This window comes from Molothrus aeneus, chromosome 11 (genome assembly GCF_037042795.1).
Source record: "Molothrus aeneus isolate 106 chromosome 11, BPBGC_Maene_1.0, whole genome shotgun sequence".
Lineage (NCBI taxonomy): Eukaryota > Metazoa > Chordata > Aves > Passeriformes > Icteridae > Molothrus > Molothrus aeneus.
Window position 1 is genome coordinate 3,778,314 of NC_089656.1, and position 288,358 is coordinate 4,066,671.

The 288,358-nt window shown below is 40.6% G+C and overlaps 1 protein-coding gene, 1 long non-coding RNA gene and 1 pseudogene across 4 annotated transcripts; 1 reads left to right on the forward strand and 2 right to left on the reverse strand.

Annotated features, from left to right (window-relative positions):
* Positions 1-63,725: 63,725 nt before the first annotated feature.
* On the reverse strand, positions 63,726-65,957 carry LOC136561422 (peptidyl-prolyl cis-trans isomerase-like 4 pseudogene; annotated as a pseudogene).
* A 3,676-nt stretch (positions 65,958-69,633) lies between these two features.
* Positions 69,634-80,764, reverse strand: LOC136561404 (uncharacterized). Of its 3 annotated transcripts, XR_010784335.1 has the most exons (5): positions 80,507-80,760; positions 79,855-79,981; positions 76,791-76,937; positions 72,891-72,944; positions 71,731-72,771 (listed from the first exon to the last, which is right to left on the reverse strand). It is a non-coding gene; the product is annotated as an uncharacterized lncRNA (long non-coding RNA). The 3 variants fall into 3 exon arrangements; XR_010784336.1 differs by lacking the exon at positions 71,731-72,771 and adding an exon at positions 69,634-69,989 and having other exon boundaries at positions 72,828-72,944; positions 79,855-80,764; XR_010784334.1 differs by having other exon boundaries at positions 79,855-80,758.
* Positions 80,765-80,955: 191 nt separating this feature from the next.
* CDH8 (cadherin 8) lies at positions 80,956-243,126 on the forward strand. The gene is made up of 12 exons (XM_066557704.1): positions 80,956-81,509; positions 97,450-97,899; positions 139,877-140,171; positions 157,835-157,954; positions 172,139-172,306; positions 176,504-176,691; positions 179,383-179,636; positions 188,065-188,201; positions 207,667-207,788; positions 214,738-214,855; positions 238,399-238,650; positions 241,065-243,126. Exons 2-12 carry the CDS (start codon positions 97,648-97,650, stop codon positions 241,556-241,558), a joined length of 2,400 nt encoding a protein of 799 aa, XP_066413801.1. The 5' UTR covers positions 80,956-81,509; positions 97,450-97,647; the 3' UTR covers positions 241,559-243,126.
* Positions 243,127-288,358: the final 45,232 nt, after the last annotated feature.

Genomic DNA, 288,358 nt, shown 5'->3' on the forward strand with positions numbered 1-288,358 from the left:
AGAATACAATACAAAAAGTGCGAAAATTAATAAGCCCAGTGGAAAGCTAAAATCTTCTTACAATGAAAAATGGTTATATCTCATACTTTTTAAGATCACCAAGCTTCTATCAGGTCTAATTCTCTACCCTGATAGTTGATATAATTTTCCAGACTTCATAGTGGAAATTGGATCTTTTTACAGTCATGAAGGAAAAATTGAAGCTGGAGTGGTCTTGACAGAATGAGTACATTTCACTATGAAGCCCCTATTTCATTTCAAACCATATAAAGTAAAATACCCAGACACTGATCAGCACCGTGGAGTTGTCTCAGTTCAGTCTCTGCTCACAGCATGGGGAGATATTGGATTTTTGTTTCCAGGCTCCATCCTAATCCAGCAGTCAATGGGCTTCCCACAAATAAAAAATCCCATAAATCTGTGGCAAAAGCAGTCTGGCACTGATGTGCCCATCACAGCCACTGCTGCTGAGGTGGCCTGTGAGCTTATAGATCATCAGTTATTGTATTTGTGGGGTGCCTCATGGTCAAGGCAGGAATGATGCATCTGACTCCATGTTCTCACAAGGCTAATTTATTATTTTGTGATACTATATTATATTAAGGAATACTATACTAAAGAATACACAAAGGATACTTAAACAATGCTAAAAAGATAATTATGAAAACTCCTGACTCTTACCAGAGTCCTGGCACAGCTTGGCCCCTGATTGGCCAATGAGTCAAAACACTCACACCAGAATCCAATGAAACAATCTCTAAGCACGTTCCATATGGAGAAGCAAATGAGATAAGAATTGTTTTCCTTTCTCTCTGAGGCTTCTCAGCTTCCTAGGAGAAAAATTCTGGGTGAAGGGATTTTTCCAGGGAATGTGAATGTGACAATCGATAGTGGCATTATCACTGTGCTCTCAACATGAGACATTCCAGTTGGGCTGGAGCCATTGCCAGCACACACAGTTTATCCCAGTGCTCTTCAACAGGAATATCATCATCCTGTAGTGTTCGAACCCTGGTTGCTGAGAATTCCAGACTTTCTGTGCTGACAGGCACTGACCCCCAAGAGAACACTGCATTGACCTGAGGCTGTGGAGAAGCTTCCAAAATGGAATGACAGGACTGGAATTGTGGATGTGGAGTTTGAATAGAGGTGTGCAATATCACATGGTGGAAAACTTAGAGTTTTAGGTTTTAGAATATAGTAATAGATATAAAGCAGGTAGATGTTTCAGGGAGGAGGCTGGTCCTTCTTCTTTATCTTCTTCCTTCTTTACCTCCTTCTTCACCTTCTTCATGGTGTTTGAGTAGTTCTGTGTAATTGATAAAAAAATCCACGTTGCAGGGCACGGGTGGTTGGTTATCGGGTTAAAAGTAAAAATAATTCAGGTGTCATTTCTTAATTGGACAGTTTATCCTTGAAAGGCCTTGTAGAGAGAGAGAGATGGGGCTCCATTTTTAGTTTGTTGGAGTGAAGTGCTGTAGAACTCAGGGTTTGTGAGACTGTAACACAGATAAGAACTAACAAACATCTGAGTCCAAACAAGAAATACCATCTCATGATTTAATCCCACCCCTGGCAGAAAAGAAGCAAAGACTCCATTACTGTAGCACATCATTCCTTTGTGCTCCAGGCACATCCAGTCTCTAGGGATGAGCTATCCATGCTGGCAGAGTCCTGGCTGTATTGGCCACCAGTGTGTTCTGGGAGCTCCTCCTTTGCCTGGACTGTGCTCAGCAATGTGGTTTGGGGGGCTGAGGCTCACTGATGCTCTCATCCATACCCACAGCTTGCCTGGATCACCCTCCATCCTCAAGGGTAACATTCAAGGTGCCTGGGAATGGAGTTCCCAAGTGGCTCTGTGGCACAGGAGTTGGGGGGGATCCATAAAGAGATGATTGATCTGTTCCTGCTCATGAGGTGAGAATGGAGAGGGGCCCAGAGTCACCCCAGGAGCACAGAACCAAGGAAGGGCACTCCTGCTTCCTTTTCAGGAGCCCATAGCTCTCAGGTAAGGTTTTAGACCTTGCTGGGAGATTTCACTCAGGCTCAGGGGCAGGGAGGATTCTGTACCCACCTGAAATGTCTGAAAAGCCTCTTCTCTTTCAGATGAGCTCTCTCTTACCTCACAAGACACAAAATACAGTGCAGGGGAGTGCTGCTCCACTGGAGCCTTCTTCAGCCTGTTCTCAGATCCTGAGCTTCTCCTTGGTATTTCAGTCAGGGTTTTCTCAAATTGTACCAGAGATGCTCTGGGGGTCAGGGAGCCCAGAGCACCCTGGGCTGACCATCCAGCAGGGCTGGACATCCTGCCCTGGTGGCCAGAGAGACCTGTGCCTTTGCCATGCTGACAAGGATCAAACAGTCCCAGGAATATCAGCACTCTGAGCTGAAAGACTAGACACTAAAACAAACAAACAAAAAACCCCAACCAAACAAAATCCTAAACAAAACCAGCAGTAAAAAATACAAATCAGGTCTTAATTTGTTATTAACTTCTTGCTCTTACTGCATGCATCCTAATTTTCACTCCTTCAGCCACTTTCCTATAGGCCAGAGGTAATGGATAATCACATCTAAGCAATACATCTCAAAATTCTAAAGCCAAAACAAGACTAACAAGCACAAACCAAATACTCCATGTTAAGTACGTCATCAAGATGCTTTAAAGTTTAAATCTATGCTCTATTCAAAGATTTCTGAGAGAAAAACAAGATGAAATTTCTTGATTACAGTATTTGTTCAGACTTTGTGTAAGTTAAGAACTAATTCTCTTCTTTCATTCAAGATTAGAAAAAAAAAAAATTGGATTAAATTTTTTTGTGAGGAAGACCAGCAAAGTGATTACTCTGCTTATGTCCTATTTTCAGGGCTAAAGAAGGAATACAATTGTTTAAGTTTTTTTGTGAAATTCATTAGCAGAGAGATGAGGTTTTCTTTGGCAGAATAGGACAATTTTAAAAAAGTTATTTCCATATCCATGTGTTACAGATATTTAAAGATATTTCTAGAAGGACTACTTGCAAAAAAAGAGCTTATATACTTTTTTCCCCCTTTCTGGCTGTTTTTAAAATGCCTTTTTTTTTTTTCTAATAGCTTTTACATTCTGTTCATAAAAGAGAGTCACATACAATCAGTTAGCTGTACAGAAAAAGCCTTATATTTTGTAATAATATGCCCAATTTGCTGTACTATTTTTGTAATCCTGACAGTGTTTAAGACTTCACTATTCCTCACAAAGTCAAAACCAGTTTTTTCACTGCTTGATTTCTTCACTAGCACTACAATTAGCTTGTCCTCAGTCCTGTCCTTCCTTTTTATCAACAACTGGCCAGCCTACAGCATTTGTGGTATTACAGTGCTGCAAATGTTTACAGCAAGGGATTTTAGCTACATCCAGGTGAAAATTCTGGATGCAGAAGTAGAACAATTCCTCCTTACTGCAACACTGGCCTTTTGTTCTTACCTGACTTCAACACAAGTTTTTTCCACTGAGGAGTCTTGTTTGGAATTCCTGCTTTCCCATCTGCTGGTGCAAAAGTGATGAGCAGTGCAAGAATTCTCCTTGGGCCTCTTCTGAAGTGGCCTGTGAGATTTGCAGAGTAAATATAAGACTCGATTATATCAGTCCTGGAATGCAGTATTTGTTGAAAAACAAAGCTATCCTTTTTCCTTGTTTGTATTATAAAAAGCAGCATTTTCACCATCTAGTTACCAATTATTTTCTATTCTGGATCCAATGGCATCATTCTCAACAAGCTTTATGATTAAAATTTGGTCACAGTTCAACCACAACTGCACCTTTTCTCTGAGAAGGACAATGTTGATGTGTGGACTGACCTGTATATCCTACTTTTCCATTTAGGACAGGTCTGTGGCCCATCAGTCCCAGAGCCCCATGTGAATTCAGATTTGGGATTTGCAATGAGTTGACCTGGAACTCTCTGCCACTGAATACCCTGTGGCATGGGGGTTGTGTGGTGTTTCTAAAATAGTCTTGTATCTTCTTTTTTATGGTCTCTAGGCACTAGTGAGCTACAGTTAAACAACAAAAACAAGGCAGTTACAGTTCTAGGTCTGCAAAAAACTTTGCCATTTTTTAGCTGTCAGGAAGCTCATGGGCAGTTTCTGTGCAGCAGCTGTGTGGTTGCTCAAACACTAAAAAAATCAATGTTTTGCATATTTCTAAAAGTTAATATAATTTCAAAGTCATAGATGATCCTACTCATGTTAGTTAGTCATCAAGAAAAGGGCTAGTCCTTGACTGTTATGTTAAAAAATATTTAGTAATTTATTTCTCATCATATTTCTCTCAGTGTCCATTGCTTGAAAATTCTTTTGGTGCAATGTAAAAGTATATCTCTTATTACAACCCTTTTATCTTTTCTGTACTTTTACTCCTGCTTTCAGATTTTCTTTGCCTTTTTGATGCACAGCAGTAGCCACCCATTTTTTATACCTACAGTATCAAGTGGTGTGATACAAGACCACGTCTGCAAGGCCAAATGGTTGGTGCTAAAATGGTTGGTACTAAAATGGTTGGTGCTAAGAGCTTACCCACGTTAGGGGAATTTCAAGGCTTATTTCAGACAGGTTTCATTGGGTCCTATGGACTAAATATTCATTAGTGGTTTCATCTAATGCAGTGCAGTGATGCCTCAGGTTTGAGCTTTTCTATTTTTCAGAGTCTGTGCTGCTTTAGTGTGTAGGTCTGTGCTTCATGTTAGGGGATGGTGAGCTCTGTGCACAGAGCTCTTCCTTCTCTAGCTGGGGACCAAGGTCAAATTGTCACTGTCATATTTTCTGGAAAAATCCCTTTGCCATGATTTCTTCTCCTGGGAAGCTGAGAAGCCTCAGAGAAAAAGAAAAAACAGTATTTTCTCATTTGCTTCTCCTGTGTTTTGCTGTTTTGGAATGTGGTTGGAGATTGTTTATCCAACATGTGAATTGTTTTTTCTTAATGACCAATCACGGTCAGGCTGTGTCGGGGCTCTGGAGAGAATCAGGAGTTTTTCATTAGTATCTTGTTAAGCCTTCTGTAAGTATGCTCTCTCTATTCTTTAGTATAGTTTAGTATAGCATTCTTTAATGTAATATAATATCATAAAATAATAAATTAGCCTAAGAATATGGAGTCAGATTCATTGTTTCCTTCCTGCCATGGGGGAACCCGAAAATACCACAACAAATGATCCAAATCTCAGCCCCAAGAGCACAAACACCGTGGGCTGGAGAGAGAAAAACAAGCAAGATGGGACTGCATGGGCTAAAGCTGGAATGGGACAATGAACTGCAAGATGCAAATGGAGCAGAACTGATCCCAGGGAGAGACCCCGGGAGCGCTCGGGCATTTTGGGACCATTTTGGTTCATCTTGGGTGCAGCCCTGGCTGGGCTCTGGTGCTGCCCAAGGTGGATCCATGAAGGACTTTTAATAAATCCCTGCTTTATTCTGTAGCTCTGTCCAGCCTCAGTTCTAGGGCAGCCTCTCAAGGCATCAGCAGGAGCACAGCTCCAGGGAATCCAGCGTGTTCTGTCCTGTGGTGGGTGGCACAGGCAGAGCCAGAGCTGGGTTTGGCAGTGCTGCTGTGATGGAAACCAGAGCAGTGGGGCAGTGACACAAAGCACTGAGCACTCAGGGTGGTGCTTGAGGGTTGCTGGCCAGGTTTGGATTGCAGTTTGAGTTGTGTGCCTCTACAGATTTACCCCTTTGCATTCTAAGGCACTGAGATGAGGCAGTTCTCCAGCCAGGCTCTGGGGTAGCAGAGGAGCATCCAGGAGTGTTGGAAGAGAAGAAACATATCCCTAGATGTTTTTAATTCCCTTACCCTGAGCAGATGCTGCCAAGTCCAGGCCTTCACTGATCCCCTGAGCCTGGCAGGGAGGGTGGTCAGGCTCTGACAGGATGGGTTGTGTCAGGCTGTGGTACCAGGGCAGGGGCTCCAAGCTCTGTCTCGTGCAGAGAAGCTCTAAAGAGGCAGAAGAAAAGGCAGCAGCAATCATGTCAGCCTGTCAGAGCCCAGCCTTCACACAAAACAACAAGATCCAAGATGGTCAAAGCTGAGTGACCCAGAAAACTCTGCCAGAAATTGTTGTACAGAGCCTGACAGTTATGGACAAGGCCTGCTTTAATGGAATAAAGCTACTACAGAGGGGAAAACGGAATGAAGAGAAAATTACCATGTGAAGAACTTCTATCTGATTCTGACACTTCCTTTTTCCATGTAATTATTAATGTGTTTTTTAAAAGTCCATTAAAATTCCATTCAGATTAAGATGAAGGATAAGAACAGGAATAAGGGTAATGCATTGAAGGATCCTGTGTTGACAATCAGTTTTAGGCAGTAACCTTAATCAAGGTTAATGTCAGTTCAGTGCCTCATCTTGGGTCCTCATTTTGTGTCTTAGGCAAGCCTGGCATTTTTTTGGGATTTTTTTCCCCCCAAGTAATCTGTTTATTTGTGATATGTGCTGCAGACTAATTATTCAGGCTTATCCAATGTTTAAATAATTTCTCTGGTGAAACTTCATAAAATATTTATTGATAAATGTAAAGTACCCAAGATCTAAAAATATTTTTGCATGGTTTTATTTCAAAGCAACAACTCTTTATGTGGGCCTTCATACCAAGTTCTCAGTAATTTAAGTACTTGATTGTTTTCTTCTTGCTATAGAAAAGTCTATGGGAAGTTAATTCTATTTCTAGGAATCACAACAATTGTTCATTTTAATTTTTTTTAAATCTCTGCAAGATCCCATTATGCTGTGCATGTGTACATTACCCTGTATTAATTCTGGCTCATTAAATGGGGTTTATTACAGCATGGTTTCCACCATAAGCCCCTTGGTTCAGCTGCATAATACATTCTGCTTAGATTATCTATTTGCCTCTGCCACTGCTGTGCTCTCCTGGCATTATTTAGCCTCATATCTTTAGCACTTTTAGCTGGCCACTGATACTCCCCCAAATGCAGACATAACCCCAATATTTGTGGCTTAATCCTGTGGAGGAGGAGGAGGAAGGAGAGGGTGAATGGGAGAGCTGTCAAAGTTTTGAGTTGTTGAAGATCAGGGTGTGAAATCTGCAGAGTCCTTCCTTTTCTGGCAAAAATTCAAATCCTGCCTTCAAAATGCTGATCTGACAAACTTTGTTAGATGATTCATCCTAATTAGGTAAGTGACCTCACTGGCTGTGTTACATTGCTTTGCAATTTAAGGAAAGATTAAAAGATTTGGTCATTAGGAGGGAGGATAAAAATTGCTGCACTCAATTGAAAATGCAGGGAACACCAGAATGACAGAATGGTGTAGCTTTTGTACCAAAAGCAGACCCTGAGAAAATGGATGTGTTATTCACCATATTTTCTATGAGTACAGTTGTGGATTTCATATACTCGTGTTCACAATGTTGTTTGTATTTTGGTAACAGCAACATCAATTGGATGGAAAGACAGAGTTAGGTCACTTTTAACTCCATTTCCAGAGCTAGACAAAATAAAATAAACAGTGGTCTTTGCTTTAATTTAGGCAAAAATTTATTGTCAGCCAGAAGGAAAACCAGTGAATCTTCTGTACCAATACAATTAACATTAACATATATATAATTAGCATTATTATTCTATCTCACTCTAATTGTACAGCGGTTTGTCAGGTTCTGTGTTGGACGGGAAGGCCTGGGGACTGGGCAGGTGTTACCAGCTGTGCTGGCCCTGGCCAGGGCAGTGAGTTCAGGCCCTCTCAGGGGAGTTTGCCATGTGCAAGAGGGGATTTTCCCAGGTGATGTGCTGTGGGTGAGAGGCACCTTCCATCTCCCTCTAGTCATTCCTTTTTTGACTGGCTGTTAACACTGAGCAGCCTCCTTGGAACTGCCTGTTCTGTGCAATGGCAGTCACCCCTCCAGGCTGTCAGGAGATTTGTTCCTAGGCAAATATGTTGGGAATGAGATTTTTTGGGGGCCTCAAGCCAGTGTGGGAGTGTAGTGTGAGTCAAAAATATACAGATGGTCATAATCTCCTATATCCATCTGATTTATTTTTTTAATCACAGTACATTCTGATTATAGCTTTGACTTTGCTCTGCCTTTGCTACTGTTTTCCACTGCATATCAAAAAAACTTTTGTCTGTTCTAAAAAATATTAAGTAATGGTCTAAGCTGCTCATCTGCTAAAAGCTACCCATATTTATCCACCTCTGTTGTTTACTGTCATTAATAGCAATTGCATTTCACAACCTGACCTTGAAATGACAGTTTGTGCATAAATTCTCTCTCTCTAACACACATAAGCACATAGTATTCATGAACACAAACATTACATCAAAAATCTCTAATTTCACACTAGAAAAATGCAAGTGTGAAGAAAGAATGCCTAACAGTATTTTAAAAATTAATATAAAAATGTTTTTTCCTTAAATAAATACTTTTAATTTTTTCAATATAATATCTGCATCCTTTCACTCCTCCCCAGCAGAAAAAACATCAAAAAGCAACTGAACAGTTGGAACAGAGGTTGTGGTGCTGTTCCAGAAAAGAATGATAGCATAAAACACCAAGAATTCTGTTTTCTAATAAAAGTGAGCATGCAGTTGGCTCACTGTAAAGAATTATTTGATGTACCTATAGGAAGTATCTGGAGACCATTTGATACAAAACTGTTGTGCCTGCCACTTGGTAGTGAATTTTAGGAATATGTTCAGCTGAGAAGCTTTCTGTTTGCCTTCTCCCCTGTGAGCATGGAGAGAGTCACAGCCCAGAGGATGGAAAAAGGAAGCTTTGTCCATCCTGCAGGTAGCTCTGATGTTTGGGATGAGTGACTGTTGCCCAGGGACACTTCATTAAAACACTTAGGAATCCTTCAAGGGAAAAGGCACCATAGATTAACCTCTGTTAGAATTCTGTCCCACACCTAAGTGTTCATTTTCTGGGGAGGATTGATAGTGTTTCTCATTACAGTAATCACATTAGGTCTCCTAGCCTTATATCCAGGCACTGATGGAAAGGAAACTCAGCTGAGAAGTGCTTAGAACCTCTTTTGGCAGCTCTCTCCAGGGGCACATGTATTTTCCTTACCATAATGAGGACCATAAAGAAGAGAAATGGTGTGGCCTGGTATAGATAGGGAGTCACATTACAGTAACTTTTCACCAGAATTACAGTAGTTAGACACTACTATATTACAGCAGTGCTTGCTAACTCTTCTACTCTTAAGAGCCAACTGTCAACATTTCTGTTATAAACCCCATTTTTCAGGAGTTTATAACTCCTCTGGAAATTCCACTCATGGTGAAGCTTACTTTAGAAAGACTAAGTAAAGGAGTGATCCTTTGAAAATGAAATAGAAGGGAAAATGAAACCTGAAATTCATGCATTTCCCATTCTGTTTCCTTTACTTTAGTACAGTTGCTTTGGGTTTAGGAGAAGGGACTTACAAATAGAGTTTTCAAAAGCAGTTCAGTGCTGACACAGAAGTTATTACTGTACAGTCAGAATCCATGAATCCATCCAATGAACAGCTTCCAAAGAGCCTCTAAATGTGTGCAGAAAGGGCTGACTCCTCTGGGACAGTCTGGTAACAAGAAAAAATGAAAATACAGCCAAAGCAGTGCAAAATGAGATGAGGAATTGCTCCCTGGCAGGGTGGCCCTGGATCCCTGGCAGTGCCCAAGGCCAGGCTGGACACTGGGGCTGGGAGCAGCCTGGGACAGTGGAAGGTGTCCCTGCCATGGCAGGGGGTTGGAATAAGATGATCCTTTAGGTCCCTTCAAGCCCAAAGCAGTCTTTTGTGATTCAGTGATTTTGAAGTCTGAAGAGAGTCTCACCCTGGCGTTAGAGGGCATTGAAGGTGCTGCTTTTCCAACAGGATGTTAAACTAATTACCTCCTTTAGAAGGCACTGGAGATTTTGTGGAACTCTTCCAAGGCCCTGAAGTAGCCTCAGTGGCACAGCCAAATTTCCCAAGTTGTTAGTATTTAGAGTGAGTGAACAGTGCAAAAATAAAGCTGTGAGTTTTCATCCAAATTTCCAAGCAAATGTCTGGCTCTTTTTCATGACCTTTTTGAATACATCTCTAGAATCATCCTTGTATTCAAACTTTATTAGAATGCCCCTTAAATATCAAACTTTAATCTTTTGCAAGATTTAATTTCTATTTGCAGTGCATCTTCTGGTATAATTTTCAGAATCTCAGAATGGTTTGGATTGCAAAGGACCTTAAAGATCATCTAGTTCCAACCTTGTGCCAGGGGCAGTGAAAATGATCCATTATTGATGGTAACTCCATGATCTTAGAGATCTTTTCCAACCTTAATGATTCTATGGCTCTGTGATTCAAGGGTGTTGTAATGCAGTATGACACATTTAAGTAATCAGCAGGGTAATTATAAAAGAAATATAGAAATAAAGAAATGTAGGAAAAAAGGCTACGTATTTAATTCATGTGCAAAATTAAAATGATGGGAAAGGTTACCTCCAAGCTGTTTGGCTCTCTTGTGGTATTGACCATTCCTGATCCATTGCTTTTGCATTTTGGATTTCTGTCTTCCAAGCAGTAACATCTCTTTATTACCAGCAGTGTTGGTGAATACTGGGATCATGTGTGATTCACTGAATCAAGCTGCTGAGGCTGAAATGGCTGATTGGGTTTGTGTCTGTACATCTGACTGCTGCAGATGAGAGCTTCCAGTGCAGGATGATAAAAGTCCCTGACAGGAGGTGGTAGCCAGGTGGGGGCAGGCTCTTCTCCCAATTACAGGTGTGATAGGACAAGAGGAAATGGTCTCAGGACGTTTAGTTTGGGTATCTGGAAAAATTCCTTCACCAAAAGGGCTGTCAAGGACTGGCACAGGCTGCCCAGGAAGTGTTGGGAGTCTCTGGAGGGATTCAAAGACATGTGGGGGTGGCACCTGGGGGCATGGGACAGTGGTGGGGAACTGGATTTGACAGCCTCAGAGGTCTTCTCCAACCTGAAGGGTTCTGTAATTCTTTGATATTACATATATATATCTATATATAGATATAGATATATAGATAGATATATATATATATATATACACACACACCCACACCAAGAATAGCAAGGTCTTATAGAAAATTTCCATTTCTTCTATAATCTTGCATCTTCTGCAAGAGGATGATGCTCCTGCAGCCTGGTTTCCCACAGTCTCTGCCTCATGTCAGACATTTTTTATGGGCCCATCTGTTTCTCTCAGTGTGTAAAATCCATACCTACAACACTTCCTTTTGCAGCCATTTCTCTGCCATTCCTGCAGCTGAACTTTCCTCATTCCACTGTACCAAGCAGAAATTTTTTCTGCATTTTATATTTAATTAAATTACAGGGAAAATTAATGCCAGGTAAAAAAGAACATGCACCAACAAGAAGAACAATAATTGTCCTTGTGCAATTTTACTCATATTTTATATTGTTGCCTGGCACTCATTGATTGTGCCTTGAGTCAGGAAACAGATGAATCCTCATCTCACATTTTTCCTCTCCTTATTTTTTATGATTCTCTGTTCTTTCCAGGACAGTAAGTAGGAATAATTAATTGCTCAATTTCTTTGCTGGATGTTCAAATAATTACTCACTGTATATGTGGCAGAACAAATACCTCATCATTAGTACATTTTTTAAACTTGTTTTTTGGGGGTGTGTGTGTGCTCACTGTCAAGATAGACATGAAAGGTCAAAGGGTTTATTTTATTTTTTACCCCCATCTTGACTTTCATACAAAAAAAAAAAAGATTGTGAAACACAGGGGCAGATTATTTTCTCTGAGAGTTAGGGAGCTAATGACATTTTATGATTTTCAAAATCAAATTTTCTTCCTTCCACAGTGTTATGACAACACAATATAATTGTGACTTGTTATTCAAGGGCCAGAATGCACTTACAGTCTCTTCCCTGCATTTCCTCCATAAACTAAAACTCTTCTTTTCTGAAACAGCCACTTAAAAATTTTGATTATTGCTGATACCTTACCAATTGAACCAGAATAAAAATTGAAATTGCCATTAGTACAGTAATTTCAGCCTCTTTTACAATAAGCATTTTTAGTGCTCCAGTTCTGACAAATAAAAACAGCAGCACAGGTGGATAAAAGCTTTTGCTGCAACTCTTCTCACAAAGGGAGATGTTTTTGAACACACTTTTAATCAAATCAGAATCAACAATAATTTTTTTAATGACTTTGTGGTTTGAGTGATATATCAAAGTATGTAAAACATTACTAATCTCTGAATTGAGTAATAACAATCACTTTAGGGAGGATAATTTACATTCTTTTGGGGAATGTGTAAATCCAGGTGGAAAAATAAACAGAAAAATTAGCCAAACAGGTTGTTCTAGCATGTCAGGTAGTCTGTATGAATGAAGTGCCTGCTTTCAAAGATAATTGTGTCTATAAGGGAAAAAAAAAATCTTTTTTTTTTATTTATAATAGAATTAGACTCCTTGTTGAATGCTAAGAGCAGACTTATGTCTGTGAGAACACGTTTAAATGCATACTACAGTTCCAGGCTGAAACCTTTCCTGTTGGGAGCCTGAGAGACTGGCAAACAAAAGGATTGAAATAAGTTTTATTTTCCTATTTCTGCTGCTCCTGGATGGTGCTAATGTTGTCAGCAGAGATAATAGCACCTTTAAATGAGTTGGAATTTATTTGTTTCACTAAATCATAGGGGAAGATTGACAGCATCTCTAAGAGCAGCAGTCAGGGAGGATGTGGCTGCAGTATTGACAGAAGTGATTTTTCAAGTAATGACTTCTGTGATTAAGTTCCCTGAAGCACACCCTGCCTGCCGTGGGCACTTACTGGATATTGTCACCCTTCTGTGGCACACAAGAGATTCCCTTTTTCCAGAAGCAGGATCAATAGGATTAGGGGATTTGTGCTCAAAGCTTGCCTGTGGCTCCTTGTTAAGCAGGTCGTGTGCTTTATAGCTGCCTTTGACTGGCTCCCTGCACTGTGCCATGGTATTAATCACCTAAATAATATTCCTCCAGCCTGCTGGCTTGGGCAGGGTTTTTAGTAGTCTAAAAAATATTGTATTTAAAAAAGAGTCAGAAGTCAGACTCTGAAACTCATGTTTAGAATTTTAAATAGCCTGCTCCTCAGGATTTCTGAGTCCCCTTCAACTTTCCTAGAAGCTGGAGGTGCTCACAATTACTTATGTTTTTATTAGAAATAAATTGACTGTCAGAGTTCTGCAGAGGAGCTGCTGCCTCTGTGTGTCAGCCAGGGTGGGTGTGCACAGCCAGAACCCTCCAGGAGTGCTCCTGGCAGCTCCTCCTGCACCCATCCCACCCAACACCCCTTGGGCAAGCCAGGTCTGCTTTGCAAGACATGATTTGCATGAGCTGGTAAGCCCTGACTTGTGTGCTCCAGTTGAATGGGCTTCCACTGAAGTGTGGAGCTTGGAATTTTATCCCTGCTCATTGTTCTTGCTGGTCCTGTGGGCTGGGATAAAGGCACAACAAAAAGAAAGGGATTTTGTGTGACCATGTTCACAGAGGTCTTAGGATGAGAGAGGAGGTGAGGATCTGACTCCATGTTTCAGAAGGCTTGATTTATTATTTTATGATATATATTACATTAAAACTATAATAAAAGAATAGAAGACAGGATTTCATCACAAGGCTGGCTAAGAATAGAAAAAGAAGGAATGATAACAAAGGCTTGTGGCTCAGACTCTCTGTCTGAGCCAGCTGAGTGTGATTGGCCATTAATTAGAAACAACCACATGAGCCAATCCCAGATGCACCTGTTGCATTCCACAGCAGCAGATAACCATTTTACATGTGTTCCTGAGGCCTCTCAGCTTCTCAGGATGAAAAATCCTAAGGAAAGGATTTTTCATAAAAGATGCCTGTGACAATTTTGGAGGGAGCTGAGGAATCAAGTCCTTTGCAGAGCCCTCCACGAGGCACATCAAATGCCAGCTCTGAATGATGGCACATAACATTCCACTGCCCCATTCAACAGCTAGGAGAGAATAGTGCTGTTTATCCTGCCCACTTCATCTAATTTATGATTCCTCTTCCATGTGTGCCCCTGTGTCACTATAGGACACGGAAGAACACAAGCACACACCACTGCTCTCAAGGTGAAGAAAAAAGGGAAGTTTATTTTCTGACTCCAACATTTATAGTTTTCTAAGAGTGACAGTGGATTGGAGGGTGACAGTGCCACCTCTCCAATGACACTGGACAAACCAACAGTCCATCAAATTTCTTCTCCTCCATAAAAGAATGCAAAACAATGAGTTATTTACAGAAAGTGCGTGAGAAAGTTCACTACAAGAATGTCAACATCAGAAGGCTTAGAAAATCTTAAAAAATCAGGGTGACACCCCTGTTTGGAGGGAGAGACACAGCTTCATCATCCTGCACATGGAGGGGCTCGTGGAAGGGCAGGGGGCAGCTAAACCTGGCTCTGCACACACCAGGACACCCCCATCCCCATGGAAAGGAAAAGAGGAGGAAAAGGTAATTTTGTTACTTGTGAGTTAAATTTTTCAAAGGTTTCCTGTTGAGGAGTTACAAAAAAAAAAAAAAAAAGAAAAGGGAAAAAAGAAAAAAGCAGCTTACCTGTAGCTTTGCAATTGAGTAGTTCATTACAGAGCTAATTAGATTAAGTGCTTGATCAGTGATGAGTAAAATATGTCAGAAGTTATCTGAGCACTGGTTTAAGAATAGGCTTATCCTTCTCCTCCAATGGAACAGAAATAGACTCCAAAGCAGAACGAGCTGTTTCTCAGGAGAATTTGGCTTCAGAAGTTCACTGTTAAGGAAAGAAATTTAACTCAAGTTTATTGTTTTGGAGCTGCATTAGTGGACATGAATTAAGCTTTGCCATGGAAAGGAAGAGGCACATAAAGGAGCCCAGGAGGACAAGGACTGCATAGGACAGTTTTGTTGAAACTCAGTGTGTGTAGATTTGAATAGCTGGGACTTGAGCAGTCAGGTAATAGTGGCTGAAATTGCCACAGGAATGGACATTGGTGCTAGCTCAGTGAAAATAAATGTACTGGAAAAACTGGGCATGAGAAAAATCCTGGGTATATATACATCCTCAGCTCTTTTATAGAGGACAAAAGGACAGAGGAGCCATTGAGAGGAGTGAGTTATCTGTCTGCTAAAGGATTAAACTTTCCCTGATGTTCCTTGTCCAGCAAACTGCGATGACTTTTGCAATGATACTGTTCAGATGCAAAAATGGTCAGCTAAAGAGAGGAAAAAACATTTTTCCTAAAATTGTCATAGAAATATTTAATGAGAATCTTTAAATTTACGTTTTAAAGGACACAACCGTTTTGGAAATGAGAGACCATTTTGGAAAAAATTAAAGAATTTTATATTCACAACTGAGTACAGATATTCATCCAGGGAATTAAACAGAATAAGTTACAGATTGCAAATACTTTTCTAATTAATTCTCTGTTAATTACCTGATGCCCAAGTTGACTGGATGACTTCAGTTGTGCTACAACACCAACAGTGATGGTCAAATTGAAATTTAGCACCATGAAAAAAATAGTATTGATTGGAAGGTGTAAACAGGCAGTAACAATGATAATAATCAAGTATTTTTAAAGTGATTATTATCTTTGATTGGGAAAAAAATTGGTATAAATCTTGGAGAAAAAGCAGAACTGGTGGAGCACATATATGGCTTGACCTGATTCAAAATATATTCCTAGGTCCAAATGTGAATAAATAGAGATATAAAATTTCATTGTATAAATTAGGAAAAAAAAGGACAATTTTCATTTTTTGTATATAAGAGTATTAGCTAAGAAAATTTAAGCTTAGATGCAGCAAAGAAAGTTTGAGCTTAGATACAAAAAGTCATAGCCACGTTTATCAGCTATTATAGTAAGAAAATCTGTGGAATTTATTATTTAATTATGGATCAGCTGGATCCATTTATCCAAGAGAAATCGCTGCAAAATATGTTATAAATTCTTCTTTTGAAGAGCATTAAGTGGGAAATCCCTTACTGAAATTTACCAGGGCATTTATGAAAACACTTTATACAATGAAAATATTCCAAAGATTACTCTAATTCAACCCAAAATACAAAGGACAAATCAGTAAGTTATAAATTGCGAGCAGCTCTGGATCCCAGTGAACATGAGCAGGAAGACTTTGGGAATTAGAGATGTAAATGCAGGTGCAGGGAAGATCAGATCCCCTGATTTCCATTAGGAACTATTTGAAAGCAGAAAAGTGTTGTAAGGCAAAGGAATACGGTGAGAAAACAAATCCCAGGCAGGGTGGTCAATGCCAAGGGCAGGACAGGAACAACAACCTGGCAGAGAGAAGCTCATGTCCCTCTTTATTCATGAATAATGTTGGAAAAAATCAATGTTTTAGTTGAGAGAAGTCTGGAAAAGTTCAGGTGATAGGGCAAAAAGGAAACTAAATATGGATGTCTGCACAACTTCTCTGGCAATGTAAAAAAGACAAACCTTCCTGTGAATTTAATGGGCATTTTTATTTTCTGCCATAAAGGGTTTTTTAGCTCATAATCAGAAAATAACTCTTCTTTTTGAAATATAGTATCCATCTAAAATAGGGAAATGTTTGAAGGGTGTGAATCAAAAGCAGGAATTTTTATTCTTTAAACTTGAAACCCATTCTCTGAGTTATGGTTGTTGCATTACAGTATAAGTAACAAAACTAATTCACAAAAGAAAAATAGATCTCATCTGAGTATAGATTTTTGCCTATCATTAATCTTTATTTAGTTTAATAATATATTTTTACAGAAATAAACATCATTGCACTTCTGAGAAATACTATTTATGTTATTGTGGAAAGAGAGGTAAAAGTAATAAATCGATAGAAGATAAACTAAAGTAAAAAATGAAAAAATCCCTCTGGAAGTGGAGGCAAAAGGTAGGAGCACCAATCTGTTTTACTCTGAGATTTTTTTCTGTGAGTTGAAGTCACTGATCATTACACACATGTAACAGAAGGGAGACATGTGGTTCAAATGCCTGTTTGAAGCCAATAATTTATTCTGGGCCACTTTCTTGGTAAATCCAAACACAAAGAGCACGAGGGAAGGTTAATACTGATTTGCCATTCATTGTTCTTAGATTAAGTTCCTCTCTCTTTCCTTGGACAGTCCCATTCCTGTGAAGTTTGCTTTTTTTAACTGGAATTTTTTCCCCATAGTGTCCTGACAGATGTGTAAGAGAGCAAAAAAGAAATTTAATCTGAGACCCTTCTGTTCTTGTATGGAGGAGCAGAAATACAGCCCTGAGAAGGTTTTTTTCCCCATTTTTGGACCATTTATTGAAAAATTTTGATATATAAACAGAGAGATTAGAAAAAAACCTTGTGATTAGTCTTCTTAGACTAATAATCTTAGAGTAATAACCTTCTGAGTTTCCAGGTCTATTCTATTTAACATTTGAGCAGGGACACTCCAAGCTGCTTTTTTGTTACTTCTCTACATTTTGGTATTTATTTTCCATAGTCACCAGTTTTTTCCACTAATTCTAGTACATTCTCACATTTTTTAATGCTTATGTCCATGGAAAGGGCTGTAAAATATGAGATAAAAGGTGGTTTTCTCCTAACAAAATAAGATATTTTTTCTTAAAAGAATATTGTCTCTCTATCAATTTCATTTACTCATCTTCATGACTCCAGAATGTTCTAAAATCTCAGGCACCATTTCACGTTGCAAAAGCAATTTGTGTTCCTAAGAGAGCATCCTGAAAGAACATGAGGAATGGAAAACAACCAACTTAAACATTAATACAGTTCCCTCAAATCCAGCCTTGAAATTCCAGATATTTTTCTCCATCCCTTCATTAGCAAACAGAGTTCAGTTTCAGCAGTTGAGTAGGCAGCTTTTGCCTATAGACATTTTACAGCTTTAAATGGGCATGTTACTAAAAGTTCCTTCAATTAATTAATATGTGAATTCATTAATGAATAGGATGTTCAGCTAGATTTCAGTACCCAAGTAATTTAAGAACCTTTTCATCCACTTCCACTTAAATGTTTTAAAATCTAGGACTTGTCAGCTTTGTCCCTAGTCATTTTACTGAAGCTCCTTATCTAAATCTTATTATTAATATTTCTGCAGGGTTGTTTTCTGTCATCCTAACTACACTTTCTCTCCATAGTCATCACTTTTTTGAGCATTCCTGGGACACATCTTAAGCACTGAGGATGTACCACTGTGAAGGTTTTGCTCACATTTTCACTTGAAGTTTTGCTCAACATCAAACAGGAAAAAAAAAATCTCTAATTACCAAGGAAGAGTTGTAGGTACTTATAAATTGCATTTCCATGCTTTTAAGGACTTGTGGTTCTAGGTGAGGACGTGAGCCTTAGAACTTTTAAAATCATAATTATACCAGAAATTCTGAAAGTAACTTCTGTTTGATAGGACGCCTTTATATTGGATTTGAAGTGCTTTTTGTGAAGGTTAGCACTAAAAATATGCAAACAAACAAGCAGTGTCTTCTACTCTTTCATTTCATTTTGTAATTATTTTTGGAGCAGCAACAAATAACAGGCTTTTTTTTTTTCCCCCTCATAAAAAAATCATTGCATTAATCATGGTGTAGAAATTCCTACAAGGTGTGGCACCCGTGAGGAAGATGGGAAATGCAGCAGCAGCTGTGCACAACCCCCCTAAGCCTGTAGGAATTATGTTCTGTTATAAAATTCATAAATCTATGAGTAAACAAACACCATTTTTCTCAGAAAAAAAAGTATTTCTGTGATCCTGCATTTGCCATACACCTGAGTTTCAGAGTAGCAGGGGAAGAGGAGAAATAAATCACCACAACAACCTTTTGCTGAGACAATTAGCAGGCTGGGCATGACTCATTGAATAGTGTGAGATAATTAATTTTTATTAGAGGCAGAGGACTTCATACAAAATAAGAATAACATTGCAGCTGAATGGATGGACTCAGGGTGTTTCTATAATTTGTACAGAAGGGTATGCAGTGATTTTTAAATAGTTTTTAAAATGTATATAAGGAAAAAGGAGCACAGGCAAAGGGGAGAACATGGAATGGTGGGGGTACCTATATAAATATATATATATACATTATACATATACATATATACACATATATATACATATAGACACACACAGATATATCTATATAGATATATATAAAAATATATATATACATACATATATATATACATATATATATATACATATATATATATATACATGCAAACACAAAAACATTAACAGATTCACTTGGAATAAAAAATCTCAGGGCTCATGGCCTCACTGACCAGAAATTTTTAGGCAGAAATCCCCTGTATAATTCTTCCAAATTGCATTTGATTTTTACTTTTGTGCTTTGCCTCCTTACTGAACGCTGTAAAAGTGCAACAGCAAAGATGAAATGCCAAAAATCACCTTTTGCTCTAACATCAGAGTCAGATTTTGTTCAGATGTGTCACAAATAACCAATTCCATCCCCTCCCAGGTCTCAGAAATGGTTCTGGAAGAGTACACAAAGTATCTTGGAGCCTTCCCACGCTTTCCAAGCTGGGCTGGCCCTGGTAAAATACACAGCATTTTAGCAGAACTTAAAAGAATTTTAGTTTGAAGCAGACTCTGTTAATATTACCTACTTGTTTGAAATATAAGCTTTTAGTCTTAGCATCAAAAGCTGTACCCAACTGTTTTTGCATTTCTACCAGGGAAAATGTGATTGTCATAGTAATTATGGCATAAAACCTTTAAAATTTATGTACTTTTACAACTTTTATAATCATCTAAAAGGGCATTTTCTTCAAGCCAAAGCAGAATCAAATCTTACCATGTAAATATTCTGGGATACACCTTTATGTGCCAGGGTTGTTTTTGCTTTTGTTACATAGTTACTTTTATATTAAAAAAAAAAAAAATCATGCTCTTTGGGATGTGTCCACCTCAATCCCACCCACACATCCAGTAGAAGCTCCAAACTAATTAGATTCACATTTAAAAACAAAAAAACAACTTTAAAAGCCCTACTGGAATCTAACACAGTTATAGAATAATTTATGGGAAAGGGAGTAGTTACCAGGCTCTTATGCATTTGAGTAGCTAATTATGAGTTATCTGTAAAATTGATAAACACATTTTTTTTATTTGAAATTCTTTAACTTTATGAAGATATGTTCTTAAATAACATCAAAAGTACTACTTGTCCATTTTTTGTCCCAGTTTTTAATATCTGCATATCTGTGCACTGGTCAGAGCCCCAGATGAGACTTTCCTGTAGGGAATTAATGCAGCTTCACTAACAGACATTTATCTATACCATATGTCAGACAAATAGGAAAATACTGCTATATTTCCATTTCTTTCCCAAGGGTAGCCATTTGAAAGATTTATTCCCCACCACCTACTTCTTTTATTGTGTTCATGCTAAAAAAAACCTTCTTACTTCTTCTTCTGACTGTGTTCAACCTAATCAGTGTCAGTACACCCATACCAGAAAATCTCAAAAACTGTATAGGATGGACAGAATATCAATAATATCTTAGTTAAGATAATAGAAAAACTTAAATATTCAAACATTAATATCAAACCTTAATTATTTAGAGGGAGAAGTTAGAAAAATTACCTCTGTACTTCCATCTAAATATTCCCCCTTGAAGAAGACAAAGGCTTCTGAAAGCTTTATAAATAATAATAGAGGAAATGGAAGATACAGGGCTTGTGCATGGTTTCCACACAGTATTTTTTACAGCTAATTAATCAAATCACATTAGCAGAACAGTTGCTTACTTGCTTCTAAGGCTGTGGTGAGTGTTCCCCTGGCTCCATGAGCGCATTTGGCCTGGCACTCAGCAGCCAGGGAATGGATGCTGCTCTTGTGTCACAGCTCATCCCTCTGCTTCTCTGCTGGCTGACCTGGGGAAGCTGCTCTCAATTCTCCCAAGGAGAAAAGGGAAACACCCCCCAGAAAAGCTAAACCAGAGAGATCCTGATCCATTACCTTCACAGGCAAAGCAGCCTCATGGACAATTCATTTCTTATTGATTAAAAGAGATTTAAGTGGTGAGAAACAGAGGCAAACCCAAACTTGCTCCCCCCACCTCGTTTCCCCAGGCTCTATTCCAGTCCTTCATTCATTCCCAGCTCCTCCAGGCCATTGCCTCAGAGGGGCTGTGGTCTCTCCAGGGCTGCTGCTGCTTCCTCCTGTGCCTGCCCCAGCACAGAGCAGCACCCCAAATCTGAGCAGGTTTGTCCTTCTGTGTGCTGCACTCCTCCAGGACAAACCTGCTCTGATTTGGGGTGCAGCTCCTCCAGGACACATCCCTTCCCTGGGATGCAGTGTGGGTGTTATCAGCAGCTGGGGGCTGTGTACAAATCACAAACATGATGGGACTGCTGTGGAACTGCCTTGAGCTGCTTTATTTTTCAGCATCACTCTCATTACATGGTGATGACAATGGGAAGGTGCCAGCAGCTCACATCCCAGGCAGCAGACAAAGAACTTCATGTTACAACTCACTTTATAAGTGTTTTGACCAATCACACAAAGCAAAAGCACATTGACAGTAGTTCTATCCAACCACTGTAAGCACAGGTACCTTTGGTTAAACAATGCTGGCTTATTTCAAATACAATACCTGCCTGTAAGCCTTCAAACACAATGCACAGAGCTCCATTATTAAGCTTAGAACTTCCCAATATCTCACTAGATAAACGTTTCTGCATCTTAGGGAGTTATTCTATCCAAGCATTAATACACAGGCCATTGTTCTGTTTGTCTTTGCTTTTCTACGTTTTACATAATTTTTCTGCTGACCAATCTCAGGGCTACTGCTCAGCTCCAATCACAGTTCTGCTGTCTCTAAGGCCTGCCTTTTGCAGCTTTCCCAAAACCTTCTGAATTTAAGGATTCCCACAGGTGTGTGTCCAGTGGCCCTTTCCACAGGCAGCAGGTAAATGTTGTGCCATGACAATCCTCTGCCCAGGCTGCAGGAATGAGCACTCCAGCACTGGGAGCATTCCCTCCTGCACCTTATTCCCACCTCAGTGCCCACAGGATTGTTTATTTCCTTGCTTTTCAAGTGCTTTTTCACTCTTCTTAGCTGCATTTTCCCAGAGACATCACTGCCTTTGTTACTGTCCCATCTGTGACACCTTGATGTTGTCATCAGATGGATGCCATGGATGGTGTTATTTCTCCTGAGAATACTGGGGGGGGTTAAATATTTTGGGGAAGCTTAAAATTCCTCTGGTACATTGCATCCAATCATCTGGAGCTTTGAGGTTTTTGAAGGCTGTAACTTATGGTTTAAAAAAGGAAAAAAATATCTTTGATTCTTGTGTAATTGTAGGGATTTGAGTCTGTGTTGGTGCTGGTCTTTCCTGCTGCAGATTTGATTAACAGGAAGAAGTAGGGTTTATTTTATAATGGTACTTCATGATTTTATCAATTCACATCTTTTCAATTTCAAAAAGCTTGAAAGCAACATTGCATTGTAGCATTTTATTAAATTGCAGTCCCTTAGCAATGCTTTTACATGAATGCTGATTTCACCTAAGAGCTAAAGGCAAGACTGGTAGCCAGGAGTCAGGAGTGAGTAGATTCAGGTGTGGGAAAGCTTTGTTACACAATTTCTCACCTGAGGAGGGGCTTGGGCTGCCAAGTAACATCATAGTTGGAGTATTTGCTTATCTGGTTTTAGGAGAGAATTTACTTTGTTGGGACCAAAATTATCTTTTTTCCTTTTTTTTTTATTCTTACCATTGGTTGTTTAGTAATAATGCTGTTTTCCATGTAATATTTGCCTTGTTATTCTCTTCCCCCCTCACAAAATTTCCCAGCAGTGTCCCTAATTGCCTCCTGACTTTCCTGGTGTGGCCCTTCACACACTCCTATAGACAGCATGGCTCATGGAGCTTAATGAGAGTAAGTCCATTAAATTAATCCTAGTAATTAACAAACTTGCTGCTTACTTCTCAGCTGTCTAGTTTGTGACACTCCTGGCAATTGGTTTCCACTGGAAGCAGAATTGCATCCAAAAAAACCTATAAAAGGGAAAGATAAATTCATCTTCATTAGAATTATAGTATTGAATTGAAAGCCTTTTGCTGATGCCTATTGACTTAGAAATGTGGGGAGTTTTCCCCAAGGGAAAGAAAACCAATAAGGAGAGAGAGATCACTGCAGGAGCTTTTCTTCCTATTCACCTGTGTCTGGAATAGGTTTGGGATATTCTCCAGCTCCCTGAGTGCTTCTGAGCCATTAGAAAACACCTTGGGCTCTATGGGAAGCCCATCCTTAACTCCCTCAGCAGCCTGATCACTTCTGGAGGTAGAGTGAATCTCAGTCCTGTCACATCTGGAGCTGAGACTAAGCTTGTACCAGGCTGGCAGCTTTCTCCTCAAAGTAAATGCTGAAAAGCACCTTAAAAAAAATCCCCATTTTCTTTCTCTTCTCACACCATACATGTATTATTGCAGTGGTGGGGCTGGCTGTTGCTAAAGCAAATTTCTTGCTGCTAAACTGCAACTCCTGACCCTGAAATATCCAAATATCTGTTCTGTGAGCTGTGGACCCACCTGCAATCACCTGGGGTGACCTGAGCAGCTGCTTCTGAAAATCTGGGCCTGTGCAGCAGGGATAAATCCATGGCATAGGAAAGCAGTGGGGACCAGGAGTGCACTGCTGAAGGAGCTGGTGATGCAGAGACAGGATGGCCTGGCCAGGGCACCAGGCAGGATGAGCACTTGTGATAATTGCACTTTGTATGGATACCTGGCACTAAAAAAACCCCAAAATCCCCCCTAAAAAAACCCTCAACCCACCATGTTGTCAAATGAAATTCAGCTTAAAATAACTTCTCTAAAGTTTAGGTTGCAAAGTGTAAGGAGCTTTTGTCCAATGTCCTGCTCCCAAAATAAAATACAGCTTTAACTGCAGAATAAGCCAGGCTTAAGGAGATTTGTCTGAGTATACAATGGCAGAGAAGTTAGGGTGATATCTACTCTTGCAGATGTGAATTTAGTTTTAGTTTTCCTGTTGGGTGAATGATGAACCATTTTGACTGTCCTATCATTATTACAATTAGTGTTTGTCCATGGAAGAGATTGATGGTGCTTTTAGGCAGGTGGTCTAAATCACCTGATCTAAAATCTTTAGAAGTGGCCAAATCTGCCTGGATTTTCAGCTTTATGGGTTTGCAAATCACTGGCCTGCATGTGAAGGGAGAGAGTGGTTTTGGTTTTTTTCTGGTGTTTTTTTGAACCTGATTTAATTCAGCTTTCCCAAGGGGATTCTGCTAATGATGATCTAATTCAAACCAGGATGCCTGGCTCTAAGGCAGGCTGTATTTCTGCTGAAAAACCAACAGGAGGGAATGCTCTGACAGAGGCTGAAAGCAGCATAGATCAAACTAAAAAGAGAAAATGTCTAAAAGGAAACATTTCTTCCTAAGATCAACGAAAAATTATATTCAATCACAGAATCATTTGGGTTGAAGAGACCTCCAAGGTCACCCAGCCTGATGCCCACCTTGTCCCCAGCCCAGAGCCCTGAGTGCCACCTCCAGCCCTTCCTGGGACACCTGCAGGGATGGGCACTGCAAAGCTCCCTGGGCAGCCCCTGCCAAGGCCTGAGCAGCCTTTCCATGGGGAAATTTTTCCTGAAATTAAAAAAAGAAAATTAAAAAAATTTAAATTTTTTTTTAATCTGAAACATTTAACCAACTGCCGTTTTTTTTTTTTTTCCTCAAAACAAGTTTGTAAAACCCCCCCACCTGACTTGTTCATGCTGCTGGTCTGTGAGAACTCAAAATGTGCTTCAGACTGTTGTATTATGAGATCTTCTGCTTCCATCTGGTTTTTATGGCTTTTGATTTCACTAGTTGAGAGGCATCACACCTTTCCAATTTCCTTGATTAGCTGCAGTTAGAAGGTTCTGAATGTGTGTCTATTTGTAATTTTCTATGATTGACTTCAGGCAAAATGTTTATTTTTAGTGTGTGAGTAACTGAGATCAAAATTATTCTTCCATTGTTTGCACTCATCCAGGTGCTTTCTTTCATTTAAAATAATGAAGTGGTTCAAAAAAAAAGAGCTCAAACCCTTTGTGTGTGAACATGTGCTGCATTTCTGATTTCCTGCTTTAGAAAAGTCCAGAAGCAACCCTCACATTTAAAGACTTGGAAACCCTTGTAGAAATTTTGCAGCTAGAAAAATCCAGAAGCAATTTAAAGACTTGGGAACCCTTGGAGAAAATTTTCAGCTAAGATTTACCTAGGTGGTTTTGAGTATGTTCCTAGGCATTAAACTTTGCAAATTTGCAATTTCTAAGATTCACATTTTTTTAAATTATTTTTTTCTTTTTAAATTTATAAGTGCTGAAGAAAAGCAGTAAGTACGGTGGTAAATGTAAGGGGAATTGAGAAGCAATGGTAATGGAAGCATTTCAGACCCAACTTGGAGTGGAAATTAATAAAAGTTTGTGTAAGTTTTCTAGGCAACTTTGTAATGAAGAGTTGGAATTTAAATGGTCTGGATCTGCTTGGTATAAACTCTGTTTATGAATCACAATTCAGATTTTATATGCAAAGGCAAGAAATTGCTGCAGGACAATAGAAAACTTAGTACTTAATGGTATTTGGTGAAATGTGGTATCAGTTTTGAGTGGTATTGGGAAGCAAATAAATGAAAATAAAATCACAAATAAAGGAAAATGTAATTTCCTTGGAAAAGTGTGGAGTAGCTACTGCAGGTGGATGATACCTTTCTGAGGGGGTGGCTGGATGGAGCCAGCAGGAGTGGGAAGTGCAGTGTCTGTGCTCTCCTGAGAGCCTGGTGTGCAGCCCAGGCACTGGGATCGGCTCTGCACCACGGGAGTGCAAAGCCAGGGAAAGCATCAGCTTGAAATGCTCTTAATTAGAATGCAAGAATTAATTTGCCAGTAGAAGGGCCAGTGGAATTTTGCTGTGATCACTGTGCAAGAAAGAAAGAGCCGCTGAGGGAGGTTCCTGTTTAGGAAAGCAGAGCAATGTTGGATCTGCTCTGGAAAATGAAGTGTCTGTGGTTCTTTTACCCTATTTTTGTGGCTATTATGTTTTGATAGGGCTGATATCTTAATAACTGGTGAATAAACTGTGATAACTGTTAAATGGAAGAGTGAAATTAGCATCAGCCTTTTAATCTGGATGATTGCCTTAAGACTAAGTCATTAAAATCATAGTTGGTAAAAGTAATTTATTCTATAATGAATTACGTAATCAATAACAATAAGGGATTTTGTGAAGTCATTATTTTCCTGAGTAAAACGTGTTTAAGCCCACTTTTAAAATTATTATTTATTATTATTATATATACATTATATATTATATATATTATTATATAATTATTTATTATTTTTATTATTTAAAATTTATTTATTGCTATTCATGTTCCTTATCCTTGCACCAAGTCCCTACTTTGTGCAAGCTCACAAACAAGAATCCAGCCCTCAGTTAAGTGGCAGATTTAGTAGTCTGGGGAATAAAACTGGTGACTCCAGAATCACCTTTCCTGTAAAAATTTACTCATAATTCTGAACCATTTATTAAAACAAAAAAAAAAAGGCAACAGCAAACCCCCAAACACACCATCTCTTCTATTGTAATTCATTTGCCTGCTATGAAGCAAAAATATATGAATTGTATTTTCAATTTACTTACTGAAATAATTGGGCATATTACTCTCAATTTAAAATAAGTATGTGTTCAATAAGCCTGAAATGCAACAGGCTCTTGTTCTAGAGAATGTGGAACAGAGCCAGGAATTTCCTGAAGGCTGTGTTGGAATATGATTGGGTAATGATGATCAGTATTGATCTAAAAGCCTGAAACATCTTTATGTATTTTTTTCAATGACATGAAGACAATTTTGATACTGAGGAGAAGGAAGAATTTAAACTGCACAGGTTATATGGGGTTTCCTCATTAAATTAGCAGATAGTTTTGAGTTTTCTATTGGCAGAGCTGTACGTATCCTGAAAGCCCTTTCAGGTGGGATGAAAAGAATTCAGCAAAGTCTCTTTTCTGTTATGTGCTTGTCCCACAAGACTTTTGGCTTTATGTGAAATGAGAGCTGCAGGTCATGCACAGAGCTGCAGTTCTTGCACAGAGCTGCATGCTGACCTAAGATAATTGTCTCTGCCATGCTTGATACTTATCTGCCAGTAAAAATGAAAAAAAAAACCCACAAAAACTTGATGTTGACAGAGCAGTTCACTTTCAGACCAAACTGAGCTGACTTCATGTTTGCTTGGTATAGGTGAAGAGCAGAGACACAGCTGTCCTGGCTGGGGTGGTGAGAAGCAGCTCATCCATGTTCCTGGAGCAGTATTTACACCAAAAACATCCATTTCTTCAGTGCAGTATTGTTTGGCACTTTTTGAATTGCAGAGTTCTGCAGATCTTGGCATTTTCAAGTCATTGCTTTGATGGCCAAGCAAAAAGAAATAGTGGAAGGTTTTTTGTGGTAAAGTTCAGATAGCAGCTTGTGTGCTGCAGTGGTGCAAGGGGTGATGAGAAACAGAGAACCAAAAAGCAACCACTGCTGACCCATTCATTTTGGGTAGAGTTCACAGACTCATAGAATGGGTTGGGCAGGAAAGGACCTCAAATCCCATCCAGTGCCACCCCAGCCATGGCAGGGACCCCTTCCACTGTCCCAGGCTGCTCCAGTGTCCAGCCTGGCCTTGGGCATTGCCAGGGATCCAGGGGCAGCCCCAGCTGCTCTGGGCACCCTGTGCCAGGGCCTGCCCACCCTGCCAGGGAACAATTCCTCATTGCCAAGATCCCAGCCAGCCCTGCCCTCTGGCACTGGCAGCCATTCCCTGGCTCCTGTCCCTCCAGGCCTTGTCCCAAGTCCCTCTGCAGCTCTCTTGGAACCCTTTAGGCCCTGGACACAACTCTAAGGTCTCCCAGGAGCCTTCTCTTGAGCAGATTGTCTTCCCCAGTTGTAAATTTGGAGCAATGCATGAAGTTCTTATACAGTTTCTTAGTGGTTGAGAAGCAGGAATTTATTTCCTATCTCTTATATATTTAACCACTTTCCAAGATACCCCTTTATACTGTGTGTGTTTTTTCAGTGCCATGATTCCTAAATCCTGATATTTTCTTGTACAGTGACCAAGTCACAATATCTACAGGGAGTTCCACTTCTCTCAAGTTAGTACTACAAAACCTAGCCTGTCTTATGCTTTCGAGCAGCAGAACACAGAAATTGGTTCTTTGTGTTTCAAATTTTCCCTGCTCCTTTAAAGAAAATAAATGTTGCTCACAGTACTGTAATGTCTTGGTAGCCTTCGTATTTTCTGTTGTATCTTGAAACCTCACAGGCTGAGGAAAATGTAATAGTTCTGCAATGTTCCCAAGCTGTCAAACCTAGATATTTTTTCATGATTCAGATTATGTGCATGTGTGGACATTGAAAATGTGATCTATCATTTTTTTATGCTGGTCCTGTCTTGAAACATATGTTAAATCTTGTTGGTTTAATCCTGTGTTCCTCTTTTCTAACGGACTTAGATAAAACATGAAAGGCAAAACAGTGATGAGAAGAAGTGACAAAACACCTGAATTTCTCCTGATTTCTATATTTGTGCTTTTTTCTGTGCCAAATTTCAGGTTAAGGCATGTTGTACCAGTCTTTCATCCCTCTGAGTGTTAAAAGGAAGATCTCCATTATGTGCTGTCATAAAACCTTTTTTTAAAGGCAAATCTCTCAACATATTTGAGATAGGGGAAGAGGATAAAACAGTACCAAAAAACCCTCCAAGTTGTAAATAAACCTACCTGCCAAAACAAAGCTGATGACAAAATTGAAGCATTTAAAAAGACAAGGAGCATTGAAAACAACATAAAGCTTCCTCAGAAGGTGGAGGTATTTTTAGTTTGGGGTGGTGGGGTAGAGACAGCCTTTGGGAAAAGTTTCCAATCAGTGGAAAATATTCTACTGAGTTTTGTGCATATTAAACAGCTGCTTGCAGAAAGTGGACGACATGAGCATGTGCTTTTCTTTTCTGCTTGTGGATATTTTCAAGCTTTGTTGGGATTTTTGGGTTTTATGATCTCTTGGGAGTGATTGAGTTCATGGTTTGATTTCCACCCTCTGCCAGCAGACTAGTTTGTACAGGTTTTGAATCTCCAAACAACTTTCTGTAGCTACTCCATGGGGCTCAGAGTAATTTACCTCATGGCTCAGTCTTGACATAAGAATGCTCATGTGATTTTCTGACCTTTATCTCATACCTCAATGCCAGACCCTTTTTTCCCCCTTATCTTGCTTCATGTCTCTGTGGAGTGAATATTTTTTTGGCAAGGTGAATAAGGCTCTGTAGTGCTAAAACACACTAAGATTGCAGCGTGTTCTCTTTTCCCAGTAATTTCTCTTTGTATATATTTGTATTTTTATATGAAAAAGGCTCATAGAGAAAATATCTTTTATTTCTTGCATTAAAGGATGAACAAAGCAAACATGTGGAAAAGAAAGTGAGATGTAGCCAAGTATGATGTTACTCCTTTCTCTTGTTTACTGAATTGGTGTTTGCTCTGAGAGAAGATGTTTCCCTGCAGAGTCCAGTGCCTTTCTCCAAGTTTGAATTGTTTGAGGAAAACGAGTGGGTTTTTCTTTTGCTTTTGCTTCTTACACAAAGGCAATAACTAATTCAGTTAATCAATGTGTGCTATCCTTTCAGAAGGGCTTGGAGATGAAAATTTTAGATGTATTTTGATGTAAAGGCTTGCACTTTTTTCCCCCCATTTTAATAATAGAAATAGTGTAGGTGAGTTTAAGCAGACTTCATAAGTTCATGGTGAGGCCAGAGGTGTTCCACGTAGATCTCAGGTTTTGGAGATACTTTTTTCCAAATCAGCCTTCACATACTTGAAACCTTTGATAATGAGCATTTAGTAGTGATACCATTATTTCAGAATGAGGTTCACAAGGTGCTTGTACATAAACTTCACTTTGAAAGATTACCTGGCAATGTGACATAAGAACAGAATATCTCAGTTCTGTGCTCTGAAACTCAGAAGACTGCAGATGCTTTAAGTGGTTATTGCTTAATGATAGCTGCTGACTTACAGGAACAATAGAATTGCTGTAGAATTAAATATAAATTCCTGCATCCTGGAATGCTGTAACTTGTACACTCAGGAGTTATTGCCTCTGTAGTTTTTAGCTGCTCATTTTATTGAATGGTCTCTTGCTGGTCTGTAACCAATTCCTCCATCTCTTAATGCAGAATGGAAGCAATAACAGTAATGTTCATGTGATACTTGGGGATAAATTGAAAGAGTAGTGCCAGCAGGAGCTTCTCTCTAATCCACTGGTACTCTTTCAGACCCAGAATGAGACAATTTCTTTGCCCTAGATTGCATTTCCAGCAGGAGAGAATACTCCAACTCTGTGGCATCGTTTCCTCTCTCTGAAAAATGCCTGTCCTACCCTGTTTGTGTCTGAGGGGGGATGTGATTTATGCAACCAGCAGTTGCTTTCAGCACCACAGAACAACTCTTTTAGAGTGAGGCAGATTATTTACGTGTTGTGGTAGCATTGCTTATATCTCTGCCTGGTGACTTCTGCTTCGATTTATGTCACTGCAGAAAGCATCTGGTTGTTCTTTCAGTTCCCTGACAGTTCAGGTTGGGGTTTCACACTCTGCTTGCACTGTTTTCACATTTCTGCCTTCTCTGGCTGACTGTTGTTATAAATCAACGTGTGGTCAATTTGTCTCCCACTCTGTCTCAAGGCTCCCCTAGATGCATGTTGACAGTCCAAAATGGTTTCTTCAGGCTGACCCAAATGGCTGCTGCTTGGATGTAAAACAAATTAACTTCTGCCTCCCCTGGATGAGAAAGGAATGAATGGACAAATTAAACCCAGGCTATATTTATCAAATAAGAGCTGCAGGAATTTCTTGCATTCCTTGCAGTGTTTTAGTATCTCCCTGTGCTTCACTGAACCCTAAAGTCCCTGGTGGTTGTCACAGTGGAAAGTGTCACCACCATGGTTCTGCCAAAGGAATGGCTGCTTCATTTAATAGTTTTGGATTGGGAAACAGAGTCAGCTCACTGGAGAAGAAAGAATAAGGTACAACTGTCAGAATGACCATTTCCTAGAGAATATCATGTTGTGAAACTCCAGAACTACTTGGGAATTTGAGATCTCCCCTATGGAGCCAGGCTGGGAGAGCTGGGGCTGCTCAGCCTGGAGAGGAGAAGTTGTGTGGAGACCCCACAGCTCCTTCCAGGCTCTGAGGGGCTGCAGGAACCCAGAGAGGGACAATTCCTCAGGAACTGCAGTGCCAGGAGCCAGGGAATGGCTCCCAGTGCCAGAGGGCAGGGCTGGCTGGGATCTTGGCAATGAGGAATTGTTCCCTGTGAGGGTGGGCAGGCCCTGGCACAGGTGCCCAGAGCAGCTGGGGCTGCCCCTGGATCCCTGGCAGTGCCCAAGGCCAGGCTGGACACTGGGGCTGGGAGCAGCCTGGGACAGTGGAAGGTGTCCCTGACATGGCAGGGGTGGCACTGGATGATCTCGAAGGTCCCCTTCAACCCACACCATTCCATGATTCTATGACAGATTTTTAATAATGGTGAAATGGTTTGTGGGTAACATTGTTCTTACTTCAAAGAAAAAGGTGCAGAAACACCTCTGAGTCCTACAACCTCCCATGAAGTGAATGAAGCCTGTGAATGCAATTTGCAAACAAGTGAATTCCCTGCTTTGCCAAAAGATGAGCTCTAAGTCAAGTGTTGTGTATTTACTCTCAAGTAAAACGAATGCTTTCATCTGGCATGTTGAGCCTATTTTAGTTGCTCTGGCTGTACAAACTCTATAAGCTGTTTTTAAGTCTGCATAGGGAAAAGGTGGGAAAAATTCACCACAGTTTTGATGAAATCAAATTAAAAATTCATGGAAGTAAAGCACTGTTCTGCCTGATCCAGTAAGAGGCAAGTTTGGGAAATAAAAAAGCATTAGGAGATGCAGAAGCCTCTGGTGCGTTATTTTATTTAATTTTAAATGTAACTTGTCTATTTTGTGATGATATTATCACTTGCCTCTTGAATACAGTAATTCTCAGAGGAATAATCTTCCCTCCTACGCTGCTGATGTAGGAATGTACTGTATTTGATGATCAACAAGAGTATATTCCATAAAGGGCTTTAAGCCAGTCGTGCTTGGAGGAAAGAGAGCTTGTATCAGTAGCAAATCAATACTTTCTTTTTATATTTGTGGAACATACATATTTGTGCTAGATAAATACAGCACTGCCTAGCTCTGTTTAGTTTGCTTACCTGCACAAATTCCAGAGACCACATCTGCATTTTTGTCATTATCATCTCACAACTCTGTTCACAACAGACAGCCACAATACTGGGGTGGGGTTTTTTAACATTCACTTTTGTATGTTGGAAGAAGGCATGGCCTGGAAAAGAATTGAGAACTAATAGTAAACCTTTGTTAAATTAGCTGTTGCAGTGGAATTAGCAAGGAAAGTTAAATATTCCTCACAGGAAGAATTTAGCTTTTTCAGTGATACCTCATGGATGTCTGCTTAAACCAGAACAAGGCAGGAGCACTATGAGACTAATTTGCAACATAGGAACTCAATTAAAATGAGAAAAAATACAACAGTATGAAAATGGAATGGTGTGATGAACAAGTGCAAATTGTATCTCCAGTTTCATGCATTTTGATAATTACAGTTTCTTGACAAAGTCTCTGCACTTCCAGCAGTGTGTCAGGCAATTTACAGCAGGAGAGAAGGTCAAGTTCACTGAAAGTCCAAGCTGGTCTCACATCATTCCAGCAGAAATAAATCAAGTTCCCAAGAAGTTTGGGGCTGCCCAAACACATCCTGAAGTTTGCAAACAAGAACTGCTCATTGAATGGGCAATATTTTGGGAACTGGGCACCTTGGTCTGAGATTTGCAAGCAGCAGATGCCCCGAGCAGGGAGATGGAGGGGCAGGAATGTGACCAGGAGTGCTGGGCATGGAGATCTGCAGAGCAGGGCTCAGTCCCAGCTCAGGGCCCCTGGGCTGCAGGGAGGAGAGGAGAGGAGAGGCTTTGGTCACACAGCACAGGGGCTCAGGGCTGGTGCTTTGCTCTGTCCGTGCTCAGCAGTGCCAGCATTGTCACAAAACACACCTGGGATCCAGGACTCTTCGCTTGGAGTGGCCGTCTGAGCAACAGGAGACTTCCAAACTGTTAATTAAAACAGTAACCACCACCCAAAGAACCATCAGTGGGATGGGGGGATGCACCGCTGCTGCCACTGCTGAAGGGCACAGGAGGAGGGTCCTGTGGCCTTCTATGAGTGCAGATTTTTTTCAGTTGCTTAAGTTCTATGTCCCACTTTAAATATTAATGATCTCCATGCAAATACTTGATATGGCTGTAATTCCTAGGATGTAAATGGTAGCCTAAAGGAATAGATTTTATAAAGTACTGGAAATTGCTCTGCATTATGTTCAGAGGAGCATTGTGTAATGGAAGCAGTACTTTAAAAATTGCGCTTTCCTCTCAAGATGGAGAAATGTTGGGAAACCTTTATTGTCTAAAGTGTTTAGTGCCTGAGAATTCCGTAGAATATCCATTCTGGATCTTGTAATAAATATTGTCCTAGTCTGCCATGGGAATGTGGCAACTTCAGCTATAGGAAATGAAGAGCATTGTCTGAGTGCTGTAAGTGGATTGGATTTAAAATGGTTAGATTGTGGCTTTGTCAGGGAGAGAAAAAGGACAGCTTCTCACTGAGATAGCTGTTGAACTGAATAGTCCTTTGGAGATAAGGCATCAATAACTTTCTCCTAATCTTAGTTGAGCTTAATCAAACACCTCACTTATCAGACTTAGCTGCTCTCAGGTAAAAGCCTCCTTATCTGGCATTCACAGGGTTTTATAGGAAGTTAGTTAACATCAAAAAGTGCAGATTTTGAGCATGACAAAGTCACCTCTACTCCCCAGAATACAAGCAATCACACTGCTCCCCACCAGGAAAAGCAGCTCAATCTGAAATCTTAAAAGGTTCCAGTCACAATTGGGAAATTTTTCTTTATTAATAATGATAATGGCTGGGAGTTTTGTTCATTGGAGCTGGTGTTCTCCTGAACAGAATAGCACCAGGTTATATGAGCAAAGAGGGTTGTAATCTTTCTTGCCTGGGAAAATAAAAAATCCACAGGACAGGGAAAAAGACATAAATTTACATTGTTGAAGATGTAAATGTACATATTACATTACATTTATAATAATTCAGAACACCAGTGGGTGATACTAGAGGGCCTCCATTGCCAAGTTAAGTTCTGTATAGCAAACAAACCGTTATAATTAATTGCATCAAACAAATAAAATTATCTCTGAGTTTTTATTTATTGCACATGCCAGCCCACGAAGCAGAGGAGGGCTGCCTTTGTTCTGATTCTGCTAATTTTGGTTAGAACAGCGTCCTTTTTTTGTGAGTAAATACCCTGAGAAGATCCAGAGACAGGATGTTGTTTGCTAAATGGCAAAAGAGATATGAGAGGAAAGATGAAATCCAGAAAGGGAATTGACTTGGCACTGATGTAAAGTAATAGGGGGGATATGAAAGTCTAAGGGAAATGTTTCATTTCAAAAGATAAAATGCATTATGAAGATTTCAAAGACCTAGACTGCTACTGAACTCTATCTGGTGAAAGAGGAGTGTGAAATATTAAGCATTGGAAATGTTTTGTTCATATGGGAATTCATTTGAAATTGTTGTTGATTTTATTATGCAGTTCATGTTAATGGATATTTGACTGTAAGGTTGATTATTAATGAAGGACAAATGAAATCTATGCTTAATGTTATGCCATAGTATGTCACCTTGAAACTTTAATTGTAAAAATTCAGTAGGGCCAGACTTGATCAGTGTTTGAATTGAGAGCCACGAGACAGATGCAGTAGTGCTGTGACAGGGCCCTGAACAGTTCATTGCAGTTCCTGCCACCCTTAGAGACAGGGGCAGAAAGGCTGCAGCCTTTCATGAGAGTATATTATATTAAGATGGAGAAGATAGTAACCAAACCAACCCACAAACCACTTTGGAAGGCTTTGCTTGGCCACCAATCAAAAAAACCCGTGTAATGCTTTCTATAATAAACAGGTTTTTTGCAGTCTTGCTGGCTGCAATATTTATTTCAGACTATTCTGAGAATGCTGAATGGTTGTTTTGTTTCATTCCATTATCTACAAGTACAAATTCTTCAGAATTCTAAGGGTCCCTTAGAAAATATTTTGCAATGGTATAGAAACACTCATTGGAGTGGGCCAGGACTTGGTGTATGTCCATGGGGCTGTTGAGGGTGGAGCTCTTTGATAATTTGGTTGGGTTTTTTGGTTTTGTTTGTTTGTTGGTTTGTTTTTTTTTTCTGATGGAAAGTATTGGTTTGTCAGAAGTGTTTAACTGAATATACAATGTTAGCTCTAGGATGGGGTTATTTTGAGAGCTAAGGGAAAGCAGCCTTTATTCCCTTTGCCCAATCCCAAAGCACAGCTGCTGTCAGTCACCCAGCACTGGGATTGTCCCCTTGTTCTCCCAGGCATTCCTGCAAAGTGGGAGCCCAGGAGCCTCTGGAATGGGATCCACCCTTGGAGGGGATGGGGGCTGGGGAGCAGAGCTGCAGAACACCCCAGCTGCCTTCGGGGCTCTGTCCCCCAGCCCAGGTGCTGCTTGGGGGCTGTGTCAGGAGCCTGGCTGCAGGGAAAAAGCCCATGTCTGCAGCTGGAATGTCACAGTGCCACGCTGTGGTGGTTTGCAAGATCGAGCACAGGCAGGAAACTCAGCTGAGGACCCCTGAAAGCAGGGACAGGGCTCTGGACCTCGCTAATCGCTGCTGTGACAGCTCCCTGCACAGGGCTGATGCCTGGGAATTTTGCCAGCATTGCTGTTTCCCTCCTGCTTTTCTTCTGCATTTCACTGAAACCAGCTCTTGGCTTTGGGAGGTTTTTATTTCCTTGTGAGTAACTTGCTCTGAAGTCAGCAGAGGGGAATATCAGGAGAAACAACGTAAATTCATGAGTCTTCAGTTTGGTTTTGTTTTCATTTTTTGCTAAAGAAAAATAAGTGTCAGTATCCAGTTGCTTTAGTCAGGCTTTAGATGTAACCTGTATATTAAATATAATCTAATATTCATTAAACAACTCTTCAGGTTGATTGCTCAAAAATGTGTCTGTCATTAGGGCATCGATGGATTCTCCTAGGTGATCCCTGTGGAACTGTTCATCCTCAGAAATCCCTTTCTGATCTCCTCTGTCCCTCCACTCAATGTGCTTGTGAAATTAAAACCCTGCACAAAACCAAAGAAATAAGCAGGGAGGGAAGGACAAACCACTCCCTTAAAGCTTCTGCTTTCCTTGTGTGTGCCCCTGAAACAGCCCAGGGCTCACCCTGGAAAAAGCAAGAGAAGTCATACTAAAGCAATTATCAATCTATTTAAACTTCTGTATCTCTAGTCTGATTTGTTCAGCTGCAAGTAGAGAGCAGGGGAAAGCAAATGCAGCCACTTGCATTTCATGTTGTTTGTGCATCAGGTCCTTGGATGCTGGACACACAAATTTCAAATCTGTTGATTTATGGCAGTTTGCAGAGTTCTAAAAGGTAGAAAGTAAAAGAAACGTAGTCAGGAGTATACAGTGGCCAAGGCAGAGCTTGAAAGAGAATTAAGAGTTCACTCTTCCACTCCTACACATGAAAAGAGATTTCTTTAATGGTATCAGGCCTCAATATTTTTCCATGAGTTGAGGAGAACTATTTAAATTCATTGAAATTTTAAAAAAGATTTTTAATGAATAAATCAATGTTCCTTTGTGACATGGGCTACTACTGCAGCCTTCAGAGTTGAGATATATGGCCTTAACACAGGTTAGGCAACCTGCTTAGAACTGAGATTATAGAAGCCTTCTCAAGTTATAATTACAGTGCAGTGTTTCAGGCACTGTTTTTTTGTTTTTTTTTTTTTTGCATTCCCTGCTACCAGCAGCACATGTGTGAGTTGCCATTTAACCATGTGCATTGTTCACATTATATCACATTAATAAGGTCCGTGCACCTGAGGTGGAAGGAGCTCTTGCACAGCTTTCCCCTCTCTGCTCCTGCCCATGTCACAGCAAAGGCTCCACAGGTCTCTGTGCTGGTATCTCTGGGTTTTCTTCTGCCAGATGGTTGGGTTGTAAGTGTGAGGTCTCATTTCTCATTCTTCTTTTATTTTTTTTTCCCCTACTTTGGTACATCTTTAATTCTGGAGAGTTTGTTAAATCTGAGTGCAGCAGGTATAATTTTCTCATTAAATCAAAGGACAAGGTCATTATATGTTAAAAGGAGGAAATAACTAGTTCACACATGTTATCTTCACAAAAATATGAGCTGAGCAATTCTGTACTGACCTTTCAATATCATTCAAAATTAAACTCCATATGCACTCTGCTACTGTTCTTCTGTTCTGCTGCTATGATGCTAGAATGGATTTTAGGAAAAATATAAATGGGAACTGTTTCTTTATAACTATTCCATTGCAGTCACTTGGCCCTGATTTTTATCTGATTTTTTATTTGTCCATATTTTAACATTTTAATGTAACTCACACATGGTCTCACTGTATTGATCATGGCAACATCAGGTATTTTCTAGCTGCAATAAAAACCACTGTGATCTTTTGCATGCACTACTGTCTCCAGAAATACAGGCCTTGATATGCTTAAGAGTAACAAGTGGAAGGACTTGCATCATTAAATACTGTAGAAAAGACATTAATATAGAGTTGTAGTCATAAAATGAATTGGTCTGTCTCCGTGGCAGGAAGCAATTTCTGCAGGGTATAATTCCAAACACAAAAGAACATTGCTACAAAGGTGCTGTGAAGACACACAGCAGTAACAGATAAGCCCCCAGAGTACACATTTACTAGAGGAATATTAGAGTGATTTGAGAATGAAGAAATGGAATAGTAACACTCAGGGCTGCAGTGTTCACATCTGGGAATATCCTTAATTGTTTTATTGCAGTACTTTAAATGTGGTGCCTGACAAATAGGACTGTAAGATGCCTCATCCTGAGGCCTTAGGATGGAGGGGTTTCTGTTTGCTAGCAGGAGTGTCCTGGGTGAGCCAATCATTTATGGAAAGCCCTGGAAATTGCTAAGGGAGGCAGGTACTTTGTGAGGAAAGCTTTGTCTGGCTCTGCTTTCAGAACCTGGCAGAGCTGGCTTGTAATAGCTCCTGTGGGCCTGGAAAACAGCAGAACATTGATAAGTATTTGGAGTTTGGGTAGGGATAATGATGACTGTAAACTTTCTGTGCCTAAAATGGAAGCATTGAGGCCACAGAGTGTGTTGGATAAGTGGGTAATATTTTATTGAAGCCTCTTGACCGAGACTTGCTCTGATGGTGATGAAATTAGAGATGGGTAAGAAAATGTTTCATCCTAATCTGGGTTGGCTTTGGAAACTCCAAACAAAAGGTCTTTACAGGAGGAGAACAAACTTTGCTAAGGTTGAGGGCAAAATATTAAACAGCAACAGGAATGCCATGTTCAGATGGTTCTGCTCTGTTCCAGATTAATGTCCTGACCTTTGTATTTTATTAGTCTGGGCTATCTCCATATCTTTCTGGGCTTGACCAGAGACCTTTTCCAGCACAGTGCTGTAGTTGATCTATTCTCAGCCTTTTGTCTATTGTGGCTAAAAATAGTTGAGTTGAGCTAGTCTGGAGTTTGGCTGTTTCAAATACAGACAGACAGGGTGACTTGCCAAACTGGAGGGAGCACAATGAAACGGTTTCAGTTTGAAGTTGAGTTCATCCCTTTGCTTTAAGATAAGAAATTCCTGAACTGAGAAGGCAGATACAACTTCCACTTTAAGAAAGGACACAAGGAAAGGTCAAAACAATTTAGAAGAGATTTGTCTCTTCAAATAAGGCAAGTAGTTATGTTGTTTTAAAAAAGGAAATGAAACCGTCATTGTGGAGGACTTATTCATGTAAAACAGATTAAAATATGCATTCATAATATGTAAATATAGAGTCAATTAATATGAAGCTTTTTTACAGTATAAGTGATTGTAACCTGCCAGTGTCCTCTGGGACGACTTTGAAACTGAAATGCTTCTTCTCTATAGTCCCAGTTAACAACAATCAATAAACAGTAAACATAAAGCAGTCTGTTGCCAAGTGAGCAGTGTCTGAATAGGACAGTTTAATTTTCAACAGATGAGCAGAATTCACCAGGAGCAGACAGGCTCAGGAGCCTGGTACACATTCCAGGACCAATTCCAGTAGGAAACAGAAAGAGTCAAATTCAGAAAGGATTAAAATCTGTGGGTTTGGGCTGACTCCTGTCTGGTTTCCCTCAGATTTCATCACTTACACTCCTGTGAAGTCAAGATGAAGGGGGCATAAAAACTCTGAAGCATTTATTTCCCACTTCCAGTTTGATCTTTTCTTTGATCCTTGAAAGATTCTGTCAAAGCAGGACAGCTGGAATCTGTCAGGAGACCTATTGGTGAAGGAGGTCGTGGTGTGTCAGTTTAGCAAAGGTGACATCTCTCCCCTGCGAAAGATGGTTCTGCTCTCAGCCTGGGAAAGAGGTGCCAAGGGAAGAGGCCAAACTCATTGCAGCTCTCACTGTTGCCACAACTCCCTGTAAGCCTGGTGCTGTCAGGAATGCTCAAGTCATAGTAAAGAGATTAACATTACTTATACTTCAAATTGTACAAGAAGATGTATGAATATTTTTCCCTTGAACAGGTGCAGTGTTACTTGATAATTAAATGATGCCATGTGACACAGTGTTTTAAGTGGTCATGCTCTGCTCCCCTTTCTAAAATTTAGCCTTTTGGAAGTCATAGAATCATAGAATATCCTCAGTTTGGAGGCACCACAGGCATCATTGACCCAGCTCCTGTCCCTGCAGACCCCCCAGCAATCCCCCCTGTGCATCCCTGGCAGCCTTGGGGCTGTGCCCATTCCCTGGAGCCTGGGCAGTGCTGGCACCTCTGGGGGAAGCAGAACCTTTCCTGATCTCCAGCCTCACCCTGCTCTGCCCAGCTCCAGCTGTTCCCTCTGCTCCTGTTTCCAGTGACAGCATCCAAGGGAACAGCACAAGGCTGTGTCTCCTATATGAAGTCTCCTTATAGCAACACAAGTAAGAAGGTATTTGGCCATTTTCACCTGATCTGCCTGTGTACAATGTTCTCTTCATTTCTCTGATTTTCCCTTGGCACATGATCCTTGGAGTATTCATCACTGCATCTTTAATTGCATTAATCCAAGTTGCAAATAGATGCACATTTCTGGTGGTGCAGAGGTTGGCTCAACTAAGTACCAAACTCTTAATTTTAAGAGGGTTTTGCACATTTGGTATGTTCAGCTTTTGAGAACAGTTTCTGCTGAAAGTCTGGCTACTTAAAATTCAAGCACTCTGCAACTAAGGAACTCCAAAAAGAGGTAATGAACCATAAATTATTGCCGTTAGATATTTAATACTCAATCAGTATGTGCTCTCTCATGCATATCCCACTGGCATTGCATTTATTCTGACAGTGTGGTACTGGTTCAATTACTTTGCTCATTTACAATAAAAGATTAATGAAAAGAGGTATATTTTAGTTCACAGAGATTAATTGCATCCCTTACTTTCCCTACTCTAGAAATATTCAACCCATAATCCTGATAGCTTTTTCGTCAACAAGTACATGGAAAATTAATAGACTTCCTTCTGCTGGAATCCTCAGTAGGCTTGCAGATACAAACATCCAGGGAAAAGCTGACTGAAAGTTGGCTTTCTGGTATGGAGGAATTAATTTACCTCCTCTCCCTCATTCTTTCTCTTTCCTTTGCTCTTTAATCCATTCTGATGACACTTTGAATTAGCCAGAAGAAAAACAGGTTTGTGCAGTAAGTGTTGAAACCAGCATGTCCTTTGTCTTATGTCATCCAACTAGAACTTGTGGTGTCTTTCATTTCTGATGTGTGCCCAAAGACCATTGTGAGGGGGGATGGATGTTCCAAGAGCTTACTAGGGTGGTAATGCCTTATCAAATTTAACAGCCTTTATATTTGCAGAGTATCTGCCAAGGTAACTGGTAAAACTGGTTTTTCATCTTGCTACGAATGTAGTTGGTACTTGTTTAAAAAAAGTTCGCTGTAGGAAGAGAAAAATATTTTGCTTTATATTAGAGGACTTCTCTTTACATTAAGAAGAAAGAGAATCTAAAAAAAAGGCAATAACTGCAATATCACAAGAAAACACACCTGTGGCTATCATTTATAACAATACAAATTGAGATTTACGTGCAAGCTGCAGAACCTTAAGGTAGATCTTTAGCACTAAAATTATAGCAGGGAAATTTAAAATTTTAGAAGGGATTGCTTTGAGTTCAGCTTAGATAAATATCCATAAGTTCAGAACTTATCCCAAATTTCAAAACCCACTAACCTTACAAAATTAAAAGGGAAATCTGATTAAAGGAATCATTCTTGCAATGTTATGGATCTGTCCATTACTGGAAACTATTAGTGGGGGGAAAAGGGATTAAATATTTAACTATTTTAAACATTAGACACTGGTATAAAAATAGATGTACACTTTGAATATGTATCTAGCACATGCACATATTTGTCTCTCCATGGTCATCTAGAAAAGGCTCTTGGAACTACTTTTGAAAATGCTTCCTGGAAATCCTTCTCTAAAGCGATAGTAAAATATGTAACAGCCAGCTAAAAATCTACATCCAGCTCAACCTCAAAATGCAGTTTTATGCATTATGATCCCTTTTAATCTGTACTATTTTCCATCTTATTAAAGCTCAGCATTAATTCAGAGTGAACCCTGCAGACTTAGGGAGTAGAACAGAAGCTGAACTGGTTTTTGGTGGGGTTGCACAACTTCTGGGGCAGTTTGGGCTGAGGGGAATGGAGAAGCACAACTTCAGGGAGTCCACATCCTCTGTGGTCACTGTACAGCCAGATTTGCCTCTTCCAAGGGCTGAAGAAAGACATAGGAAAAATCCAAAGCTGAATATTTTATCAATCTTACTAATGAGGACTCAGAGGTCTGTGGAATCCATCTGGAGTGGGGCCTGTGCCTCCCTCTTCACCCTTGTCTCTCACTAGCACTGGGCAGGATCAGGAATTCTGAGTCCTGAGCTGGAAAAGGAGGGTTGAACCACACATGTGTGCAAGTTCTGAAAAACTGAGCAGAGACAATATTGCTTAATGCACTGTGCTCTCATTTTATGATGCTGTTGTTCATTTTCCTCCTATTGCTAGGCATGGGGATCTTTCTGGAAATGGCTTCACTGGGGGATAAATGTGCTTTGCCTGCTCTCAGGACAGGCTGGGTTTATTTCTTTGTTTTAATAACAGCTGAATAGTTTGCTGGTAGCAACATCTGATTTAGAAAACTGCAGAAAAACACTGCTGCTGTATATAATTCTTCCTGTGTGAAAATTGTTTTAAATCTGAATAATTTAGCCTATTTCATGTCTGTCTATGCACACTTTTTCTTTGAATGTTGGATGATTCTATATTTAATTTCTGATCTTTCTACTAGAAGATTTTTTAATTTAATAATACAATAATATGCTTTAGAGCTGCCTGTAATTACTTGGAAGATATGACTTCTCTTTGTGTAAGTTATATGTCTGTAATTAAAAGAAGATCTGGCACATATATCTCCAGTTAATAATACTCATGATAATAGAAAACTTGTGTCGATTTTAATAGGAAACAACTTTTTAATTTGCTTTTATTGAATCCTGTGTAAATTGACACAAAACTATTTCCCTCCCATTGCACAGTATTTCTTAAGGAGAAAATTTGATAAAAAAGACAGTTTTAAGTTCTGCATAGTAGAATGTCCCAGGGAGCTGTGCCCAGCCACTGGATTTCTCTGCAGGAAGATAATGCAGCATCTGAAATCAGAAGCTGGTTGAGTATTTCTTCTCAAGTCAAAACTTGTAATGCTGAAGAATCACTTGTTGCTTTACCTTGTAGACACCAGAGCTGCCCATACAGTTCAAATTTTGACCTTCAGCCTTTTGCACAGAGGTGGAATTTTAGATGTTTGTTATCAGTGTGTCCCTCTCCACAGCCTGAGCAATGCACCAGGAGGCTGAGAGTGAGAGCTGGTGGATTTAAATCCCCTGTGGCAGAGAACAGACCTGAGTTAAGGAGAGTTCTGAGTCCAGTGTGACAGCAGGAACTGCAAGAGGCAAAGGAGATTGTAGAGGCTTTTCTACAGCATCACTCATTTTCCTGACAAATATCAGAAAATCATAGAATGGCCTGGCTTGGAAGGGACTGTATAAATCAACTTCCAATCCCCTGCCATGGCAGGGACACCTTCCACTGTCCCAGGTGCTCCCAGCCCCAGTGTCCAACCTGGCCTTGGGCATTGCCAGGGATCCAGGGGCAACCCCAGCTGCTCTGGGCACCCTGTGCCAGGGCTGTGCAGTGCTCCCATTCCAAACAGGCAGAAACCCAAACTCTAAACTCCACCTCTGTGATACCCAATAAAAGCCCCACGACCCTGCTTTTACCCAGTCTTTTGTCTTCATCCCTCTCCTCATCCTCAGAGGTGATAAATGGATTCTCAAGCTTTATAAAATGAAGACTCATTTTGTTCCCATGCCCAGCCCCAGCAGCTGCACTCTCCCTGGACATGATGGACTCTGTTGCAATGTGACACAACACAGGGCCTGCCCACCCTGCCAGGGAACAATTCCTCATTGCCAAGATCCCAGCCAGCCCTGCCCTCTGGCACTGGCAGCCATTCCCTGGTCCCTCCAGCCCTTGGCAATTGTCTCTCTCCATCTTTCCTGCAGCTGTGGCATTCACCTTCTCTGAAAAAATCCCTTCAGCCAGGGTTTTACTGCTGGGAAGCTGAGAGGCCTCAGAGAAAAGGAAAACAATTCTTATCTCATTTGCTTCTCCTGTGTTGTGCTCACATGTGGAATGTGTTTGGAGATTGTTCACCCACAGGTGATTGTTCCATTGCATTCTGCTGGGAGTTGTTTTCACTCTTTGGCCAGTCGGGGCCGAGCTGTGTCGGCACTCTGGAAACACTCCTTAGTTTTCATTATTATCTTTTCAGCATTCAGTAAGTGTCCTTTCTGTATTCTTTAGTATAGTATAGTATTCTTTAACATAATATAGTATCAAAAATAATAAATTAGCCTTCTGAGAAGATGGAGTCAGATGCATGGTTCCCTCCTTTTCGGGGCATTCCCTGCAAATACAATATGCAGCTCCTTCAGGCCCTGCAAGGCCACTCTGAGCTCAGCCAAAGCTTCTCCTGTGCAGGTGAGCAATGCCAGCTGTGCCAGCCTTTCCTCCCAGCAGAGCTGCTCCATCCCTCTGCTCATCCTGGAGCCTCCTCTGGGCTCTCTGAGCAGCTCCAGGTCCCTCCTGAGCTGGCCCAGGCTGGGGCAGCTCTGCAGGTGGGGAATCACTGAGGGGCAGAGGGGCAGAATCCCCTCCCTGCTGCCCCCCGGGCCCAGCCCAGGGCCGGCTTTGGGCTGGCGGCTCTTGGGCAGGGCAGGGCCGGCTCTGCCCCGCAGCTCCCCCAGGGCTCTCCCGGGGCTGCTCCGGCTGCTCGGCCCGGCCTGGGCGGATCCCGGGGCTGCCCCGGCCCAGCTGCAGCCCCAGCACTCGGCCTTGTCCGACCTCAGCAGATTCCCAGGGAATTCCCACTTCTGCAGCTTGGCCAGGTCCCTCTGGAGTGTCCCTGTCCTTCAGCTCTGTGTCACCTGCAGACCTGCTAAAGGTGCCCTTGATCCCATCACCCTTTCCTGCCTTCAAGCCTGCAGGACCATGTGAGGAGAATATTTTGATGGAAATCCTTTTTGTGGCTCCTGCACCACAAGCCATTGCGGAGTTCCCCACAGCAGTGTCTCCCAGTGAAACTCCAGCTCCTTTGGCTGTAGTTGCCCTTTCCACACTGGTGGAGAGTGCAATGACTGCACCTTGGATAAGTCACACAGAACCACAGAATGATGAGGTTGGAAGAGACCTCTAAGATCACTGAGTCCAACCTATGCCCTAACACCTCACCTAGACTATAGCACCCAGTGCCATGGCCAGTCTTTAAACACATCCAGAGATGGTGATTCCACCACCTCCCCCGGAAGAGCATCCCAGTGCTTTATTATTCTTTCAGTGAAAAATTTCTTCTTAATATCCAACCTACACCTTCCCTGACATAGCTTGAGACTGTGTCCTCTGGTTCTAACTCTGCACTTCTGTTCTGCTGCCCCAGTCTGATCCCCAGCTGGTTGTTAATATTCCAGAGGAATATTTATATCTCTGTGCCTCTGTTTCATACCAGAGAAGGACCTGGTGGTCTCTAACTTGAAAATGTAATAATTCTTCAAGCAGTGCTCTTGCAGAGACACCCCTTAAACTAAATTTCACAATTTATCAAGTCTTACCCACTTGTACGGTTGCACCCCAAGTCCTGAATCAATTAATTCAGTGTGGTATTAAAAGATAAGAGCAAAGGATATTTGAGGGAGACAAGGCATATTTTTAACTGAGTTTGGTGATCTTGTCTCACTTTTTCTTTACTCTGTCTTTTGCCTTCTATCAGAGACCACATCTTAAACTGTAATATTTTAAATCTCCTTGAAACTCTTCCAAAACTGCTGCAAAACTGTGTATTTTTCTTCATCTTAAATCTTAACTAAGTCTTTATCTAAAATTTTGGACAGATAATTTTCCACAGTCCTCATTGAATAAATCAAAGCACCTGTTTCTTTAGCATTTGATTTTCTTTCTGTTGCAGTCAGGGATGGACCAACCAAGAGAGAATAGAAGAGCATTGATCTCTTTTCTTCCACTTGGCTGAGTAAGATCTCTGGTGATGTTTATTTCTAGGACATAATTCAAAAGTTCAGGAAAATCAAAAGTCTTCCCATTTGCTTCAGAAAGCTTTGAACATGGCATAGGGAAGATAATTACACATTTCTTTTTTGTGCATGTATATAAATATTAAAGCCAGGATAATATCTGTATAGAACCACCTTGCTTAATTAAAAATTGGCTTATACAGATATTGATTCTTTAGCTCAGCAAAAGCAAGAACAATGTCAGGAGTGAAATAATGACAGGTCTTGGGGGGGGGGGGAATATTCTAGCACAGCACGTTATAACAAGCAAGTAAAAAGTAATGTGGGATAAAAAACAGGGCCTGATGTGCTGAGTTCTTTTAATGAGCTAGAATGCTGACTCAGATTGTACAGAATCTTAATTATTTTTTCAGAGGGAGAGGAAGATCAGCTTAGTACTAAAAAGTGTAATCATATGTAGCTCTGCTCTACCTTTAAGAAAGTAAGACAAGATAAATTTTAGTCATTTTACTTAAAATTAAATTCTGTTGAAACTTAATGTCTTACCTTTATTAGTGCAATATTTTAAGTCAGAGCCACTCTCTAAATGACTTTGTGAGGTAGAATAAGCAGAAATCAATCACTGAAATAATACTTGTGTATAAGAGTGGTTCTTGGTGTCTTCTCAGAACTGTTCTCCTTCAACAATGTCTTTTTTTTCCCCTGGGGTGAATAGGGAAGGACTTGCTTGAATGCATCTGCATCAGATATATTTTAATATTTTCCTGAGTCTGTCAGATCCTCATCCTGCTCCCTCTGTACCCTGACACTGCCCAACTCTGTGACAATAAATGAGCTAGGTAAGGTTATAGAAGGGTTTTATGATGGAGGCTGTTGGATCTTCAGGAAATTCTGTCCTGAGAGGGAAGAGCAGGCACAGTCTGAGCTGTAAAGCTTAAAATTACTTATCATTATAAATCATATAGGAATGAGGAAAAGGTCTAGAAGCTTAAAAGGTAATGTAAGTCAGGCTTAGGTATCTTGTTCCAAAATCAGGCTGCAGTGTTTCCATGATCAGCCTTTCCATTGATGAGATCCTGGAGTTCTCAAAATTTGTCTTATTTGGATTTTATCCAATTTCTTAACTTTTTACTATTGTTTTTTATCCTGCAAAAGTAATAGCTAAGGATGGTAAAATTGATTACCATTGGGGAAATTCACAGATGCTTCATTAAATGGATTCTCTTTTACATACAAACAATGCATCTGAATCTCCATATCTTCAGAGATTTTCTTGTGTTCTGTTTCAACTCCTAGTGAGGAAAAGATGGAGTTTCATGCCCTGAATCTTCTGTATCAAAATGTTACTGGAAAAGCAGCATTTACTGATACTGGCTATTCTACTACCTGTTGTGTATTGGGTTTTATTACCAAAACTGTTGGAAACCATGAATTTAAAAAGCTTTCTTGAGACAAAACCCCCAAAATATCCCCAAAACAAACCCAAAAAATTAGTATTTTTAGTAGAAAGTTTTTATTAGTTGAAGAGTAGGCATTGTTACCAAAATACCAAGCAAGTTATTATTGGTCACTATCTTAACAAAAATATCATCAGGTGAGAAAGATTATCATGAATCAATATCTTTTGCCTTTTATCACAAATTATTTAGTATTCAATTCTATTTGATTATGAGAAAAAAGCTTAACATCTTTTATTAGCTGAACCTTCTGGAAAGAGAGCCAAACCCAACAATACTGTTTGGATAACTTGTTCTACATAGCAGCAATTCTTTGTGGATAAATTAAATTATATCTAAAGAGCTGTCATTAACTAGGTGATGATTTCAAGGAAAAGTACATAGCCATCCTCACCAGGGGGAGTTATATCTGTTTGTTTTTCTTGCAGCAATAAGAAACACCGAAATATATTAAATTAAGCTCTAAAAACAGTTCTTTGTGGCATGCTTTATCCTGCTATTGCTCTTAAGCTCTAGCATGTCTGAGAGCCCAAACACTGACTCAAATGCTCATTTGGGAACATTTTCCTCATGAAGGTAACATGGATGTGATCAGCAGTTCAGCTGGACCCCCTAGTTTGTTGTTCAGATAAAGAAAAGGACAAAGCAGTGTGTGTTTGAGGGGAACCCTTTTACAAAAGGTGTATTTTGTGTATCCCACTGCAGCTATGGCCAGTGGTGGTGCTACAAAGCTGACTTGAATGGAACTTAGTTTGAAACTAATAAGGACTAAACAAAACAATAAACCCAGGGCATTTGGTAAAAGTGCTGGTCCTGTTGGGTAAACAGGAGAAAAACAAAGGTCATGGCACCCCTTTTTTGTTTAGTCTTTGTCAGAATATTATTTTACTCAATGTATGTTAAACAGCCATTAAATAGCCATCAGGTTTTGCACTTAGTCAGCTGCTTAGGTGTCCTACTCAGTCTCTGTCCCCACTGACTCTCTTCTTGATCTTCTCAGCATCCAAGTGTGGAAGACAATGCTTTAGAAGGCTTATTGTGTCTTCCTCTAAAGGAGTTCTGCACTGTAATTTATAATCATTAGGATTACACTTGGAGGGTAAAAACCCCCAAAGTTCCTGAAGTAACCCTCACATTAGTTTGTTTTGTGGCTCTGAGGAGGAGCTAACTGCCAAAGACGAGCTAGTCCTGCTCTGAAGGACAAGAATAAAAGCAGCCAGGAGGTGTAGAGTGTAGGGGGATAGAATATAAGAAAATAAAGGTAGTATAGAAAGTAATCTTACCCCTAAGGAGTTGCAGCTGGGCCAATTATCAAAGATTAGGAACAGACCTGACTTTAACAAGCCACAGCTGTAACCAATGAGAAGAAGATGCTATAAAAGAGTGGGGAGGCTGGGTGAGAAGGGAACTGGAGTCAGTTGGCTGCTGTGAGAAGAAGGACGAGTCAGTGCTTGGAGGAGCTGCCCATAAGAAACATCAAGGAGGTATGGAACTTTTGTGATAAGAAAACAACAATATGGAATCTTAGCCTCTACTGTTGTCGTTATATTGCATTCTCCTAAAAAATAAAGAGGAAAAAAAGAGCTGGGGAGTACACAAGAGACTGAGGGGTCTGGAGAGAGAATAGTCAGGTCATTGTAAATGGGGGATGTTCTTCTGGGCAGAGTGGTCAGAGTCACACCTGGAGAGAGGCAAGACAATTCTATGAAAGCTAATGATACTATTGACAGTTACCAAATGTATTTGAGCATAGGACTTGATGTGAATACAGCTGAAATGACCAGCTGGTGCATTTATAATCCCTCTGAACCTTTTGGGTTTATCTTCTTCCAAACTCTAGTGATTTCCCTTCTCTGAATTGTTTTTTCTTTGCAATCTCTATCTCGCTCTAGGGTTCTCTATTCAAAGCATAAAATGAAAGAGTGGAAAAAAGGAAACTGAACCATTTCACAAGAAATTTATTGCAGATAGCAATTTAGTAGACTCATTATCCCAGTGTGAGGAAAATATAGTAGAATCCTAAGAAAACCAACACAATAGAAATGCAGTGAATATACCCAGGGATTGAATAGACAATTTCATAATTTCTCAGTTCAGGTTAATAAAGATCGTAATTCATTTTCTTCTAACAGAATGTATTAAGTAAATGTTAAGTGCTAATTAGTATCCTGCTATTGAAAAAGCAAGAAATATATCACAAGAGATAAATTCAAACTGGTAGAAATTGTTAAGTTTCTGGGTAATGGGGAATGGTATAATGAAGGTCTTGGCAGAAGCTTCAGTAGCAAAAAGGTTAAAAATGCTTGCAAGAATTTTTCAAGCAAGTCTAGTTACAAAATGTATCTAGTGCTGAGAGAAAGATGGAGAAAGGATGGTTTTACATTTTCAATATATATTTTAAGATTGCAGCAAACAAACATGAAAGGCAGTTTCAGCATTGCCAGTGCTATTAACACAGCTTTCTTGATTGCAGCAGTTTAATGTATGCTGTTTCCTGATGGGTCCCTGCCTATATCCCCACTAAACCCTTGTTTTGAAATGCAAAGACACTCTTGTAAGTGCAGTCAACAGAGCTGGTCAAAACCAGTGAAAAGAGAGTCATTTTGTTGGACATATTCTGAGGCTATGAAATCAATAGCACTTCAGACAGTGCATTTAGATATATGCTTATCTCTGTGGTATATCTCAGGTTTTGGCTCAATGGGAGGGATTTCTGCCATGGAAGTGCAGGTCATGCAGTAAACTCTGGTGTCCTGAAGTGGATTATGTTTGTCAGGCAGCTTTGTCAGCCTAAACTGTGCTCTCCCAAATCTGTGCTCTCTCCCCATTGCAGAGGCAGTAATTCTAATTTAGCAGGTGAAGGGATCAGTAGTGCATCAATTTATTCTTAAAGGACATGTTTCACAGAATCATAGTATGGTTTGGTTTGAACGGGGTCTGAAAATAAGGTCATTCCACCCCCTGCCATGGCAGGGACACCTTCCACTGTCCCAGGCTGCTCCAGCCCCAGTGTCCAGCCTGGCCTTGGGCACTGCCAGGGATCCAGGGGCAGCCCCAGCTGCTCTGGGCACCTGTGCCAGGGCCTGCCCACCCTGCCAGGGAACAATTCCTCATTGCCAAGATCCCAGCCAGCCCTGCCCTCTGGCACTGGGAGCCATTCCCTGGCTCCTGTCCCTCCAGCCCTTGGCAATTGTCTCTCTCCATCTTCCCTGCAGCTCCTTCAGGCCCTGCAAGGCCACCCTGAGCTCAGCCAAAGCTTCTCCTATGCAGGTGAGCAATGCCAGCTGTGCCAGCCTTTCCTCCCAGCAGAGCTGCTCCATCTCTCTGATCACCATTTCAAGTTGCTCTCCATGCTATAGTGATGAGTATGATATGTTGGTATGTGCTTTTAAATTTACCTTTTACTTTGGGAGTTTCTGTTCAGGAAAGTAAAATATCTTCATTTCTAGTTCCCCAGCTCCTCTGCCACTGTTCCATGTTCATGTGATCAGTGCCCTAAACCCCTTCCTGTCACTTATTCTGACTTATAGCCTGAAAACTTGGGTGTTTGATGCTTCCTGAATGGTACCACCTGCAAATCTAATTTCAGGATTCTGGTGAACAAGGGACTGTTTCCTGCTCCTGTTCCTTCAAGGATTTCACTTTAGTGCTTGACAGGCTGCATCCATGCAATTGTTTGCTTAAACGCTGGGTTTCACTGACCTTTTTCTGCCTGTGGATGGTCTGGAGAGTGTTGAAGAGATAACTTAGTGACATAGAAAGCAAACTGCAGGAGTGCAATCTGATGTGTCATAAAACTGACAAAGTAGGCAAAAAGCGGATGCTCTCCCTCAGCTCATTATTAAAAAAAAAATAGATGACCTTAATCCTTCCTCTGTCTAGAAGAAAAATGTGTTCTTATAGTTAGTTATGTTAACTACTTGCCAGAGTCACTTTGAACCATCCAAAGACCTTGTAAACCTTTCCTAAACTGAGCTATTGAAATACACTTTGAGATAGACTTCCTGTAATGGATTTGTATTTGTACTGCTGATGTATTCAAGGGAAGATATTGAGTCCTTCTCTGCCTCTTTCTCAAACGGTGCCATAGAAAGGGTTTTCCAGGGCTAATGCTCTATTTTCTGTGAATAATTTTTTATAAACTCATTAAAATTACTTTTTATGTAAAGAGTGCTTCTCTTTGGTGATGAGATTTGAAAAAGTCTTCTGCTTGAGAACAGCAGGGAGAAGAATTAAGACCATTTAACAATGCGCCAGATTTGGCTCTTTTCTGAAAAATAAAGCATTACAACAATGAGGAAAACTTGTACCAAATCAGGTGCTTCAGCATGTGAGATGGGGTTCTATATGTGACACAAATGTGGGGAAACTTACTGTTGTTGCTGTGCTGCTGCAGAATTAAGGATCTAATTTTAATTGAGTTTCCATGTAATGATGACTTCAACAGTAATTTACTAACTTTAATTAAAATACTTCCTAGCTAATCTTTGGACATTATCCCTTTAATTATAAAAGGCATCTGTTATATTAATAGCCTTGGAGACTGCCTTATTTGCTTTAAAATGTAGGTACATGTACAATTAAACTTTTGCCATGTTTCACTGTGTTCTGGGCAGGATCAGTGACCATTATGCATTACAAGGTTTACAGAGCTGTGATAATGAAGCAAATTTGTGCTGAAAACCTGTACTTCAAGGGAGAATTAAAGCTCATTAATTTCATTAGCTGAATGTATCTTTTTCAACATAATTTTAAAGAAATCTTGCAACCCATGTGAGAATACTCTGGCACTGCAGAATGGACCAATTTGTTTAATAGCTCTGACTTCATGGCAAATAAACATTTTCACATGATTAGTCTAATAGTGTGCTAAGACGGGATTTTCTTTCCAAGTTTGGCATTTTCTCTTTTGCATATTTCTTAACTGCATTCAGCAGTGACATGTTATATTCCACATCATTAGGAACCAGTAGAATCTCAAGAAATGATATTGCTTGGCACAGAACAAATGAAGCTCAGAGTTGCACAGAGCAGGCTGGAGCAAAGCTGTAATCTAGGATGGGAGGACGAATCAAACTGATGGCTGAGGAGCCTGGAGTTGGCTGCTTTCAGCTCAGCTCTTGTGCTACTCCTGCAGCTCTTTCAAGCTTCAGTTGTTGCATTTACCATGGATATGAATTGGAAAACTCCAGTCTTGTGGAACTGCTGATCTAGTCCAACATCTTTCTTCTTAGCTCTTGTGTTTCCTGAGGCAGGAGAAGACCACAGCTTTTTACACTTTTTTGGGGTTTTTTTTTTCCCAGTAGCTGGGAAGGGTACACAGCATGGAGGAAAGAAAGCAAAGCTGTTTCTTTTGCAGAGACTGTTGGTTGAAAAGTGCACAATCATAGGACAGGGGACATTGAGGGTGTCAGAGGAGTTTGTGATCAGGGAGGGGAATTTCAGGAGTGAAGTGGACTGAGCAAGAGGTGAGACACCTTGAGGTGTCTCTGCCTCTGTTCAGTGTGAGGTGATGCAGACAGGACCCAGAGTCCTTGGAGGGAGAAGGATCCTCCCTTCCACTGTTGGGATGGGCAGAGGACAGGGTCACTTACACCTCTTTGAGTCAGCTCTAAGTACCTTCCTGAGCATTGTTTTGGGAAGGTACTTAGAGCTGACTCAAATGTATGAGTGACCCTGTCCTCTGCCCATCCCAACAGTGGAAGGGAGGATCCTTTGAGTCAGCTCTAAGTACCTTCCTGAGCATTGTTTTGGGAGACCACCTTCTAGGCACCCACTCAAAAGATAAATCTCCCTTTTTCTAATGAGCCCATTTCACACTGGTACAATGAATCCTAGAAGACCAACTTAGAAGGGGACTTCAAGGAGTATCTGGTCCAACCTTTCCTAGCAAAAGTTGCTTTGTGTTTTTGAGGGTGCTGTCTTCTGTGCTATTGGGGTGGCTCTGTCCAGCTGCCACACTGGGGGATATCAGGGCTGTCTCCAGATTTAGGTGGGTGTCTGTTAGGCTTTGGTTTATCTTCTCAAGGGTTTTTTGTCAACAATGAAAGATGGTTCTCGAAAGGATGAGCTTGTGGCATCTGCTCTGGAAGGAGCAGCAGCCCAGGCTCCAGCACTGGGTTCAGCATCCCACTCAAGGTGCTGGGATTATCAGGAAGCTGAGAAAAAATATCAGAATTTAATCTGAGTCAGTCTCCCAGAGATTGTACAGCCTCAGCCACATAAGCAGGTCTGCTGCTTCACTGTTATTTCTAGTAAAACAAGAAATACTTGTTTTACTAAAATAACCTTCTATTGGTGATATTAAGTGCTGCAATTAAGGACTGAAAGTGTCTAAATATCCTTTCTTTGACAATGCACAATTACATAAATATTTTCCCTTCTTTTTCTCTTTAATGCAAGTGAGATCTAAGTGTTTGGTGCTCTAAATTTAAAAAAAATCTCTATAACCCAGCTGTGTAGCTGAAAGTACTTATTAGAAATTGTTGCCTTCATATCTTTCACATCTTAATTGTTTATTTACATTAAGAGCTAAAACCAAAGAAACCCCTCCTGTTAAAGTCATGACAGATTAGCCTGAAAGAGATGAATCTTGCAGTGATAATATAGTCCAAATAAGAAGTGCTTTGCTGTGAGCTGAAGAACTCTACTCAGTTACTAAAAATGTGCTCCCCACAAATAAACACAACTCTTTACTTTTAAACAAATCCCATATTTGTTTCTGTATTTAAGGAAGCAATTTAAATAACAACTTGATCATTATAATGATCATAATTCGTCCTAAGATTGGTTTAGCTCATATTAACTCTAAGCCTCCTTCCGTAGCTGTTGTTCATCTGGAGTAAGACCCTTCTGCACTGAATTCTGGTTCAGAATTTCTGACAGATCATTCTTCCTGCTGGCTCTGAGGTTTGGTCCTTTGGATTGCCAGAGATGTCCCTTTCTTTTCTGCATAGTCACTATTCTTTCTCAATAGGCAGAAGATACAAGAAAAAATTCAGGAGAGCTGAAAAGTTTCAACTGTTTCTAAAACAGGGTAAAAGTTTGGTTTGCAATTATGAAAAATAAGTTTAAACATGATCCCATATTTAATCCTATCAAATAATGGCAGTATATTTTCTCATAAAAATTACAGAACCGTTATTGCTTTTATCTTAGGAGGACAACTGAAGGAGTTAAGATAGGAAAACTGCAGCCCATATTATTCTCCTTAGTGTTGATCATTTCCAAGCTCTCTGCATTCATTCCACACGCAGCAGAGCACCAGTTACAGAAAGGACGGACATCTTGACATGTGGTGTAAGGAGCAGCCAAAACTGAGATGAGTGAGGAAAGCCTTCATCCTGAGCTACACTGGCAACTCTTGGAGCCACCCACAAGACTATTCTGAAATTTTCCTTCTTTCCTTAATGGGTATCTTGTGACCCCAAGGCTTTTGTGTAAATCCTGTATCCTGGCTGAGAAGGGTGTGCATTCCAATACCTTCTCCCTGAACTGCATTGTTTACCTGTTTTTGTTGGAATGTAGGTGTGGTTGGGTTTTTTTCCCTTCTTTTCCAGATTTGTCTGCTGTAAGCTACAACACAGCATTTCCCCTGATTTACACAGCCAGGAGAAACCCTCAACCAGAAAGCATTGTTGTTAATTAGTATCACACTGCCTTAAAGAAGAGTTGTTGAGTCTTTTAATTTTGCATAGTTGATTTTATTTTAATGTCCCTGCAGACTGCTTTCTCCATGAAGTTTAATGATGTTAATGATAGTAAAGTCATTTGCAATTACTGTGATACAACTTTGGTTAAGACAAGCTAAAAGGAGAATTGAACTAGAAACTGGTGATCCTCTCCTTATTCAGTAGTTGCTTTTATTAACTAATTTAGATGCAGGGTATTTATGAATGACTTGGGGTACTAAGTTTGGATGTTTACATAAAATTAATCAATCATCTGAACTTTCTGACACAGACAATATTTCAGAATGGTAAAACTGTGGGCCAGGCTCTCTGCTTCACTTAACTTGATTTGACCTCACTAGAGTCCATTAGTTCTGCTGCTTCAAAGTGACTTCAAGTCCCATTATCTTCCATGGAAATATTCATCCATGTCCTGATCTGTGTTGAATAGAAACCCACTTGGCAGAAGAAAGATCATGTGCCACCCTCTCCCTCACGTTTTCTTAATTTTGCTTTTGAAGATCATAACACTGCTTCTATTGCAGTATTTCAAAATTTTTGTTATGAATAGTCTATACTTTGAAGGGGGGTAAAGGTGAAAATACAAGGCAGCATATGTTATATTTGCATTTTTTTAATATTCAGACTCTTTCTGGCTACAAAATGAAATGACAGGGTTTCAGCACACTGTGGATATTTGTAGCAGTAATGTTGTCTCCACTTACTGTGATGGAAAACCAGAGAGAAACAGCTCTCTGGAGTTGTTGGAGACAAAAATAGAAGTTTTTTTTCAATCTAACTGCAAGGTCTTGCTGATGTCCTTACCCATGATTATACAGTTTCTTCTACAATGCTGATATTAAACTTAGAGTTGTGTGGTATCTCACTAACTTCTAATTGCTGTATCTTTAATGGAGTGTTACTTATTAGGTCTTGCTCTTGATCTTTTCAAAATTATCTGTTTAAACCATCTCAAATGCAGTTCTTTTCAAGACTGAAATAGAAGAGGACAGATTTATCCTATTAATGCTTAACTCTTGTGCACTACCTCCAGTTGGTGACACAGCTGATTAAACATCGTGCATTATCTAGTGGGAATGACTCCTCACTCTCTCTGAATGTCTTGTTCTCCCTGTCACCACCTCCAACTTGCTGATACTCAGCATTGTGAGGCTGCTTTTTTTCTGCTTTTTTTTTTTTTAATTGAAGCCATAGTCTAATGTGAGGTAACAGATGAAGCAGTGTTATTTGTGTAAAAGGGCTCATGCCTATAAGAATTAAGAAATTCTGACTGATTCTGATATAGAACTCTGTTCTGTGATAGTCATCCTGCCTTTAGGATTTCCAGAGGTTTTGGTTTGATAAAAATCAATCATGTAGTAGATAGTTTTATATCAGACTTAGCTGAATAATCATTCATTGCTTCAAGAATCATAGGAGGATTTGGGTTGGAAGGATCCTTAAAATCATCAAGTTTCATTCCCTTAGGCAGGGACGCCTTCCACTATCCCAGGTTGCTCCAAACTCCGTCTAACCTGGGCTTGGACATTTTTCAAGTATGGAGCAAGCACAGAGCACTTCCTTTGAATTTGGTGTGATCTGGCCTGGAGCAAGGGGTTCATAAAAAGGCCCATTCATCCAACAGCTGACTCAATAAAGTATGGAATTTTTATTTTTTTTTTCAGCCTTCATATATCTTCATTTGAAAATCTTTCTGGTTCTTGCAGCCTTGGCAAGGTTAAAGGCATTGCCTCGTGTCTCTTTAAAAAACAAAAATGGGACATTTGCTTTTGACTTCCAATGTTACAGAGTTTTGAACAAACTGCCTTGATATCTTCCTAATTTAGAAATATTTTGTACCACATTTTTTAATTACTCTGGGTTTTGATAAGCAAACTTGCAGTGGCTTTTAATACAAAAAAAAAAAAAAAGCTTTTCTTTTGTCACTGGGGGACACTTTGATAATCCACACCCATCAGATGGATCAGCTGGACAACACAGTGCTGCTGTGTTCTGCTGCAGGTATATGTGGGATGGAGGCCTAAAGCAGAAAAAACAAACACTGTGTACTCAAGGAACGGGTCATGGCATGGGAAGTGAGAAGAGGACACTGGACACTTAAAATTAGGTGGGCTTTTAGGAGAAATAAACTCAGAAGCTAAAGGCCCTTGATTAAAAACAAGCAGTGTGAAGAGATTTCAAGATTATTCCAAGACAAATATCTCTTGAATATCCTGTGACAATTCTGTATAATGCTTTTCCTTTGAATTAGTTTCTTGATCCAACCACTTTTTCCTTCCAAAGGTCCAGCAAGGCATCTGAAATCATTTGCACTCAACTATTCTGAGTTGTATAAATATTTGATGACATGAACTCCTGTGGGCGCTGCAATAATTATACAAATTGTAATGCTAATCCGTAGTATCAATAATGCCTTTGGAGAAAACAGCATTATATACTTCAGTCCCAGAGAATAATAACAATATTAACGCAGCACTGACACTTGGCAGCACTGCCTCTCCAGCCTGTGTTCACTTGGCAATTGGAATTGCAAAGAAGCAGGGAAAGCAGACATTTCTGGCTGCAGTTCTGCTTCTAGAGTGGCAGAAAGAATTTGGCATTTAATGATATGCAAAGTGTTGTTCCTGTTTTATTGTAGTATACTATACATGCCTTGGAGCATGACTTAGAGTAATTTAACAACTGGAATAACAGGCATTTGGGAAGAAACTAATTTCATAGGAAGGCAGATCACAGACACTAGGCTTGTTCAAAAAAATGTTGCCTTGTCATGCTTTGTGACGTTGCACCTCAAGCTAGCAAGAGGATGTGGGGGGGGGTAGCATCCCTCAGTTCAGACTGGATGATCCATGTGAGAAAACACCATCATTAGTGGATGTAAACGTGGTCCCTAACATCTACAGACCCACATCAAAGGTCAAAAGGTTACATTTTTTTCTTAATTTTTCTCTGGCTGTTGGTTTGGACTCCTGCATGGGATTCCCTGTGGCTGCCCCATGCCTGGGAGTGCCTGAGGCCAGGCTGGATGGGCTCTGAGTGACCTGAGCTAGTGGAAGGTGTCCCTGAACATGGCAGGGGCTGCAATGGGGAGGGCTTTAAGGAGGTCCCTTCCAACCCAAACCCTTCTGTGAGATCCCCACAGGGCTGCTGTGGCGAGCACAGCCAGGGAGGAGCTGATGCTTTTCTGCTGGGCACAAATGAAGCATCACAGCAGAACCCTGTCTGCTCCTGCAGCCCATGGACAAGAGAGGACATTGCAGCAAGTCCAGGAGAAAGCCACAGCGTGGGCTGGGGACTGAGGCACCTGACATTTAAGGAGAGGCTGAATCACAAATCCCAGGATGGGTGAGGCTGGAGGGGCTGCTCTGGTGGCACCTCCCTGCTCCAGCAGGGCCATCCCAGAGCCCAGGGCACAGCAGTGTGTCCGTGTGGCTCTGCAATGTCCCCAGGCAGGAGCCTGCACAGCCTCTGTGCACCACCTGCTCAGGGCTGGCACTGCCCAGGGCAGGAGCTCTGGGCATGGGCAGGGGCAGCTCCTGGGCTCAGGCCCTGCCCGTGGCTCTGGGGCCATGGCTGGGCCTGGAGCAGAGCCTGGGCCTGCTCTGCCCCTCCCTGCACACGGGGACAGACAGGGGGACACAGGGACAGACAGGGGGACACAGGGACAGACAGACAGGGACAGACTGGGCTGGGCTCAGGGACAGACTGGGCTGGGCTCAGGCCCTGCCCATGGCTCTGGGGCCATGGCTGGGCCCAGAGCAGAGCCTGGGCCTGCTCTGCCCCTCCCTGCACACGGGGACAGACTGGGCTGGGCTCAGGGACAGACAGGGGGACACAGGGACAGACTGGGCTGGGCTCAGGCCCTGCCCGTGGCTCTGGGGCCATGGCTGGGCCTGTGGCAGAGCCTGTGCCTGCTCTGCCCTCCCTGCAGGATGGACACTGCCAGGTGAATCCCATCTGGCCTGGTGGGTGTCTGACTGTGTGATGGTGTTCACAGGGGTCTGAGGATGAGGGAAGAGACCAGGATCTGACTCCATGTTTCAGAAGGCTTGATTTATTATTTTATGATATATATTATATTAAAACTATACTAAAATAATAGAAGAAAGGATTTCATCAGAAGGCTGGCTAAGAATAGAGAGAGAAGGAATGATAATAAAGGCTTGTGTCTCAGACAGAGAGTCTGAGCCAGCTGAGTGTGATTGGCCATTAATTAGAAACAACCACATGAGCCAATCCCAGATGCACCTGTTGCATTCCACAGCAGCAGATAACCATTTTACATGTGTTCCTGAGGCCTCTCAGCTTCTCAGGAGGGAAAATCCTAAGGAAAGGATTTTTCAGAAAATATCATGGCTACATAGCTGGTCATTAACCATTGTCCCCTGTGTGATGGGGGCTGGAACAAGATGATTTTTAAGGTCCCTTCCAATCCCGGGTGTTCTGTGATTCCATGGGGGCTTCACTCATCACCAAGTTCCAGCTCTGGGATCTGAGTATCCTGAGCTTTAGTGAGGCAAGCAAGGCATGAAGGAGCTCAGCCTTTCCTCATCCCATGGCACTGTCCTGTCCTCTGCATCCAGCAGAGGATGGAGTCTCTTCAGAGCCTTCCTTTTGTTTCCAATGCCTTTATACAAACTTTTGTTCATTGTCTTTACCTGCAGTGGCCAAATTTAGTTCCAATTTAGCTTTGGCCCTTTCAGTTTTTTCCCTCCATAACCTCTCAACATTCTTTTCATCCCTCCAAGCTACTTGTCCCTCCTCCAAAGATGATAGACCCTCCTTTTTTTTCTCTGAGTTCCAGCCTGAGTTCTCTATTTAAGGAGTTTCCAGACCTGCAATTACAGGCAGTCCTTTTCCTTACCAAAATATGTACTTTGAAGCTCTAAATGATTATATAAAATACTTTTCTGTGAGATGTTTATGTACCCTTACTTAATGAGTAGGATAAACATATAAAATAGGGGGAAAATAATTTGGAAAAATCAATAAAACCAGTACAATCATTGGACTTTATGATGCTCTTCAGTCATTGGACTTTATAATGCCCTTCAATCACTGGATTTATAAGGCCTTGATATGAATATCAAGAGTGAAAGTGGTATATTCTCTCCATTTCTGTGTTACTATGAAGACTTCAGGGTGTCTGACGATGTAATAGAAAAAATGCAGCAGGAGATGGGTGTTCTATCCTATCCTGAATTTTGTTACAGTTGCCATTTTTGGTGAATATTAATGTAGTTCTATGTGACACCTCTCCTGAAACATTAGAATTCAATGATATAATGAAATTCAGAATAGAAGATGTCAATGCTCATTTGAGGCCTGTTTATCATATTCCAGTCAGTTGAATAAAAGAGATCACTTAAGAAATGTTTTAGGTGAAATTATAGATTAGTTTTCCATGTGTTCATGCTAAAAGTTGGGTTCAATTTCAGCTGTGGTGGCCTAAAATTTGGTATTTTAGAAGCTTTTTTCCACTTTAGTTCTTAAATTTTCTTGTGTATTATCAAGTGATCCTTTTTGCTGCATTTTTAGCAACTAATCTCTGATCAAAGGAATATAAAAACCTAAACATCAAAAGTGCTTCTTAAGGGTTTACAAATCTCTGCATTCTTCTATATCACAGAATGTGCTGGCTACTTTGGAGTATGCTGTGTATTATTTTGGGGGTGGAAACCTTCAATCACTTAAAGAGTGAGAGATCTACTGGTAATTTATATTATTCTATATTATATTAGCTTTTCTGTTTTTTCATCAGAGCCATCTGGAAGGTAGATGGCAATAAAGACATTGAGTATAATTATAGTAATTCAGACCCAAAAAAAGGAAAAAAATTGTTAAAAATTCTGGTATACTAGAAAAAAATTCTTGAAACTTTTAGTTTCTGAAAAAGGAAAGCAGCACAATTGACTGAAAGAATAACAAGTGGAGCAGAGAAGTCAGATACACATCAGTGCTGAATGCTGAGCATCTCCCTGGTCCTGGCAGTAACTGAACATGTCCATGCAGCAAAATTTGACAGGATTTCTTTTTTAATAAATCACACATAGATCTTTTATATGCATTAGTGTTCCTCTCTTCAGGAGAGTGAGAAAATCTGAACATCCCCAAATGATGGAACATTTATCAAAGCTGGTGTGAAGGAGCATGGCAGCAGTGTGGTGTGGGAATGTGTTTGTAGGTGTGGCTGGATGGGGAAAGCACTTGGATCCTCAGGAGTGGTGGCGTCCTATCAACGAGGAAGTGAAGCGTTTATCAGGACAAAGCCTGACTAAATCATAGAATCGTGGAATCTTAGAATGGTTTGGGTTGGAAGGGACCTTAAAAGCCCATCCAGTGCCACCCCTGCCATGGCAAGGACACCTCCCACTGTCCCAGGCTGCTCCAGCCCCAGTGTCCAGCCTGGCCTTGGGCACTGCCAGGGATCCAGGGGCAGCCCCAGCTGCTCTGGGCACCCTGTGCCAGGGCCTGCCCACCCTGCCAGGGAACAATTCACACAGAATCACTGGGTTGGAAAAGACCTTCAGGACCATCGAGTCCAATCCAGCCCCAACACCTAAACTAAACCCTGGCACCCAGTGCCACATCCAGGCTTTGTTAAACACACCCAGGGATGGGGACTCCACCACCTCCCTGGGCAGAACATTCCAGAACTTTATCACCCTTTCAATGAAAAACTTTTTCCTAATATCCAACCTATATTTCCCTTGATACAGCTTGAGACTGTGTCCTCTGGTTCCTGGAGAAAGAGACCAACCCCACCCTACTCCAACCACATTTCAGGAGGTTGTGCAGAGTGATAAGGGAGTTGTAGAGTGTGATAAGGATTCGAATTCCTTCCCAATATCCCATCTAACCCTGCTCTCTGGCAGTGGGGAGCCATTCCCCTTTGTCCTGGCACTCCATCCCTTGCAAACTGCTTCTGACCATCTTTCCTGCAGCTCCTTCAGGTAAATCCTAGGGTCAGTTGTTTCTTGTACATGTGCAGCTTTCACTGTTATGATCTCCAACAGATCTCAAAAGTTTTTGGTCACCTCTGCTTTCTGAGGTTTTTCAATGAAAATCCTCTAAAATCCTACATTTGCTGCCAAACTCAGTGTATTGTGATGATTTCTCATGTACTTTGCTATGACACTGCATCTCTGAAAGCATATCTAATCAAAAAGCTACCATGCATGGAAGAGAAAAGAGCACCTATTTTACAGGCCAGGTGAGATCTCAAGGTCTGGAAGACCCTCTGATCTCCTCTCCCTTTTGGCAAAGTTCAGGTGTGGTCTCTGCACTGATTCCTTTGACTTTTCTGCTCTTTTGAACTCTTTCCTTGCTTGCTTCCCACTGGACACAGTCCAGCATGTCACTTGCTCCTGTTATTAACCACTGCTGGTCCTTTCAGATTGTCATAAACTCACAGAGTATCCTGAGTTAGAAGGGACCCACAAGGATCATCGAGTACAACTCCTGGCCCTGCACAGGACACCTCATTACTCTTCCTTTCTCAACTAATCTACAGGATTTCCACTTTTTTCTCCCTTTCCCCCCCCCTTCCTGCTAGAGATTCATCCTAGTGTTGTGGTTATTGGGTTTTTAATTTACTCTGTATTTGCCAATTTTAACTTTTGGATGCTTTTTTTTCCCCCCTGCTCTCCTGCCATAGTGACACAGCATAGGGAAGAGGGAGCTGCACCCCTGGGGGTTTGCAGAGCTTTGATGTTTCCTGTGTGTAGGTGGTGGGACAGCTGTGTTTTCTCCACTTGGAGTAACATTTCATTCAGGAGAAACATGGTTTAAACCAAATTGTGACAGGCCATCACTTCACACTCATGGAAAAAAGGAGATAGTAACGATGTCTGGGGAGAGGATCTGCTGCCAAACCCTTCTGAGGAGGGTTTGTGACCCTTCTGAGGTGGTCTGTGACCACCTGCCATCAGCTCCTGTGAAGTCCCACACTGTGTGGGGTGGCCCAGACGTAGCAGGTACAGATTTTTAGGAGGTCTGTGGTTTCCCCATAATTATCCAAGGTCATGGCATGGAATTCTGCATAAAGTAAATCATGGCTTTTCCCTTCCTGTTGCTCCTGTCCTGCAAAGTGATGTTAAACTCCTCATTGATCTGTGTGGGAGCTCAGCTGGACTAGCTCCAAAATGCTTTTGAAAGTCCTCCTGGTTCTCCCCACACTTTGATTTATCCAGTCTATTCTAAAGGGCAATTTCAATCCCTAATGGAAGCCATCAGTATTTTCAAATGAGGCACCTTTTAAAATGTGGAAATAGCTTGGAGAATAATTCCTGGGAAAGTAAATGTTGAGTGTTAGCTTTTTGTTGTTGCTGTGCAGAAAAATACAGTTTTGCTTGGGGTCGATAAGAGATTGAAAAGTGTGGGTAATAATAAAAGCTGAAGTGGGAGTTACTTTAATAATGGGATGTCATGTGTAAGCCTATAAAATAAACAGTAATTATCACATTTGAGAAACGACTCTGTTAGAATTCACATTGCTCTTGACAGCTTCATCTGTACATCAAGCCTTTCTGGAATATGCACTTTCTTGTTCCTAATGAGCAAACAAATGAAACAGGAATTCTTACCCTGATAGAAGGTGTTGATTTCAACAAAACCTAAACAAAAAACTAGATAAAAGAGAGCCAGAGCAGCAGACTGGAGGATTAGTTCTTGCTAACACATTTTGCTTTTACAGAGCAAGATAAAAAACAGAGCTGTAGTTTTATTATTTATGGTTTTCCTCCATCTTTTATATGGCACATGTTGAAGGAAATGGGCTTTATGTATTGCAGCAGAAAATCAGACGTTTAAAGACCACTAGTGGATTCAGAATAAACTTTGTAGATTTTGCAAAGGCACGGTAACATCTCTTGATTGTGAATCATAAACTTGGGTGTCGCAGACAGGTAAAAGAGTTTAAAAAAAAGAAAGTTTAAAGAAAGTTAAACATTAAAGAAAGTTAAATTTATTATTTTAGCTTCTCTCTGTCGTTTCCTTGTCCTTCATCTGTACTTCTCTTTTTGCCTGCTGTAAGTGTAATCTCTCTCCTGAGAACAGCTGTGGCTCTGTGTCTTTCTTCTCACCCTTGGTGCTCTCCCTACAGCATTCTTCATGCTTTTGGTCAGAATCCTTAGATTTTTTTAGTCCTTTTGTCATCATCTTCATCTTCAGAGTGGTGGTGCTTTTTCTTCTTCTGTTTTTTAGCCAAGTGTGACTGACTTGTGTGAGACTCTTCTCCATCCTCATCCAGCACAAGGTTGTACTTGGCATCTCGCTTTGGTTTTACCTTTCTTTTCAGAGTAAATTTGAAGGTTTGTCACGTTCCTTCTCATAGTCCTTGAAATCTTCCTTGGTAGATTTCCTTCCATCCACCTTTTCCCTTCTGTTTAATCTTTGCAACAGACTGGCTAAAATCCACATGTATCATCTGTCATCTACCAGCACGTTGCCCATTTTGAGGTAGGCTTTCTCACAGTCTTCCTCCTTTTCAAACTCAATGAAAGCATAACAAAGAAATTCACCAGTCTTCCAGTCTTGGATCACTTCACAACTTTTAATGGAACCAAATTGTGAAAGTAACATTTCCAGGTCTTCACCTGGTCACAGGATTCAGTTTACAAACAAACAGCACATTTTCTGGTGGCTTGATGTCTACCTCTGGTAAGTCTCCCATTTCTAGAAGAATGACACAGGTTTTTGCTTCTTTTTCTGCCTGAACTTCTACTTCATCTGCAGGCTGTCCTTTCGTGTCACCAATTTCTTCATCTGCTCCTATTCTGCCACTGTTGAGCTGTTCCTTTGTAGGATCTGGTGAGCGATCAGGAACACACAAGGCAGGTGGATCATCAAAGGGATCATCTAAAATTACTGTATGATTTATCCTGATATCCTGATATGGGATAAAATCCTTATCTACGAAAGTTTCATTAATTGTCTTCAGTACTTCCATGACTTCTGTCACTTCTCCAAATACTGTATGTACACCATCAAGGTAATCCAGGTTTTCCTCTGTGGTAATGAGGAAATGTGATCCATGCTGATCACTGCCTGATCACTGATAATGAAAGCAACTGTCTCTCCTATTCTTTGCTTCCTCCTCTTTAAAAGCAAGGATCATCCCATATGTGGTGGTGCTATAGCTCTGCAGTAAATTTTACCTGAATTCACAAACCCATGGGAGTTAGTTTGCATTTGAAGGAGAGGTGCTAGTTTTTCCTTTTAAAAATTAACATTCAGAGCTGTAAATCTTATTTACCAATGTCCTGTGTTGAGAATAACATTAATATATGACATAGCTTTAACTAAGCCAAGATTTCTATCTGGTAATTATTTTTTTTCCCACCTGAATTTTTCTGTCCCTCACAGAGAAAATGCTTTGTATTATACAATGGAGTTTAAAAAGCCACAAACCAATTTAGATTTGTGGTGCATAATTTCTCGTCATTTTTATGTATATTAATGTTAAATCATATTCTTGATTTCCATAAATGACCCACATAACATGCCAAATTTCTTCCACGTTTTAAACAGCCCTGGTTTTGATGAACAAAAATTGATAGGTATGAGATGAACAAAAGAATACTGATGACACATAATATAAGCCTTGATCTAAAGTTGTGAACTTGTCAGATGATCTGCCAAAAATGGATTATTTTCTAAAAGTTTGAAATATGGCTGAGAAGCCTGCTGGCCATTATTCAAAGCCTTTAATTTATTACATTGATGCTGTTAGACAAGTGATAATCATAGGCTTTAATTTCCTGCAGAATTGGGCATAGGTGTAGAATGCTTTATATCATTTAATATGCAAAAAACCCCTCAGATCAGAGAATGGAATTTCTGTCTGTGTCACTACAGGTTGTCTAATCTGACACAGATTGGTATTAATAACTGCATGAAACTGGAATTTTCCTAGACCTCTGGTATTTCTTTGCATTCTCGATGTTCACACTTTCCAAAAATGTGCAAGTTCATGTCCATCTTCACTATTATACAAACTGTAGTAATTTGCTTCATTGAATACCCTATAATTTTCCTCTGCATTCAAAATACTCTTGTTCTTTACTCAAGCTGGATTGTTGAGATCTGTGATGAGTTGCACCAATCATGAACTTGTTGATTCTCTTGTCTCTTTCTGCAGTTAAAAGTAACCCACAGCACTGCTCCCAATGTGACACACATCCAGCACAGATAATTGTTTTTTTTTGCTATAGGATTTTAGATTCTGTTTGTGCAGTTTTGTCTTCTTTTGCAAGAGATAAAAAGACACTTGGTCCCCAGGGCATGGCTCCCCTGGCCCTGCTGAGTGCCTGAGCAGCTGAATGGAACTGATAATCTTTGGCATTTACCAATAGGTTAATTTTTCTCAGCTACATATGGGGCTCTGAGAACAATAGGTTTCCAAAGATTTTAATTTTTTTGAAGGCTTTTGTGAAAAATATTTCATGCAAATTGTTTTAAGCTTAGCAGCTTACTTCAAAGCAGCTTTTTCCCTCTGCAGGTTTACAGAAAAAATTCTATTTCCTTCCTGTGTGTTTTTTCTCTTTTTAAAATTTATTATTTTTATTAAATATTCTTCACAACATGGAGAACATACTAAAACTATTTAACAAAAAGTATCAATTCATCCCGGAGAAGAGGTGGTTTCTTAATTGTGGTCCCTGAAGAACCTACAGGAAAGATGGAGACAATTGACAAGGGCTGGAGAGCCAGGACAAGGGGGAATGGCTCCCACTGCCAGAGGGCAGGGATATGTTGGATTTTGGGAAGGAATTCCTCCCCGTGAGGGTGAGGAGGGATTCCATTCTCATAACAATTTCATTGTCTTTGACTTATATTACTCAAGAATCCAACACAGTATTCTAGCAAGTGAAACATTTTTCTATTTAATGTGTTTTTTGGTGGACTAAGAGTATAAAAGGATCTGACTTCACGTTGCAGACTTGAACAGGCTATGTCTGTTTGTAAGTAAAAGCTAATGTTTTGCATTTTAACAGGGAAGGAAATGAACAGTGGCACTAAAACCACATCTGCCAGAGCAGAGCCTAGTGGCAAAAGTTACCTCTTGTTACAGTGATGACAGTATCCAGATGTCACACAGTTAGGGGCATTTGCTCAAATCTTTTTGAAGTAGGAACACCTGTGACCGTCAAAAGCGATAAATATTAGATAATAAAAGGCATTCCTGGTTGTGCACAGTGTAACCAACACAGTCAGGGACAGAGCAATCACATTTCCTCCACCTCCCTTCAAAACACTGGCTTGCCTCTGGTTATTGCTGTTTACATAGTGCTGAATCTTTGAGGGCCTCCTACTCTGCTTTTCTGCAGCTATTTTATATATAACATCTACTATTGCATGGTTTCCTCATGTGCTTTCCTGGGGGGTTTTGGGGGGAATTTTGCATGTGGGTTTTTTGTGTGTTTGTTTTTGTTGTTTTTAGACTGATATTCTGCAGGAACAAAGTTCAAATGTCTGGAGTTTCAGATTGGGGGGTAACCACTGGGAACTGAGGGTGTGTTTTTCTGTGCAGCTGCACATTTGCTTAGGGCCTGTTGGGTGTTGCCCCATTAAACATAGTGAAATTGGATGCACACATTGCCGTGAGCTACATTTAAGCACAACCACTTGAAATGTCATTCTGTGGGCTTTGCTCTCCTCACTCTCAGAGAATCTGAAGCAGAGTTTGAGGCTGTTGTGGAAACAGAGCCTACAGCATGCCTGAGTTCTTTATTCATTTGAAGATGGCCTCACCTAAAGCAAAAAAATCCCCAAACAACACAACAAATCCCTTTGTTTTGCAGAGGCCCATAAGAAGCTTGCCCTGTGCAATCCCTCCTTCTGGAGAGTTAACTGGAGCCATTCCTAGCTTGGATTGGCTTTGCTGTCTCCTTACAGTTTTGAAGCTGCTGGTAACTCCCTGTGTTCTCCAAAACAACAAAGAGGGCAGTACAACACCATCCTCTTGCATGGAGGAGAATGTTTTGTTCTATAACTGCACTGCTTTCAAATGTGCATGTTCAATTCCAAGAGAATATTTAAGGTATCCTCTGAGTATCTGTGTTTACATGGAAATGGATGCAATTCTGCATTTCAGGGGGAAAAAAAATATGATTACACTTTTAGTTTTTGAATAAAAATGAAATTACTCAAGTCCTTGCAGTATTATCAAAATCCACTGTTTCTGTTTGACACATCGATAGTGACCTCTGGGGTTGCTGTTCTGCTTCTCAAGGGGATTTTGTCTCTGCTCTTTTGGCTGGACTCCAGGTTTGGATGACAATTTCAAGGTTACAGTTTGTTTATTTTTTTATCCAGAGACAGGGGAGATCAATCCTAACCTACAGAGAGACTGAATCTCAAATGCCACAGTGCCAGAGGCTTGACCCTCACAACGCTGAGCACTCGGAGCTCGTGGGCTCTCGTGTGGCACCTCGGGGTCACTCCTGCCCCTGCCACCCTCTGGGGTGCCCTGGGAACTGAATTAGTCTCTCACTTTGCTTTCAGAGCAGAAGATTTTCTTCCAATGCACTCAGTTGAATCCTGTCTTTCCAAGTAAAATGGATAGTGGCATTCGTGAGGTTTATCTTCATTCTCAAAGGTAATGTTTGAGATTTGCTGGTTGTTTTTCTTTTATTCTTAGACTGTTTTCCACTAGTCTGTTCTGCTCTTGCATGCTGTGATCCTTTGTTTTCTATGTTAGCTCTGAAATATAAGAAAACCAGGCTGCTGGTTCAGGCAGCAGCTCCTTTTTTAGGAACTAACCTTTGGTCTTTGGTGGACTTGAGGCAGTGCTGAAGAGCAGAAGGCACTGCTGTTCTGGGTGTTGTCAGCACCAGTAAAGAGAAACACAGACAAAATGATTAATTTCTTTCTACTTCAGATTAATCCTGAAAACATTTTCCTGTGGTCACCCAAGTGGAGGTCTCCCTCCACCTCCCTGGTGCTCGGCGACCTTTAGCAGTCCCAAAAGGAGGCTCGGTGCTGGTGACAGTTGGGAGATGTCAGCAGAACCTGAGTGAAAATATCCCAGCACAGCACTTCTCCAGGATGACTGAAATCCTATTTTTGGAGACGATAACATCATAACCTTTTAATTTTCCTTTCTATTTTTTTTTTCCTGGGTGACAGATTGACAAGCCTAGAGGATGAGGCTGTCTATTCTTAGAGCAGGTTTGGCGTGGGCACAGCCCCGGTTGTTTCCCACGCTGTCCTGCTGGTGTCAGCCCTGACCTCGGGAGCTGCAGCCCTTCCAGAGCCCTTCTCCTGCCGAGCCTGCCCAGGTGACTGATGTCAGTGCCAGAGCACAAGTGGCTCTGCAGAGCCAACAGCTCCTCCCAGACGTTGCATTGAGCTGCTCCGAGCTTGCACCTCCAAACAACCATCTGAATTCCTGCCCCAGCCAATCTTTTTCATTCTGTCTCCATTCTCTCATGCTCTTAACCACTGCTCGCTTCAGATGGCATAATTAAAATCTAGGAGCAGAATGTGGGTCTTCTCTTGTGCAAAATTGTTTCAAGTAGTAGAGTCAAAGAAATAAGATATTGATATTTTTCTTATTTCTTTGACTCTACTTTACTAGTAGAGTCAAAGAAATAAGAAAATATCATTTTACAAGTTGTTGTTTATTTAATGTTTCCTTAATATAGACAGCAGGTTATAACACAGGTTAAGAAAAAGATGTGCCATAAGTTAACCTTTGGAGTTTATTTTTCTCTTTGATCAGTAGTTCCCCTTCTCTAATCCTTATTTTCAGTGCTGATGTTAGCACCATCTCCATTTGTTGTATGTGAAAGATAACGCTCCCTGATAATGAAGATATTAGTCAGACAATTGCCGGGATTGCTGCTTCTGAGTGTTTTATAATAGAAGAAGTGTCAGGGAGGGGGGCTTGCAGCAAGAGATTGTGCACAAGGAGAGTGCTTCTGCTGTCCCTGCTCTTGCTGGTGGGGATCCTCATCCACTGCCTCTGAGGAGGAACAGCAATAAAGAATATCCAGAACCAAGATGGGATAATATCTAATCATTTCCTGAATGGACAAAGAAAGTTTTAGGGTGAATTTAGAAGGGTATTACTATCTCAGCTTTAATGATACAATACTTTATATTAATTTAAAATTTCTCAACTTCAAAATATTCTTGTGGCCTCCACTCTCAGCCCACACAAAGCTGCTAAGACAAGGTACTTTTCCAGGCTAGAAAGAGCCATCAGTCAGCAGCACACAATAGATATCAAAGACATCCCACTTCTGAAGGTATCATTAATACCAGTGCAGAACAAAGTGCACTGCAGCTTTTCATACCTCATCTGAAAGAAAACCACAGTCAATCCCACCTTGCCTAGCTGAGAAGGAGGAAGGGATGTATGCTCTCTAAGGTTTCTCAAGGATGAGCACAAATTATGTCTGTTCAGACAGTGTTACTTGGCTTTCTATTTGCTTATGGATCACTCCAGTTATTCCTTTAGGAAATAAAGCACTACACTGTCGGTCTTCAAAAATATGTATTGTTAACTTGAGCTTCACTTTGCATTAAACATTTAAATTATAAATGAGACAGCTCAGGGTAAGGGTGTGCAGTGAGCTGTGGTGTGGAGACTGCAAGTCTGTGTGAAGGCACTTTCAGAGAGCTCTGTGTGAAGGCCCTACACCTGGCTGAGCATGGCTGGGCTCAAGCACAGAGGAAATGATAAACCCTGCCTTAGTCCCAGTGACAGCACAAGGAAGGTGTGCAAGCCTCCCCCTGAGCTCTCTGTGGGTGTGGTGCGGGAGGACAGAGCCTGGGATGGTGCTGGGAGCCACCCTGAAGTGGGAAGGAAAGGCAGAGCTGCCCTGGGGAAGCTCCCTCAGCTGGTGGCTCCAGCCCTCCTGTCTCTGCTGGCAGCATCTCCACGTTTTCCCTGTCAGCCCAAGCACACAGACAGAGGATAAGGCAGGGGCCCTTCAGACCTGGCTGAGGTAGATCCCTGAAGCACACCCAGGTGAAATCTTGGTGGGGGCACAGCTGGAAGTGGTTGCCACAGAATTTTCCACATTCCCTTTCCCTTGCTCTGCCTACTCAGACTGCTTTACTCCACATTTCCAGTGGTGAGCCATTTGGACCCGCAGAATGTATTTTATTCCTCATTTGTTCTGCAGATTAAGCTTTTTGTTTGTGAGCATAGTGTCACTTTTCACTATTCTGTACCCTGCCTGCCAGGCAGAAACAGGTGCCTTATTTGTGGAAACTTTAAAGCACAGTAATACATAACACTAGTGGAAACTCTCATGTTATTCCTACAGCCTCTTGAGCCTGAGTTAAGTGAAGTGATAGGATATGACACTGCTTTTTGTTTGGTTGGTTGGTTGTTTTTTTTTGGTAACTTTTCCAAATAAATTTCCTGGAAATAAGGTATGACATTATTAGGCAGGTACTGAAGTGAAAGCTCAGTGCTTGTTTGCTTTGTAGCATTGTTTTACTTGTGCAGAGAAAAGAAAAAAATACTGTGGCAAAGTGAGTGGCAGCTACACATAATGGAATATGTGTTTATCCCTGTTTATGTTTGCAGCATCAGGAGTGTTAATTAGAAGACTCTATTTCCTGTGCAGTCCTAGCTGCCATATGTAAATAAATGTTACCTAGTTTGAGGTGAGTTATCCCATGTGTAAACAAGCAAACCAGACTTAGTTCAAACTTTTTGATAACTCACAAGATTATTCTTTCACTAGGACTTGATTTGTATGATTCTTTAATATTCTGCTCAGTATTTGGACTACATAATGGCAGTACTCCTGCCAGCAACCCGATGCATCTGTCTATCAAAAAATAACATTTCTGTAATTACAGGATGGGTGATGATGGGTACAGGGGAGGGAAATGCTGAGGGACAGCAGGAAGACAAACATAGCAACAAACCACACAATCTACAGAAGTCAGAGGAATATGGCAAAAATAAACAAAAACTTGTGGGAATTAGATCAGAGCAAGTATTACTGTGGTAAACAGAAAGAATGGTTTAACTGCAAAAAGCACAGTAACTAAACAGAGAGGGCCTCAGAATTTTGTGTGCTTGCAAATGAAGAGAATTTTCTCTAAAGCATCATTAAACTGTAGCCTCTGATAAATCTGAAACGCTGATGAGTGAGATTTGATTTGTCACTGTTTGCCATTTTATTTTAATCAGTGTTTCTGTGAGTGCATGCAAAACCTGGATTTTCAGGGGAAAGCTGAGACAGGCAGACTCCCTGGCTGTGGGGTTTGTGTGCACAGCCAAGGCAGAAATAGGACTGGAACACACTGAAGAAACAGAAATGCTGCTTTGAAGTGCCATATCTAGAAGGGAATATTAAAAGTTTTGGAGGTGTGCTAGGAAAAGAAATTTCTTTCTGGTAGGAGTGTAACATTGTGGGCTCAATTTGGGTTTATTCAGAAACTTTTTGCTTTAACTCTTCTGCTGCTTGTAGAATAATTGGAAAACGCTAGAGACATGAGGTGAGCTGAATTAATGTTGAGAAAAGAATCTGTGACATCTCCAGAGGGATGATGGGGGATTGTACCCCTTGTGCCCCCAATCCTTTGCTATCCAATTGACCCTTTCTCTTTGCAAGGTGTGGATTTCCTGAGGATTCCCTGGGAGTTCCCAAGTGCTGCTCTCACCCCTGTGTCCTATCAGGGATGAGTTGGATGCTCAATGGAAAAGACATGGACAGAGACAAGGTTTATTTGTGCTGGATTAACTCAAGTTCATCAGCATAGAGAGAGCCAAGCTAGACCTAAAAAAGAAGAGAATAATTGAAGAAAAATGGTTAGCAAAGACACAGCCTCTTACCAGCCCATTCAAGCAGGGAGCTGAGGCTTGTGGAAGTTCTCTTGTTCTCTCCTGAGAGCTGACCTTGAGCTGGAGAGGTAACATGGCTCCTTTCTCACTTTCTCTGTATTTGCATGGCTATAAAGAAAAAAAAAAGCCCTTCTTTTTTTTTTTTCTGTATCTTAAAGGCATTTTACTAATGTAATAGATAGAAAAGAAATATGTTAAATAAAAACATTTATTAGAGGACATAATTTTAAATATTTAATGATATAATTAAGTCTTATTAATGTAATGGTCTTTATTCTTCAGTTTAAAAATTCACAAGGTTAATTTCCCTTTCATCTTTATTATGCAATGTTTGCCACAATTATTTGTTATATATTCTTATAAATATTTGATGAATATTAGAGATTTTAATTTAAATAAAAATATAGGTCATGTTTTACCACAGTGTTATTCTGGTGTTAAGCTGGAATTAGTGAAATTAGCACAGGAGTGAGTCAGGCCTTGCTATTCCTCCAGTTATTCCAGAGTTGGCTTCTCTGACTGGAGTGATCCATGGAAAACACAAGTTGTACTACTCTTTCTGCACTTCTAAAGGCTTGCAAAGAAGCTGAGGGGACACCAAGCTGTGGATCAGTCACATCATTCCCATCTTCTCTCCTCTGGGGGACATCATTTGCATCATCTCAGTCTCAGCTACTTATTCACTTGATTTTACTGCATTTGACAATAAAAACCACCTGTCAGCATTGGTAAATAAATTTAGAATATATTTCAGGAGATATTTACTTGATTCATTAAATTACTGGCAGTAAAACCAGTTGTTCTGAGTAACATGATTCTCCCTCTATATGCTCTGCCTGTTTAGCTCCTTATGAAGAAGGAAGGTCCTTCAGCATGGAGTCCTGTGCATTTAAATGATTGATACTCTCCTTCATTAGCAGTACTTCTTCCATATGCACCAGAAATATTTTTAGGGGAAATGGATGCTTTATTTTACCACAGCATTATGATTTTTTTTTAAGATCAGTCTGCCAAACTACAGTGTCAGCAGCTGCTGAAAAAATCACTTTATGGGCAGTATGTTGACTTACCTTCTTAATTAAATAAAAAAACCAAAGCAGAACTCTCTGGAGAGAAGTACTTTGAAATAAGCATATACTCCTAATCTGTCACTGCATTCAGAATGGAAAAACACCATTTGAGCTAGCAGCCAAATTTCAGCTTGTGCTGCTATTAGATTTGGGTTGTGAGGTGTGCAAAAGTACCTTTTGGTGAGTTTCTTCAGGTGTCCCGTGCTGAAACCTGGCCTTGAGCTACTTTAGTGTTTGTGCTTGTGCTGCTTTCCCTTGTGTTAGTTACCCCAGCTCCCTTTGGGTGGCTTGCCTGCTGTAATTGTCACCTCTCAGGGACCCAGGATCTGCTGCTCTCCCCCAGATAGGGAAGGCACTTCATGGAGAACTGAGCTAAAGGGATTTATTGTCTTCAGGACAGGGGTGGCAGACTGCTGTCCATTTTGAAGGTATCCATTTTAGAAAGCTTCCCTTGCCACTGGCTGGCTTTTCCCCTCCCTGCTGCTCTCCAGGTGTATTTGCTGCTGCTGTTCACTCTTATCCCTGCAGTGATGAGGGCTGAACACACCTGGGGACTCAAATCTGATGGAAATGAAGGCAGTTTATTTGCCCAGATCCCTGCCAAGAGCTGTCTAACCCTGCTGTACTTTAGCTTTCAGTTATGAGAGCATCTATTCCAGCATTGTTTCTGGAATAACTCTTGTTGTTGTGTTGCTGGCAGCACAGTGCCTGGGTGTAGTGTGGCTGTTAAAACAGGGCATTTTATGTTAGAAAACCATGTATTGGCAAAGTGTGCTGCTCTGCTCTGTCCTGTCTGCCTCCTATGGATGCTAGACTGCACCAGAACTGTGTGTTCTCTGCAGAATGCAACACTCAAGGTACAGAAAGTAACCTTCAGCAGAGCCAAGCTGGCAAACGGGAAACAATCCTGTGGGCTTCTCTCAGCACCTCACTTGGAAACCACAACTCTGCCACCACAGCCCAGCTCAGAGGTAGTGATGATGACTCTTTTCACTTATAGGAAGTCCTACTGATTTTACAACTCATAAAAGATTCAATTCTCTCACCCTGTGTAGCATATCCCTATTATAGGCAACCATTTCATCTCTCCTGGGATCTACCCATCCCTCTTACCTCAGCTTTCAGAAGTCCATTAAAAATCTGTTTTGTTTAGAGTATGCTTAGGCTTGCTATTATCTTGGAATTTTATGGTAAATCCTGCCTGAAAGTGAATCCTTGGCTTTGAGGTCAGGGCACAGTGAAATGAGGAATGGGGAAAGACTCTTCAATGGTTTTGCCAAAATGAACTCATTTGTGCAGTGGAGAAAGTTATGTGGGGAACTCAAGTCTGCTTTTTAAATGCAGGGGAGCCCTTAGAAATAAGCCTAAATTAGTTAAACTTATTTAAAATTATTATTTAAATTTATTTATAAGTTAAATGGCTCTTGCTTCTTCAGAGGTTTCAATTCTTTGTTCTTGGAGCTGCAGCTGGTAATTTTACCTCTCCACACTTTTCTCTCCCAGCATCTCCTCACTTCTCCTCCTGTCACTGTTCTTTGGTGTCAGGAGCTGCTGCACAGAACCTGCTCTCACTGACAGACACCACTGGCTTTGTCCAGCCAGGTGATGGCAGAATTTTGAGGGAGAACCTCAGCATCACAAGACAGGTGAGAACACACAGAACTTGTTACACGTGTGCCCCAGCCATTATTCTGTTTATATTCATGTAGGCTATCCTGTTCTCTAAACTGCAGACAATGAGTACTTTTAAAAGACCCTAAAAGCATAATTAGGGTTTTTTTGTTAATCTTGTTCTAGGGTCATGTTTTGTTGATGAATGTGGTAATTTCCTTTTGCAAAGAGAAAACGGTTGTTTTGGATCTGATAACACCAAAAACTGTTTGTACTTTGACATTTTCATAACACCCAAAAGAATTATTGGGCTTTATTTAACTTAAACCTCTGAGAATAAAAATCTGACAGCAACAGGAGTGATTTGATTTTGCATGGAGGAGATAATTCATTTATAGCCACACAATTAATGCAGAGAACATTGAATTTCTCTTTCCTCTCGAAGAAAAGCAGTGTTACATATTACTTTGGGATTTAGGAGAGTAACTGTTAGGAAAAAAAAGGAGAAAAAAACTTTATTTTAACCTGCTTAATTACTGCACACTAGAGGGCACTTGAGGTAGAGCAAACAATATTTGCACAGCTCCTGTGACTGAGCCAGCTCCTGACGCTCACAAGGCAGAGTGAAAACCCACAGCGAAAGATGAACTCCCCAAATTGCATCCTGTACAACTTGCACTAAAGTACAACAAAAAAATAATGGTTGAATGCCTTGCTGGATATAATTTCCTTTTGTCTTTCTCCTAGTGTTTGATGTACTAAAGGAATAATTGTTTTTCTAACAGCCAACCTGACAGCAACTAGTCAAAATTGCAAACAGTGCCCGAGGAATAATAAAACCTGATAATGCAGTGTTATTTTTATGCACTCCCTAATATCACTGGTGCAAAAGGTACACAAATTAGTAGTTGGGGGGGTTGTATTTTATAATCTCTGGAGAGTGGAAGTGGCTCAGGGCTAGTTGTGTTTTATAGTGCTAAATGAAGTGTTTGGGGATGGCAAAGGATGTGCTAAGGGCCCACGAGCCCAGGGCTGCTGCTGGGTTCAACTTTTGTTTCTGTCTGACAGAACAGACTTTTCCTTGGGCTGCAGGAGGAATTTGAATGGTTATAGGAATTTGTTTGTTCAGTCAAAGCATAACTAACTTCAAAATCAATGCATGTTTCTCCTCACATCTCAAGTAACAAGGGAATAGAGTTGGATCAGATTCTCAGAAGGCCCAGAGTCAAAAGCAAAGGGTTTTGGGTGGTTGAGAATCACTTCTGTCACTTACAGCTTCTGCTGCTCTTTCTTCAGTGGGGCTTTCCAAGCTTTCTGTTCCAGTGCTGGATATTGAATTTTAACCATGTGTGATCCCTGAAGGAGTCTGGCATTCCTTTGCATGTCCCTCACTTCAGTCTCTCAGGGTTTCTAGCCTTGCCTGTTAAAATGTAAACACAAATTTCTTTCAGAGGGAAAAAAAATTGAAACCAAACCTATCCCAACCCTGTACCTTTATCTCAGAGGCTGCTTGTATCATTTCCCTTGTTTTAATCTATAGGATCACTTGTAAGCATTATATAATGGATTTTTTTTTCAAGTTACAGATGTCTTCAGTGACTTCCCAAACACAGGAGATCATTATTTTTCCTGATAACCAACTTGTGATAACTGTATGCAAGCAGGCTTTAAAGGTTACAAGACAGTGATAAGAACCTATGTTCTAAAGGTAATTATGTTTGTGTGCTGGCACAGGGAGCTGATAAAAGTGCATATTTTATACAGAAATGTGCTGGACTTAAGGTAACTTCTTGTTTCTTCTTATTTCATGTCATGAAATGTCAATTCTAGCATACAAAGCAAATATCAATTCTAGCATACAAAGCAAATTAAATTAAGGAATAATCCTTCATGTAATTTGAGCAAAAGGTGCCAATGATGTAGAGTGGGTATTGCCTAAGAAAACAGCATTTAATATGTTAAAAGCTTTATTGCAACAATGGCAGGTGATGCCACTAGTCCATAAACTTGCTTTAGTAACTTTCAAATCAGTTATTAATTTCTTATTACTTTGAAGTGGCATTTTAGTGGCAATCCCTGTAAGCAAAAGTAGCTTGCAGTAAAGTCATTTATCTTGATCAAGCAATTCACTCTGGACTCATTAATTGCATGTAATTTTGGATCAGGCTCCATTTTACATATTAAAAACTGAAATCAGCTACTGATGCTTTGAGGGAAATATCTCACTGGTAGGTGATCTGATGGGAATAAAATGTGAATATCAGGAATTAGCACAGTAGTTTCTTTTCCCCTCTCAAGCCCCGACTTTGGCATTGTCATTTAAATGAGATGACCCCAAACAGTGACTCCAGCAGTAACCCTGGCAAGGCTGTGCTGTGGCTGAGTTGCCCCTGAAGAGTTCATTTCAAGCCACTTCTGCTGGATATTTTTGAGCAGTAAGGTCTAAACTCTCTGTCTTCAGGAAACAGCTGATTGCACTGCTGAGGAACAAAGAATTAAATGATAATCAACAACTGTTTTCACATAACCGAGAAAGTGAGAGAAGATGGTGGAATTCCATTATGCCACATGTTTTAGGTGACAGATACTTCCTGTCTGTATATGCATGGGAACTCACACAGGGGTTTTAATCCTTCTTACTCATTAAAGCAAAGCGATATAGAAGTAAATCTCCCAGGTCTCTTCCAAGCTGAGGTGAATTTTTTCCCAATTCTCCATCACAACCAGTCAAAAAACCAAACAAAAGCAACCCCAAAAAGCTAAAACCCATCTAAAAGAAAAAACAAATACACAACTCCCCCCCCAAAAAAAAAGCCAACCAAGCCAAAAAAAGTGACCAAGAGATACCATAAATCCAAGATGAAAAATAACCCCACAACAACAAAACCAACAACCAACCCATACCACAAGCAAATACATTTTGTAAATAATCTTGTTTGTTTGGCTGTTTTTTTCCCCTGATCCCAAAATTTAATATGAAAAATTGCATTCCAGTTTGATCCAGGGTGAGATTTAATCATATGCATTTTGCAGATGACTTCTTTCTTCAGTACAGTCATTAAACTAAAAATCTTCATCCCATTGCAACTGGAGTCAGAGCTGCTTTTTGCTTAACAAATGAAATGGCCATTTAGAAGATAGAGGAATAATCTTCCTTATAATATTTATTTAAGAGGAAACAATTTCTAGCCAGCATATTCATCAGTGTAATGCAGTAGTGTGTATATATAGATCTCTCACTATGATAAATATCATTAAATCATTTCATCTGGATAGGATGCAGAAAGCTGCAAATGTTCCTTTGCTATTCCAAGCTTATTTTTACATTAATTTTAATCTATACACTTCTTCCTGTCAAGATTTACTCCATCATCTGCAAGGCTTTCCAGCAGGGGAATCCATGGATGGCATAATCCATTTTAACAAGACACTTACCATCTTCTCCCACAACCTGAAGATGAAAGAGTGCAGCTTTTGCCCTGATAATTTCCAATTGCAAGAAAGGTCACGTAGAACAAATGGCACAAGTCAAAGGTTGAAATCAAAACAAAAAACTCAACTTTTAAGCTGCACTTGGAGGTACAACCTCTACCATTAGCTTTCTTCCCACACACTGCTGTGCTGCCTATTTAAAGCAAGGACATGAGGGCTCTTTTTAGGAAGAACTTTTATTCTTGGTTGCTTCCTTTAGGTGTTTTAAATGGAAATTAAAACAAGGTGTGCTACCACTCTTACTGAAATCTAAAAGAAGTTTCAAAACTGGCAATAATTCCCTGGAGTAAAGCCAGGTTGAGCATCCTCACGCTTCCCTTGTGACAAGATCTGTACTTTCACTGCGTTGTTCAGTTGGTGGAACGATGGGGGAGAAAAACGCTCCTTGCCTCAACAGAACCCCAGGTAAAAGGAAACCACATTTCTGATCTTATCTATTGCACTGCCAAGTGTTTTGTATTTCCCTCAAGGCTCTCTGTCTGCTTCAAGTATTGGGTATTTTCATATCCATCCTCCTCCAAGCAATCCTCCCAGGCTCACAGCTCTGAAGGTAAGCGCTTGGGCTGAGGGAAACAAAGCCATAGTTAGATGTTTCCTCATTGACCTTGAAAAATGGCACATTCTGGGTGCATTTTGCTACATTCCCATGAGGCTGAGACTTTTCAGAAGGAGGATTTGTGCAAGCAGAAATGCACCTGTTGTCTGCACTAGCTTGCATTTAGTCAAGATAAAGCCGAGCAGGTAAGAGCTACACAGGGAGGGTCTCACGCACTGTCATGCACTCATAGGATCAGCATGGAAAATACGATTAACAATCATGGAACTAAATATTATGGTATTCTTACTGTACAGCAGAATATTAGGGTCCACTTTCTGCAATCCTAGGTAGATCTTCAACAGAGTAGTCATCTTATCTTTTGGTTAAGGTGGAGAGGTTTGCAGGTGATCTGAAGGAGGTTCAGGTGACCAGCCCTTTAAAAATAAAGTTGAGTAATGAACCTGGTTTGTCAATATAGAACCACACAGCGCGTTCATTTCTACCACGCCATCGTACTGGTCACGGAGAGCTGGAGAAGGATGGAATTGATGGCGATTAAACTTCCCCAACAGCACCAGCTCAGTGTGGAACCATTTTTAGAGTCCCTGCCTGCACCTGACCTTGTGCTGTTACCCCTTCCCTTCCAGCAAACATCAGACTTGGGGAGGATTCAGAGCTAGGATGTATTATAAAAAAGAATACATTTAATCTGCTAACAGATAATCCATGCAACACGACAAGGAGAAAAGCTCGATGGATGAGGAAGGTGGGCAGGGGCCTGTCCCCCGCGGGGTGCTGGCCGTGCTGTTTGCCTGCCCCGGACGGGACGAGCCCGCTCCAGCTCCGCAAAGCCCAAGGCAGGTGGCGATGCCCGGTGCTCCAGCAGCAGGGCCGTGCGGGATCCCGGCGCTGTCGGTCACAAAGAGCATTTGGGGACGGGCCGAGGGTCAAGGACTTACTGCGCGCTGCCGCCTCCATCCTCGCCTGGCGCTGCCCCGGGGCCACCGAGGCTGCGAGAGCCCCGAGCCGCCCGCAGCTCCCGGGGGCGTGTTGGGAAAAGCGTTTTTCAAGGATGCCCTCCCTGTCCCCAGGGCGCCCGCCCGCAGCGCTGTCGCACGGAGACGAGCGGCTGCCCGCGGCCCATCGGGTGCTGCCGCATCCCCTCCGCATCCCTCTCCCGGCGGGCATCACCCCAAAGGACGGCAACGGGAGAACGGGGGGGGCTCCTCCTCGCCGCCGCTCCGGGCACGTCCCAGCCCCGGCGGGCGCGTCCCCGGTGGCCCCGCTCCGGGCCCGGCCCCCCCGCCCCGGGCCCGCCCGGTGCCCACCCCCGCTCGCCCTCATCCCTCCCTCCGTCCGTCCCTCCCTCTCTCCGTGTCTCCGGGCGGCCGGAGGAGATGCCCCGGCGCGGAGTTGGCGGCCCGGGCGCCCGGCAGGAGCGCGGGGAGCGAGCGGCGCCGCCGCCCCTGGAAAAGTTGTGTGCCTGCCGGGGGGAAGGCGGGCAGCGGAGGGAGGGGGAAAACCACCACCCCAAAGTGCTTACACGAATTTCCCAGCGCTAGACCTGCCTCCGAGATCAGCCCAATAAGAGCTGTCAGGGGAGGCTCCCGGCTCACTTTTCCACATCGCTTCACAGCTACGTTTGGCAGGCGGGCACGGTAGCGCGCTCAGCCCCGGAATTAGCGGATTTATTTGGAATATCCCTGCTTTCCTGGAGACGTGCGGCTGCCGCTGGCTCGTGCGAAGGGAGAAATTAATAACTGCACCCCAGCATGCAGGCACAGAGACCCGGGAAGCCCGGCAAGCAGCGGCTCCGCCAGCATCGGCAGCCTCGGAAAGCATGAGAAGAAAATCTGGAGCGCCCTGCCTGTTCCCAGGGACTGGCTGATGGCTTTTTACCTCACCCTTTCCATCCGTGCGTGAAGTGGCTGTGGGCGAGCGGCTCCCTTGCTCCTTGAAAGAGTGAGTATTCATTTTATTCAGACAATTTGTGGCTGGCTGGCAGAGGGCTCTCGCCCGTGGGTTTCTGGCTGACTTGGGCTCTGTGTGCGTGCAAGGTGCGCTGGGCGAGCGCCTTCCTCGTCCGTAGGTGCGGTATTAGACCGAACTGGGGTCCCTCATTAAGTCGGATGTTTTCAAATTGCCGATAATGAAAATGTCGTGGGATGCTTGTTAGTATTTTTTTATTATCATTATTATTCTCTAGGGAGAAGAAGTGCTGGTAATTGTATTTGTCTTCCCGCTTGTTGGTGGTTTTTTTGGGAGGTTTATTTTTCCTTCCGTTCTACAACCCTCCTTTAAAGAATCGGGAGGACTTTGGATCACAGAGGGTTGCTTCTAAGGCTGGCGAACCCGTTTCTTCTCCTTGTTTTCTTATTTAGTACAATAAGTCTCTGGGCTATTTCACTGTGTTGAATAGATGCAGGGCTGCATTCATGCATTGAAATAGATTGCAGTTTTCGTGCTGAGAATAAAAATCACCCACCAGCCAGATATGTAAATGAGGGAGGAGGAGGCTGGAAGAACCTTGAGGGGGGAAAATCCCCCCGATTTATTATCACCTTCCCTCACCGCAAAGCTTTGCACCCCCTAAGTAAGTAAATAAATAGGAATGGCTTCATAGCTTCCTTTCCTACTTTGAGAGAGGAAAGCATCGCAGAAATACTGCTCTTGAAAGCTGCGATGGCAATGCATCTCTAGCCATAACTAGCCAGGAGTCATCCCTGTCCCACAAGTTGTTTTCCTTCCCATCCTTTGGCTGACTAAACAGAGGATGCACCCAGCTGAAACTTGGGAGAGGGAGAAATCCTCTTAGCCTCAGCCTCTCGTTCGCTGCCAAGGCTCCCAGAGCAGAAACGCAGGAGCCTGCAGCCCCCTGGAGCTGCTGTGCCACCAAACGCTTCGTGCTCTCTTTGAGGAAGGCAGAGGAGGAGCACATCCTTCTATTCTGCTGGGCAGCAGCAGCATCCCTGCTCGGCAGCACCAGCCTGGGAGGCACCGCCAGGCTCCAGCACAGAGCCTCTGGCAGCTCCTGGCTGGCTAATAGAAAAGAGATTAATTCCAATCCTTATTTAGGCTCTGCCTACCGCCATGAAGGTGACACTACTTAACACGGGCAGGAATTCCTTTGCGGTTCGCTGCCGTTCGGTCGTGCCTTGAATTTATCTCGATTCAAGCGGTTTGCCTTTAGTAGCAGACTAAATAGAGTGGAATCAATCCAAGCCGGCGTTTAACGGCGCTACACGGACCCGCTGGCGTTGCCAACAGGTATCAAACTGCACCCTGGCTCTCCTCCCTTTCACACAGGCACAAACACTCTCTGTTCCACGCAAACGAGTCTGTCTCTTCCCTCTGAGAGGGGAGGAAACGCTCATGCAACTTTTATAAAGGCTGACACCTCGCAACAGCCAACTTGAGCACATAGACGGCTCGCACAGGTGTTTTTTGGGAGGTGCTGATGGCAAGAACTCAAATAGCGACAACTGTTTATTGTTCCAAAAATGTAACGTGTTAGCTCCTAATGGCAGGGAAGTTAACAGCTGCTCACTTCAGTTTCAATTAAAGAATAGAGCTGATAACTACCAAAGCTATAGATAAAGAATCCTCTTAACTTCACTCATCCCCTTTTGGAAATTCTTCCAGAGTTTCTCTGCAACAAGGATAAGGAGAAATATGCAGTGCTCTTGCATGAGTGATATTTCCCCTCTGTGTTCAATACTAGACTGCTGTGAACAAGTAGAGACTTCACAATAGGCTTCTCAGTATATATAACTAAATAATAAATAAATTCAGAAGAGTGGGAAATTACTCTCGTGTACATTTTCCCTGTCTTAAACAAGATGATGAATCTTCTGGAGGAAGTTAGTATTTGGCATACCCGCGAAATTAGCAAATTTCACGCCCATAAAATCTGCTACCATCAGAACCCAAAAGCTCTCTGTGGTGTTACCTCCCAGCCTAATTGTAAGGATGGTTGTGACAGAAGAATCTTAGGAAGGGAAGTGATTATTACATGATATTTTCATCTTGTTGTTCCACCTCACTGCTTACAGAACGAGCACAGCTTTCTGGTGGCTTCCTCCTAAGCTATTTATTAACTCCCTTATTTTACCAAACTTGCATCCTGGCTGTGAAGGACTTTGATTTCCATGCTTAGTTGTAAGCTGAGGGCCTTCAGTGCCCTTGGAGGTTGAAGCATTTCATGTAAGTTGGTTCTTAAATTATCCAGGTGAGCAATTTGTTAACTGGGTAGGCTGCTAGCCAAGAAACTAACTTTGGACATTTTCTTCAATATTAAAAAATCAATAACACTCCGTGCGCCTGCTTAACAAATGCAGCTGGTTTTAATAAGAAGTATGGCTGTATATGACAGCTACTCCTTTTATGCCTTTCCTTAAAAATAAACCAAGTTTTAATCTATGTGAGGTGAGGTAGAATCCTCCTTAGATGGAGTCCCTCGGTGCTTTTCGAATGTTTAGTCCTTCCTTCAGCTCCTGCTACTGATGTCGAAAAAAGAGTTGGTAAAGGGGGAAGTGGTCCCACAATCAGATTCAAATTCACTTTTTTGTGAAATTTGTTGTCTTTTGAATTTTTGTCATTTGTGGTCTTCAGGATTTTTCCAATAACACTGCACCTTTATCAAATCAATTTAATTGATCCCTGGGCATTTTATTTGCATCACTCTTAACATATGAGTCATTGTCTTCTCTGAAAAAAATATCCTTCTCCCTCCTTCAGGATGTAGAACCATTTCAAGTGAGAACTCACAGTCAGCCATGGACATAAATTTAGGTCTGTTAGCCCCTGAAGCTCTTCTTGAATTTTCTTTCTATTTCCTCTCATAGAGTTGCAGATTTCATCTTTTTAAATCTTGGCTTAGGAAGACCATTTCCACAGACTTTAGCTGGGACTTTTTTGGACGTTTATTGAAAATAGGGGCCTGGAGCCCTCCCACTTGACTCTTGGTACACACAGATGATTTAATTTCCAAAACCTGAGGCATGTTAAAGAGAGAGAAATACTGATCTCTGAGATTATGGACAAGTAGGGATGTGAACGTGCCCTGTAATTTCTTGGAGGTGTGTTTTTCCAAATGATGATTGTGCATGTTTTGTGTCAGAAAGCGACTGCTCATGCAGGTATTTTTATAAATCCCTCATACCTATCAGATACCCCATATCTCAGCAATATTCCCTTTCCATCTCAATATTATTAAAGCCTGACCTACTATTAATACAATTGTATGCTTGTAGCATACACTAAAGTGGTATCATAAGAGTCTTTCATCTATGAGTATAAAATAATAAAACCTAAATTCTTTCAGCGCGAGGCAAATGCTACGGCAATTTGAGCTTGGAGCATTTTAAGCATCATTGCTACCATAAGATCACATCAATAGAATTAAATTAGATCATGGAAACTCAACATTTTTCTTAGTGTTGTTGCCATAGAAAAGGTGGCTCACTTCAGAGCTTTTTGAACATAACTATTTGAGCAGTAGACAGACAGAGAACAAAATAAAGTCCAATTTGAGATTACAAATGTGTGTCTATATATATACACACACATTTATTTTCCCTCTCCTTTGTTCTAGAATCTGTCCAGCATGTTTCTCATTTTGCCAACCACGTAAATAACATCAACTCCGTGGCATTTCAACTGCATTAATAAAATTTTGTTCCCAAAATACATTGGTGCTGATGGTAGCTGGAGTAGTAAGCACAAGCTGAAAAGAAAAAAAATAAATGAATCTGTAAATCAGTTCAGTTACCAACAGATAGTCTTTTACCTGGAGTCAGATGCTATAAAATCTGATTTCCACCTGCCTTAGCCATGAGAGCAGCCTTTATCCATGGGTTGGTTGCAGTGATAGCACTCACACAATTGATTTGCCAAGGTGTTGATTGTGATGTGTCTTGTGGAAATCATTTGAAATTGAGAATGATGAGCACCCTGGCTCAGGTTTGAGATTAGAAATGTCTCCCAGTCCCAGATCTGAGGAGGGGAAGCTCCCACGGGAAGTGTCTCCTATCCTGTGGTGCCCAAGCCCTAGACAAGCTCACGGAGGCGTTTCTCAGTGTGTCTTTGCAGCAGATATGGAAGTTCAAAACATTATGAAAACAGTCTTGGCAGTCCCTAGTTCACAGTTTCAGCTCTCATGTACATTCACCCAAAGTGGCTTTTCCAGGGAAGCAATGCTCAGCCTTGTTTGACAGCTCCCGTTTCCACCCATTTCCTTTGCAGTCGCTGATGATCAGAACCATATGCGCATATTTTATGTTTTATAAAAATATAAATATAAAACTTATATATTTTATACGTTTACATTATTTCAAAGCCCTAAAGACTGCAGCAAACAGAGAGCTGGCACTCAAGAGGAAGTGCAATTCTCTAATTGAATTTTGCAACACTTCAGATGTGAATCTCTCTTAGGGATTAAATGTAACAACTATGATTGCCCTTTAAGTAACACAGTATGAAAACTTAATGTCACTGAAGTTTAGGTTGTGTCCCGTGTTTTGGTCTCTGACCTTTGTTTTTGTGTGTTTCCCAAAGTTAGATGAAAACAAATGAATGGGGGGAAAACCCCCACAAAATCTCAGCTTGGCAACTCCAGAAGAAATAAGTTTAACATTGGAGAGTCCTAATTCTTTCCAAACAACTCATCTAAATTGGTGGTAAAACTGCCATCAAATTCAGTGATGCAAAATTAGAAACCTTCACTTCTAAGTTCACATATCTCAGCAGAGATTTGAGGTTTCCTGAAGCCATACTGTATACAGTATAGAAAAGTCCAGATATGTTCAGAATTTTCCTCTTTAAAGATGTTTTTAATGCACACGCATGCTCATGCATATGGCTGGAAAGTTTCAGTAAGTCATGATGTCCAGTCATAATTTATAATCTTAGTTTAATCGGAATACATGTCAGGAAATCATGTGGGTTTTTCCTTAAGTATGATATTTTGTTAAAAATAAACAAATAAACTCTGTAGAGAATACACAATATTCGTTAAACAAGGATATGACAGTTCTGTTGTACATATTTATATATAAAAAAAAAAAAAAACTGAAAAAGAAGCCCAGAAAGCAAGATATTTATGTCCCCCATTAATATTTAAAGCTTTTTTTTCTTCAGGAAGTGCAGGATAAGCACATCCCAGCTGCTGAAAGTCTCCTGATAAACAATGCCCCAGGCAGAGCACGGTTAACACCTCATTCTCAGTCGCAGGCCAATCTGTTTGCCTTTCTATGAGCTCTTCTTGTTGAGCACAAGTTGCCTTTTTCCCTTCTGTCGTGGCAGTTCCGGAGGTGCCCAATGCTGGAATTCTGGAATTCTGGAATTCACCTTCCGAGGAGGGAGCGAGGCTCTGCCAGCCCCCGGCCCAGGGGTGCAATGCGCTTCTGCTTCGGGCACGGGAAAACCGCTTTAATTACTGGGTTAGAGAGAATAAAAATTACTTCAGATCGCTTCTTCCTCTTGCTGTAGCATGAAAACAGTGCTGGTGCAACTGTTTTTCCTCTCTTCAAGTTTTTGGACCGCTCTGGAAGCCTTGTCTGTCTCTCATCTCCGTTTTGAACCTGCATCACGAGATGATGTTCTGACACACATCAGTGGAGTGTCTGCCTCCCAGAGACACAAACCTTTCTTTTTGCCTAAGAAATTGAAAGGGAAGGTTGCAATTTCCTTTTGTTCCTCTGTAGAGCTGAACCAGCTGTATTGCCATTTTAATACCCATGGCTTTAGCGTCAGCTGTCATGGAAAAATAAATCCACACCAAAAAAAAAAACCCCAACCCAATCAAACAAGAAAACCCACCCAACCAACCACAACCAAAATGACTTAAAATATTTAAAATACTTATTTCATTAGGGAGGAAATTTCACCTTCATCTGCATACTTGGTAGCACTTGCTGTCTCTTTGTCCTGCACCTGAGCATGTGTAGCACGCTGAAGTCCAGAGCACTGCACAGAGCAAGGAATAATAAAGAATAAAAATAGTTTGAAGGTTCTGACGACACCCTTGGTGGGTTTCTTTAAAAGCATTCTGGTTCCATAAAGTAGTGGCTGCTTCTGGAAAGACTTGACAGCTTTATATACAAAAAGTCTGAGTCTTGACAGCTTTAAAGTTGTCCCATATTGATTTTACTGTCGAAGAGTAACAAAAATAAGAAATTCTATTGATACCAAGAGAAGTTGTACAAAAAACATATCGCTGGGTCAAGATACTCTTATGTGGTTTGTTTTTTTTAAGAAAGAGTTATCTGATAGTAAGTATTTGTCAAAAATTGTAAAAAAAGATTTAGCTAGTCATATAAAGCAGATCTTGTAGATATGATAAAGTACCATGTTAAGCACACATAATAACAAATAATTTATTATTATAATATTGAGATATATTTCAGTGTGATGGATGTTGTAATTTTCTCTCTATCCCAAAGCCTCAGTGAAGCTGTGACAGATAAACACCTATATCCTAAACCAGTCTTTTCTCCACTCCAGAACACCAGGTTATGATGTTTTCCAGTTAAAGCACCAAAGTAAGGGAAAGAAGGCAGAGGAATTTATCTTAGAAAGGATTTTCTAAACCTTCCTTCTGTCTTCCTGTGAAACAGACCCCTAAAACTGAAGTAACCTGCTTTTGGTAATGCTAATCTTATAGATAGATTAATACATCCTTCAGTAATTATTAGAGCTCCAAATGTTGAAGAAACTGTTGCATTTCTGCAGCTGCATGTCCATATTTTCCCAGTGCATGGATTCCCTCAGCTACATCTGATGCAGAGGTTAACACTGTGCCTAAACCAGTCCTTTAGCATTTGACACAAGCTCAGGAACTCACTTAACAACCTACAGGACAGTGCAGAAGTCTTTAAAGAGTAGCAGAGCATGACTAAGCTTAAAAAGATAAAGTGACATGTCTTTGCTCACTGAATTACTCCGTGTGGGTAGGGCAGAACACCTAAGACAAAAGCAGGAGAAAGGTGGTGCCTGTTGCCATTGCTGCTGCAATAAATAATGCTTTAGGAAGCTGCTTTTGATTTCCCAGGCAGCCATAAGCAAATTGCCACGAGTTGTACATCAGAATGAACTCGGACAGTGGATTTGCACTTGGATTGGCAGGGAGCTCTGACAGCACCAAGGATTTCCTGTAACATTTCCCAGCTCATTTCCCTCCCTGTGCAATTTCAGGTGTGTGGCTGAGGGAAAGGATGTGTGGATAATGCTTTAATGCTTTTCTGTGTTACAGCTAACTCCAGGTGACGTACCAGTCCCTTAAAATCACTGTTAGTGAAATCTGCTGCAGCTGCCTGGGGTAATTCTGCTTTGCAGCAGTGCCTGGGCCATGCCTGGCTGGAGTGTGGCTGCTGGCTCTGTGCTGTGCCCAGGGCACTGGGCTGTGCTGGCCCACAGCAGTTCCCTCCTGGTGGAGCCTGCTCTCACACCAGCACATCTGGGGCAGAGGTTTCTGTCCCTAAAACCTGCCAGCACCAATGAATAAAACCACTGCAGGTTACCATGATTGAATAGCAGGAGTCCACCAGGCATTTATTTAAGTAGTTTTCTGTCCCTAATTGCCTGTTTCTCCTCTTCTCCAGAAGTTTTCCTCCACTCAATTTTGTTGATTCAACTATTTTTCTGCTCTCTGAAGTATATAGTGAAACCTCATATGCTTTTTGTCAGCACAGTTCTCAAAACTACTTCTTGTTGTCCTATAGTTGATGGGTTCTTTAGTTCTGCAATGATCTGGGTTAGAGTCTTGAAGGAAAAGACTTTTTGGAACAAGATTTCGTTGCAAATTGTGTTTGTTAACCCACATTTCAGTAGCCTGTCTTACAGTGCTGATTGCAGATGGCACAACTGCAGGGACAGTGAACTGCAGTGGAGAAGGAATGGGAATGGAGACCAGTTATTGTGCAGATGGCACAACTGCAGGGACAGTGAACTGCAGTGGAGAAGGAATGGGAATGAAGACCAGTTATTGTGCAGATAGCACAACTGCAGGGACAGTGAACTGCAGTGGAGAAGGAATGGGAATGGAGACCAGTTATTGGGAATGTGTAGCTTGCATGTCGTGGGGGCTGAGGGGGGGGAAGAGCCTCTTAAATGAAAATTGCTCTTGGTGGAATTATAGCATGAGCAATGGGCTAGCCCAGCTCTGTCAGAATGATTTGGTTTTAAAAACACCTTACTATTAAAGGCGTTTAAGTTAACAAGATCCTTTTGACAGAACTGGGTTAGGGAGGGCCTGCACACAGCTCTGCTGGCACATAGAGGCAGGAGAGCCAAGCCAGGGCAGGCAAGTGGCACTTTGCAGTGGGCACTGTGAGCAGCATCTGAGCCACTGCCATGGCAGCAGGGCTGATTACAGCCTCATCCCTCTTCATCTTGCTCTTGGGTGGTGAACTGCCTCTTAATTTGACTGTTTGGTGAGTTAGTGAGTAATCTTTACACAAACGAATAATCCTCTGAGGAATAAGCCTTATTATTTATGGCAAGAAGTATTCATTCCTTTGCAGAGGAAAACATGATCCTGCTGCCTTATCCAAGGTGATTTCAATCAGGTTCAGGTACAATTTAATAGATATGTAGTGGAAACAGGATGGGTATGGAGATAAGTTATGCAGGCAAGGATGACACCCTTTTTGTTGGATATGGTGTTTTGATAGCTCTTTCTGATGGAATTTAGGTTTGTTCTGCTTTAATGGCAAATTAAAAACCACAGTTCTCTTGTAAGTGAGAGGGATGGAGCAGCTCTGCTGGGAGGAAAGGCTGGCACAGCTGGCATTGCTCACCTGCACAGGAGAAGCTTTGGCTGAGCTCAGGGTGGCCTTGCAGGGCCTGAAGGAGCTGCAGGGAAGATGGAGAGAGACAATTGCCAAGGGCTGGAGGGACAGGAGCCAGGGAATGGCTGCCAGTGCCAGAGGGCAGGGCTGGGTGGGATCTTGGCAATGAGGAATTGTTCCCTGGCAGGGTGGGCAGGCCCTGGCACAGGTGCCCAGAGCAGCTGGGGCTGCCCCTGCATCCCTGGCAGTGCCCAAGGCCAGGCTGGACACTGGGGCTGGAGCAGCCTGGGACAGGGGAAGGTGTCCCTGCCATGGCAGGTTTTGTTACTATAGGACACGAAACAACACAAGTGCACACCACTGCTCTCAAGGTGGAGAAAAAAAGGGAAGTTTATTTTCTCACTCCAACATTTATAGTTTTCCAAAAGTGACAGTGGATTGGAGGGTGACAGTGCCACCTCTCCAATGACACTGGACAAACCAACACTCCATCAAATTTCTCCTCCTCCATAAAAGAATGCAAAACAATGAGTTATTTACAGAAAGTTCATTACAAAAATATCAACATCAGAAGGTTTAGAAAATCTTAAAAAATCAGGGCAACAAGGGGTGGCACTGAATGGGTTTAAAGGTCCAACCCAACTCACTCTGGGATTCTATGAAGGAGAGTAAGAAGAGTTCCTACAAGTGTGACTGGAGCATGAAGGACCTATTTCTGTTAGTGAAATGTAAGGCTCTGTTGTGCTGCCAAGCAGGGATGAGAGAGGCAAAGATAATCACTCTGCCCAATGTGGGAAGGCTTTGCATCATTTTGCTGGTTTTGGTAGGAAAGAACCTTCTCTGAGTCCTTGAGAAAGGGGAAAAGGAAGCAAAAGTTGTAGTGTAGCCAATACCTAGAGAGGTAAGAACAAACCTAAAAAGTTTAAGAAATGAGAACAGAGTGTAGAAAAAATAAAAAATCAACAGATGTTCCACACCTGTGGGGACAAAAAAAAAAAAAGGGTAAGAAATAGCACTGTCTGGCACTCCCTAGGTGGTCATTAAATGAAGGCATCTCATCAATTATTTGAGGTTGCTTGTATTGTAATGAGGATTTGCTTATAATAAATTAGCATCTAAGATAGAAATTAGGTATTTAATGTACAAAATATAGTGGATCCTGAAAATTCTACAAAAAAATCCCTTTTGGGCAAAAATCATCAGGTTTCCTTTTTGTATCTCTGGTGTAAGTCATTTAAAGAGAGCAATACCCAAGGGTTTTATTTTACCTTAATAACAGTTATTTAGTAACTCATAAAATCCATCACAATGAAATAGTGAGGTCCAAGGGCTGAGATGCTGCATATCATCACTGCAAATGAAATAATGAAAAAATGTTGCTGCAGTTCTTAAGACAAACCTCCATGTCTGTTGTGTGGAGAACCACTAGAGTGGCTCTAAAATCTTTTAAACTGAGATCATGGTGTAAATCAATGCACTGGCATTGTAATAAAGGGGTTTATTTAACCAGATGAATATTCTGTGCTTTGAAAATGAAAAAAAAAAAAAAATTTGTTGTTTTTTATGGTCTTACTTTGCTTCTTTTTTAATGCAAAGTTTATACCTTCAACTACTTTTATTAACTTTATTAATCTTTTTAACAAATTACTGCATGCCAGTGGTCACCTTTTAAAGCTACAAGACGATTTTAAAATGATTGTAGTGAAATAAACTCTCTTTATTAAAGAAGTGCTTCCCTCCACTCATGCACAAAATGAGCTTTATATCTGTGTAAGTGTCCACTGCCACACCTGGCTCTAACTGTGTGCAAGGCTGAGCTCCCAGCTGTGACCTGCATAGATCTGAGTTGCAGAGAGGTCCCAGTGTGTATGACAGTGCTTTCTGGAGCTATGTGCTGGTTCTGTCCTCCTGTCAGCTTATAAACCTCTTGGTAATCACTTTGGGTTGTACTTGTAAAGACTCACACACTCCATGGCTGAGTTTTATGAGTACAGTTCCAAGATGCAAGCTCCTGTGAACAGAATATTTTCTGAAACTCCATCAGCACACAGAGTGGAAAACAAACCACTCAGCTTTATCTGTACTTCTCTATAGCCTGTGCATGGAGAACAGCATTTATGAATACAGTTTTAAGTTTTTGAGGACATAAGGCAGTTGTTTGAATCTGTGCTCCATGACATAGTGGAGCATTTTCTTTCATCTATTTATTACATTAGAGAAATTCTTTATAATTTAAATATCACTTTCCCCTCTCAGGCATGAATGGAGAACTCAAGCTGTTTTGTAAACAGCTTTGCTGGATTAGAGTTGATCTGGAGTTGTATACACCCAACAGTGTGCAGGGAAACCACTCAGAACATCACTGAAGTTTTGTTTAAGGCAACAGCCCAAGGCCATCTGAACATGTGGAGATTAAAAGCAAAAATTATACTTTCATCAACACAAGCAAAATCTTGATGAAGGTGGAGCACTGCCTCCAGTTTTGGGGCCAGCACAGGAGGGACCTGGAGCTGCTGAGAGAGCCCAGAGGAGGCTCCAGGATGGGCAGAGGGATGGAGCAGCTCTGCTGGGAGGAAAGGCTGGCACAGCTGGCATTGCTCACCTGCACAGGAGAAGCTTTGGCTGAGCTCAGGGTGGCCTTGCAGGCCTGAAGGAGCTGCAGAAAAGATGGAGAGAGACAATTGCCAAGGGCTGGAGGGACAGGAGCCAGGGAATGGCTGCCAGTGCCAGAGGGCAGGGCTGGCTGGGATCTTGGCAATGAGGAATTGTTCCCTGGCAGGGTGGGCAGGCCCTGGCACAGGGTGCCCAGAGCAGCTGGGGCTGCCCCTGCATCCCTGGCAGTGCCCAAGGCCAGGCTGGACACTGGGGCTGGAGCAGCCTGGGACAGTGGGAGGTGTCCCTGCCATGGCAGGGGTGGCACTGGATGGGATTTAAAGTCCCTCCCAACCCAACCCATTCCATGATTCTGTGAAATACACTCTTGAAGGGCCACGTGCTTCTCTTCTTTTTGTTGCTAAGAAAAAAGGTAATTCTGGCTTCACTGGAATAATTTTGCTGTCATTCCACACTCACCACTGCTTTAGACCATGGCATAACATAAGAAGGGAAAGTGCTACTGTGCCTCACCTACTGGTCTTCCTTGATTTCCAAGTCTGCCTTTATATATTGCTTTTTAATATGTTATATAGACTGGTTCAAGAGCCCTGTGGTCCCCTCCTACACATCCAATCTAGAGGATTACAATTTAACTGTTTGGCACTTCTCAGCTTTCCTATTAGCCAATGTGTAAATTGCTGGGCCACATATTAAAAATGCCTCCCATCAGCTCCCAGCCACATGCATGGTGTTCTGTTCCCAGGAATGGGGCAGAAAAGTAATTTCCAGATTTGGTAAAGAAATCTGGGGACAATCCCACCTCCATGCATTGCATAAAGTGTGTGCCCTGATTCACTGACAGAGCCTGAATGAGAGTCTGTTTCTCAAATAACTCTTACAAGGCTCCTGCAGTCCAGGTTGAGCTGTGGAGTACAGAATTCAGGGAGCCCCTGATGCAGGGAATGATTGGCATCTGACTCCATGATTCAGAAAGCTGAACAATTGCTTTATTAAGCTATATTATATTAGATTAATACTATATTATGACTATACTAAAGAGATACCATACTACAAAGAATACTAACGAAAAATCTGTGACTGTCTGAGAGAGCCAGGGCACAGCTTTGACCCAATTGGCCAAGGAAACAAAGCAATCCTCAGCAGAATCCAATTGCCAAATCCCTTCAGGTAAACAATCTCCATAACACATTCCACATGTGCAAAAACAACAGGAGCAGGAAGTAGAGATAAGAATTGTTTTCTCTTTCTCTCTCTGTGCTTCTCCAGGAAAAACCCTGGGAGAGAGAATTCTGTCTCTGTTCAGAGAATGTGAGTACTATAGTGGAAAACTTTATCCAGCTCAATATTTCCACACTGATCACATCCCTCTGCAGGACTGGGATGTGCCAAAGTCCCACTGGGTTTTTTTCCTTTGCCCTGCACTGCCCAACTTTGCTGCCAGTGCTCAGAATCTCCCAGCTTTGTGTGCTCTGTGTAACTGTGCTGCTCACGGGGCTGTTCACTCAGGGGGTTTAATGGCACGGGGTGTGCATTGCTGATGTTCCTGATGTGCTTTGGACTCGTTTGCCTTAAGGTATTGCTGAACACACAGCTACCGTGAGGACAGCCCAGTCACAGTGAATCTTCTGTATTAGTGTGAGTGGATAGGACCTAAATTTGATTGGAGTAAATGAAGAGTAACAAGCAGGAAGTCTGGGGGAGGAACTGAGGAGGGATGCACTGAAATGAACTTAATGCTTTCTAAGGATTGAGAGTGGCAGTGTGAAAACCAAATATCCTGTTCTTTCTTCAACCAAAAATAGTTCTGGAAGCTTCATATTGTTTTATCTCATTTATTTCATTTCTTTTAGAAGGCAGGCTATGGAGATTAATTAGAATTGTTTTCAAAAAGCTTCTTGAATATGAAGGGAAGTGCTTTATTATTATTTGGTCGTGTTGATAAAAAGAACTATATCAACTTGTGCTGGAAGTGTAAGGAAGTCAGTCCTGCCCACTTGTCCTTTTCTCTGAGGGGTTTTTGAGGTTTAGATACCAAGTGGTTTTTCACCCAGAAACAGTCACTCTAAAAAGAGAACAGTACATTACATCTTGCTCTGTTCAACCCCTAAAAAGGACCCTTAAACTGTGTTTTCAGTTTCTGCCCTCCATTTTGAATTTAATCCTGGGTGTTGGTTGAAGATGCTGTCTCTTGCTCTGTTTTACAGTGCTTTTATTTCTCCTGTGTTTTGATTCTTGCATCATTGGAGAAACCAGAAAAATCTGTCTCCTGGCAGGCACAGGCACCCACTCATCCAGTCAGATATAAAGAGGATTCCATCTGAGCAAAACCAATCATTTTGACTGAAATTTGGCTGTTTCTCTCTTTCAATACCTTCTACCCCCAAACATGCCCTGGAAATCTCTGTTTAACATGTGCCAGAAAGCAGCAGCAGTAAACTCCATTTAATTCCCTGGACTGAAGAGGTTTTTCAGAGGGTGAATGATGCATCCCATCATTAGACTGTTTGTTCCTCTTCCTTTTCTGGGATTAAGAGAATGTCAAGACATTTAAAGCCTCTCACTTCTCTCACATTTTCCCCAAAACTTGCTCTCAAGAGCTTGCTGTATTCTCTGATTCCTTTATTTCCACCCCAGTTGGCAGTGAGGCCTATAAAGCTCCAGGTTCTGCTGTAATGGATATTCCCTCATTCTGGATGCATTGTCAAAGCACTGCACTATTAGCTCACCATTCTTCCATGCTGCTTGAGAGATTGAGTTTCACTTTGGTAGCAGCTCCTCTCCCCTTCTAACAAGACAAGTTTCTCACAGTTTTGGGTTTTCATGCAACAGATTTCACAGTTGCTTTGGCAATTACTGAAGTTTAAAAAAAATACTTTCTACGTTGTTTGCTTTTAAAAGAACAGCTGACTTTTACTGGTCGTCTAAAAGGTGTTCTGCATGTTTTATGTAGGGGGATAGAATATAAGAAAATAAAGATAGTGTAGAAAGTCATCTTACCCCTAAGGAGTTGCAGCTGAGCCAATTATCAGAGATTAGGAACAGGCCTGACTGTAACAGGCCCCAGCTGTAAGCAATGAGAACAAGAGTGCTATAAAAGAGTGGGGTGGGTGAGAAGGGAGCTGGAGTCAGTTGGGTGCTTTGTGGAGAAGAAAGAGTCAGTGCTCTGAGGAGCTGCCCACGAGAAACACCAAGAAGGTGTGGAACCTTTGTGGTAAGAAGACAACATTATGGAACCCCTGCAATCAGATTATGACAGTTTTATGCTATAAGTGTGTATGAACCTTAAAAAAGAACAACAAACCATCCTCTGCCCTGCCCCCCCCCAAAAAAAAAAAGAAACCAAAACCCAAAGACCTATCTAAGCTCTCAGGATTTTCATAAACATGCAATACTAGGAATTAATCTGAAAGTAGAAGAAAACCAGCTTAAATCACAGTGTAAGCTGAAGAATAGGCATTGCTACTCTCTTGTATGCAGTGGTTTCTCCTGAGATTGTTTGGATATGAATCAAAGAAAATGGATCAAGACCCTTTTCAGGTAACTCCATAACCCTGTGACGCAGCCCTGCTCTCTGAGCCGCATCCCATCTAGTTTTCCATTTCTGGGTTTGCCCACCCCTCTGGCATCAGCCCTGCTATGTTAACTTGCCTTTCCATTTCAAGGAATATTTACTCTGAGATGAAACGTGGTGTGACCTTTTAGTACATCAAAGGATGGGCAAGGAAAGAAAGACAAAATGCTCCCAAGTGTCCATCTAGGAAAATGTCTTTGAAATGAAACATGACTGTGTGCTTTCTCTGAAAGTGAAGGAGAGACACTGAGACCTGTAGTGCAGATGTGCATAAATGAGTTTCCTTAGTGGTCTGGTTTGGGAATCATGGATTTCACAGAGGATTTAGCAGTGCTGTTTCTGCTGGGCAGTGGTGCTGCTGCAGAGAGGTGATGGCTAAACTGACAATGGGCTGCTGGAGCCTTGTACACTCAGGAGAAGTTTGGGTTTTTTTTTCTTGTGGAGGAAAGGAGAATAAGAATGCAAGAGCATGATTTTTATTTGCTGATATGACAGAATATGTGTTTGTAATTGACCACATTAACAGTGCAGGGTAGTGAGAAGGTTGGCAGCTTCTTCAGACCCTCAGATGAACTGCAAGATCCCAGAATGGTCTGGGTTAGGAGGGACCTTCAAGATCCTCCATTTCCACCTCCCTCCAATGGACAGGGACACCTTCCACTAGCCCAGGTTGCTGCAAACCTTGTCCAATTCTTAGGCCTGAATATTTTCCTAAGTGTGTGTAATCATTTATCTGGGTCTTCTCTTGGTGTTTGAGGCAATGAAAGAATACACAGAATCAATTTAACTATGCAATAACATTCTGAACTACAAATTTAAAAGCTAACATGGCTTATTTATGATGCAAAAGTAAATAAGATGTTTCAGAATGCTTTCCTAAGCTCTTTAGTCACTGATTTGAAGTTTCTTTTCTTCTTTCCCCCACCAGGAATCTTTAATGACTGGAAAACTCAATGGATCATGTTTTTCTCATCTAAGCTATTTTTACATTGACTGTGCTGTAAACACATGGAGGAGCTGTAAGTAAATGTTCTGTACTGCGTGATGAATTGGATTGCTACAGTCTGGAGGAAAGCAAAATAATAATAATTTCATTTTTGTGGTGATTTGCGTAGCGTGTGGTACAATGCCAGAAAGACTAACGGAAATGCTCATGGATACATGGACTCCATTAATAATATTATGGATTACTGTCCTTCCTTCCATTTATATGGCTCCAATGAATCAATCTCAAGTACTACCAAGTGGATCCAGTGCAGGACTAAAAAGGCTAAATGAAGAACAAAGAGTTTTGCACCGTTCCAAGAGAGGCTGGGTTTGGAATCAAATGTTTGTATTGGAAGAATTTTCTGGACCTGAACCAATCCTAGTTGGCCGGGTAAGGCAAGATTTGGTTTTTTTCTCTGAGTGTATAAATGTGTGACATGAGAAGGTTCTCAGTCATTCAGGCATTTCTAAGGAATTTCAGACTGAGGTGCTTTGATATCCATAGACTTGTGCTTTAAATGTGCCTGACTGTAAGGACATGATTTCCTAGTTAGATAACCTGCTATTTTCAACAAAAATATGCATATTCCATTTGTCAAAAAAGCCCACAAGCATGTGTATATCCTTTCTTTTGTATCATTAGTCACCACTCCTCACCTCTGTCAGCTGAAGATTTTTTACCAAAGCAGCTCTTTGCAATATGTTCCTGTGTATTCCTAAAGGTTGTTACACCTATAGGTCATGTTCTATCTCCAGTCTGATGAATCAAGTTGTTTATGCTCTGAGAATTTTTAAAAAATAAGAACCAGAAAGGAAAGTGTGGACTGTACAGCAAATTATGAGGTCCTAGTTTATATGGAGATCTATGCACACATATGGAATAACATTATTGCCACGGATATTTTAATTTATTGTCAATGTTAGGAAGATAACACAGGGCAAAATATCACATTTTTCAGTGTCACAGCTTTTCTGCTGCCCTAAAGCTTTGCTTGTTGCCATGCATTAGTTTATTGTGTAGCTCGGTGTTACCTCCAGTCAGTGAATCAGCCTTGCACTTGTATGAGCCATCTGTATCCATCAAGGATGAATTATCCTCAGAATTATTCTTAGAAAAGAATGATCTGTTCATAAATGCATGTTTAGCAGTGAGCAGGTATAAATACCTTAATTGTTTATCACTAAAGTTTAATTCCCTCTGAACAACAAAGTGTATTATTGTCTTACTAGCTGGCTACTGAGGTTGAGTAAAAAAAACCTAGACAAAATGATGGATAACAGTTAATTTCATGGTAATCTTGGAATTTCCATGGATAAATGAATAGCATATAGTATAATATAGGGTCTGTCAATAGCTCTATTCTATTATTGAAGAGAACAGAGATCAAGTGCACTCCCAAGTCTTCCCTAGTGTAGCCACTTTCCAGGTGAGACAGGGTTAGAAGGTGTAATGAGCTTTCTATGCAGTGGCTTTTGGTGCTGTGTCAATTTACATTTATATCAGCTATTTGTTATCTGTTCTCATTTGTTTCTCTGGGGTTAGTAAGGGAGCTCAATTTCACAGAGACAGCAAAGTGCATATTTCACATCTTAAAATGTTTTATTCAACCTATTCTTTCTGGAATATTTTAGTCGTGCTTTTAAAATTATTTTGAGTAGCTGGGGAGAATCCTGGGTTTGTACTTTGTGGTATTTTGATTTTCAGGATATATCCAGGTCTAAATATTTCTACTATTTTAAGGGGTTTTTTTGGTCATTATAATATCCTGAATTGTTTGAGTCATTGGTGAATAAAAGTGGGTAGGTTAAACTAAGCCAAACCAAGGAAGACATTATCCCCTCTTCTGCTGGCAGTTTAAATGGAATTAGCTAAAATGCTGTGACACTCTATTTGTTGAGACTGCTGCATAATTAAAACACTGCATGTTATAGACGGAAATGAGCAAGAAGCAAAGTTTGTTCCCATAGGGAGGAATTTTTGGTTTATTCATTAGAACATAGACATAGAATATTTTTGGACTTCTTCTCTCTATTTTTTCCTCCCTCTCCAGAAAAATCATCCATGTTTCTGACTTATTTTTCTTTCCTAAGGCTTGTGAGTATTGAGAGTGCTTTCAGGCTGGTGGGAGCAGAGGTACTCCACAGCTTTCAGAGCTGCTCTTAATCCTTCCTGACTGGAAAGCAGAGACTCCCTCAATTATACTTCTTGGCAATCCTTCCCAAAACTTAAGGGTGTACAGAATGTCACAAGCAAAATACTTTGCTTCTCTGTGAGGTTAGGCTGTGGTTTGTCCTCTGTCACCCTCATTGGTTTCTTATCCACTGCAATTTAAAAATAACCTCATTGTCAGAACTTGCAGTGGATTTGCACTTACCTGGTTCCTCCTCCCGGCTTTTCCACTTACACTCTTCCTCCAGCCTCCTGGGTTTTCCCCTGCCAAACCATTTGCACACCTGGGGTATTTCCTTTGTTCCAGGACTTTATTAACTATTTTTTCTGCCCTATCACTTACCTTGATTTTTTTTCTTTTTTTGGCCGGACTTTGAATGAAGGACACTCAGTAAAACAGGATATAGTGAGTGCAGAGAGGCTTAACATCATGGAGAGAGTGACATCAAATGTCTGCCCCATTTTTGCTGCATTTTCTGGATATAAATGTGCTTTTGTCCTGTTAAAGAGTCAGTATTGCTTGCTATGTGCTTTTTACATGTTGAAAGTTCTAGTATAATCTTCAAACAAATCTTTTATTTGGTGGCTAATTGCTTCAAAGAAAACATTCTAGAAGCAAATCTGATTATGTAGATCTTTGTTGCAGTTTTTGTCTCTGCAGTGTTGTAGAGTGTACCTGGTGCTTTTCATAGTCATGTATGTTTTATACAAACATTTAATCAAGTGCTTTTGGAGAATAAATACAAAAATAAGTTTTGCACAAACAGAAACAATACACAGGCAAGCAGGATTTGTTTTAGGTTCTCAGAGGTACCTTTAAAATGCACTGAAAATTCAGCTCTTGAGCTTCTCAGAATAGAACTGATATTTAAATAATGGTTTTCATGTTAGTGGGTGGAAAGGCACTGAATAGAAGCATTTGGTCCTAAAGGAATTGATGGAATTTATCAGCAAAATAAAACTGAAAACTGAGATTAATTTTATAGGATACAAACAGAACACAAATCACTTTGCAAGTCAAAGCCTGAATGCAGAGACTGTGAGTTCCTCCTGTTGGTTAAAAAGGTCTCATACCAAAGTTTGTGAAGTGCAGGGAAATTTAGCAAGACAGGATTACAGAGGTCTGTAGTATATTTTATTAAACTGCTCAGTTTTTCCAGGGGAAACAGCTTCCAGACATAAAGCCTCTCCTCTGGAGTTTTAAGTGTTGCAATGCAACTGCACACACTTCAAAGGTGTTTTTTCATTGCTGTTCTGCATGGATATAGAGTAATAAATGCATTCTCAGTGTATTTGCTCTAATAAATGAAGTAAACTGGGGTGAGACTAATAGGAGGAATTAATGTGAACACCTTTTAAAGTGTGGTGTCTTTCTTCAATGACTCAAGTAAAGGACCAGAGCAAATCTTTTGCTTTCATTCTTGAACCTCTTAGAATGAATTTGAGTAATATGCACTTTTAATGCCAATTTTTGTCATTATGTTTGGTAGGATCAAGCTCAAAATGAGCAACTCTACTTGAGTTCACCCATCTATAAAGAAGTGCTTTCTGAATTTATGAGATTTCCTATAAAAAGCAACAAATATTCTAGTTTTTAACTTACTTTTATGGGCTATATTCATATGGCATTTATTTTGCCACATGGTATTTTCATAGAATCATGGAATAGAATATCCTGTGTTGGAAGGGATTCACAAGGATCATCCAGTCCAGCTCCTGTCCCTGCCCAGACCCCCAACAATCCCCCCTGGGCATCCCTGGTGTCCAAAGGCTCCTGGGGCTCTGGCAGCCTCGGGGCTGTGCCCATTCCCTGGGAGCCTGGGCAGTGCCAGCACCTCTGAGGGAAGAATCTTTCCCTGATTTTCAGCACAACCATCCCCTGGTACAGCTTCATGCTCTGCGTCCCTCCTTTGGACAGTCTCTTTGTGATTTATATCATCCTTATTAAATTCTATCTCTTCTGATTCATTCTATATTATTCTGAGTCATATAATTCTTATTAAAATGAGTCTCATATTATTTCGATCTGCACATATAAAAATGTATATATGCATTTTGAGAAACCTGCAAAATAACCTTTTTTGTGTTCATGCAACACATGTCAAATGAGTTTGGGTTTATTCCCAGCAATAGAACACCGAGTGACAGATTTGCAAATACCCTTTTGTACTTCATTTCTTTTTTCCCCCCCTTCACCCACTTTTAGAAGCAGGTACATACTTTACAAAGCTTCTGTGTCTCCTTTGGAAGCCTCCCCATCCTGCACAGTGCTGTCAGCAGCTTGCAGCCTCCCCGTGGCTGACAACCTCATTCAAGTGTAGAGTGATATGTCTGGTGACACTGCATGCTGTCCCTGAGGACTTGATTAGTTGGGTAGATCTTCCACTTGCTATACACTGCTGCATCTTCTCCATCTCCTCTGCATGCTCTTCCAGCACCACGGCAGATGTGCTGTGAAATCTGGGCTCTAGCAAATGCCACTGTTCTTTCACAGGAGACAGCCTCTGAATCCACAATGACATAGGTAATAAAGTGAAAAAGCATTAGGAAGCTGCATTTGGGGTACTGCAGCTCCTGTTTTATGGAGCATGTGTTGTTCGTGATGCTTTAAACGGGTTAGGACGTGGTTTAAGAGATGTTTTTAAGCAAAAATCTGGGGTAGTTACTGTAATAGCAGTTGTTTGTAATTAGAATTATAGAATGTCTTCAAGTAGAAGGGATGCACAAGGACTGTCCAGTCCAGCTCCTGTCCCTGCAGGCCCCCAGCAATCCCCCCTGTGCATCCCTGGTGTCCACACCCTTCTGGAGCTCTGGCAGCCTCCAGTGCCCATCCCTGGGAGCCTGGGCAGGGCCAGCACCCTTCCTGTGTCATCTCTCCAGCTCCTTGTTCCAGCCTGCCTGTACACCCAGGGTGCTCCATCCATGGTGCAGAGTCTGGCACTTGTTTGTCTTTGTCAAACCTCACCAAGCATGGAGAGAACGAACGAGGCAATGAAGGCCACAAAAGTTGTTTGCTTGTGTTTATGTTCTCTGGCTTACTGATAAATGTATCCAAATTTAGGTCCAGGCACAAAAATCCACTAGCAGTCACTCAGGTTGATGCTGTGTCCCACCACTTCACTGGCAATACTCCCCAGGTTGTCCTAGAACCTCCCCCAGACTTTTTGGATTTCCCTGTTTCCAGTCCCCAAAAAATAGACTGCCTGTTTTATCTGTGGGGAGAGATTTGGGAAGTGAGTGTGGCAGGGAAGAGCAGCCCCTGTGGTGTATCTCTGTCTGCTCCAGGGCTCTGGAGAAGGTGCTCTGAAAACCCTGGATGGGAGCAAACCTGTGAGAAGTGTTGGTGAGGCTCAGAACCATACTTCACAGAATGCTCCAGATTGCATAGTCTGAATCAGCATGGCCAGGTTGTGGTGAGCTCAGGGAGGTTTTCCATCTGTGGCTGCTTCTGAATTCCCTGGTTTGTGTCTTTTCTTTCCATTCAATGCAGATTTTCTTGTATGACTTGTGGGATGAGGGAGCTGGGCCACTTTTGCTGTTTGGAGCAACAGAGATTTTTCCCTTGATGTTTGGGGTTTGGGTGCAGGGCTGTAGAGGAGAAACAATTTTCCTGTAGGAGGAGCAGTGGAGAGGCATCCTGTTTTCACATCAAGTGCTTCAGGCTGAGCTACTGTAAAACCCAAACCTGGAAATGCAGAGAGCACTTATAAATAGCTTGGAGCTGTATGTTCTACATTATCCATGCTCTGTACAATCCTTGACTTCTTTGGCAACATGCATTTTCTATCTTCACCAGGAAATGGTAAAATGTTGCTTGTTTAAAATCATGACTTGTTCTGTTTGAAGCACAAGTGGTGCAAACTGGCAAAATAAATAAGGTTTTAATTAAACAAGTTCCTTCCTCATATTTTGCCTTTCATTCCTGCCCTGAGCTTGTGATTATGATGGCTGCCTGAAAACACTGTTGTACTCAAGTGATGCAAACCAGAAATGTGTATAACTAAGGCTAGCAGCATTTTGAGGGGTGAATTACACAGCTTCCCTGAGTGAAAAAAGTCCTTGGGACATGTAGGAGTAGCAAAGTCCTAGCATAAGTTTCATAGGATATAGCATAATCCTACATTAATTTCATTAATTACATTACAGCATAATCCTACATTGGTAAAGTTCTCACAGAACAGCAATCACAACACCATATTAAATAGTTTCTACTCTTTTTTTTCTAATACACACTTGTATGTTTTTCTATGATTTAAATACATGCCATAAAATATTCAGTATCTGAAATGTTGCAAAGTCAACATTGCCTTCTGAGCCTTAGATTTTTGTTGTTATTTTGTGACCATAATTACACACTAATTTTCCTGCTTATTAAATTCCCAGAAGCTGAAATGTATCAATTATTTTGTTAGTGCATTCTTTATGAAAAATATGAATTCCCCCTGCCTTTTGTGTGCTTGAAAGGGAAGAGGTGACTGTGTACTGCACAGAATGCTCCAGATTGCATAGTCTGAATCAGCTTAGTAAGCAGGAGTATAACTAGCTAAGAAAAAACTCTCTGTAATTAAATGTTACTGCAAAGAAAATAAATATATCAGGTAACATTTTATAGAAGTCTGATAAAAATATTGTTTTTTAAAAAAAAGTATTCCTGAGCCTGCACAAATTTCATTTGTTTCTTTTTTAATTGAGAACAAGTTCCAAGAAGAAATTTCAATGTAAAGCATAATTTAAGCAAGAACAGTTTAACTGACCCAACAATGTCTACATTTTCTACTCCAGTGTAAAAAACATTTTACTGATTTCTCTAAGATTTAAGAAACAAGGCATATCTCCAGACACTGAAAATCTCATTTCTGTATATTTCTGGGAGTATTACTGAATGCAGTTGAACACTTTCATGCTCCTTCATCTCCAGCCTGGGGCATGATAGAACCACAATTTAAGCAGAGACACAACTTAAACCCCTTGAACATCAGCTGTAGAGCAGGACTGGTAATAACTTCAAAGAGGCATTTTATCAGTTACTTATGAATCCAGCATCTTAAAGGGTCAAACTGCAAAACACCAGGTACCTCCTCAGCTGCCTTTATTTTCTTTCATGGAGTAGGAAAATGTCTGTGATGTGAAGAATAACTTAAAAGTTGGGCAGGGGTTTTGCTGTTTGGTTTGTTTGTTTGTTTGTTTTGGTTTTTCTGTTTGTTTTTTTAATATCCTTTTTTAAAATAAAAAGGGATGGTATATGTTATTTTAATATTATTCACTTAAATTTCTCTGTCATGTTTTTCTAGGGCCACAAAAATCTGATATTCTGAAAAAAGAGCAGCTAATATTGAGCATTTTGTTTGTGTGTAAAGAATTAGAAGCTTGTGTGCTTTTCAATATATTGATCTGAAAACTTTATCTTCCTCTCAGTGAAATGTTGTCCAAGTATGCATGCAAAATGCTGAAGTGACACTATGAAAAATTGAGTTGAGCTTTCCCCATGATGTTCTGAGATGCCCTATGATTGTTTAGTCTTTCCAACATTGCTTCAGTAAATGGTTTTCAATTTCTACCTGGAGGGCCCACCCCTCGTGCTGTCAGGATGCTTCAGTTCCAGTTGTCAATTTAACTACCAATTAGTGCCAATTGTGAGGGGAGTTTTTTGCTAAAAGTTTGTCCTTGCTGAACTTGACAAGCATATTTCCCATCCATCCATGAGCTCTCAGGTAGCTGTGATTTCCCAAAAGTGCCAGGATGTGTCTTTCAACCAGTAAAGTGAAAGGGAAGTTTTATTGTTCTTAGGTCCAGACAGGATATTCCTCAATGTGCCACGGATTTGTGTGACAAAAACCTTAATTTGGTATTAAAATGAGAAATGCTTTGGGACCAATTCCTTTGGTGGCTGTAGGTTTCCAATAAGGGCTGTGGAGCTCAGGTGGGTGATACCTCACGAGCTGAGCCACACCTGAGGAAGGCTTTGTAGCTGCTGGGCAGCACTGTATTTTTAGGATGTAATAAATATACAGTCACAGGAATCACAAGAAAAATACGTTTTCAAGTGAAAATAATGAGAATGAGTTTGCATAAATTATGTTTCTTGAAAGTTGTTTTAAAAGTTAGGTTTTCTTCCTATTCTGATAAAGTCAAAGAAGAAAAAGGGAGCCATAGAGTGTGTGGTGCAACAGACCAAGGAATTCACAGCTGAGGGTCTTTTGTTTGGTATTTGGCTTTTGGTTTTGGTTGTGGGGTTTTTTTGACAAAGCTAGGGATGTTAATGTTGGGCAACTTACGGTGTCAGTTTCATGACAGAAATAATTTGCTGCAATAAATCTTTTAGGCAGTGTTTAAAGGTAACTATTATTTGCAAGCAATGTGTGAGGCATGTAGAATTGTAAAATAAATGCAGATAATTTTCCTAAAGATATTTAAGCAAATATTAATATGTTTGAATAGCCTCTCGGTGATCCCCGAGGAACAGCTGTAGTGATACAGAGTACTTCATAACTTTCCTTTTTCCTGAGGACTCCCTGTTAGTGTAAAAATTCCCCTGCAAGGATTTCTTTTAAAGCCTTTATTTTACAGCAGTCATGCCAGCAGCTAAGCAAAAGTAAGTGTAGCTCTCCCTGGAGACTGTCAGTGGCATTCCTGAATTAACCGCAGGAATCATTAGGAGCCACAGAAGACATCCCCTTCCTTGCTCCAGGCTCTGAGCTCAGTAACTGCTTCCCACCCAGCCCCTGGTGAGCAGAGGCAAAGCTGAGGTTTGTTCCAGCCTGGGAATGTGCTGCAATAAAGGGCTGGCTCACAGAGCATCACTGGAGGTGAGCAGCAGCGCTGCGGGCACAGCGGCAAAGGGGATTTCAGAGCGGTTCAGGGGCCCCGGGCGTTTGCTGGTTCCCATCCAGAAGCCACATTAGCTAATTCTCCTTTCCCTGGCTGAGGAAACTGCATGTGTGCAGTGGGGTACTGCTGCCAGGGAGAAAAGGGGATTTTGGTATGGGCAGAACCAGTGGTGGGCACCCAGCTGTGCAACACAGAGGAGCAGAACCAAACCACGCTCTGGTATTTTCTGGGGTCCCCCGTGGCAGGAAGGAAATGATGAATCTGATTCCATGTTCTTAGAAGGCTAATTTAATATTTTATGATATTATATTATATTAAAGAATGCTATACTAAACTATACTAAAGAATAGAGGAAGTATCTTGTTAAGCCTTCTGTAAGGATCCTAATGAAAAACCCGTGACTCTCTCCAGAGTTCAACACAGCCTGACCGTGATTGGTCATTAATTAAAAACAATTCACATGTTGGATAAACAATCTCCAAACCACATTCCAAAGCAGCAAAGCACCAGAGAAGCAAATGAGAATATTGTTTTCCTTTTTCCCTGAGGCTTCTCAGCTTCCCAGGAGAAAAATCCTGGCAAAGGGATTTTTCCAGAAAATGTGACAGTGACACCACACCTCTTCCATCCCCATGTTTTCTAAGGTCCTCATGCCACAAGCATCATCAGGATCTGTTTTAAGATTTTATTTTGACATCTTGTACACCCAACCCAAGCTGTCAGGATTTTAAAGCAAATGGGCAAAACCACAGTATGATTTTTTTCAATTAGTTTGGAATAATTGGCAGCAGAATTGGTGCAGCATGAACCTGTGTATTAAAGCATGATGCAAAAGGCTCAGAACCTCCTAGTGCTCACCTTAGAGACCTTATTAAAAATCTGCCATATTTTTGAAAAATAAAGTTAAAGAATACAGAATGCAGAATAAAGATCTAAATGGAATTACTGATGTACTTGCTATCTTGCTATTCCCTTTTCAGTCACATTTCTTTTCTTTTTTTAATTTTAAATTGCCTGTTTTTCAGGCCACCTGTTCTCTAATTATTATGCAGTCTAAGGCATTTCGCATAGACCACTGGCACACTTTGCAGTTCCTGGTGTTGTCCTGCCATACTGACAAGAAAACACAACGTCCAAAGGCAAAGGGAAAATGCTCGTGCTTCTTTCTTCACATAAAATCATCTGAAACAAGACTTAGTGCCAAGATAGTATTTCCAACTTGTTCATTTATTTCTGCTAATTAATGGGCTTGATTATGCTATTGGCTATCCCACATGAACTGAGATCAAGTCCTCTAAATGTACAAGGACTTTTTATTGAGTTTTCATATGAACAAATGGAAGTTATTTTAATCATTTAAATTATACACTGAGATTTTACTTGGTCTGTAAGACCAAATTGATATTTAAATTATTTTTTTAAAAGGAATCCTGATGTAAAATTGTTTCTTGGGCAAATTTTAAAAATGTTGTACATATCCTCAAAGCACCCTCACCATGAGGACTGGTGCATGACACAGTAGGAAATGTGAAAGCTGTTAATGCTGCCATTTATACCAAGAAGCCTTGGCTAAAATTTTGATCCGTTTTGTTGAGTAGGAGACAATTCCTGCCTCAAAGCTTTTGCTCTCTAATTAAGATATGTAATTTATTAATAACTGAAATTAGATATAATAGGAAATATGTGTATACTTCAATATGTTGAACATACTGGCCTCATGTAATTATCATAAGTCAAAAATAAAGAAAATGGCCAACACAAAATTGTCAGGCAACATTAGGCTTCTTTTTCTGTGTAGAAAGCAATGGCACTGATCATTCCATTAAATAATTATTTTGCAATTGATCTAAATTCTGCCCTTGTAAAAGACCACCTGCTTGTTCCTACCTATCACTGGTAAGCCAAGGACTGCATGGAACTGAGCTGTCTGTGTGCAAACCCAAATATTTGGGTTTTTAAGGGAATTTTTCAGTAAATGTTTCTATCTAAATGCATTCTGCACAAATCCTATAGCAGACAATTCTCTGTGGGGGACAGACTGATGGATAGTAAAGCAAAACTTTGCTCTGTCAGGCTGGAGGTCACCCCTGAGAGAGTAGGTTCATTGCAGTGCTTTGAATGGGGGATGAGATGCATGTGTTTTATACTCACAGAGTGAGAAAAACCATGGCATGGCTGAGGCAGTATTTATGCTACAGACAACATCTATTCAGAATCAGGGATACATCTGTAATTCTTGCTGAATAACTGGATAAGACAGGAGATACTTTTCCAACTCTAAACCAGGCTCTGCTTTCCAGTTTCACTAGGCATCCAGTCCATCCTAATGTATTTATTGTCAAGTCTAAAATGCAGTTTATGCAGGGTCTGGTGGAGCCAGGGAGGTGAAACAAAGATCAGTGACTACACTGAGATAAAAACTGGTGTGTGTGTGTGATGTGTGAATAGGTTGATATGTGTGTAAGGGAACACTGAAGGGATTTTTCTTAAGAAGGACCACAATAAGCAGTAGGGCAGGGGGTTAATTAGGGAAACTGTTGCTCTTTCTGGCATGAAGTAAGTGTAGGAGCACAAGAAAACCACAGCACTTGGGTGGCCACCCTGAGCTCAGCCAAAGCTTCTCCTGTGCAGGTGAGCAATGCCAGCTGTGCCAGCCTTTCCTCCCAGCAGAGCTGCTCCATCCCTCTGCCCATCCTGGAGCCACCTCTGGGCTCTCTGAGCAGCTCCAGGTCCCTCCTGAGCTGGCCCAGGCTGGGGCAGCTCTGCAGGTGGGAAATCACTGAGGGGCAGAGGGGCAGAATCCCCTCCCTGCTGCCCACACAGGGACATCAGCCCAGTTTCATAGAATGGTTGGATTGGAAGGAACCTCAAAGCTCATCCAGTGCCACCCCAGCCATGGCAGGGACACCTCCCACTGTCCCAGGCTGCTCCAGCCCCAGTGTCCAACCTGGCCTTGGGCACTGCCAGGGATCCAGGGGCAGCCCCAGCTGGTCTGGGCACCCTGTGCCAGGGCCTGCCCACCCTCACAGAGAATAAATTTTTTCCTAATATGCAATTTAAACCTAAATCCACCAGTTTGTAGCCATTCCCCCTTGTCCTCCAGGCTCCTGTAAATAATCTCTCCCCATCCTTTTTGTGGGCTTCCTTCAGGCACTGCAAGTCCACATAGACTGACCCCTGTAATGTTCATGACCTTTCCCATTCTTTTAGAAATGCTGCTGAACTTTTCTCTAGTGTCTGTGCCTCCATCCCCAATGCAGCAGCATAGGGAGCTGAAAGGGAAAGAGGAAAAATAAAAAAGAATGCACTGAAGGTAATTTTGCACGTGGTACCACGTTCTGCTTTGCAATAAGAAAAGATTTGCAGCCACTCAGAAATCCTTTATTTTATAATCTCCCCTATTGATCACACCTGTATTGAAATCCTGAATGTGGGAGCTCAAACATTCTTTGCTGGGCTTCTCAGAAATAATTGGGTTATCATTTATTTCATCAGAGTATCAAAAAGGGGTAATGAGACTTCCTTTAATCTTTAAAAGTGTTTTGTCATTCTGTGCCTTACCAACAGAGCACTGGTGTGGATCCTTTGGAAGTGCAGATTGCTCATTAGGAATGCGTGCAATGAAATCATTTAAGAGAGGGAACGTTCATCCTGTGTATTTCCAAATCTCCACTATTTTCAATTGACTCTTCATATGAAACATTTCTTGTTAAGGATGTTTGGAGAGGTGTAAAGTGTATTGTGTGCTAAATCAAAGCTGCTATGGTTTCACTTATAGGAATTAATGATGGCCCGTGTAAGTAGAAAAGGTATTGTTGTGTATAACCTGTCACAGCCAAACTGGGGAAAGGTTTCTCCTTGCTACTGTTCTGGCCTTTTATTACAAAGAGCAGGAAGAACAGTCAATAACCACTTATTAATGATTTTCTCTGTCCTTTATTGTAGCTTTAGGTACATTAGGCTCTCAGTAATTATCTCATTCATAACCCTCCATAACAAGTAATACTTTCTGCATCTTGTGAAGTGTAATTGGAAAATATTTTCTTTGGATGTACACTATTTCTATTCTCTCTTTAATAAAACTTTCCCCAAGAGTATTTTTTTGCCAAGGAAAAATGAGCAAGCATAATTTTGTACAGGTAATCAAATCTCTCAAATGTTGGCACATTTTCCTTTATCTCCATGGGACCAAAAGCTAACCTTCAAATAGACCTAGGCTTTAAAGGGGAGAATTTCAGCACACAATTAGAACTCAAACAAGCTTGTCCAAGGCAGCTTGAACAGAAGTGCTATTTTGAGTTATTAGTACTGTATTTCTACTACAGAATATTCCATTTGATTAGTACAGAACTACAAGGGAACATATACAAACACACACTATATATTAGTCTAAGTGCATGTGTTGTCTCTTTGTGTATATATAGATATGTCTAATACATTATTTAAACACTGGCTTATAGCAGGAGTTTAGAGCCTTTTTAAATAGTTCTATTTTTGCCCACTTAAAACTCCAAGCCACATTTTGATGCAGGTTTTATCTTACTGTGCTGAGCAAAATAAATGTGAGGGGGAGGGAAATAAAGAAAGAAATCAGCATGTCTTTAGATTCCTCTCAGTGGCAATACCCAGCAGAACAGTTAATTTATTCCAAACTTTCTGACATAAATCATGCTGAAGGGGAGACAAGAAAGCCCTAAGAGACTGCAGATACAAAGCTCAGGACTGGTTTCAGGCTGAGCAGACACTTTAATCTGTGCTGGACCTACAATGAAACCTTTCAGCCTCCATTTTTGTTGTGGAATTGAACATTCTCATTTCTATTCTCACTCATTTCAGTATCAAGGGCTCTGGTGAGTACAGAACCCAGGGAAAGATGATACTGAGAGAGCATTTGAGTCCCCAGCTGTAAATAATTCACCAGGACTCTGTAGTGTAGTGTATAACCCAGCAAGATAGCTGCCATGTTCACTGTGCTTAAGCTAAAAGGAGACTCAGGGAAGATTTTTTTCTGTTCTAACTTAAAAGTTCTGCTTGGCTTTAGTTGCATATTTGAATGCAGCAGTTGGTAACTCAGAATTTTATGGTGTGAATATGCTCATTCTTCAAAACCAGCTTTTTGGATCATTTAAAATTCCATTTTCAGTTAGCTAGTTTATTCCATGGCTGTCCTCTGTAAAGTCTGATGATTGAGGTCAGAATTTGGTTTTTTATGTGCTTGGGTCAAGATTTTTCTGTTTTGCTTTACCATGAAAATATCCACTGAGTTCTTCCAGTTCTAACACTTGAATTCTAAGATAATATACTTAGTGAGCCTTTTGTTAATTATTGCCTTAATTCACTGTGAAAACATTGGTAAAAACAGGATATTCAGTAACTGGCTTTTTAAATCTGGTGCAAGTATGATTAAAAAAAACCCACAAAAAACTCAAGAAAGAACAAAAGCCCTCATACAGAAGTTATATTTTTAGCCTGAGTTAAAACAGCAGTGGAGATGAGGTGACTTGGTAATAGTTTTGATAATCTGCTGGGTTTATTTGCTGATGGAACAAGCTCAGATCCCCTGTCTCTGTCTGGAATTAAGGTGAAGGTAGAAGGCCCGTGTAACACAGCTTTGGTTTTGAGCCTCTCCCGAGTCAGGCTCAGGCCAGTATTCCTTCTCCAGAGGAGCAAGGACCTTCCTCCAAGGGCTCCTGACTGTCTGAGGTGGCTCTGTTCTGAAAGTCCTTCCCTTTGCACAGCAAAATTGAACATCACGAGCAGAATGAGGACCAGGAATAAAGAGAAAGGTGTAACTGGGGAAGGGAATTGAGAAGGGTGGGAGCTGCTGTTCAGCTTTCTGTCCTGGGGAGAGGAATTTAAATACCTGCCTAATTGTGAAAAACACCAATCTCTTGTTTTAAAATTTTAAAAATTTAATAGTAATAAAATGGAAAAAAATAGTAATTTGCTCTACAAATTAGAGCAATAAGAATTTGGATAATCAGAGTTAGGGCAACAAAGGACAAAAAAGCAAAGAATTTTGAACGTTTGGTTGCTTTCCTCTTGAAAGCATGGCTCACTAACAAAGGATTAACTCTTGAAAGCAACAGCCTGTTGCATATTCATACATCTCATACATGATTTAAAAATTATTTTCAAACAAAGGGTGTTTTCTGGCTATTGTCAACTTCCCCTCTTCATCTTGTAAATCAGTCATCTCAGTCCCCACCAAGTCTGGTCCTGCCCAATAAGGAGGCAACAATTCTTCTCTTGGGAATTTTGGTGGTTTATTGAAAATGACAGAATAAAAAGGACAAGGTTTTAAGTTCAAAAGGAAAGAATATAATATTTTATCATAGGCCTATGGAACTATCAGGCAGCTATTTAATATACCTGTAAGATCATGAATGCAAACAATGCTTTTCCAAGTGCAGAGAAGTAAAATATAGTCATTGTCATCAAAATAGAAACAATCAGGTGCAGGAGGACATCCTTTTATTGATCAATCATCAGGACATTCAATGTATCAGGGAACTGTAAATAAAGCCTATCACAGTGGAAAATATAGGTTCTATACTAATAACACCTGAAGAAAAGCAGCTTATTTTCTTTTGGATACAGTGCATGCTAGAAGGAAACCTTCTTCACAGGCAAGAATTAACTCTAATTGAATAAAAAAAATATGTAATTAGCTGTAGATGCACCAGTGGGGACAACTCACTGCAGAAAGACTATGAAAGGTAGGAGGTATTTTACATCACATAGTTTCTATTTTAATATTATGTTATAGCCTAAAACTATATTTAACACACTACTGAAAAGGATAAATACAGTATAACTTTCTAACATAACACATATAGAATTCATTTTAATATTTGTGAAAAGCCAATGATATACTACACATTTTCCACACTAATCATATGGGTAAAACACAGGGTGAGGACACTGTCAGCACGTTTTTTATTCCTCTGAAGGTTGGCTGTGGAACTCTGTCCATCAGGCTCTTTGTGAGAGGGGGTGCCTGGTTTTACACCCCTGTGATGTGGAAGGCTCACGTTGGTGAGAAGTGATGATTGGCAGCTCTTTTCCAGCCTGGACAAAGGCATTTCATTGTTTCAGAGCTAGGGACAATTCAGGTGGAGTTGCTGAAGCTGCTGGTGGATTTCTAGGTCTTTGTGCCTCTCAGAAGCCATGTGCCAATGTCCAGATTAGTGCTAGAGCTGACCTCGCCTGGACCCACGAGCTCAATGACCTAGGTGTTGCTTAGGAAATCAAATTTTGTCATCCTCTGATGGCACTTCTTCTTTGTAGGTGAGGTGACCTCTAACAGTCCTTATTTTCTCTCAATATTCTTTGATCTATACCTCAGACTATTTTATATATAGGTGGTCTCAACATGAGTCAGTGTTTCCTGTGAAGCTTGCACAGGCTTTGAGCCTGTCTGCAAATCAGGCCTTGCAGATTACCTACAAAATGTGCATTTGCACATTTTGTCAAGTCTTAGGGCTGGATAATAGGTTCAGTTTTTAAAATACAAATTTAAAAGAATGAAAAGATCCCCCTTAGAGTGCAGACAGTGCAAAGGCCACAGCAGGGAAGTCAGAGAGGTGGCACATTCCCTGGGACCAGTCAGAAATTTTGTGGTGACATCTCTCTAAAGAGCTACTGGGTGAGCTTGTCCAAGTTCTGCATTATTTGCTGAACTAGAAACAGCACCATGCACCTTTCCCACCTGCATTGTGCCTCCCTGCTACTGAAACGAGCTTCCACAACTTCACTTGAGCGCATTTGACATTTTTGCTGTGTTTTGGATCCTTTTGTCCTATAAAACAGTGTCCTTTGCACATTCAATTCGTTGCTCAGGGTCAGCTTCAAAAGGTTCAAGAACTTAGTGGAGCACTTCTGTTGTAAGATGAGGAAACCTTTGCTCCTCATACTTATTTTTCTCCTTCTCTGCATTGCTTTATGCTGATAAGGAAACTGAAGTTTGAGAGAGAGAAAAATTTAAAAAAATCCTTTGCCATTTACTTTCAATATGTCCAAGTGCAGCATATCTATGCTGACTCCATGTTCAGTATTATTATTAGGACAACTTAGGGAGTGGGGAGAAAGGATTGTGGGAATAGCAAAAAGGAAGATTTCAAAGGAATTAATCTTTATTTTTACTTTAAAAAATATGTCTAGCTGTTCATTGTTATTTAAGATACTGGTCAGCCTCACAAATGAATGAGACTTTCTCTGTTGGAAATAAGAATTTCAGAAAATTAGTTTCTTTCTGAACTCAGGAGATTAATAGCTGAATAGAGACTCTGTGCTGTTGTATCTGTTTGTTTGAGACATCCATTGTTCTTGGAATTCTCTTGGAGCTCAGTGAACATTTGCATTACAACAAACACACCTTTTATTACCAAGATTTTGACACAGCTGGGCAGGTCTGGAGCGGGGAACTTGCTTCTCTGTTCCTCTTAGTATTCATCTTAATTCATCACACTGGGTTCATGTGGCATAAAAATGGGATGCACTTCACTGAAAATATGTGAATTTATCCTCAGAAATATGCAGTTGTGTGTACCCTGAGATGAGAGAGTGACTTTTAGTATCTATATTGGCTTTTCAAGCAGCAATAATAACTGAGCACTTGTGACTGGCAAACACACTCCTGCAGCTCAGAACTGGAATATGAATGGGCACCACAGGAGGTTTGCCCATTTCTGATGAAAACAGTTTTAACAGCATGAATTTATGAATCTGCTAAGTGCAAATGAGAGTTTATTATGCTGAGAGTCCAAAAATGATGCTTCATTTATTAAATTAACACAAAAATGGTATTCAGAAAGTGTTGGAGAGTTTTGAAGACCTTCCTGAATATGAGAGCTGAGGCTGAAACCATTGACTTGGGTTATGGGAGGTAATGGAAAACAGGACAAGTTGCCAAAAACTTCCTATTCTTTGCTTGATTGAAATGAATGTGTATTTGGAACAGCACCTGTCACAGTTTCCCAATCTGTGCACTAGAGAAAATGGGGCTTGCCCATTTTGAAATTTCTGGGTTTGTTTAATGAAAGCTTTCTGTAATTTTTTTGCTTTATAAAAAAGCTTTTGCCCTTTTCAGATTATTCCTCCACCACATGGGTCAGCTGCAGTTATTGCTGCAAGATTTGAAGCATTGACATCTATTGTAGTACAGTCTGAAGTAGCTTCAAATTTCCATGGGTATGGCAGAATTCATAACATAAAATTCAGGCAAATTTGATACCCAGTGCCACATAACTGTGAATCTTATTGCCAGATTTGGATATCCAGTCTGCCAGCTGCACTGTGCACTGCCCAGCTCATTCAAACCATATGCCTTGAGCAAACAATCAGCAAAGTGTGTTAAAAGCTCGGAGAAGTACCACATTAGCCATACGTCAGCCAGCTGCAAGTCCTGCCTATTAATTTCAATAAAAGCTTACCCCTTCAAAAGTGATTTTTTGACTTCTTTGTTCTAAAAATATGGCTTAAATAAAATCTGTGCATCTGCAGTTAGGTTTACAGCAACAAATTTATTCTATCTGCAAAATAATATTGAAATTTTGGTTCGGTTTTAAAAGTTTCCCTAGAGACAGAAGAATCCATTACAAGCTTTCCCTGTAGCTGGAAAGGAAACAGTCACTCATGAGCACCCTGAAGCCATTTGTAGCACATATTCTTCATATTCTTGAGGGACTCTTGCCCAGAGTAGAATACTCAGTCTTGTGCCATGAGAAAAATGAAAAATGTATGTTTTGTTTTTCTCCCTTTTGTTGGATTTAGCTGATGCTCACCCTGCTGGAGTTACTACCCTGAGGCTGTTTGCAAGAGTGAGTCAAGAATACACTGGTAGTAATAAACATGTAAACTGTGTATTTGTATGGCTCCCTACATCTGTGAGGCGCTGCTTTGTCTCTACACCTCTGTATATTTGTTTTATGTGCCCTGGTTAAAATAGATTCTTTGGTGTTTATGTGTATATAGCCACAGATTGTTATTATCTGCATATCAGAAGAAGGGGTGAGTATGAAAAAAAAGAGCAGTGCCATTGTGACAGGTACAAAATACTTTCTCAGGGCCCAGGGTAATATCATTTAGATTCAGTTTTGTGGGGGTTTAAAAACCACAAGAACAATGCATATTAATACAAATATTACAGCATCTCTGAGCGCGAATGAAATATTTTGTTCCAAGCTGTCTTAGCTAAATAAAAAAGGGTAGCAAGTATATTGTGAATGAAACATTTTCAGTGCTGATTTTTACCTACATGGTCTTCTTCTTTGATCCTCTGAAATATTTTATCAAGAGAAACCAATGTTGCAAGTGCTAAGGCAGAACAGCAGAGCAGCCTACTGGGGTTAGTTGTCTGTTCTCCACAGTGCTCACAGTTAAGCCAAAGTGAGGCATAATTAGGCAGGTAAATTCAATCTACTTTCTATCAGCCAAACTGATTTATACCATTATTAATATCACCCTGCAATGGTAGTGAAAAAAAAAATCTTTAAATATTAGTGGGAGTAGAGAATCTGACAGACTTTTATTGTTTCTTTTGACTGGAGCATCTCGGTGCCCAGGGAAGGCTGAGGGAGCTGGGGCTGCTCAGCCTGGAGAGGAGCCCCAGTGAGAGTGACCCTCAGCCCTGTGTCCCCCTGTCTGTCCCTGTGTCCCCCTGTCTGTCCCTGTGTGCAGGGAGGGGCAGAGCAGGCCCAGGCTCTGCTCTGGGCCCAGCCATGGCCCCAGAGCCACGGGCAGGGCCTGAGCCCAGCCCAGTCTGTCCCTGTCTGTCTGTCCCTGTGTCCCCCAGTCTGTCCCTGTCTCTCTGTCCCTGTGTCCCCCTGTCTGTCCCCGTGTGCAGGGAGGGGCAGAGCAGGCCCAGGCTCTGCTCTGGGCCCAGCCATGGCCCCAGAGCCACGGGCAGGGCCTGAGCCCAGGAGCTGCCCCTGCCCATGCCCAGAGCTCCTGCCCTGGGCAGTGCCAGCCCTGAGCAGGTGGTGCACAGAGGCTGTGCAGGCTCCTGCCTGGGGACATTGCAGAGCCACACGGACACACTGCTGTGCCCTGGGCTCTGGGATGGCCCTGCTGGAGCAGGGAGGTGCCACCAGAGCAGCCCCTCCAGCCTCACCCATCCTGGGGTTGTGTTTTATTTCTCTCTTGATCTCTGAAAGTTCTCACAGTTCTATTCCACAGGCCTTAGACTGTGTGCAGTAGATGTAACACTCCATTGTTTATCCTTTGTTTCTGCTCATCTCATCTCTTCACAGACCTTTAATGACTTTATTGGGTAGTTTATCGACTCAGCTTCCATTTTCCTTTTTCCTTCCATCCAAGGTCAGAAAACATCTTGAATTGGCACAAGGTATCTCACTGTTCTATGTAGCTTAAAATTACTAAAGCTCCTCCTTTGTGCAGTACTTCTGCATAGTTGGTCTCCTCCAAATTCTGGTCCCCAGTTTTAACAGTGTCAAACATAGTTTAAGACACTGGCAAATTCTTTGAGCTTTACTTGTGGTAGAAGTGACTGAAAATCCAACAGCCTTTTACCAGGCTGTGGCTATGAAGTCTTAAGACAGGTCTGCAGAGAGATAATAACTGATAAAAATACGTGTTTATAAAGGTTGCTTCAAGGTTGGGGATGTGGCTCCCTGCAGAAGAATTCCTCCAGTGTTAAACTGATACTACACTGGATGAGAGCCAACAAACTCTGAACTTGCTCTTAAAAACCTGGAGTTGGAGATCTTTTCAGAGAATACATCTGTATTGCTAATTTGCACCTTGAAGGAGGAAACTGGCTGGAGAGTTGGTGAGAATGAATAAATTGATTCACAGTGGGTTGACAACTCCCTGTGTCTGACTTTCTGTGAAACATCTGTGGGTGATGCCACCACAAAATTTGACTGCTGGCTCGCAAGCTGGTCTACTATCAATATGTGATTAAAAACCTGTTGCTCAGGTGTATGAACTGGATTTGTGGCACTGTTTTTCAGATTGCTTTGTCTAGCTTTGAATGGGTGATAAAGGGGCTGGAGCAGAGCAAGGAAAAACCTGCTTCTCCAAAAAATGTCATCTCTGCTGACTCTCATAGATGTGCAAGCAGAATAATGTAGCAGAAAATCAAGCCCAGATCTGAAAGTAATGATTTATCCAGAAAATATTTTTCTTTATAAAAAGTTTTCTTTTTGCAGTTTTAGAGAGAAAAATAATGAAGATGAGTAAGTTTTAGCAAGTATTACAAGGTGAAATTTCTAACAGCTAAATCATTAAATGCACTCATTTGTAAACATCAGTGATGGAGATGACAAGTTGTATAGATCACAATTCTCCTCTTCTTGTCATGGGGAGTAGTGATTTATTATTTGAGTAATCATGCAGCACAACACAGGATTTAGATTCCCCAAGAAAAAGATTTACAATGTTTATGAATGTATCGATGTATTAGTATGTCATTAGAAAATTATGAACTCAGAAAAAAAATTATTAGTCTCTAAAATGTGATGCTTGTACACTGAATAAAGCTATAACGTAAACCAGACTGGCAGGCCTGTGAATCAAATGCTCCTGCACATCATATGTTAAATATTTTCCTGATTTGTGTCTGCTGTAGAAAAGAATACTCATGTTTGTGCCACTTTAATCCATGATGAAGGTGCAGCAGGTACTCAGAAAAATGTCCTTATGTTGAGCATGCTTAGTAAGATTTTTTTTCTCCTCAGAATCGTCCAGTTTCATACAAAGATTACATGAGACAAGAGACTCAGATGTCCTGGCAGTTTACACTTGGTGCTGAAGAATGAAATTAAATATATGAAGTTCGTAGCTAGTATCTTTCTGCAAAGGAAAACATAACATTATGCAATTACACAGTGTGGGCATTTAAATTTATTCAGCCCTTGTAGGATCTGCCTGTGGCGTCTTTTTCCCCCCAGACAGACATTATTGCAGCTTTATTCTGAGAAGCAATTTGCCATATCACAGCTGGTCATCAGTGAGGCATTGTAGCCCTAATTCCATGGCTGGCCCTCAGTGGGGTGTTGTGCTTCCCTCGTGCTGCTCTGTGCCAGGACACACTCGGTTCTTACTGCAGTGAGGATTTGTGGATGTGGATTTGTTGGGAGCACAAGCTGCAAGTTTGTTTTTTCAGGCTAAAGGGAAGGACTATTAACCACAAACTCTAGAGCCTCTGATTTTATAATTGGAAATCAATTGGGCAAAGCCTAGTTTTGCATATGCAACCTCTTCCTGTGACTGTATCCCAGAATGGTTCTCTCCTGAAATGATTTGCTTAACAATTTTACATTAACAGCTAATCTATTTGCAAAATCAGTTTGAAATACTAAATTACCTGTGTGCTTTTGGCGACCACATAGAAAAAAAGTTTAAGCAGCATGGAATTATCTGAATGGTGTTTTTTTGGTAATTTACATTTTAATCTCATTGTTCATTTGCTTTAATTAAAAGCCATCACAAAAGTTATTGGCACTGTGGAGTTGCAGTGACTTTGGTAAGGGCACAGTGGGGCTGATTACATCTGGAGTTGATATTGTTCTCTTGTGTCCAAGGAGGGTAAAATGCAGCTCGAGTGTGTTAGGCCAGACATTGCTAAAGGACTTTTACTCAACTGGTTTGGCACCATGGGCCTGTGTGGTGGTGTGGACTCATTTCTGTCCTGATTACCCTGGTGTTTGGGAATGCTCGGGTGATAGAGATGTAGCATTTCCTATTGTTATATTTCCTATTATTATTTCTCTGCTATTTTGCACAGAGAGCTGTTTAGCTCTCTAAAAGAAGGTGCTTGGCCAGTGTATTTAACACCAATGACCTTCAGATGCAGGGCTGGGGGAACAGGACCCAAAATCTGTTTTGTTTCCTGGAAAGTGAACTGTGCAAGCTATTGTAAGTGACGAGTTCCTCAGGGACAAACGTGGGGCCAGTCTTATTTAATATCTTCATTAAGGACATAGGTGAATGGATGGAATGGGTGGATTAGATCAGAGATTAGGAAGAAGTGAGGGTGGGCAGGCCCTGGCACAGGGTGCCCAGAGCAGCTGGGGCTGCCCCTGGATCCCTGGCAGTGCCCAAGGCCAGGTTGGACACTGGGGCTGGGAGCAGCCTGGGACAGTGGAAGGTGTCCCTGCCACTTTTGCTTTTTCCTGTATTTACAATGCTTGTTCTTATACAAACATATAAATGTATAAAATATCTTGCTGTTCTGGTTAATTTTATGTTGGAAATGGAAAGTTCTTTCCATGTTAAAGGGAAAATTCCTAATTATTAACTCAGTAAATTTTTGGGGATTTTTAATTTGCAATAATTAATTTATTGTGGTGGTAGCACAGTAATTTATATACTGGAAAGCAGGAATAATCTACTGGGTTTTCTCTTTCTGTCTGCAGTCTCATTATCTGTGCACGTTTATTATTTACTACCCCAGAGTAGTGCTGTTGTAAAATGTGCAAGAATATTTGAGATTTGTAGTATGATAGGGCTGAATTGAATTGAATTGGATCTAAGTAACTGCAGATGTGGCTGGTTTCATCTTTATCAGTTTATCTAAGCTTCTGCACTTAAAGGCTTCAGTCAGTTCAAAGCACAGGCACTGCTTGGTTGAACAGAGCTAAACTATGGTAGCACTTCTTAGCCTTTCAAAAATAATTCTAATTTTAATTCAAACATATGTACTACAGAACTTGGAGGAGTTTAGATATGAATCAATTAAAAATTCCTTTCCGTTTTTATAATATAAGGAGGCACAAAAAAAAGAAACATATCAAAGCTCTTGAAGTTTAATTTTAGTTTTCTCAAAAAATGTGTCGTCTTTCCATGTGAACAAATGTAATTGAGTTCTTTCCCCATTCCCTTGCTTAAAATAAAAAAAAATCACTAAAATATAAATCAAGATATAGCATCAAAGAGCAATTTTGTCAATACAGGCATTTGGGGAGATTCTTAGAATGTTGGAATAATTATAACATTGGATTTCTGTTCAGCTTAGGGATAGACAAAAATTTGCTACCTCAGAACATACTGAGATATCTGTGTGCATTTCTGCTTTTGAAATGATGGCAGAGCCTACGAGTGCAGCAGGATTAAAATGGCTTTTTTTTCCTTTTTCCTTGGGTTTTGGTTTGTTTGCATCTCCAATTTTGATAGTTTTTACTTCAGCTGGACATCGTGGCACGTTCAGAGCAGAGCTGAATCTTTTGATTGCATTTTTCTCAAAGGGCTGAAATATGGGCCAGATATGGATCACAAATAGATCCCTTCTAAAAGAGCATCAAATTTATGGCTGGAGATTTCCACAGCGAGAGCAAATTCAGCCTAATTCATTTGCTAGTGAAATATATTCAAAGCAATCCCAGAAAGGGCTGTGCACAGCAAGGGCTGGGTTTGTGCATCAAGACTTGTAATCCAAAATCCTTTGGCCAAGGCTGGGTCTGTGAAAGATATGCAGGAAGAAATTATTAGGAAGAGACTGTTAAAGAACTAAGGAGATCTCAGGTCTAATAATTTCTTTTCCCTTCCCAAAACTCAGTCCATGAGCTTTCACACTCCTGTGTGGTATTTGCATTTTATGAAAGCTTGACTTGACCCTTAATGATATCCTATATAAGGTGAGAATATGTTTTGAAAATGTAATATTCCCATCTCTGGAAAAAAACAAGCAGTTGGATCCCCTGCAGTTTTTGTGCACTCAGCCTGGGGCGATGAGAGCCAAGGGATTATGGCCAGGAGCTCGTGCTTGACCCTGAGGAAGGGATCCTTCATCCATGGTAGCACTGTCCTCATCACAAATGCCAGATGGGTCTCAGGGAAAGCAGCAGGATGTTCCCTTATGCACAGTGCCCCAAATGATGGGGGAAAAAAAGGCACACTGGGAAAAAAAAGGAGAAAACACAACTTGAGAGTTTGGTTTTGAGCATGTGAGGCCTTGCCACTGTGGGGTGTCCCTGTCACTTGGCAGTCTCTGAGCACAGAGATCAATTGTGCCCATCCTTCCCTTATGCACAGTGCCCCAAATGATGGGGGAAAAAAGGCACACTGGGAAAAATAAAGGGAAAAAAAAGGGAGAAAACACAACTTGAGAGATTGGTTTGAGCATGTGAGGCCTTGCCACTGTGGGGTGTCCCTGTCACTTGGCAGTCTCTGAGCACAGGGATCAATTGTGCCCATCCTTCCCTGAGCCTCCTGCACCTTGCTCCATATTCCTTGGCACTTGACAACGTGTCTATTGATTTCCAGAGATGTTTTCTGGGGGAGAGTTATTGCCTTCACAGGTGAGATTTCTCTGTGCTCATCGTGGGTTGCTGAGGAACTGGAAGGGACTGCTGTCACTGGGAATGATGTAATGTAATTTAGGGGGAGACAATATGGGGATGGTTGTCATCCTGTGATGCAGCTCAAAGATTTTCATTACAAACTACAAAAAAAAAAGTAATAATTTAAAGGTCTTTCTAAATCCTACACAAGAAGGAGTTTCAGTAGGTATTCTGCATATGGAATTTACTCCAATCTTAACTCCTCCTGCTGGGATTATTTATTCAAATTGTGTAGAAAGATGCCGAGTCATAGTTGTGACATCCTTTATCACAGACCCACGATACACAATTTGTTTGTTAAGATATACTAATAGGAAATATCATGATCTGTGCAACTTAGGAGCATAACCTGTTATTTTAGAGATAAATTAGTATGTACTAGATAAATAATTAGGATTTGGTTACTTAGCTTCTGTTAATTTGAAGCCAGGTGACAAGAGGCTCAATGTGGTGCTGCAGCACAGAAAGCCAACAGGCTGCTGGTCACACCAGCAAGGGCATCACCAGCAGAGACAGAGTCATTATCCCTCTCCTGGATAATGTTGGGAGTCTTGGGCTCAGTTTTGGTCCCTGCTATGCAAAAAAAGAGGTGGAGAGGCTGGAGAGAGCCCAGAGAGGGGCTGCAAAGGTAATGCAAGGGCTGGGAAGCTGCCATACAGGGAAAGGCTGGGATGACTGACTTCAGCCTTCAGAGAGGAAGGGTTAGGGGAGAACTCCACTGTGTTTCAGTATTTAAATGGCAGCTGCAAGGAAGATCTTAGAACCATGGATCAAACTGAGTTGGAAGGGACCACAAAGATCATCCAGTGCCACCCCTGCCATGGCAGGGACACCTCCCACTGTCCCAGGCTGCTCCCAGCCCCAGTGTCCAACCTGGCCTTGGGCACTGCCAGGGATGCAGGGGCAGCCCCAGCTGCTCTGGGCACCCTGTGCCAGGGCCTGCCCACCCTGCCAGGGAACAATTCCTCCCTAATCTCTAACCCAAACCTGTTAGCTTGGAGCCATTCCCGTTTTTCTTCAGGAGTCACATGGAAAAGATGAGGGGCAATGGGTAAAAGTTCCTTCTGGGTCGATCCAAGTGAACATGAGAGGGATAATTTTCACAATGTGAGCAACCAGCCACTGGAATAATCTCCCCAGGGAAGGGGTGGATTCCCCACCATGGTGCATTTCTCAGATTCAGCTGCTCAGGCTGCTGGGCCATCTTGTCTAGACCATATTGGCTCTGGCCAATAAAGGTTGAACCAGATGATCTTTGAGGTCCCTTCCATCCTGCTGTTCTGTGATTCCATGAAGAGTTTAAAGCACTCAATAAAATGAATATTTGCTGTCCACTCCCGAGTCGAATGCCAATTCTTGTTTATGACATTATAAAGTTAAAAAGAAAGTCCAATAATTGTCTCCAGCAGACTCATTTGCATTATTTCCTCCTAGTAATTACATGAACAATGGGGATTCTCTACCTAAGAGCAAAATACATGTTGATCTGTATGTGCTGAAATATAATCACAGCAAATGTGTTTTAATTATGTGTAGAAGTAAAGGCATGGCAGAAAGCTGCTCTAATATCTACAGAATGAGTCATCACCTAAAAGGACTAAAACATTAAAATAAAGCTGGTTCTAATAAGGAAAATAATTAAATTATGATAAACAAATGAAATGAAATTGCTTTATTTTTGTTGGAAGGAAAGGTTTAATTGGAGGATTTGTGTAGGCAGTAGGGATGGCTTTGCTTTTAAAGGAAATAAGAATTTAATTCTCCTAGAATTTGAGAGCTGTTTCTGAGATGAATGACAGATTTTCATTTCATGTGCAGTTGAAAAGTTGAGGAGAAAAGATACTTTTTTGTCACTCAAAATACAAAGTCTTAAAATACCAAAAAATGTTTTGGGGTATGCATAGCATTTTAATTAGATGAAAATGAGACCCCTTACACAATAACAAATAAAATTCATTTAAAAGGAAACATTCTGTTTACATTTTAAACGTCCTAAAAAAGAGAAACACTTTAGAAGAATAAAATTCATGCATTTACAGGTATAAAAATCTCAATGAAAATAACATTGCTTCTCAATGAAAAATAACATTGAAGAAAATGACACATTGAGAAAAAATACTGCCTTGGTCTTTCTCCAAACTCTTTTTTCCCTAAATCAACTCCTTAGCAGTATGACTGGTTGGTGTCACTGAATCATTATTCTTGTTCTGAAAAAAAAAATAAAATATATATATATATATATAGGTGAAAAAATATACAGGTGAAAAAATCAGGGGTATGGCTGGTATTTTGGGGGTGTCTTCTTGGTGGTCTTAGCAGCCATCCTCAGGACCTTTAAGTGCTCAGTTTGTTCTGTGCTGGGCCTCCATTTCTGTGAGTTTCCCCAGCAGTGGAACAGGCCGATGATTTTTGCTTAGCACTGGAGCTGCTCTTTTGGTTACTGTGGTGACACATTTGGCAAGTGTGATGTCCCTGTATTCAGATCTGGGTGTTGATAATGTCCCCTTGACTGCAGGAAGACAAATAAAAGGGTTGTTCTGGTCTCTGGGAAGCTGGGAGTGAATTGCTGCTGTTCAGGATGTGTGTTCACTCACTCTGCACCCCAGGGCTGGATGACATGGCCACTCTGATGATGACTCTCTTTGCTTGGACTATCAATATAAAGTGTCACTTCTAGAAGAGAATCAAGCCAGAAGAGAGCTTTAGCCATAGGCAGGGAGAAGAAACTAACTTGGCAGTAAGATTCAAGGCAGAATAAATAAAGTCTGGGAGTATTCTTAGCAAAAAAATACAGTCATTATTGAATAGAATGTTGTCCAAGTCAGGTATTATTTCTGGGAAAAAAAAAAAAACAAACAACTCAGAGGCTCCATATCCATCTCTTCTGCAGTCAGAGAAGGAATTGAAGTCCATGTTATCTCTGCAAACTCATGGCCTCACAGAATGTAACTCTTTGTGTTCTCCTTGGTTTCAACCAGCTGCTGTCCTGATTTCCTTTCATGCAGATTTTCTGGAAAAGCTTCTTCTCATCTAGCAACTCCCCCATCCCTCTGATGGTGAGGGATTGCATCTCCAGTGCTTCCCTACAGGCCTAAAAATTCAGTACTTGTCAAATCTCTTGTAGACAAAGCAGGAAATGGAAAGAAATGTAATTATCAAATGTAAAACTCTCCAGGTAACCCTTAGAGTGAGTATTTTCATAAGCATTCCTGGATTATTGGGGCATTTTTCCTCTTTGCTGAAGACTGTGGTTTGTTTGGTTTTTATTTAAAAAGGAAAAAGAAAAGCTCCAACCATCTTGTAATCAATAAACTGGCATCTGGGAGTTAAATATTCTCAGCTTCATTTTCTGTGGCAAGATTTAAATTGCCTTACATTCCTGTAACATTTTTTCTCCATGTGTTTTAGGAGCCATATGCTTGGTATTTATTTCCTTTTGTTTCTTCCTGTTTTCCCATGTATTTACCCCAGATATATCTATTTCTTAGTTGTTTTCAGCATCCAAACTGGCTGATATTCGGCCTTTGAGTTTCACTACCAGTGTCCCTTTGGAACTACATTTCAGCAGATAGAAGAAAGCTGAGATATGAGGATTATTTTTTTTCTTGTGACAATATAGCATAATTTAGCTGGAGGCTTTTTACATTTTTCTCTATTATCCCTCACCTAATCTGCATAACCTCATTCCTTTTTATTAGTAAGGGACAGATGTTAGACTTGTAACTATTTAGCTCTTATATAAAAGTTATTTTTGAGGGATGAAAAGTAAGTACACTGCATGGAATACAATTTCACTATAATTTTTCATTTTGCCTTAAAAATATAGATTATTTTTAGATCTAGAGAGTGGTTAGAATTAATGTGATGTTCCTCTAAACTGTTAGAACTAGATTGAATTGAGACCAGAGTGGCAAACAGCAAGTGAGGTTTAAAAAGTTCTAGGTCTGCTGTAAGAAATCCCAGATATTCATGGATCTGGTGGCACTGGATCTTTAAATGGGGATTTCCATCCATCCTTGTGGATACCCAAGTCTTCACAAATGGGGTCCATCTGTAAGGGACTGCTCATGTAACAACTGAAACCTAAGAATTTTCTGGTTGTCACTGTCATATTTTCTGGAAAAATCCCTTTGCCCAGGATTTCTTCTCCTGGGAAGCTGAGAAGCCTCAGAGAAAAAAGGAAAACAATATTATCTCGTTTGCTTCTCCTGTGTTTTGCTGCTTTGGAATGTGGTTTGGAGATTGTTTATCCAACATGTGAGTTGTTTTGACTTAATGACCAATCACGGTCAGGCTGTGTCAGGACTCTGGAAGGAGTCAGGAGTTTTTCATTAGTGTCTTGTTAACCCTCTGTAAATATCCTCTCTCTATTCTGTAGTATAGTTTTAGTATAGCATAATATAATATCATATAATAAAATAATAAATTAGCCTTCTAAGAACATGGAGTCGGATTCTCAATTCCTCCTTTGTCCTGGGGACCCAGAAAATACCACATCTGATCTTTCTGGATTCTTTCACAGGCCTGGACCTGTTTGTTAAACCTGCCTATCAATTATATCTGAAACCAAAGGAGAATATATAACTGATCCAGGAACTCTGCTTTTCTTATGGATTTCTCCCCTATTATTGGGAATGTCAGTGCTGCAGTCCCACAGAATTGCTGTGTGTTTTCTCTTGGGTTTTGTGCTGGTTAGAAGTGCAGGGTTTCATTCAACCTAATAATTTTGTCTTGACAAGAATTCTTGAGCTCGTTGTAGCACTGCATTCACTCTTCCTCATCACACAGACAGGAAAGGAAAGGAGACTGGGGAACCCAGGGGGTTTCCCTGCTCAGCCCCCTTGCCAGCACTGCTGCTGTATAATCAGCAGCACTTATGCACCAGGCTGGAGAAAATGATGGCTCCAAGCATTCCCGCCCTCCTGCCTTTTCCTGAGAGCAGCTACCAGGGAGTGAGTGCAGTTGGCACAGCTGAGCCAGGCAGCTCTGGGCCAGCTGGTAAACACACACCAAGCCACAGAGCACTGGTGAGATATTTAAATAGCCTGGCATTTTTAGTGTGGGTGGAAAAAGAATTTGGTTTAATGCTGCTGTGGTTGTGATTTCTGACTGGCCATGGTTCCAGCATGTCTCCAAACACAGTTAACCTTTGATGAGCCAAGATATATTTGTTAAATCAATCAGTTTTTCTGACAGAATATTCCTGACAAGACTGACCAACAGTGCATTTGACACTGCTGATATTTTGTTGAAGAACTTCATGCAGCAGATGATCTTTCAGTTAACTTTGCCATCAATGTCCATTTACATACCCAATAATCCCATCTCCATAGGCAAACAAAACATTCCATCTCCTATATCCTGAGTAAATGTAAAAAGGCAGCTTTACTGACTTGATAAATAATCTCAAACATTTTACTTAATTTCAGGGTCATGCTATTTTCAACACTTTATTATCTACTAGTCAGATAATTGTTAATCTCATTATTTATCTCATTTGTATGGAAGTCAGTTACACCTCTATTAGTTATCAGAAAAAATATAAAAAATAAACTTGTAGGCCAGTGGTAAACTCTGACTGTAATTGGGCTATAAATTGTGGAGTCACAGTTTGAATTAATAACTAGATGTTAGTTGTGAGGGTTTTTTTGATGGGGTGCCTTTGCTTCTGTATCATTCTTATAAGTGTTTGTGCTTCTCTCTTTGTCCCTTCAAATTTGAGACAGAGACTCCTATTGAGGTTCTCAAATCAGGCCCTAAAACCATTCAAATTCAAAAGAAAAAGTAATATCAGGACTAGAAATTTGTGAAGGAATTCAGCTCTATTTTTCTGATGAGTTTGACTCATACTGAATCTATAGGTGGCAACTGTAGAAATTAGCCTATGTCTTAGAAAGTTGTTTTGTCTTTTTTTTCCCCAAATGATGTATTTTGGGTTCATTCTTCCTTGGCTCTGGTTTAGAAGCAGGGAAGGTAAAGAAAACCCATTTGCTATTTCTCCATAAACAGAGGAGAGTGAGGTAAGCTGGGGAAGGCTATAGCACACAATGTAAGAGTCCTTGTGGCAGCAAGGACCTCTATGTGTTATTGCAGTACAGGTCATTAATAACCCTTATTTACAGCTCAGTACTGACTGCACTTGTCCCCTGCCTGGCTGCCATTTGGAGCTCTCAGCAGATTTCCCTCAGGAACTTCAGCAGAAATAGCAGGAACCTTCATAAGATATTTGGATTTTGTTCCATTCTTGTATCTAGGGTATTATTTGGATCATTTAAGAACTCGACTTCACTTCTCAGTATTGTACCTCTTCTTCATCTTTTTAAAGGTTGCTTTTTGTGGGCTTTTTATCCTGAACACACATTTTATTAGAGAAACCTTGGCCAAGTCCTTGGAGATCTTCGAAGTTCTCCCTCATGCAGCTGTTTCTCTCTTTTGTTGTTCCTTTTATGGAATTTATGTTCTCCAGTGGGGAGAACATAAATTCCATAAATAACCTGAGGATCGGTTCTTTGAAGGAGGGGGAATACATGTCCTATGTACTTGAAAGGTCCTCAGAAATCATTATTTAGCCTTATATACCTCAAGTGCTGCCCCAGCCTGGGCCAGCTCAGGAGGGACCTGGAGCTGCTCAGAGAGCCCAGAGGAGGCTCCAGGATGGGCAGAGGGATGGAGCAGCTCTGCTGGGAGGAAAGGCTGGCACAGCTGGCATTGCTCACTTGCACAGGAGAAGCTTTGGCTGAGCTCAGGGTGGCCTTGCAGGGCCTGAAGGAGCTGCAGGGAAGATGGAGAGAGACAATTGCCAAGGGCTGGAGGGACAGGAGCCAGGGAATGGCTGCCAGTGCCAGAGGGCAGGGCTGGCTGGGATCTTGGCAATGAGGAATTGTTCCCTGGCAGGGTGGGCAGGCCCTGGCACAGGGTGCCTGTGGAAGGATGGAATGTAAGAAAATCAAGATAGTGCAGAAGGTTGTCTCACCCCTCAGGAGTTGCAGCTGTACCAATCACCAAAGATTAGGAACAGGCCTGCCCTTAATAGGCTACAGCTGTGTCCAATAAGAAGACCAATGCGACAAAAGAGTGGGTGAGGGGAGAGATGGAGTTTGTTGGCTGAGCTGTGAAGACGAAGGAGTCTGTGCTGTGAGGAGCTGCCTGTGAGCAATCACCAAGAAGGTATGGGAGCTTTTACAATAAGATGATGACAGCCCAGAGCAGCTGGGGCTGCCCCTGGATCCCTGGCAGTGCCCAAGGCCAGGTTGGACACTGGGGCTTGGAGTGACCTGGGACAGTGGAAGGTGTCCCTGTGATGGCACTGGATGAGCTTTATGGTCCCACCCATTCTGTGATTCTTTGCCTGCTGTCTTCACCGTAGTGAGTATCCTCTCCTTCCAGGGGAACGCAGGACAGCTGCTCACCCATCCTTCCTGCAAGAAGCATTAGGGGACAGCAGGAACAGCTGAATGGGGACAGGGCCATATGGGGTTTGGGCTGTTCCCGGCTCACAGAGTGCTACGAGCTCCCCCCAGCCTGTGTGGGCAGAACAAACCAACAGTGATTCAGCCATCATTAAATTAGCGCAGATGTCTCCTGCAGCCTCCCACAGGAGTCTTTCCATGAGCTCAGACAATTTGGATAAAGGTCTAGACTAAATCATTGCTAAGTTTATATGGATTCTGGCTGGTTTGAGATTGACATATGTTACACACTTCCAGCTCCTGGAATACTGATTTGTACACACGTTGGCTGTATCCATGCTGAACAAGAGCTGCTTTTATTAATGGGATGCTAACCTCAGATTTTGGGTGTTTGGAATCACAGGTAGCTCAGTACCTATAGTAAATGACATAAATGTTCTGAACAGTTCCCACACTTATAGCACTGCTAATTTTCCTTCCTTTGAAACAAATTAGGTTATCTGATGTGTGAAAAAAAAGGTGATAATTGTCCCTGAGACTTGAGCCTCCAAATGTCCTGGGCAAGGGACTGCAGGGCTCAATACAAGTTGCTAGAGGATCAGAGGTAATACATCACTAGGGGTGAAACCCTGCTGGAGCAGGCACAGTGCTTCATTTCTGCATATTTAATACTGTTGATGTGTAATGGTTTATGCATCCTCTCCCTGCTCAATTCTTCCAGAAAAGCATTAACAAAGGCAGAAGCAATGATCTTTCTCTAGTGGTTTAAGGAATATTTCAAATTTAATGGTGTTGCAAATTGATCGCATTATGAGAGACATAACCTTTGCAAGAGAGTTTGTAAGAAATTCACAGGAATGCATGACTTAGTGGAAATGCATGGGAAATTACATTAGGAAGCTTTGGAAACCACAGGAGTGATGAGGCAAATAACTCCTTGTGAAACTGCATGAAATGATAATAACTAGTTTCAACCAGGTTCCTCCAAATAACTTACAATTCTGGATGAGTTATCCCTAATAAACATCTAACTGCAAGAAAAGAGGGAAAAATAATCAAATTATCCTCATGTTACATCTATTCATTCTGATGTATGACACTCTGATGTTACTATGTAATTGCAAACAGAGCAGCTCTGAAGAGCTGGTTCTGGTTTGTTTGACATCTCATAAGGAGTTTGTTTTGTAGCATTTCCTAGTTGTGTTTATTTTCACATTCTAAGTAATTTGAAAGATATTTCAAGTAAGAAAAAATTGCTACTGCACCCCTGTGAACAGTTCACAGGTTAGTGTAAGTGCACTAGAAATCAGTCATATTGTCACCTGTAAGCAGATAGTTTATAAGAGAAGCAATATGTAAGTACCCACAATTTAATTTTTCAGCTCTCTTTATTTCACTGTTACCTTCTCAACAGCTTTCAATTTTAGCTCGAGCTGGCTGCAGAGCTGATGTTTATATTTCTGCACTGTAGCTGTGTTTGACAGCCAATTGCTAGAGAAGAGCTTTCTATTTGCACTGCCAGCTTTACACATTATGTGGTTTTAGGCAGTACTTACTTCCTTGTTCAGACACTGAAGGATGTTAAGCAGTAATCTTAAATTTGAAAAATTACCTTTCAAAAAAAAAAGGTATTTTACTGCTTTCAGGCTGGTTTTATTAAATATTATTAGCAGGAGACATCCTGCATGGATTTGAAATTCTTTTATTAAAAAGGAAGACAGGTTAAATATATTATCTATGGGACCCTCCCAATCATTTTAAGCAAAACATGAGCAGAAGCCGGGCTGGTGAAAGCAGCTGAAAGCAGGGCCTTGAAGGATTTTAAAATCATGACAGCTAAATATGCTCAAATAAATAGAAATATCTTCTCTGCTTTGACTACTCTGGCCTGTTGTACTTTTCTGTGCCTCAGCTGATCTAGGGTCTAAGCTTGTCTAGTTTGGCAGATTTTGTAAGCAGCCTTCAAATTACTGCTGTGCCTACATAGTGTTTAACTTTTTTATTCCTCTTCTGCAACCCAAAGACTATGTGTTCTGAGCTATGGCTTTGACATTCACTTGAGGAAATAATTTCAACAACACAAAGAGGTTTTGGTGCTCAACTGCAGTGAACTCTGGGCCTGAGAATGAAGCCTGGCAAATTCTAATAGGCTTTTAAGGAGGAAAGGAAAAATACAGCTCAAACAAAAAGGCAGAAAAGCTCAAAACATGGTGAATAAGGTGATGATGATGATTAAATGGACAGCAGAGTAGGATTTGGGATGTGGGAACTGCTGAGCTTCTGGCTAACCTGTGGAATGGGAGTTCCTATAGCTTATGGTTTTGTACAGCCAACTCCATATTTTGTCTATATTGAGGATGGATCACAGGTTAGCTTCTGCTGGCAATAAAATTGACAGCCCAAAGGGAAGAGCCCTCTGAAGTCATTCCTGGAGGCTTCACAAGCCTTACATGTAGCAAAAACTGCAGCATAGTTTGTGTCCAAGACTGACAAGCTGGAGGAGGGAGCAAATGGCTTTGCTGCTCTTTCTCTGAGTTGGGAAAAGAGTGACAAGTGCAGGAGGAGGCACTGTTAATTATAATGCCTGAAGCACTGGAATTGTTAATGTAAGAGCTTGACCCCAAACAGTGGGAGATGACAGAGACTTTTTTTCCTCCATAAAGACACAAAAGAGGGAATGTGTTTTACAAGACTAAAGCTGCATGCAATTTTTGAGGCTCTCTGTGCCCAGCTCTCAGATCTCCTGTGGTGAACCACTGTTCACTGTAGATGAAATAATAGGGAAGTAAATGAGATGGGAAAGGATTCCTCTTTGGCAGCATGACACAACTTCATCTCATGCTTCCGAGCGTTAGGAACAGTTGGGTTAAAAAAATCCAGAGCCGCTTCCAGGAGCGGTGTGTGCTGGAACAGGGGAAAGGAACAGCAGTCTGGCTTCAGAAATAGTTGCATGAACTCCCAGCTGGGCAGAGAGCCAGCTACAAAAAGGTGCCAGCCATCTGAGGCCACTTGCCACGGGACATTTGGGCGTTAAGGAGCCGCGGGGACTGGAGGCGTCAGGCCAAGCTGCGGTGGGACAGGGTCAGGTGTGGCGCGGCGTTCTCAGGACAGAAGGGAGGACAGATGGTATTCCCAAATGGAAAGGGCCAAGGCCAGAGCTAGGCAAACAGAAAGCTTTAGCTATCATCTGGCTTAACATAAGGACTCAGAAACAGCAAGGTATGTGAGGAATGTGTGCAGGAAAAATAAGGCTGAGAGCAGGGTTTGGGTGGGAACAAAGCACCTTGTCGCCATCACAACCACAGGTGGAGTTGGGGGAGGCTTTGCATCTGGGGACGTGGTTTCCTCCTTCCTAGACTGTTAACAGTGAAACAGCACCAGAAATACCTAAAAATTCTAATTGCAAATTCATATGGAGATTAACTGGAGATAAATGCATGAAGCTGTCTAAGAATGGCTTGAGTAGTCCCACGGTCTGGATGTTTTTTCCTAATGTGAGTCTTTGTGAGACTGAATGTGGGTTTATCTCTTCCCATCTGTAAAAACAAGTAGAGCTGTATATTTTTTTCTCCCAAGACATTAAACAAAATTAGATATTAAAGACTGTTAAATCAGCCTGGTGAGGAATGCAATAAATGATACAAAAAGGACCAATGGCGCTGTGACCAGGAAGGATTTAGATCAAGATTCAGGCAGGTTCCTGAGCTCTTTCCTTATACATCAGCTGGTCATAATCAGTGGATTAAAATAACCTTACTGTTGGAACCCAGGCTTGTCTGCAGTTTTCAAACAGCAGTTCACTCCAGCATACTGTGGGATGGTACCAAAAGGTAAGCAATGAAAAGTCATTTGTGCACAGTTGCAGCACAAATATAAACAGAGACAAAATTAGCAAATCAAATAGAATAAAAAAGCAGCAGTAAAGAATAAACAGAAACATAAAAGAAGCCATCTGGAATCAAAGATACTCAAATGACATGGTAGGAAACTGAGGCAGACAAAAGCAGAGATTACACTCTAAAATGAAATTGTCAGGGATATTATTGCTTTAATTCCGTTTGAATCTGGTTATAAAACTGCAGCTGAGAAGTGTGAGCAGTAATGTTCTTTGACAGTTACTCCAGAGGCTTCAACTTACATGATTCCTGGATCTTAAATGGAACCTTTGTCATCCACGGACATGTCTGTTTCCCTTCTGAAAGTGTTCCAAGGACTGGCATTATGGCAAGGGCATCAGCTCTGTGCCCCAATTTGTCATTATCCTGAATAATAATGCAGAATATTTGATTCTGCTCTTCCCCACTGTGCACTTATAATTCCCATTACTAAAGAAGGGACCAACCTATTCGCTGAGAAAATAAAAGATTGAAATATTAAATTGAAATTAAATTCACTTTATTAATCCTGTGTTGTGGGCAAGTGAATCAAATCAATTTATAATAGTTTAATTAGGAAGGACCCTTTAAACTGTGGGTCAACAATAAACATGTTCATTGTCCATGATGTGTCAGAGCACATCAATACACAGAAAAACTTTCTGTAACTCCTGAAGAGGTTCATGTTTTTAAGAAAAAAAACATCCCTGCAAAGCCATGTACAGAAAGCAACACCTGAAGAGTAAGGTGCATTACAGTTTTTGAAAGCATTTTGGAGCCCAGCATACAGTTTTTGATATATATATATAAAATGGTTGTAAAAGTCACTAAAACCCTTCCATACTTTCACAGAATGAGTGAGAGCTTTTTAGAAGCCAGCAGTTTCAGAAAAGAGTCATAAAAAGCTGAAAATTCCATCTCAAAGTCCATTAAATGGGGTCTGCCTCATAAATGAGGAATTTTATTGCAAGGCAAAGGTAAAAAATAGAAGAAGAACCTGAAGCATTAGGACAGTGCTGGTGTCTGTGAAACATCAGGTGAAAATCAGTGAGGCACCCTTAAAAGAAAAGATTCCAGAGTTAGGACAGGGAAGGGTGATGCAAATTTTCCAATGAAGTTTTAAGGACAGATGATTCTTTTTCCCTTGAAACAAGTACGGGGTAATTCCCTTGTAATTACATGAGGATGAATTAATTACTTTCTAACAAACTCAAATAAAAACTTGACGACATAATACTGCCTTCTCTTGCCTTAATTAAAAATGTCCAGGAGCATTTTCATAATGTGTACATGCTTCCCCACATGAAATATCTTTATATTTATGCTTTTTTTTACTGATACTAGGAAATTGGGATTACAGCTCCTCCCACTGATGAGGGATCTATTATGGGCTGTTGTGTATCAAGTTGTGCATCAGCACCACACACCTGAGAGGGCTGGAAGTGCCCAATCCTCCTGCAGAGGAAAACCAACAGCTTTCTGCTCATCTGGGCATGGCCCAGCCCCAAGTGCAGGGTGCACTCTCCTGATGGTGAACACATGGAATTCTTTGTGCTGAGCAACCTGTTGTTTTGGCTGCCATGGGTTTGCCAGGTAGCTGAGTGAGAGCAGGTGAGACAGCTCCCATCTGCACAGGAGGCTCTGGATCTGCTCAGAATTGCAAAGCAGCTTCACCAACCTCGCTCCCAGCCTTTGTCCATGCATTAAACCCCTGGCTGCTAATGCAGTTTGGAGCCAAGGACTTGCTAGAACAACCTTGTTTGAAATATGCTGAACAAAGAATTATGGAATAGGAAAATTTAATAAGAGTCCCACACTCCTGGAGTTGTGTTCCTGCAGTTTCTCTGGCATGGATTTTAATTATACATGTTTGCAATGTATATACATGAAAGACTATAAATGCATTTTATGCCCTTGGATAGTATGTTGGCAAGATTTTAGATGTGCATTAGTGAAAACAATGTTAATTTTGTGGCAGCAGCCAGTGTGTGCCATTCCTGTTAGTCCTGGCTTCATTGACTACCATCTGTATTATCAGATAGAACAGCAAAGGAATTAATAAAGACTAGAAATTGCTCTAGTCTGAGGGTTCATTTGGAATGAAGGAAATTTTTTAGGGAAAAAAATGATCTGTGCTGAGGCAACAGGGGAGCTATTAGTATGGTATTAATACAGGGCATCTGCATCACCATTAAAACTCAGAGCTGCTCCAAAGCCACTCCTGTCTCCATAAATCCAGGCATGAATTTGGTGATGGACTTGCATCTGCTGCTTTAAGAGAGAGAGGTGTGTGGATTTATAGTCCCCCAGGCAGGGCAGTGATGGAGGAAGATGATTTCACTTCCTTTGAAGTCTAATGAAGTGAATCTCACATAATGGAAGTGATTTTACCTCTCTCTGAACAAGATGAGGTTCTCCAGTAAATGTGTTTGTTTGTTTTGGGGTGCTCTCTGGCAGTGGGACACTGGGGCAGATACAGACATTTTCTGTTTCAAGCAGAAATTCTTGTTGCATCTGGATGTTGCTCTGAAAAAGGTCAGCTTTCAAGTATAGGTGCAGCAAATAAAGCTGCAGATGTGGAAAGCAGTTTCATATTTACATTTGTGAGGCTTTTTGAGCAGAAAGCACTATTCATTTCTCATATTCATTATGCCCTTCTATCATTCACCTAGATCCTATATAATTATGTGTTTAATGATCTTCCCCCTTCACACGAACACAGCTTGCTGAAGCTTGACTCTTGCAGTAAATTATCATTCATGTCTGGTAGGAGAGAGGAAATATTACTGGGGAAAAATGCTGTGCTATCTGACTGAAGATTTCAGTCTGTGTTATAACTTTGTAGTAGGTGATGATGACCTAATCTTAAATCTAAACAATAAAGTGATTTTGGAGAAGTGGCTCTTCCATAGGAAATTTGTTATTATATTTTGATATTAGAATGCAAGGACTTCAAAACCTAGAAAAGTTATCTATCTTAATTATTTAAGTCAGTTTGGATGCTCCCCATAGATTGTAGTAAATGCCACATTTGTGTCTTGGGTTTTTTAATTAAAAAACTAAAAACTAAAAAAAAAAAACCAAACAAACTAAAAAAAAAATCCCACTTCTTTAAATCTATATATCCCACCTATAAATCTTTGGGTAAAAAAACTGATTTTCCACTCATCAGACTTAGTTTCAACTTTATTATTATAAAATGTTCCTATCTCTTGTACTTTATGTTTAGCCCTTTAACTTTTAGTATTTCAAATAGCAATACTTGAATAACAAATAGCAATTCTTGCTTTTGATTCAATGGAATTTAACTTATTAGAGGAAATCTTATTAGTGGTAATCATACACATTTTTATCATTTTAACTGTTGGTATATCACTGGAACTACAAAGGTTTTATAGCTCTGCATTAATATCTACCAGAACTGATTTATGAACCACAACTGCTCTTGGATATTATGGGTAAAACCTGAGATTACACAGACAGCCTCTCTTAGTTATTAGCAAATAGCAAATTCTAGAATGTTTAAGCCTTCTCAAATATCTATGTGGGATATCTGGTTTATTCTTAAAAGTTCAGATTTTAGCTTTTTGTTGTGTGGCTGGGTGAGCTGAGATGTTCCCAGTTCCTCTGCTGAGCTGTGGGTGTCCAGACAATGCTGTGATATTACATCACTCAACTCAGCTCTGAACATGCTGCCAAAACCTTCATATGCAATGTTAATGCCATATAGATTTTATTCAGGGAGCAAACAGATGCTTGAATTATAAACAATCTGTTTAAAACACAGATTCTGGATTGATCTTTACAGGCTCTGGGGCCCTGAAGTTAAGGGTCATAAGGACAATAATCTTAAAGGCAAAAGGAGTTGTGTTAACTTTCTGAGTAGACCAAAGTGTGACAGCAACCAAGAGGAGAGGGCAGTGGCTCAGTAAATGGGGCTGATTGTTCTCAAGCAGGAGCTGATGGCAGGTGCAAAAAGAAAAGCAGAAGATTGAACTTTTGGAAAAGGGACTCAGCTGTCACTTGACATCTCTGTGTACGTTCCTGTGGGCTGGGTAGGAAGAGTGAACTGGATTGAGTCATCCATATTCACAGCTAAAGTGCTCTGAAAAAGTTGTTAAAACAATGGTGGGGTAATAAAATGCTGCCCAGCAAAACAGAGAGGATGAGTTTACACCTCGTGTGGTTCGTGGGAGTTGTGCCATTATTGCAGAGCAGGGAATGCACTGGTGGCCAGGATTGCACTGGGAATGCACTGGTGGCCAGGATTTTGTGTCTGTAACAAACCAGATCAACAGGCAAATCAGGCCTGGCGGCTGCTGTTGTCCACTGTGCTCATTGAACAGACAGAGCTTTGTGTTTGCTGAGCCCTTGAACAGCTGAATTCCTGAACAGGTGAGCTGCAGATACAACTGCTCGTGACCAATTGTGGACAGAAGGACCTGCAGAGCCACTTGTGCCATAAGAATCTCCTGTGGTTTGGCTGTAGCTAGTGTTACAAGGCTTTTTTCCACACCTATTTTAATATCCTAATGCCAGCTCTTATTCTAAATGATGCTGCTGCTTGGCCCTGGCAACCCCTGCTATCAATTGAGAGTAAAATGCATAACCAGCAACAACTTCTGTTGAGCTGTCTGCACAGAATGAGCAAACAGGTAAAAGCCTTTAGTGCTGGTTGTAACTCATGCTGCAACCTAAGCAAGTTGTACATATTTCCTTCAGACTGTCTTTTGTGAGGCAGAGATAAATAATAATAGATGCAAGTTACATTTTTAATGACGTTATTCACTTCTTATTGATCATATTGAGTGTGTTGGACCTAACAGTAAACAGAATTTAAACCCCTATTACTGGGTATTCAAGTTATTATCCTGTATTTTTGAATGTGTTGATAGTGTTACATATGATCCAAGCAATTCCCATTCTCACAACTTAAAAATTATTGGAGATAATCTGATATGCAGTATTTGGCTCTGAGCCTACCAAAAATCAATGAAAGTCCTTTGTCCCCTGGTTTTTAATTAATAGAAACATTAAAAATAAATAATGTATTTCTCATACTGCTTCTGTTTATTATAATTCTCTCTTGTTTTTTGAAAAGCCAAACACAAATTTAATACAATTTTTTTTTCCTGAGAGGCTTTGAGGAGAATGGGAAGATGTGTGCAAGGGTTCTTCTACCAGGGCATGTACTTTTGGAATAAAGATCTTAGAACCTTTTAAGTTCTGCAAAGATCTGAGTTGTGATAGGGTTTTTAATTTCTCTGACTGCTGTCTGTGACAAGATTCCATAGATGCCAGTGTTCAACCATTTCCAGTCACCTGGAAAAAAGTTGAAAGTAATAACTAAAAATAAGAGGTTAGATTAAAACATATGTTATGGTTAACCCTTCCCTCACCCTTTGATCTAATAGGTTAAGGACATTTTGTACTTGTTCATTTGGGCTGATAATGATTCTGAAGGCATTTACATTTTAGAATGGGGATTTAAAGTATATATAACAGCTGCTTTTTAAATAGAAAGTCTAATTATGCCTATGATTGCATCAATTTTTGATTAGTATGCATACAAATCCCTGCTCTCCATGTGTATTCAAGCTGAGCTGTGGATCAGTGGTGGTGGGATTGAAGCACAAAGGATCAGCTGACAAAATGTATAGTTAGACCAAAGCAAAAAAAAAAAAAAAACAAAACAAAAAAAAACCAAAACCCAAAAATCTGTGTGTATGTTTTTTGTCTCTAAAATGCCTTTTTTTTTTTTTCCCCTTATTCTCCTTTTTAGCTACACACAGACCTGGACCCTGGCAGCAGCAAAATCAAATATATCCTGTCAGGAGATGGAGCTGGAACCATCTTTGTGATCAACGACAAGACTGGAGACATCCACGCCATGAAGAGACTGGACAGGGAGGAGAAGGCTGAGTACACCCTGACAGCCCAGGCCGTGGACAGGGACACAAACCAGCCCCTGGAGCCCCCCTCAGAATTCATCATCAAGGTCCAGGACATCAATGACAACGCTCCTGAGTTTGTGGAGGGCCCCTACCACGCCACGGTGCCAGAAATGTCTGTTGTGGGTACGTATGTGTGAGCTCTCCCTGCTCACAGCCTGGGCTGTGCCAGGAGGCTGTTGAGTTGGTGATGAATAATAAGGTATTTATTATGTTGTTAGCATTCATTTGCATATTTTCAAATCTTTTCTTGGCCGGAGCTTTCATCTGCAGCACAATAGTCGAGTCCCTCAGTAGTAAGGAAATGATTAACAGCTGTATTAATGTCTCTGTCCAACAACACTTTATTGGGCTAAATTTATATTTCCCTTCTGACACTGCAGTTAGAGAATTGTTATTGAGAAGGATTTATCAAGATTTGCTCCAGCATGATGCTTTAATCCTATTGATATTTTGTTGATGTTTAATTATCTGTTTGTTGTTTTCCTACACTTGCAGGGCATTGATACATACTTATTTGTTTTCCTCTAAGTGCAACTGTAATCAGGGAAAAACACTGAAATGAAAGATGCTGTGTCTGGGAATTGATGGTTAGGCTGTAGAGTGGACTTAACCAATTAGCCACAGGATTTGCATGGATGATGGAAGGGAAAAGCAGAGAAAGCTGTGGAAAAAGATGGTGAAAAGGGAAATTACTGTGTGAAAGCAGAAAAGAGAAAGGAGAAGAACATAATCTTCTTAATATATTTTACTTATATTTATTCATTTTGTCGGATTAGTGTGAATCTATTTCTTCATGGATTAATATATTAGAATCTTTTCTGCATAGTTTGGCCCTGTGTGTGCAAGTGAAGATCCTTACAGAGGCAGATATTGACTCTCCCCAGGACACAGAGAGAGTGCAGCTCGTGATCAGCTGTCACTGAAACCAAAGGGAAGCAAACCCACCAAATCAAGAGAACACATTTTAGAGCAATACAAAAATTCAGCATGAGCAAAGGCATCAAAATCTGGCCATGAAATGCAGAGGAAATTCTAATGCATTTTAGTGTTAGGTTGAGGATAATGTGCTTTTGAGTGATTTGTCTACATCTGTCAAAGCAAGGTAATTGAAGGAGTGCCAAGGCACTTTGTGGAATAAAGCAACATCCTATCACAGAGTTTCAAAAACATCACTCTTTCTGGTTTGGAGAGTTTATTTAGCTAAAAAGAGGAGAAATGTGAGGAGCCAGACCCATCCTCTCACTCACAGCACAGAGAGTTCCATCAAGTCAATGTCAAATACAAGTGTGAGTGCATGGTCATACCTGAGGCTTCACCTTTTAAATCAACTCTGCTCCAACAGATTTTCAAATCTTCATTGTGCCAAAAATGATATGTGAATTTTTGAGCCTGCATTTCAATTCTTTTACCAAACCATAGCTTTTATACGTTGAGTTACTTTTAATTATAGAGCAGCACAAACATAATATGGACCTGCTTTCAGAAGATATTTCAGCCAAGCTCTAGGTGAGCAAATGACTTAATTAAATAAAATGAAAAAACCCAAACAAAACAGTATGGGAGAAGGAGGAAGGAAAATTGAATGCTGTCACTCCTTATGTAAATAGGATTTATGTAGTATTCTAGGAGAAAAAGGAGAAAGATATGTGCAAGAAAAGAAAAGATGGTTTCTGATCACAAAACAGATATAAAAATATTTATTTCTGTGCATATTTATATTCTGTGATAAAGACATGGCCTTTATCCAAGCAATATTCACTGTAAAGAAGAGGAGAAAAAAAACCCCAAAACGGAAAACTTTGAGAGGAAACTAATCAGGAGATGAGGAAAAATCTAATAAATTGTTAACATGAGGTTTAAAAGATGGTAAATACAATGAGAGTAAGGGATTAAAAGAGAACAGAAGATGAAATCTTAGTGAAAGAGAGGTAAAGTAAGAATGGAGAAAGAGTGAAAGAGAAGGGAAAAGTGTGAAGAAAAGTAATGAGAGATGAATTATAAGTTAAAACTTCATCTAGGAAAACAATTATAGAGGATTATAGAGGTCATTGTAGCAGAAATGACCAATGGCTGGACGTAGTTTAGGGAATAGCAAAAGGAGCTGGCTCCACAGGAAAATGTTTCATCTGTTCCCCAAGCATTTTGGGGAAAAGAGAGACACTGAACTGCCTCTGAAATGATGAAGTTCCAGGTTCTTATGGTTTGTTAGGCTGCATGAAAGAGTTTTGTCCAGAAACAAGTGTGTTCTAACAACAAAAATGATCGTTACCATTATTAAAACAATCTGTGAGGTAGAGATTTGCAATAGATTGTCTGACAGGTCTGGGGTTCATGACTGTAACTGAGAGTTTTGCACATTTATCCCTTAGGACCCCTGGCCCTTCCAGGTGTTTTACAGGACATTCCTAGGGGTGCAGGTTTCCAAGCTGCTGCTCTACAGAAGCACCAATGTGCACTCCTGCTCTTTTGTTGAGAAACAAAACCTATTTCTCTGCAGTTGCTTCAAAACTCAGAGAATGTTCCTGATTGCATTAATGGGACATGAGTGAGTGGGAAGGCTCTGAAGTAGAGGCAGTGGAGTCTGTCTTAAACTCTGATGGAACCAAATGTCAAGGCTGGAAAGTGGAATATGAGAGTGTTACCCTTCATTAATGTTGCTGTTACTATTTCCTTCTGCTTTCTTCCCTTCACCCACAGGTAGCAACATCAAAAGATGAAGGAAAAGATTCTCTGTAAATTATTTCAGGTTTTTTGAAGTTTTTTTTAGTCCTCTTAAAATTAGATTAGCTCTTCTGTAATGTTTACCAAAAAAAATTGTCTCCTTTCAGAGTTCAAGGAATTTTTACTTTCCCCCTGCTAAGAGTATTTCACTTCCATTATCCACTTACTTAATTCCCTTAAAGAGATCTCCACCCACTGCCAATTTCTTGCCTTGACTTTTGTACAACACAGACATCACTAGGCAGTATTCTTATGCAGGATAAAACAAAGTTCTGCTGAACCTTTTCTTTCCTCAAAATGCTTATATCAATTTTCTCCTCTGAAACAGAAGAGGAACTCATATGCTCTCTATATATAGTGCTTATGTAATGAAGATGCAGTACAAGGCATTTTATTTTTGGGCCTCAGGGGAAGGCAATGCATGAAATACAGATGAAGGCTTTAACCTTTCATTGTTCTAAAGTTCTAACATGATGCAGTTTTTCTAATAGGTGCCTTAGACCTGGTCTCATGCTCCTGGCTAGAGGAGATGTATTATAGGAATGTCAGGTGTTATTTTGACTATCTAGAATGGGAATGAAACACTATGGGGATGTGAAACTGGCTTCAAACTGACAGAGAGCAGGTTTAGATTAGAGATGAGGAAGGAATTGTTCCCTGGCAGGGTGGGCAGGCCCTGGCACAGGGTGCCCGGAGCAGCTGGGGCTGCCCCTGGATCCCAAGGCCAGGTTGGACACTGGGGCTGGAGCAGCCTGGGACAGTGGAAGGTGTCCCTGCCGTGGCAGGGGTGGCACTGGGTGATCTTTAGGGCCCCTTCCACCCCAGTTCTGGGATTCTGTCCCTACCTGCAGTGTGTGCCAGCTCATGTGGGGCTCTGTGCGTGTGCCAGTGTCCGAGAGCCACACGTGGCCACGGCTTCGTCCCCTGCTTGGTTTTTGCTCTGTGTTTTGGTGCTCTCTGGAAAATCCTGCTTCCCTGCTGAAACAAAAGGATTTGCATGGCTCTCCTCCCACTCCTGGTGCACAGAGGATCAGTATTACCCAGAGCTCTCTCTGGGAGGAGCGCTGCTCACTTCTCAGCTGTCTGTGCAGAGCACACTCCCACACTCGCGCTCGCTGCTGGCCGCGCCACTGCGCTCAGAGTTATTCTGAAATCATTTCTTTCTCTCTCTGAGCAAAGAAACCAGCACATTCCAGAAAAAAAAAAAAAAGTTTTAAGAACTAAACTGAATTTTTTTACTGCAATTCCCACATAATCTACCATAATAAGCCATGCTCTCCACCTCCAAAAATGATGAATTTGCTTGTGAAAGCTAATAGTGTATATGGAGAATATGTTCTTTGGTGAAACTGTGCACTTTAATCTTTTAATTATGATATTAATTTTCTTAAAGAATTAAAGATCAAAAAGTGAGATCTGTGGAATTACTTCGTTATGGCAAGTATTACAAATAGAAAATAATTTAATTTTTTCTGTAAATCTTGTTTAATCACTTTTAAGCCTAAAAGAGCACACTAGGGTAGAAACTCAGTTAAAACCTTAAAAAAAAAAGGATTTATCTGTGCTTCTGGGAGTAAGAACCCCAAGACTCTATTTTTTTCCCTTCCCATTTTTCTGTGAGCTCTGTATCTATGCCTGCAACGAAGACAGAATATTATGTAAATGAATGAGCAAACTTAGAAGATCCATAAGGGTAATTGGAACGAGTTCTGTAGCTTATTTCAAGAAAAAAGGAAAAAAAAGAAAGAAAAGAGGAAAAAAGAAAACCGACACCGTCCCTTGAGCATGTTCTGTTTCTGTGTTACCTTCTCAGCTACACACAGATTCACGAATTTCCCAGCACACGTGCAGGGGTGGTAATGGGAGCCAGAGTGGCTATTGTCTCCTGACAGCAGAGTTTTGGGAACCCTTTTTTCAGGAGAGGAATGAGGAGTGAAATCTCTTGATTTCGCTCTCGGCGAAGCCGGGAGTGTTTAGACAGAGAGTGTCGTGTTGAAAGACAGGAGACGACTGAAGCAGAGTGACAAACGTGTTAGTGAAATAAAAAAGGACACAGATGGAAAAAGAACAAAAGCCAGAAGGGAAGAGAATTCTCTCATTGTTTGCCTGAATTAAGGTAAACAGGAAAACTTTAATAATTTCCAAATATTAAGGCTTCTCCTGACAGTCATAAAAAATAGACACAGTGGCATTCAGAGTGACATTGCTCTAGAAATGGTTTTGCCTTTGCCACTTGAAAATAGTAACAACATGGAAAAGCTTAGATTAATAATATTTTTTGTCCTTAAACGCTTCCTTGAAAGGTCTTTACTGGAAAGGGCTTAGGCTTTCAGTTGAGTCAGAATATCAATTTTCAGTTTTGGCACAAGCACATCTACTTAGGAATGTTTTCCCTTGAATCAAGGTTTGCCCTTGATTACACCACTGCAGATAAGAAATTCTATCTTTTTTTTTTTTTTTTTAAAGCAGAGCAGAGTTCTTTAGTTCAGCCAAGTGTATTAGGACCATTCTACATAGTGCAACTTTGTTTTCCAGTTCTCCCAAAGATATTTATTCTCTTCCACTTACAAATTGTTTGCAGAAGGCCAAAATCTGCTCCATATGAAATCAACACGCAATGTCTGACATGAATAGTGATAAAATAACTTGACAAATCAGAAAGTTGTGATAAAAAGCTGACCTGAAATGTCATCAAGATCAACCACACGTTCTTGCTGGGGTTTTTATCATTGATTTTTAAGGCACTGAGCATGACTGTTAAATCAATGATAGTTTGTCACAGAATTGTGGAGTAGGGGGTCAAGTACACATTAGCCCAAAGGGTAAATGCAAAGGCAGTGCAAAAGCTAAGAGAAAAAACAGCAGATCTTGTAAAATATGGCAACAGGATAACAGCTGTTAAAAAGAAAGTGTATTTTCATCTTGTCTTGCTCCTCCACTTGTTCCTGTTGTGCATAATCAGACACAGGAGCTGTGACACTAAAGAGTTTTATGTGAGATTTCTTTGGTGATTTTGTGTGTGTGTGCTTAAAATGGTCACGCACAACCTTCAGGAAGGCTCAGGACATTCAACATCAGGCCTGGCTGGCTGTTCCTTAAGCTGACTGGCTGTTGAGCCTTGAGAAAGCACAGTTCTGAGCACCTGCTGCTATTTCTGTACTTTTATGTCTCATGAGGTCCGATCAAAAATGTCATTATCTTTCTTACTGCTCTTACATGCTCATTATGAGCTCGAGGACCATGATGAAATGAATATTCTTTAGGGGTTTATAGGCTGATCCTTTAGTTATCCCCCTCTATATTGTTCTATTGTACTAAACCAGTTAATTGACAGTACAGAATTACTGAAATCTGTGGGATTGCTCCAAGTAGTTTGTGCCAATGGCAGGAATACTTGAGTGTTGAGGTTCTGAAGGCACTTTCTGGTCCTTAGGAGCAAGGCCTGACTTTCCCCCAGGGAGGGTGCAAGGTGAGGAGCTACTGATGTGTGCTGGTTCCTGAGACAAACACTGCTTTTCTTCCTCTCCATTCACTGGCAGTAATTTGTCACAAATTGTCCATTTTTTGCACACGTGCATTCCCTTGGCATGAAGGAAAGTTGTGCAGATGACATATAGTGAAGATAAACTTTGCAGGAGAAGTCTGCTGGGATCAGAACTGAGGACATACTTCCTTATGGAGTTCTTCCAAATAGAGAAATTCATCTTTCCGTGATGTTCCAGTCTTGGGATGAGGACAGACAGACAGAGCTGTCACATGTTGATCATCTGATGGCAGAGCAGATGAAATTTTGGCAGTCTCAGGTGAATGTCCTGTGTACCTACAAGAATCTGTCCTACTGTGGTTATTCCTCTTGACTCCTAGTCACAAACATCTTGTGCTTGTTGCAGATATTCTGCTTCTGAAATCCTTTGTGGTCGCCTCCATTTGTAGATATCAAATGTGTCACCGTGTTTGTGTTCTGTGACTGTGTGAAAATAAGTCTCTGACTCAGGTTTCTGATGCATTCTCTTCTGGTTAAAAGTTTAAATCTATTCTCAGCACGGATTTTTCACAATTTCCCCAAATGTAAAATTTTGAAGGGGAAAAAAAGTTGTTTCAAAGAGTGGTATGGTTTGGTTTTGCAGGCTTTGAAGTTGTGTTATCTCATTTTTCTAAGCAGCTTGGCTGGTGACATCAGCCCGTTGCTGCCTGGGAGATGATGCCTAAATGGAAAACAGAGGGATGAGAGGAAGTGGAGCAGCACAGGTTCCTGCCAGACTGATGCTCTGTGAAATGCCACAGAACTGGTCTGGAGCATAATCTCACCTTCCTCAATCACAGAAAATATAGACAAGGTCTCGCCACAAAAGGTAGAAAGTTCTAGGTGAGAAAATTAAGTTCAGTGTGGTAATATTTTCACAGAAACTTTGATTACTGTAATTTCTATTCCTCTGCTAGCATGAAGACTTGGCTTTGGAACATCAGGGACCAATATTCCTGAAATTCTTCATTAAGTGACCTGTGTCAGACATCTCTCTGATGGACACATTTGATATTTGCCAAAATGAGATGCAATTCAGAATCCATTCTTTTTCTCTGGCACTGGTCATTCCCCACCCTGTCCTGAGCTGACACCTCTGTCTTTGGTTAAGTGCTGAATCTGCAGCTCTTGTTTTCCAGTGAGAACAGCTCACAGCTGCCTGTGGAGCTGCTGTCAGCAGGGCTTCCTCTGGAGCCAGCCCTGGGGCTGCTGGCAGCTGATTCAGCTGTGCCCCTCCCTGGGGCCCAGGAGGGCTCTGCTGCCATTTGCTGTCCCTGCAGTGGCCTGGGGGGGACAATATTTCAGAGGCTGCTTTTGCACCCTGGGTTACAGCTGCTGGCACTCCAGGCTTCACTCTGCCAAACAAAGCCAGCAGAGCATCAAAGCTGAGAGATGATATCAGCCACTTTCTGTTCTCACCACACAAAGTCATAAATGAAAGAATTTCTGCAGTAAACAGCCGAGGCTGGTTTATTATTTATTTCTATTTTTTTTACAATACACCTGAGCATAACCTGAAACTGCCATTGGAATCAACAAGACTTACAGTACCTTTTTTTTTCTGCTTGGTAATACAGTGTACAGTGATCATCCAATTTTACTGCTTTTGCCTGGGGACCTTGCAGAATGAATGCTGATGAAATAGTAAATTGATTAGAGACAAGCAGTCTTTCAAAAGTCCTGAACAGAAGAGGAGCTATTTCCCACTTCTCTCACAAATATCAATTAATATTCTATAGCGAGGGTGATATCTAAAGGGAGAATTAAAAAAAGCATGAAAGGAAAACATAATTCTTTAAGCCAAACATAAAATATGTTTTACCCTTCTGCTGTTGCCTGTGATGTTTCAAACCGTGTACTAATCCTAACAAACAGCCACCCAGGGGAATTTGCAAAGGAATACCTGCAGGGTCTCTAATGGCACCATCTCATAAGTTGTAGCAAGAAAGAACTGCCAGCCTTAAAGCTGAAAAGGAAGAAGGTCCCTTCTTGTTAGATCCACACAGGTAAACCCAGGTAACATCAGCCAGGATAATTGCCAGGGAGGAATCCACATCCCTAAATCCAAATATGTATTTCCGTTGTAAACTATTTCTGATTCCAAAGTGCTGTGTTAAAGAGGCAGCATCAGAGTTCCAAAACAATTAGTTTATGCAGACAAGAAATGGTAAAATATGCAGTTGATTAGGTTTCCCAGGCACGCTTCCCCCAGCCTCATTATCCAGCTGTGAGGAGCGGGGCTGCCAGCCCGCTCTGCTCCTGCCTGCTCACACAGCCTCTTTCTCCAGGCATTGCCAGCTCCTCTCATACTTCTGCAGGCACACATTTGCATACAATATGTTTTTCCCATTTCCCTCACATGATAAGAAGCCCTTAAAACGGCACATGAGCAATCTGCACAAACACTGTTGTGTTACATGAGGCAGGTAATGCATTTGTGCAGAGGTTTTGACTCAAGCATGTACTGCATGACATTGACATTCTTTCAAGGTTTCATTAGCCTCCTAAAGGATCTACTCCAGCATTGAGAAATGTGTAACATTTGGGAGAAGCAGCCTGGATACCTCTTCTGCTTATGGAGATAAACATCATTTAGTGTTTCAAAGGTATGAAAGGATTATTTTTCTGTCGGAACCAAGAAACAGCTTCTTGCTTTTTCCTGCATGGTCCTACATAATTTACTATAGACCAAGCTGTTAGATTCTTCCAGATTCTTTCATTGAGCCAGATTTTTGGGTGCTAAAACCTTTGGTTTAGATTACCAACTCTTTAGGGGCAGTATCTGCCATTTCCTATTGGTCTGCAAGGTACTGAAAATCTCTCTTTCTGTGCATTTCAGTGAGATTGCAGTCAACTACTTACATAAAACAAAGTGGCAAAATTAGCAAGTGATGTTTTGTCACTCAAGTTTAATATCAAAAACAAAATATGCACTGTATGAGTAGCAGTTTATTTCAGAAAGTGTTGGCAGGTGTCTGTATGAGTATATAAGTGCACACAGGTGTTTAGACAGAGATGTATACAGGAGGAAATGGCCTTAAAGTGTTCCAGGGCAGGCTCAGGGTGGGCACCAGCAGGAATTTCCCCATGGAAAGGCTGCTCAGGCCTTGGCAGGGGCTGCCCAGGGAGCTTTGCAGTGCCCATCCCTGCAGGTGTCCCAGGAAGGGCTGGAGGTGGCACTCAGGGCTCTGGGCTGGGGACAAGGTGGGCATCGGGCACAGCTGGGACTCCGTGGGCTGGCAGGGATTTTCCAACATTAATAGTTCTATCATTCTGGGATTCTATGATGGAATTTAATGTAAACAAACCAGAAATTCTTGCAGGGTTCTCCTTGTCCTGTTTGGTGGAGTGTCAGCTTCACACGCCTGCCATTCCTGGAGGGCTGGAATTAGAGACTGAGACTTTTGTTGGATATAGCCACCAAAGAGAGGAGGGCTGCAGTTTAGTCATTCTCATTAGCTGGCCAATTTCATTTCTGTTCCTCTCTGGTCAGCCAAAAAAGTGGGATTCCAGGAGAAGATGATTCTGTCTTCCTCCCTGAGGTAGAGCAGGCAGCTGGTGCAGCAAGGTATCTAATTTAGCCAGTCAAGCCTAAAACTGAGTGAATAACCCTTTTTTCCTTCTTCCTTACCTTAATCATCATAAACAAGATCATGACAGCATCACACTATTTCACTACTTAGAGTCAAATAAATTACAGCTGGGAAAGACAAATTACCCTATTAGTTAATCTTCCTGTCTTCCTTGGGTTTTCCCTTGGAATACGTTATTCCAGCATCCTGTGCAAGAGAGTGAACTCTTCACTGAGGAGGATTCTGTTATTTCCCTTGGGAAGTTATTCCTCCTTGTGCAATTTCTCATTGCAAGGAAGCTTTTGTTGTTGTTTTTCTCTTTGCAGAAGATCAAGAAAAGTCTTGTATCTGTGTATTTATGTGGTTCTCATCACCAACATACCAGTATTACACCTGTACCATACACAAATTTTCTTTCTCATTTCTGCCTCTAGAAAGGATTGCATATTGTATTCTGCTATGGAAACAGCAGAACGCATGCTGGCCTTCCTGTTTCTCCAGCATGGCAAGCACAAGCTGCCCATTTTTCCCTCAGTGGAGTGTTCTGACCTGTATCTCTATGCTTTACCTCTGCTTAGGGTGTCATCTATTGCCTCATTCATTAAGGGTCCACTGGACACTTAAAAAGCAGAATTTTTTATTTTTTCATGCTTTCCTCCAAGTGTGGGAAGATGTGAAACACTTCCCCAAGCCTCTGTCATCTGTTCCCAAAGCAGTCCTTGACAATTTTTGTGGTTCTGAGGCTCTGTAGGTCAGGCAGCAGCAGCACCATGTGCTGGCAGCATTGCTTCCAGGGGGATTTACATCCTCTCCTCACAGAATCATGAAATCATGGAATTCCTGGGCTGGGGAGGAGCCTCAAGGATCGGTGAGTCCAATAAGCTCCTTGTCTCTCTTCTGTTTGTGTTTGTGTTTCCTGGCTCTTGGGGTCTTTGGGAGAGAGCTTTCCTGCCCTGTGGGATCTGATCCACACATTATACTTGTGGAGCTTTGGCAATGAAGTAGCTGTTAATAATAATAATAATAATAATAATAATAATAATAATAATAATAATAATAATAATAATAATAATAATAATAAATTCAAATATGGGTGCAGAAGGTAGGGCTGAAATCATAACATATGATCTGCACAAGAACCCTTAAACACTCGTGCAACATTCCCACAATTTGTGTATGTATTTTATGTATCTGCATGAACACCAAGATATGCAATGATATTTTATGTGGGTAATTTGCATATGTTAACAAGTTCTGTAGAGCTTTAAGCAGATTCCTATTTCATATACATTTTCTTTATTTGGTTAGTGAAACCTCTAATTCATAGGTTTTGTGCTTAGAAATGGTCTCATGCAATAAAGCAGGATGATAAGGCTTAAAACAATGTTTTTGCATTTAAAAAAATGAGCAACAATGGAAAACAAATAAGAATAAGTTCCTTCAGCTTCGAGGCAGTCATAATTTACATGTCAAGAAGTTATGCAGGTTTTCATGAGATTATTGCAGTTTTATTCAATAAAAAATTGTTACCATGACAACAACTGTCATGCTACCTGTGAGATTATAGCAAAGAAGGACAGTGAAGAAAAGGCTTCATTTTGGAAAGAATGCTTATCTGACCTGCTGGCTACAAACAATGCTTTGTGTGACCACCCCTGGCTGCGGGGCTTCCATCAGCCCAACTCCAAAGCCAGCTGAAGGATTCAGCAGAGGATGTTCTTAGGGAAACAAAAGAGTTGGCAAATAATGGTGAGGCTCTGTCATGCAAATCCCCTCCTAATACCCCATCAGATCTTCAGAATGAAATGGAGAATTCACCCTGTCAAGATTTGGGAAGATTAGGAGAGAAATGGGATGAAGTTCACTTAGTCCAAGTGCCGAGTCCTGCACTTTGGCCACAATAACCCCCTGCAATGATATAAGCTGGGGACAGTGTGGCTGGACAGTGCTCAGGAGGAAAGGGACCTGGGCGTGCTGGTTGACAGTCGGCTGACCATGAGCCAGCAGTGTGCCCAGGTGGCCAAGAAGGCCAATGGCATCCTGGCTAGTATCAGGAATAGTGTGGCCAGCAGGAGCAGGGAGGTCATTCTTCCCCTGTACTCAGCACTGGTGAGGCCACACCTTGAGTGCTGTGTCCAGTTCTGGCCCCTCAGTTTAGGAGGGACGTTGAGATGCTTGAGCGTGTCCAAAGGAGAGCAACGAGGCTGGAGAGGGGCTTGGAACACAAGCCGTATGAAGAGCGACTGAGGGAGCTGGGGCTGTTCAGCCTGGAGAAAAGGAGACTCAGAGGTGACCTTATCACTCTCTACAACTCCCTGAAGCGTGACTGTGCTGAGCTGGGGCTTGGTCTCTTTCTCCAGGCAGCAACAGACAGAACAAGAGGACACAGTCTCAAGCTGCGCCAAGGGAGATACAGGCTAGAATTAAGGAGGAAGTTTTTCACTGAAAGAGTGGTCAAATACTGGAATCATCTACCCAGGGAGGTGGTGGAGTCACCATCCCTCGATGTATTTAAAAAAAGACTGGATGTGGCACTTGGTGCCATGATCTAGCTGAGGTGTTAGAACATGGGTTGGACTCGATGATCTTAAAGGTCTCTTCCAACCTAGAAATTCTCTGATTCTGTGAAAGAGTGAGTGAGACCAAAAAGGGCATCAGGAAAGCAAAAAAAAAAAACCAATCCCCAGAAGTCCCTGGGAAGGTGAGACAACATGGTCGCACCAGGTTTCATTATGGTCACGTTATTTATTTTTACCAGCCATTACAATCTTTCAACAAAATGGTTGTTCACTGAATATGGATTCATGTAAATTCTTGGCACCAACTATGCATTACCTCCTCTAGAACATTCAAATTTGATTTTTTGGAATTTTTTTTCTCCCAGTAGGCACATTTCACTGCCACACCAAAAGAATTTGCTTTCCTACTCCCTGTGGCAGCATATGCATTTTTCTTTCTGACTAATGTGCAGAATCTGTACCCTGACTTGCACATAAAACCACAGCCAAAACAACAGAAAAGCACAAGCTGAGCACACACATCTTATTTTTTATGATGGTTTTTAATCTTAGTTTGCCAGCAAACACAGGCTTTCTCACCTGGCCATATTAGAATAGTCCCATTGTTAATTGTGTCTCTGATTGCTGGCCTGTTGTAAAGACAGAGTAAAACAATCTGACACTGACAGAGTAAAACAATCAGCAATGGCTAATGGTTAAAGCACATGAGAAGTGTTCATTAATTAACATCTGTTGAATCTCTGTGCAGTCTGTATTTATGGTGGGTAAATCCATATTTAAGAGTCATTAGCATTGCAAAAGTGTACCTGAGGAAAAAATACACAAAGTTTTTTAACAGAACATCTGAAAATTTGCCTCATCTCTCAAGAAAAAAAGAGTTTGGTTTACATAAGGCAACATTAGGTACATAAAGCAAAAAGAAACAGTGATTATGTTGTTGGGCCAGATTATATAAAACTGCAATATTATTGTAATTAGGACAACAGTGACTTGGACTACAATAGTGACTTTCTTATAAAAATGGCACCATTTCAAAATTATAGTCTCTGGCTAAATTAGTTTGTTGTAGCATTGACAGAGCAACAAACACAAGCCAAATGCAGTGAAAATTAAACACCAACAGAAACCTTAGCAGTTTATTTGCTGAGCAGAACCCAGAAGGTTGTTTTTCCAAGAGCATTTACTTAATAAATGTCCTTCCCTGCATTCTTACAGCTTTTTCAATGTGAAATTTTTATCTTTAAAACTTTAAGTGCATTATTATTGTAAAAAATATTTATGTACATATAGTTTATAACTGCAATGTCAGTAATGGACTAAAATCCTGCTTAAATATTGGTAATCCAAAGCTTGGAGAGTTCTGGTGTGGAGGTTGGCTAAGGAACAGCCATGGTGACTGTGAGTTCCTTTTTTTCTGCATTGCTTTTCACCATCAGGAACCTCTCAGCTCTCCAAACCTTATTTTTGCCCAAGTTCTGTCACCTGTGGGAGTGGGATTGGTGAACTCTGAGCACACTGCAGGGGAGCCAGGGCAGCACTGACTTAGCAACATCACCTGCAGCTGCAGAGGGGACAGGGTTTGCTCCTAAATATACTGATTATTGCCAGTGTGAACAACATAATGTGGCGTGTTTCACACCTGCAGAAAATTTGATTCAAGGCATAAAGAAAAAAAAAATCAAATTAAAGGTGATAAAATTTAAACTATGCCAAAGCTTAGGTAATTTCAGTAGTGGAAGCAATTTCTTTAATTTCTGTTTCATGATCGCTCACATCTTCCCTAAACAATTTTCATCAGTAAGATGGTTGGGAGCAAATGACTGGATTTGACAGGCCTCAGAAGTGTGTGATGGTCTGAAATGAAGTGCTGAGTGGCACAAACTGGCTGGGGAAGAAATGGGTTTCTAGGAGGCAGGAGAATATTTCAGTTGCCCATTCCCTCCATTAATTTTATTAGGTGAGATTATAGTCACACTTCACTTTCCTGTAAGGGAAAGAAAAAGAAGACTATGCCTTTCCCCCTGCCTCATGTGTACTGTGACTGGAAATACTGACACATATATTGCCTATGTATTTTTAATACATTTATAAACTTCAGTTGAACTTGGGATCTCAATAAGTGATTGAATTATTTTATATCACAAGAAGAAAACCTTGGTAGCTTAGCATCAGGATTTGAAGCACTGTTAGACACTGATTAACTCTTTATTAGGGTGTATTCAACTTTAGTATCTAATGAGCTCTTAGTGCTTATCAAAGAATCAGCACATCCATTCAAGTCTGGGAATCTTGAAATAAATATCTATAGAAAGTCTTCAGGAATTCTCAAGTGAAGTAAGATAAGAATAGAAATTATATATCGAATCTTTCTAAACAAGCAATGTAATTATTTCTGAAGGCCTTTGAAATGAGAGCCAGCTAGGAAAATCAAACACAATCTCCAAGAAGTCAACAGTTTTATTTCTTTATTTTCCTTTGTATATAAAATATATAATGGAAACAAAATGAAACAGTCTTGATAAAATACTCCAACTAAAATTTTCACTTTGTGATGAGCCTTATCTTTTCCCAGCCCTGTCCCATTGTATGATGTTCTGCACAAACCTCTTCTGTCTTAGGAGATTACAAACCACCAGTTCTATGATAGCAGCCACAGAAATGAGCCCATCACTTGCTACATCAGCCTGAATCCAGCTGGAGGAAGCTCTGAGCCTGCATTCATGGCTGGTGTCACCCTGGGACAGCAGCCCTGGGCTGCAGGGAGCCTGGGTGTGCTGGGATGTGCTGGGCTGGTGGGGCTCAGCTCCAGAGAGTCCAGGGAGATCAGCTGGGCTGAGGGATGGCTGTGTGGGAACAGCAGAGAGAGCCCTGCTAATGGGTACAAAAGGTGAGCCAACAGAACTTCAGGGGGGAAATGATGCCTCAGGTTTGAGTTTTTACATTTTTCAGATTCTGTGCTGCTTTAGTGTGTGGGTCTGGGCTTCACATGAGGGGATGGTGAGCTCTGTGCACAGAGCAGGGAGACAAAACAATTCCTGCTCCAGCTGGGCACCAAGGACAAATGATCCAAATCTCAGCCCAGGAGCACAAACCCCGTGGGCTGGAGAGAGAAAAACAAGGATGGGACTGCATGGGCTAAAGCTGGAATGGGACAATGAACTGCAAGATGCAAATGGAGCAGAACTGATCCCAGGGACAGACCCCGTGCCCGCTCGTGCATTTTGGGACCATTTTGGTTCATCTTGGGTGCAGCCCTGGCTGGGCTCTGGTGCTGCCCAAAGTGGATCCATTGAGGCCTTTTAATAAATCCCTGCTTTATTCTGTAACTCTGTCCAGCCTCTGTTCTAGGGCAGCCTGCACAAGGCATCAAACATGTGAGCCAACCCCATCAGCCACAGCTCCTCAGGCCTTGTAACTCCTTGGCCAAGCCACCATGGGGCCTTTTGTCCCTCTCTTCCTGCAAACTCCCTCATTGTTGTTCCCTGTTTCCTGCAGCCTATGCCATGGCCTCTGAGTGCCCAGGGCTGCTTCCCCCTTCCTCTCTCCATTGAAGGAGAACATTGAGGGTATCTCCTGTAGGCTGAGGCTGCTGGACCTGCCACAGGGGTGGGCACCACAAGTGTCACCTGTCCCCTTTATCATTTCCACTCACAGCTGTCAGGAGTTGTCTGTTGCTGTCTGGTTGCTGTCACTGGGCAGACAATACATTTCTGATGTTAATTCCTCACAAACTAACCACCAAGCTGAGGATAAACTCCATTTCTCAGGCCCCATGACAGGTTAAAAACTATTCTGTTAAAGGTTAGGTGTAAGATCACCTTTCAGCATCAAATCAAGTTAAGCTTCAAACATGAACAGTTTGCATATTTATAAAACAGGCTCAGCAAGCATCTGTCCAAGAGAGATGTGACATAATATTCCTTTTCCATGGGATGTGCACAGCTGCAGGACTCCTCTGGCCTCTGCTGAGCCCAGGAGAGATGCTGGGGGAACACATCCTCTGCACCCCTTTGCTGATGTTCTCCCCTGTAAGAATGGGTAAATTTACACAAAAAATAAATGACCAATACTGGCCAAAAGCCATTTTTTCTCTAGTGAGATGTATTTCTGCCACCCACATTCCCTTCACTGAGAATTATCTCGTTAGTTCCACATAGCAAACCTGCCACAGCTTCAGTCCCTGCAGAAGCTGTGCTCCTGGGAGAGCTGCTCTCCATCCTCCCAAATCTTGCCCTCCCAAAGCAGCCCCACAGCTTGCCCTGGTGTTTGAGGTGCCCAGAAAGAGTGGAATGGCAGCTCTTGGGTCGTATGCAAATTGGATCTGGATATGCAAACATTTCTCCAAATAATTTACATGTGCTGTAATCCACAGAACTGCCAGGCAGGGGAAGGAAAAAGGAGCACAGGGCAAGGACCAAGGCTGTGCCAAAGGGATCCCTTCCCTCTGCTCTGCTGTCCTGAAGGGCCATGGGATGAGGATTCACAGCACACACAGAGAAGGAACAGGAGGCTATTTTTATTAGCATATCTAGAAAGGGTGATTTTTTTGGTGGATGCTGTAATTGTTCTCCTTTCTGAACATAATTCAGCCCTTAACCTTTCTCCTTCTCTTGCTTTCTCTCCCTCTGTAGATATTGTCTTTATTGTCAGCCTAATTAACGCCATCATACTTTAATGTCAGCCAAAAAAAACCCTCTCTGCAGCAACCTTAATGCAACCAACCAAATTTCATTCCATTTTGCTTCTTACAGAAATGGCAAGTGCTATGTTGTCTAAGAAATAAAAAGGGTAATTTCTTTTTTTGTTTTTTTTTTTTTCTCTATTTATTTTTGTCAGAGTATGGAATTTATAACTCTGGCTGAACAATGGCCCCCTGAGTGGCAGAGACTCATTTCAGAGACAATTGTTGTTGTCCCAACTCTGTCACTGTGGCCACATCAAATCATTATCATGGCTGCAAGCCAAGGGAAGAAAAAAGAACCCTTTTTATTATTGTTTTTCTATCTGGTCTCTGTAACTTGGCAAAGTTCTTTCGAATGTGAATTTGCAAGTCTTAAATGCAACATATTATACTGTATTATATAATACTGTATTATTAACCTTGTGTTTTGTATCCCTTTGATATGATTCCTTTGCAAATGCTTGAAGTCTACACAGATCTATTGGGTAGCTTTAAATGCATTCTATGAAGAAACTTTAAATAATACAGATACTAAAAGGGCTTTTATTTTACCCAGAAATTCAGGCTGCTGGCACACATCAGCTTGAAGGAAAATGTTTTGTTTCTGTTCCACAAGTAATATTTTAACTTGTTATTGATATTTTTTCCTTCTTTTATTATTGTTACACAGCTCCCAAGGAAATGAATTTTTGTTTCAAATTAGTATTTGGATAAGATATGCAAATTTCTAGTGAGTGTAAACATTAATTGTGTGTATTCTTTCTATTTAGGCACCTTTGTTACTAAAGTAACAGCTACAGATGCAGATGATCCAGTATATGGAAATAGTGCCAAGCTGGTTTATAGCATTCTGGAAGGACAGCCTTACTTTTCTATTGAGCCCCATACAGGTAGGTGACTGCACAGCAACCCCTGGCTTAGCAAACCACCTCAGCTTGCTCCAGGGGAGGCTTAGATTGGGAATTGGGGAGCATTTCTTCATGGGAAGGGTTCTGCAGCACTGGCACAGCTGCCCAGGCAGGGTGGGGAGTGCCCATCCTGGAGGGATTTAAAGCTGTGTGGATGTGACACCTGGGGACATGGACAAGGTGGGCTTGGCACTGCTGGGGAGTGCTTGGGATTGATGCTGCAGAGGCTTTTTCCAAGCTGGAGTAATTCTCTGGTTGTCATTGCAGAGGGGAGCATCCCCTGCCTCCTGGCTCAGGAATGGTGTGGCCAGCAGGAGCAGGGAGGTCACTCTGCCCCTGCACTGGCACTGCTGAGGCCACACCTGGAGTGCTGTGTCCAACCTGGCCCCAGTTTGGGAAGGATGTTGGGATGTTTGAGTGCCTCCAGAGGAGGCAACGGGGCTGGAGAGGGGCTGGGAACACAAACCCTGTGAGTGAGGAACCCCTGAGGGAGCTGGGGGTGCTCAGCCTGGAGAAAAGGAGACTCAGGGGTGCCCCCATCACTCTGCACAGCTCCTGAAAGGTGCCTGTGCTCAGTGGGGCTGGGCTCCTTCTCCAGCAGCACTGACACAACCAGAGCACACAGCCTCAAGCTGCATTGAAGGAAATATAGGTTGGATATTGGGAAAAAGTTTTTTACAGACAGGGTGATAAAGTTCTGGAATGGCTGCCCAGGGAGGTGGTGGAGTCCCCATGCCTGGGTGTGTTTTACAAAGCCTGGATGTGGCACGGGGTGCCAGGGTTCAGTTGAGGAGTTGGGGCTGGGCTGGACTCCATGGTCTTTAAAGCCTCTTCCAACCCAGTGATTCTGTGGAGTCCGTGAATCTCCTCACCCAGGTGTAACTCAGGTCTCACTTGTGTTCCTCAGATCTGATCTCAGGGAGAAGCACAGGGAAACCTGGGATAAACAGTGGTGGGGTGATGGTGATGGCAATGTCACAGAGGTCACAGGAGCACTGAAGGCAGAGGAGGAGCTGTGTGACAAAACTGCTCAGGGAATGCAGGGCTTGGCCTGGGGGGATTGAGGAGCATAATGTAATGTTCAACATGAGTCTACAGCATACAGTTTAGCTTGGGAATTTCAGTGAATATATTTTATGTTTTCATTGAAAATTCTTTTTCTTTCTTGATTTGTTGGATCAATTTGGGGAGAGAAAGAGCATCAATCATGAGTGTTGGTGTGAAGTTTTATTAGCATGCATTTAGACTGACTTTATTTCTCTGTGGTTTTGTAGTCTTGAAAGTCATCTGAAAGAAGTGCCAATAAATCCATTCCCTCTTGTTTTCTGTGCATAGGTTGTCCAAACAGCAGATTAATTTAGTTATGTCTAAAAAGCAAGTTTTAAGGTAATTTGATCATATTTCTATTATTCTGTCACCTGTTACTAGAAGTCCTTTTTAATCATAGTGAGTGAAGCAGCTGTGATCTCCTAAGGAGAAGAAAAATAAAACTCTTTTTAAAACATATCCACCTGAATTTATACAGCTGTAAAGCAGTAAAACAGGAGTACAAATTCTTGTCCTTGTGCAGAGTAACAAAACTATAAAATTAATACTCAGAGGAATTATTAAAGGATGGTTTTGATAGATTAAGTGAACTAAGTTTACTCATCAACATTAAACACAGTGCTCCTGTAATCTTTAAAAGCTGGAATTTCTTAAAATATTTCTGATGATATTGTATGGAAAAATTATTTCTCATTCCTAGAAATGCCCTAACTTTATGGGACTTTATGTAAATACTGTGCATCAATAAATATTAATGGATTAGTCCAAAGCAGGTTTTTCTGGTTGAAGGACAGCTATCCTAAATGTGAAAGGGATCTCTGGAATGTGATTCAGCCTTTTATTTTTACACTGCATGTAAAATAGAGTTTTACAGAGAAAAATTCTAGCAGGGTACAATGGAAAAAGAGCAGCTTGTTCCAAAAATAAGTGTGTTAAGAGAGTGTTTATTAGTGAAGGCCCCCAGTTCCTGTGGCTCATTTGTCACAATCAAATGGAAATAAACCTCTGAACAGACCTCTGACCCTCAAATATCTAAATATACTGTTTGATTTCTTAAATATTACAAATTATTGCATGCAGTAATGACTTGTGTGAGATGTCTTAATTAGAGGGGAATTGACTGTAAGGTTTTTCTCAGTTTCATCTTGGGAAAGTTAGTGCCTTAGCATGGGAACACGTCAGCTTTCCTAAAGGAGCTGAAAAGTGCATTCTCCACCTACACAGAAGATTTTCTTTCACAGAAAAATGGCCTGAAAGAAATACTCTAAATGTTAAAAAAACTTCATTTTCCTTAGTTTTCTTATTTGTATTGTATTAATCCCTAATGCTCAATACAAAGAAGCAAATATTCCTCACCTAGGAAAGTAATTCCTGTTACCATGAAAGCCAGAGAGAGCTCCAAAGGTTTTGTGAACCTGAAAATCAGGGTTTTCCTCCTGTTTCACTGGCATTAATTCCCCCCTCCTCCCTTCATTTCCAGCTACAAATATTCCTTTGCAGAGCAGCTCAGTTACCTTGAAAATGACATGTTGGTGTCTAAGGGGAACTCATTGACAAAGAATTCAACTGTGGCCACAGCCCCTAAGTGGCTCCATCTCATGGAGCTGCTTCTGAGTTAATAAATGGTTTCAGATCCCTCATTTTTCTAAATCTGTGGAGGACCTTAATTATGTTCCTTAATTCACTGCTGCTGCCTGAGTTCCTGTGCTGAGGCTGTTCCCTGTTCCTTTGCCCTTCATCTGTAGTGGAATCACCATCCTGCTCTCACCAAACAGCACACTTTGCTTTGTTTAGGGTATATAAAATATAAATCTACATGAAAGTTTAATCATTAATCAAACCAGATGCAGGTAGTTATGTAGAAACTGCAGCCACATATACAGGCTGAAAAAGATTGTTCTTAACCAAAATGTCCAAAGCAAATACAAAGCGTGCAGATGTTTGTTTCTCTCTATTTGTCCAATGTTTGCAGTGTGAACCACCACAAGTCTCAGTAGCTAAACCAAGAAAACATATTATCTTGAGGAAAAGCCATTGTCTTGAGGAAAACACATTATCTTGTAGTCCTCAGGAGCCTCAGGGCAGGTTTTGGAGTGGGAAGTGTTTGGATACTCTTGTGACCGTGTACAAATTAAAGCAGAGCAGGTATGGTAGTGTATCACCCCAAACAAATCAAACCTGAGGATGATCCTCCAAGGGTGGTCCACATTTTAGGGTCTGAGCATTGTTTGGGATTTTTTGGGAGTGTGAGAGGGAATGTGGATGTGTGTACAGCTGCATTTTCTCTGTGGTTGCACTTCATTAGTGCCCTGATAAGTTGAAAGCCTTTTCAGTTAATTCGAAACAGAATTGTTTCTGCACACAGATATTGTATCTTCCCCTAAATAGAATCAGCATTTCAAGAAATGGGCTGTGTGAGAGCAATCCACTTGAGAATGTAAATATTTTCTGTCATTCATAGGAATGTATCAAGTGTTATCAAAAGAATAGCTAGTGAGAGCTGATCTGTTTACAGTTATTCCAGATTACTGGCCTTTTATCATGCTTCTTAGAAACCAAGAGTAAATGCAGATCTGTGCAGCTACCAACACCAGGGCAGGACTTTCTGTAATTTCTGATTTTCCTGGCTCACAGTAAGGATTGTCTGACCTTCCTGCTTGGTTTTAATGGCACATGGAGAGTGAACCATGAGAATTATCCCAACCGTGCCCCCTGATTCCTCAGAGCAAAAAGAGAGAGCAGAGGAGCAGGGGGTGGCTGTGTGCCTATGCTAGGCAGGGGCTGCCACACCTGAGGGTACATGGGAGGGAAGCAGGTGTTTACCATCCTGCATTTTGGCTCCTCCTGCCTTGCCAGGGGCTGGATGTGCCCATATCTGAATCACTCTCAGCTGGAACTCACATTACTCAACCTCCTCCTCACTGAAACAATTCTATAATGCTGGCCACAAAGAAACAAGTGCTGGTGAGTGACCCATAAAACAATAATTTTCCATTACTTGAGATGAAAAATGCATATATTGCTGCAGTTCTAGTTTGCAAGCTCTTCTGTAAGAGTTATAGACACATGAAAGGAGGTAATTTGGAAGTTATTTTACACTGGGTGCTCTGAATGTGGCTTAGGGTAAATGCTGTTTTGATGGCTTCTTCTGAATATTTTTCACTTTTTGTAGGTGAATTTTATTATGACCACTGGTTTGTTGGACAGAGGGTGGATATAATTAATACATGACAAAGATACAGGTTTAGATTTTTTTCTATGAGCACCAAAACTTGCAATGTGATGGCATCAGATTAGTAACAAAACTCATGGTGGGCTGAAATATATTCCTTGTATCATTATGGTTCCATCTCAGTAAGTGATGCCAGGCTCCCTGCCTAGTGTGTTTTATTTATAAAGGCACAGGAGCTGTATGGATTCTCTCATAATCTGAATTATGACAATACAAATGCTGGGAAAGGGGGTTCCTTAAGACTGCTAAAAGTAGCTGGAGTACACTTCTCACTTTTAAGCTTTTTCAAGGATATTAAATCATGACTGTCAGCTTTAAAATAAGATTATCATAATGAAAAGTAATATGAAGTGACACTGTGTTCTACAATATAGGGATGGCAGAGGAAATACATTTTCAGCTGTGTCTGACTTATTTACATTTCACATGAACTTAAATAATGTCACTCCTACACATACCTGAAATATAGTTACTCAAAGAAGGCAAAGTACAGCAAAGCCCTACTGCACTGGAAAGCACGTGGGATTAGTGGAGCACAAACACTTAATTTGGCTGGAAAATAACATATTTTAAGCACTGCCATCTTGGATATGGGCATTGGTACAAAGCCAAGGCTCAAGGAGGTAAAACTGAGATGGGTGGAAGAGTCAGCAGACCCAGGAAGATGAAGACTCTTCTAATAGAATGTGGATATCTCTGGAGAGTGGATAATTGTGGGCTTTTCCCCTATACCTGGTTTAACTCTCAGCTGGAAGAGCACATGCTTTAAACAGCAGAGTTTTTAATTTAGTGTGTGGCCCTCTCTGGTCCACAGTGTTGAATCCCTGAAATCCGACCATAAATAAATAAATAAGCCTAGGAGGAATGAAAACTTCACTCAGCAGAAGCCAGGTTTGAATCTTTTATTTTAATTTGAAGTCTTGCCTCCATTTAGACCTTGTAGTAGAGTCCAGCAGAATGAAACAGGTAAGGGAGCAAGAGGAATAAACCAGCAGTTTATTCTCAGTTACAGATATGGCTGTGATACACAGGCTATTTCTTCTATCTGGTTGTTCATGTCCAGTTCATTCCCAGTGGTACAGGGTGCTCTCAGAATATTGTGTGTAGGGCTGATAAGAGCTGTCATCATAAAACAAAAAAGAACCAACAAACCAAACCTGCTGAGATACTGACAAAGTTCAAAGCAGGGTAGCTAAGGTCAGGAGAATATTACTTATAATGAGAGATTGATTGAACTAAATTTGTATAAACTGGATCAGAGGTGATTAAAGAAGGGTATGAAATCACTGCACAAATATTTGAGAGGTGTTAATAAAAGAGAGACATGGGGACTGGTTTTGTAATTCCTCATGATACAATGACAAGGAAGGAAGCACTTCAAGCTGGAGAGAAATGGGGAAAGAGTTTTGGTCCAGGAAGGAATCTGCTACTGTAAGGGGAAAGTAATGAGCTGCTAGGAACAGAACTCACTTGTGTTCAACAGAGCCTTCCTAAATAGTTCAGCTGCTAAATACTTTAGATCTAAACCCTCATGGGATTAGTGGAGAGAAAGTACTTGTTAGACATGAGTCAGAGTGTGGATTGAGCTGCTGCTGCTTTCCAGCTCATTTTATTGACTGCTGCTGCTGCCATGGCTGTGCCAGTTGCTGCAGATTTAAAGTGAAGTAAACTCCTAACTGAAATAATAAAAAGAGCCATGAACTGGGGATGGGTGGGTGCTCAGCTTTAGCAAGAGGGGTGTAGAAACTCCTTCTCATAGAATTGTAGTATCACAGAATCAGAGTGATTTGGGATGGAAGAGACCTTAAAGCTCGTGTCATTCCACCCCTGCCATGGCAGGGACACCTTCCCCACAGAAGGCAGCTGTGTCCAGCAGCATCCAGCTCCATGGAGCCCAGAGAGCAGCACTCCCAGGGCAGCAGTGTGGCTTAGGAGCATTCCCAGGGCAGCAGTGTGAAATAGGAGCCTCCTTGAGCCAGGTCTCACAAGTTCTTGGAGATCTAAAACACACCCAAGATAGCTCAATTACCTTTGGAGGCATAAAATCAGCAGGATGGCTTCTGTTGCAGTGCTGGAAACAAAAAGGTTTTAAAAAAAGGCAAAATAACAAAACTCTTTACAGAGAAAAACTGATCTGGATGCAAGAGGTTCTTGCCCCTGGTAAAACACCTCACAAAAGCCATTGGTTTCTTTGTTCTCTTCTTTTTCTAGTAAATTGCCCAGGTGGGACTTTTTGGCTCCTGTCCAACTGGCCATCCTTAAGTTTGAGGTGAAGTCCTCCAAGCCTATGAGATGCCCTTTCCACCTAATTGAGGAGAGAAACTTCTGGGCTTCTTTCATTTTTTAGGAGACAAAGGACAGTTTTGTCACTCTGTCAACAAGGGGCACTATAGCAGTGTGGTTCCAGGAGCATTCCCAGGGCAGCAGTGTGGTTCCAGGAGCATTCCCAGGGCAGCATTGAGGCTCAGGAGCATTCCCAAGGCAGCAGTGTGGTTCCAGAACCATTCCCAAGGCAGCAGTGTGGCTCCAGGAGCATTCCCAAGGCAGCAGTGTGGTTCCAGAACCATTCCCAGGGCAGCAGTGTGGTTCCAGGAGCATTCCCAAGGCAGCAGTTTGGCTCCAGGAGCATTCCCAGGGCAGCAGTGTGGCTCCAGGAGCATTCCCAGGGCAGCAGTGTGGTTCCAGGAGCATTCCCAGGGCAGCAGTGTGGTTCCAGGAGCATTCCCAGGGCAGCAGTGTGGTTCCAGGAGCATTCCCAAGGCAGCATTGAGGCTCAGAACCATTCCCAGGGCAGCAGTGTGGCTCCAGGAGCATTCCCAAGGCAGCAGTTTGGCTCCAGGAGCATTCCCAGGGCAGCAGTTTGGCTCCAGGAGCATTCCCAGGGCAGCAGTTTGGCTCCAGGAGCATTCCCAGGGCAGCAGTGTGGCTCCAGGAGCATTCCCAGGGCAGCAGTGTGGTTCCAGGAGCATTCCCAAGGCAGCTGTGTGGTTCCAGGAGCATTCCCAAGGCAGCAGTTTGGCTCCAGCAGCATTCCCAGGGCAGCAGTGTGGTTCCAGGAGCATTCCCAAGGCAGCTGTGTGGTTCCAGAGCCATTCCCAAGGCAGCAGTGTGGCTCCAGAACCATTCCCAGGGCAGCAGTGTGGCTCCAGAACCATTCCCAGGGCAGCAGTGTGGCTCCAGAACCATTCCCAGGGCAGCAGTGTGGTTCCCCAGCACTCTCAGGGGTTCCTGGAGCACACCACTGCTCGCTGCCGTTGCAGTGCTGGAACCAGAGTCTGTTCTCACCCTGCTGGGAGCCTTTTCATGTCCTTGTGTACTAAACAGCCTTTGCAACCCGAGGAGATGTGCCAAGGTGTTTGGTGGCCCTGTGAGTTGTCTTGGTGACAGCCCATTAGGAGAGGGCTGGGCTGACGCAGCCAGAGCTGAGCTCAGTCCTGCAGCTCTCCCTCGTTAGCTACAAGTACAAAGTGCAGCTATTATGGATCAGGGATTTAGGATTGGGCCCTTGCAAGCACCAAGAGCTGTCCTTGTGATTAATAAAATAAGGGTAAAATCACTGCAGAGACCTTTGAGAACAGTTCTGCTGGTCTGCAGCTGGTAGAGCTGAGTGGCTTAAGATCAAGGCAGATTGGCATTTGGAAAGAAGCGATTTCTGCTTCTTGAGTTTATCAAATAATAGCAGTAACAAAAAAAGCTGATCCCACATATATTTCTTGCATTTCAGAGCAATAGCTCTATCATTTCAGAAAGCTTGTGAGGTACTTTGAACTTGACTGTTCCTCATGCTGAGTAGGAAAACGGGCAACATATCTAAATAATGTGCTTCAAGGGCCTGAATTAGAGAGAGGAATTTGAACTACACAGCTGGAGCTAGAAAGCACCTGAAAAAGAATCCAAGGCTACTTTCTGTAAAGTGTCTGGTGTAATCACAGCTATTAGATTGCTACAAATAAAATCCTAAGGAAACGAGGTGGTAAATGCAGTGCCAAATGTTTATTTACTGAATTTGTTCTCAGCTGGGGGGAGAGTGATCCTTTCACCATGCCAGTGAAAGGGTCCCAGGGAAAAGGGAACAGCTGGTAAGTAGAGCTGAAAGCTTTGAACACATTCTCTAAAACCCAGGAACAAGTTCACCTGAATTAAAAAGGCAGCATTATAATAGGTGTTATCCAGTCAGGTAGTTTAGGATACACTTCCAGCAGAATGCTCAGAGAAAAGCAGGTAATGTCACATGCAGTAAGACACTTGCAGGGTCTATTACAGAATGAAAACAGGGGCAGAAACTGCAAAAATTGTACTCATATGGGCTAGAAGAGAAAAGACAATGAATCCTAGGTTAAAACCCCCAAATTAATAAAACCATATTCAACCTTGAGCTCTCTGTTTACCAAAAAAGTGCCATCTTCCCTATACACTTTGTAAAAATAAGCATTAGAATAAAATACATGCACTATTATATTCTCTATTGAAAATACAAAAATGACACAGAAATAGAAAACGTAATACAGCATTTGATTATTTAGTCATTACTATTTATTCTTTAGCCATTATTTTTACTGTGTTTCATGTCTTTGATTTGAAATGTATCTAGATCTGAATATAGTTCATCCAACTCCTGTAATTAATAACTTTTATGGAAAGTTAGGCAGCCTTGCTAGTGATTGCAGATATGTTTCCTGTTTTGCTTAGAAATGAAACAAGAATTTAGAAGATTTGGTGATAATTCTTATTAAGGAGATTATGATAAGGGTAAATAAAATTAAAAATAGTGCATCAGTATTCCTGTATCACAACATCAAACAACATTTTTTTAAACTTTGAGTAAAGGTGGTTATGATCTACTCATTTTTTAAAAAAATGTGGCACAGGTTTTCCACAGCTGTCCAAGTAAAGCTTTTTTATGGACTGCTAAAACATCACTGAAGTTGCTGTGCTTCATGGGAATACAAAGAATGGCACTCATGGCTCTGAAGAAATTGCAAGATTGATTTTCAGGAGTTTGAGTCCTAAATGACTGTTATATTTAATAAGAATCTCCACCAAGATTCTAGCACGGAAGGAAGATCAAAGCAATTACTTTTATCTTGCAAAATGAAGTAGGGAAAGTTCCAAAGTATCAAAGCATGCAAGTTGAAATAGCAGGAAGTCTTCAACAAAACCTGGGGGATGAATGGGATGCTTGAGAAAGGCTTTTCAGGGCCAGGTTCCAATTTTGCATAGTGCTTGCTTGGTTTTGTTCCATGTGCTCAATTAATATTATGCATAGTTTTATAGCATTATCATAAAGGGATCCTTAAAAAAAAATGGAGATAAAAGTGAAAGTCAGGTCCTTCTTTCTGTTGGTTTTTTTGCTTCTTTCTTTTCATGAGCTGCAGTCCCTGCCACTTTGCTTCCTTTCCCCTGGACTTTCTCAGTGACACAGTGGATATTCTTCCAAATGGGTTTTTGAATGTAGTCCCCAGGGGTGCATTCTAACTGATTCAAGTTGTGAGGCAGATTGTGCAAATTGTGCAGTCAGGACCACTGCAAAAGTAAATCCCCTTCTGCAGCTGCTTTATTTGCAGTGGGACACTGATGGCTGTTCAGGAAAAGCAACTCAGCCAAAAGAAAAAGGCACTTAATACTTGGAGTTTTCATCCTTGGAAGGAATGGTTTGCTTCTTGACTTCTTTACCTTCCAAGCTGTTTCCAGATCTTTCCAGCCTGAGGGAGTGGATCTGCAGGGAAATTCGGGGGGGTGCATGTTCAGTGGTTGTACCACATGTCTGTCTGTGAATGTTCTCATGGCAGCAAGGTTTGGGAATTATTTCAGGCTACAAGGAGACAAAGCCTTGACTTGGACATTATGGAGGGAAGGAACCTCAGGTGAGAATGCAGTGAGTGCCATTGGTCCCCAAAAAGGATCAGATTTTCCCTTCCCATTCTTGGCAGATGGTTGACTGATAGATTCTTAAAAACTTGCAGAATGGGAACACTGCAGATTCTACAGGCAGCCTCTGTGGGTACCCCCCTAATGTTCAACTGAAATCTCTCTCGGTGCAGCTGAAACCCATTTTGGGGTTATATATTTAGGTTATATTTATTATCTCTTATCCCCACTGGAAAAGTAGAGTAGTTCCCAGTGATTTTTACGTATTTGGCTGTAAAAGCTTTCTTATACTTTTCTGACCATATAAACAATAATTTTCAAAACTGGACCCACTGTTCCAGCTGCAGCCTTACCTGTGTGAGTGCACTGGAAAGATTATTCCACCTTCTTCCACAGAACATACCAATATACCAGGAAATGCTTGAGCACTTTTATCAGCAAGTTGCTGTTGTCTCACATTCAGCTCATTTTGACTCCACATTCTCTTCTGTCTTGTGAGTCATCTGCTCTATTGTAATTGGCAAGTTAATTGTTTCCCTCACACAAAATGCTTTTTGCTTGCCAAATTGAGTTGCATCCTGCTATTTTAGACTCTCAAAATTGTGAAAATTGTTTTGAATGCTAATCCTGTTCTTCCTGTACTTGCAATGGCTCCCAACTTTGTGTCATCTGAAAGGCTTGATAAGTTCTCCCTGCCTTCTGGCTTTCAGGAAATATTGAATGATTCTAGAAGCAGAACAAACCCCATGAACCACATCATCCATCTCTCCACTTGACAGTGAGCCACTGATAACTGTTCTGAATACAATCTTTCAGCAGGCCTCTACCTGCCTTACATTAGTTTATGGTAATTCTCCTGCTTTTGAACTGCTCCTGTTTGCCACATCTCCTTCTCATCCATCACTGCATGCTGAAAGTGATTATGATTTTATTCTCCGTTTGTTTCTGGGTTGAACTGAAGCAGAGCAGGGTGAATGCTCAGTGAGTTCATGTTCTGTGTGCTGGGTGTGTGTTGGTGTTTTGTGAGCCTGGATTTTGTTCTAAAAACAAACAGATGGTTCCAGTGCTTCCTGCAAGCCTGGCCTGAGGACTGGAGAATAAAGCAAAAGAACAAATAAATATCCTTGAGATTCTCCATGCACAACTCTCTTAGCCTGTATTTGTCTTGATCATGAAAGATGAGGATGGAGCTTTTTGGTGTTTATAAATTTGCCTCCTAAGAGGTATTAACACTTCCCTGTTGCTAACCTCAGTTCTATAGATTCTGGATATAGAGGTAACAATCAGCCTGTGTAATTTGGATAGGTTTGGTTCTAAAAAACCTGCAGTTCCTCTTATAGTAATTTAAACAGTAAACTTCTTTTTAGCCTTTTATTTGGTTTGAAATGGAAACTTGACTTTGACTCAGCTTCTGGCAGGTGGTTTATGGTCTGTAACAGTGGATATGTATAAAACTGTTGAAGCAGCAGCTTGTGTTAGTACCTTTATACAGAAAAAAAACCCCAAACTTGTTATGCCTTAAAAGTCAAAGTTTTAATTTTTATTTTGGCACTTCTAAAGGTATTCATCTGCCTGATATATTTCAAACCATAGGCAAGGGCTAAACTGTTCAATACATCAAGAGACAAATTAAAATACCTGTCTGGGAAAAAAATGTCAATTTAGTGAAATAATTGACTTTTCTCAGTGGAAACTGCAGAATACAAAATGTGGCATCTCATACAACTCATCTGTAGGCTAGAGTTAACTATGTAAATTAGGTTAAAAAACCCAAACAAACATAGAAACTCTGCCTAAAAAAATAATGGAGATAAAGTACAGTATGCTTAATGCAAGCCCTATTGAAATAAAGGTTCATTGATATTTGGATCTGCTATATTAGTGAAAAAAATGAATGTGGACCAAATTCTGATAGCCTAGCTTTGCATTAGAATGCATTTTATGAGTCATTTCACTTATAACAATAGACTTATTTGCAGAATGCATCATTATTATTCATCAGTAGTAACCCAGTCAGTCCAAACCAGCCACAACTGTCAGATGCTTTTAGAATTCAGCATCATTTACTTTCCTTATCCAGGCTGCCACGGAGGAAATGACCCTACTCTTTCACTGACTGTATTTTGCACCTATCAAATCTGATAAATGGGGTTTGTTGCTCCCCTGCTTTCACTCAGAAAACTTAACACAAGCATTTTCTTCAGCGTGTGGCAGAATAATGTGGGCTCCCTCCTGAGGCACTTTCACCTGCTGGGCCATTGGCCTTGAGGCTCCAAACTCCTCTTACTCTGGGCTTTTTATTGCCTGTGCTGGAGTAAAAACTTATTAATTGAGAGTTTTCCTGTCCCTGTGCTCATGTTCCTGTGTCACCTGCTGCAGGTGACCCTTCCTTGGCAGAGGGGCTGGACTTGCTGATCTCCAGAGATCCCTTCCAACCCCAGCCCTCCTGTGGCTCTAAATTCCTTGGGAAGAGGAGATTTCTTGGCCTTGGCTGCTGCAGAGGTTTCATTTTCCTGCAGAATCATAAAATATGTGAAGCAACAACCAAAAATATTTTATGGAGAAAAATTACAAGAGTGTAGGTTCCAAGCCTGCTCTCATGTTATATTTGGTGGTTTATGGAGGAAGTGTATTGCTTTTTTATAAATGCCTTACACCCCCTTGCTCTTAGTGTGGTCCCCAGCCATGAAAAGAAGGTCTGATCAGGTTCTTAGTATTAGATTGTTAAAGAAAAATGGATATTTCATAAATATTAGCATGTTCTTTATACTTTGTAAATGTTAGAATTTACTAAAAGGCATCTCTATTAATGCAAAAAGACTATTTCTTTATTCTACATGAATAGGTAGTCTCAGCGTTTCAGCCAGTGTCATTTCTAAAATGCTTGGTTAGTAGAACCTGTGCCAGACAAAAGAGTAAGAGGTGGATGAAGCCTCCACAGCTATTTCAGTCCCAACACAGAAAACAAAACCAAAACAAAGATTAATTGAGTTACTGTCAGTGTCTGCAAGGAAACATTATTTCTTTTTTAATGGAATTAAAAAAAATGGGTTAAAAAAAGCCACATTTTAATGGCACATTTTGAATTGCTTTCCCTAGGTTTAGTGGGACTTCTTTAGTCTGTGATGATCTTATTATTATGGTGGGCTTTACTAAACTGCAATGAGACTATTTAAATTTACCTTTAAACACTTAGTATTACACTTTCAATACATATTGTGAATGTATTAGCACATTACAGCTGGAATGATTTTGGAAAGAAAAAAAGGATTTGATTATTTCTTCTCCTATATGTCCATGAAATCTCTAGGAGTGGATCTGGCCCCAGAATTAACCAAACTCTTCATTGTTGATATTTCCTTCAGCCCACTGACATTTTATGGTTTGGTATACAGCAGATAATTGAATTTCTGTAGGTTTAAAAGCTTCTCACCTGATAAAGCAGGTGATGGCAGCTTGCTGAGGTCATTGTTCCACAGGTGACCCCCCTTGAGCAGTGAGTGGAGTTTTTCTCCTGTTCAATTTTAGGCACTCAGTTTAAGACTTAAGAGAAGAACTGTGGCCTGCAATACACACAGGAGCAGATTAAATAATGGGTTTGGGTTTTAATTATTTTAAAACAATCTGAACAGATGTGATTAACAGCGTTCACAGAGTCAGCTTTCTATGTGCTTGTCTTCTGTTTGGGAATTCTGTGGGGAAAAGATGGATTTCTGTGGGAGGTAGAGCAGAATCCAAGAAGTTTGTCAGGAATAAAATGAAAAAGAAATGTGTATCACAGCTAGGATTAATTCTTGGGGTTTGAACCACAGTTTCAGGGCACTTCTAATTAAATCAAGGTAGGTGACCTCTAATACAATTTTTTCAAAATCTCAAATTCTTTTTCATCCTTTGAATTAAGAGGCAACCTAACTGGACCTTTGACATTTTTGTATACCAATATTTGCATATATCCATAAAAACAGCTGCAAACTGAATTTGTGTCTGTACCTGATTGTTTCCTCCCCCCATTATTGTAGCTATAATTAAAACAGCTCTTCCCAACATGGACAGAGAAGCCAAAGAAGAATATTTTGTGGTCATCCAAGCAAAGGACATGGGAGGACATATGGGTGGACTCTCTGGAACTACAACAGTGACAATTACCCTCAGTGATGTCAATGACAATCCTCCTAAGTTTGCACAGAGTAAGTGCCATTATATGTGTGTGTGATCCTATTTGAGAAACTATTGTGTTTTTCTTTCTTTTTTTTTTTCCAAGTATTTTTTTTTATCTTCATATTGCCTGGGTTTTTAATGTCATTTAAAAGATGTAGTTGTGACTACATCACAACTGTGAGAGAGGTTAATCATCCTCTGCCTGATTAAGAGCTTAGGAAAGAGAGAGTTATGTCCACAACAGTGTACAGATCTCTGCCTTCTTTGTTACCCCTCTTACATCCACCTAAAAGGGCCTGGACACTGCTGAAAACATATTTATTTGGACACTGCTGAAAACATATTTATTTCCTCTCAGTGCAGTTGTTTCTGTGTGCTTTGTTGCTTCCATCTCATGCAGAAAAGTGACACCACCAGTAAAAGACACATATAACAGATAAAAGGAATAAAAGCCTTGACTAATTAGGCAATACTGAAGAAAACAAAGAAGATAAGTCTGAATCTAGATAATTGTTGATCTTTAATTCAAAATCCATATTTTCTGCTGTGGTTCCAATGGGTATCTTGCTGAGTTAGGTTAAAATGATTTGGCATCCTGCTGAGATTCTCTGCAAGCTTTGTAGTCTATTTCCAAGATGAAGACAAAAAAGAAAAAACGAGGAAGAAAAGCATAATGACTGGGTTGATTTTATTTGGAGCTGGTGCAACCTAATACACTATTAGAAACTTAGCATTTTATCCAGCTTGTTCTAGAAAATTAAAGTTAAAAGTTTTTGGAGGCTGCATCTAGATTTTGCATCATTTTTGTTTTCCTAGAAGTATGTTTTTCTAACAAGGTGCTCAGGGACCAGTGTAAAGTTAATTTTTTCCATCTATGGATGACTTCAACTCCACTTTTACCCTGTTCTGAGGACACAGAGTAAAATGGATTTGTCCTACTGCTCAGCATATGATAAATCTGCTTCTGTAGCCTGTAGAAAATGTACATAGAGATAGAGAGAGAGAGAGAGAGAAATCTAATACAAATAAGCAGAGGCAAAAGCTTATTTTCAAAATATATATTTTATTACCTCATCTTAGTGGTTTTTAACAGATAAGCACTCTGCACAATAGAAGGTTTTCTCTCATAAAGCAGGAAATGCATAAATTTTTGACTTTGTGTCCCGTTGCACTGCCTTTCCCTGTGTTAGTGTTTTCCAAGAATTTCCCTAACAATGCCATGTCCACAGATGAACTCTATCACCAGCCTGCAGAGGGATGTCTCTTTTACACCTGCAGTGTCCTGTGCCTCCCACTCAGGGGGCACAGACCTGCCTTTGCCAGCTTACCTGGCTTTTACATTCTACAGCACTGCCCCAGGAGCCTTGGGTGCCAACAGGGCAAAAATCTGACCCCAAAAGCAGCAGCACAGCTGGTCCAAACTGGGGCAGCCCAGGGGAACAGCATGTGGGGGTGAAAGTGCCCTTTCCCAGGGCTTTTGGGCACAGTGGCACATTGCTGGGGCACCAGCAAGGCTGCATCCCTATCTCTGGGATACAAACCCCTGGATGAGTTTTCCTGCAGCATCCAGGAAGGTGCTGTCTCTGAAGCTGTTACAGCCTCTGCAGGATTTGGGCTTTCTCCTAGGAATAACCACTGACCATTATGAAAATTCTTTAGGGAAAAAAACCCTGCTTGTTTTATCACTGTTTTTTTTTTATTTTTTTAATATATATATACACACACATATATGTGTATTATATATATGTATTTTATATATGTATATATGTATTATATATGTATATATACCTATATATTTTTATATGGATTTTATATATATATATATATATATATATATATATATATATATACTGGGTTATTTTTATATATATATATGTATTATATATATGTATTGTGTATGTATATAATTTTAAATGATATATAATTAATAATAGTTTTATAAAGACAGAATTTGGTTAGAGGCAAGGTTTTTATTTTAAAGAACATAAGTATTTTAGGAATATAAATCTAAATATTGAAACATATAATAAAAATGTAATAAATATTGAAATGTATAATAAATATATATCTAGATATATTTATTATATATTTATTATATAAACAACATATAATATTATTATGTATTGTGTAATTGCTGGGTTTTGTGTATTTATTGCTTTAATGATTAGCCATATTAACATTGGATCTGGTTGTTATTACAAATTTGTCCTTTTAAAAGGTGCCCAACACCACAGATTAGCCACAACTCTGCCCTTGGACAAGAGCTGAGCAAATCTGACTTTATTTTTTTTTACACTGTTGAAGCACAGTTTGCATTTGCCTGGAAAGGAAAATAAGAAAGGATCAAACTTACAATAAGCCCAGCCAGAATGAAATAGAAATTCATAAGATGTAATACATGCTGCTTGCACAATAAATGGTAATGAGCTCGGGAAACAGGGTGTTCTATCAGGTTATTGTTTCCAGGCAGGACAGAAATGTATATTTATGGTTTGATTTCAGAGAGTTAGCCTCCTGGGTTTTAGAAATGAAAAAGATGAACTTTCACTACTTCTGTGATCTCTCTGAAATAATTTTAGAGGCGTTTTATAAGTCACTGAAGTTTTTAACCTGGCAGTTTACCACAGAATTGTAATGAGAGGAACTGTGCACTGCTGTGGAAACCCAGGGCTTTCAAAGATGCCCAGTGTGGATATTTTGGTCAGCTCAGTACGACGACACAATTCATAATTCTGGAGAGGAATTTGTGTAAAAGAGTAAGCTGCATCATAACTTTTAAATTTTTCTTAATATTTTGTAAACTGTTTTAATAAATCTGAGAGCAAAATTTTGACTTAACAATGCAATCAGCTGTGCCTGGAGATTCAAACCACAAAGTGTGGACAGCAGAGTAAATGATGAATGCATAATTTAATCTCCCAAGGCACTTCACTGCTTTGGCTGCTCATTGTTTTTGAGCCATTATGGATATTTTGAGGAATCTTGATCATCAAATTATCTCTAATAATTTAGCCTAGGAACATTAAAAACAAGTCACTTTGGGATTTCATTGTGCAGCTAATACATTTGTGAATTCCTCAGTTTCCTTCTGTTTTCAACTGTTGCTATTGCAATCACCTACAACAGGTAAAGCAACAGCTCCAGAACATGGTTTTTGGAAAATTATGACCTGCACTTAATAGATTGTCTTAGAACAACGGGGAGGACAGAGAAGAACACGGCCAGAATCCTGTGTCAAAAACTGTTTTAATGGTCTCTTCTATTATCCTTGAATTATTTTTCCCTTTTCTAACTCCTGAGCAGCATTTTGTTTGATTAGCTCATGTGTTAATCTTAACTTCAATAAGAGTCAATTATAAAGAGGTAGAAATAAAAGGACTCTAGAAGGAATTTTGGATATAAAATGTTTATCTTCGCATTTTTAGGGTACTGTTAAGAGCAGGGAGATACAAAACAAAATGAGTATTTTGGGTTTTGCCATAAACAAATTTCTGCCTAAAATAATATATCTAAGTAGTTTTTTGATGCTTTTTAGCTTAAAAGGTTTGAAGCAGGTGTAACAAAAAATAAAATGTTGACAACTTGAATAGCAATTTCTAATGGATTTTAGTGTAACTGCAACAAATAGTAAACACAGTAATGATTACTGTGAAAAGTTATTGTTTCCAGTAAAAAGAAATCAAAATTGGGAGTTTCTTTTAATGTTTTCTGATTAGTTTCTTACCACAAAAGAGAGGTGGAAGGGGTCAAATAAACAAAATGAAACTACATTTTAAAAAGTAGTAAATATTTAAAGTTATGCAGAAAATATTTGAAGTTATGTAAGTATTTACACAATAGATTTTTAAAGAATTTGACCAATTTTTTAATGGAGTAAAAGCCGAAGTTTCTTTGTTGAATTGTAACTCCTTGTCAATAAAATATCTGTATAAAATGGTAAATTCTGCAGTGTTGAAAGGAGCTCAATATTTGTGTTTGCCAACACAAAACATCCCTGCAAGGCAGAAGGAGGAGACTCCTGGAATGGAAAGGACATTCAGCTACAGTAAAGTGAATATTCTTGTGTGAGGACCACACTGTGCTGCTTTCAGTCAATAATTGGGGTAAATGGAGCTTGGGTCAGCTGCAGATCTCAAGAGTTGGTGTTGGGGATGTGTAAGCATTGAAAAGCACCCAGGGGACACTGGAACAGCTGTAATGTTCAGTCTTTTCCTGTTATTTGTAAGGTCTCTATCACTTCTCAGTAATGGAAGATGTTGCTCTTGGTGAACCAATAGGAAGGGTGAAAGCAAATGACCTGGATATTGGAGAAAATGCCAAATCATCCTATGACATTATTGAAGGAGATGGAATGGATGTATTTGAGATCACTACGGATGCCCAAACTCAGGATGGCGTTATTAGAGTGAGAAAGGTAAATCACATCTCTGTTAAAAATATAAATGTTTATTGTACATGTAACTACCCAGCCAGACTCAGCTCTGTGAGAAGATGCTGCATTTCCAGAGATTCCATCATCTATGGATGAGGTGTCAAGCCAGTGGAGTGATTAAAAGGGGAGTCCTGGCCATGTTTCTCTGAATTTTCATTGTGAAAATTCACTGGGGAGACATCCATGGGTGCTGGAAATGTTAATCCTCTCCAGGCTCCCATGTAATCACATCATGAACACCACCAAAATTTTGCTTCCTTGGCTCAAAAAGAAAAGAATAGATTAAATTCCACTTTGGTGGTGGTTTAAACTTCTGTAAAATCTTGGCTGAGTATTCATCAAATAATTTCTTTCAATTATTTGATTTCCTGTGCAGCTGTTCAGAGAAAAATAAATCACGGTGCATTAATTAAATTACCTGATATGTGAGAGCTTAGTCTTTTACCTTTTTCTCATGTTGAACTGTCTTCACTCAATGAACAGGGATTTCAGTGACTTTTATTAAGGAGATTGGTAGTTTCACATGAGAAGTGTCAAATTTGGGCCCTAAAGAAAACCATGTTACCTTTTCTATGCTTTTACAGTCTTGAAATGTGCAAGGTGAGATATTTGCATGTACACAACAAGAACACCACCCAATTATCTACAGAAATATGGGGAGAGGCAGCATAGAAGAAAACTCCTCTAATAAAGCCAAGGAAATATTAATTGCAGATTTAATTGTCAGTATTTTGTGGGGAAAGAGAAAAAGCTGTTCCTCGTGCTGTGTTCTGAAAGAGGCTATTAATATAATTTATAGCAGTGGCAGAGGGTTTTAACTGCATAGCACGGATCACTCTAAATGAATCCTTATGAAAACAAAAGTAAACAAAACCCAAACCATGATATTCCAGTGAGAAAAGGTGAATCCAATGAGCACAGGTAATTAATATTCCACTTGTACCTATCATTAAAGAGGTCAGGCAGATTGCCCGTCAAAACTTTGTGTTTTCTCTTTCTCAGTGAGTAGGTCAGCACTGTAGCTTTATAATAAAGTGATGTATATTTATCTAAATTTATATTTGTTTTTCTAAAGAGAAAATTATGATATACATCCCAGCTCTTCCTTACTGTTATTTATTGTGTGCTGTGGCCTCTCCTGTAAGCTGAGGCAATTAGCCTTTTGCCCCAGTTCCCTTGGCTTTATTTCATAACTGAATCTCAACCATAATGTTGTTTCATATTTTTATTTTGACAGCAATAATAATTTTGGTTCTACTCCAGTAGATGATGTATGGAGGGTACTGCTCACCAACAGATTTTCTTCAGCATAAAATCATGGGCTTTAGACAATGCTGAGTAAATTTTCAATATGATATTCTGATTAGGCATGACTAAATGTATTGGGGTGCTGTCATTTCTGTAAAGCATATGAAAAGCAATTGAAAAAGTGCTACAGGAGCCATGATTGGCAAATTGTGAATATGCTGATTTATAAATCCCCATTCATAATTTCAAAAACGTACTAATTTAAGAGCTGCAAAAGAAGCAAGATTTTCTTGTGTTTACTAGAATTTGTGAGAAAGAGCAAATCCCATTAGAGCTTGATTCATACCTGAAAAAAAATCCACAGAATTTGAAGATATACATATTGAAGGCTTTGACAGACTTCCTGAAGATTCCTGTTTGTGCTCTTGCTGGTATTTGCATTACAGATTCAGAGTGTCTATGTCCTCTTCTTTTTATCCCTCAGACATTATAATGCAAATCTTAATATCTTTCCAATGCTTGGCAATTTGCATCTTTGAAATTTGAATCGTTGTGAGACACAAGAGAATTATGAAGTGAATATACTGATGTGCTTCAAGACACAAACTTGAATCTCCCATAATGAAAAAGTCTAACACTCAAAAGTGTCACAGATTTGGGGTTTATTTGGTGTTTCAGTCCCTTAAATCCACTTAGTTTTCATCTTTTATGAGTTAATATAGGACTTTAAAATAGTAAAAACAGTGGTAACATGGCAGGTATATTGATAGAATAAAGTAATTTGTTTTGTGACTCTGTCTGTGGGGAAAAAAGAAAAAGAGAAATGATACAGAAGTAGAAATTGCTACAGTTTTAAGAAATTCCTGAGAGATGTCTAGCTCATTTACTCCTATAAACTGAAATACAGAGGCACTTGTAGTGCAAGAATATTGAAGTACCTCCTCATATGATTAGCTCTACATTTTGCCTCTCCTGTCCAACAAATAATAATTTCTAGTTCTTTGCATTTCTCACATTGTTCTGGAAGTAATAAAATATTCATTCTTTGTGGAGCCAGTTGAATTTATTTTCTTATCTCCAGCCAGTAAAGCACTGATGAAGTGCATTATTGGGATGCAACTTGTGTCATCTCAAACAGATTTGTAGTATTTGTCTGATATGTAATTGTAATGGTATAATTCATGAGAGGGAATATTTCAGTAAATTTCTTGTGAGAAACAAGGAAACAGTGCTGTTTTCTCTGAGGTTGGTAAATAAACAGATTTTATAGAAAATCAGGAGGTTGGGTTTCTGGGAGAGGGAAGTGCCTGCATTAAAATGGTTCCGTGTGCTTAAAAATGCACATAATTCCCATCCATCAGCATTGCAATCACCTGTTCTCTGTGGCCACCAGTAAATGACATTTATCTTTGTCCTTCTCAACAGCCACTGGACTTTGAGACCAAAAAGTCCTACACCCTGAAGGTGGAGGCAGCCAACATCCACATCGACCCTCGCTTCCTCGGCGGGGGCCCCTTCAAGGACACGGCCACCGTCAAGATCGTGGTGGAGGACGCTGATGAACCCCCAGTCTTCTCCTCACCCACCTACCTTCTGGAAGTACATGAAAATGCTGCTCTCAACTCTGTGCTGGGGCAGGTGACAGCCCATGATCCCGACGTGTCTTCCAGCCCTATAAGGTAGGGCTGCTTTAAAGGGTTCTTTGGGGATGCTGCTGGCTGATCCCAAGTGTATTCCCCATTCACTGTGTGGCTGTTGTCATGCTGTTCTGTTTCTGTGAAAATGCCAGGGTAGGGTTTGGTTTATGATGTTAGATTTATCAGTTCAGATCATTTTCAAAGTCCCCAAAACGCTCCTTGCCATAGGAGTAGTCTTATGAAACAGAGGAATGCAGTGAAAATGAGAAATGTGAGTGGTTCTTATGAGAAATGAGGTTGGATGGGGTTGAATCATCAGAGTGTATCTCTGCAGTGAATTTAAATAATCCAGTAGTGTCTGCACTAACAATACTCGGTTTGTGCCATGCAGTTGTAAGGTTGTCAAAACGTATTTTGTATTACTTTGTCTAAACCCATTCCTGGTTTGAAGATACAAAGTCAGAGATTATTATGCCCATATGACTTCTGCATCTTCAGTTTATAATATTTTCCCTTTTTGATCTAATTTGAACAAAATCTTTTATTCCAGTTGGATCAGATCAGTGGGTTTTATCTAATTTGATGAGCACACATGTTCCCCTCCCCCTTGGTAGTGATTGCATGAGGGTTCCAAAGCACATTCTGCTCTGTGTAGTACTGCCTGCTAAAGGCATTAGGAAAACCAACACCAAAATGTGAAATTCATAGCAAAAGTATATGTGGAGAGAGTCTATTTAATAGTAATCATCACTGTGCATTGCTGCCTCAGGGAATTTTGGGCAGGCAGCATCAGGAGGATGATGTTAGCTGTTATAATCCATCATTTTCTATCACTATCATTTTCTAATCACTGTCACTTCCATCAGGTTTGTTGCAGAGCTGGACTTTAAACCTTTATGTAGAGGTCCTGCATGATGCATATCATAGTATAGTATCTTCAGAATTAGAAATTCAGATTTGCCAACATGTTTGGATGCTTTAAGACTCGTGTGTCTTAAAGATGTTGGAGAGAATGTTTGAGTTGTACACAACTTCCTGCTGAGGGGCATCTCTGATCTCTGCTCTGGGCCAGGGACAGCACCCAGGGAACAGCTGGAGATGGGGGAAAGGTTCTGATCCCTCAGAGGTGCCGGCACTGCCCAGGCTCCAGGGAATGGGCACAGCCCTGAGGCTGCCAGGGATGCCCAGGGGGGATTGCTGGGGGCTCTGCAAGGACAGGAGTCAGACTCAATTATGGGGATTTTTGAAGAGTTTTGAATGAGTTAGAGATGGGACCTCTGAGGTTTTTAGATTCTGCAGTTTATTTTCTTATCTTCTACACAGGCAGAAAGGGTAAGTTAGGCTCACATCTTCTCCACATGGTTCAGAAGGTCACAAGACCTTTAGTTACAGGACCTTTTAAGGAGTTATTGACCAATGAAACAGCACTGGAGCCCAGTGGCCAGGGCCAACAAGGATATGTATGTTTTTGACCCAATCCTTAAATATTTCATCTTATGGACTCATGCTACAGGGTAAGCTTTCTTAGCCAATCATGTTCTGACACACAAACCTACAGTGCTGCATTCTAAACTCTATGTTTACCTTTGTAACTACTTTTATTTTTTCTGTATCTCAAAGTCTAAAAACTCTAAACTTTACTTTTACTTAGCTTAATGTGGCTCTGCTCTAAACTATAAATCCACATTCTTGCTTCTGTCACCTAAGTTCGGAAGCCTTTTCCAAGGTCTCAGATCAAATCCTATGTTTAATTCTAAGCTTTGCCTTATAGGCCCAAAGTTCTGAGAATTCCCTGCATTTCAGATTCCAACACTCCTTGTGGTCCCTTCCCACTCAGGATAACCTCTGATTCTGTAATTCTCATTTGTAAATCAGACTTTCAAAAGCAGATAACCACAGCATCAGCCACCATAGATTCCTAAACAAAAATACCATAGAATGGCAGGGTTTGATCTGTCATAATTGATGCAGTGGCTCCATCCCTGATTTTCTTGCTGCTGCCCACTGGTGTCTGTGAAAAACACAAGAAAGATCCTCTGAGAGGAGAGTGAGACCAGCCATGGTGACAGCAAATCTCTTCCCTGTGTTCCAGCTCCACAGTAATCTCTCCTTCAATGGAACCTCAGCTTCTTCCCCCTACCCTGCTCTGTTTGCTCCTGGCTTGGTCCTGGCTCCTCTTCCTCTGCTTCATCCCAGCCTGCCTCCACCCCTGCTTCACTCTTACCTTGGCTGCTTTGCCACTCTTCTGCTGCTGCCCTGGGATTTTTTTTCTCACCTGCCTCAAATTCTTCATAATTCAGAGCTTTTACAAACCTACCTCTGTTCTAAAACTTAGTCTTTTTATTCTGTGCAAGCCCAAAAAATGAATCTGAGTAAAAGATTTATCTAGTTTCCCCTTTTTCATCATTTTATAAATCAAGAGACCTTCAGACTTTTAAAAACAAAAGTATTTTGTGTTTGGGAACTGAATTAGGATGTTATTGCTCATCAGGTCATATAAAAACACAACATACATGAAACAGAACTGGACAAAATTAATTACATTTTTTAAAAAAGGTAATTTATTAGTAGGATTTATATATTTTCTTTAAATAATAGATACAGTACTTTATAAGATTTAATATTTTCTAAAATATTGGCTTAATACTAATTAAGGAATATACAGAGCCTAATTTTCTGTGCAAATTTTGTGCTCTTGCTTGCTTACCTGATTAATTTGATTTATCTGGGAGAGCTCTAGAAAGCTCAAATTCTTCTCTTTTTTTTTTTTCTTGCATTTTTTGCATAAAAAATATTTTAAGGACAGAAAAAAAATCCAAGTTAGTAATTCAACTATTACAAGAGGGAAAATACTAGTTGGAGACAAGTAGGGAGCAGAAATACAATCCCTTTCTTTACAACTTGGAACAAAATAGGAACCTGGCAGGTTCTAACAGAAACATAATCAAGCAGTGTTTTTATTGATTGGAATGTACATTTCAGGTGTTAATTCTGTTATTATATCATGTATATATGATGCAGATTTTATGCATATTTTCTATGATACCAAAAATATCCAACTTTAGTTAAAAATCTGAAAAATTACAACAAGCTGTTCTAAAACTGGTGGACTGTTTTAATGTTAGTCTTCCCTGGCCTTTTTTAAATCCCTTTTTTCCCTTCAAACCAGAATTTTAGCAAGTAACAACGACTTGTATTTCAAGGAAATGACATTTTTTCAATAGATATCTGTTCTATCAATATTTAGCTTAGACAGAGCCACTGTGTACATTTGTTATAAAAACCCAGGCAGCACAAACAAAATATGAATCACCTTCTGTGCTCCCAATACCACGTCTGCTTTGCATTAGTCTGATGCACAGAGGCTCCACACATTCAGAGCATTGCAGTGCCACAAATGAAATCAAACTTGGATCTCTCTGCACGTGGGAAGACTCTGATAATTGAGTCAAAGAATAAAATGTTAAAGAATTTAGAAAAGTTATTATCAAATACAGCCTGGAAAGAAGCTTGTGGTCTTAGGGGAAGGTGTCCCTCCCAAGGCAGAGGTTGGATTGAGATGATCTTTATGGTCCTTTCCAACCCACACTATTCTATTGCTTTCTTTTTTTCTTTTTTTTAAAGAAAAAAAAATGTTTATCCTCATTTCTAACCAATTCACCAGTAGTTTGCTTTTAATGCTTGCTTAGAAAATATAAAGCATTGTCTGACCTTTCTTTTACTTGATTTAAAGGTGCAAAACCTCTTGTAGGGTTTACAAGCAGGAAAATAAATGGATTTTTGGGGCTGTCCTGTGTGGTGGTGTTCACAGGGGTCCCAGGATGAGCGAAGAGATGAGAATCTTGACTCCATGTTTCAGAAGGCTGATTTATTATTTTATGATATATATTATGTTAAAAGAAAATTATATATTAAGACTAAAAGAATAGAAGAAAGGATTTCATCAGAAGGCTGGAAAGGAAAGGAATGAGTAACAAAAGCTTGTGATTCTCAGAGAGTCCGAGCCAGCTGACTGTGATTGGCCATTAATTAGAAACAACCAATGTAGACCAATCACAGATGCACCTGTTGCATTCCACAGCAGCAGATAATCATTGTTTTTCTTTTCCTCTGAGACTTCTCAGCTTCTCAGAAGGAAAAATCCTAGCAAAAGGATTTTTCATAAGATATGTCCATGACAGTCCTGTGCAGATCCAGGAGCTGGAATTCAATGATCCTTGTGGCTTAGGATATTCTGTAATTCTGTGGTATTTTTTCTAATTAATCAGCTTTAAAATAAGCAACACAAGCTCTTTTTGATCCTTAGTTGCCATTGTGCAGTGCATGATGCTTAAGGGCCTCCTATTTTTAAGGCTAATGGTGAAAAGTCTTTACAGAATTGGGTAATAATTGCAAATAATTGTAGCTTGTTGTGTTCCAGCCCAGTAATTCGAGGATTTTGTGTCAGGGCCACATCTGGATGCATGCCTCTCCTTTGGGGAAGGGGCTCAGTGAGTCCAGCTGAGCTGTGAGGCTCTGGTGTGGGCAGGGTGGCACCTCCTGGGAACAGCTCCAGCCTGGGAATGTCATCCCCTGCTGGCACCCAGCTGTGGGTGGGCTCCAGGGCTGGCACCCAGCTCAGGGCTCCAGGGCTGGCACAGAGCTGTGGGTGGGCTCCAGGGCTGGCACCCAGCTGTGGGTGGGCTCCAGGGCTGGCACCCAGCTCAGGGCTCCAGGGCTGGCACAGAGCTGTGGGTGGGCTCCAGGGCTGGCACCCAGCTGTGGGTTGCAGGGCTGGCACCCAGCTGTGGCTCCAGGGCTGGCACAGAGCTGTGGGTTGCAGGGCTGGCACCCAGCTGTGGGTTGCAGGGCTGGCACACAGCTCCAGGGCTGGCACACAGCTGTGGCTCCAGGGCTGGCACACAGCTGTGGGCTCCAGGGCTGGCACACAGCTGTGGGCTCCAGGGCTGGCACAGAGCTGTGGGTTGCAGGGCTGGCACCCAGCTGTGGGTTGCAGGGCTGGCACACAGCTCCAGGGCTGGCACCCAGCTCAGGCTCCAGCAGTGCCCACCCCAGGCCCCTGGTGTTACTTTACAAGGATGCTCTGTTCACGTGCAGTGAGTTATCTTGGCTAAAGCATGGTCCAGGCACACAGCAACAAGCATGAGCAATAATGCTCCTTCCTATCCAGCCAGTGCCCTCCCATAAATCACTGCCCTTCAGTGCTTTCTCTGTGCAGAGATAAGATTCACTGGAGCTGGTTTTCCCCATTCCTTTGAGCACAGATTTCATCTTTGGCAGCAGTTGATCATTTTCTTAATTTACAGCAGGCCTTAAAAAACCAGATCCGATATTTTGTGGCTCCCCAATGGTGCAGTTGTTTATCTGTCACTAAGTACCCTGTCCAATCTGCCTGGCATTCATAAAAATGGAGATTTACTACTCCTGGGGTGTCAGTGCTGGGGTTCAAATCTCAGAAGGAGCAGCAAAAAAAAAGAGTTTCTGCTCCTATTTACATTCGTGCAAATAATGAGTAGATCAAATAAAGTCATAACAGCAACAGGGCAAGAGCAGAACTGAGAATCCTTTCCAGGCTTCTGTTAAACCACTGTGGGGTTGTTCCTATAATTGCCATAGCAGACTCATAAACTAACCCAAACTTCCCAATAACCTGTGCTGGCTTTATGGCAATTTCAAAAGATATTATTTCCCAAGATATTATTTTCTCATTTTTAGAGAAATATATGTTTTATGTATGTTTTATGGATCTGACAATGCATTCCCATTAAAAAGAGTTACAACATCATTATCATGAAAAGGAAACTGCAAATGTATTGTTAGTTTTCCCAGGTTTATGACACTGTAGATTTTATTTTTTGGTTTTGTAACAAATATTTATCACATTAAAATCAGGAGAGGGTTTTACCTCTTTGTAGTCTTGCAAAGACACACAACTTGTGTTAAAAATGTTTCCTCTTGAATTGCTGGGTTTGTGTTGTGAGTAAATACTGCTGGGATGAGATGAAGTGTGATATAATAAACTCACAAATGTGTCACTCCCTCCTCTATAACGTCAAAACCTGCATGGCAGGAAGGCTGTCAGTGGAAGTTTAAGGAAGGATTGATCCTTAGAGAAAAACTGTCTTTCCTCAGTGGAATTTATGTCAAGCCCAGGTCCACTAAACACTGAATACCATATGAACATTTCACATTTTATTTTGTTTGTGGACTGGGAAAAATTCTTATATGTTTGGTATCAGTAGAGTCCTTTCAGCATCATTACATAAAACTCAGAAATGAAAAGACAGTTTTAAGTGATGACTTCTTACAAAGAGCTGATTGCTGTCTTTTCTTGTATTTTCTTGAGTGAAATTTTAAACCTGTGAAAAGCTGTAAGGTATTTTATACTAACTTCACTAGTACCAGAATTTTACTTCTAATACTTTAATTGGAACTAGGTAGACATCAAAATACAGTTAAGATCCATTTTCAAAAATGATTGCCTGAAGTTAAATACCTGCAGCTTTATTCTTCCACACAAGTGACCTGCTTTTCAGAAATGCTGAGTTTAGTGCAGTTCCCATTGAACCATTGAGAACTGAGTATGTGGAGCTCACAATAAAATCAGTTTACTTCAATGTCCAAATACACGTGCATGTGTCCAGCTTGAGGCGTAGATATTTGGAATTTGACTTCATATTTGACTTGATGTTTTTCTGATACTCTTCTTACCAAACTAGTAATTTTCAATGAGTAGAACTAGTTCTTCTGAGAGTTTCAAACAAAACAAGTAAATATCTAACAAATCCCATTTCATAGTTAAGCCTGGGGTTTCCTTCTTAAATCCATTACTTGTGAAGTACCTTTACCAGTGTGATCAGGTTAGCCTTGAACTCTGGCAATGCAGTATTTAAACACTTAAACTTTGAGGTTTTGATAAGTTTTCATCATTTAGAGCTCTTTTTGAAAGTGAGCTGTATCTTCCAGAATGCATTGCACAAATAATCTAATTGCAATGCAACCTTCATTCTAAATATGAAAATATCTGATACTGAAATAAATAAAAAAAACATGAACACAATAATCTTGAGCTTTGAAATCAGATGCTAATGCTGTGTCTATTAAAATCGATTGTGTTAGGCTGGAATGAGTTTGAGTTCATTGGAATATATTTATTGTAGTGTATAAAGGGACCTCCAAATCAGAATATTTTTTGGAAATTGCTTCTGCTAAAGCACGAACCAGAATGGAATAGCTGATTTTCAGATAACTATGCCATTCTCACTGTAGTAAAATACGTTCTTTTACTTTTATTGGGGAATTTTAACAATGTGCTCGCAAAAGGTAGAAAAGTGATGAGAAAGTGACAGTCTGGAGTCACTTTTCTGGCCACTCCATAAAGTAATTGAGTGTGATACCTTATCCTAACTCTCCTAACTATTGTGAGTAATGTAATGTACTGTCTGTAATGCAGAACAGATGTAAAAACTGCCAGTGCATGCTGGTAGCTTCTGTAATACACAGACACAAAGGCTTAAAAGGCTTTTGTATAAATCCACAATCAGGATTCAGTAAAACCCCTTGAAGTCAATTGCTGTTAAACCATATCAATAGTTTATCACTCAACTCCCTCTTTCCCTACCTTTCCTGTCAAGAAACTGAAGGCTCAATTTTGTCATTTAGTTTCTTTTCACGAAGAATTCATTAATAAAATAACTCTGTGCAAATGGACAAACATAAAAGCTTTCTGGGGATCTGGACCTGAGCTTTAAATCATCCTCCTGCTTAATGCACCGTTGGAGCAATCCACTGCAGCTCTGGCTCCCTGCTTGGGCTGCAGAATTTACCTGGACATTCACATTTGCAAACTCTGACTACGTGTCAGATGAAACTTGTTTGGTTAAAAATCAGTGATGTCAACTCAGAGAAGAATCAAGCCTCCAGCATTTGCAGTGTTTTATAGGGAAAAATGGTGATTCACTGTGCTCTGCCCATGGAACTGCTTGAACCATAAGCAAATAATGTGCTTGGTGAATCGTTCATGCTTCGTTAATCTGAAATTTATTGGTAAAATAATATTATTCAGCCCTTTTTTAAAATAACCACAAAGCCCACCACTTTTGTGGCTTAATACATTACTGTTGAAATTATCATCAGTTACTGTGAAATACCATAGAAGCTGTCCAATAAATGTGATGGATTGTGTAATTAACTCTTGATCAGCACCGTTTTTCAGAGATGCTACCCGGTGAACCTGAGGGCGCTTTATGACCTTCACACTGGGTATACAGCTAATTACTCCTTGGGCAATGATTATTAAGTTTTTTTAGCATCAGTTTGTCATTTTGTCTTCTAAATTATTATGCTATTGAGCTTCTCAATCCATTTGGCTATAAAGCTGCAGCTCTCAGAGGGCTCCCTAAATTGTCTCTGTGACTGTATGGATTACAGCAACTTCATTAAGTAGATTACAGGGATGTCTGTTTTGCAGGTTTTCCATTGATCGCCACACTGACCTTGAGAGACAGTTCAACATCAACGCAGAGGATGGGAAAATAACTCTGGCAACACCCCTGGACAGAGAAACCAGCACATGGCACAACATCACTATTGTAGCCACTGAAACCAGTGAGTGTTTGTGTACTCTGACTGTTCTGTTGGGTTTATAATTGATTTTTAACAGGGCAAACTTTACATAATTCAGTAAAATAAAATGTATTGGGTGTTTGAGTTAGAGAATTTTGGAAAGAAAGCTTAATTTTTGTGCAAGCTCTATTTCTTTTAGTTTTCACAACAACTTTTTTTTCAGTGAAAATGGCAATAGATATTCTGAAGTGATAGATGAATAAATATGTACAAGGTATGCAAGGTAAACATTAAAAAATGGTTTAAAAAGCCCACACCTAAGCCTTATAATTAGCTCTATTAAGACAGAAAGAATTAAAGATTTGCTATTGTAGAAGTAAATTGAAGGCTCAACCCAGACGTTCTTAATTCTGAGTGCTATTATGTTTCAGAGCCATAAATGATTAAGCACAGGGGTAATGTTGCATGAAAGTAGTGCTGTTGGATACATATGGATGAGTTTACTCACACCCAGCTCTCAACAAGAACCTGCATTGTTCAGGTCCACAGAGCCCTGGTGGCTGCTCTGCACACCTGAGTCAGGAGAGCTGCCCTGCCTGGCAGTACGGGTCAGAGATTTTAATCAAGGAGAATTCTTAATTAATTTGGAGCTGCTGACAGGATCACACACGACAGTGTGATTTATTATTCATGTCAGCACTGTATTTTAGACAATGCATGTGACACAAGGGTATTGAGGCAAAGGAGCAGGTGGGGAAGCTGGGGCTGCCACCCCATGTGGTGTCCCTGAACTGGAGCACAGCCCCTGGAACCCTCTCTGTTCTGCACTCAGTGTGCAGCAGAACCCATTTGTGCACACACTGGAGCCAGCACTGCAGGAATATCTGTCTGCAGAGCCTGGTGACCCGGGCTGCTCACATCCTGCCTGAGGTACTGCTTGCTTTTCCCCAGATCTCTGCTTTGAAGGATACAGCATTATGGAACAGAGCATTTGAAGCTCAGTTTCATGGTACTATAGGCATGAACATAATAAATTGGGGAAAAAATATGCTTATTTGGCCTGTTTTTGTTGTCTAATACCTTTCCTGTGGCACTTGTCAGCAATGAAGAGAGATGGGGAAGACTGATTTGGTGATCAGAACCCAAATTTATTGTGGACTACTAATGCTTATATACTGGTTTAGGAAGACTAGTAATGTTTACAGTAATGATAAGGTTAAAATCACATACACAAATTTATGCATATTGCAACATCTCTTGCTTGCAGAGTTTAATGGAATTTTCTTTTTTTGGTAAACCAGTCTGATTGAATCTTCTTTTAATCCTCAACGTTCTCTTTGGTCTTGCCAAGGCATCTTGCTATCAAATCTCTTATGCCAGCCAGGTCCAGAGTCCATCATCTGTCTTGTGTCCCAATATCACATTATTGTGATTTCAAAACCAAACCTCTTAGGAATCCATGACACATGGGGGAGGTGGGTGTGGGTGTGAACTGAGCTCCCAACTTCCAATCCTTGTACCCTGTGTTGCTCTGAGGCACCTCAGCAATTTGGGGGTTTCATTGCCAGCAGTGCCCTGTCTCTGAGCCACCTTGCAGCCAAACAATACTTTGAAAAATTAGCAGAAATGCTTTCTGCTTGCAGGGAAGCCAAGCCACAGGGAAGCACATGAGGAAAGAAAGGAAGGTGTGGTTAAATCAGGCATACTTTTTCCACTTAATATCTAACCAGTTAATAATTTAAATATTTTTAAAGGAAAATATCTAAAATGTCCATACTAATTTTTTCACATCATATTTATCAACAGCATGGAAAGCAGAATTAGTAGTTTGTGATCCAACACTCTCAGACGTTGGAATAATAAGATGCAAAGTGAAGTCATTTTACAATTTGTTTCCTCCAAAAAGTTATAAAGGAACACAAGATAAAAGGAATAACTTTGCAAGACACTCCTCCAGTTCATTTTTATATCTCCTTTACATGTGTGTGTCAGAGCAAAGCTGCCAGAAGAGCATTTTACTGAGCCACACTAGCATGAAGTCTGCCTGTTGCATTTTCAGTTTTTTGAAACATAATTATACTTGAGAATTTGGTAAGAAGTCAGCCTTGTCATTAGGCTTCATGGGAGCCTCAGCATCCACTGCTATTGTAAAATTGCCTCTTATCAGACTGGCTATGAAAATAATAATGCCAATCTTGTTCTAAGCATTTGTGTTCCTGCTGATGGCTTAGTTTTGCATTCCTAATATAATTATTTGACATTTACATAAAACAAGGGCCTAATTTCATAGACTACTGTCTTTGCTTATTTAAGTGAAATTATTTTTAAGCTCCTCAAGCAGAAGTTAAATTTGCTTATAGAACTGTCAAACAGAGGAAAATGGGCATTTTTAGATTTTTTTTTTCAAGACAATAATAGACAAAATCTCTGTTGTAAAATAACAGAAATCTGTTGGAGGCAGACAAAGCAGCAAATGCAAATATAAAGTGTGTCATTACAATGCCTTCACTGACAGCCCTATTAATGGACTGCTGATCTCTCACAGGAAAATAAATATGTGGGAATTGTTCGTGCAGGAACATTTCCTCTTCCTGGGCTGGCTGCTTCCCAGAGCTTGTGCAAGGCTCTCCTCTCCATCTGCAGGGCAATGACCAGGCCATTTAACTGCCATTAAATTTGCTTACTACTCATAAGCCATCATGCTGGATTTTTATTTCTTTATTCCCAGCATGGTAGATGCTAGATTATATGAATATGCCCTAATTTAGCCACACTTTCACAGATAAACACCCAATTTTGACAAACAATAATTCACTATTTCAGCTTTGTGATGGTAAGGTACCTGCATCTAAATTTGTGCTCTAAGCTGATTTAATTTTTGGCAGTTTCCTGCTTGTCATCATGACAAAGTTATTTATTTGTATCATCTCTCAGCCTCTGTCTCAGGTAGGAGTTTTCCAAGGCAGGATTGGTGTGGCTGAATGGAGCATTACTGCTTCTGCATTTTCACTGGAAATGGGGGTGAAGATCCTCAGGCTCAGACTGGCTGATCTTTTAAAAAGTGCTCAGATTTAAAATGTGTGTGGATAATTTTAAACATTTTAAATCTTAATGCTCCAAAATGTGAATTTAATCCTTTCATGTCTAGCAAAACAAGGAGGAGGAAAGTGTGAGCCAGTGGGGAATGTGATTCTTCTACGTGTACTTGACAGGCAAAAGACCAGTTTGGGGCTGTTTTGTGGGGTTTTTGTGGGGTTTTTGTGGGGTTTTTCATTTGGTTGGGTTTTTATTTAGAAGAAAGACATTTTCTGTTCTCATTCATAGGCAAGTGTCTGGCCAGTACTTGTTCAGACAAAATTCATGCTATTGGTGACAAATAGCATTACCATTGTATCCTGAAACTTGTGCAAAGTGAGACATTTTGAATGGTGCTGTTCCCTCCTTTACTTTCCCACTGCTGACAGACTCCTTATAGGGGTTTCTGGTTTTCTGCAGCCTTTGTTTTCAGGGAGTTAAAGTGGCCAGCCAGACTGAAGACCACCTGCCTTGAGTGGTTGTCCCTCAAACCTTTGCCCAGAATTTTGTATTTCCTTTACATTCTGGTTCCCGAAATGTGTGGCCAGTGCACAGGGTTTGCCTCCTGCTAAAATCCCAGCAACCACAGTGTCTTCCTCTTGTGTTGAGGGACACACCTGGTGCAGGTAGCTTGGTTTGCAAGCTGCAAAAGAGCTCTGGGAGCTCAGAGGGACAGGAGGATGTGACCTGAGACCCTTTGCATGCCAAATGATCTGAGGACCTGTGGCACAGCTGGGTGAGGGACACCCAGGGTCAGGGCAGGCGCCCAGGGCTCAGGAAGAAGAGCCAAAACTTCCCTGTGCTCAGGCTGTGAAGGGATAAAAGCCCAGGGATAGAAGTCTTTGCGGGGTCCTTCCTCAGAGGCACAGGCTGTGGCTGTTTTACTGTGAATAAATGGCTTTATGGAATGAGAGACCTGAGACTCTGCTGGGGAAACCTGGGCTGGAACCAGTGAGGAAATGTGGTCTGGCTGTGAGTGGAGTGTGGGGAGCCAGGAGGGGCCCTGGAGCTGCTGCTGAGTCCCAGCAGTGACAGTGTGGGGTGCTGGGGGTGTCCCTGACAGAGAGTCCCATGAATGGTCACACTGGGAGCTTAATAGTTGCATGCCCACAATCTTTAATCTTATCTTTTTGTGGTTACTGGAGATTAAACCAAGCAAAGAGCCATCTGTGTAAAAGAATGAACTGAATGAGTTTAGGTGATATAGGGATATTTAGGTGCTGGTTTCAATATTTCAGATTTAGTTACACATTTTCCTTTAAACTCTTTCTGCAGTTTTGGTCCCTTCAACTGCTCCCCTTAAATTTGTCTACTCCTAAATGACTTCTGCACATTTTTCCTATTGTGTGATTTCTTACATCTCTCTCTTATGGGATCAAATTAATTTTTGCTTCTTTGTTGCTTAACTTTTTTCCTCGCTCGTATCCTCTGTGCTGATGAATTCTGCCATATGGATTTTCAAGAGAAGATAACATTAGAAAGAGCCTTGACATCTTTGAAAGATGCCTCTGAAGTACAGGCTTAGGCTGTGCAGAAGAAATACACTCATGGCAAGGGCAAGACTCAAAGCTATTGAACCTGTGAATTGATTCTTAACTTTTCTTTCTACGTTGCCATTCACCAAGTTTACCCTGCTGAATGGAAAGGAGCAGGAATATCAAGGTGATGACAGGCTGGAGGAAGCAGTCCACTGGCAAAATGATTTCCTGAGAATGGGCCTTTGTGCTCTGTGGATATAAAGGGTGAACATTGTCACTGATTCTGGACTTTAAACACTGACCTAATGAGATTTCTCATTAGTTTTTGGTGTAGCTGAGACTTACATGAGCCTAAAGTCGTAGCTGAGGTTGGGAGGTTTATTTTAAATTTAAATGCTTGAGAGAGGGGTGAATGTAGACTTGCTCTGTAAGTCAGGGTTGATAGTGCTGCTCATGTGTTTGAGCTCTCTGGAGCTGTATCCTGAACAGGAGAGGAATCTGGGGGCATGTGCAAGGGTTTTTTGACAGCCTGAATTGCAGTGCAGTAAGAATGAATGATTAAATTACAGACGTCTCTTTTGGTGCATCTTTTTTGTGTGTACAAAGGCTCATCACATCTTTGGTTCTTTGCTACTTGCTTGAAATGAATTTTCTACCATTCAGTAAAATCTGGTGAAGTCAGGATCCTAACAGTCAGATGCAATCCCATTCTCCTGAACCCACAAATACATTTTTTTTTTCTGTGTAGATTACAATTATAGCTATAACTCCTGCTCCCATTGACATGCTTGTGTTGCTGGCATTAACTGGCTGCCAATTTTGCTGGGCAGTGAAGCAGAGCAGGGTTCAGGCTGGGCTTAACCTCCTCAGTATTCTCCCAGTTTCTTGCACAGGTTTTTGCAGCACTTACCACGTTACGTGTTGTCAATGCTAGTCAGAGGAAAAGAAAATCAAATAGCCATGACTTATTTATTAGAGCATTTTTTCCTACAGATTCTGAATGGAGTTCAGAATCACTGATCATTCAAGAGATCAGATTGCAAGACGTGGATAAGGCATGTAATAATTAAACCCTGTCCTCTTTCTGCCTCCAGCTCCATGGATTTCCATTTCCAATTTTAAATGGCTGGAACAGCCACCTTGCACATACTTCCTAGCACACTCACAGTGTGGGCCATTAATATCAGGGAAATGCCCTTCATTGCTGGTTAATTGATATAACAACAGCAGTAATAAATGGAGAACTAGTGTAGTTTGAAAGCAAAGACTTATGTAAGAGAAGCTGGTTTAACTTAGCCTAGAAAGAAATTTATTAGCAACAGAATTTGACTGCACAACATTCTTCTGATTTAAATATGAATATCCTGATATTTGCATATTCATCCCTCTAAAACTGAAGCTGAGATCTGCTTGAGATAAAGGATTCTAGTGAATTCTTTGGAAACAAAATATACTGCAATGCCTTCATTATTAGCAATGCTTATCTGAAATTCTCTTTTTAAAAAGTGAGGCAATCTTTTTCCCCAGAATATGTGTATTATATAGTTTAGCTTCCTTGAATGATACCATAGATTTCAACAAGTAAAGACTTCTAAATATATTCCACTTGGCCAGCTCAGATTTGTGACAAACACATCAATAAATAACAGAAAGCCTGGCTCATTATCTCTAAAGACAGCTAAATGATGATCCCTTTAAAGTCCCCAAGCTGCCTTTCACTCCATGGAGCACTGAGTGGACTACTCAAGGTTTATATTTTCCTCTGAGCTGTGTTATGATTATTTGCAGCACTGGATTCTTCTCCCTCTTATACTGGATATTAGGAAGGAATTGTTCCCTGGCACAGGGTGCCCAGAGCAGCTGGGGCTGCCCCTGCATCCCTGGCAGTGCCCAAGGCCAGGTTGGACACTGGGGCTGGGAGCAGCCTGGGACAGTGGAAGGTGTCCCTGCCATGGCTGGGGGTAAAGAAGATTATTTTTAGGTCCTTCCAACCCAAACCACTCTGGTTTCCTGTGATCCTCACACTCTGCACATCACACCCACAGACACACAACAGAGCATCCACCAGGGAGTCCCAAAGCCAGTGGGGCAGGATAATTCTTGTAGCCTGGAGCTGTGCTTTCAGCCAAGGTTTAAATCTCTGAATGAAGAGTTTTAATGGAATGTCTGCCATCCTTATTCTGCAGGCACTGCAGTCACAGAGATGTTGTTTTCAGTGGGATTGACTGCTTGATTAAAGGGTTCTTGGCACTCAGCCCCATGTGCCAAGCAAGCATCACTCCTATGGCAGCCTCAGCCCCCTGCCCAAGGGCTGGGCAAAGCACCAGAGCTGCCACAACAAGTAGAAATTATCCTGCATAATTATTCAAAGCAAGAGGTGAAAATCTAGACAAGATCTTGAAATGTAAATGGTATTTGACCACAATAAATACTTTCCAGGCCCAGAGCAGAGGCATCTCAAGGACAAAGCTGTGGGCTCTGACACAGGCAATTGCCCACACCAACAGCATTCTTTGGAAATGAAGAAGTATGAGGCAATTTTGTCACCTAATGGGAAAGGGCATAAAGCCAGAAAGGCTCTATGTGGTTTACTAAGAACATAAATAGAGTAATTGAATCATCACCCAGCACAGGTACTGCTAAAGTTATCTAGAGTGTGTATTCCTTTAAAAAATGCAAGGACACTAATTAAAAAGGAAGAGAGACATATTTCTTCAGAACAAGCCTTCAGCTACAATGTACTTTTTAATGCCACGAATACCTTTGCTTTCATTATGCTTTCATTTTTTTAATTTTATTTAGCCTTTTATGGTAAAAATAACTGTAGGCATTATTAGCAATAATTCTAACATTTTAGAGAATTGCTTTGGTACATCATATAACTATCTCTAACTTAGGGCTGAGTAAATTTCAGTAAGTTTGAGAAATAGAAGGAAATAAGCCTTTATGGAGGTTTAAACAAGTGAGGCTCAGGAATATTAACTTTTGCTGCTTGACCCTTTTTGCTCTGGTTTAGTGGAAATCAAACTATATAATCCATCATTTTTGCACTAAAACACAGAATTTGCTAAGGTGTTTTTTATCCTTTTGCACATAACTAGAAGGTTACACAGAGCTCCTCAGAACCCAAGGGGTCACAGGTTTGCCATTGGGCAGTGGAGGGCTGGTGCACCTTGTCAAGGCAGTTTGCAGCTCTCAGCTGTGAAAGTGTGCTCAAACATAGCACAGATTTTCCCATTAGTAGCAGGAGAGGTGATCCACGTGGATAATAGCATGGGAAGGACCATATTATGAGGAAATACAAATGGGAAAGAGTGTGCTTGTGAAAAAATCTCTGTGTGAAGTGGCCTCAGTAGTTCAGGAGCAAGCACTAAAATCCAGGTATTGGGTGCTGAGTAGAAGCTGGAGACCTGATTCCAGCTGTGAATAAAGCATCTGAGTAATTCAGTAAAAAAAACCAAAAAAACCACCAAAAAAAGGTCAAACTAAGTAGTGAACATCATTATGACAAGGAAAAGGAGAGAGATTTGCAGTAACAGTCTAAATTATACTTCTGTTTTCTGGGCATTATAAATCCAGGCTGGACAACTGAGTTCTAGATTGGCAAATATAATTTTGTAAAAATTGTACAGGAGTGGGAACACTGTTCAAAGCTTAAAACACAAAAGGCTGGGATATTGGGTGGTGTTTTAGAAGGAAATAAGGTTTCCTGGGGCACAAAGCAGGGAAGGATTCAAGTAAGGAATGCAAGCAGAAATGTACATAACTATTTAGTGCACAGAATATTTATTAGTTACTTTGAGGGGATTTAGAGGCTGAGCATTTAGATACATAGCTGATATATCTTATATTAGCAAAGTGCATCTTTACTCTGACCAGCTACCAACTGGCCATCCTCACTATGAATATTAGAATTAGAAGTTCTAAAGGAAATAAGATTAATCTTAGAAATACTGTGTAGAATTGACCTCATTTGAGAACCTGAGTTGATCAGTTCTGAGCAGGTTGGGACTATCTGAGATCTCCACTGGTTTTTCTGCATGAGGGCAGGTGAGAGTAGGGGTTTGTAACTCAGTATAATTTCAGTCAATCTTCTTGAGGCACATTTCTGTCTGGAATAAAGACTCAGCAGCATGCTCTGAGCTTCTGGCAAAGGTGCAGGGCAGGGAAGAAAGGAACTATTTTGAAAAACAAAGGAGATGGCATTTTTAAAGGTGCATTCTGGTGTGCTGGAGAGGTCTTTTTTGCTTATTGCTGAAGGTATGCAAGTGAGAACGTTTGGTGCTGAACTCCTAGAACCTGATTCATATCCAGGATATCCAGCACTATTTTATCTGTGAAGGAAACATAAGATTAATTAAATGGTACTGTTAAGAAAATCAGTCTCAGAAAGGAATATGAGCTGTAAAAGTAATGACATTTAAATGCTTCTATAATAAATTCTGCTTTAATAAAAATCTTTATTAAAGCATTTTGATGTTTTGTCTATGAGTAAGGGAGGCATTTCATTTGAGCTATAAATTATTTTACTTCAATCATGAAATCATTTCAAATAAAAAGCCCCAAATATTCCAGACAACTCATCCTCAATCAGTCTGCTTATTGTTATTATTATTGCTGCTAGTCATTAGAAAATGTCATAGCTAATTATAATTGACAATAAGACCTTGCATATCTAAGTCAATATTTTTATAAGATTTTAATATGCATGAGGTATTAGCGTATTAATAATATAATTGCTCTAAAGTGTGGGACAGATTCCTGACTGTTTTATGGCAGCACAATTCCCTTGGTAAAGCTGGAATTGAGAAACACAGCAGCAAATCATGTCCTGGTACATTTGTTGTGTCTTACATTTTTTTTCAGTCAAATTCTTTTCTTTCTTGTCTACTGCCTTATTTTTAAGTCAAATTCTTTTCTGTCATTCAAGGGCATCATATTATTTTCTGGATTTTTTTTTTCCCTCATTGTTATATTTAGAAATTAAAACCTGTTACTACCTCACAGCAATTTAAGGCATTACAGTGCCTCAGAAAATCTAGAATCCGAATTAGGCTTGTGGTGCTTTGATCCACAAAAGTCCAGATCCAGTGGCATTTCATCACACTGTTATTATTCTAGAGTGTATAATGAAAGGTTCAGAAAAATTATTCTGAGGTTCAGAAAAATTATTCTAAGGTTCTTTGTTTTCCTAACTTTTTTCCTTCATAGTGGTGCATGCCACAAGGAAATGGAAATCCTTCACTCAAAATCTTTTAGTAGCCTCTTTTGCTGAAATGCTGGGTCTGCAGAGCATTATTCCTTCTTGGAGATTCTTCCAGAGATCACAAATGTTGTTTTTCTAGTGCTTGGTCTTGTCATTAGATATCATTTTTCCACTTGCTTCATGTTTGTTTGTTTGTGTGTTTGATTTACATTTGCCTTTTGCACAAAAATCTAACTGTAAAACTTCAAATATTTCTAGGTTGCCATTTCTTGTAGTTGTTAATCAGTGCACTGCTAGTAAGTGCTAAAACTTTAGCTGTATTTTTAATTTTGCAGTTGTAATGATTCCCCACTTCAGTACGTAGCACAGCTAATTTACTGAGTGTGACATAACTGCAAACTTCCTCCTGACTTGTGTCCTCGTTAGAGATAAATAAGGCTCAATTAGACAGTGCTTTTTCACAAATACAGGTTGTTTTCTGCCAGAAGTTGTTTCAGTTTCGTCTCTGGATAGATGTGTGGGTGGAAGGATATCAGCAGTGTTGGGTTTTTTATTGTTTTCCCTTAAGGATTTACTTAGGATCAGTGAACAATCTGGAATTGCTTCATTGTCATAAACCTGATATGACTTCAGCAGCTTCCAATACAGCCCTCTCAAGCAGCTCTACTAATACTTTATTTTGAATTATGTATTTGTTTACTCATATTGATGTGTCACATATATCTTTATTATGTGTCACTGTGAATATAAACCTCACTGTGGTCAGAATTAGATATGCAGAGCAGCCTCTAAGAACATGCTGTTTGCATCCAGAGCGTCTGCCAAGAGACAAGGACCCATAATTCTTACTCAAATATTGCAAAGATGTTACAATTTCTAATTAGGATACTCATTCCAACTCTTTCCAAGTCCCATCCCATCCATTTGTTCCCATTGTTTTCATAGCCCATTTTCCTCTCCTCCTGCATATTCCGTGCATTCACTGAATCCCAGGATCACTGGGGTTGGAAAATCCCTCCCAGCCCACGGAGTCCCAGCTGTGCCCGATGCCCACCTTGTCCCCAGCCCAGAGCCCTGAGTGCCACCTCCAGCCCTTCCTGGGACACCTGCAGGGATGGGCACTGCAAAGCTCCCTGGGCAGCCCCTGCCAAGGCCTGAGCAGCCTTTCCATGGGGAAATTCCTGCTGGTGCCCACCCTGAGCCCAGCCTGAGGCCGTTCCCTCTGCTCCTGTCCCTGTCCCTGGGAGCACAGCCCGACCCCCCGGCTGTCCCCTCCTGGCAGGGAGTTGTGCAGAGCCACAAGGGCCCCCCTGAGCCTCCTTTGCTCCAGGCTCAGCCCCTGCCCAGCTCCCTCAGGCCCTGCTGGGGCTCCAGCCCCTTCCCCAGCTCCGTTCCCTGCCCTGGACACGCTCCAGCCCCTGCAGGGCTCTGGTGGCCATGACAGGCCCAGCAGTGGCCGCAGGCCTCGAGGTCCCTCAGCGGGGCCAGCCCAGGGGCCGGGCCCTGCCCTGGGCCTGCTGCCACCCCAGGGCTGGCACAGCCCAGGTGCCACTGGCCTCTGGCACTGCTGCCTTTGTGCCCAGCCCTGTCCCCAGCACCCCCAGGGCCTTTGCCACCAGCAGCTTTCCAGCCCCTCTTTGCCAGCCCAGCTCCATGGGGTTGGGGTGAGCCCAGGGCAGGACCTGGCACTTGGCCCTGCTGTCCCTCAGCCCATGGATCCAGCCTGGCCAGATCCCTCTGCAGAGCCTTCCTGCCCTCCAGCAGATCCACATTCTCACTCAACCTGATGTTATCTGCAAACTCCCTGAGGATGATCTGGATGAGGGTTCCCTCATCCAGATCATCCATAAAGACCCTGAACAGGACTGGGCCCAACACTGAGCTCTGGGGGACACCCCTGGTGCCTGGCACCAGCTGGATGTGGCACCATTCCCTATTTCTGGGTCAGGCCATCAGCCAGTTTCTCATCCAGAGAAGGTACACCTGTCCATGCCATGTGCTGCAGCATCTCCAGGAGAATGCCATGGCAGCCTCCAAATCCCTCTCTGATGCAATAGGAGTGTTCCATGTAATGAGCATTCCTGTTATCCAGTATATGGAGCATCTCCTGTCTTTGCTAGCATTTGTTCTTTGGAGCTAATGCCACTGAATAGGAAGTAGTGACACCAAGGTGGAGTTTTCAAAATGTACATGTTGGGATTAAAGACAAACCACCATTCAGAGTCATTTGGAATAACCAGAAAGCCTTGAGTTTTGGGGTTGCTGAGTTTTTGGAAGGATGGCATGAGGGATGGTGTGGTTGCATTTCTCTTCACAGAGAAAAGCAAGGCGCAGCTTCCCAAGGATATTTTCTGGGAATCACAGTGAGGAACCTCAGAGAAAGAAAAAAACATTCTTATCTCAATTGCTGCTCCTGTGTTTGTTCACAAGTGGAGTGCATTGTGGAAGATTGTTTACCTGAAGGGAATTGATAATTGGATTCTGGTGTGACTGTTTTGATTCACTGACCAATTGAATCCACGTGTGTATGTCAGGACTGTTGGCTGACAGTCACAAGATTTAGTTGAGTGCTTGTGCAGTTTGTTTAGATGTCGTGTAATATAGTATAGAATAATATAGTATGAAGTAATTAATTAGCCTTCTGATATCAATGGAGTCAGAGGCATCGTTTCTCCTGCACTTCAGGGGACACCTGCTTTACAATAGAGTGGGGGTTGTCTTTGCTTCCCAATCCCCTCCAGCCCCAAGGTGGATATGAATTTCTTTCAGCATCCTCTGCTCCCTCCAGGACAAACTTAGAGCTCGCTCAGTGTGGCCCATGTTCTCATTTTCGTTGCAGCAGAGGATAACTTCTCCTCTCTTATCATGCTCAGCGAAATCTAAATAGAACAGAATCTTTTGATTTTTCCCTTATAGCCAGGCTTGTGGTAGAAGAGACCCTTTTCACACTTGTGAACTACATTTGAGGGGGTGTTTTGCTTTTCTGATCTAGTCTCTCCTTTTCAAGCCCTTTTGATCTGTCTGTGCACTGAGACAAGGCAATATCATGCAAATACACCATGTGAAATAAGATACTTCTGCAGAAAATTACAAACCTTTCCCGGTTTTGCAAATGGATCTTACAATTCACAGAGTATCAGAGGTAATTACAGAGGAACTATTTGTGAAGCTGCTGAATAACTGCACTTCTTCATGGCATGAAAAATAGCAGAGAGGTTGCATTGGAATGTCAAATTATAGCCTGACCTCAGATAAACAAAATGAGGGCTAACTAATTCTATCAGAATGCATTGTACCTGTAAGAAAGGAATAGGCTCCCTTTTAAATTTATTATCAAGTTTTATAAATCAGTGTTGATCCTTTGAAGTTAGCAAAGTACCTGGTTGAAATCCCTGGTGTAATTTAAAGTATATTTTTATTTGGAATCCTAAATGATTTCAAATGTAGTAAATAATTCAGTATTGCTACTTACAGTGGCAAGCAAAGAGCTGAGTGCAGGGCTAGGTGGAATATCACTTATAAAAAAATTTGGTCTTTTTGCAGGCATGTCTCCATTTTCTGTGTAATTTAGGTAATTGATTCACCTGATTGGTGCTGGGTTATATGAAATAATGTTAATGTCTTATGTGTACTTATGTACCAAAAAAAAAAAAAAATCCCACAGAAAAAGAATGTGAATGAAAACAGGACCTGAAGGATATGGTGTATTTAATTAGCATTTTCTGGCCTGATGTGTGCATGTATCAAATAAATTTTAATTTTTATTGTTTGTTTTGATATTATCAGCAACCTGAAAGTAAAATCAGTCCTTTAGTCCCAAGTGATACATCTCATATGTTGAATAAAGATAGGTGAGTGTGGCCTTCTTGAGTCACCTCTTTACAGATGGAGTTGCTTGCTGAGCTTTGGGAACCTCCTAACTGCAAACCCAGCTTTGAAGAGGTGGATGACATTAAGCCACTTCTTGGTTAGACTTGTGACATTCTCTTGGTGAGGAGATAGAAACAGAGTGTGACAAAGCTTTGCTCTTGCCTCATTCATCCTTCTGCGGCCCACAACAAAATATATCCAGGGAGCTGGAGAAAGGAGATAAAACTTCTCAACTCTGCTATTATTTTTCTCCCAAAGAATGACTGAAGGAACAAACCTGAGAAATATGTTCCACATCCTTTCCTTTCCGCGCCCCTCCCACACACATGTACACACAGACACTCGCCACAATCTGTGCTGCTCCGGCGAGTTCCATGTGCTAAAGAAATTCAAATTGAATAATAATTAGGAGGCTGTGTTTGTTTCTTGTCTTAGCACCTCGTACAGGAACCTTCCTGCTGATATGTACTGATAAGTTTATGCTGCCATTTCAATAATCCATGATTTCTCATCCTCTAAAAAGACAATCATTTCAATGGGGAATCAAAATCTTCCTGGTGAGCAGCTCTGTCTGGGCTTTTAGTTTGTTGTTTGAATTTTGTCCTAGCTCAGAAATAGCTTGTGTTCTGGTATTTTTAAGAGAAATGCTGGCAATTACTGCTGTCTTCCTGACAATTTTGGAGTGGGTTTCAGGCACTCAGCCTTTCTTGAATCAGATCATTACCCAACGCTGCAGACAAAGGAGCCCAGTATTTGCTGCACTATGTGATTTCTGGAGTTAAGCTTCAACATAAATAAAACTTCAGTTTCACAATAGCATCTGTGTATCTAAGGATTCTTGAAGTCAGATTTGTCAGTTTTATATGACAGAAAGATTGTTATAAGCTGTGGCATTCTAGAAGTAAAGGATTGCCTAAAGAAAACAACAACATAAACTCTAACAGGAGAAATAAACTTGTCCTGTGGATTATCTTAATAAAGTCACCAGATAAAACTTTGATAAAGTCATGGGAATTGGATCTGTTAAAATACAACTTAATAAGTTTGAAACATAAGGGATGTAAACCAAGCACTGTTGTTTTTACTAAGTCAGTGATTCAGATTTTGTTTTGATTTCTTTGCTAGAACTAGGTCTTCCTCTACTTCTAATTTAAAATATTATTTTTGTAGAAATTTCATTGAATCAGAGAAGCATGAAATAACCATTTCCAAACCATGTGGTGGTTATTATTATTATTATTATTCTTAATAATAATAATAATAATAATAATAATAATAATAATAATAATAATAATAATAATAATAATAATAATAATAATAATAATAATAATAAATGAGTTATTTTCTAGGAATCTACTTTCTATTCAGGTAAATTTTAGGTAAAATGCAAGACAGCTAATGATTTTTTATAGAGAATGTTGAAGTGATTTTGGATTATTTAATGACCTAAAATAAAACTGAACTAAACTGGATTCCTTTGGGTTAAAAAAAATTACAAACTTAATTTTGGGCCACAATAATTCTCTTTATCTCAAAAAGCATTTTATCAGTCAAGGGAAGACAGAGGGAAGTGCTTTAAGCAAGTTTATGAAGTCTTTAAGTGTTTATGGGGGTTGAAAAGCTGTATTTTATTTTTTTAGTTGTGGTACAAGACCAAAAATTATATTTATAAACTCTAGTTACTCCTAGAAAATCTTGCTGTGTGCAGTAACAATGTTGACAACACTCAGTGCTTTTTAATACAAATTTCCTACAATACAGGCACATTTCAGTTATGTAGGATTTTTTCCAGGAACGACGAAAACTGTTGATCCCAATAACAAGTGGTAAAAAATGGGGCTGTAGCCTCCAAAAGTTCAGGTTTGGAGACAATAAGTTGCTTGATAATGTTTGTTTGGGTTTTTTTGTTTGTTTGCTTTAATTTGACTTTGGTTATTTGATCTGCCTCATCATTTTGGTATCAAACTCTACAGTGTTTTTAAACCCTGAGCTGGTTTCAGTGGGTTGCTCAGAGGAGTACCAGCAAGTTGGGTATTTCAAGCATTTAATATTCCAGTTGAGTCTTGTGAACTGGGGAGAAAACAGAAGAGCTTTTTAGGTCCTTATAACCCTTGGAAACCTTTCAATATGCATTTCTAAACCTGGTGGATTGTTCATAATTTTTGGAAGTTTATTTATCAACCCAAACAAAGTTCCACTAGTTATTTTTGCATTGAGTCTTCCTTTCCTTGGATCCGTCTAGTGTGTTCTGTGCTCATCTAGACACAGAGCGGTGTCCTCAGATTACTCAGTCCTTCTGGGCAGCCCTAGCTTGAAAAGACTTTTATGTAATTAGTCTAGTGGAAATTTTGTCAATATTTTTCAATTTTGCATCTCAGAGCATTAAATTTTCAAACAAAGCTGATGTTTCTCAAGTCACAGCCCTAATGATACTTTTATATTGCAAAATTCAAGGTAGCACTTTTCAAACTGTGCATCACAATAAATACAGGTGCTAAAGCTTTAAAAATCTGGTTAGTTCATTATAGAATCTCTAACTTTACCCTTTTTTATGATTTTACATAAAATAACAGATTGGAAGTTAAGCAGTCAGTCTAGCTGTCCACCTGGTGCATGCAAGAAGATTCAGTCTCCCTTAAATCTGACTGAGGGGTTTATTGGGCAGAAACCCAAACTAAACAAAAACCCACGCAGCAATTAAACTCAGTTTTGTTCCTAGTTAGAAAGAACTAACTGTCCATTCATACAAATGAGGAAAAGTTCTGAATGTTGAATACTAATGAGTGAGAAACCCAAGGGCCTGAAGGGCAGTGACCATGCAGATGGGGCAGGTTGTGACCAGCCTGGATCCACTCCAATCACTTTCTACTCCCAGGTCAAGCATTTGGGGCATTGCCAGCAGGTCTGGGTTGAAGCTTGGACATCCTCTGTTCGTGTTTCAGCACCAAGAGTCTGCAGACATGAAACGTATGGAGGGGAACAGATGGAACCGTTCCATCCTGATGGTGTTTTCAACCTGGGTTTGCTTAGTGAGGACTCAGCAATGTGTCTGAATAGGTGTGCTCAGAGTGGAGGAAAACACTTAGCACAAAGTGGAATTTCCCTGGTGTTGGGGAAGATGAAGCAGGAAAGCCTTATAAATATGATTGCCTGGCAAAAGATTTTGAGAATATGGAAACTGTAAGTGAGATTGAAATAAAGCAAGCTTTGAGATCCCTCAGTTACTGAACAACTGGAAAACAATGGTGTGGCCAGCTGAAGGTAATCCCCTTTTGATGGAACAACACCCTCTGCTTGCAGACAGGCCCAAGGGTCAGAGCAGACCCTACAGCTTGGCAGAAGGGGCCCAAAGAGGAGTTTATAGGGTTTAAAATGTAACACAGTGTGGTAATGTAATGATTCTTATAGGCTGTATGGAAATGCTGTAGGGTTTGTACCTTGTACTAGATTGGTTAGTGAGAATTAGAATATTCAACACAGAAGAAGATTTATTGTATTGTAATGGGAACCTCACTCTCTCACTCTCTCTTTCTCTTGTGCTCTCATCCTTTCATCCTCTCTCTCTCTCATCCTCTTTACCACGCTCTTGCCTTCTCTCTCTTTCCCACCCTCTTTACTTCTCTGTGTTTGGCAGCTCCCAGCAGGGCCCTGCACCCAGGCCTTTGCAATAAACCCCAAGTTCCACGACCTGGCTTCAGACATCTCTCATCTCTGTGTGTCCCAACCATCCTACCCCCATCACTCCTACACCCTGGGAAGTTTGGGATGGCAAAATAATGCAGTGTATTCAGGGTGGTGGCCACTACAAGCTGGAGGTACATTTCCCTCTCTCATCTCTTTTTCTCAACAACAAATTTCACCACAGTCACAGGAACCCTAAAAAGCAGTGGATATCCCCTTGTTTGGAGATTTCCAAACCAGCTGGGTCTCTCTTGTGTTTAGTAAATTAATTTTTTAAATGAATTCTCATCAAATTTCTAATTATAATATCTTTAAATTTAATGTTTGTATTTCTGATGAAAGACAAACATTTTGGGGGCAGTCACAAGGGACATGAATAATTTCTTTAGAAGCTTATCTAATTAATTACATTTCTCTGTAATGTCTTTAAAATTTGAACTGCCATCATTTCATTAATTTAGATAAAAGTAAATCTTTAGTGTTTAAATATGACACTAGTGCTGAGAATTCTGATAAGCTTGAGATTCATTGTCTGTATTTTTATTAAGTGAAGATAAAAAAAGTGTTTAAAATGTTTGGAATATGATTTGCATATTAGGTTTTATTTGGTTTCAAATACATCATTATTTCATGCCATAAGTGCTCCCCTCACCTGTTAGTAAGTAAGATCATAAGATGCAAAAAATAAATATCGCTCATATAATATTTTGGTGGGTGTTTCCTTTTCCTCTTTAATATTCTTTCCATATTAAAACTTTCGGGTCCTTGAGATGGAAAACGTTGAAATCTTGATGTGTGGTGATCTTCCATGTCCTCTCCAGGAGGAATTTTGATATTTCAGAAAATCCCAGAGATAAAAAGCCTTTTATAGCACTGGTATATTTGAGTTTGCATTTTTTAAAATTACTATTTTTATGCCATTTCAATGTCAGTAGTGCAATTGAAATTTGCACATTTAGATTTATGGGTGGAGCTTCCCATCTTGTGGATGTCTTTAGCACACAAGGAGTAAACAAGGCTGTAAGACATCAGATTTGATCAGGTCACGACAGAATTAATCCTGATGGAAACCACAAACCCACAGTGTATATGGTGATTCTGCCTTTATTCATCTCTGCTGTTTGTAGAGCTGCCACCAGTTGGTCCCTGAGCGCTGGTGGGGCCTGATCTTCTTGGACTTTGTAGTTATTTGTACTGAGAAGTGCACTGAATATTGAGATTTGTCATTGCTGCTGATACAAATGATGTAGAATACCATCTCTGGAAAATGATATTCACCAGGAGATGGACTTTGACACTGGGGTTGAGGTACCTGTGGAGGTGTGCATGTGCTGTGGAACAGTTTATCAAACTCTCCAAGTCAGCCGGTGACCTCAGTTTAAACTGAATTCATGGGCTTGCTCCTTGGGGAAAAATAATTTAAAATATTTATAAGTAGTCTCTGAGCAAATTAACGATGCTGAATTGAGGGAAAGACACAGGCAGCTGCCTCTGAAAGCTATTCAAAGTAGATGAAAACTGTTGGTTTAGCTTTTCTTGCCTTACAGCTCATTCTACTCTTCACAGTGATAAGCAATTTTATGCAAAATAGCTCTATATTATAAATAATGAGTTGTTACTTCAGTGAAAAAAGTTCACAGGTCACGGTTTTGGTCAGTGGTAGATGATCAAAGTGCTTTAATTGTCCAAATTACTGTCTAGTTTCCTGCCTGTCACTCTCCCATCCATCTTTTTCCCAATGTGGGTCAGTACTTTAACTGTGTTTGCAATGAAGAAATAATAGATGTGCAGTCAGAACAATTAATGAAGTAAAATGTGCTGTTCTCTGCCAAAGATAAACAAAGAAATAAATCTCTGCTGTTTGCAGCCTTCCCCTTTCCATATATAATGGACTTTATCAATAAAACAATACAAACTTCATCAAAGAAAAATCTTACCAATTTAGACCAAGAAAGGTCTTCATTGAGCTAATCTACAACAAATGCAGTTTGCAGCAGGGATCTATTTATTCTTTTCAGCCACCAAGCCCTGGCCATCCTTCTTCAGCTGGCACTCCAACTCCACGATCCGTTGCAGATGAGGCAGCCCAATTAAGCAAGGGCAGCAGACAGGAAGAGCATGGTGACAGTGCCAGCACTGCTGTATTTAATTCCCAATTAAATATGCTTACCTTGGGTTCTTTGGTCTCTTTCCTCAGGGAACCACAGCCAGGTGTCCCGGGTGCCTGTTGCTATCAAAGTTCTGGATGTGAACGACAACGCCCCTGAGTTTGCATCAGAGCACGAGGCCTTCCTGTGTGAGAATGGCAAGCCTGGACAAGTGAGTATCCCAGGTTTTATGTGATGTGAGATTGGGATGGAGTTTCTCCCTGTCACTTTGTGTCATCTTTACTCCCAAAATGGGTGCCCATGTGTTCATGCTAACAGCTCTTAGCATTAACTCAAGATAAACCCATGATCACTTTCATGGGATGTCTTCTATAATTAAATAAACTTTTCCCCTTAAGTTTTAAATTAAAGGTGAATTTAATTTTAAATTAAAGGTGAGTACTTTGGGACAATAACCTGAAAAAATCCTGAGTGTCTCTAAGCTCCCAACATCGCACTCTGTGTAATGGAGCTCAGCACTTTGTAAGTTCATGTGCGTTAGTTGGTGAAAGTATAATCCAACCTGAATTCCAGTTCAGTTATTGACCTACATTGCAGCTGCTCCCAGGTATAATTTAGAATAAACATTTAAAACAATAAGCCCATTTCCCCTTGACCTTATCTCATTATAATCTCTGTTCAGTTCTTGCTTTTCTATGACAGTTGGGAAAAAAAATTAAACAGCAAACCAGAACTTGATGGAAAGTGAAGTAAATTGTAATTGTGTTTGAAGATGGTGTTGGAAAAGGGAAGTTCAAATTTTCGTTATATTAAAAAAAATATAAAAATGTTATTGCCTTCTTCATTTAATGAAAAAAGCTTGGTGAAGAAACTCACACAACACTCTCCAAGGTGAGGTCAACAGCAACATGTCAGAAGCAGGATTCAAACTGTTTAGTCTTTTTCAAAGAAATGAAGCAGATTTGTTCAAAGGTATGCACTTTGAAGGACAAATGTACAGAAATAGGGAAGAATATTTCATATGCCACCTAAATAAGAAGGTGAAGATTCAAGAATATGCACAGACATTTAGAAAGTAATGCAGTGTAAATGAGATGTAACTTTTGTCCAGCAAGAGAAACACTGGGTGTTAACACAATTCGATGTTTTTAAACTTTGCAATTTATTTCTAGATTGTGACATTTTATGTAAATAAACAGCAGCTGACAGCATGACATGGCTTGTTAATCCAACTATTCCTGTGTCTCATGTGGGTGTTAGACATGAAATTCACTGTTCTCCAAAGAAGGTTACCTGACAATAGAGTTAGAAGTTATTTTCTTTTTAGTAGTTTAAAATGACAACCTATATAGCAGTGTCTGACAACCCAGCTCTGCATACAGGATTGTATTGTTCCAGAGGATGATTTGACTTCTAGCACCCCTTTTTGTTTAGTAAAATGGTGTCAAAAATGTGCTACTTAAGAAATGAGAATTCTCTCTATCCACTGAAGAGGAGATGTGCCCTCATGGGCAAACAGTGATGTTACAGTTGGCAATTCAGTTCTTCTAGCTCAGAGTGGATTTCTGTTCACCTCAGGGTGGATTTCTGCTGCTGAGTAGTTGCATTTTCCAGGATAGATCAAATCCTAATGACTATGCCTTTATCCAGGATTCAGTGAGCTTCCCTAAAATCAGAAAGTTCTGTTGTACAGTGTTTTCTGACTGTATTTATCTGATATTCCTATCGATTTCAGGTGGTTTAAGAGATGGTGAAAAATGTTCACATTTTGTTTTGGAATAAAATGATAAATGAGATGATTAAGAGTCAGCAGGTAAAAGAGGCTTTTGTTTAAGCACTTACAGAAAACTTTCATTAAAGCTTGATATTCTATATCTACCATTGCCTCTTACACTCTTGCTCTGATGGCAGATGTCACTCTTGAGCATGAGTCGTCGTGTGAACTTTACAGATGGTTATTAAATATTTGGCTGCCAGCATGGATGAGGTGGCACTGATCCTGTAATTTATTCTGTGTTTAAACAAATAGCACTACTGGAACAGTAACCAGTCCAGAATAATCTCCAAGGTTAGGTTCTGAATTGAAGGTGTCATTCAAAAATCATCAGCTCTTGTAAAGATTTTAGTAACTCCACTGCCTTATTGTATTTTCTTATGCTTATTTCTATATTCAAGTTTTGGAAGAAGTCCTATTTATAAGTTAAAATATAGAATTCAAGGAACTACATATATCTCAGTTATGAAATGGGTGATATGAGAAAGATACTACTAGTAGCAAAAGACTAATTTGGATGGCTGTCCAAAGCTTAAACTCAAATGTTACACATGCAGGAAAGGTGCAATTGTCTTAAGGTATTCCTGTCTGTTGACATTTGCAGTTCCATTTAAATCTAAGTTTAAATCAATTTTGATTTACCATAAAGGTGATTATATTTGAACTATTGGTAAAACCTTATGTGCAGCCACTAAATACATTGCACCATCTATTCCAGTGCACTTTCTAAGTGTTCTGTTTTGGGTTCTGATATAATTGCAGTAGCAAGTACAGCTGCTAGTGAGGTGACATTGTGGATTAAAAACTCTTGATGTGTAACGCTGCCAGATGCATTTTCCTTGCCTTGACCTACCTCTGAGTAAAGGTACCACAGGCTGATTGGAGAGGAAAGGGAGGGAGAAGGAAATCTGTTTTTTATGCTTGTATTTCTGTGCTCCTCTCACATTTTTACACACAACAGAGAGTTGCCAGAAATGTTTTTTGTCAGTTATAGGGGGGAAAAAACAACAAACTCCAAAAATTTGAATATACTGTTACAGTACCTCTAAGTTAGCCACAAATCACCTCTTGCCTTTTCCTATTACCCCTTTTTTTTCTGCATAATTCCAATTGCTAAAACCAGAACATTCATGGTTTGCTGACTATAGCTGTGCTGTTGATTGCTCTCCAGCACAATAAAATTATTTTCCTGTAGACCTACGACAGAACTTGTGTAATGCTGAGTAAGAAAAGTGCCTCACTCGCTATTTCCCCAGTCCATACTCAGACTTTTCCAGGGAAGTGCTGTTTGCTGGAAACAAAGCTACAAAATCTTCACTTGTTAGTGCAGACAGCGATATATGAGAGCTGAAGGCAGCTTTAAACTGGAGCAATATAAAACTGAGCACACTGCTCCTCCAGCCTCCCACAGTTTGTCTCTATTTTATTCACTTTTCCTACTAGATTGTTTTTCTTTCTAATGGGTGAAATCTTCAGGTAGATCTTTGTCTTTCCAGCTAGAGCCATCCCTTTACTGCCAGAACCTGCATTTGACTCTTCAGACAAAGTTAAAATTGCTCTGTGGTGACTCTACTCTTATGGTGCTTTGAGTCTGCAAAATAATGCAGAAATAACCATGAACAGCAATGGGACTGCAAAGGCTTTTCCAGAGTTGGAACATCAGTCTTATTAAAACTAGAAAAGTGTTTATTAGTGATAAGGAACCATTCTTAGTGAGGTTAATGGGTTGCATCACAGGAAGAGTCTTTTAAAAAGTACCATGGACTAAAATTGCACATAGATATTTATGATGTCTTGAAAATAACTTTGTTTTCTATTTATCCTTGTATATATTATTTCAGGCACATGTAGCTTTGTAGAACTGCAATACAAACCTACAAATTAGAAAGTCAAGCTGTCCTAGGGGACCATTTAACTATTCATTACAATCCAGTGCTGTCTGCTAAACAAAATATGCTGATTTGCTAAGTTTCTGCTAAATGTATGTACAGAATCAAATGCATGCATGAAGTATTAATACAACATCAAAGTTGGAATTTTACATGTAAGAATTTCAGAAATTTCAAGACTGAACAGCCAAAGGGTTATTAACTTTTACTGGATATGTAGTGAAAAAGAAAAAAACGATCCGTTCTTGTTTTCTTTATTGATAAATTTCTCTATAGAGGAACATCTTTGGGGTGGGTGTTGTTACCAGGAAAGAAAAGACATCTGTAGTGGGCAAGAGGCCAGTCCTGGGGTAGTCACAGGACCAAGGCAGTGCCTGTCCCTTGTGCTGGCCCTGCTGAGGGACCTCCAGCACTGGGGGAAGTTTTGGGAGCCCTGCAGGGGCTGGAGCGTGTCCAGGGCAGGGAACGGAGCTGGGGAAGGGGCTGGAGCCCCAGCAGGGCCTGAGGGAGCTGGGCAGGGGCTGAGCCTGGAGCAAAGGAGGCTCAGGGGGGCCCTTGTGGCTCTGCACAACTCCCTGCCAGGAGGGGACAGCCGGGGGGTCGGGCTGTGCTCCCAGGGACAGGGACAGGAGCAGAGGGAACGGCCTCAGGCTGGGCTCAGGGTGGGCACCAGCAGGAATTTCCCCATGGAAAGGCTGCTCAGGCCTTGGCAGGGGCTGCCCAGGGAGCTTTGCAGTGCCCATCCCTGCAGGTGTCCCAGGAAGGGCTGGAGGTGGCACTCAGGGCTCTGGGCTGGGGACGGGGTGGGCATCGGGCACAGCTGGGACTCCATGGGCTGGGAGGGATTTTCCATCCTCAATGATTCTGTGCCTCTGTGATTTTGGGATTCTCAGCCATGTTGTGAAGCACAAATTAAGAATTGGAGAATTACCTCAATAATATTCCATTGCCTGAGCACACACCACTGAGTAGTAAAATATGCCTATCAGCACACTAATAAAAACTTGGAAATGAGAATTACTGGACTTTTCTGACCCCTGTCGAGTAAAAGATAGCACAGTTTAATATCACTGCATATGTATTATGTTTTCTGTTGTGGTTTTTTTTTTTAAAGACCTTATCTTAATGCAAACACACAAAGAAATAAGGTTGCTATGGGAACTCTAACTCTTAATTCTGTGATGTGTGCATGTAACACAACAAATGTGGTATTGCACTAAGCCTGTCTTTTGCATATAATTTTTGGTGCATTTTTAGAGAAAGAAGCATTTTATAAACAATGTAGGGAATGGATGGAATACCAGTACCTACAAAATATTATAACAATCTGATAAACTGTTATGTGCACTTGCCCTTCCAGATTTCACTGTGCCAGTATCCTTTTTCCCTATTGCTTTCCCATTCTATCAGTGTTTGAAAAATTGAACAGTTATAAAATATATCTGTCTAAACATATTTGCCTTGTTCAGGATCCCAGCCCAAAGTGCACTTCCCTATGGAGATGAATTACTGGTACGTGCTCCAGCCCTGGGCACATCACAGTGGGTGCTCCAGTGCCTGACACCTCTGCAAAGAGAAAGCTGAAAATCCTTCCCAACCATCTGCAAATGGCTCCAGCTCTGCACTGGGACAGGCAGAGGCTACTTAGATATTTTTCCATTCTTTTTATTTTTCCCACTTTAGGATCCATTATTCAGCTATTAATTTGGAGACCTACTTCTTAAAGTAAAAAAGTAAAAGCTGAATTAGGCCTATTTTTTTGTCCATCTCTTCTAATACATTTGTTTGAAATCCTGGCAAGGTTTCCACCTTGATATATGCAGTTATAAAAAAAAAAACCAAAACCACCCTATTTATATGATATTTAATAAATCTAATTTTTTTCATTAGATTTTTGACAATAATAATGATAAAGCTGACCTATCCAGAATATGATTAGGCTAGGAATTAATTGTCTCACATTCCTTCCTAAATTGGGTTGTCCTACAAATATCACTGCTGGCTAAAACATTTTTTTACATACATAATTTCAAATATTTATGTTTTGGTGTTGATCCCTATGGTTATCTAGTAAGATTTTGTTCTTTCTTTGACTCTTGAAGAACATAAATATGATTTTGATGATTGTCATGTATATAACACATACAGAGTGATAGTCTTATGGTTAAACCAGAATAAAATCTTAGTTATTGGCATTTTCTTAGTGGAAATTTTAAAATTAAAGTCTATGAATTTGGACAGCATCAAACCCTGCTTCCATTTTTCACTCTATACTTTAAAGTTTTTAGTGATTCCTAATTTGAATTTAATTGTGCAAGAAATTATAGGTGCATTGCTTTAGACATTGCAAATAAATATATAACAATTGTTATTGGATTCAATGGACATGGAAAAGGTCAATAATTCTAATTAAATTTCTTATGAACATCATCTAGCATGAGCTAACTAGACCTGAAAGCCAGATCTGAGGGTGGGATCTGGATCCATGGCTGGTTTTGTTTCTGTTTCTCTGGAAAACCTTTGGCATCAAAAGCAAGTGCACCAAATATGTTAAAATTCCCATCAAAACAAAAAAAAATCACAAAGAAACCCAAAAATATCAAGCAAAAAACCCCAAACCTCCTGGTTATTTTAAAATAGTGTTTATTCATTTCATAGTCCTGTGCAACTTTGTATGAAGATGATCAGCTGCATTACCTGAGTAATGTAAAAGGTAAAAATTGTAAATGGAGGTAAATCCACTTCAGACACTGCAGTTGGTCATGTAAATCATATGAAGTACTTCATACGAAGTTACTTGATTATTCAAAGTTATCCAAACTACCCAAAGCACTCTTCTCACTTAATTATCTTGCATTATTCTAGGAATCATTAATTAATAATGATGTTATTAAAAACCAAACAACCATATCTTCCTAGTACAGGAGTAACTGAGGTTTTATTAGAATTAAGGGGAAAAAATACAGCCCTTGATATTTTCTTTTTTTTTTTTCTTTATTCAATTTTGATTTTTTTCTCATCTAAAATTTCACATCCAAATTAATTTTAAAAATACTAATTATTCTATGAAGGGAAATGTGGGGTAGGGGAAGGAGTAAGGATTAAAGGTAAATTATAAATCCAAGTCCAGTGAGAAGTGTGGTTGTGTAAATGAAAGCTTGCCATGGGCAATATGAGTCTTTCTGAAGCACAATTTTCCTATTTTTGTTGAATAATAATTTATTACTTGTCTAAATCACCAGCAGTTTCTGCTGGCCTCTCTTACCTGTCTCTCCTTATTTGCTGGCTCTTTGTTCTGGAACCATTTTAAAAGGGGCAGATACAGTTCCTCTTCCCAAGGTTTTCAGTCTAAGGTCTATAAAAGCCTTGCAGAGTTATAAATTATCTTTTTAAATCTGACATGGAGAGAAATGAAATGTGTCCAATAAATACAATTTTTTTCAGCACTGTCTGTTTATCAGGAGTGTGAAAACTTAATGAGCCCATTTATGTTACAGGTAATTCAGATTGTCAGTGCTGTTGACAAGGATGATCCTAAAAATGGGCATTATTTCCTGTACAGCCTTCTTCCTGAAATGGTCAACAACCCAAATTTCACCATCAAGAAAAATGAAGGTAAGTAGAACAAATATAAAATGTGTATTTCAACAAGTTACTTTCAAATTGTTTTTTTGATTTCCAGTTACTTTACCAGTGTGTCCTTTCTGCAATTAAAATGTAAATAATTTGCTGAATGATAACTTCATTATATCACTTAAGCTATTTCCAATAAGTTTAAAGTAGATAAGAAGCAAGTAAAATGAATGTGGAATTTAGATCCAGAAGACAGCTCACTGGCTTAAATAAAATGAAAGGATGGATTTACTGCCTGTATTATTCCTATTAATTTGAAATTCCAGAGATATGGTGTAAGATGAAAATCTGAAATTATGTTGATAAATAAATGTTTATTCCTACATTGACTGTTTATGGATGGGAACATAAAATTAAGTATCTACTAAATCTCCCAAAGAAACCACCTTTTCAGCCTGTTTTGTGTGTATAAAGGTTCCAAAGTATTTTGGTGAGGAGCTTTTGCTAGGAAGAGAAATCCCTTAGGTCAGCAAAGCCCAGAAGGGCGCTTTGAGTCCCTGTGCTTTGGAGCACTTCTGGAAGGGCAAAATGTCATTTTGCAGGGCTGTACAAGGGACCATTCACATGTGATGGGAAAAAGACCCATTTAATGTTGTTGGGCAATAAATTTATACTGATCCTATTCTTTGGCACACAGATCAGTTTGAAGGTCAGGTGAGAGAAGGAGCTAGGACTGATCCCAAGAATGCTCTACAGAGTGCTCCATGTGTTTGTAGTTGAATATTCAGCAAAGTTGTTCTATCTTGGCTCTTTTTAATAAAACACACCCTGCCAGGAATTCTGGTCAAATTCAGTTTCTTATTTGAAATTGTAAGAAAGTAAAACCCTGTTTAGTCCATTACTAATAGGAAGATGAATGAGTGTGCTGTATGTGCAGGGGTGTAAAAGCAATACATGAAATGTCAATTAAAGAGGAAATGCTGTTTGCACTTTTTTATTCTATCTGTTCCAACCTAGAATCATGATGACACTGTTTTGCTAAGTGACACTGCATCTATATTCTTTAATCTGCTTAAATATATCCTATATTTTGCTTTTCTTAAGATGTGTTTTTCTCTTCTAGCATTCACAAAGTGTGTCTCTACTTATATCTCTATTTTCTTGTAGTAAATGAGTCTCTGTGTGTTTTCTGGAGAAGATAAAACAAATCTCTTCAAAATGCATTTCATAATCATCAGCAGTGTAACACAAATTGAATTAAGCATCCTAAATGTGAGGTGGTTTGCTTGGCACAGCATGACAAAGTAAAAAAGATCTTAGCATTTCTCTTCATGTTTAAATACTGAGCTCACGTTGCTAATTACCCTTGTCTTTCCAATCTGTTACCTATTTAAGACCCACTCCTGCTCCTACTCACAGACAATGGCAAAATGAGTCCTGAGCTGAGTGGGAGTGAGGAAACTTTCTCTGTAACAAGGTTTAGAAAAATAAGTCAAATTTACATCATTGCCACTCAGTTTTATGCAGTTTTTAATGTGTTTGAATCAGTTAAATGTGAAAATCCTCTTAAAACAACTACCTGAAATCTCTTGAAATGAAAAATCTGCTTGAAGAGACTTTTCTGATTCAATCCTCCAGTATCCAATAATAAAATTCCAAGTATGCATGCCACCCTTGTCTATCAAGGTTGCTCAGTCAGGGGTGCTGTGCACAGTTGATGTTAGAACATGATCTCCCACAGGAAGCAAATACTCCTGTCAGAGCCAAGATCAGGGTATCATTTGGCTGAGGTGAGTTTTATGTCCTTTAAACATCATAGCTCTTCAGTAAGTCTTTAGTTAGTTATGCCACTTAAACAATGAACTTGACTATGACTTTGTCTTGAATGTATCTGCCAGATAAGCATGAGTGATTATTCCTGTTGAAAGACAGCAATATCCCTCAAACCCCCTGAATTCACAAGTCAAATTTCTCCCTTTTTTTGTATTACTTAGTGTCTGAGCTGTCCATAACCAAGCTGGTGTGATGTGGAACTGTAAGGAAATGTCTGTAACAAACCTCCTTTCCTTTCTGGAGATCACATCAATGCTCAACACAGTAAAGCTTGAAACAGAAAAACATTCCCTCACACTGATGGCCAAAATCCTTGACATCTTCCTGACTGTGTCCTCAGCCTTATTTTCCTCTCAGATTAATTAATTCCTGCCAAACTAATTCTTCAAGGCAGCAGAAACTTTATGGCTGCTGAAGAAATGCTGTCTACTTGTGAATACCACACAGGGACTGCATTTTCTCAGGAAGCCTCCTGTAGAAACCCAATTTTTACTTGCTAGAATTAGCACATCTCTTTATTTAAATAATTTTTTAGTACTTTGCCTTTCTTCAAAATTCAAAATTCTCTTGAGGGTTGAGATAAACAGAAGTACTGCTCCTCAAGAAATGATATTGCCCTTTTGGATTCTCTTGTGCTTTAGGTAACTGGTGGCATTTGGCCACCATGTAACAGTGACATTGAACGTGGTGACATTGCTGTGCCAACAGTGCAGTTTGGCATCTGCCAGAGAAAAAAGCTGCAGTGCCCTCTTTCTGTCCCTCCTGCCAAGCAATACATAAGATGTCTGTGATTTGGAATGTTGCCTTCCTGTGTGGAACATAAGCATAACCATTAATCAATTTAGCTTCTTGCACACAGGCTGATTCTGTTGTTCAAACCTTCCAGATCACCCTAAGGCAACTTCCCCTGATAGTCAGTAATTAACTGTGCTGCTGACATGCACTGCAAATATTATGATTGGCCATGTTGTTGAGAAATGTGTTTAACTAAGTGACACAATAGGTATCTTCATCAGGAACCAAAAAAAAAAACCAAAAAAAAAACCCCCAAAACACTTCTCAGAATATTTTATTACATATATAGAAGTTATGCTGTGCTCACAGCAGAATCTGTGCCTTGAAATGATGCACTGGTGTTCTTCATTTGCTTGGTTTGTTTAATTTCCATTTTAATTCCCATATTAATTTTTCCATATTACTTTTCCATATTAATTTCCATATTATAAATTTCCATATTCCTTCTGTAGACAAGATACCCAAAACTGTAGAGACTGTGGTACCTTTCTGATGTAAATAATGTAAAAAATGTAAATTTAAATGCCGTCGTGCATCTCACTGAATATCTGTAGATCATCTCTTAGCCATCTTTATTTTCCATATCTACTGATGCTTTTCTTCTGTCCTTTTCTGAGCTCAGATGTCCATTACTGGTGGGGTTTGTAGGTTTAGTGCCTTGGGTTCCTGGGCAGGGAGTGATAATCCAAATCCAGGCAATCATGCCCTCTCAAGCTGTAATCAAGGCATGCTGAGCGCTTGGATTGCCAGGTGCAAAAACCTTTATCCCCTCTCAAGAGAAATAATAGAGTTATATAAAAAAATATATATATAAGAAGTTAAAGCCAGATAAAAATCATGTCATGTTTGCTGTGTTAGACCTGTGACTAAACCTGTGACTCTGTGACATAACAAGTCCCTGACTGCACAAACTCCTGACTGAATCTCTGGGCACTTTTCACGTGCTTTTGTGCTGGGTTTTCTGCATAGGAACAGAAGCAGGGAAAAAAGTGAAAATCCATGTTTTGTGTGGTGTGTCTGAGAAACCTTGAACCAGAAAAACCTCAAATTTCAGATGAAAATATCTCATGTTTAGACAAGTGTTGATACACTCTAGCAATGTGTTGTAGACTGACTAGAATTAACCCTTCCAAAAAAACTGTAGGCACACAATAAATGACAAAAAAATGACAGGAATCTAGACAACTGATGAGGATTTTGTACTGTCATGGCATCAGAAAACGGAAATGAGACCTCTGGAAATGGAATTAGGATTTGTTGACAGCTTTTTTTTTCAGGTGAATGGGCTTCACAGAGCATTTCCTAAAATCTTCTGCTGCATCCCAACAACCCTCTCACAGCAGTACCTGTTTTCAGCATTGAATCCTTCAGGTTCCTTTAGATTGTTCAAGTGAGAACAGAACTCTGTGATAGAAGCATTTTCACACATGCAAACATTTTGATATGCTGCCAGTGCAATTTTTACTGTCAAAAACTACCAAACACTTCTTTGCCATAAAGAGACCCAAAGTTTTTTCCCATGAGAACTTGCCATCGCTATTCCATTTTTATGATGCCAGAATCTGTTTCCTAATGGAAAAAACCCCAAACTGGACATTCCAGAGTGCCTTTGGATGCAGTAATTCTTCTGACAGGAGAAATCTTTCCTGGATAAAGTGTATATTCCATAATTCTTGTAGGGCTTATGCAGCACAGCAGTCCTGGAGTTGCCTGGCCCATGGGCAGGGCTTACCTTTGGGTTAAGAACCTTACTGGCATGAGCTCATATTCCTGCAGAAATCCCATAGCCTGATTTGGCTTGTAATAGGCTGATTATCAGTGATCAGCCTTCTCTCTCCTCAAATATTCAATGTCCATCTGGCAAGTGGAGCTCTGAGTTTGGTCCTGATTCTAGTGAGTGCATAGTAAAATTACTTTTTTTTTTTTTTCTAATTGAAGAATTATATATCTGCCTAAATGAACTGTTCTGTTGGTTCTGTCTAACAAGCTTAATATTTATACTTAGCCACACTTAGTCTGTTACATCTATGATACATATAATAGCTCCAAGAGTGATCATGTTTGAATGTCCATTTCTTTCATTCTTTCCTTCAAGTTAAATCTTGCTCATGTCCTCCCTGTGCTGCTTTGAAAGTGCAGGCACTGAGTCAGGTGTTTTAAAGGAAATGGCCTGGTATAATCAATTACTGCCTTGCATGCCTTTGTATACTATGGATTATTTTATATTTCATCACCTATTTACCATTAGAAACCAAATATTTCTAAACTTTCACAATAATTGAGGAAAACAATGACAAACAAGCACTTTTAGATATCCCAAATAATAAGACAAATTATTATCACTTTTTTTGTTAAAGTACTTCTCTGTCACTGTGATTTTAATACAATAAAACCTGGATTTTTTCGCCAGCTTTTTTCATCAAAGTATTTTTAGCAGCATCTGTCAAATACATTCCTGGAGGGTGAGTCTTTTGTTCCCACCAGAGTAACTCTCATGTGTTAAAATAAGTCTTTCCCTGAAGCAGTTCCTTTTGGCATTTCTGGCTAAGTCTCTCTGCCATTGTCTCAGCTGCCAGCTGAAGCTCCTTCTGTGTTTTTGATTGACTTTTCTCTCCAAATGTATCCCTCAGAGAGCTCTGAGGTGACTCCTCTGTTTCACTGCCCTCCTTTCACTTTGCCCAATTTCAAAGTTAACCCCCTGACCCCAGGTACAAATTGCCAGAGTGAGGACATCATTAAGCCCATCATTTCTGGGTGGATGTGCAGTGAACATCCAGAATCACAGCACCCAAACAGTGCCTTGGATGTGAGCAGCACATCCTCACACATTGCTGCAGTTTCAGGCAATTTTGGGAAGCTTTGTGGCCCAGCTGCCACGTGCCAGAGGGTGTTCCACAATGGCACTGCTCGAGGGAAAGCACATGCTTATGTATTTCTAATGGGTTTAATTATCATCCTCATTTCTTTTCTATATCAGTAATTAGACTTTCAAACTCCAAAACATTCCAAATCACATCCTTGTTAGTGGTTTTCTTCAAATTAAGTGATGTGCTCAGTCTTGCATCTTATAAGTTATTATTTTTCTACCATCTGTCAATATTAGCGGTATGGAATAACATCCAGAGGATGTAAAGGAATAATGAGGCATAATCTAAGGAAAAGCATTGATCAACATCTCTTTTAATAGATGTGGTTTTTGTCACCAGAAATCACAAGGAATACTTGCATAACAAGGTGCAAGCAGTGTGAAAGGAGCAGAGTTAAAAATAAAGCATTGCAATGTATTAAAAAATAACAAACACAAAGTACCCTATTATCTGGCACTCGTGTGTCAGGATCTGCCATCCACAGGCACACATCATGTTTCTCCAGGAGTGTTCATGGTGTGAAAAATGTATTATAAATATCATACTATCAATCTTATTCTCAGCATGGCATTTAAACTGGAGTTGTTAAATAGCAAAGTTCAACATTTTTATAACCTGTACATGCCAGAAGAAGCTCAGTTTATTGATTTTTTTAATGAATAATAGAGTTAATAATGAAATTGCTAATACGAAATTATTGAAACGTTTCCTTTGTAGCGTGGTTGAAAGATTTTGTTCAATATGTTCCTTTTTTGCTTCTATTAGAATTTTTAAGTTAAAGAAATTAAAACAAAGCATAAAAATGTTATTTTGCTGAGTAGGAAGGTCTAAATATTACCAAAACAAATCATGTGGCAGTTAAGGTAACTAAGTTTTAAGAAACACTGTAATTCTGTGAATTAAGAATAATTTGGCATTTTTTTTTTCCTAAAAATACTTAACTATATTTTGGATGCATATTTGCCTTTCTCAGCTACAAACTAAATGTGATTTACAGGCCTGAAGTAACACAGTCTACTGATGGCCTGCAAGTTATCCTAAGCTGCTGAGCCCCCTTTCATGAATTATGTGTCTGGTGTGCTTTACTCTGCTGCTGGAAATTGTGTCAGGATCACAGTGGGGCTGGGAGGGGACCTGGGGACACTGAGGTGCCACACTCCCTCACATGGAAAGGACAGGACTGATTCAAGCTTCCACTCTGTTAATATGCAAAAAGTGACGTTCAGCCAGTGCAAACAGCTTTGCTGGAGTGAGTGTTTGTGCACTGGGGGGCAAGTGGCAAGTCCCTGAAATAATTCATGCAGTTCTTTATTTATTATACTCAGGTTCCTTTACCCTTGGTCCTAAGACAGTTCACCTGCCTGAAAGTGCTTTGGATCAGAAAACATGCTAGATCATCCTTTGTGAGAAAAGTAATCAGTTTTCTTATTTGCATATCTGACAATTCTAAGATGTAATGTCATCCTGTGAAGTAGGACTGTGCCTAAGAACTGAAAGAGAGGAGCCCTTTTTCAGTGACAAGTGATGAGCTATGTGAGGAGGAAATCAGTGTTATACATCTTTAGATTATTCTCAAATTCTAGAGGACTTGGTAGAATTCCAAGGTAATAATAATATTCCCAAGGGACCCCAATACATTCCAGTAGTGCTCAGAGGTTCTGTCTTGCCAGGCAGTGGATGAATTTCCATTTTCACTGATTTTACATTGCAGTTGAAGTGATATATCTGACTCCTGTCTACTATTCCTAGCAAGGCTGCACTTTTCCCTGGTACTGCAGTGTTAGTCCCACCTAGCTGAGAATGCTGGTGCCAATATTCTCAGTGTCTTTCTGCTGATAACTTTCTGCTTCCTTTCCCCCTTCTTTCTTTACTATAATCACTATCAGCTGTGTTCTGTTATTCCCTCAAGTTCTGTTTTTCCTTGATGTTGACTATCAGTTGAGTGAGATTTGAAACAACTTCCCTGGCAGGGATGGCTGTGGTGTTGTTTTCTGAAGTGATTGCATTACCGTAGATGGGAAGCCAGCATTTTTCCACTCCAATCCTTTGTCCTTCACTGACACCTGCTTCTGCTGTCTTTCCCAGCTTTCTTCTTGCATGCAGATCACTGCTCTTTCCAGACTCCTTTCTGATTAGAACCACAAACCAGGTGAAGAGTCAGTGCAGTTCTTCTGCAAACACTTTTCATCCCTGTCTGGGTGATTTAAGCTTCTTACAATGGTTATGTGCTTTTCACCACTTCAATAGGCTAAAGAGGTGACTCCTTGGTGCACACAGCAGAAACAGAGAACTAGGATCAACTCTTCAGAGGCTAACTCAGCTGCCAGCTCCTCCACCCTGTGACCCTTCTGTCTGTTCTGTCCACCTGAATCCTTATTCACTCCTCTCCTGTATTCAGGATGCAGGACTCCAGACAGATTCCCTCTCTCCTCGCCCTAAGCCAGAGGTGATCCATCAAGTCTTCACTGGACTGGACAGGCCAAGCTGATGGATGAACCAGCAAGGAGGGGGCCATCTGGTAAGCTGATTGTCCTCTTGCAGGCATCTCCAGCTCCTCTTCAGCCCTGCTGTGCTCCCCAGCACGTCTGTACTTCTCACAGTTTTGCCCTGGCAAAGTGTTTCCTGGGAGCTGCTGTTCCAAATGCTGTTTAACCTTTCCCTCCTGGTTCAGTTCAGCTCTGTGGTAACAACTTCTTTCCAAGCCTCCCAAATGCAAACTTTCAGACAGCTACAGAGGAGTTGTATATGCACATTGGAAAATCAGACTGATTCCCACAGCATCCCATCCTTTCAGAGATTGCTTTTTTTTGGTCATTTGAATCAACCACAATTACAGAGTTATTGCAGAGCATTAGTGCAAACATGACCCAGCCCCAAACAGCTTCCAATGGGGGTGATGAGACCCAGCTAATCCCAAATACATGCAGCCTGCCATTATGCATACATGACTAAAGAGACTTTTACTTCACTCATTCTTAATTTATTATTTGTGCTGCTAGCAACAGAATGTTGCCAAGACGTCAATTATGTTTCATTTTATAAATCAAACTAATTGAGAACCAGATGCAATCTGAGTGAAAAAGATCTGAGGTCAGTGTTGTGCACCATATGCACGACAGTGCTTACTCATGATGAGGGAATGGATTGGACAGCTGTGAATTTTCCTGCTGTAGGAGTTTCATCAAGCTCAGTAGTGTAACGTCCTTAGCTCTCTTTTCCAGCTTATTGCATTAATTTCATAATGAATCTAAAGAAGAGTGAGTAAGGGATAAAAGGTTGTGAAAACAAAACAAGAGAGCAAAAGAATTTGGTCAGTAAGTTAGCTTGAAAATCTGTCTGGTTTAGTAATAACATGGAACATGGATGAAAGAAACAGCAGAGAAGAACAAATTAAGTGTTACCTAATTTCAGACACATAATGGGAAAATAGACATTAAATCAAGGTCTCAAGACTGAACTGCTTAGGCAGTAGGGTGGTGTTCTTACTGAGTGCAGAACTTCTACACCAACAGCAGTAAGATCTGCAGTACCAGCTCCTTGGAATCCATCAACGGGCAGGGCCTGAGCCCAGGAGCTGCCCCTGCCCATGCCCAGAGCTCCTGCCCTGGGCAGTGCCAGCCCTGAGCAGATGGTGCACAGAGGCTGTGCAGGCTCCTGCCTGGGGACATTGCAGAGCCACACGGACACACTGCTGTGCCCTGGGCTCTGGGATGGCCCTGCTGGAGCAGGGAGGTGCCACCAGAGCAGCCCCTCCAGCCTCACCCATCCTGGGCTTCTGTGAAACATTGCTCCACCAGCCTTGAATCAAAGCTTCCCTAAGTGCCCTAACATGACTCCTTAAAAACTCACAGCACCCATGATTATGATATTCTAGGACTTTAGAAGTATTTCATAGTAGTATTTATAGCTAAGTGAATATATAATATTTGGAGATAAATTTCCAGATTTTTAATCAGCTACCTTCTGAAAGATTTCAGAGATTTCCAAGTACCACTTCTGGCTTGATGGGTACATCTGATTCCTCTAAGTTTTCTGCAAAAAACAATTTCTGTGGTGGAAATGTTCATGGGCATTTGCACTGACTGTGTTTGATTTCCTGGAAATGGGTTTAATTCTGAGTAGGAGGAATGATGTACTGAGGCTAAAGGTTCTGGTAGAACCTCTGCCCCATCATCACCTCAATATATTACCCAGCAGAGTCATATTGCATCTAAGAAGTTCTTGTGTGTTCACCTCATGGTAACCTTTTGTTTTGGTTTGACTATTTGGATTTTATCCCTAAGTACCTGATCCCTTCCCTTCCCCTTCCCCTTCCCCTTTCCTTTCTTTTCCTTCTTTCTTTTTCCCTTCTCTCCCTCCCTCTTTGTAAATTTATTGGTTGCTCTCATTATGGAATAGCTCTTTGTTTTATCGTATCCTAAATGCAGACTCTTGAGGAGGAATTACTTTAGTAGTTGCTCTAATTGCACTTTTGTCAATTAATGAGAAACTAGATAGGAGTCTCATTTTAAACTTTCAGTTGCAGTAAAGATTAAAAGACCACCAACACTGTTCTACTAGAGGAAGAATAAACAGGCTAAAAGTGAAAAAAATTTAAGCAGGAATCATCACCTCTTAACTGTTACTTTTTCCTTTGATTAATAAAAATCTCCTTTTACCATTATATCAGACTATTTGCACGTGGATGCTCCATTAGAAATAGAAGGTGTTGATTTTTCACACTTAGCCTTAAGGCTTATCTGATTAATTATTACACAGCTGACATTATAATGTGAGTTTAAAAGGCTCAGATCATGTTCTAATTTGTATCTTGTTTTGAACCAACAACAAGTGTTTTACACAGGGAAGGAGTTACTGTTGGAATCACAGCCATTGCTCCTGCAGGGTGACCACAACATTGATTATTACGTGAATTCTGTGTCTCTGCATTTTCCTGAACCTGTCTGGGGTGCTCAAATAAGTTTATATTTTACATTTTACATACTCTTTTATCTCCTCCTTACTGATTTTGAGGAGGTGACTGTTTAAGAACTGGTTGTATTTTTAAATGATTTTTTTGCTACAGCTTCCAACATTGGCCTTTAGAGAATAAGGGAGACAAAACTTTCTTTTTTTTTGGAGGGGGGGCTTTGCACCACTTAGGTTATTTTCCCATCAACTCCTGATTTTGTAATTTTTTATGGGTGATCTTGTTGTAAAATATGTCACTTTGTTGGTCTACATTTAATTCTGTCTAATTAGGACGTACTTTATTTGGCAAGCAGCCAGTAATTAGCTACATATTTATGTAATTATTAGCATGTAATATTTATATAATAAATCTGCCTAGAAGGCAGTGCATTCAGAGGGCAGGGAAGAGGTAGAATACATGATTTGACTGAACAGAAAGATCTTACACACTGAGCCCAACACAGCGAAGAAATGAAATGCATCAGTTGACCTGTCTAGTCTGGGGAGAGAGTTTGCATATCCTAAAATGATAGGATGTGCACACTTGGTAATCAGCACTGATTAGAGAGGGAGTGAAGATGGGCCCCTCTTTGAAGTGAGATAATAAGGCAGCTTGTTAGGGAGAGATAAATAGAACTTGAAGAAAAGGACCAGATGTCTGCTTGATGGCACTGGAGAGGAGGAGCTCGTGGGGTCCTCCAAAGGTAACTGAGGGATGTGGGAATCAGGGAAGCAGTGGGAGCTCTGTGCCCGTGTTCAGAGAGCAAAGGCTGAGCCCCCGGCCTGGCCTGACTAACCCTGGGCTCAGACTAGCAAACTCCACTCTGGCTGTAGCCTCAGGACTGGGGTCATGCCTCAACAGTAATTGAAACTTTGTAGGGTTGGGATTTTTAATAATCTGACTCTTAAGAGCTAAATCAGAAGTGAAGTCCTTGTGATCGAGTTTTGAGTAGAGTTTGGTGTTGACATCATAAACCTTAAAAGGAGCACCAACAGTAATCTCTGAATGCTGATGAAAGTTTTCTGCTCTGTTCTAAGAATATGGGGCTGTTTGAACATGAACACTGAATTTTTTCTTCTCTTTAATGACATAACAATTTCACATCACTTTCATAAAACTTTCTGGCTTTCTTGCTTTATGAAACTCTCATTCAGTCTAACCTAAAACTGAAGCTAAAAGAGAGCTTGTTGGAAATAATACAAAATAAAACTAATTCGTGTAGGCTTTTCCAACTTGTTGCTCCCTAACCTTGCTTAGCTGGGTCCTGTCACTTTCTATAACCTTTTCATCCATTACCTGTGACCCTCCTGTAAACCATGCAGTGCTCCCCCAACAGAGATTAAGACCTTGTGATCTCAGAGCACTCTACAGGAGTGATGGATTTTTGATTGAGGAATTGTTCAGGAGTTTGGAACATTTCTGTTTAGCTTGGCTATGGCTTTCCTCTATGAATTTGGATAAAGCATTTAATCACTGTGCTGCCATTGTGCTGTGCAAACACTGCAGAGCTGTGAGCAGTGGGGCTGGTAAAGGCTGAGAGTTTCAGGAGTGCTCTAAGGGAGGGGTATTTTGGATTCTTCTGGAAGTCCCAGACAGGAAATATGAGGAATTTTCAGGGGAGGAGATGGTGGAGCCCAGTCTGATGGCAGCTGGCAGCTTTGATGTAAGCTGCAATACTGAATACAATGGGAGGTAGTTGAGACTCAGTTTTACCCCTGACATCTCCTTCTGTATCATCTTTATGGCTTCTTTACACTAATATTTTCTATTTTTAAAGAGAAAAAAGAATCCTAACAAATCAACTTTTTCTTGTTTTGTGCCTTTTTTGTGCTGACAGGCAAGATCAAAAGATGTGTTTGCTAAAAACTTTATAGAGTTCTAATACAGTCTGTCTAGCAGAACCACTTGCTTCAAAAATTCATATATAGACCATAGCTTTTTCTAAACTCAAATTATTTTTCATAAATTTTTTTCCCTGGTAAGGGAACATAACTTTCTCAAAGTATCTACTGGGTTTTTTCTGCTCACCTTTTTATATTTTTTAAACTTTATATGTTTTTTCTTCAAGATCACAGAGGTTTTTTTGGCATAATGAGATGTATTTTCCTCTGCCAGTAGAATCCCCATCTCTTCTAATATTTTTATGTGATCATGCTTTGTATTTTTACTGCAGCTTCTGCCTAAACACTTCACTTGTACTTTTTCAGACTCTTCATGACAAATTAGAAGACAACAGGGAACCATTTGCAAGTTGTTCTCTTGGCTTACAGATTCTTTATATATTTATACCTCATAACTTCTCTTCATGGGATGAAAAGAAACACTGAATAAGATGTCTTTTCTTTTGTCACAGTTATATTTCAATTGTGAACACAAACGTTTTACCATTTTTAGAACTCCCATCTTTGGAGATATTCAGAAGGCAGCTGGACAAGGTCCTGGGCTCTGGGCAGCTGCGGTGAGCAGGGTTGGATCAGGTGACCTCTGGAGGTCCCTTCCAACCTCACTCAACCTGTGATTCCATGAGAACTCTGAACAACTTCTGAACTGGTGCTGTGGTTTCATATATTTATAATATATGAACATACATATTCATTATATTCTAATATATTAACATATATAGTCATAATATTCACCCATATTAGCACTGACTTTGTAACATCTCTGTGGTGAGGCAGAATTCAAGTGCTGACATCTTTCCCTGGCTGCTTCTTTCCAAGTTCTGTGTTGTGTCCCACCCTGTACAGAGCAAAAGCGGGGTCTTGCAGTATGTCCAGGCCTTGGAATCTAAATTCAGATGTGTGTGTGCTCCTACTGTGCTTCTCCATGATCCAGCTGTGTATTCCAGTCTGGAACTTGTGGCTATTCCAGGTTTTTTCCTTGTAATGTTTACATGCTGTCCAGAAACATTCCAAAGAGTATCTGGGATGTTTCATTTGAAATTTTTTTCAAACTATTCCACTCTATAAATGTTTTTTTTCACTCACTGGAATCCCTTCTCTGGATGCCTTTTGCTCTTCCCTGCATTTAAAAAGGCCATGAGTTTTCCCCATGGGAATGACATCCTCTGTTAGAGGTGTGCCTGTAATAGGGCATGTGTGAATCCTTTGGGTGTGAAGCAGAAGCCTGAATTACTGCCATTAATGGTCTGATGATAACAAATTGTTATTGTTATATGTAATCTGCATATCAGAATGTCTTCCCAAAGTCATTATCATGCTGCCTGTGTGCCCAGGGGCAATGTTACACCATAACATTTCAGTCTTTCAAATTACAAAAAGCTAATATAACTCTTGATGACATTTACAAAAATGTATAATGGCACTCCTTTCAGGGCTCTCACAGAAATTGTTCTCAGGGAACTTCAAGGGAGTTCTGCGTGTATAAGAACTGCAGGATCTGGCACTTTTTACTATCAAAGCCACATTTTTTTCCTTCAGTGGCACCAGCTCAAGAAAATGTTAAGTCAGAATTGTTTTTAATTTATTTTCTGACTTAAAATGCCCTGACCAATGTAAGCTGTATTGAAGTTTCAATGCTCTTTGGCAGAGAGTCCACATTCTAAATTTCTTTTCATAGGAAGTTGTTATGTCAGAGTTATAAACCTCTGAAAATTGGCATTTTGTAATGGAAGTGCTGACAAGACCTTTATTACACCAGTACAAAAAGGCAGCATTCCAATAAATACTGGTTGCTGGTTTTATAGTCTGCTGGTTGCTTTCTGCTGCTGTATTTCAAAGTGGACATTATGTAAAAAGTAAGTGGCATAATAGAAGTACACTAGTAAGGTTGGAATTTGGCTTTTACCTTTGCAACAAAACTTCAATATGGTTGATAGGTGTGATTACAGATTTAGTTTTTAAGGGCTGGTGTATGATTTACTGGTAAATTGCTTTAAATCCCTACCAAGCCCCTGTGTACATTCAGCACAGAATTGGAATGGAAAAGGTGATAATCATGGCATGGAGAAGTGGATGTTAAATTACTTAAATGGGAAGAACACATCACATCTAAGACCCCAAAGATCCCTACTTAAGTTTAATGGTTTTTACTGTGATATTCAGAGTTTTGTAGAAAGAAAGATTCACTTCAAACATCCATGATTGTCTTCATAGTCCCCAGGTCTGCGAACTTTGGCAGACCTGGAAGTCACTGATGTAAGAATTGGAGGAAGGTGAAGAACATGGCTGGGAATTCTTGGAACTTTTCCATCACCTGAATTGCACTGAATTTCTGAATTTCATTGAACCTGGTGGAGATTAAGCTCTACACAGAAGAGAACAGGAGTCAGGGTAATGTTTAAAGCTGTACCTGTCACTGTGGCCTGAGGGGCTCAGATCCCTGTCTGCCACCAACTTCTCCTCCCTCACTGCATTTGTTAAGTAGGTATTCATAGAAAGATTGAGAATCCATTATCCCTCCAAAGAAAAGCAGATGGCACAGCCTTGGGATATCTTGGCTTTTTTATTTATCCTTGCAGTATTTTTGTTGGAATCTGGTAATATAGTACTGGAAAGTTTTTGGTTCAAATGCAAAATATAGGCATTATTTTATCAAAGTCCTGTAAAACACCCTATCACTTTCTGAAACTTTTTGGTTAAAATAACAACAGAATAAAATTAACTAGAATATGTAGATTTCAAAAATGATCCATCAGTTTATGCAAATTGCTGTGTTAATAATGTATTTTTAATGCTGAGCACATTTGACAGCCATTTCATCTCTTTTTCTAAACCAGAGCTTGGCAACCTGCATTCATTCTTACACTTTACAGATGTACCATTCAATGCACGTGCCATGCAGTGATGTGATCTGAATGGAGCAAACATGTCACAGCAGTGGCATTATTGGTAACCAGCTTGGTGACTGCCTGCTGGCATGCAGGAGAGAAACAGGAGGGGCAAAAGCCAGGGCTGGTTCAGCTCATCTCACACCCTCACTGGCCTGGCTTTGCTTCCCATTATGGGAGTGCCAAGCCCAAGTGGCAGCAGGGTGCTAGGAAAATTAATCCACAAACACCAGAGGTTTATGTCCAAAAAGGAGACAGAGGAATCCTTTTTCTTTATTTGAATACAGGGAGAGGCCATGGGGCATTCCCCTGGGGTCTCTCCAATTTTTGGAGGATGCAGCCTCCCTTTTTATCCCAATTTCCAGCCACATTTCCCTTCTCTCTTTCCCTCTTGGCTGAGGTACTTGAGAGGTTCAGACTTCCTGATACACCTGATACCAAAGATCTCCCTCTAATGTAGAACCCTCCCTTATAATTTTTAATTCTTGGAATTCAGGAGTTTTTCTTCCCCATTGTTTCTTTCATCTTTTAACGTCTAATTTAATTTATCAGCAAACCTAAAGTTTATTTGTAAAAGCAAATATCTTTTTCCATTCATCAATCAGTGGAATCCTTCCCATTGTTTCTTTTATCTCCCAGTGCTGGTTTTATCTCCTAGCAGACCCACAGCTTGTTTGTAAAGACAAATCCACTATTCCTCTCAAGGGGTTTGGAAGAGATGAACAGACAAACCAGAGTGAGTGAGGTTCAGTCAGATATGCTGGGTCCAGTTCAGACAAGGTGGAACTTAAAGAAATCCAGAACCCAAAATTTCCTGCTTTGACTTGCTCTGTGTGTCTGTAAATTGAAAAGAGAAAGAGAGGTACCATCTCCTAATTATTTCTCTACTCCAGTAACAAAAAACCTGGTATTATTTCAGACTCAATGTGTTCTACATCATTATTTCTTCAGCCAGGATTTTCTGTCCTTTCTTCAATGAGTTAAAAAACCAAAGTACAAAATACAGGAGTTGCTGCTAGACTGCAAGGGACCATATAGTTATGTTTGATTATAGCTCTGCTGGCCTAAAGGTCAAAGGAAAGTTTTAGAATACTTAAGAGACAATTATCTAAAGTTCAGACTTTTCCAAAGGAATAGAACTAGAAATTATACAGACTATTATCTAAAGTTCACATTTTCAAAGGAAAAAGGTAGGAGGAAATGCTTATTCATCATCACTTTGCTGTTAATTTGTCTGGCTTTTTTTTTTCCCCTTCTGTCAAGAATTTATTTACTACAAGTTCTGTATTACACAGCAGCACTAACATAATTATTCCCCTTTCCAAGAAATTTTAACATATGAGAATGATGTATACACGATTAAATATTACTTTGCTCATGATTCAAAACTCCCAGCAGTACTTTTTATTTCTGCAAAGGACTACATGGAAATGTGTTTAGGTTTTTTTATTCATTAGTTGATTCAGCTGCTCAGTTCTGGCATAAACTGTTATTATTTAAGCCAACTGGTAAAGAGGAGAAAATAATCAAAGATACAAAATATATGACATTTTCCAATTATTCTTCTACCAATACATTTTCTCACACTAAATACTTTTTTCTTTCCCTGTGTTCTTATTGGTGTTTTAAGGGAGATTGCAGAAAGTTCAGGTCTATAAAAAACCCAAAATCATTCAAGTGTTTGTTAATTTGTCATAGGAATGCTTTGTGAATTGCCATTAAATATGCCAGTATGGAATGCAACTTGCTATGGGGCAGGAAAGAGAATTTGATCAATCAGCTGAATTTTTATGACAAAAAGTTTTTTCTTCTGACCCTGATGTCTGCCATCAAATTTGATAGCAATCATTAATCTGCTTTTTTGAATACATCACGAATTATTGACATTTGTGAAAAGCAGGTCAGTTTGGAATACCTGTGGAGGCTTCAGTGCCCATATGGTTTGGCCATCCAAAATCAGCAAAAATATACTGTAAAAAATCTCTTTTTGTTCAGATGATTTTGTAAGCCTTCTGTTTGAATAGAATATTTGAATATTTATGTCTTTACCATAAAGAGGGTGGGGTCTTTTTTCTTGTAAACTGCAGCTCAACAGGATTTTGTTTGAGACAGTCATCAAGGAAGACCTGATACAGCTGTAAAAATACATGACACAGTTGTATATATAGATATATTAATATACATATATATATATATATGCTATCATAAAAATGTATTTTTTATAAATACAGCCATGCTGAAAACACTAAGTTTAATCATGAAACAAAATTGTGATAGCAGTTCTAATGTAAAAATAGGAGGTTTTTTTAGCTACTAGCTATTGCCAAATTTATAACATACAAACTTATAATTGTACCCTTTTAATCAAATATTCCTTTAAAATGTGTTTCAGCCTAAGGCAGAAAAATAAAAAAAATCTGCCTTACATGGGTTTCTCATAAAGCATATTAATTTTATTCTCTTGGAAGCAGGAAACTGATGCTTCCAACTTGTACTAAAGTGGAGCTTGAGACACATAAATCAGTTTTTCAGCTCAGGGCCTGTTTGTGAGCAGTGGCTTTTTAAAAGGTGAGCATGGATGAGGGTGTGCTTGGAGTTGTCACTTCTGTTCTTGTGGTCATTCAGAAAGGACATCAGGACTATTCTTTCCTAGGGATTTTGTAATTGCAAAGGGAAAAGAAAGGAATTTCAAAACAAGAGAATTAACACACGTGGGACTGTGGGCAGTGACTTGTCTGGGCTGCAGTCACTGGGTTTTTCCTGCAGTGAAATGCTACCAATTTAAAAAGGTGGTGTTTGTAAATCTTTTCGTAGAAAGTAAGTATGACTGAAAAAATATTCAAAAAGAATAATGATTAGGGTGACTTATACAATGCCTATTTGAGACACCTCTGTGTCTCTTGACAGTTTTATTCTCAGGCTCTAAAAAGGGAATTGGAATCTTCCTATCATCCACCATTTCTCTGTAATTAAGTTTGAATTCTGAAGAAAAACAAAAATACCAAATTTTGAAATGATCTTTTTAAAATCTGTGTTTGACATTGTAAGGTTTCCACTAGTGAATATTAACTATTAGAAGATGCACATGCATTTTAATTATGGTTATTAATGGTTATACAAAGCTGAAATGGCATCAGCACTCTCTTGAATGTTCTTTTCTAGTGCCTTTGCAGCTGGTTGCTGAGTGTTCTAGAGCTCACATTCCTTCAAATGTCATGTGCTCTGGTTTTCTGCCTGTATTTTGCTAGTTTCCACTGAAACCTTGATGATAATAATTCAATTGCTTGGTTATTTCAAGTTTGGGGTTTTATTTAAGAATAGATGCTACTTTTGAAGAGAGATTGGAGATGAATGAGCTGTCTCTATCTTTTCCTTATCAGAAAAAGCAGGGAGTATCACAGTAAGGATATTCCTGCTGCTCTTCTACTTGTGACTCTATTTTACAGAGAATCTCAGATTTTAAAATGTACACAGAATGATAGGTCTAATAAACAGGAAGAAATGTATATTTCTGTCATTCTGCTGTTTCCAGCTGCAGAGTTTCCAATTAAAATTCCTTCTTCACATAAGTAATATATCCAGCATAGATAACAACTTCTACCACAAAGTCCTCAATACCATTAATTATTTGATCTTTCTGAGGACATTATAAAAGGGATAAAAAAAGAAAGACAGAATTCTGTAGGTGTTAGGTGGCACAGCAGGGAACTCCACTGATCTCAGCATATGAGAGACTGCAAGGGAATTAAAGAATTGCAATAAAGTGTGCAGAGAAAATGACACTTAAGTGCAAACTCACTGCTTCTGATTTTTACTTCTGTTATTTTATTGTCTGGCTTAAAATTGCAAGATACATTCTTGCACAAAGTGGGAGATGAAGGAGTTGACTCCTGCCTGCTAATTTCACATCCTGATTGCTGTCGATGCTGTTAAAGTCAATGGTGTCCAGCAAATCCAGAAGTAGCTTTGTATTAAAATGATTGCATTTACATTTTTTTTCAAAATCGTTCATCCCTGAGCCTCAAAAGAGATCTGGGGGATTTGAGAACAGCTGGGGAATGTGCAGAAAGCACTGGGCCCTGGGGTAATTGCTGTGGTTATGCAAACTACCTTTGTCTGGAAACCACACTGGACATCTTTTAAAGACCTTCTGCATTGTCATCCTTTGTTCCAGCTGGGAGGGAGATATTCCCAAAACAGTCCCTTTCATGGTTATTTCAAGAATCTGCTTGTAAATTTCAGAGTCTGAGAGTCAGCCAGGGAGCTGAGCCACCAGGTTTTTTTATATGTAAAAAAGGTAGAAGTGAGCTCCTGCTCTGAGCTGTAGTTGTACATGCCCAGAGCTGCGTTCCTCTGACCTGACACTGAGGCTGTGAGAGTTATTAAGATTTTACACCGTTCCTGAAGGCTGCAGGACAGGATGCAGCTCCTGGTCCATCCTGGGTGGTGGGCACACCACCAGGGAGAGGGGATTTCATAGGGCTCAGGCATTCCCATGAACTTCTCCAGCCCCTTCCCCACAGAAGGGCACAGAATTCCTGGAGACTGATTCTGATGGAGAATGTCAGGGCCCCTCCTGGATGTGCCTCTCTAGCTGGAGGAACATTCTCAGTGGTTCTGTGCCTATGGCAGACAGCTCAGAGCTCTGTGAGCAAGGAGCTTTGGGGCTTTTCTGCATGTGCTTTTCCTTGTTTTGCTAAAAGTACCATGGATAAATAAACAGCCTGAGCAGTGCTGTAGTGAAGGATCAGTGGGTTAATTGGGAAGATAAGGGAATGTGATTGTCCCCTCTCCTGCTGAGCACCTGCTGCCAAGTTCATTCATCCAGGCTGGTCCTGGAGGAGGCTCCTTCTGGAATGTCCAGAAAGGAGAAAGCAAATCAGACAAATTGAGTTTATTGCTGATCAGCTGTCAGGATTTATCTTCAAGTTCTAGGAAGCAACTAAAATGTCAACCCAGGGAGTCATTGTTCTTCCACATCTCCACCAGCACCAAGGTATATTTATTTTAAGACATAGCAATGAAGGGGAAAGAATTTATTGCTAAACAAAATTCCTAAGTCAAATGGAGGACTTGCCACCCATTGGCAAAACAATTTGGTCATTTCATTTTGCTTTTTTTATGTTCTGCTCGTCAGTTTCTTTTCTTTCCAGGCATAACATGTTCACTTTTAGTCAAACATGGTTTCTTACAAAAATCAAGCAAACAAACAAACAAAAAAACCCCAACCAAACAAAAAACCAACCAAACAAGTCATCTGTAAGAAAAGAAAGTTATTCTCTTCTCCTTGTTTGACATCTGTTCTGAATAGTTCTGACCAACCATTGCAACTTACTTTGCACTTAACTAACAGTTAATATCCCAAATACCTTGCATCTCTTTTGCTGTCTCTCATTACTTCTGAACTCAAATTGATAACCATGGTGGTTATCAATTCCAACCAGGAATCAAGAAACCAGGTGGTTTCTTACACTCAGAAAAGCTTCACTGATGGACACTTTATTCTCTCCATCTCTCCCCCCTCTCGCTTTTTCTGCCCCCTTCTCTTTGGAGTACATCCTTCCTTTTTTTACTTGGTTATGCTCTGGTTTTGGCTTATTAGAATTTTCTGCAGCAGACAGGATGGCAGTGAGTGTCTCAGGAGGACGGAAGGGATCTGAAGCTGTTCCCAACAAGTGCAGCTTCTCTTTTTTAGTTCCTTCCTAAAGCAGGTGCCTTCCCTCTTTTGCATATCTGTAAAGTGCAGGGCTGTTGGGCTCAGCAATCAATCCTTTGCTCCAGCTTGGGCAGAGAAGGACTGCAGCAGGTTCACAGGAAGGAACAGCCTGTATCGGTACAGATTTTAGAGCACTGTGCTATAGAACTGTAAAAGTCTCTGGAGTTCCAAATAAATGACTACAGATGTGACACCTCTGAGTAGGATTTGTCTCAAAGAAAGAGCTGGAAATGGAGCACCACATAGTTATTTTCTCTTTTGAAAGGTTAAAGCAAAAGGATTAAGGATGCTGCTTATGCTGGGATATTTTTAATTTTGCAGGAGAATGACAGCAGACAGGTGAATTTATTTTCCAGTATTTGAAAACAGGGAGGGGTGCTGAGGGGGAAAAGAAGGCTATCACATCAAAAAAGGAACTTTTGCACATCATGTAGTCACTCTTACTTTGGTAATGCTCTACACACCCATATTCAGGTAAACTGAGCTACAGGATCATTTTCCCAAAATAACTTTTCCCTTTTTCCCTGCAGAGAACAAGGAAGTGGTTTAACTTGCACACATGTGTTAACACCTCTGGCACACCCAACCAAGCAGAAGTGCAGGCTTTGTTCACTTCCAAATGTGTGTTAATTATTGGCTTCAAACACACGTGATTTTCCACTGCAGCACTCTGGCACATGTGGCACAGGGTGTCATCGGGGACTTTGGGCCTATTTGAGTTGTCAGAATTCTTAAGAGCTTATACCTGAAATTTGTCTTCAGTAAACACATATGCTTCCTTTCATTTTAAAAAGGGCACAAGGAAGAACTAGACTATTTATTTAGCTCCAGGGTGCCATCAGTTTTGATGTGACTGTTTCCAACTGGAATAGATAAAACCTCAGGTTTTCTGTGGAAAAAAAAAATTAGGAATCCTTTTTGTTCTGCAAAGTGACCATATTTATTCTGTTTTATGAAGGAGTTAATTTTCAGATTGACCTTCACGTATTACATAATCTAAATTTATGAAAAATGCTGAAATGTTTACATCATCTGCAATATAAATTATAGGAAGAACCTCTCTAGGCCAAGTAAATGTGATTGGTAGGTGATTCTGCTGTGGAAGGGATAGAAAATGATAGAATCACAGAATGTTTGTGTGGGAAGGGACTTGATCTTCAGGAGAAGCCTATTGTCATATGAGCACTCCCAGTGTTTTCCTTCCTTCGATGCAATGACATTTAGCATTGCACGTGTCTATTTTAGAGCATAAAATATCAGGAGGCTTTCTTTTGTTCATGATGCATCAGGAAAATGAACCTCAACTCCTTCTTCCAAACAAGAAATGCAGCTTTATTTTTAAATTGTCATTGGATTCCACAGCAACACACACACACACACATTACTCTTCTCTGTTCCTCTGAATCACTTTTTTAAACAAAACACAAACAGCAAACTAGTGCAAGTCAACATGCACTCTGTTAGTATAATTCCTAATATTGAACTATTTTAATCCACAGAATAAAACAGTTAAAAGTTACAGATTATTTACGTATATAAAGAAATCAGAATTTTCTGTAAATTTGACATGCCACGAATCATGGTTTATACCTGAGCACTATGACACATACAAGATTATTGATATGTGTGTGTTTATTACTGTCTAGAATCTGTAATTTTTATAACTATGCAAATTAAAATCTGTATGATTACCTTTATAAAAATCAACTTGTATTCATTTGGTGAACTGAGAACTGAGTGACTCTGAGAGATTTCACTGGGTAACTCTATGGCTGTGTAGGATGCCATGAAGTCAGATGCCTCTTTATATTTCCAAAATTAACTTTCTGCATATGTGTGCAGAGGTAAGATGTCCTAGACTCATTTCCTGTCTGCCTCCATGGGAGATACAGCCTGGTTTGCTCTCTTGTCTTCATTGAGGTCAAATAAATGTTTAGATCTCTTAAAATTATGCCCAAAACTTTTAATGCATTTAGCTTTTCTTTTGTCTTTATATAAAAAGGAAAAATCTTTTATAGCAGTGGAAAATGTGTAGTTTGTGGTTGTAAGGCAAGGAAGATTTGTGTTAATTGGTGAATATGCTTTAAGTCTGGGTTTCTTTAACATCTCGTTTCTCTCTTGTTTTACTGGCTGGATTTTTATGACTGTGTGACTTGAAACAAAAGTGGTGAATCATGATGGGAAGATATCTGTAGTGCTGTATGCAGAGGAGAAATAAGGCATCATGATCTTCTTATCACACAAGAAAATGCATATATTGCACTTCTTGAGGCAGCCGGACAGAAAGGGGAGGCATTTCTGTGCCACGTGCTGCTGGCACGAGATCACAGAACCTTTGCGCTGAGGTTCCTGAGGGCACTGAGGAAGAGCTGTGTGCTGAGATGCTGCCATTTTCACAGATTTCACAGAATGACTAAGTTGGAAGAGACCTTAAAGATCATCGAGTCCAACCCAGCCCCAACACCTCAACTAAACTATGGCACCCAGTGCTTTTTTTTAACACACTCAGGGATGGTGACTCCACCACCTTCCCAGGCAGGCCATTCCAGAACTTTATCACCCTTTCGGTGAAAAACTTTTTCCTAATTTCCAACCTAGATTTCCCTTGATGCAGCTTGAGATTTTGCCTTGCAGATAACACCCTGAGCATCCTGGCCAAGCACAGCGGTTTCAGCCGGCAGAAGCAGGAGGTGTACCTGCTGCCCATCGTCATCAGCGACAGCGGCACGCCGCCCATGAGCAGCACGGGCACGCTGACCATCCGCGTGTGCGGCTGCAGCAGCGACGGCACCGTGCAGTCCTGCAACGCCGAGGCCTACGTGCTGCCCATCGGGCTCAGCATGGGCGCCCTCATCGCCATCCTGGCCTGCATCATCCTGCTGCTCGGTGAGTGCTCGCGGCACGGTCTGTGGTACGGCCCAGCCAATGGCACAGCCTGGCCTGTGGCACAGCCAGTGGTACGGCCCATGGCACGGCCTGGCCTGTGGTACGGCCTGGCTCGTGGCATGGCCTGCAGTACAACCCAGCCCATGGCATGGCATGGCCTGCAGTATGGCCCAGCCGATGGCACGGCCTGCGGCATGGCCCGCGGCACATCCTGGCCTGCAGAGCATGGCCTGCAGTACAGCCCTCAGCACGGCCTGGCCTGCGGTACAACACGACCCATGGCACGGCCTGTGGTATGGCCCAGCCAACGGCACAGCCTGGCCCACAGCATAGCCTGCGGTATGGCCTGGCCCACAGCATGGCCTACGGTACGGCCCGGCCCATGGCACAGCCTGCGATCCGGCCCATGGCATGGCCTGGCCCGTGGCATGGCCTGCAGTATGGCCCGGCCCACAGCACAGCCTGGCCTGCAGTACGGCCCACGTCACAAATCCCCCAGTTCTGCCAGCTCTGAGGAGGTGTGGGGTTCAGAGAGGAGGAGGGACAGTCCAGTCCAACACTACGTGCAGCAGCAGTAATTATTGGATTTGCAGGGAATGCCCCGACAAAGGCAGGAATTATGAATCTGACTCCATGTTCTCAGTAGGCTAATTTATTACTTTATTATAATATATTATATTAAAGAATACTATACTATGCTAAAGAATACAGAAAGGATACTCACTAAATGCTAAAAAGATAATAATGAAAACTCCTGACTCTTTCCAGAGACAGCTTGGCCCTGATTGGCCAAAGAGTGAAAACAACTCCCAGCAGAATGCAATGAAACAATCACCTGTGGGTAAACAAACTCCAAACACATTCCACATGAGCACAGCACAGGAGAAGCAAATGAGATAAGAATTGTTTTCCTTTTCTCTGAGGCCTCTCAGCTTTCCAGGAGAAAAATCCTGGGCAAAGGGATTTTTTTCAGAGAATGTGAATGCCACAGGCCGTAGGACTCTCATGTCCTGAGAGCTGGACAGAAGCAGAGAGAGCAAAGTCCTGTTCTGAAGTAGTCACACACAAGAGTTACAGAATAAACCGGTGTGGAATGGGAAACTGAAAATCACATGGGGGTGTTGAGCAGCAAGGTGAACACAGTGTGGGCTACACCTGATGGGAAATGGATCTGTGGTATATTCTAAGACTTGTGTGAATCGTGGAATCAGAGAATGTCCTGAGCTGGTAGGGATCCACAGGGATTGACCCAGCTCCTGTCCCTGCAGACCCCCCAGCAATCCCCCCTGTGCATCCCTGGCAGCCTTGGGGCTGTGCCCATTCCCTGGGAACCTGGGCAGTGCCGGCACCTCTGGGGGAAGCAGAACCTTTCCCTGATCTCAGCCTGAACCTACTCTGCCCAGCTCCAGCATTCCTGGGTGCTGTCTATGGCCCAGAGCAGCACAGGGTTCCTACAGCCCCTCTGCTGAAGGGAGCTCTGCCCTCAGCCCCTCTGCTGAAGCTGACCCAGCCCAGCGCCCTCAGCCACTCCTTGGGTGGCCCCTGCAGGCCCGTCCCCAGCCTGGGCTCCCTCCTTTGGATGAGTTCTTATAGCTTTATTTCTTTCCATTATATATATATTTATATTTGTATATTTCTATTAGGAGTTTACTCTGGATTGCAATGGCACAAGAGACAGTAAAGCTTTACAAGATAAGCACTGTGGTATATTTTAATAAAACATACAACATTTGTATATAACATCAAGCAAGTGAAGGAGAGAACAGTGAAAGGAGAGTTCTATTTCTGCACTTTGCAGCTTTACTTTGTGACTGAGATTTACATCAGTATATCAGTGAATGCTGAGGTTTAAGCATTAAACTGCAAAACCAAGCATAACCCATCTAGCGTTTTTTATGCGTCCACAATTCTGAAATTGAGCTGAGCTCTTTCTATCTCACTTATTTTCTCACTCTCTTTTTACTTATAGAATAGGAGTCTCTTGCAGAAGGTAGGAAAAACACTGATTTCCTTCTCCCATTAGGGCTATGTTTTCAGAAAAACACTCTCTAATATTTGAAACACCATCCCTTATGTAGCTCTTTATAGACTATGTGAATAATGATAGCCTGACTTCACTTCCAAAGGGAAAAGTCAAGGCTCGAAATTAGAAGTATGGGAAATCTTATTGCTTCTATAAAATTGAGCTTCAGATGTAAATATGAGCTGATAAACAAAGACTAGATGAGTAATCAGAGCTTCTGATCCAATTCCCTTCACATGAAGGGGGTTGAAGTCATAGGTCTTTCAACTTTTCACCCTTATTACTCCCAATCCCACAAAAAGCAACCTCTCACCTTCCCCAGCTGCACTCACCATGTGGTGTTTGGGTTGGAAATGTTTTGCCTAATCAGCTTGTGGTGCTCTCTTTGCAGTCATTGTGGTGCTGTTTGTGACACTAAGAAGACACAAGAATGAGCCTCTGATCATCAAAGATGATGAAGATGTGAGGGAAAATATCATTCGCTACGATGACGAAGGAGGTGGAGAGGAAGACACAGAAGCCTTTGACATTGCAACTTTGCAAAATCCAGATGGAATTAATGGATTTTTGCCTCGTAAGGATATTAAGCCTGATCTTCAATTTATGCCCAGGCAGGGTCTTGCACCTGTTCCTAATGGTGTTGATGTTGATGAATTTATTAATGTAAGGCTTCATGAAGCTGATAATGATCCCACAGCTCCGCCATATGACTCTATCCAGATTTATGGCTATGAAGGAAAGGGGTCAGCAGCTGGTTCCCTTAGCTCCTTGGAGTCCTCCACATCAGACTCAGACCAGAATTTTGACTACCTCAGTGAATGGGGTCCTCGCTTTAAAAGACTTGGAGAACTTTACTCAGTTGGAGAAAGTGACAAAGAAACTTGACAGTGGATTACAAACTTTTTCCCTGTTGACTTAATGATCATGTAATATTCTAGGGCCACTGCTGTTAGTTAAAACTAATGTGGCTTTTTGTTTTAGAGGCAAGTTTAGCGCCAGTCATCTATAAAATCAACTACATTGTAATGTTGAACCAAAAAAAAAAAAGTATATGTTAGGAGGTTAAGTCTTGTGGAGTGTGAAGTAAAGTATGTGGAGTGTCTAGAAGTCTTTGGATATTTGATATTCACTTGACCACTCTGAAGATGGAGATTTGGATCTTTGATTATCTTCAGTGAATTGAAAAGAACAAAAAAGAAATTGGTGCTCTCTTAGGAAATGGACTTGCAGGGATTTGCTGTTGAACAGTAGCTCCTGCCCAGTATGTGTAAAGCTAAAGGTTTGTTTCTGCATTGCCAACAAAGATCCCGCCACAGAAATGTTCAAAGCAATATCTTGGTCTTCTTAGCAATGCTGAGCAGAAATAGCATTGCCAATTCCTACTGGCTCCTACTGTGCAGTGACCATCCATTGTACATACAGTAATTGTTGGCCACGCCACCACAGACTGAATATCATCTTTAAATATTGTGTCAAGCCTTAAAATATTCACATGTTCTTAATCCATTCCAGTGATGGGTAATAAATACTACTAATGTGTAGAGATTCAGAGGCAGGGCTGCAAAACCTTGCCTCACAAAAGGATCTTTTTTTCTAGAAGAAGGATCAACCCTGTGCTTCGTCTTCTGAAAGAAAAAACTGTGAAATGGGATGGACTTACATAAATGAAAGAATTTCTGATTTTATTGCTAAAGATCGAATTTATTTGTTTAATCTTTGAAATAAATATTTTATTGATGTCCATTACTGCTTTTATTTATTAAGACTGATAATCTATAGAGTAAGATTATGAAGAAAACTAAATTATATCAGTTAGAATTTTTTTTTCTATATATAATGAATGTTTCATACATGTACATTTTGAAAAGAAAAATGACAAATTGTTGCAGGTTAAAGCAGTTCCCTGTCCATTTGCAGTAGCTGAATTTTAAGAGAATGCTGGCAGGAATTAAACATTGCCAGAGAAAACTTTTGACAGTTTTATATCTTCTTCATAAATCTAGTACCTGGTGTTTTTAATACAAGCACAAACAGCTGGAAGTAAACTGGTTCATGTGAATATTTAAACTATAGACTTTTAGAAATCCACACATAACACAGTACAGTAAAAAAAACATGCTTATAGTTCTCCACTGTATTAGAGCAGGAACCAGTGTGTACATAATTTTACTGCTTCTGTTATTAGCATTTTTTTCTATAATATTCATAGTGATGCACCAGGGCTCTTGCACACAGAGAAAGAACACTAGAAGCTGCAAGCATACTCAATTTGTAATGCAAACTTGCCATTTAGAAGTAGCAATTGTATAAGAAAACTACGTATTACATGCAAATCATTTTAATTTTCTACTTTGTTTTGAAGCTATATTATTGTTTGTTTATTTACTCCATGTATTGTATTCAGAGAAACTCCTGTATTGTTTCCTACTTTGTGAAATATATTTTTATAAATACTTTTCTTGTTATTGCTTTTCTTTCAGGTTTACCTGGGCACTGCAGAAATGAATCTGCTGGAATAACTTCATAGTTTTTTGAGGAATGTAGTTTTATTCAAAATCATTTATTTATTAGTTGAATACAGACAAAATAAAAACCAAAAAAAAAGAAAAAAAGGAGAATATTTGAAACAATTTTTGACAGCGATTGCAGAATTTTGACAGTGATGGGAGCACAGGAGTTATGAGTGTCTGATTCACTGCACCATGCAGAAAAATAACCTCACATGATTTTTGTCTAAGCATTGCTGGTTAAAACAACCGACTGACTTAAAGCTCCTCAATAACACTTATTCTACAAAGAATTCTTAACACATCACCCCCAATTATGTCTTTATTTCAGATGGTAACACTGACTTTGCTTTAGCTGCAGCACAGCTTGGTTTAATGACTGTAGTCTGTGAGCAATTAATACATTTATACCCCTTTGATATATATTATAAAGATTTTATGGAAATTCATTATGTACCCAATACATTTAAGCTACACTGCAATAAAACAAACATAGTTTTGAATAACTGAATCTAAAACTTTTGGTAAAACACTGAACTAAACAGTGAAGGGGTAGGAAAGGACGGTAGGAAAGGAGATATCCTGGAGATTTCAATGAAATCAAATGTATTTCTGTAACTCACCACAAGAAAAACCAAACTCATTCTAACTCATCACTTGCTCTGGGTGCCACGCTGCTCTGAACTGCCATGGCAGATCCAACAGCAGCTTAAACAGGAAAAGGCTTGGGAACTGAGCCAGTTTCTGTGTGCATCCCAGTGCTGGGAGCCAGGGAAGGTGCTGTGAACATGGATCATGGCAGTGGCTGGGGCCACCCCAGCGTTCAGGGCAAGGCACTCTGAGAGTGAGAGGCTACACTGGAGAGTTTAGCTGAGCTCTTTTGTAGGAAAACTCACAAATGGAAAACCTTCTGATTGCCTTTCTGATTGAAAGTTCCATCTGAGACCAGGACAGTGCATTCAGTAATAAGATTTCCAGGAAAAAATCCCATCACTGGCCCTGTAGGAGAGGCAAAGCATGACAGAAATCTCATCATTGTCAGTCAAAAAGAACTGGGAGTCACTACTGCTGGGCAGAGCTCAAAATTGGACATTTCTGCAGCTTTTAAACAGGAGTAGCTACAATGCAAAGGGGAGGAAAAGAATTAATGAATTTCTGACCTGTCAATGGAGATGTGCTGTTTCTTGTGTCATTGCCTCCCCACGAAGGGAAATGATTAATTCTGCAAACTAATTCCATGTGATCTGAATATAACATTTATACCAATACATGTTAGAGGGTTAAATGTCAATCATTCAGTTTTCCAGTACTTCTTCTTTTTTGACAATTAACTCAGCATAGAATTATTGTGGATAACAACAGTATTTAGGGGGATTAGATCATACTGTTCTACATTTCACATCTAGATTTAGACATATTAGCAACACTCCTTTTAAGCACGTAAACGTGTAATTCATCTTTTTCAACAACATTTAATTAGCAGCTGACTCATTGCAAGTGACAACGAAAATGCATTAAATTAGAATTATTAATACTGATAAATTTGAGAAGTAAATATTCAGAATCTTTTACAAGTGCCAAGTGCCTTAGAGCCCCATCGATCCTGGCCTGCCTTCACCTGGCTGTGCCTCACATCGTTTGTCACAGCCACTGAAGTAAATCATGGCACCCATGGGAGCTGGAATTCTGTGCACATTCTAAGGACACAAAATTCAGCTCAGGCTCTTCAACATGAAAGCACTGTGAGGGGAATGTGTGTACATGTTGATTAAATATAACTCGGATGGCTGGAGGTCCTCAGCGTGTCCTGTCCTTTACAGCAGCTGAAAGCAGAGGCTGTTTGTGTTCTCTGACCTTGAAATCAGATCACAGCAAGCTCATCTAAATACATTTTTTTACCTGGTATCATTACACCTTTTTGTCTATGATGACTTTGAAATGACTGTGAAACACAGAGGAGAGAAAATGGCTCAAGACTTCCATTTAAATCAGCAGTTGCTGATCACAGGAGAAACATTTAACACTATGGCAACTCCAAATCCCATCAGCTCTGTGGCAGCACAGCAGTGACAATTCTCAGTCTGGAGAACAGACAGGATATCTGCAAAATAGTCTGCTTGGAATAACTCTATTTGTACAGCTCTGCTAGAGATGGAGCTGCTGATTTTAATAGAAAGAGAAAAATAAATCAGCTCTACCTACATCCATGCAGTTACATCTACCTACAAATGTGTGTGGCAATTTTTTTTAACAACCTGCATGGTCATGGGATTCTAGAACTGAAAAATGGATTTAGAAAGCTTCCCCAAGGTCTGTCTAGCAGGAGGAATTTTTGGCAGGTAGCCTTTTCCTGTCTCTGGATTTCTTGGGCTATAATTTCAGTCTGATGGAGCTGTTTGGCTGTTTCTCCTCCTCTGCCTGCTCCTCTCTTCACCACATCTATCCTGAGCTGGAATACTGGGAGTATAATGTTAGGAAGTTCATTAAGACCATGTAGCTCTTTTTCAGTTGGTCAGTGTTCAGGGACTAGAAAAGGCAGCTCACCCAGGAGAGTGAGATTCACCAAGCTCCCTTCCTCTTCCAGGGAAGACTGAACAGTCTGAGTTACTCATACGAATTTAAATACTCATCCAGTATTTAAATTATGCTGAAAAATCTGAAGCTAATGATGGTGCTGTTTAATTAATAGAAAAATATAAATAATAGAAAAAAAAAAAGTTCATTAGTGGCAGACATTCACATGTGCTTCTGATCAAGAGAAGTGGAAAGTTCATCAAAAGTTCATCAGAACTGCAGTGCCAGCACCCAGGGAATGGCTGCCAGTGCCAGAGGGCAGGGCTGGGTGGGATCTTGGCAATGAGGAATTGTTCCCTGGCAGGGTGGGCAGGCCCTGGCACAGGTGCCCAGAGCAGCTGGGGCTGCCCCTGCATCCCTGGCAGTGCCCAAGGCCAGGCTGGGCACTGGGGCTGGAGCAGCCTGGGACAGTGGGAGGTGTCCCTGCCATGGCAGGGGTGGCACTGGATAAGCTCTAAGCCCCCTTCCAAACTGGGCCACTCTGTGATTCTATGGAAAAAGGTTGCTCGAAAAATTATTTTTCAGATTTGGAAAGTTTTTAGCAGCAGCAGCAGGATGTTCTATTAAATTGAAGCTTAGTAAAAATAAAAATGGAAAAAGTAGAAAGTGAGAGCATTCACTGTTGCTAGAGTTTGCTTTCAGACCACAGCACGTGTCATTAGCAGAAAATAGAAAGTACTGATGGAGTGAGCAATGAAAGCTTTCAGATAAGTTGGACTTGTATTATTTCTACATTTGTATACTATTTGTGCAAGATAATACTCTGGCTTTGCAGAAGGTGGAAACCAATTTAACTTGCTGTATAATTCACAGTGATGGGTTTTGTAATCACACTGCAAAATGAGTCTAGCTGCTGTATTATACAATACTGATACTGGCTTATGTGCTGCAGAACCAGACCCTCTCCAAGTAATGTCATAGTATTCAAAATGAGAAAATATAAAAGTCCTGACAATGCTTTTTGTGCAACTGCAACTAAGACATCTTCCAAAATGGCTAATAAAAGCGAGCTGAAGCTCAGCATTGCTGGCAGAGCCTTGCAAATGTGCTCATTAGCATTGCAACACAACTATCTTTTCTTTTTTTGTTCTTCCTCTCCCCCCCACATTGCAAACATTAAACCACTGAAATCAACAACGTGAAAATCTCAGCCTTCTCTTCAGAGGAGATATGGAATAACTTGCAAAATTCCCTTTTGTCTCCTGCCACTGTTTCTGGTGCCAGTTTGAAGGAGGTTTGTGAGACCACAGAGTGAAGGGATGAGTAGGGGTTGCCTGTTTTATTCCACAATTGGAGAAAGCATTTCTAGAATGAGGACAGTAGTACCCTCCCCTGATATTTTTTCTGGACACTCACAAAATACAAATTAAATCTGACAGCTCAAATTTCTGTTCATCAGGAGGCCCCAGGCCAACCATCTTGTGTAGACTCATGGAATGGGGTGGGGTTGGAAAGGACCAAACAAATCATCATTTTCCACCCCCTGCCATGGGCTGGGCACCTTCCACTGTCCCAGGGTGCTGCAAGCCCTGTCCATCCTGGCCTTGGACACTGCCAGGGATGCCCATCCAGTCTAAATACAGACTCATTCCATGGGGCTGAGGAACACGGAGGTTTCTTCCTTTACTCCTGTGGAAATGCTCTGATTTGTGAAGTCCAGAAGAAACAGCCAGAAAGGCAGCACTGGTAACTGGTGGTGGCAAAATGATGGCTGAATCTGGACTGGGCTCTCATTTTGTATCTTGGGTCTTTGGGTTGGCCAAGCCTAGCCTTGATTTTTTTTTTTTTAACCTTCAAAATATTTAACAGCAAAGAAAGTAATTTCCCTGTCTTTCATAACAGCTTATTTTTGAATTATAAAACAGGTCTTGTGGTTGGGGGGCCTTTTTGTCATTTCTTCCTTTGTTAGTGTAATGTTCCCTGATGGCAACACTGACACAGTTCATTCTGCCAAATTTCACAAGCTGGCAGTTTTACCAATGAATATGAAAACAAAAGATGTGCATTTTTTAAACTACAATATTATTTATATGATTGGGAGCAACAAAGCCAATCGAATCACCTTTAAAATAAACTCCACTTCCACATTTCCTGCCACAGATGGGATTGCTTTTGGACTCATTTTCAGATACTGATATATCAGTTCTGGGAGTTTTATATGTAAGGGAATACTCCTTTAGACATTGCTGAGGAATATTTCCCATATTTTATAAAAGAAGAATATCATGACTTTAACCCAGGAACACAGAAATAAGGTGTTTCACTTAAAATCACACGAACAAGTAGGATTCAGAGCTGAATTCCAAGTGTCTCAGGTATGAGAGAGGGCAGCTGGTTAGAGTTTAGCTCCTGATGATTTGGCAATTTGTGTGAGCTCCCCCTTCCCACAGCCCAGGGCTCTTGTGCAGCTCTCAAGCCAGGGTGAGAAGGTGGCCAGGAGCCTGTCAGTCACCTCCAGAGGGACAGAGGGACCTCCTGGTCCTTGTGCCAAGATTTCCCAGCTCCTGCAGTGCCAGGTGGGAGCTGGCTGCAGCTGTGGCCACCCAGAATCACCTGTTACACCAAATAAAGGCAGGTTGGCTAAAATGTCATTGCAACACCGAGCAGGAGATACAATTAATCCTCACAAAAAAAAAAAAAAGAAAAAAAGGTCAAGTATGAATCATCAAATGCTGTAGGTTTTAATGGATATTTTCCAGGCCTCTTACATTACATGAAACAGCAGCCATTCATTTTGTTCCATATAATGCTTCTTCCATAAATAAAACAAACAGTGGATGACAAAGGGGCTTTATTTAGACTGGCATAAACGTCTGCTGCTTCTGTTTTCATCATTTACAAAAAAAAACCCCTGAAAATCAGGGAATTTTCAGCCCATGATTATACAGACCCAGTCCAATGTTTGACTAAAACAGAACTCTCCATTACCCTCTTCTTTCTGTCCCATCCTCATGAATGCACTGGCTTAATTAATTAATTAAATTTAGCATTGTGTCTGCTCTTGTCCATGTGGCAATTCATTTGAGAGCTTTTTAATTCAGAATCTAGTAAGAACCTGTCCTTTCAGGCAGCCTGCTAATGTCAGAGAGGGAGGAAAGTGTTATCTTACAAACCTGTGATTGCCTTAATAACTATTTTTCAAGTTTTCCCACAGCTTCTGTTTCTGAAACTATTTTATCACTTAAAAATGTAAGAAAGGATTAGGTGAGTGGGGTTTTTTGCAATCCTAATGTGCCACAAACAGAATCTAGTAATTCTGAGAATTTATTTCCCCTTATGCTTTGGGATGGGCAAAGGAGCAGATATTGACTTTTATTACAAAAACCAACTTATAGTTGCAAAGAGAAAGAAAAACATTAAAAAAAAACCCAGAAATACATATTTTCCCAAATTTTCAGAATGATTCTATCTAGTTTTAATGTTCATTTCCAGTCATAGTGTCAGTGTGTTTTGTGGATTTTTTTCTGATAACAAATGCCAGTCAAATTCTATCAGTCATAGGAAAATAATTTGTATGAAGGGAAGGCACATTATTACTGCAAGTGTTCATTTCATCATGGAATTTGATGGTCTGACACCAGTTCAGTTTTTGGCAAGGAACTTTGGAACTGTAGTCCTTGTGGAGAACTTGGGAGCATTCATTTGTTCCAAGCTGGGTAAGGCAGGGACAGCCCTGGTCCCACCCCACTCCAGGTGCAGGTGGGAGGGGTAATTTCTCTATTTCTGTTTGATGTTTCTGATTGCTTTTAGGTGGAAGGTGAAGCACAGAGAACTCAGCAAGACACAAAGTCAGACATAATTCAATGCATCCTGGTCTGTCCTGCTTCCTGTTCAGGTAAATGTGTATCAACAATTTTCATATTTATTAAAAGAATTTCCCTTAAAAGCTGGAATTCAAATTTTGGAAGCGTTGATAAAATATTGTGTTCAATGCACTGGGTGTTACACATAAAACATTCAAACAAGTTTCTAGAAGTGATGAGGAGCTAATGAGGAAAAAGGGCTACAGCTGAAAGAAGGAAAAAATAAAATAAATTATTGCTGTGAGTATTCACCTGCCTCAGAGGGTAGAAACTTCCCTGTGCAGGGAACCAGAGTGAGATCTATTCAGCACTTAATTAACACTTAAACCCACAAAATATGGCCCTGTGCTCTGCAGTGATTTTCTCTGAGGACATGAGCACAGAGAATAAGCTTCAAACTTGCAGCTCTTGCTGTTCCTCTGGCAGTCTCATACATCACTGGAACTTTCCTGCAGCACCCAGTGGCTTCAAACTCTGGAAATGCTCAGAGTTGTACCAGGCAGCTGATGAAAATTCAAATATTGTACAGGAGCTGAAAGGGAGTGAGCAGCTACAACATAAGGTGCCACTTGTAATCCAATCTCTGTGCTGCAGGCTGGGGTGAGTATAATTGCTTTTGGTGTCTATGCAGTAAGCCTTAAATCAGATTGGGAATGTAGTGATTTGTGGGATGAGTAGCAGAGCAGAAAGCAGCATAAACAAGAAGAAAAACCCTGATTTTTTTTTTTTTGAAAATACACTGTAAATGAGCCATACTCATAAATATGAGTATGTGTATGTAGGATGAAAGGGAATGACAAAGAAATTATCAACATTTTGAGAAAGATTCTCCAAATATGGACATTTAAATCCTTGACATTCACCCTTTATAAAAAGGACTGATAGGTCAGTTTATACAGTTCTCAAGCATTTCTAGTCTTATGGGATAACTCCTGGAAAATTTGTACATCTACTCAAGTTATTTTCTTCACTACTCCTATCTGCAACACAAACAACTTTGTTTTTTCTTGATATAAAGGAATCATCATCACAGTCACACGGTCTGAACCATGATATATGTCTGAGAATGTGACCATGCCTTAAACAGAATTTTGTGTTTCAGATTGCCTTTCACCTGGGGGTAAAAGAGAATCAAACATCTCACAGGAGCTCTTTCTGATGTTGCAGTGTTTTATCCCTCTGATTTGATGATATTTATACAAATCCTTTGTCTATTGCACACTGAAGGAATGATATGTGAGGTGGACTTTTTTAAAAAGAAGGAATCACTCTGACAGGTCCAATTCAGAAGTGAAGAAATAATTTTCATCCAGTTTGGTAGAATTTCCCAACAATCAAAGAACATAATATTTTTTTTTTCCTTATTGACTGTTTATAGAACAAATAGATTTCTGCATCACCACTGATTTGCACATGTATTAGGGAGAGAACCACAACGAACTTATGATGCTAAAAGAGAGCTGGATAACACCAAGTTTTCCATGAATTCAGAAGTTTAAGACTGAATTTGATTGCAGATGAATCCTTCAGTGGACAGCACTGACTGAGCTGGGAATTGCATCCCCTGCACAGCTGTCTGCAGGCACTGAGCATCCCCAGCTCCTGATGCCAGAGAACACTCTCAAATTTTCCTTAGAAGCAGAGGAAAAGTGCATTTGGAGGAAAGCTCCTGAGTCTTGCTTCCCTGCTGGTACAAGCTCTAAGTAATTCCAGGCTTTGCAGTGGCTTCCTTCCCTCTGTGAGGCTGGAATGTCTTTCCAGGAAAAGCAGAGTCAAGGTCTGTGTATGGCCTGGGATGCATGCCTGGAACTCTTTAGTCAGATGCAGCCTAAAGTGAGTTCAGCTATATCAGAAAAGGTTGTTCTGTATCCTCAGGAATCACAAAACCAGAAACTTCCACAGACACGGAAAGATTTGATCTATCAATCTATTTGATTAGAATAATATAAAAATAAAATACACAGAATTAAGCAGAAAAAAATAGAAATTTATGTTTCTATAGTTGTGAGTAAGAATATGCCTTAAATAAGTGAAAACTGTACTAATAAGATGGTAAAGAGTTTGTCATGTAAGGGTGTGGTTATAAAGAGTAAACTAAGAGTTTAGAAGTTAGAAAGAAGCACATGTGTACATATATATACATATATATGTGAGACAGAAGCCTATTAGACAAAAGTACCCACAATACAGTTGAAGTAAGTAAAAGTGATAAGTTAGAAAAACACAATACACCTTGGTTTTCTATCTATTAGACCAGAAAGTTATAATATATTATCTTGTAGCAAAGAACTTGTAACTACTTTAAGCTATGGCCAACTGCTTACTCCTCTAAAATCTCACAGCCTCTGAAACTAATATTTATCTGAGCAAGAAATCATTCTTAACCCAATGGCAGTCCCATCCCTTCATTATTAGCAGTGAGAATGGTCCTCGGGGGACCAGAGCAGGACAGTTTTGCTCTCTCACAGTTACACAGAGCACATTCTTAAGTGTAAATAAAGAAGGGCATTAGAACCCAAGCCACAGCAGGTGAAGATTAGAAATAAAATTTCTAGTCCCTTGCAAAATTAATCCCTCTTGACAGTTAGAGAAAAGGACTTTCAGATCTTGTTTTGTAAAAAAAAAAGTGTTCAGCTTAAAGCAGATCTATGGGACTATAAATAACTTGAATTTTTGAGTAGGAATTGTCATTGTAATACATGGATCAATAAAGAGGATTTATATAGTCCCCAAGCAGATACTTCAGAACAATGGTCAATTCCTCATTACCCTTTACTCTGAGCATGTCTCATTTTATGTGCTATCCTCTCAAAAAATATTCCTGACTGATGCCTGTGTGCTTTGCTGATGATGTTCCTGTGGAATGTGTTGCATGCCAAACCTTTAAATGGTCAGAAACAAAAAAAAAATTCACCCTCCTGCCAATTCTCCTCTCCCATCTCTGCTCTGGTTTCTGACAAGAAGGCAGATGTACTTTCCTGAGCTAAATACCATTTAGTCAGTTATCTTTTACTTATCACCCCCTGGATGCTGAGATGAACTGTGTGTTCGTCAGGTGTTTTGTGTTATGTTTGAGTCCTGGGTGATAAATGATTTTTAAACATACACCAACCATTTAAATGAAAATGTTATATGCCAAAATAGTGTCCCTTTCAGGAACTGGGACTGTGTGAACAGATAACTGTGCAAGGACAGCAGAAGATAAACTTGGTTTAAATGATAAAGTCTCTGAAAGAAAAAAAATTAAAATGTGACATTCAAGCTGGATAAATGCTGAAGTCCATCTCAACAGTAAAGAAAGAATAAGGACAATTTGCTCTGGTATTGCCTGAGATTAGTGAATGGTAGAAAGGAAGGGAAGAAGGAGCAAATGATACTGAATTGGTGAGACAAAATGATGGAGGGTAAAAAGTCACTGCTTTTCACAAGAGGTTCCTCAAGCACTAACCTGGTTATTTACCTCCCTACTGGAGCAGAGAAAAAGCACATTAATTATCAATTAATAGCCAGGCTTTAGAGGCTCCAGTATTGCCAGGCCCTGGAACATTTTTTTCTTGGCAATTGGTTCCATCAAGAGCCCAAGTGAATTGAAGGGGAGCAATGCACTTCTCTCCAGTGTACATTAGTATAAATTTCCATTGTGTAGTAGCTGGATGCATCATTTTTTTCAGTTACCTGCACAACACCCCAGAGCTATAACAAAGTGTTTTCTGACACCTTGCACAAATTAAACACCTGAAACTGAGACACTGAAGGAGCTGGGCAGGGCTCCACAGAAAGTGTAATAAAGCAGGAACCTCAACCAAAAACCTGTGCATGTCCTGTAAGACCAGGAGCCATTTCTTCCCTATTTGTGTTAAAGCAGACAAGAGCTGGAAGAATCCAACAGAACACACTATAGCTGGAGAAAGTGTAACAGAAAATAGCAGATTTTGTGTTCCTGTTGTTTGGTTACTATTTCTTGTGTTAACAGAGTTGGGATCTTGTTTAGCTGAAGTGAACAAAACCTATCACTGAGTCTTACCAGTGTGACCAACTAATAATTAATGATTTCTCAATATTCAGATAAGTGAGCTGTCTCATTCCTTAGGAGTAGTTTAAATGAACCAGTCTGGAATTTCTCAGTTCAAAATCTGGGTATTTTTTTGGCCTGCAAATTAGTTCACATGTCCCTGCACTCCAGAGAGGTTCTTCTGAGTGCAACGGAAGGACTGTGTGGGAAAGGTTTTTCTGAGTACTCCAAATGGGGATGGTAGTCTCAAGAGATGAAAAAATTACTCTGGTTTGCTTTTTGTACCAAAGGGATGCTCTCGATAATCAGTTAAAAAGCCTTTGAAATGAACCTTCAAAAATTTTAGACTCATCCCTCCCTCATGAAAGGCCTTTTTTCCAACACATCAGTGAGATGAAATGAAGATAAAGGTTGCTCTGTTTAAAATTATTTCCTTCTGACATTAGTTTGAATTTGGCTTTTTTTCACTCTCCAGCAATCTCAGTGGAGATCATGTGGCACAGGCTGCTGTTCCCTTGCTCAGAAATTTTACATTTCAATGATATGTTTGTATTCCTAGATCTAAGCAGATAAGTAGTGATTTGGGCATGCCCTGAATCTGGAATGTGCTGTCCTGGAGTTAGGGAATAAATGCACTCCTCAAGGGCTTGTTGTTGGTGTCCCAGAGGGAGTTGTGGCTGGAGGAGAGGGCTCTGGATGTCAGTGCTGCTGGGCTGAGCCCTGCCCTGTGCTCAGTGGTGGTGCAGGGTGTTGGGGAAGATGAAGCAGGAAAGCCTTATAAATATGATTGCCTGGCAAAAGATTTTGAGAATATGGAAACTATAAGTGAGATTGAAATGAAAGCAAGCTTTGAGATCCTTTAGTTACTGAACAACTGGAAAACAATGGTGTGGCCAGCTGAAGGTGATCCCCTTTTGATGGAACAACACCCTCTGCTTGCAGACAGGCCCAAGGGTCAGAGCAGACCCTACAGCTTGGCTGAAGGGGCCCAAAGAGGAGTTTATAGGGTTTAAAATGTATGGTAATGTAATGATTCTTATAGGCTGTATGTAAATGCTATAGGATTTGTATCTTGTACTAGATTGGTTTGTGAGAATCAGAATATTCAACACAGAAGAAGATTTATGGTATTGTAATGGGAACCTCGCTCTCTTACCCCCTTTACTCCCTTACTCTCTCCCCCTCTCATCCTCTCTCCCCCTCTCTTCTCTCAGGCCTGCTCTGAGCTGTGTTTGGCAGCTCCCAGCAGGGCCCTGCACCCAGGCCCTTTGCAATAAACCCCAAATTCCATGACCTGGCTTCAGAAATCTCTCATCTCCATCCATCCAGACCGTCCTACCCCCTGACACTCCTAAGCAGGGAATCCCTGGGTTGGGGGCAGCTGCTGGGAGCTTGGAACCCACAGCAAGGCCCTGCTGGTCTGAAGGGCTGCTCTGGCATGGGGAGGTCTTGGGCAAATGGCCATGATTGTCTGTGCTCAGCTGGGCTGTGAGGAGAAAACACAGAGGGCCTTCTCTTGGAAAAGTGGAGGGTGTGTCTTATGGGAGGAAATAACACATTCTTGGGGATGCTGGGGGAAAGCTTCAGGTTTCTCACTCAAATTCTTGATACCCAGTATGGTCACAAGCCTGTTATTCTTCCTTTTCATTACAAATGATGCCTGAAGTTGTAGATTTTATTTTTTTCTCCTATTCTGTGTTGCTTTGGTGTGTATTTCTGAGCTTCATATTAGGGGATGGTGAGCTCTGTGCACAGAGCAGGGAGACAAAACAATTCCTGCTCCAGCTGGGCACCAAGGACAAATGATCCAAATCTCAGCCCCAAGAGCACAAACACCGTGGGCTGGAGAGAGAAAAACAAGCAGGGTGGGACTGCATGGGCTAAAGCTGGAATGGGACAATGAACTGCAAGATGCAAATGGAGCAGAACTGATCCCAGGGAGAGACCCCGTGCCCAGTCGTGCATTTTGAGGCCATTTTGGTTCATCTTGGGTGCAGCCCTGGCTGGGCTCTGGTGCTGCCCAAAGTGGATCCATTGAGGCCTTTTAATAAATCCCTGCTTTATTCTTTAGCTCTGTCCAGCCTCTGCTCTAGGGCAGCCTTTCAAGGCATCCCAATGTGTGTGACAGTGCTGAGGGTCATCAGGTGTGTTCCTTCTACCTGCCCCCTCAACACACCCCCTCTCCCCTGGGAATTGTCTCTGATAGTGTGAATTGTCCTGAAATAAGAACATATGTGGGAATTGCAGGAGGAACTCTCTGGGTGCTGAAATAATGGATATATTCCAGAGATGGGGAGCTGTGCTAATTGACTTTGGTGCACATCAGACTGCAAAAGGGTACAAAATGTTAGTGGAGGTTGGGCCAACTGGACAAACTGGTGTCCTAAGGTTGCAGGCAGGTTCAGGGTGGATCCCCTCCTTTGCAGGGAGCCCTGCAGGGTATGTCCAGGTACAGCCTGACCACAGGGGACACTCCCTTTGGGATGGGTGAGTAAAGGCCAGATTGTCACACAGGGAGCTCCACAGGGGCTCTGTGCCTGTGCATTCTGCCAACCTGTGCATTCCCACCCAATCCCATTTCTGCTACCACCCTCCAGACCTGCTTCTATTACAGACTGCATTGGCAATATTTCTTCACTGTATCAGCAATAAATCTGATTGCAATCCTCCACGTTTCTCATGCCTAAGTGAGAGCATTCTCTCCACTGCTGTGCTCCAGTGTGCCAGCTGGGACCCAAAAAACAGGGGGGCTTTCTGGACAATGAGCTTTTTTCCCAACAGTCATGATCCAGAAGGCTTTAGGTAACCATATTCCATAAACTATCCATCCCAATTCCCAACCATTTCCTCCACAAATCTGCGGTAATTTCAGTGGAGTCATCCAGAGCCAGGGAAAGAAGCTGTCACTGGGTTTGCCTAACATCCTGCTCCTCCTCCATTTCCACTGGACACTGACCCTGGTAATGTCTGTGCAACAACCCCCATTAGCAATTCTGCTTTCATCTAGTTTGCTATTTTATTTGTCCTGTATGATAAAAGGTCCTAGCTATTTTTTCCTCCAGTTTTAGGGAAAAGCAGTAGGCCTGAGGAGAATGCAAATGACTTCTGCTTTGCTTTTTGTGTTGATTATGGATAAAAGGATGAGATAATAGTAGTTCCATAAAAGATCAACATTCTTTAAAGGTATGACAGATTATGCATTCTTTGTTATCTAAATATTTCCTTCTCTGCATTCTCTGTGTTTTGAAAATAACAGAAGTTATCAATCACCTGGAAGCGTGCTGATGTTTCCATGGCAGTTTAACAATTAGGTCTATTCACCAGGGGCCCCGATTAGTCCAATAAAATCCTTTGTGCAATTCTTTCAGACAGAATATCACACTTTCAGACAGAATATCAGAATATCATTCCAGCCTAGGAATAAAATACAATTATTCTGGCCACAGGCACTTATTTTCTCATTGAAACAAAACACTTGAGCCTTAAGTGCCTTTATTGTGTTCTTCGAGGCTTCTCAGGACAAGAGCCCATGACCAGGAGAACCCTGTGAACAGTTTGCTGTGTTTTGCCCAGCTAAACTGCACATCAACATCTAAGATTGCTCCTTCTGCTGAGCTCTTGTAAGCCAAATTTAGGAGTGGAGTGATTAAATAATCTCAGTTTATTAGATGGGTTTTCTACCTACTGTCAGTGTGCTCCCAAATCTGCCACAGGAGCCCCATCCTCACATGGCCTTGGCTCACAGGAGGAAATTCCATCCCCACAGCTGTGATGTGAGTGAGGTTTCTGTCACACTTCTGTTGATGTTCTCCTGTCCATCCAGGTGACATCTCCTAGGAAGAGGCTGGTAAAATTGACATGAGAAAAATTTCAGATTCACATTGGACAGCATAATAAATATAGTAAGGAAAATATTGCAAGTAATATAATTTTATGTGGGGCTGGGTGTTTGACACTTTACAGTTAATTTGTTCTTTGGGGGTATTTTAAATCAAAAAACTGATGTTTACTTTGATTTCTTTGAAAAATTCTCCATTCCATTATACTGAAAAATAATGGTCTCTACAGTGGATTAATTACATTTGCCTCATTATTTCTTGACATCTTCCCCACACTAGAAATTGGTGTGGTTTAGTTCTGTGTTAAGATGGTACAAGTTTGTGCTGTAGACTAAAAGAACAGGAATCTCATGGGAGGGTACATCCAGGTGATGCTATGGTATAAATGCCCTGGTATGCACTGAAAATCCTACCCTGGATACCAGGTTAATGTTTGCAGAGTGGCAGAGCTGGCTTTTATTGAAAAACAGAAAAAAAGGGGGCTTAAGAATGGGACATTAGGCAAATGACTCATTCTTGTTGATACTTTTTGTCTGTCAGTGCAGGATTCCAAAGTAAAAAGAAACTTAAAGGGTACTTGAATATTTCATTAATTTTTTGTTCAATAATAACATAGAAGGGTATAGCACAGAACTCAATATCTATAAATCAATAGCAATAACTATATATCAATATCAAGCAGAACAGATTACTGGGGATACAAGCATCAGAAAGTCACCCTAGGACACACATCTGGTCTGAAAACTCTTGCCATCCTCACTTTGTTTTATGCTCAAGCAGGCAGCTTTTGGGTTTTCTTCCTGTCAATTAACAGGACCTCTCCACTTCTCTAAAATACAGGGAAACCTGATGGAGTGTGAAGTTCTCATAAACAACTAGCCTGTGACTATACCCCAAGATAATCAATGCCAAGTTGATTCAAAATATGGTTATCCTCTTTTATTCAGGGGGAACAGATGCTCAACCTACATCAAGAGACCTTGGAATTCCTGAATTCCCTGTTGAACCCTTAGAGATGGAAATGGGACATGCAGAGGACAGAGCTCTTATTAAGGTCTGCATATGCATACATATAAAGATGAGGTATCATCTACCTACATGCAGCCTATAATTTCCTTCAGATTGATTGGTATCAGTGCTAATTAAGTCTTTCTGAGAGAGTGTGTTGTGTTTTCTATGAACTAAACAGCAGAGGCTGACCTTTGAAAGTACCGTGGATTTTCAAATGTGTTCCCAGGAGCTGGAGCAATGCCCAAAGTTATCTGGTGTAAAATCAGTAGACTGCCAAATGGACCATTATTTGAGTTTTATATGTAACCAATATTTTGATAAGAATAATAAATAGCCACAAATGCTCTGCCTTGTGGAGATGCTTCCCCTAGTAGATATCAGGGGTTTACAAAGGTACTGAGGTATCTGTCAATATATTTGATGTATCTGAAGTATTCTCACAGATCTGTCCATGGATTTCTTGATCAGATAGCTGGTTATGTAATCACCATTATTATCCCAAATTAATGTGTTGAAAATGATAATGTATTGCACAATTCATTTACATTATTTAGTCTTACTGGATTAACTTAGATCAGCAATGCTTGTTCTCTCCTGTATTGGTTAAATATTTCTCTGTTGGGTACACTGTTCAACATCAGCCAAGTACTACATGATTCAGGATGGACATTGGCACAAAAGTCCCAAATAATCCCTACTCAGGGAAGAATGCTGGATTAATTTGGAGCCTTTTTGCATGACTGCAGAAGAAAGAAAGAAATATGAGCACAGGTGCTGTGGTAGGTACTGAGAAAGCGGAAGGTGGCAGAAAGTAAAATGTGACACAGCAGCCTTGTACTTAATTTTGTGCTATTATCAGACTACTGAGTACATAGATTCTGAAAATTAAATATTTTTACTGTGTTGGCCATTTTTAAGTCAGGACTGTTTTCCATACAATTTTGTTCTGTAGTGCACTAAGCTGCCTGAGATTCTTCTAGCAACTCAATATTAAAAATGCAGGCAGCAGCAGCAAAAAAGAAAATCCTAATATAACACAAGCAAAACCTCTGTAAAACCTCCTTACCCCAATCACCTCACCTTGAGATGAGCTTTGGAATTGAACTTGATTTTAATGAACTGAAAAACTGAATGTTCACGTTCAGACCACGCTCATCTTTGATATTGTACTTGCTCACCAGATATTTTTCAGCGTATTCATCTCTCCCCACAGTCCATTGGAGAGTCCCATATCCATCAGCTGACTGCCCTGGTAGCAGCTCAGCCCAAGCTAACAATGTTTATCTCAAACACAAAACAATGGCAGAGTTCTTCCAGTAATGCAGAATTTTTTTTTTTGTTTAATGTCTTGTCATGTTATGCTCGGATGTCAGTTTCCAGTTCGATGAAATGAAAATTATTTCCTTAAGCAAACAATGGGGGATTCTGCCAGTGTGACCTTTAGGGTCAATCATCTCATTAGCAGTCAGCTTTTACAACTGCATGTTATTTATATGAGAGGGATTTACAAGCTGTTGCTAAATAACAAATTAAATTGTCCATGAGCCATCATCATCTGATAGAGAAATTCCCCGTGGGTAATAGGCTGCTGCTCTCTCAATGGGAAGTTTTGGAAAGATTTAATACAATTTATTTTTTGCCAGCATAACCTTTATAGGGAACAGTCCCTTTTTTATGATGACAGAAAACTGTGCCACCAGTGCAAACAGCTCCAGATGCACAGTGAAATTCAACAGTCACAAACCACAAGCCTCATTTTAATGAATGCTCACAGGCATCTCTCTCATCTGCTAATTGTTTTCAATCAAATTTAAAATACCACAAATATAGAGCAGCTCAGTAGTGCATTTACAGTCTCCATTAACTAACATTTTTTATTAAATATATTTAAAAAGCAATAATCTGAAAAGATAGCTTTAGGAAAGGCTTGCATCTTTGCATTTTGAAAATAGTAGTATTGTTTCAAATAAGCTGTCAGCTGGAGCATGATGTGATATTATAAAGAAATATGTTGTGACATCATACATCCAATGTTCTTGAAGATCAGGGAGGGCAGATTTCTGGTGTGTCTGATGGTGGTGCTTTACACTGACACATTTTTCTCTACAAGGACTTTAGTTACTCTCACAAAGACCCTTCATTTTGCATGTTTTGCTGTTTCTGCCTTAATCTTTCAGGTATGTCAGTCCTAGATATTAGTCTGCTCATGCAAAATCTATTAATTCCTCTGTTTGCAATCAAATTGCAAATTAATTATTATTAATTGAAATTAATTATTACTTTCAGAAGTCTTAATCGTTGTGCTGTTGTTTGTTTGAGCTTACCTCACTTTTGTGCATTCTTTTTCAATACTGTCCTTTTTTAAAAAAAAACCAAACAAAGATGGTCTAGTCCTAACCTATCATTTCCCCTTGTTTCCAGACTTCATTTTTGACCTAGAAACACTGGTGTCAAGACAAGTCCAAAGAAAAGCTGCTCTGTAAGTCACTGTGCTTGTCTTGACCTCTCTTTAGGCTGCACATGGATAGGCAGAGAAGTGGAGAGCTGCATCCAGGGCTTCTGAGCCCCTTACAGGCCACTGGCTCTGGAAAAGAAACAGAAAGAAACAGAGGGCAGTCAGGTACTTAAAAACAAAACAAAATAAAACCATCTCAAACTTTCCTACACTTTATTATTTGGTGTATTAGAATTTGGCAGGTGGAGTAGGGGAGACTCATCCCTGATGCTGCAATTTAAGCATTACAGTGCTCACTTTGCTTAAGAACCAAATGCAATTTGTGAGATCTGCCTTAATCTGTGCCACAGTCCAGTCAAGTCAGCCAGTCCTTGATAATTCACTTCCTCTATGACCTGAATCAATGCCAGACTGACTTTCCAAATATAATCAAAGCCAATGATTTTTGAGAAGTCTGGTGGCTCTCTAACAGATAACACCACCTACAGCAGGCCTGCATGCTGACCCTGTGCTTAAATTTTGTAAACATACAAAAAATGCTCTGCAGGACATACAGCATGACATAAAACTATTCTAATTTCTTGCACAGCAGGAATGTAAACCCAGTTATTTGCAGAGAGAACTTTTGTCAGGGTAGTGGCTATATAAAGGTTCTGACTTTTTTCTAGGTTTCCATGAAAAGATGAATCTGAGTTTAGACTGGTAAGAAGCCTAAGAGAATATGGAATTTTCACCTCTAGAAAGGCATAGTCTGTGCCTACCTTCTGATATATTTACCATGGACTAGAAAATTGAACAAATTACCATCTTACAAGCTGTGGCTGCCGCTGGATCCCTGGCAGAGTCCAAGACCAGGTGGGGTAGGGCTTGGAGCACCCTGGGCAGTGGAAGGTGTCCCTGCCTGTGGCAGGGGGTGGCACTGGATGAGTTTTAAGGTTCTTTCCAAACTGGGCCATTCTGTGATTCAATGGTTCTGTGATCAATTCTGAATAGCTCTAAACCAGATTCAATTAAACAAACTGTTGCTCAGCCAAAACTCACAATTGGATTTATATGGGTTTTTTCCCTCTCACATGTCAGAAGAACATTGTCTAAACCCCACAGCTGGAGCTTATTTTAAAAAGGAACTATATTTAAGGAGTGCTGTGTGGCCGTCATATTTTCTGGAAAAATCCCCTTGCCCAGGATTCTTCTCCTGGGTAGCTGAGGAGCCTCAGAGGAAAGGAAAACAATTCTTATCTCATTTGCTTCTCCTGTGTTGTGCTCACGTGGAATGTGTTTGGAGGTTGTTTACCCACAGGTGATTGTTCCATTGCATTCTGCTGGGAGTTGTTTTCACTCTTTGTCCAATCAGGGCCAAGCTGGAATGAGTCAGGAGTTTTCATTATTATCTTTTAGCCTTCTGTAAGTATCCTTTCTGTATTCTTTAGTATAGTTTAGTATAATATTCTTTAATATAATATAGTATAATAAAATAATAAATTAGCCTTCTGAGAACATGGAGTCAGATTCATCATTCCTTCCTGCTACAGGGCACCCTGTAAATATAAGACAGCTGAGAGCTTTTGGAAAACAACTCAGCAGAAAAGAGCAAAATAATAATCATTACTTTAAACATGTGCAAATGTTTTAGGAGTTAGGCATTCCACAGTCTCCACTGATAGTACTGTGTAGTCCATGCTCAACTCCAGAATCTGCATCTCAATGAAAGACTTCTGCCAGATCCTGGGTATCATCTGCTGACATCACTCTGTCCCACGTGCTCAATTCAAGTCCCTCACAATCTCTCGAGTGGCTTTGGGTTTTATTTGTGCTCCCCTGCCCAGCCAATGGCACAGCAAGCTGGGGTGTTTTGTTATGTGCGTCAGCAGCAGAATTGCAGCTGGGGCTCACTTGAGAACTTTTATTAGAAAGATGATTTATGAAGCAGAAGGAACACAGCTTGACTTTCAGAGCCCAGACTGAGGCTGTTGTTCAAGCAGTTGGAGGAGTTTTTGACATGCAGATTTTGCATGGTTTTGGTACAAAGGCAAATGCTGGAGGACAAAACCCATGTCCCAGCAGGGCAAGGAGCCACACAGGCACTGACAGGGACATCAATGTCTGCAAACAGCTGAGCTGCAGCAATCCCTGTTGTGGAATTGACAGTGGTTGAAAAGGGCATCATAAAGAGCAATAGTGTGAAATGACCACATAAAAGGAGACCCTTAAATCAAACATTAAGCAAAAAGAATCTTTAACAACGAGAAAATGACACAGCGGAAGTAGCTATTTTTAGAGATATTTCAAACACCGCTCTGTGCTGCTCCAAAGTGTGATTTCACTTGACAAGGAGTTATAAAAGTTGCAGTTTCTTTACCCATTGTGTCTGTTTAGTCACATTCACTGATTTTAAGTGACAACAACTTGGTTTTATACCATGCAGTTCTTGTCGTGGGCACTGACAAGTAACAGAGGGAGAGAAAAAGGTGAAGTTTACTGGGCTTTGGCTAAAATTGGGAAAATTGGTGCTCTTTAGGTAAGTTGACAGTGTCTTTTAGATTCCTGAAATAATATTGGTATTTTCAGACTAACTTTGTAGTAATAGCAGTAGACACGTCACGTGAAATCAAGGGCAAAATTCAGCCATATGGCTGCTCTAAGCAGAAGGAAAACTTTAAAGCTGTGCAGTAGAGAACTACTGAGACTTGGTATAAGAGGGTGCAAAAAATCAAGGGGTCTTTATTTGAGAAAAAACATCTTTAATGAAACTGCTGTTAGTGCTTCAGAGCCTCTTTTTGTAATCCAGCATGGTAGTGGCCTTTAGGTCTCAGTCTCATTTTGCCAGTCACAATGAAAAATGGAAAAAGTCCAAAGTTTGGAGTAATGTGAACATGCTCAAATTGGCACCAGATCGTTTCTGTAAGAAACAATGAAGTTTGCATTCAGAGTTCCTTTTGTGTGATGAACTGTGATAGCACTATTTTTATTATGAGCAGTCAATACTTGACACTCATGAACCACAAGAAAAACATTTTTTATATATCTATTTATATACATATATGGTATGGTGTAGCATTTAAAGCTGTAGTATATTGTGTTTAGCTCAGTTTATTTTAAGATAGATGAACAACACCTGCTGAATTTGAATTTCTTAGTTTCCAAGGCACTTACTAGCATTGTGGCTAAGAAAATGAGTGCCCAATCACAATGTATATTCCTTATTATCACTTAAGATAATTCCAGAAAAGCAGCTTATGCACACTTCAAGAAATAGAATGTTAAAAGCATTTAAAGATGATTCAAGGACAGAATTACTGAAATTCTGAAGTCATGCTTAAAGGCCAAATTATCTACTACATATTAAACTTTTCAAGGTGTTTTAACTTTCCTCTTAGGTGATCATTTCACATTTGTTCATTAGTCCTGGGGATGAACTCCCATGTCTGGCCACTTGTAAATCACAAATCCATGTATGGATCCATGGCTGTTCCACCTTGCTGGGTCTTTCCTGAGTATGTTTGCCCCTCAAGAAGGGGGATCTGGCTACCAGTCTGCCAAACCCTTGGTCCTAGAGTGTAAGATAAGTGTGTCTGCTATTTCCCATATGTCAGAGCTGGGGCAGTTCTCCTCTGTTCATGGGGCAGTTTTCTTTATCTCTCCCACAGCCAATCCTCCCTCCAGGAGATCTCTGCTGTTAATGGGACATTCATTATTAATTATCTTCTGTCCATGGCCACTGAGTGTCCCTGCAGGGCTGATCCAATTCCATCATCCCATGGGGAGATGCTCCGCCCAGGGGAGGAGCCAAGCATTCCTACCTGGATCCAATCTGAGCTTTGGGACAGCCCAGCAGCCTTTGCCCAGTGCATTGCCAGAGGAGCAGCTTCTGCTGCCCTGCATGGCCAGAGGGAGCCCAGGCCCATCTCCAGCAGCCCTGGAGCCGCAGAGGAAAACTCCCCCCTTGTGCAGGATCCCTGCTCCAGCAGAGCCACAGCTGGCACTGCAGGAGGGCTGAGCCCCCATGGGATGGGGCTGTGCCACCCCCTGACACACAGGGGACAGGGCCTGCTCTGACTCTGGCAGGGTTTGTTTGTACTCTTGCATTTGTATTTTTAATTTTCCTAGTCAAGAACTGTTATTCCTACTCCCATATCTTTGCTTGAGAGCCCCTTAATTTCAGAATTCTAATAATTCGTAGGGAGGGGTTTACATTTTCCATTTCAAGAGAGGCTCCTGCCTTCCTTAGCAGACACCTGTCTGTTCAAACCAAGACACCCTGCCTGTGTTCAGGAAGTCTGAACAATGTTGGTTTGGGGTTTTTTCCCATTTCAAGCATTATTCCCAGTGATAATGAGTCTGTTTGCTGAATTAAACTGCTGATGCCACCCCTTGTGCAGTCTGGAGCTCTCTATAAGTATTGGGAACCCACCAAAATATTTCCATCGTGTACTGGCAGCAGCAGCCCTCAGTTAACTCCAGACCATTTTGGCAATAGGAATAACCTTTTGTCACTAATTAGGCAGGACTGGGTCCATCTCTGGATGAGATTTGTTGAGGAGGAAGGTGCCATTCCAGCCTCTCCCTTTGCAGAGCAGGGCAGTGCTGGAAATAGGAGCTGACAGAGCACTGCTGTCCCTGGTGTCTGGGTGGAGCTGCACCGTTTGTTAGCAGTGCTGCAGCCAGCTCCCAGGCCAGCTGGCTCCTTTCCAAGGCTTTTTGAATTACTTTTGGGAGATTGTGTAAGACATTCTGTCTAATGGTTTATTACTACAGAGATCTTGAGCCAGACCATCCTTTCAGAAACTTCATTTTTCCCTGTATTTTTCTATATTTCAGTAAGGGGCACCAGCCCTGAAGCCAATTTGGAAAACCTTCAGAGGAGCTCTTCTAAGAGGAAGAGGAAATCCTCCTGTGGCAGGCAGGGACTATAGGATACCCATCTCTTGTTAAGTTTGTTGTCTTCTCCCTTTCTTACATCTTCTAGAAATACTTCTTTATCATTTGATATAGTTTTGTCTTATGATAAATAAAATTAATGAGAATATTGAATGCATTGTGGTGGACTTGATTTTTTTTAAACCTGCCCAGCTCCTAGATGGCACTGAGAGCTGTGTGCAACCTTTTGGGGTTCAGACCTCAATTCTATTCCTTTGCCTGAACTCTTTGCCAAGACTTTTCTCATCTTTCCTCAGTCTTCTCTTCCCAAAAATATGAATAATGAAACTGACCTTTGTAAATCACTTTATCAGTCTGCTAAAAAGCACAAGCTGAAATGATTATTTTTTCTTTTTTGGTAGGCTTTAAAAAAAAAAAAAAGAAAAAGCCCAGAATTTAGTACTGAAGCATAAGGGGAGAGTGGGAGGATTTATGACATTTCAGAGCATTCTTCCCACGAAGGTGCACTAAACAAGATTGTCCTTTTGGGGTTAGTCTGACCACTGAGGTTCCTTCATATTAATTAAAAGAAAGGAGTGTTATTTCTCTCCTAGCAATGTCTCATCTTTCCTTTTTCCTGCAAAAATAGCAGAACAGAACCTGGATCTGTTTGGCGTTGAGCAAGTCCTGGTGTTGGAGGGGTTTTTCTTCAGTGCTTTGGTGGGTGATTGTTCAGAAAGATGCCAATGTTTTCTTGCATTGCTGAGAAAAAGAAATAACAGACTGGATAATTTTTAGCCTTCTACTTTTTCTAAAAATGTAATGTCATAACTCTTCCATTTCCATGTTTTCTACTTCCTGTTATGTCTAAAAGAGTGAGTCAGAGAAATGGAAACAGAGCTGCTGTAAATAATTTAAAAGTGGTCTGAGAATAGCTAACCATTACTTCTGGTGATGCTGCTTGTGATGGTTACACAATGATAAGATTATCAAAAGGACTGTGGGAGACAGAAAAATGGAAAGGATGCATTAAGTCATGTAGTCATTTTTGCTACTGTAGAATTATGCCTTACATTAGTTTTACTAATGGCTTGTCTGGCTACCTTTAAAAAGCTTGAGAAAATGGATTTCCAGTATTTCTTTAACATTATCCCTATACCTCTTGCTTGCAAGAAAAGACTTTTTTCTTGTTATTGTTTCATCCTATTATTATCCTACTGCTGGTTTGTTCTGCTAAAGACTCTCCAGGTTAAAAGAGTGATCGCTCCCTTTTCCCTTCATACAAGTGATGAAAAAAATCACACTTCAGATTTATTGTGTAACAAAAAACCCCCCACATTTTCATGGAAATGACAGCATTTCATAAAAGTGAGTGAACTTACTGAATTAATGTCTTTACTTCTTTTGTTTCTCACCTCTTCTGCTTTGGCTTCATCCTTCCCACCCCTGAGGGTAAAGTAGGATCCATAGCCCAGAGATTGGAACTGTTGTTCAGACAAACAATTTCTGGTTTTCTGTGAAAGTGGAATGTCACCATACTTGTCCCAAATACTGCCTAAATAGTGAAAAGATAAGATAATATTTTTTTTTGTCATCAGTAATCCTCAACAGCTTGTGTAACCTCAGTTCAGTAAAAATTTGATACTGAGCCTGAGGATGGGACAGAATTTACTCCTTCATACTTGTTTTAGAAGGCTAACATCATAAAAAGCAATTAAAAAATGAATTTATCCTAATTTGGTAACCAATTTCACAGTTTCTTTTCAGACTTTGGCTTTGCCATAAACTACCAAATGCTGAGGAACTGTAAAGATCAAGTTTTATCAGGATGGGAGGATAAGACTTTCCAGACTGAAATTTCAGAAAATAACTACCACCTCAAAACCAAGCTTTCCTGTTTGCTTTTCTCCTGTTAATACTGTTTTCATAAGAAATTTTAATCCTTAACTCTGACAGAGAAAAGGTCTGGAATTAGAGATATAAACGGCTTAGGGATACAGATAAGCATTGGGAAATTTTTTCTTCTGTGTTGCCTGCCAAAAGAGAACACTGGATATTTCCCATTTGCCTTCCCTTTAATTAGTTGATTTCATTGTAACTACACAATTACCTATCTATTAGTACTGCTTAAGCCCTGCTGATTTTCAGGAAAAGTCTACCTGTGAAACTGAGTCCCTTTCTGTGGTTCTACCCTGAGCCCCCTTCTCTGGCCCTGAGCTGCAGGGACACGAGCAGGAGGTGCCTTGCCAGGGTGAGCCCCAGAGCTGTGTGACACAAAGAGTGACAGAAATGTGGTGTCCTGGCTGGCTGAAGGCTGACCCAGCTCCGTGCAGCTCTCTACCTCTGCTCCTTGGCACATGGAGGAGCAGCCGAGACATTTCCCCAGCCCTGAGCCACCCCTGCCTGATCAACACCAGGAACACCTCCAGCACATGGCACAAAAACCATTCCTTTCACTTGAGACTTGAAATTCCTCACGTTTCATCAGTTCCATAATTCCACCCAATGCTGTACTGATCTTCTGTTGTAGTGGGATAGAATATGAGAAAATAAAGATAGTGTAGAAAGTAATCTTACCCCTAAGGAGCTGCAGCTGGGCCAATTATCAGAGATTAGGAACAGGCCTGACTTTAACAGGCCCCAGCTGTAAGCAATGAGCAGAAGATGCTATAAAAGAGTGGGGAGGCTGGGTGAGAAGGGAACTGGTGTTAGTTGGGTGTTTTGTGAAGAAGAAAGAGTCAGTGTTCTGAGGAGCTGCCCATGCGAAACACCAAGCAGGTATGGAACTTTTGTGATAAGGAGACAACATTATGGAACCCCTGCCATAAGATGACAACATTTTACCACCACTCTTGCTGTTCTAAGGGAAAAAGCAGCTGGGCAGCCTCCCTTCCCTCACAGCCTGTGTCTAATGGGCAAATATAAACTGGGACTGATGCCTTGGAAATCCCTCTTAGTTTCACTTAGAGGTCAAGTAGTTACAATCCCCTGAAGTGGTCTGTAATTTAACCCTAACAGCTGCTGATTTTCAGCTGGCTTCTCTCTTTATCCCCCTCTGGACTATTTTTCTTCATGGATTCAAGTAAAAGCTTTAAATCTTGGACAGAATTGGCCATTTGTTGTTGCTGCTGGATCTTTCAGCAGGATGACATCTACCTCAGGGAAAGACATAGTCACCTCTCACTAAAGTTTTCTGGCATTGTTCTCTGCAAGAAACTATTTCTATTTGGCTTTGACTTCAGCAAGTTTCAATTATAAAAGTTAAAATGTTTCCAGCTTGGGTGTTTTTCTGCTTTTGGGGTTGAGAGTGGCAGACAAGACAGGACAAAAGGTTTATGAAGCAGCTACCACAGTGGTTCTTGGTTTTGCCTGTGTTGAGGGACAAAGAGCAGTTTTTCCTTTGGAAGTGCTGTGTTTCTTACATGTGGACTGGATATTTTTCTCCTTTCTTGGTTAGGAGGTACTATTGGAATATTAATATTTGTGTGACTATTTTCTAAATTAAAAATGCTGATAAACACTTTAGGGTCTAAACAGGCTTTTACACATTAAGATGTTCTGCCTAGACAATAAGTTTGTAATTAAAATGCTGCCCATACCAAAATTTCCATATTTGATTCTACCAAGCACATAACTTTTCATCCTCATTTGAGATTTGAGGGGTCAAAGTTTTACCCCTTCCAATGCTTCATTTTCAGTTCTGTGCTGCCAGTTTAATTTAAAGCAAAGTCAACTGATGAAACCATAGATTGAGGGGTCACAATAGAAAAAAAAAAAGAAATCAATATCTTCAATATTCAAGTAGGTTTTCATAACTGCCTCCAGCCTCTGCTTTCTAGTCCTTTCTGCCCCCTCCTTCCTTCCAAAGGATAACAGATTGTTTCTTATTTTAGGTAGTGTTACAGATGGCAATTTAAGGAATGCAGAGCTTGGCCAAAACTGACCCCCTTGGAGTTCAGGTTTTGGAGGAAATGGTCCTTGACTACACCTCCAGGCAGCCTCTCAGCTTTCTGGGGGTGTTTAAGCAATCACCAAGTGGTGGAACCAAGGCTTTTGCCTCTTGTTAGTGAACGCTTACAGAGCAATTACATTGTTAATGTACATTGGGTCTGTGTTTTTATTTTAAAACACTTACAAATGTAATCTGGAATACTTGTGTTTTAGCTGGAGGGGGTAGGGAGGAATATATAGTTGTTTCATATCCATGGCAACTCCTATTTTTTTTATTACTCATTAGAAAGAAAATTTGCAATTCTTTAAGCCCTTGTAAAAAATGATTGAAACAAAGACTCTTTGTTTTATATCAAAAATATAGTCTGCTTATTAAAGCATTGAAGTAGTTCTTTCTTTTTAAAATAGAGTAAAAAGAAAAATTATTATGGAAAATGAAATACTTTAAAGCAATATCTTTCTCGTTTCAGTTCAACAGCATTAAATATTTCACTGCTGTGTGACTCCCAGTATATTTATTTTTTATGCTGGGGAAGTGAGGCCTATTCCTTTTTAGAGAATCAGTTGTGAACTTTGGTTTGCTTCCAACTGCTGATAAAATCCTGCTTTTTCTATTTTTTTATTATTTTTTTCCCTCTGAGATACATGTCCCAGATATTGACTGCTCTGTATATACCTTTTTCACATTTAAGAGGTGATACTAATATTGTGCTTCAGCCCTAGCATGCATTTTATGGAAGGAAAGGAATGCTTCATGTTTTGGGCTTGTTTTCTTTTGTTTGGTTGGGTTTGGGGTTTTTTTTTGAGGGGGTGGGGGGTTGGAAAGAGAGGAATATGTATATTAGAAAAATTAATTAAACCTTGTTGTAGTCAAGCACCAAAGCAAGGTTCTTTTTCATGAAGGCTCAAGTACACAAAGTATGGAATTAATCATAGCAATGCTCTTTGAGTAAGATTGGATTTTCATCAAATTTAGAAAAAACAGGAGATGGAAGAGACAGAGTTAGTGGTAGTCTCTATATTACCACTTGCAGGAGTGTGTATGGACTGGGAATAACCTGGTTTAATTAGTTGTGTGATGCATTAGAATTATTGGGGTTCAAAGAGCCAGTTGTTGACTATTCTTCCCAAATAGCTGTATTTGGTTCAGGGGGAGGGGAGGAGAACTCTTTATTTCAGAACCTCTGAAGTTCTGCAGCGATGCCCTCAGGATGACAGAGCTGCTCCAAGCTGCCTTTCCTGGTGACCACTCTCCAGGCTGGGCCCAGAGGTTTAATTTCCATCAGCCTTGCCATGTTTTCCATGAAGAGTGATTCCAAACCATGGCTCAGGCCCTGCTCCAGCTGTGGGAGATGTGGCTGATCCCACCCTGGGAGCTGCTGAGGGAATGATGCTCCAAAGGGTGGCATTTGCTGTGCTGCCCTTTGCTTTGTGCCTGCAGGGATGGGATGGGTGTGGGGTCAAACAGATGATGCAGAATGGGTGTTTTGAGGAAATACAGATTTATTCTGTTTAATGGATTCCTGTCTTCCATCAGACAGGGAGTGGCTGGGCTGAACCCATACAGATTAAAGGGCTCACTCTTACATGAGATTTTTTGTAAGGTGCTGTAAGCAAAAGTACAATTCTGCTTTTTTTGTTTTAACAAGAAAATGTATTTTTTTTGTAAAATGAACGATTTGGACAGAAACATTTGAGTTTTGCTTAATTTGCCTTTTTCTCTGTGTTAGACTCCGTTGGTTTGGAGCGATGGCTGATGGAAACCTCCTGGAGGAATGGAGAACCAGCTGCCCAGGGAGCTGCTGTGCAGGCACTCTGAGCAAGGCAAGGTTCAAGGGGCTGCAGCTGTGGTGGGAACAGTGCCACTGGAGCTGGTCATGAGAGAGGGAAAGCCAGCCAGCCTGGCCAGGCCCAGCCCAGGTGGATGCAGAGGGTCAGGAACAAGCTGCAGCCCAGGGAGCCTTAAAATGAGCAGCTCCAAGCCAGCAGGAGGGGCCTGGATGGATGCAGGAGGTAAGGAGATATTCATATTAATTTAATAGTGACAAAAAGAGTGCAGTCACAGTTGCTTTAATATTTGATGAAGCTGGTCTGGAAGCTTTGCTGTCCTTTCTGTTGTGTTGTGTCAGTGGCTTTTGTATCATCCAAGTTGCTGGTTTTTAGGCTCATTGTTTGAGAGTATCTGAGAGAGGGGGCATGAGACTGTGAGATATAAATTTTTATAAATGTGTTGGTCAATTTTTGACAGCTGAGAGCTGCAGCCTAAAATTTACATATAATTTGGAATAAAAGTTACAGCAGATCCAGTGACTTCAGGTTCTGCTTATGTATTCCATAGGGAGAGGTTGTGTGATCTGTACTTTATATCTGTAATTAATTGTGTGATGCATTAGAATTATTGGGGTTCAAAGAGCCAGTTGTGACTATTCTTGCCAAATAGCTGGATTTGGTGCAGGGGGAGGGGAGGAGAACTCTTTATTTCAGAACCTCTGAAGTTCTTGAAGTGCAGGACGTTTTCTTTGGGTCAATTGATTATTGACATCAGAAATTCCTGTCTCTCAGATGGGGAACTGGAACAAGGCCTGCTTGGTGAGAACAAAGGCTGTTCTATTACAGTGGATTATTACACTTGCAAACCTAATTATCCCCTCTGGGACTCAGCACAGGCCTAACACAGCTTGGATTATGTAGGCAGGTTCTTACTTTCAACTTTGTTCAATGGATTTCTGACAAGTCTGGTCTTACAGATGATTAAATTTCAGTACAATGATTAGAGAGTTTTCTGCAAAGGAATCACTGGAATTTTTGCAGGTTGGAATGGGACAACTCTTCTCTTTCACTCTGAGCTTTGCTTGGGCTTTTTCCTGCCCTTTTATTTTTATTCAGAGGGGAAAAAATTAGGATTTTCTTTTCAAGCAGAGCTATCCTTCAGGTCTGGCATGGGAGAAGTGATTGATGTCCTGGGTAACTCCAAACTGTATAAGGCTTATGTCTGAGGAATTAAATTGTCATAAATAAGTGGTGACTGAGCAATATTATTGCCATATCTGGAATTAGCTTGGTGAGCAGCTGAATGTCACTGAGTGTGTCCCCGGGGCTGTCAGTGGAGGTGGAACAGGGTCTGGGTGGGTTCTGGAGCTCCAGTGATAAAGTCACTTCATCCAGCTTTAGGTGTTTGCATTAGCTGATTGTTGCTAAAGCTTCTAAAGGATGAAAGTGAACCTAATTTCCCAGAGGAGGACAATAAATTAGAGAAAAGAAAAAAAAAAGGATTTTATTGAAATCTAAATCCTCAGCCTCAAAAACTTACTTCTGAAGTAATAACAGTGTAAGCATCTGTCCTTTTCCAGGCTCTACTTGCCACTAAGTATATATTTTTATAACTCTAGATCCAGCTACATATCAAAATTATCATGATTTTTAATATACTCTGCACTTATGTTACTTCATTCTCGTAATGAAAGTAGGAACACTTGCAGTTAAGCCTGCAAACACCGATACTAGAAAAACTGGGAGAGTTTGTCTTGCAGAATTGCAAAATGCTCAATCATGAGCACCTTTGTACAAAAGCCTTTCTTGTGGGCTTGCTTAGGTAGATTTCCTTGTACCCCTTAAGAAGGGTTTTAATAATTAGTCAGCCTATCCTATTTTCTCTGAAATGTAAATTACTGTCATTTATTTGAAATAGACATCTAAAAAAAAGAAAAAATAAAAAGGAAAGAAAGTGGCTTGTAGATTAAGGAGTGATTTGGGAGGAAGAGGTACATGAAGTGGCTGGGGTTATTTTAAGCCTTATTTCTGTATAAAACTAGGCTAAAATATCTTTCCTTAAATTTGTGATGCTGTCTATGAGCTACATGTTTTCTGCACTGAAAGATGAAAAGAGCTCCACAGCCTTACAAACAGCTATTAGACAGTCAGAATTTTTTTTTTGTTGCCTACAAATAAATCATTCAGGTAATAATTTACTGAACAGTAAGAATTAATTATGCATAAAACTGATTAAAAAATTTAAGTTGAAATATACATTAATAAGATCATTTTTACTGTAGTTTGGTGCTGCTAAGAACCTAATGAACTGTACTCTGTGAATGTTATAAATATGTAGTCTGACACAAATATTGGCTGTCCAAGTGTGCTGTGCTCTCTGTGGGGTTGTATATTGAAAAATCACTGCTGGTAGGGAAAGAAACAGCCAGGAAAATAGCTGAGAGCTCTGACTGCACTGCTCCTGGTATCTCATCAGTGGCTGTGGGGTATTGGCAGAACTGAATGATTTAGGAAAGAGCTTTATGCACAGCAACGTGAAAAAGGTGTTTGGATCCTTAGGAGCCTTCTGAAAATAAAAACCAAAACAAACCAACCTAAGGACAACGCAAACAAACTCTAACCAAGGTGACTTTTCTTCTTCTTCCATGAAAGGCTCTGGGTGGCTTCCTGTGTGTATCCTCTATCCCTATTTGGTGTTCACATCAGAATTCCTGAGAATCTCCCTATTTCTGTGCTAGATAAAGAAAACTCCCAAATATTTTACATTCTGCTTACTGGTAATGATGTGATGAGTGAAACTCAGAACTGATTCTTCCAGAGAAGAAGCATTTTTAAGTATTTTGAAGGCTTGTACAGGAGGGAAGGTTGCTCTTGTCATGGAGGTGTAAGGAAGTAGAGGAGACCAAGGTTTGCAATAACTTTTATTGGCCCAGCTGGGAGAGCTGGTGAAGGTAAGATGAGTTTTAGAGCACATGAGCCCTTCTCAGAGTCTGAAATAGAAACAGGCGGTTTCAAAGCTAAATACAAGTGGAGAGAGATTGCTGAGTTTGCCTGAGCTTTATGGAAAATATTCCATGGGTAGGATCCCTGCTGGATGGCAGCCGCGACGCTCAAGTGCACAGCAGGAGATTTGACTCCAGAGCTGGTATCTGTTACATTTGTTCCTCTAAAAAAGGTTTAATTTCTGTTTTGATGTGGAGCATGAAAATATGTGTAAGGATGTTTTTCAGACTCTTCAGTTAATAGTCATGTTACACTGTTTTTCCTCATGAGAGTTTCACTCAGACTGAAATAACTTGCACTGAATCTGTTCCTGTAAAACTGTTTAGTGTTTGGGCTTCATCTTTTGTTTTTGTGACTGTTTTTTGTGTTTAAGATCAGAATGAATACATTTGTACTGCAGAAGGATTTTTTGGGAACATATAAATGTATGTGTTGAAGCATGTCTCAAATGAGTTACTAATTATTATTTCATGGTTTTTAATCAATTAATTTATTGCTTCTTAGGTAGTGACAGTGCCTAAAACAAATGAATTTGTTTACTTATAAAGTACAATTCTCAGTTGTTCAGTCATAGGCTACTTCCTCTGAAATGCAATGGTAGTGGTAATTTATATAAAATAAAAATAAGAAAGATCTAAGGGAAAATTAAAAAAAGAAGCAAACAACAAAACCAAACCCCAGTGATTTTGTAGCTAAGTACCCAACAATCAGCAAGGTCTGGCCCTTCTGTGTGTCAGGTTCTCCCTGTGTTGAACACACAGTGAGATCAGCCCCAAGCCTGGCAAGGTTTAAATCATGCTCTAAGAGAACATTGGAATGTTGCCTTGAGTATTTCATCCAAGCAAGGGCTGAATTAGAGTATTTACCTTTTCTGTGCTGTGGCTTGCCAAAGAATTTTGCACTTCGTCCTTGTGTAAAGTCATGGTGGTGCCAGTGGACCGTGTGTGCTAAGCCCTGCAGAGTTGGGACTGGATTTAGAGCAGGAATCTGGCTCTGACCTGAGCCCTGTGGCTCCTGCTCTCTGATATTTGCCTTTGGAAGCATCAGTTCTGTTGGAATAGCAGCCTAACATTGAGTGCATCTGATAAGAATCTGAAATTTCATCTCAAAAAGGTGAGGATGTGGAAGCTTTGGGCAAAATGTTCAGCAGGAGCCTTTTGATGGATCTGTTTTGTGCATCACCTGAGGTTTTCTTGATGCCTTGAGAGGCTGACCCAGAACAGAGGCTGGACAGAGTTACAGAATAAAGCAGGGATTTATTAAAAGGCCTCAATGGATCCACCTTGGGCAGCACCAGAGCCCAGCCAGGGCTGCACCCAAGATGAACCAAAATGGTCCCAAAATGCACGACTGGGCACGGGGTCTCTCCCTGGGATCAGTTCTGCTCCATTTGCATCTTGCAGTTCATTGTCCCATTCCAGCTTTAGCCCCTGCAGTCCCACCCTGCTTGTTTTTCTCTCTCCAGCCCACGGTGTTTGTGCTCTGGGGCTGAGATTTGGATCATTTGTCCTTGGTGCCCAGCTGGAGCAGGAATTGTTTTGTCTCCCTGCTCTGTGCACAGAGCTCACCATCCCCTAATACAAAGTCCAGCCCCACACACTAAAGCAGCACAGAATGTGAAAAATAGAAAAGCTAAAACCTGGGGCATCATTCTATATTGTCTTCAGTGAAGGAAAATTGATAGAATTCTCAAAAATTATCAGTGGGGCAGCTGAAAGCTTGGCTTGTGGATTTTACTGACTTTGCTGATATCCATTCCTATCTAGGAAATCATTTTGTTCAATTTAGTAGATTTCCATGTAGCTTGACCTGTCTGAGTTTTGCCAGTTTTTAACCTCTGTGCTTATTTGGTCATTTTGCCTGAGGTGTTCAACAGCTCAGAATGTTGGCCATACATTATCCTCAGTTAAAGGTTTTTTGTGTCTTTGAAAGCTGCTTGGCTCTCTTCTTCCTTCTTCATCTGCATGTAAAACATTGCACAGATGATGTAGTGCCTCATTTCAGTGTTTGTGAGCTAGGCTGGAACTCACCTGTTTAAAAGGTGGCCCCCTCTTAGGATGTTAGCAATATTTTCTAAATAATTGTAGTAGTTAAAGTGCAAGTACAATGTAATTAAGTAGAAATGTCACTTTACAGCATAGAATTTAACACAGAGGTAAAGCTCGCTCTCTGAAAAGAGCAGAGAGCATGAAATACAGAGCTATTTGATTCAGTAGGAAAGGTTTACAACCCTCCCACTTTAAAATACAGAACAGAACTGTATTATTGGAATGGTAATACACAATACTTCTTAAAGCCAGAGGTGTCTAACCTTCTTTAAATATTCTTCAGAAGCAATCAGATGGCAAACACACATTTTCACAAAAGCAGTTTCTTCCACAAAGCAAGCAAGCTTTATAAAGCTGCTAAGCCTTATAAAATCTGTTATTTCTTGTGTCCTTTATACTCTAGGTGTTTTAGCTTTTAAAGTGATATTATCAGTTTAATTAAAAACTTATCAAAGCCTGCCTCTCACGCACAAGCAGTTCAGAAATTCCAAACACAAACATCTTACTGTGTAAATTAGATGCTAGAATCATATCAAACTTCAGGTATGTTAATTATTTAAGAAAAAAATAAATCTCCCAGGTATTTAATGAACTAGATAACCAGAGTACCTTGTTGTTAAAGCTGGAAATGTCTTTGACCTCGGAGGGGATGGAAGCAGTAATCCCTTTGGTGCAAGTGAGCTTTGATTTTTGTACTTAACCATGTCTAGTAGCCTAAATCTTTTTCATAGAAGGTGGTATTAATTATGGGCTGACATGACAAAAAGGCCATTGAGGCCCTCAGAAACACTCATCAACATTTAGAGGACTTTGGATCAGGTTTTCTGTTACGGCCTGAGCTGCTGTTATTCCATTTGTGAAAGAACACACTTTTTTCATTGTGGTTAGATGGAGCACCAGAAATAGAACATGTTTTTTCCTATTAATATAATGGATGAAAAGTAAGATCTAATATCTATACTACTTATATTCCTTTAATAAAGAACTTGGTTATGACTGAGGTTTAAAAACAGTCCTTGTGGGGGTTTTTGCCTTTATTTTTTTTTTAATTTCCTTTGAAAACCTTGTATTGCTTGGGTGAGTGCTGCAGTAGGAGCTGATGCATTTGCCTGGGCCATCTTTGCCAGGGTGTACCTGCAGCAGAGTCAGGCACTTTACTGACAGATGATCAGTAACTCTACTATTTTAAAAAATGTCTATTTTGGGCAAGATTGTCACTGTTACGTGGTGCTGCCAAGTCTTGGTGGGCATGAGGTGAAAAATGATTTTTTTCTGTGCATTCTGGCATTCTAAACCACGTCAGGCCCTTGACAAGGATCTGAAAGTCTCTTCTGGGGTCATTATGCCCTAGGTAGAACCTTAGTGTGCTGAAAACTTGTGGGAACAAAAGTCCTGTCTGGAACTTGCTAAATAGGCAAAATCAGCTTTCAAATTTTGCCCCTTTTAAGTAGGTTGTTAACAATAGATTGATGGACATACATGTTTATTTTAGGAAGCCTATTTTCAAGGGATTGAAGTAATCTCAAGCCTTGCTTTAGCTTATCCTATACAGGAATCCAGAGCATTGTTATTTATTGTGGCAAATTACCTAGACTCTGTCAACAAGTACATATTTAAACCTTTCTCTCTTCCTTACATGGCTTCACAGCCCTGAGTAAATGGGGGTAATATGATTTTAATAACTAGAATTTACACCTTAAGCTGTATTTTTTTAGACTCAGCTGGATTATTTACTAAAAACAGAGTGTAAATAATGTGCATAGTTTAGAGTCCAGACAACAACCTGTCTATAGATACTATAGGAAACCAGTTTTTCAGAGAAAAATCTTATAGTGGTGTAAATTTCCATTGGTTCAGTGACTCATGGAATAACAGGTGTACCCCAGCTAATGATGTCTCTGTGGCTTTTGTTTGGAGTTTGTTTGGTTTTATTTGTTTGGGGGTCTTGTTTGTTTGTTTTTGTTTGTTTGGGTTTTTTTTGCGGGTTTTTTTTCCTTTTTTTCGTTTGCGTTTTTTTGGGGTTTATAGGAAAGCTGGTAGGTGAAATGAAGGCTTGCCTGGTTTAATATAAGATTGGAGTGTTTAGGAAGCTAAACACAGTATGTATGGAATCACTGAGTTATTTTAAATTCTGAGTTCTTTTGGAAAATTAAGGGTATTGTGGGTTTTTGGACATTTGAAGATTCTTGATTTCTCAGCACCCAATGGTAAATAAACAATTATATGAGCAGGTGGAAACAATGCAGGGGGTTCCTACAGTATCAATGTACTGAGTGTATGTTATATAACTCCCTGCTTTCAAGATGTTTCAGGTTTTAGTGGCTCAGAGTACATCTAATCCCACAGTAGATTGAAAGTTTACTGCTGTGTTTTTGAGGTGTGTTAGTGGGGTTTTTTTTTGTAGGTTTTTTTTTTATGCCTTTGATGTGTAACAAATTACTAATTCACTTTCAAAATAATCTCCTATATTTTTTGCAAATCCTATCTAACTTTCTGATTAAGTATTTCTGTTAATACCCACTTTAGATAAGGGGATTGGATTTAGCGTGTCCAGAATCCTCTGGGGCCCATGGCTGCTGCTGGAGATGTGTTGTGAACCTAGAAACAAGTTGTTTCACAGTTGAATTGCCTGGGTTTCAGCTGTACACCCAGGCAAGCTGAGTGCAGCTGAATTTCTTGGGGGCTTTGAAACCTGTAGGTAATTGCATGCACAGCTCAGACCTCACAGCAAGCTGCAAGGGTGGCAGGAGACTCTTCCTTATAGAATGAGTGTCAGGGCATAAAATGCCATGGTATAAAAAAGAAATACTGATTAGATGGTTATTAGGATGGAATAATTTTGCCTGGGCCTAAGGCAGAACTGTTTTCCTTCTGCCATTCCTAGGAAATCCTAAGAATCAGAGGAAAACCATTGATACCAGAGGTGCTGCAATGCCTTTATTTATTTTTTTTTAATAAATGCCTTTTAGATATTTTTTCACCAACCCAGTCTCCTTGCCAAGCTAATGGTACACTTTCACGGGGTGCATTATTCTGGGCAATTTTGACATTGCTGATGAAAACCCAAACACTCTCAGGTTTGTAACAAAGGGTAGTTCCTAGCTGATATCCTCACACTCACTCCCATTGTTGTTGCTCTAAAATTGTGCTTTTTTTCACTGTGTGCAGTTTTAAAATGGGCATGTGGTGTACTCTTGACTTGAATGGATGGTGGAGGGAAAAGAAAGGATTTTCCTAATGGTTCAGCAAGAGCACTTGGTAAATAATTTATCATCATCAAGTGCCAGCTTTATCTGAAAGCTGACAGGTCCTTCTTTTATGATTCAGTGGTCTCTGTGCTGACCTGCTGTACACACTGCCCGCCAGTGTTTTAAATCTGTTCTGGTGTTATCCAGCCCCTGTTACACTGATCCACTCCTTTTGATGCTTTATAAAGCATCTGCTGATATTTATGAGGTACGTGTTAGCAAATGTAAGAGTGAGTATTTTAAGGCTCATTAATATTTTAAGTACAGAAATTCAGCTTCTGGGTTCGCGTGTGTGGCAGACATCTTGTTTTATGAGAACTGTGAGAAAGTGATTTTGCTTATTGATTGACATTATCAGGCAGCCAGGCAGACACTCCAGCAGGTGGAATCACCTTTTTGTGTTGATGTCTGCCAGAAGTTAACAGCAAATGTGATGCCCTTGCTGCCAGTGAGAGCTAATGTGCACGGAGATAATGGGTTTTAAAAATGCTGCAAACCGTAATGGTGCCAGATCAATATTCCTGCTGCTATGGGTAAAATGCTACTGCATATATTATTAAGATCTTCTTCAAAATTGAATTACTTGAAGCACTTTTGGACTGTTGGAGGATTCAGTATTTATCTTCACAATAAAATACTAATGGGCCTGTGTTTGGGGAAGTAATATTAATATTTTTTCCTCTTGCTTAGAAGTATGAAAACTTATTTTTTCAAAGTAGAGATGAACACAACAATGCCCATGAATCTATCAGTTTCCTTGCTACTTGGTAATGTTTGAGACTGGGAGAAAGTTAAATTAGTTGGTAGAGGAGCTAGACAATTTTCCAAGGGTTACATATCTCTCTGTGTGTATTTTTGTCTCTTGGAAAGGGAATGAGCAGAAGAGCCCTGCTTTGTTCTCCCAGCAGAATGTTCATAACCTCAGTACCAAGGGGACAGGTCCCCAGTGAGGCTGCAGGATGTTGGAGACCTCAGATATTTTCCAAGCCCCAGTGTTTGAATATTAACGTGTGTGGTGACTCTGAGGTTACATGTATTAAGTGCAAAGCATAAAATAGCTCCTTGTAGGGAATCTTGATTTTTTCATTTCTTATCTCAAGAATGTTCTTGTGTGTTCTGCTAATTTTCCTGTCAAGATTTAACCTGGCTCGCAGTACCTGCTCTCATTTAACTATTTGTTTGGAATTGGCGTTCAGGTGTTTTCTGGAAGGAGTTTTGCCTTCCTGATGGTTTCCCTGATGTAACCAGGGGAAGCCAGTGCAAGTAAGAAATGAGGTTTTTGATTAGTTAGACAATCATTGGTTAAAAGGTCTGGGTTAAAAAAAAAAAAAGAAAAAAAAAGGAGGGGGGAGGCTTAAATATTTCAACAAGAAATAAACAGAACTGGCATTCCTTATCTCAAAATTTATATACAAATACATACTATATAAACCTTCTATCAAACTTGAAAATTTCTCTACAAATTCATTTCCCACAGCCTTGACTTGGGTTGAATTGAGTTATCACAGAACCAGATTACGAATCTGCAAATATTAATTACAACAAAAAAGCTACTTCTCAGTGTTTGGTTGCTTTTGGTTTCCAGACTGGAAAGCAATTGCACTGAAACGTTTCCCTCAGCTCCTCCTGGGTTTCCCCACTTGCAGCAGGCAGGGGCTGTGCCATGCTTGCAGGGAATGCTGGCAGGGGCTGTGCCATGCTTGCAGGGAATGCTGGCAGGAGCTGTGCCATGCTTGCAGGGGCTGTGCCATGCTTGCAGGGAATGCTGCCTGCCAGGGGCTGTGCCATGCTTGCAGGGAATGCTGGCAGGGGCTGTGCCATGCTTGCAGGGAATGCAGTCTGGCAGGGGCTGTGCCATGCTTGCAGGGAATGCTGTCTGGCAGGGGCTGTGCCACGCTTGCAGGGAATGCAGTCTGGCAGGGGCTGTGCCATGCTGGCAGGGAATGCTGTCTGGCAGGGGCTGTGCCATGCTTGCAGGGAATGCTGGCAGGGGCTGTGCCATGCTTGCAGGGAATGCTGGCAGGAGCTGTGCCATGCTTGCAGGGAATGCTGGCAGGAGCTGTGCCATGCTTGCAGGGAATGCTGTCTGGCAGGGGCTGTGCCACGCTTGCAGGGGCTGTGCCATGCTTGCAGGGAATGCTGGCAGGAGCTGTGCCATGCTTGCAGGGGCTGTGCCATGCTTGCAGGGAATGCTGCCTGCCAGGGGCTGTGCCATGCTTGCAGGGGCTGTGCCATGCTTGCAGGGCATGCAGTCTGGCAGGGGCTGTGCCATGCTGGCAGGGGCTGTGCCATGCTTGCAGGGCATGCAGTCTGGCAGGGGCTGTACCATGCTGGCAGGGAATGCTGCCTGGCAGGGGCTGTGCCATGCTTGCAGCTTTGCTGCTGGTTCCTGTGCTGGGGTTTTTCCCCTCTCCCAGCACTCTGGGGCTGTTTCCCTGTGCCATGGGAGAGACACCCAGCCCCAGCATGCTCGGCCCAACACATGGAGAATGAAATACTGCACAGAGTCTACTCTCTGCTCTGGACAGATGGGCAGAATGCTGATTCCCCAGAGCCTGGGCTGTGTTAGATCACTTGTCACAGTGAATGTATTCAGCGTTCCATAACATTGGCATAGTCTAGCAGGAACAAGTATCAATGCACTCACTGATCCTCCCCACACCTTTCAAACACTCCCTTTACTGCAGGGGTTTGTTCAAACAGGGGAACAAATGTGGCTTTGAGGTGGACTGGTGGGAACAAAATAAAGCTTATGAAAAAATGAGGTGTAAACATTGTCATAAGGTGAGAAGCACATGGAGTTCATCCTGCTCAAAGCCATGCTTGGCATGGATCTATCAGATCTTCTGCCAGCTATTTTTCTTTTTATGCTTTCCCCTCCAGTGCCAGTTGGAAAAATATAAAAACTCTACTCATTTTCTCAAGAGAAAAGGAAATAAATTTTCCTGTATTTGTGTATATGTATGCACCCACATACATATGTGTGTGTATATACATATATATAAAAACCTGTGTGTGTATCTGTATATGTTAAAAACTCTTTTTCCGTGCAATAGGAAAAAGTTTTGGTAAAAATAGGAGACAAAAAAAGATAAGGGAAAAAAATACGGACTTGGAGCATAGTATGCATACTATACTGAGGCATAATATGCAAAATATGACCATTTTATTATTTTTGCTCTAGTGTTTGTCTATCTGCAGAAGGTGTCTTGTAAATTATTTGCTTATTTAAAGTATGATGTTTATGAGATGTAAATTAATGGATAAGTTAATTCCTGCTGTATTCAGGCAGGAGAAGAAATGTGCCCTGTTGGAAAATCATGAATTTAGTCCAGTATCCCTGTTTGTCTTCCCTTTAAATATATGTGCTTGCAAATGCATAAAAATGCAGTTAATATTGAACTGTAATATGCACCTATGTTTTATTGCTAATAAGTTTAAATCATTGCACTGCAGAAGGAACTCAGTCATGTTCAATATTTCAGTGGGACATGTTTTACGGTCATCTTTATTTACTTTAATTTGTAAAAAAAAATATTGCTTTTTCTGCCATGGAGCAGCAAGTGTGTCACAACCCCAAACACTGTCAGCAGTTCTTTATATGCAGGAACCTCATTTTTCTGCTGGAGAATCAGAAGCTGTGCAGAACATTCCTGCCCTGTATGAGCCACCCTCTTGCAGAGTCCTGTCTCTTTTAAGAGGTGAGGAACTGCAAATAAAGATGGGTTTTCAGAAAGCTCCCCTCATCTGATGGGTATATTTGTAATTCTCATGAGTCTAAATCTATGGCTTAAGCCTCAGAGGCAAATGGCAGATTTTCTGATAAAGAGGAGACTTAACAGTGACTGCAGGATATGTGATGCTGGGATGTAAATGGGACAGTGGTACAGAATGCTGCATTTTCTGAATTAAGGAATATTTTGGGGTGCTGTTGACAGGTGTATCCAACTGGCTTCCTCTGGAGTTGCATCCAAGCAGGTTTAACAGCTGTGTCTGTGTTGATAACAAGCAAACCTGGATTACAGAGTAGAAAAATGTTGAAATTGTATCTTCAGTTGAGGTTTTGTAGGATAGCTTCCTTTCATATTTTGGGTGTAAAATACTTCAAGGTGATAATTCACTGTCCTGTAGCTTTGGATCAGGTCCTTGTAGCTAAGACGAGTAAGCACAGTAAATCTACTCACCTAAGGACCAGTTTCACTGTCCTTCAAGCTGCATTTACCTCAAGCTGTTGGCAATCTGAAAGGCTCTACGGGAGCTTGGGCTAAAAATCCTGGACAGTGCAATGGGCTCCTCAGTGTGGCTGTGCTGACACCAACTCTGGTTGTATGTGCACACACACAAACCCTGAATAGCCCTGAATGGCTTTGTATGGTCACTTAATTCAAATCTTACCTAAATATTTGTGCTCTCTGCTGTCAGAGTCCCCTAGATAAGGACAGACCATGGGCCAGCACAGGAGGGACCTGGAGCTGCTCAGAGAGCCCAGAGGTGGCTCCAGGATGGGCAGAGGGATGGAGCAGCTCTGCTGGGAGGAAAGGCTGGCACAGCTGGCATTGCTCACCTGCACAGGAGAAGCTTTGGCTGAGCTCAGGGTGGCCTTGCAGGGCCTGAAGGAGCTGCAGGAAAGATGGAGAGAGACAATTGCCAAGGGCTGGAGGGACAGGAGCCAGGGAATGGCTGCCAGTGCCAGAGGGCAGGGCTGGCTGGGATCTTGGCAATGAGGAATTGTTCCCTGGCAGGGTGCCATGGCAGGGACACCTTCCACTGTCCCAGGTGCTCCAGCCCCAGTGTCCAGCCTGGCCTTGGGCACTGCCAGGGATGCAGGGGCAGCCCCAGCTGCTCTGGGCACCCTGTGCCAGGGCCTGCCCACCCTGTTCTTCAATAGTTTTGCAGTTTGCTATCTTGGGCTTTTTTCTCTTTTTTTCTTTTTCCTTTTTTTTTTTTTTTGGTGAAGTTAAGTCTGCACTTATTTGGCCATTTTTGTTTTGTTGGAAGCTATTTACCTTTTCCCCTTTTTTTTAACACCTGCACTTTAAACACCTGTTGATATGAATGTGTGAATAATAGAAAACGTGATTTCTCCTATCTAGTGGCACTTTATCTGCAGAAAAGTGTTTAGTTTTCCTTGAGTTTGTAACCCTGCAACAAAGGCAAATGGTGGTTGCCTTTGTTACAAGTCTGTTTAAGCTGTAAATTCCCAAATTCTGAAAATTGCGACCATTGCCTTGTTTTTGTTTAGATACATCTTTCCTCCTTGAAGTGCTTTTCTGTGAGTGAGCTGAAAAGGTGTATTTGTGTTGAGGTCACTGGCTGATGATAGACTTCCCCTTAGTTTTTCCATACACTTACAGATACTTTGTGTATAGGGAAAACTTTCAGAAGGTGGGGTTTAATTCTGGCAAATAGATGGGACCCAAGTCTTTTCCTACAAAGGATGTGATTGCTTTCAGTTCACCCCTCTGTGCTGATCTAATGCAGCTCTGCACAGCAGGGTCCTGTCTCCTTGTGATGTTTTGGAGGAGAATTTGCATTAAGTGAGTCAATCCTACATAAAGGACACCCTGAGTGCTTAAAAAGCCATAACTACCACGTTACTGGTGTCTCAGCACCAAAATATTTGAGGGAAAGAAGGATTGTGTTGGCCATCTGAAGGTTTTCAGTGCTGTCTTTCCTTGCTCTAGGCACGAGTAGCTGGTGTGCAGGGAAGAATCTCCTTTATAATTTCAAGGCAATGGTTGTAAATGATGTGTTATTCCTTACATTTGGGTTCAGTTGCTGTAAAAAATGTGTACTTTATGATTTGATTTTTGCAAGTATTAAAATGAATATTATATGTGTTATGTTAGGAAGTGATGCTGTATTAATTTTCTTAAGTAGTGTGTTAAATATAGTTTTAGGTTATAAAAAATGTTAAAATAGGAACTATGCTATGTAAGATACTTTTTTAAAGAAAGGACTCACAGCAAGGTAGCAGCCACAGGACACCCAAATCTTTCAGAGCAAAAGAATTTATTGTTCTATCAGAAGAAATTAATTTCTTCCCACCTTGCTCAGCCCTTCAGATGCCGTTAGGATTCAGAGGAAGAAGCTGACACTGCCCAGACAGAATCCTGTGTTTGAATGGAATTTCTGCATCATGGATGAGGTGTATGAATATGCAACAGGCTGTTGTTTTTAAGGGTTAATCCTCTGTTAACATGGGTCCTTTTTTGGGCTTATTTTACCCAGAAAAGGTACCAGGACTGTCTGTAACTCTTTGTTTCTATTGTCTCATATTGACCTAATCCAAATTGTCCAAATTATTACTCTAATTATATTACTATTTTTAGCACCAATTTATTATTATGAAACTTTTAAAATTTTAAACCAAGTGTTTGGTGTTTTTCACAGTTGCCCTGCAGGGCAGAGGGCAGCTGTGGATCAGGAGAGAGGGGCCCTCAGCCCCGGGTGTTTCTGTGTGCAGGGAGGGCACCGCAGGCCCAGTGATGGCACCAGAGCTCAAGCAGGGACAGAGGACTCTTAACTAATTAAAGGTGAAAAGTGGAATGTTTACCACAGCACTGGACACAAGCAGAGGAATTTCCAAAGGCATGTGCAAAGAGTCACAGGCTCCAACTCTTTATTGATCTGAAAAGGTCTTACATGTTCATATAATTCCCAAATGCCTCATACATATTCATTACTAACCCTGCCTACCTGCTGCATATTAAAATGTCCTCCAGGCCTGCCCAGTCTGTCACCTCAGATGGGGGTGTGGGTTCTGAAATGGCTCTGTGTGTTTGAAATGGCTCAGTCATCTTCTGAGCTCACAGTGTCCCTTTGCTTTTGCCTTCTTGGCAGGCTTGGGAGCCCTTGGCCATAGCTCAAGCTTCAGGCCTCAGGTGCATGGGCCTCTTCTTTTTCACAATTAGATCCACATCCTATCCTGCCTCTTTAAACACAGTAAAGACAAATATAGTATTTATATCTTAGCCTTAACTATTCTGTCCACTAATTATTAACTGTCCCTTATTATTTCTACTCTTGTTGCTATACTCTTAATTGTTTCTGTCCCCCCCTAACTAAACCTAGCTAAACTTTTAGCTCTTTGAGTTTCTTTAAACCATTGATTCAGAGCAGGGTCTGAGCCCAGGAGCTGCCTGTGCTCATTCTCTCTTAATGCTCTTGCATTTGGGAAAACTGAGTTTGGACACTGGTGGCTCACAGAGTCTGAAGCTGTACCCTGTGCCAGAAGTTGCATTTAAGTCCAGTTTAAAGCATATTTGTTAGAATTGAGAAGTGGCTTTGTCAGAAGTGTTTCACTGCTCTAAACCAGTGGGATAACTGTGTTAACTTAAGAACAAAATGGACGGAACTGTGGGTAAACAGGAGGTGCAGAACAACTGATTTCACCTTCACAGGACAAGTTAAAAATTTTGTAGCAGTTGACACAGCAATTTTGCTGTAAATTATTACTCTTGAGGCACCTCAGAAAGGTGCTCAGGATCTGATTATTCAAAAAATTGCTTGTTGCCAGAATTTCATGCTGGGTTTAGTCTTTGAATTTTATGTGCAGTAGCCAATAAAATGCAACACTGATTTTGAAAATATACTTTGTATTTACCTCAGAAGTTGCATTAAAAAGGTCTTGATTTCAATCACATATACTGGACATGTATTTTATGTGTGTAATAGCATTATTTGGACTTTCCTAGGGATGTCATGATTTGTTACGCTCAGGGATCCAAAACCACAATGCTCAGGAAATTGAAGGGCCAGTGGAACTCACTGGGGTAAATACAAAGCACTAATGAGGGTTTACTGATGAACTCATATAGTGAACTGTTTTAGTGAAATTTCATATGACGTGTGCAAAAATAGGATTTTCCTCTGCAACAAGTGTTTGGAAATGTATATTCAAAATTATTATTTGCTATTGAAAACTTTTATGCAGGTGAATATAATGGATAGAATTCATAGCAATATAATGCTGTTCAGGTTTTAATGAACTGGAAAGCCTGATATTTAGAGGCTTTTGTACACAGATTTCCCCTTAAACACTTCACCCTTGCAAAGGAATTTTAAGGGATTGGTGGAACTTGGTGCATAAGCTGGTGCTCATATACCAAGTGTGCAGTAATGGGACAGAGGAGAGCTTTTGAGTGTTACTGCTCAACTCAGTTCACTGGAACTTGCATATCAGGTGCTTCTCCAGATAGAGTTGAATTCTTGAGGCCCTGATGTACAGTTTTTATTTATATCTGTACCTGAAGAGTTATGTCAAAGAATTATAAACAGCCTGAACCTCCAGGCTGCTTCATCTCAGTCCCATCATTTCCTCCTGTTATAAAATCTGTCAGCTGGCATAACAAGGCATCTTAAAGCCATCTTTTACTTTATTTTAAGCAACAGTCATTGATATTAAACAGCCAGGTAGAGGAATTGAGTGTTTCTGGAAATTAAGCTGTTTGCATACATAAAGCTTCTACATTGAATATTTCAAATCTGAGGAGGGGGGAAAAAGGAAAAGAAAAATATAGGCAGGAAAGCATGTAAGGATACAATGGCAGTAGAATGAGTCAGCAAATGTGATCCTGGTTACTCTAGTTATGTAATGATAATGGC

Excerpts from the sequence above, each read along its gene's own strand:
- CDH8 (XM_066557704.1), top strand. The coding sequence starts at position 97,648 with ATGCCAGAAAGACTAACGGAAATGCTCATGGATACATGGACTCCATTA. Across the intron at positions 157,955-172,138 it reads TTCTATTGAGCCCCATACAG|CTATAATTAAAACAGCTCTT; the intron begins GTAGGTGACTGC and ends CCATTATTGTAG. Across the intron at positions 238,651-241,064 it reads CTGCATCATCCTGCTGCTCG|TCATTGTGGTGCTGTTTGTG; the intron begins GTGAGTGCTCGC and ends CTCTCTTTGCAG.